The 288,358-nt window shown below is 39.5% G+C and overlaps 2 protein-coding genes across 5 annotated transcripts; one reads left to right on the top strand and one right to left on the bottom strand.

The window, feature by feature from the left end:
- The first annotated feature begins 1,443 nt into the window (after positions 1-1,443).
- LOC120543311 (tigger transposable element-derived protein 1-like) lies at positions 1,444-3,189 on the top strand. The gene has a single exon (XM_039776347.1). It carries the CDS (start codon positions 1,444-1,446, stop codon positions 3,187-3,189), a length of 1,746 nt encoding a protein of 581 aa, XP_039632281.1.
- A 13,437-nt stretch (positions 3,190-16,626) lies between these two features.
- l1cama (L1 cell adhesion molecule, paralog a) lies at positions 16,627-210,906 on the bottom strand. Of its 4 annotated transcripts, none has more exons than XM_039775647.1 (29): positions 210,841-210,906; positions 111,555-111,862; positions 86,774-86,788; positions 79,776-79,881; positions 76,225-76,427; positions 73,889-74,011; positions 73,267-73,437; positions 70,996-71,107; positions 70,739-70,923; positions 69,724-69,855; positions 66,828-66,971; positions 66,582-66,693; positions 65,964-66,136; positions 60,030-60,189; positions 59,535-59,659; positions 58,819-58,920; positions 53,056-53,250; positions 52,700-52,770; positions 52,318-52,543; positions 52,100-52,215; positions 51,528-51,726; positions 45,592-45,714; positions 44,056-44,232; positions 22,593-22,712; positions 22,282-22,443; positions 22,055-22,186; positions 19,973-20,045; positions 19,822-19,833; positions 16,627-19,502 (listed from the first exon to the last, which is right to left on the bottom strand). In XM_039775647.1, the coding sequence occupies exons 2-29, from the start codon at positions 111,670-111,672 to the stop codon at positions 19,247-19,249; spliced, it is 3,843 nt and encodes a 1,280-aa protein (XP_039631581.1). In that variant the 5' UTR covers positions 111,673-111,862; positions 210,841-210,906; the 3' UTR covers positions 16,627-19,246. The 4 variants fall into 4 exon arrangements, with proteins under 4 accessions (XP_039631581.1, XP_039631582.1, XP_039631585.1 ...); XM_039775648.1 differs by lacking the exon at positions 210,841-210,906 and adding an exon at positions 209,249-209,461; XM_039775651.1 differs by lacking the exon at positions 86,774-86,788.
- Positions 210,907-288,358: the final 77,452 nt, after the last annotated feature.

Here is a 288,358-nt window from a genome sequence, read left to right on the forward strand (position 1 = left end):
GTTGGCTGCCATCATGCGGAAGTCGATTTCTAGGTGCTCTGGCTTCGACAGGAGAAGGCCGTCGTTGTCGGGGCAGTCTCCTTTTCCCCTCGGAGCCTCCAGGTGGTCATCTCCAAGGTACATGCACGGGACAAGGTGAGAAACAATAAAAGGATTTTTAATGTCGTTCCCGGCACATATCTTAGAGGGATCGTTGCTTCCTGGAGGTTTCTCCAGACTTGTAAGGCCTCTCCTTAACTCCTCCCGAGCGTCGGCCATTGCACCTACGGCACTCCCGCTGGCGTTGTCGCTTTGCTTGCCCTTCTTTTTTCCCATTTTGGACTCGGTTTTTTCGGGTTTTGGCGATGCTGTGGTGATTCCTGACTCCGTAGTCTTCTCGGGGTTCGTTATCCACAGAAATATTTTATTCAGGTCCTCTGCAAACGACGCTAGAGTATCCTGCTGACTACGCCACTGTGAACGATAGGGGGTGCTCTCGCTCCCTTGAACCCCTGTCCACGACTCCAGACACCAGGTAAAAGTCCAAATGTTGACTTTACTTTCTTGCCACAGTGCACAAAGCACACTCTCCACCACAATTCTCATTAAACTCACAAATACTCAATACTAAACAATCCTCCAGCTCCCAGACGCGTTGCCACCCTTCCACCCAGCTCAGCTCGTTGTCTGGGAGTTCCCATAGTCCTTTTATAATTCCTGACCCAGAAGTGTTTCTGCCCAATAGTCCACAAGTCCTTTTCCCTTCCGGGTCAGGGTAAATAGTTCCTTTCTTCAACCCGAAGTCCGTCGCTCTTCCTGTGACGAACCTCCGGGTCACAGGGCACGAAGAAGCCCTCGGTCCTCCCTGCAGCTCCCTCCTGTGGCCCCCACGGCATCCAGCAGGGCTGGTCTTCTGGGGACCTCCACGCTGCAAGGAGGGCTCCACCTGGCGGCTTGGGGGTATTGGCTGGGATAAATGGCCGGCCATCCATTACTATATATATATATATATATATATATATATATATATATATATATATATATATATATATATATATATATATATACAGCAACACTCATATCAGTCACAAAACAATTACATTGCCAATCATGTTACGTTATTTTTAAAATGTTTACTTTTCTTTTTTGTAACTTCTTTAACACACTACTTCTCCGCTCTGAAGCATGGGTATTTTGCTAGTATATATATATATATATATATATATATAGTGGAACCTCGGTTTCTGAGTAACTTGGTTTCTGAGTGTTTTGCAAGACGAGCAAAAATTTTTAATAAATTTTGACTTGATAAACGAGCGTTGTCTTGCAGGACGAGTAGTCTCTGCCGAGCCTCACGTGATCACAACTTCTCTCTCTCCTCACTCACTACGGGATTGTGGCTCACTCGTATAAGTCAACATCTTTGCTAGTATATAGCATTATTGTGTGTGTGAAAATGCTCCCATGAAGAAAAAAGTTGAAAAGGAAGGTGGTAAGAAGGGGATGATTACGGTGGAAATTAAGAAGGAAATCATAGAGAAGCATGAACAAGGTGTGCGAGTGGCCGACATAGCAAGATTTTATAAAAAGCCTACTTCTACGATTTGCACGATATTAAAGAAGAGAGAAGAAATAAAGGGGCTAGATGCAGCAAAAGGAGTCACGAGAGTATCAAAGCAACGGCCACATGTTCTGGAAGATGTAGAAAAGCTGCTTCTCGTGTGGATAAATGAGAAGCAACTAGCAGGTGATACCGTGACCGAGAACTTGATCTGCGAGAAGGCAAAGGGCTTGTACGCCGACCTCGTAAGTAAACTGCCAGGTACGTCAACAGAAAATGAAGAAGGCTTTAAGGCCAGCAGGGGATGGTTTGATAACTTTAAAAGGAGAAGTGGCATCCATAGTATTGTGAGGCACGGAGAGGCTGCAAGTTCGGATGCTAAGGCAGCTGAGGCATTCGCTGCAGAGTTCCAGAGGCTCATGGTTTCTGAGTGTTACCTGCCACAGCAAGTTTTTACCTGCGATGAGACGGGGCTTTTTTGGAAAAAGATGCCAAAGAGGACTTACATTACAGCAGAGGAGAATGCAATGCCCGGTCATAAGCCTATGAAAGACCGTCTAACCCTCTTGTTGTGTGCTAATTCAAGCGGGGATTTCAAAGTCAAGCCCTTGCTCGTGTATCATTCTGAGAATCCACGAGCCTTCAAGAAATGCAAGGTGCAAAAGAGCCAGTTAAATGTTATGTGGAGGTCCAACAGCAAGGCTTGGGTCACTCGTATCTTATTCGTTGAGTGGATCAATGAGGTCTTCGGTCCTGCAGTGAAAAGATACCTTTTAGAAAATAATCTGCCACTCAAAGTCATGCTGCTTATGGATAATGCTCCAGCTCATCCTCCGGGTCTTGAAGACGACCTACTGGAGGAATTCGACTTCATTAAAGTCAAATTCCTTCCTCCCAACACCACTCCCCTACTCCAGCCCATGGATCAGCAGGTTATTTCGAACTTTAAAAAGCTTTACACCAAAGCACTATTTCAGCGATGCTTCGAGGTGACTGAAGGAACAAACCTTACACTCCGAGAGTTTTGGAAAAATCATTTCCACATCGTGAGCTGCCTCAAGATCATTGATAAAGCCTGGGAAGGAATCACCAAGAGAACACTCAATTCTGCTTGGAGAAAACTGTGGCCCGATTGCATTTTTGGACAGGACTCTGAGGGGTTTGCTCATGAACAGGAGCCGCCAGTTGTTAATGAAATCGTGTCCTTGGGCAAGACCATGGGACTGGAGGTAAATGAGGACGACATTCAAGAGCTGGTGGAGGAACATGACCAGGAGTTGACCACCGACGAACTGATGGATCTGCATCGCGAGCAACAGCAAGAGGTTATGGAGGATATCTCATCTGAGGAGGACGAGAAAAAGATGGAGGAATCCCTCACTTCAAAAGAGATCAGGGAGATATGTAAAATGTGGGAAAAAGTGCAAAACTTTGTAGAAAATCACCACCCAAATAAGGCGGCAGCAGCGCGAGCGATGAATCTGTTTAATGACAATGCAATGTCGCATTTCCGCGAAATCCTCCAAAGGAGGCAAAAGCAGCTATCATTGGATAGTTTCCTGGTTAAAGTTGCACGAAAAGAAAAAAATTCCAGCGAGCCAACAGAGTGCAGTGATTCTGTGAGTACTGAAAGTCATCCTACACAATAACCCGCCCCCTGCTCCTTTTTTTTTGAAATGTAAAGTGCATGTTATTTTGTTGTATGTATTTTTACTTTATACAAGTACTGTATTTTGTATTAATCGTTATTATATAAATATTTGTGGGTTGTGAAACGAATCATCTTTGTTTCCATTATTTGAAATGGGGAAATTTGCTTTGATATACGAGTGTTTTGGACTACGAGCACGTTTCTGGAACGCAATTATACTCGCAAAACCGAGGTTCCACTGTGTATATATATATATATATATATATATATAAAATCTATTATAAAAAAAAATCCTGGGAGAGAAAGACTAGGGAGACGAGACATGATCTTCACGTGAAGATCATTGAAGACACTTAAGACCTGCGAGACGAAAGAGATTGGCCACGGAGCATCTCGCGGGGACCTTAAACATTAGACTTTGTGCTAAGAGTTTGATCCAGGACTGTCTCGCAGGACATAGAACATGACATTCTTGCAAGAAATGCGCTACTTACAACCAATATCAAATAAGACCACAGGCAGCAAAACACTCAGTCGTGTAAAGGCTTTGAGCACACACAGATCCAGGGCTCTCAGCGCATATAAAGTGTATAAGGACAATACGTTATAAATGAAACGTAGACAACTAAGCAAAGAAGAAAGAGCAGTGCGGAGAAGAGAGACTCAAGCGCAGGAAAGAAAAAAATGCAAAAAAGAAAAAGAATAATCTAGGTACAAATTCAGAAAATAAGTTAATCAGCCCGGAACAAGTGGAATTAAAAAAAAAGCAGGTCCAATCGGGCTCAGAATTAAAAGACAAAGAGTAAAAAGACAAAGTAGAACTTCATAAAGACGTTCAAAAACGTTGGCGCTATACACATGCAGAGCAGGTAATGAAAGCAGTGGAATTCGAAAGGCTCAAAAAATACATTGGCGTGATACAAATGCAGAGAAAGTTAAAGAATATGAAAGCAGGAAAATCAGAAAGTATAAAAAAAAAAGAAAGTAAAGATTGCAGTAGTGCAAACAAATGGAAATTGTTACTCGAAAAAAGGGAAAATAATCACCACGGACCAGGTATCATTGAAAAAAAGCAGGACAAAGTGAGGTCAGAAATAAAAGACAGAGTAGAAAACAAAATAAAACGTCATAAAGAGGTTAAAAAACAAGGGGGCCAAACGCACGCAGAGCAGGTTAGAGATAATGAAAACAGTGGAATTCAGAAGACTCAGAAAAAGCGTAGGCACGAATCACATGCAGAGCAAGATACAGAATATGAAAGCAGAAAAAAACGAAAGTGTCGGAACAAAGAAAGTAAACATCGCATTAGCGCAAACAAAGAGAAATTATTACTTGGACAAAACGGTGAATAGAGATCGAATATATGGACATAGGTGATACGTCAGAAGTATGTAAATATTGTAAGGCTTTGTTTAAGTCAGAGAATTTCAAAAACGTGGTTTACCTCACAGCATTTATTGGTTACTTTGCAAAACAAATTATTGACTGCTGATGCCGTTGATCGTTTTGTCTGTGCTGAAATTCCAAACAGAGAAACCTATCCTGAATTATGATACAAAGTCATTAAACAAATGTCTGACTGACCTCATTTAAAAGATTCAGCATATTGGGACTCGAAGGATTCCAAATATTGTTTTTACAGAAGTTATGAAATTAAAGTGAAACTAACAAAACAGCAACAATTCAAAGAAAAAAAAAAATCTTAAAAGTGTGTATCCAGAAAACCAAACACAGGGGTTGGTAAGCGAAACGAGCAAGGGACAAAGCCCCCTAGTAAATATATATAAATATATATATATATGTATAATAATATAATCAAGACATGATTTTCTCAGAGACACTTTAATGTCCCTTGAGACAAGGCAGTGAGACAAAAGGACAGCTGCTGTACAGGCTTTTAAATGTTCGATTTGCTGTGCGACATGCAGATCACGCAGCACAACACAAGCAGCAGCAGCAGCAGCAAGCCAGCTGATCGAGCACAGAGGAGGTAAAAAAAGAAAAAAAGAATTTGTTTTCTATTATATCACCGTTTAAGAGGGGATTTTGGAGGAGTGACTGCATCTCATTAGCGTGCATTCAGCCCCTCTCTTCACAATGCGAGAGACAGAGATGTGAAGTGGCTGCCGCGTAGCGTGCCCCAGGGGAGGAGGGGGAATAACTCATTCACTACACCATTATTACTGGCAAATATCAAGAAATAATAAATGAATGAAATGAAAATAACAATTTCTTTAAATTGTATATCTGGTTAATCAAACCCAGGGGTGGGTGAGTGAAAGTTATAAACCTTTAGTAGCAGTTTATCACTATAATTATGATATGATAGCCACAATCACAGTCACTGGCAAACTAATAACCCATTAAATATTTTGAATAATTTTAAATTAACAGACGTCATTCCTTCCATTCTTATTTGCATATCTTAACTGTAGTAAACCTGTAAAAATTGATACACATGGTAAATTCACTTCTAGTAAAATAAAAATATTTTTACTCTTTTCAATTTAGTTTATTTGCATTTATCTACATTCTTTTAGATTTTTCCACTGAAACCATTTTTCTCAGTAAGTCTGGGTTCTTGGATAAATATGAATAGAAATCTTTACATAGCATGCTACTGAAACTGAATCTTGTGAGCATTAGCCCCTTAATTGAATCTGTTCTGCCCTTTCGAAAACAAGGAGCTTTGTTGTTCAAGTAGTCTGTGAACTTGCACTTCCTTTTTGGCATAATGGGTATTCCTGAATTTATGTAAATGAAAGAATTATAAAAATATTATTAAATTATTTGAAGAAGTGACTTATTACTTGATCAACTGATAATTAAAAAGACATTGCATTTATATGACAGAATAAATGTGATTGTTTTTTAATTAACTGATTAATAGTTGACTCATTCATTTACAATTATAAATCCATTTTGGAACAACGGGTGATAATAACAATATTTTCCATCAAAATATTACAAAGCAGTACTTTTACTGCACTTAAACACTTAAATATGATGGATTGTACCTGAATGTACAAAATCTCTTGTTTAACCAAGCTGCTGAAAGAAAAATTGAAAATAAGATCTCACGTTGTAAATGTGAAATTATAAATTAGATTTTGAATAAGTTCACTTAGTTACGGTAAATTAGGATTACACATAATTAAGGGAAGGAACAACATTTATAATGAACTGTCTACTCGGCAAAAAGATGAAGCTGAATTCAAAAGATGAAGTGAAAAAGTCAAGTTAGACAGATATTAATTATTCTCGTTAATATCTGCGTTGTTTACTATCGAGATGGAAATGAAGGTTCTGGGGAAAAAAGTGTGCCCACTCCTTCTGCAAATGATGAATGGTGTATGGCTTTCAATTTCCATTTTATGGTTTTACCAATGATAAGATTATGGAGATTTTCAAATTTTAGGAGCCAAAATTCCAGACATTTTCAAAATTTTATAAATTCCTCCTGGACATTCCATGGCATGTTAAAAATGAGGACATGTCCAGGAAAATGAGGACGGTTGGCAGCCCTATGCACACAACTAGTTGCACTCTATTTAGTACCCCCAGTACAATATGGACAATGAAACATATACCATATAGAACAATCACATTTTGGTGTAAGTTACATGAACAAATGGAAATAAATATTATTTTTAACAAATAAAATGTCCCAAAATAATTACAGAATTATTAAGGAGTTATTATTATTAGTTTTATTGATTTAATGATTTCTGTTTGCTATTGTTGAGTGATCCTATCTTTGATTGGAGGGGTCTCCATAGTTTGACACTGCTTGGGTAATGGATACCAACAGATTTTAGCTCAACATGAGATACATTTGATTGTCCAGTTTTAATGTGTTTGTACAATATTTTAGAGTTATGTGTTAATTAAAAACATATTTCTTTGGTGCTTGGGAAGGCAATAAGCTAAAGACATCACATTAGTGTTGTTTCATGAAAAGGCAGTAGAATTTCCAGCTATATGTTGCAGTTTTATAACCTGAAAACCTGAAAAATCCAACTCTTAATAACCCTGAAAACTTTGTTGAGCAGTATTTTGTGAGATGGCTCAGCACAGTAGTGTTCCCAAGTGTCCTTCTTTTCTTGTCAATCCCCCCTTTGTGGATATAACCTGCAGATGCCCTCCCTTTTGACACAAGCTCCTTAGGTCATACCCAGGCATACAAACGACAATGTGCCTGTTTATATAATTTATCCTTGAGATTTTTACTAGATTCTTATTTTTCCAATTCAATTTTTAAATCAATTATTGTATATCTTTTTCTTTAAAGGATGGATTTTTTTTTTGGTATTATGCTTGTACTGATTATGTTTTGTGCCTTTCCCAGGACAACAATCCACTTGTCTATAGGCTCTCACTAGCTTATGCCACTCTTCCATGCCATTGTAGTTAATAAAAAAATTTGCAACAAACCTACCCAGTTATTCCACAATTACAGTATGTACTGAGTTGCCAGCTAGTTAGTATTATACTTTCTGGACAGGATCTCTAACTCAAAGTTCAATTGCAACAAAACATTGTGTGGAACAAAGTTGGACTTCAGCTGAACTTTTTCTTAGTTCAGTTCTTAGGGTTTGCCATTGTTGTTGTACTAATTAGCACAAAGTGCAGGGGGACTACATCAGAAGTTTTTATATTTTTTTTAAATCTAATTAGTAAACTAAACATTATATACAGTAGCATGCAAACGTTTGGTTCCCCTTGCTTAAAATGTCTGATACTGTGAATAGTTATGTGAGCAGAAGAATATTAGAATATTAAATTAAAGATAACACATTTCTTTAATATTTTAAGTAAGATAAAATTTTTATTTCAATTTTTCACAGGTACAAAATGCCAAAAAAATGAAAAGGGCCTGAAGCTAAATTTTGGGCACACGAGATGGTCAGTACTTAGTAAGACTCCCACCCCCCTTTGGCAAGTATCACAGCTAGGAAACACTTTATGTAGCCAGCTAAGAGTCTTTCAGTTCTCACTTGTGGTATTTTCACTCATTTGTGCTTGCAAAAAGCTTCTAATTCTGCAAGATTCTTGGGCCATCTTGCATTCCCTTCTCTTTTAAAATCTAGCCACAGATTTTCAGTGCTGTTTAGGTCAAGGGACTGTAAGGGCCATGGCAAAACTGTCAGCTTTCTCCTCTCTAGGTATTCCATTGTAGATTAGGAGGTGCGTTTTGGATCATTATCTTGTTGTAGGACCCATCCTCTTTTTAACTTGAACTTTTTTACAGATGGTGTGATGTTTGCTTCCAGAATTTGCTGGTATTTATTTGAATCTATTCTTCCTTCTACCAATGACATGCTCCCTATGCCGTGGTCTTCAACATAATCAATCCACCCCCATGCTTAATAGTTGGAGATGTGTTCTTTTCCTGGAATCCTGAACCCTTTTTTCTCCAAACATACCCTTGAACATTGTGGCCAAAAAATTCAATTTTGTTTTCATCGGTCCAAAGGACTTGCTTCCAAAATGCATCAGGCTTATTTAGATGTTCACTTGGAGTTCACTTGGATACTTCAGATGCTGAATTTTGTGGCTAAGATGCAAGAAAGGTTTCCTTCAGCTGAATCTTATCACGAAAGTCATACTTGTTCAGGTGTCGCTGCACAGTAGAACAGTGCACCACCACTCCAGGGTCTGCTAAATCTTCCTGAAGGTCTTTTGCAGTCAAAAGGGGATTTTTATTTGCCTTTCTAGCAATCCAATAAGCAGTTATATCAGAAAGTTTTCATGGTTTTCCCAGACCTCGACTTGACCTTCACCATTCTTGTTACCTGCCATTTCTTAATAACATTATGAACTGATTAAACAACTACTTGAAAATGATTTGCTATCTTCTTTTAGCCTTCTCATACTTTGTGAGAATCAATTCTTTAATTTTTCAGAGTGCTAGGCAGCTGCTTAGAGGAGCCCATGGCCATTGATTGTTGCCATAAGGTTTGAGGAGTCAAGAGAATTTATGGTAGCTTTGCAATCTGCATCACTCAGGGTTTCCTAACGATGACCTTTCATCTTTAACTTTGTGCCTTTTGGTGATCAGTTAATCTTCTCCTCACTTAACTATTCACATTAACAGACATTTTAAGTAAGGGTGTCCAAAGTTTTACACACCACTTTAGGTCTTCTTGGGGTTTATATTTAACCCTATTTTTCTGATAGTGTTAATTTTTACCTTCCAAACTGTGTTTATGTTCAAGTACATGTGTAGTGGATGAAAGAAGGCAGTAATCAATGAGATACTCAATTGCAATTTGTCATGAAACAAATGAGGGCCACAGTCACAGGTTTACAGTTAAACACTACTATGTTAGTGCTTCTTTTATATCCTTTGTTCAGTGAGACTATATAGATGAACTAGTCAACCATCTTTATTACAAAACCATTACAAAAGACACCAACTAATAGCTAGTACAGTTCCAACAAAACTGAAAATAAATCCTCAGAAATAACTTAAGGAAAATATACTGTTATTATATTATAACACTTTTTAAGAGAATGCATTCTTTAGTATGATGTACTTTTCTATTATAAAAAAAAAAAAATGTAATCTTGGAAGGAAACAATACGTGATTTTCTCAGAGACACTTTAACGTCCCGCGAAACAAGGCAGTGAGACATAAGGACAGCTGCTGTACAGGCTTTTAAATGAATAGACGTGCATCGCGACAAGCAGAACACACAGCTCATCAGCAGCAGCAAGTCAGCAGCTGATCTGACCGCATCTCCTTAGCATGCATTCAGCCCCAATTAATTTTACCTTAATTTTGAGAATTTTCTTTTTTTTTGGAAGTAAAGTCTCCAAGGCACTTTTCACCCTCTGGCCACTTCAGCAGAGTTATTATTGGACCATAGCCACAGAACCGAGAAAGGACAGTGTTCTGAAGGACGACCATTCATAGTTACTGTGAAGTAGACACATTTTTCTTCTTGTTTCACATATGCTTGCATTGTTTGTCCTGCTGCTGCAGAGTGGTAGCATGTTGTATGTTGGCCAAAAATTTCACTGTACTCTTTACATGTGACAATATAAATACTACTACTACTGCATTCCTGTATACAGTATATTATCCTCCAAACTCCCATTTCCTCATTATCTCTGTTTACCTTTGATTGTCATAATTGCAGAGACCCACCCCAATAAAATATTATCAAGTGTATTCAGTTGATATCCAGATGTCACAAACATATTAAACGATACTACTATATTTTATATAATTGTTTCGGAAGGATTTTTTAATCACTCTCTAGGATATCTTAAACTTACAACAACCAATAAAAGATTTACATCGAACTCCATTATTAATAAATGATTCTGTTGTTATACCAGTAGGGAGCACCACTGAGCTCCAATTCCCAGACACAACCACACCCAACACAGTCACAGGTTCAAATATTGTCCCTTTTATTAATGGCATTACCTTAACAAAGCTGAACAGAAATCCTCTTCTCCCGTCAAGCCTCGACCTCCGCCTCTTGACGCTAACTGTCCAGTCAAGGAGAAATGGCTCCTTTTCTCTTTGACCAAGGAGTACTTCTGGGGCTAGGACATGGTCCGCTAGAAGCATGTGCAGGTCAGACAGGAGTCCCACAAGTAGAGATCACATCCCCTTGTAGTTTTCCCTGGTGGCACCCATGGAATCCAGTAGGACTGTACTCCGCAACTCCATTTCCCATGTGGCCTTGTGGGTATCCATTAGTACAGGTCAGGTTGGGGAGCATGCACTGATACAGCACATTGCAGCACCCACTCTGGATCCTGGTAGGAAACCCCCCAGGCAGTCCCACCCACCAGAAATGTCCCTCTATCTGACAAAGCCAGATGTTACATGGGCATCCCTGGGCCTGGTCCAGCCACTCGGGTCTTCAGCAATGATAATTCTGCAAACTGGATCACCCTCAGGGAATCGCGCCACATGGCCGTAGTGTCATAGCTGACACTCCCTCACAATGCAGGTAATGTGCCTCATTCGACACAAAGTCAAACCAGTGGTACCCAAGGATTCACCTAAGAGACACAGTACCAAAGGGGTCCAATCTTCATCTCAGGTCACTGGATAGCGTCCATGTCTCACAACCATATAGCGAGACAGGAAGCACCAGGACTTTAAAGACTTGGACATTCATAGTTTTGCATAGATATCGGGAGTGCCACACACCCCTTTCCAGCGACCTTATGACCACCCTGCTCTCCCAATCCTTCTACTGACTTCATAGGAAGAGTCACCAGAGACATGAATGTCACTGCCGAGGTAAGTAAACCTCTCAACGTGATTACAACACTCTTTCTGCAGATAGACACACTGCTGATGGCTGTGCCCAAGAGGTCACTAAAGGCCTGGATCTTGGTTTTTATCCAGGACGCTCACAAGCCAAGACACTCAGACTCCTCGCTCAGTTTTTCAAGAGCCCCTTTCAGAGCCCTCCATTGACTCTGCAAATATGGGTATCCATATCGTGATACAGTACCCACATGCTGTTGTCTTCCCCTGGTCCTTCTGACCAACCTCCCTTCCTGGGTAAGAATTATTGATTCTATCCAGTCAGAGAATGTTCTTACAGTTTCCTATATGGCGTTCCTTCGGGCAAGGAGTCAGCCCCTGGGACACCCGTCCATTTAGCTGCGGCACTCTCAACTTGTATTAATAAACATATTTATTATGAAATGTGTGACTGTTAAGCAAGTTTAAATAAATTTTGCTACAATTCTGCAAATGATAGATGGATGCATATATTTAATATGTAGTGACAATATAATTTCTACTATATATTCTGGAGTTTTCCAATGCAATCCAGAGATACTGCCAGTATGGCACTAAACTGCTTAAAATAAGGATATGGAGGAGGAGGTTTAAGTTAGTCTGTTGCTTCAGTTACCTCTAGAGGGCAGCAGCTGCTAAACTGGGTGGGTTGCAACTGAGAACAATAAGGTGCTGTAGATTAAGATCAGTGGCAAAGTCAAGGGGAACAACCAATAACTTCTTAAATTTCCATCTCTTTCCAATGTTATCATATGTTTACTGTGCTAATGCTTGAAACCGTGAGTTCATTAAATTTAAATATCTGGAGAATTAAAACCAAAACATTGCTCTGTAAAGTTGCAGTTGCTTCAGAGTTTTGCCTCCAAAACAAGATACTAGTTAGTGGGAGACTCTTGGATTATGGTTATGCAGTCTGATCTTGGATTATGGTTATGCAGTCTGATGTATTTCTTTTTAGGTAGTAGAATCCATTTAGTCTGTTCTTAATCTGCCCATGGTATTATATGCTGTGACTTCTTCTTGTAGCACCTGCGGTATGTCTGATTTTGCCACCAAAATAGGTATGATACTTAATGCATTTGCTATTTTCACTTTGGGTTACTGAAATGTTATACTAATACTGTCTGGTGTTTGAAAATACAGTATTTTACTTAATGTTTTCTGTTTTTTAGTTTTCTCATTCGGTGGCGATAGAGAGGACAATCAATGAAATAGATACTTGTTCAAACATGGTCAACCATCTGACAGAAGAGAACAGCAGGCTGAGACATCAGCTGCAGAAACAAGAGGCAAAGGTCATCAGATTTGAGGAGTCCCTCCGCAGCATGGACAATCGTATGTCTGTCCTTTCTACTGAAAACAAAGAACTGAAAAACCAGCTGGAAAAGAAAGAGAACACCATCATTGCATTGGAAGAGACCTGTGGGAATACATTTGATCTTCTCTTTAATCTCTCTGCGAAATACAAGCAACTGAAACATCAGATGACAGAGAAGGGGTTAAAGAAGTGAAGGAGGAAGAAGAAGAGGGACCTTGTGGTCCTCGCAATAGGCGAGAGACAGAGGAATGATTGCCAAGGGCTTGAGTTGAGCACACTGTGATCAGCTCAGTATTTCTGAGATGGGCGATCACAGATGAAATTCAAGTGAAGATGATGGTTTTTAGCTGTAGGTGGACTTTTCTACTACAATACATGAATGAAGCACATAAGTACAGAACTGAGCTTTATCAGATTGTTCTTGGCCTCGTAGTCCTGTATTTCATAATCAAAAGGTATATAATTGATGACATTGTAAGCTTTGGTAAGATTCAGGGAGGTTACCCTACTGCCTGCTTCATCAAAGCTTTAAAATTTGAAAAGCAAGCCTGAATTGAAGCTGCTGTGAAGCAAAGCCAGTAGTAAAAAATGCTATTATTTCCTTGTATATTTGTCACACTTAACTGTCCTTGTGCCACTGATTTGTCTTGTTAATTTGTAGGTGACCGTCTGATTCAGATCATCCATTTGGTCTCTGTAGCATCGCAAAAATATCAGAATTAGAAAAAAATATATGGGTTAAGTTAAGATGATTCAGTTAGACATCTGAAAGGAACCATTTTCACTTGGAGTGCTCAAATTTGGTTCTGGAAGTTGCAGATTTTTTGCAGCCTATTTTTTAATCCAAAGCCAATCATTGTTGCTGATGATGCCATTATTGCTCAAGCAACATCTTCTCTGCTTCATTTTGGTTTAGCTTGTTTAGATTCTCAACCCTAACCACTTCTTGTGTGAGTCGTCTTAAAAATTTGCTTGATTTCTTAACCACCTGCTAGTTCACAGTCTGGCACAAATGATGAAAGCCTTATTGTCTGTCTGACTTGGTACCATATACACCTAGGAATGTCAGTGATGGTTAGTTTTCAACAAAATATTTGGAAAGAAATGTAAGCAAGAAAAAAGTGGAGGACTAAGAAATACTACTCTGCTTTGGACTTTAGATCACTTGGAAGAAAGATCGTAGATTCATCCCTTTTGAGAATAAAAATGATCAGACATAGCAAATGAAGACACTAACAAGCCATCACATTAAAAGAAATGGCAATAATTAGCTTCCAATTAAGCAATTGTGTTGGAACAGAAACTTACAGCCATGGTGGAACTCCAGGACTAAAGATGAACACTCTTGGTTTAGAAGTGTTTCAGGTTTGCTTTCTTATTGTGGCTTTCGAAATTAAAAATAGTTTCATGTCAAAATACTAATTAGGATTAGTATCTGTTAAAGTTATTGCGGGCATATTGCTGTCATAATCCCCTGGTGCCAGTATATACACCACCTGAGTCTATTTATATCTTTATTTCTAATACTTTTTTTTTTCTCACTGTCAGTTAATTGTGCATCAGTTTTATTTCAAATACTTTTTTTTCTCACTGTTAGTTAATTGTGCATCAGTTTTATTTCAAAATGTATATTACACTTCTTGTGTTAGGCTTTAGCAATGACTGGAGGCCCTTTATAGTGCCTTACGACCTGCTATTTTATCACATTGTATTGACAATTCATATATATTGAATTTTCTTTTTAAATCAGTGAATACTTCAAATAAATTGTCAAGCCACATAGTGCCTTTTAAATGATTAGCTAAAAATGGTTGCACTCACTGCTCTGCCCTTTACCGTTTACCTACCATTGAGGACTGCCCAACTGCAAAATGACTCGCATCTCCACTCACCAATCAGAACCTAGTGTTTCATTAACTCTATTAGCACACATTGTATTCAAATTCCCTAAAACGATTGCAACCACAGCATACTGTAGATTCCAAAACATATTTGCTAAAGCCAAATTGCATAATGTAAGGTTTCGGCCGCTTTCGATGGAGTCCTGTTTCATCTCTGGGCAGACACCTAAGCAGAACCAGTCTATGGTCATTATTAATAAATCTGGCAAACATGTCTGGGAACACTCAGTGTAAGCTCTCATTATCACTGCTGGAGCATGCAAGCTATACAAGCAATGACTGAGCTTGGAGTCAAAGCAGTTAAGCAGTCAGGTGCCCTGCACCCTGATTGGAGTTTTTCAATCCCATTTCTGAACTCGTTTTAATTCCACTCACCATCTCAACAGCACAGGCTACCAGTATAGTTGCATAATGATGGAATGGTTACAGGTAAAATGCTTTGTGAAGAAAAAATCGACTTCTTTGAACCCAGTCTCTCCTCTGTTTGCATACTACAGTATACCTTTACCCCGGAGGGCAGAAACTCGTAACATTTAGCCATACAGAACTACTAGATAGTGCCTCTGAAAATTTGATTTGTATTGTATTTTGAAAAAACACCAGACTAATTTGCTGAGAACATGATGCCTTATGGAAACATCTTGCCGGTTCAATTCAAGGTCATTTGATGTGAGAGTCTATCCCAGGCTATAATTGACATAAACCAGCATTCCATTATGTGCTCGCCAATCTAGGGCAAATAACACAATAGAAATCGGCTTCCTTGTTGCACTGTAAAGCAATTTTGCCGAATAATGACCTTAATCAAGAAATGTGTTGACTGGCAGCACAACATCAATTCAGTTGTATATTGGCTTTGTTCTAAGACAGGATTTAACTGAATTAAGTGTTTTAATCACAAAAACCAGTCTGTAACAGTAGCTTTCTGACTGTGGTGTTATCTTGTAGGGGAAAATGTAATAACAGACACAAAATGATTTTGGTGAAAGAATAAAAGATGCTGTTCTTCACAAATGTTAGCTTTAAAAATGCACTCACCTCCTAGGCAATGGATTTGTGCCTTTGTAATATATTGTGGTACATCTGTAGACTGAGTAAAAATGGAACGATCAACGGCAATTCAGAAAGCTTGCAAAAACAAAGTGACAAATTAAAGAAACAAGATCACTGACTACTGTATATAGCTTTCCTACCTGCCTTCATGTCGCACAATTTAGTGCAGTTCTTGCTTCCAGTTAAATAAAGGAGAACTTATCTTTAGACTGGTATCAGAGAGAGATACACGGGATCTTGTCAAACAAGAAATGATTAATGTGCATGTACATACCAGGCATAAGGTAATGGGGTAACAGTTGTCTCTCTATGTAGATTCTTAAAGCGTTTTGAATAATTTTTCCTTTTTTTGTCATGTTAAAATGTTAAATGATTGCTTCTGTTTTCAGATATTAACTAAACTGCAGAGTGTCCTGTTTCATTGTATTGTTCGGTTATGTATGTAAAAGCTGTATCCCAGCAGCTAAGAGAAAAATGCTTGGCATTAATGTTTACCGCCTAACCATATGGAAGAATATTTCTGAATGTAAATGCCACGTCTTTTAATAAACCTTTAAAAATGATTTATCCCCTTCATGGCTTGACCCAATTGCAGTGCATGGTTTATAAAATATTGACATTTCTGCTTCCCGTCAGCCTCTTTACACACACACAAAAAGAATTCAGCCTGCTTCCTCTGCATTTCCAAAGTGCCTTTGCAAAGTAGGCACACAATGCCATCTCTTATCAGTATGAATTACTGTCAATGCTTTTTAACATTCTGGTAGCAACCAAAAAGCATCATATAGTGAAATCCGTATACAGTGCCACTGGCTTGCCTGATGGCCTCCTGCACTGCAGCAAGTGAGTAACAGCACACAATAAAAGTGATGGCGGCTATGATGCGAAATGTCAACAATTCCTTTAATGAAGCTGCAAATGCATAAGCAGGATCACACCGGAGCCCAGCCAGGACATTGGTTCAGAATATTAAGCAAGTAGGCTATTAATCTTACATAACTGGGCTAATTATTAATGCCCACAGTGTTCATAGTATTTGCATTTTGTTCATTTTTTGTATATAATTATATATATATATATATATATAAAAGAATATCAACTTACTAAACAGGAGAGTACACTGTTACTGCAATGCATTGTTTTATCATCTTCATCATCATCATTGTCGTCATCAGGCTATTTGATAATCTATCACGGTCTAACTAGGAGGTCTCTGTAGTAGACATTGTGACTACTATACAACTAACAGCCACATTACAATTAACAAGGAAACACAAACCAGAAGTTATTTACATTCAGTTTACACTCCTCCACCTCCTTGACAGTCTTTTTTGCTGGCGATTGTCACAAGCCATTGTAACATTCCATTCCTAAATCTTGGGGCCAAACACTGGCAGGGCAGGTCCCGTCTCTAGATCTTCTGTCCTGACCATTATGTCCCCATTGATTTTACATTCGAGAAGCTCTTCAGGCCACTGATAGAGAGAGAGAGAGATACTGGTGGGGGACAGGCTATGTAATGGTCAGGAGCAATGAACTGTGAGGGATCATTGAAAAAAAAAAAACTTGGGCCCAAACCAAAGCAAGCCTGATTAATCTCACAGCTAAGACGAACGGGAGGACTGCAGGTTATGCTTGACTAGAGCAAAACGGTTTCCATTTTCACTTCAGGCCCCCATCTCTGGGTTACAGTGACTTGTGACAAGGCCATCTGTACAAAATTCCCCTTCCTGTACCCACCCCATCACCCCAAACACAAGTTGTATACACCAATGGTAGATAAATATATATAAAAAGAGCCATTCCCCTTCTTTTACAGAGAAAAACCAAGAGACAAATAGAAAATCAGATAGGATCAATCAATCATTTACCCCAGATAAGACAGAAAGACGGATGGATGGGTCAGACGGACATACATTCAAGAACACTGACTTTTGAGGAGAAAACTTGACCCTCTTGTTTTTCAGGGCCAGCAGCTCTCATTACAGAACTCCACCAGTAAATTGGGTTGGCCTCGCCTATCCTCATTTGCACTGTGTGAGAGCCACACATGGCCTGAACCAGTGCCACAAGACGACACTCACTGTGACAGTTGGTACTGCAAGGCATCTGAAAAGCTGGATCTACAGTGGCACACTTACTCTCTGTGCCTGTGTAATGCAGTTGATCCTGGAGAGTGAAGCTGCCCGCTCTCATTTGTCTGTCTTTAAAATGCATATAAAAGTTTATACAACACCTAAAAAACTGGAAACACACTCTTCTGTCATATAAAAGAAACTGGGAAAATGGGTCTGGGTTGGTATGCCAGGTGGATAGGAACTGAATTGACATCCAAGTGTGCCCTCTTTGGCTGTTGGTGGTGTAAAGACTTCACTCACAAAGTAGACTTGCAGACTTCAGCTACGTACCCGGCAAGGTGTAAAGTGTGAGGGCAAGCTGGGAAAGAGTTCTGTTTCTTAACTGCTGTGACAAAAGAGGCTCACGTTTTATCTCTTGTATGTTAGATGAGAAATTTAAACCTGAAGTGTCTGTGCTTTGTACAGAGATGGGGAGAAGTGGCTGGAGACATGTCTGCCAGTGCCACATCTCTCATGAAAGGCAGCCATAGACACACACAGACACACAGACAGACGGGCAGTAGATATGTTTTATAGGCAGCGCATGGTTGTCATTTCTAGATCTGAGTAAAAGCAATGGAATTGGTCCGCAGAATTTCAGGAACAGGGTTAAGTACTGAACAGAGGCTGGGCAAATCAAAGCCAAATACTCAAGAGACAAGTCCAGGGTCATAAGCAATAAAAGATGACAGCATGCGCACCCTCACTGCCGCCCGTAAGTGACTTCTCTAGAGTGGTTTTATCACCAACATGCTGGTTTCCCTTTTCATTTATTTACCCATCCTCTGGTTTTCAAGGTCACAGAGACCCAGGATATGACACCAGTGACTGATTGGTGGATTCTGGTTGATTGGTCACTATAGCCATTCTGTCACATTTAAAGATCTGGTGACAAGCGTCTTTCCTATCTAACTCTAGGGCTTCTGAACACCTGAAACAGTAAACATTATTTATGTTGGCCAATAGAAAATTACAAGCAGATTATTACAATAACATGTCACTCACGATATTGGATGGGGTTTGTTACAATAATGTTGTAGGGCACGACTAGAATGAATTTGGGGCCCAAAGCAAGCTTTTTGAAGGTGTGTTTACATTTGATCACTGAATGGTAATGTGTTTTGGGCCATATCCCCCATACCAACAAGACACTGGGACTGGAGTCCTCAATAACGGTAATACTGGGAAATAGGGGTACTGCTCAGCATGCTGGGAAATGTTCCTTATGTGGTGCTTTTTTTTCTGCAAGAGTCTGTCACTTTGACACCAGATGGACACGCAATTGATTTCATGTGGAAGTAAAAGCAACACTTTAGAGACGCTTGGCTACAGATCCTTAATTCAAAGTCCAATCCCTGTACCCTGGTCCCCTTCAGATCCCTAGCATTCATTCCAGGGCCACCATCACAGGAGGCGGTATGATGCCATTGGGATTGACGGGAGAGGTTGCGCCAGAGCTGTCATGTCCTCCGATGATATTGGGCTCCTTCTTCCCGCTATACTGACCGATGAAGGAGCCGTCCTCATTAAACTGCACATCCACGCTACCCCCATAATCTGCCAGGCTGTCGTCTGAACCCAACGCCTTGATGTCTCCATTCAAGGATGGCTGACTGCCTGTATACTGCTTTTCTTCGTTATCGCTGTGCAGAGAGAAAAGATCAGAATCAGGAAATGGCATTCATTTAACTCTGGTACAGTCAAAGCCAGGAGGTGTTTCAGGCGGTCTGGGAATTGAAACACAACTGTCAGTCAGTGCTAAAAAACAATTATGTCTAGAAACAGGGATACTTCTGGATAAGTGGTCCCAAGGTAAAATCCAGAACAGAAAATCAGACCTGGCAATGAGTAGGAACCAATTATGCTTTGTACACAAATCATAAGATTCTAACTGTAGAAAGTGATTACTAAGTACTCCCCACTTTTTACTGCAATCTAATAATTCCTGCATGGCTGGCTTACCTCTCCAATGATCTGCATGCAAAGCGAAGCGTAAGCATTGAGAAAAAAGAACAACACATTAGCACATGTTACTTGCTGTAGCGCAGTCTTGTCCTACTGATAAACCCCCCCAAGAATACTCTCTCATAGTCTCAGGTACTCTATCTCTCACCTGTACTCTCCAAATGTCTCATCCTTCATAGGTCTTGCTTCTGAGTCCACATGGGCATCTTCTTTGTCCTTAACTGCAAAACAACAAAATTGAAGATGGTCCGAGATTATCACATTACAATTAACTCCTTCACCAAGGTTAAAAGATATCTAGAACAACAATGATGTTGGTGGACTAAAACGGGGTATGCCATAAAACTCCAAACCCAATTTCTTTAGAGAACTTGCCAATTTAATAGAGAAAACATTTCACATACAAGATCTCAAGTGCCTGATATCACTAATGTGCCCATATGTTTATTTCCAAGCACTACTGTAATACCTATACTGGCAACCAGCAGACCCCCGTGACCCTGTAGTTAGGATATAGCGGGTTGGATAATGGATGGATGGATGGATGGATAGATAGATAGATAGATAGATAGATAGATAGATAGATAGATAGATAGATAGATAGATAGATTGTGGCGGATGATCAGGGACACCCCTTCGTTATATATTCGGGGGAGCAGCCATGGACTGTGCAATTCCTCCCCCTGGACGCTAGATGGCTGCCCCACTGGGTTGGAGCGGTGCCTCTGTTTCCCACAGGGCTCCATGGGAATTGGGTGCAGCCCTATTGGATCCCGCAGGCACCACCAGGGGTTCACCGCACAACTGAACAAGCCCCTCTAGGCTATAAAAGGAGCCGACAGTCACCACTCCGGCCGCCAGAGTCGGGAGGAGGAGGACAAAGCTGCCTAGGAGGAGTGAAGGAAGAGGAGTGATTTTTGGTGTTTTCTTTGGTGGTGTTTTGGGACTGTGTTGGGCCTGTGGGACATGGGGAAGATGTGCCCCACGGCTGAAGAAAAGTTAAAAACCTTTTTGGATGCCCGCGAGACCGGTGCCGTCAGTCGGGGCAAAACTGTTTTGCAGCCAATATCTACCAATTGCCTCCCTGCACGCTCCTCAGCCATGATGACTGACAAACCCCCTGGGTTGCAAACAAGTGTTCCAGGAATGGCGTGTGCATCCCATGACTGCTCCACTGGATTCATTGTCAAAGGGGCGTCCCGGACATCTGCTACAATATATATAATGCAAAGTTGACTTGTGTAGTCACTTATCAACAAGAGTGTAAAAAAGCTGAACTTTGGTAAACTTTGGACAGTAGGTATTCACCAAAAAAGGACATTTCAATACATCACTATGTAGGGTTAAAAAACCCCTGCTAAATACCCCAAAATCTCAAAGGTGCCTTGATGAATTTGACTAATATTTGGTGACACTGTAGAAATAAGAAAATTAGCTTACGTGTTATTTTGTTCATATTTGTCATTAGTAATGCTCTAGTAAGTAAGACATTCTAACACATCACTCTCCTCTCCCATGACTGTGCTCTGCCCCTTTACAGTGTTCAGCTCTCAACATTCATGATTTGATACATTAGAAGTATCCTTCTGCATTGCCTCGCCCTGTTCATCGTTTGTCTACCCACTTTCTGCCTCTGAGTCTCTCTCTGCCTTGTCACATGTCTTCAACTACAAGACTCTTAAGGGATTGCTGTGCTGATAAGCATTGCAGTATTTCTTTATTCTTTCCCTTTCTTTTCTCTTACCTCTCTAAACTCAGCAACTACATAGAAACACTGCTGTAATAAACATATATAGATATAAAGAAATCCTGAAAAAAAGCATGCTTTGCTTGAGCTCTGTTTACAACACAGCATTTAAAAATACTGACACTGCATTACCCTATATGCTTTAAGCAAATAAAAGATCAAAATAAAATAACTAATCTAGAATTTTTTGGTAATAAATTGTTGTGCATAAATGAATGGGGCATACCTGGGGAACTGCAACCACACTGTTAGAGCTGTAAACATGATGCCATGGGTCGCTTATAACCCAAGGTATAAAAAGAAAGGTTAAAGAAGTTTCATCCATATAACATACAGTAAGTCCCAGGCTAAAAGGTTTTTGTAATTTAGTAAAAATCAACAAAGAACTTGTGCTGGAAATCAGTTTATTCTAGAAACTACTGGTTATTTTTTCATTAATCATTTTGAAAACTGGCAAATGTTTGGTAACTTTTGAATAAATACCTGAGTATTTTCCTCCTTTATTTCTCTTGATAAAGCATATCAGAAGAAGAATAAGCAATAGCAGGACAATTGCACTAATCAGGCCAATAAACCAGCCTTGTGTGGCAAAGCCTCCGTGGATCTCAGACAACGCTAAAAAGAGAATAAAGAACACATAAAAACATATATTAAACAGCATGTAAATAAGACAAAGACAACAAGACATCACATTGGGAAAATGTATTCACCAGGCCCATCAGTCTGAATTTCTGTCTCCCAGAATGGCACATCAATTGTCCTGTTCTTGACAACAAACAGGATGCGGTACATTGTCCCAGGCTCCAAGTCCTTAATCTGTAGGAAGCTTTGGGTTGAATTGACTTTTTCTAAAATCTTCATTGCCTCCTTTACTGTAAGGTAAGAAGAAGTAAAAATGTGAGCAAAACTAGAGGGTAAGCACTAGACATTTAGCCCGGAATAACTAGGATGGCTTTACTGACATTTCTCTATTTTCTATTGTCTTCTAGTCTTGTTATCCTCCCAACTCTAATATTCTTACCATTTTTGTTAAGATAATGAATCTGGAACTCCACATTTCTGTAGCCTTCTCGAGTCTCCCAGCTGACATTGGCATAAGTCTTACCAGCAAAAGTGCTGATGTTTTCCAGGGTAGGTAGAGCTAAAATAAAATGGAGGTAGACATAGCGTTAGTACATAGTGATCTTAACTGACATCAATCACTGATATTAAAGACATCATTGTCAAGTCAGTCACTTGAGAACATTTTTGACAAAACTGCAGCCCTAAGCATATAATAAACTCTACAGGAAATGAAGTTCAAGTTTCTGAAGTCTTTCCTATATTGCGATCAAAGTACAAACTTACTCTGCCTGGAGCGCCAGTGTACACAAACACTCATTCACTTAATGTCAACCGATTTAGAAGAGGTGAAGACTCCTCCTGTGAATAAAACTTTTTAACTTATAATGTGCAACTTTAGGTTTCTAATATTATTCATTGATTTAATCATTCTGTCACCAGTTTTATGAACCTTGTTAGTTCAAAAAAGAATTTGGAGTAAAGCTAAATACAACCCTGGACAGGACTGCAGTTCATCACAATACAGGTGCTGGTCATAAAATTAGAATATCGTGACAAAGTTGATTTATTTCAGTAATTCCATTCAAAAAGTGAAACTTGTATATTAGATTCATTCATTACACACAGACTGATGTATTTCAAATTTTTATTTCTTTTAAATTTTGATTATTATAACTGACAACTAATGAAAGACCTAAATTCAGTATCTCGGAAAATTAGAATATTGTGAAAAGGTTCAATATTGAAGACACCTGGTGCCACACTCTAATCAGCTAATTAACTCCAAAAGCCTTTAAATGGTCTCTCAGTCTAGTTCTGTAGGCTACACAATCATGGGGAAGACTGCTGACTTGACAGTTGTCCAAAAGATGACCATTGACACCTTGCAGAAGGAGGGCAAGACACAAAAGGTCATTGCTAAAGAGGCTGGCTGTTCACAGAGCTCTGTGTCCAAGCACATTAGATAGATAGATAGATAGATAGATAGATAGATAGATAGATAGATAGATAGATAGATAGATAGATAGATAGATAGATAGATAGATAGATAGATAGATAGATAGATAGATAGATAGATAGATAGATAGATAGATAGATAGATAGATAGATAGATAGATAGATAGATAGATAGATACTTTATTAATCCCAAGGGGAAATTCACAAAATTCCAGCGTTACATGGTTAAAGTCTCCAGCGATTAGCACAAAAGCCTTAGGGTGCTGCGTTTGTAACTTAGCAACTGCGGAATGGATGATGTCACTCGCCATCTCCGCGTTCGCTTGAGGGGGGATGTAAACAATAACAGCAATCACGTGTCCAAACTCTCTGGGCAAGTAATAGGGACGCAGACTTACGGCCAACAGTTCGATGTCCTTGCAGCAAGTGGAGATTTTAACGTTTACATGTCCTGAGTTGCACCACTTTGTATTGACATAGAGAGCGAGTCCTCCTCCTTTCATCTTTCCACAGGTACTTGCGTCTCTGTCCGCTAAACTGACTGTGCTAAACCCGGGTAACTCCACGTTAGCATCTGGGATGGTAGTCGTTAGCCACGTTTCACTAAAACACAGCAAGCTGCATTCTCTGTAGGTTCTGACATTTTTCACCAGCACTGCCAGTTCGTCGATCTTATTTGGTAGTGAGTTTACATTTCCCAGGATCACAGAAGGCACCGACGGTTTATAACGCCATTTTCTTTCAAGTTGTCTTGATTTAATCTTATTTTTTATCTTTGCGCTGGCTCGGCTGCCCCGATATCGTCTTCTTACCTCATCAGGTAAATAAGGAACCACACCGCCATAAGCATTTCTTCTCAGTGCTTTAAGCTGACTACTTGAATAGGCGATTCTCGGAATGTAAAAATCCATGTCAAATAGTAAAATAGTAAAAAGTGTCCAGGGAGCAATTCCACATAAAAGAAAGTGGTAGAAGTGATCAGTGAAATAGAGAAAAATAGAGATAAAAAGGTAAAAAGATAAAGTCATATACGGAGCTGCTGGAAAGGCTGCCACTCGGATGCGGCGCCGGAAGTAAACTTTAAAGTAAGTAAGTAAACACATTAATAGACAGGTGATGGGAAGGACAAGATGTGGTAGACAAAAGTTTACAAGCAATAGGGATAACCGCACCCTGGAGAGAATTGTGAAACAAAACCCATTCAAAACTGTGGGGGAGATTCACAAAGAGTGGACTGCAGCTGGTGTCAGTGCTTCAAGAACCACCACGCATAGACATATGCAAGACATGGGTTTCAGCTGTCGCAATTCTTGTGTCAAGCCACTCTTGAACAAGAGACAGCATCAGAAGCGTCTCGCCTGGGCTAAAGACAAAATTGCTGCTGAGTGGTCCAAAGTTATGTTCTCTGATGAAAGTAAATTTTGCATTTCCTTTGGAAATCAAGGTCCCAGAGTCTGGAGGAAGAGAGGAGAGGCACAGAATCCATGTTGCTTGAGGTCCAGTGTAAAGTTTCCACAGTCAGTGATGGTTTCTGCTGGTGTTAGTCCATTGTGTTTTCAGAGGTCCAAGGTCAACGCAGCCGTCTACCAGGAAGTTTTAGAGCACTTCATGCTTCCTGCTGCTGACGAACTTTATGGAGATGCAGATTTCATTTTCCAGCAGGACCTGGCACCTGCACACAGTGCCAAAGCTACCAGTACCTGGTTTAAGGATCATGGTATCCCTGTTCTTGATTGGCCAGCAAACTCGCCTGACCTTAACCCCATAGATAATCTATGGGGTATTGTGAAGAGGAAGATGCAATACGCCAGACCCAACAATTCAGAAGAGCTGAAGGCCACTATAGGAGCAACATGGGCTCTCATAACACCTGAGCAGTGCCACAGACTGATCAACTCCATGCCATGCCGCATTGCTGCAGTAATCCAGAGCAAAGGAGCCCCAACTAAATATTGAGTGCTGTACATGCTCATACCTTTCAGTTGGCCAACATTTCTAAAAATCCTTTTTTTGCATTGGTCTTAATTGATATTCTAATTTTCCGAGATACTGAATTTGGGACTTTCATTAGTTGTCAGTTATAATCATCAAAATTAAAAGAAATAAACATTTGAAATACATCAGTCTGTGTGTAATGAATGAATCTAATATACAAGTTTCACTAATTTGAATGGAATTAATGAAATAAATCAACTTTGTCATGATATTCTAATTTTATGACCAGCACCTGTAAACACTCCTTTCTTAGTCATGTCTGAGGCTATCAGAACCAACAGAATATGTATTGCCTGTAATGACATCAGTATTGGGCAACCAGAACTGCTGATAACACATTGTTAACCAACACATTTTGCATTTCCCAAACATGGGCCAAAATTAAACAACTACGCACCCTAAAACACATATGAGTATGAGCAAACAGTTCAGCAGCTTGGGCTGAGGAAGTAGATGTCAATAGGCAATTTCTGAGTGTTCTGCATATCTTGAGGGTAATAAGCCAACTAGAGCATTAAAAGAGGAACCATCTATGATTAAGATTAAATTAGCATTAAGGATGGGGGTGTTCTTTAGAAATGGATACATTAAGCATAACTCAGTTATAACCACCTCACAGTCATCGGTATCACCATCTACTAAAGTAGCTAACAGAATACCAGATTCAAGAGTGAGCAGTGCTATATTCTCAAATAGCTTTTGATAAGCAAAACCAGTTCACACTTGGCCAGACAAAAGCAGTGAAATGCTGCTAGGAGGTACATGTAAGCAAAGTTGAAACTCAGTGAAGCACAAATGTTATCATCAAGAACTATATAGATTGAGAGGCCTGAACAGTACATGGTGGCTACTCCCGGAAAGACAAAAAGAAGAACCATATGGTTGAGCTAATACCAAAATTATTCAGAGAAAAGATATGACAGATGAAAAGAGTTTAATATGGTCACGTAACCCAAGGGCTGGAGCTGCAGATAAACACTTACTTAGAAGAAAAAAACAATTCTAAGGCAGGTGATGTTTTCTCAGAATAACTGAAACAGGATGGTTTTGAAATGTCTAGCAATAGTTACACTTACCCAGAAATTAACACTTTTGCGAATGAGTATGCCAGAGATGGCTGGGGTGGCGACCCTGGCCGGGATGCCCAGGAGGACCGGCAGAGGGCTTGTGCCTTCCCTAGACCATGTGTGGTCTGGTACCTTTGGGGGCCATGGGTACAGAGCTTTGAAGCTCAACCCTGTAGGGACCCGTGGTCACCGTCAGGGGGCACCCCATGCCTTTCGAGCCCTGGAACTCGGAACTTCCACCACACCTGGAAGTGCTGGGGGGAAGAGGAGCAGGAGCAGGGACACACCTGGAGCACATCCGGGAGAGCATAAAAGGGGCCACCTACCTTCATACAATGGCTAGAGTCGGGTGGAAGACGGACGAGGTCTCTCGAGGAGGCAAGGAGGCAGCCTGAAGGAGTGACAGAGGCATAATGTTGGTTGGCCAGGACTTTGGGGTTTGTGGCACTTTTGTACATAATAGAATGAAGAATAAACGTGTTGGGTGATATTGACATGTCCGCCTGTCTGTGTCTGGGCTGGCTACCACAAGTAATAAGTTTTAGAATACAGACCAATGCAGGTAGACAATTCTTTGCAAGTACTTGTGATAGGTTGTCCAGAATATTCCCAAATATTTAACTGTCTGCTGGTAAATGTACCAATGTGATAAAAAAGTAAGTAAAATTCACAAAGCAGCATTCTTCATAAGGAGATGCTAAATGCAAATCATCAACATTCTGGGTTAAAATAGAAGCGGAAACCTTCTATATCTGGAAGATCTGGTTTAAAAAAATGAATTGTAGGACTTTTTCCAGTGACCTTGTAAAAGCAAAGTGGTAGTAACAGTCTGGATACAGAGGATTTGAAAAGGAAAAACTATAAATTTCATTACAGTATATTTGATATACACTTAAAAAAAATAGATGGATCTGACCCTACAGGAAAAACAGGAACTGCGCACTGCCTGTAAATCTTGCTCAAACCACCAGATGTTAGAATTTGGTTTCTCCACAAGCAAAATATGAAACAGGGGCTAACAAAATCAATATTCCTTAAGAAAGTACAGCAAACAGAACTGCATGGTTGCCTTCAATTATCTCCAGCATTAAAGGGTGTTGAGGCACTTTGGGGAGATGTTTGATGATACAATATTGATTTTACTAGATTGAACATGTGTCCAGCTTTATTTTTTTCATTAGGCCAAAACTTAGTTGGAACTTAGGTAAGGTCAAGGTGGGGCAAGGCTGTGAGAGAGGGTTACAGTCAAAGAACTCACGGTGAGACGGAAGAAGCCGCTGTCACACAAAATCCTGACTGCCTTTATGTATCTGTTAGTCAAGAAGACAGTGAGTAAGTGATGGTCTGGAAGTGCCAGAAATACTTAAGTCTTGGGTCCTAATAAGGTGCAAAGGCATTGTGTTTTTTTTTTGTTTTTTTTTTTTTTTAAAAAGATGAAGTTCTGATAAAGCAGTTATTGCAAAAGGGATTGAAAATGACTAAGGGCCTCAGTCGACTTCAGGGTTCCCCTTTGCCTCCGCAGAGAGCGGCCATCAACCGGACGTGAGCGTCCTGCCTCACGCCCTCCCTTATCAGAGGAACCGGCATTCTTCCTTCGATTCCTTTCTTTCCTCTGGGATTCCGTGAAGGTTTGTGTCTGCGCATGGGAAACGCACAGATCCTGTCCTGTCTGCATCCCTATAGAGCGATGCGAGGCCACCGCGGGCTCGGGGCGTAGGGCACTAGGACCCGGGCACTCATCAGCCCCCATCCTGCCAGCCCTCTCGATCTTTCTCCCCTCACCATGTGCGCAGCACCCGCCGCCGCGTCCATTGCCGCAGAACCCCCTACTTGGTTCTGATCATTTACATCACGGGCCTTTTTGGTGGGCTTATGCTTTGCGGGGTCAGTTCTACTCACCGTCCCCACTGTACCGCTCAAGCCAAAGGATCCAGCGTTGCGCTGTTCTGTAGAAGCACACAGCGTCCGTAGTGACGCAACTACCTTCCCCTCTAGCTTCTGCAACTCTGCACGGAGGGCACGCAGCACCTGTGAAAGAGACTCTGCAGGCTGAAGGCACACCTCCAGCTCACGCAGAGCTGCTGACAAGCACAGAAAGCCATTCAGCGATTGACTCACCTGACTGTCAGACACATCCGCTGACTGCTTCCTGTGGGACCTCTCCTCCGGCCCAATCGGGTCCTTCCCCGGCACGAGACGGACATTCCTTGGTCCCGCCTCTATCCAGTCATCGGCGAGCACACAAGACACACTGTCCAATCCCGTGCCTGTCTCGGGGAGGGACTTCTGGTCCACGGCCATTTTGTCTTCCTTCTTCATCATGCGCCGGTGAGCTTGGGTTGTTTTGAGCTGCAGCGTCTCCTGCTGCCGCCACACCATTGAGGCCCTGGTGATTGACAAGCACCTGCCACTGACGCGGAACTGGGCAGTCCCTGCCTGCGAAACACAAAACACACACGGCCCCCCAGGGCCGGTTGCCGGCCAGCAGGGAACTTACCTTCCAGGTCCTGGCTGTCCGAGAAGACATCCTCGGCATGGCCTCGCTAGGTGACATGCCGTCCCTGGGCGCCTCTTGTGATGCGCACTCGTAGAAGCCCGCTAAACTTTTGCACCGTCTGTTGTCCTTCTCCCACACCAGGGGAAAACAAGCCCCTGCAGACCGGTGGCGGTCCGTGGGGTAAGTCTCCCTCTCGGGGTTAAGTGCACGCCGCATCTGCGGCATGTGTGTGGGTGCACCTACTGCGCCGGACCGTCCACAAAATTATCTGTGAACATCTTGGAACAGTCCCATCTGGGATGCCATTGTGGAGACCGGCCCGGACACAGACAGGTTGACACGTCTGTGTCACCCAACATACGTTTATTGAACATAATTACAGTGCCACACAACCCCAAAGTCCAGGCCACCAAACTAATGCCTTCTTCCTTCAGGCAGCCTCCTTGCCTCCTCCCAGACAGCGTCCTCTTCCACCCAACTCAAGTCACTGAATGAAGGGCGGTGGCCCCTTTTATAATCACCCGGATATGCTCCAGGTGCTTCCCGGCAATCTTCCACCGGCACTCCCCTGTGTGGTGGAAGTGCCGGCTGCATCCCCAGAAGCACTCCGGGTGTCCCTGCTCCTCTTCCCCCCAGCACTTCTGGGTGTGGCGGAAGTGCTGAGGTCCAGGGCTCCACAGGCACCCGTGTACCCGTGGCCCCCAAAGGTACCAGGGCAGTCGCCCCCACATGGTCTGGGAAAGGCGTGAGCCCTCCTCTGGTCCTCCTGGGTCTCCCGGCCGAGCTGTCCCTCCAGCCATCTCTGACAGTATTTACAAAGAAGCTTAAACTTTGCTTAGTTTTTATGGACTGACCATAAACTTATGGACATCTGACAACCATGTGCCAAAATGACATGGATCACCTATAGCGCAGATATTAGCATTGCAGTAAGGGACAGTAAGTGGACTTTGATTTAAAGAATGCAGAGACAGATATTGGGCAACTGAACACCAAGAGAAGACTGGAGACATAATAATAGCCAGAACCAGTAGATAAATCAATTTCACATTATGTTTCTTGAGACAAGATTAATAAAAGCTATATCTCTGAAACAGACTCTTCTGGCATGTCAGGAAACAAACCACCCTATGAGCAACATACATGACATTACCATTTGCAGAGAAGATCACACCACAACAACAGTGGGGCTACTTCTAAAAATAAAGAAAGCAGAACAGCCAAAGACCCAAATAACCCTGGTGCCACTCAAATCTTCTAGATAATGGAAGGAGTTCCTTCCAGTCCCACAAGAACATGTTACACAAGAAAAGAAGGAAATGTGGGGAACCTGAAGAGCACAGGTAGTAGTTTGGTGTCTTGAAGTGAAAGGAATTGGTTTACCATTTACACGGAGTAGCATTGCAATATACATTCATCAGGTGCAAAAAACGCTAAAAACCACAATGCCTGAAATAAAACATCTAACCCTATGTGACCTACATTTTTCTGTGCTAAATTAAAAGCTTGAAATAAAGTCTATGAACTTTGTAGGATGAAGGTAACGGTACCCTAGAATGGCATCTTTCTGCAAGTGCCCCAGCACACATTGGATTTCTAAGAGACCTTGTCCTTGTCTTCATAAAGCCTTCCCACCTTTTACACTTCTGTTGATTGGCTGTCACCAAGTAGAATAAAATCTGCCCTCTCAGTAATTTATAAGAATGTTTGGCTTTCTTTCAGAACATTTTAATTCCTAGCAGTGATCAACTGTCGCCTTTACGACTTTCCAATGCAAACCCCTTTGAAAGCTGTTTTAGTTTTAGGCTCTAATGTCAGGTCAGGTTGGGGAGCATACACTGGTAACAACACACAATGAAACAGCTTGGGATCCTGGTTTGCAACCCCCGAGGCAGACACAAGGTCCAGTCCCACCCACCGGAAATGACCCTCTATCTGCTGCAGACAGGTGTTATGCGGGTGTCCCCTTGACCTGGGTCAGCCGTTTGGGTCCTCAGCAATGAGGATCCTGTGAGCTGGATCACCCTCGGGGAATTGCGCCACATGGCCGCAGTGCCGTAACTGATGCTTCCTCACAATACAGGTAATGTGCCTCAGGACTCCATGAGCAACCTCTTATTCGACACAATGTCAAACCAGCGTTACCTAAGGATTCTCTGATTCACAGTGCTGAAGGAGTCCAGTCTTTGTCTCAGGTCACTGGACAGCGTCCAAGTCTCACAACCATATAGAAAAACGGGGAGCACCAGGACTCTAAAGATTTGGACCTTCGTTCTTTTACAGAGATATTGGGAGTGCCTCACACACCCTTTACAGTGACCTCATGAACCCACCCCACACCCATCATGCTCTCCAAATCCATCTACTGACTTTATAGGAAGAGTCACCAGAGCCATGATGGCTGATGGCTGTGCCTAAGAGGTTGTTAAAGGCCTGGATCTTGTGTTTTATCCAGGAGACTCACAAGTCCAGACACTCAGACTCCTCACTCAGTCTCTTGAGAGCCCCAATCTGAGCCTCCATGGACTCTGCGAAGATTACAGTATAGTCAGCAAAGTCAAGATCCTCAGAGGATCTAAAACATTCACAAAATTGTGCAACTGGCATGCTTTTCCAGGATGTCTTATAAATATCAGTTTTAAACTGTCAAAATATTCATAAGCATGTTCACCCTTATTCTGAATATACTTACTAATCACTAATCTGTGCAGTTCATTTTAAAAGGGAATGTCTCTTCTTCTACTTTTGACATCTCACCATTCACTCATAGTCTGTACATTCAGGACCAGGCCAGGAGTTGACTAAGTTTTGTGAAGGACATTTAATGTGTTAACTAAGTACAGTATGTTCTCCCAGAGATGCTGCTATTAAAACCTCCATATCTATCACGTGCTCACTGGCAAAACACAAGCTTGAGAGCTGCAGTAAGTCAGCCTTTAATCGATGTGACTAAGTCCAGTTGTATGTGGGTCTTGGCCAGCAAGGTTAATCCCCTTTTACATAACGAACGTCTGATAGAGTCACTGTATCATTCTTTGGATGGGGAATGTCCTGAATTATATAGTATGCAGTCCTGAAGTGGTCGATGGTACATACAAATGTGTTGTCCATTATTTTCCTGCTGAAAGTTAGTGTTGGCTAAAGGCTACCATATTGTGTCCCAGACCTAAGGACTAAATCTTTTCCTTTTGGTATAGACCCTTCTTGTCTTCATTGCTCAGATATGCGGCCTGTCAAGATTTAGGACTCCACAGGAGCCTCAGTAATTCTTAATGGATTGTGCTTCAGGGCCAATTGGAGTATTATCCCTAATATATATTTGGGAATAATCATCTAATCATTCTCTTCTTCGGCTTTACTTTTTTCTCAACACCAACTCTTTTTATTTTTTTTATCCTCTCTTTTTCTCTCTTTCATATGCTTATTTAGATTACCTCAACAGGATTCCCATTCCTCTGCTGAAACACATCAGTAGCCTCTAATCCTTTTTCTCAGCACTTCTGCTCATTTTCTTTCTTATTTGCTTATTGTTTCTTAACATTTTCATTCACATTCACCTTCCAACTAAAATATGTACTATTCATTAGTAGTCCACTTTATAAAAAGATTTCAGGGTTGATTCTATATGCTCTTGTAAATATGAAAATTTACCCAACCCAAATTAACTAACGATGGCCACTGTAATCCCTTACCATTTCCAGGTTCTGCTAGTTTTCCCATGGCTTACTTATGATAGCTGTGTTCTCCTAAATAGTGTTTCTGTCAAATATGGCATGCTAGCATGCTTTTCTGATACGGTTTCACTTTACTGGCACAAAACCTCATTTTCCTATTGACACTCTGTTTCCTATTGTCTCTTTTCTTTTTATTATGTTTTTCTACCACCTGTGTAGCACCATTGGGCTATCTCAGTCTGCTCACTCTTATCTTCTACTGAGAGCTCCAACCTCTATAACCCTGCAGAAAACTTTAACTAGCATGCTATACAGTCCTTTCCAGAAAATAGCTTTTTTTTTATTCAGACCTGTATAAAACATCGAGGTTTACTCTGTGAAAGCAAATACAGCCTTTAAAATTGACAGAGCAAAAATCAAGTTAGAAGAAACAAACAGGGAACTTTGAGGCTCCCTACATTGATGGTGTGCCAGATTGATAATTCTTGCTGTTATATCTGACCAAATATGCCATTCTTGCATAACACCTCTGTTCCATTACTGACGTGAAATTGCTCAAGAAACAAGGTTCACTGTCAGGTTAACAGGTGGATCAGAAAGTACTTTGTTCACTACCTTTTTAACAAATAGAGCAGAGTAACAATATTATTGCCGCTCTGCAAGTGTAGCTCTAACATGGCAAAGAAGATGTAGAATACAGTATGTAAATTAAATATTCCTAACAAAGCCTAACCAATCATGCTAACTGCTAATAATCTAATCCTTAATAATCACATTTGCCAGCTTTAATTGACAGTTCTTATGTCATAACAGAAACTACAACAAATGACAAAAACTCTTACCCTCCAGTCCCTGTCATTTTCTAATAATTTGAGTGTAAAAGAACACAAATAGAATAGTCAATAAACACACTTACCCAACTAAATGGAGCAAATGTCCTATACTACAAAAAACGAAATTCTTGCATGTTTTGTGGTTTTATTTCACTGAAGTATTTCTTTTATTGTTATTGTGTGAAGTCAAGTCATTTTCAAGCCTTATGTCTTGGACATTTCACTCATAGAGTTCAAATGTTAATTATTCCTTTCATAAGTGAGAAGCGCACACTACACTATGTCTGCTTTACATACACACTTATATAACTAAAGCATACTGTATGTGACAAAAATAATCACAAGACCCGCTTCTGAAGATTACGACAAAAAGGACTTATTGAGACTTTCAAGGTAATAAAACATCTTCAAAGTGCTCATATTTTATAACTTGGCCTTCTGGACAGACACCATGTAACAAGTGTAAAAAATCTTCCTACAGTAAGCCACAATGAAGCATGGTTGCATTCTAAAGAACCATAAAAAGTAAGACTGAATGTGATATTTCCCATTCTACAACAAAGTATTGATGGACAATCAACATATGCATCAACAGGCTGCTCCATTGCCCCTGAGGAAGAACATAAAATATCTTGTGATAGCTGTATTCAGGTGTGTTTATGGTATATTCTCCTACTGTATATTGACTTTGAGTTATGGACACCTGGGACTAATCCTCTTTATAGATAAGTATAGCAGATGTTTCATTACCTCAATAGACTTTTGAGGGTTTAGGCTTAATATGACACATGGCCACACTGTATATTTAGATGCTAGAACTGTTACATTCTGAAATGTCAATCATAGATAACTCAGTAACAAAGGGACCATCTGGACTACAGGAGATGGAAATATCATTAGGTATAAAATAAGAGGGATTGAAAGGAATATAGATGAAGAATGACAAAGAAAACAATAAATGGGGAAGCTGTTGATCAGGCAGTTTGGGAAATCATAATATCAGTGGCTAGACAAGCAGAACAATAAGCATATAAAATAGCAAGGAGCAAAAGAAAAATAAATTAGATGATAGAGAATAAAAAAGTGTTGAGGGTCCCTACAGTAGAGAAGTCAGTCAACAAAAATCAGCTGAATTGTACTTATTGTGGGAAAAAATGTGGTTAATACATAGTGCATATAGTGAATGTACAATTATCAGTTAAAATTAAAAAAGAAAAAATATAAAATGTTTGCTTTCTTGATAAGAATGTACACATTTCTTAGCCCAGATGCAAATGAGATTAAAGGAATACACAATCTGAAAATGCTACATTTTATATTGTAAGCAGGTGGACTAGCATACTGGGTTTGAAGATAATTGCCTACTCAGTCAGGAGGCTGTAATGTAAGGACAACAAGAATGCAGGCTCAGCCTGGCTGGAAAGATTTCTATCCCAGTCAGGAGCAACTAATAATGGATGGACGATGGTCAAAGGGATTATATGGGCAGTTCATCCCTCTATGCAAGAGTGTGATGGTCCGGGTCGGTCCATACTCCCCTGTTACTTCCAGGAGACTCTTGAACCCAGAACTGTCGATACTCATAAACCGAGATGACCCGGGCAAATGAAGACACATGCAGCCAGCAAGGAACTGGTGCAAAGTGCTTCTAGTGCTTATAATTAAAACCAGACAAAAGAAACAGTGTTCAAAATGCAGTGCATAAAAATGATGTAATCACTAAGTAATCTGTGAGTTAAAAACCAAATAATCCAAAGATATAACCAGGGTAAAACAACAGTTATCAGGTCCATGAATCTTTCATGTGACACTGAAGTGTTTCTTTTAGGTAAAGTCATAGCATCGGAAGTACAGTACTCCCAGGTCCAGCATAAAAGAGGGTGCCTCAGCTACCTCAGAATCGGGTGGAGGTGGATGAGACTCACAGATGTTGCAATGGAAAAAGACAGCATTGCTTCTTCTTTCAATTACATTGTGTAGGACTGCCTTATACTGTGTTAGGGTACAATTATAAAATAAATGTTGTGTGTGGTGGTTGGGGCTCTCGGGTGCCCCTTATAGTCCACAGTATTTGTTGCTCACCTCACATTTTTTGAAGCAATGATTGAGAAACATTTATAAATTCATGTTTTCAGGTACGACAGAGATTACAAAATTTCACATACGATTGGCTTGAAATTGGACCCAAATTAAACAACAGCAAATAAAATCAAAATGTCCATGAACAAATCTCAAATTAGTCAGGTCATATAATTCAAATGTCAGATACCTGGTCAAATGCTCACAATATCTGAAACATGAATATTTGCTAAAATATTTTAAAATAAACTTTGTATGGAAATTCAATCATGCCCATTGTATCAGGAATTTTGTTATCTACCTTGTCCATGAAACATGAGATTACATTTTTTTTTATTGGTCATCACTTCATACCCTGTGGGGTAAGTAACAGACTCACAAATGATCATTTATGACAGGGGCATTCCTTTAATTTGAACCAGCTGGAAAATTAAAATAGTTATTTGAGTTTTTTTATGATCAAGACCAAACTAAGTGAATACTATGCATGCTTTGAAACTAACCACCAATTTGGCAGATGCATCATACAGAGCATCCCCCTTAGAGTCAGGATAAGAGAGATCCTCACATTTAACAAAGGCAAAAAAGGAGCAAAAAATAAAAGCAAATAAATTGTAAATTAGCATACAATGTCTAAGGAGGGCACCTGAAGATACATGGAGGCCTCATAATTTCCAAAAGGTACTAAAACCATAAACCACAGTAAAGACATAATGAGATTTCGTATTTCACTCAGTAGCTTGAACAGGTCATGTGGAAGGGAGATGAGGAGCATTCAATCATGTAAACTCTTTGCTGGTACCAGAGGAAGACAACATGGAGCAGACTAGGGAATTCATTTCCCGGACATTTTGCATTCCCGAAACTGTTGTAATTCCCGGGAAACCGGGAATGGCCAAGCTCGCATATATAGCGTGTAAAAGTGTAAAAATCGATCAAGAAATAACAGAGTTATAGTTGAAAATAATTAAGTGGCATGGTTTTTTGGCCCACAGTGTAGTGTTTTTCAGATTGATTCAGTCAACCAGCAGCAGTCGTCAGTCTCGCAGCTCTGACTAAGACTGAGTACAGTGGACTAGGAAGAGTCTGCACTCTGCCGCTCACGAATGCCGGGACAGGGCAGACTTCATTGACGTCTGTCCGACAACAGCTTTGAACAGCAACTTGAAATTGCAATGTGTCAGCCTGTTGCATCCGCATTATCTGTGCCAAGAAACTTGCTGTCACAGAATGATGACAAGAAACTGGATGCATCAGTAAAAGCTGAAATGGCGGTGTTTCAGAGCAACGCAAGTGCGGCGTTGTTTAGAACAAGTGTATCATTATCTGATCAGGAAGATCGCGTTGCATTCAAAAAAAATTTTTTTTAAACGTTAGTCTATCATATATGATCCCTATGGCATTTGACACTTGATTGACATACAGGGCGGCCAGTCTGAGATCTCTTTTCTTCTAACACACTGGTCATCCCGTGAGTGTCATCACTCACATGCACCCATACAATCAGATTGTGATTCAGACTATGAATGCCATTAATGTAATTACCCCGATCTACATGCGGTCAAATAAATGAACCACACATCGTGCCTTTGCCTCTGACGCTGACGTGCAGTGAGTGTGTACGCCTGAGGAGCCCAGAATTAGGGCGAAACACTTGTCGCATACTCTTTGCATTATTTGACAGTAAAACTTTTTTACTGGTGTCAACATATTGCAGTAGCTTTATTAAAAATAAGTGTCGGTCGTTCTAAAACTGTTCACATGTGAGATGCCCCTGCACTGTGTCATCCCCAGGCACCCGGGATTCCCAGGAATGAGATGAGGGATTCCCGAATTACTGGGAATGGATAAACCCATCCGGGAATGGATCCCCTAGAGCAGACAGAGGAACAGGTAAATGATCTATTAACTAACAAACTTGGCATTCAGGAAAAGAATAAATGGAAATGGAATTATGAAACAAGTCACTTGCTGTCATGTGGATTGCTCATATTTCAGGTTTGGTGTTAAATAGCTAAGCAAGCGAAGAGGGCAGAGACAGTATGTGGAACATAAAGGGTGGTAGGATGATCAAATTGTGTACTACTGAGTGTCCTGTAGAGCAGAGTGTACAACTGCTGCAATTTTAGAAAAGCCTGGCCACAGGATCAAATGTGGTATAACAGGTCCGCAGCTCAGGAAAAAAAAGTGGCAGTTTTTAATTAATAAATAATCAATTGGCTGGCTCATTCTCCAGTGGGTGCACTCATGCAGCTGCAGGGAGTTGGTGGCGTAATTGAGGGAAGACACACCTGCAATTGCTTCATCAGCTTCCTTCAGTGTGTGATTGAGACATTGTGCCCATGGAGAATGAGCAAGCATGATAGGAGGTGTGGGGGATGCAAACAGAGAATCAAAAACAAAACAAGGCCGATCAGAGGTGGAAAAATGGAGAAAGGGAAAGCAGAGGAAAGGAAAGGAAAAGGCCTATCGGAGAAGAAAGGAGGTTAAAAGAATGAGAGAGAAAAGGCAGGAGCGAGGGTGACATTTATTGCAAGTAAGAAGGGAGTGCACAGAAGGTGGAGAAGGCAGACAGCTTGGTGGAAGTCCCTCAGAGTGCAAGAATGGCATTCGGGGGCTGATGGCCAATCCTGCTGAGTGACCTGGATAGCTGGAGTTACCAAGACACTGCTCAGTTGTAGCGACACACCACAGAGAGGCAGCGTGGCTGCGGGGGAAGTAGAGGCTGAGCGAGAGATTCTGTGGGTGGTGACATGGACAATGGGGACACAAGCCTGGCAGCAGGAGTTGGTGGTTCGATGGGGTGCCAGAGAGGGCTAGAAGGGGGCCAGAGCCAAGGAGCAACATGGAAGGTGGGCTGAACTCCTTGGATAATTTATTATGGACTTTACACTGCACTCTTTGGGCACTTGTTTTTGTTGGCTACTTTAATAAAAGCACCGAACACATTTACACCATCCCCTTGCTAGTGTGTCTTTGTCATCATCTACTGGCTCATCCCTCGGAAACATTATCGGGTAGCTGGTTGAAGAGGTTCACGGTAGCACCCGGTAGCGTGGGGCTGGCCTACACTGTCACAATGAGTATTAAGCCAATGGGTGAAAAGATGAGCCAAGCTTCTCAGTAAGAAGAGTGTCCAAAATATCTAAAGGTCTCAGGCGAAGGAAAACAAAGGCTTTGAGTGCTCTGGGAGGCTTAGTGTGGACAGCAGATAACTGATGCTGGAAAAGGGTGAAGGGGTTTTCAGCCTTGTATGACCTCAGTAATCGGTCAGGAGACGATGGAAGAAGGGCATTTTTGCTATGAATGTAAAAAGAACAAAGAGAAAATATCACAAAAGAACCAAAGAATGGAACAACTACAGATATATGTGGGTGAGTTTCAGAATAAGTGTTAGCACTGCAGAGCCATGATTGGCCAGATGAAGGGGAATACTTCACTGGATGTCTTTATTTATATTTGCGTCCCAATATGAATACTTAAAAAGTTTTACATGATTAAAATTATACATAAGAAAAATGAACTGAATAAATTTTACTGTTTGGTGGAAGGCAAGATTAAAGCATGCTGAAAAATGCCCTCACATTCAGGGCATCACCTTGTTTACTAGAATGCAAATAAGACTATTTCCAGTAGCATAGTTAATAGTTTGCTTTCTCCATCTCTGAATGAAAGTCACTGTGGAGAAAAGTGAAGGAGATTCATTTAGTGGACATTTACAAAAATTAGAAAATGTTCCCTCTGCACCATAAAACGTTATCAACTTTATGTTTTGTGCCTACTGCTTTGAAAAGCCTGCAGATATGTCTCCACAAGAACTTGAGGCATCCAAATCAACATAAGTCTAACTTAATTGCTGCCTGTAAGAGTTAAATTCGAGATATGGACGGATGCTATTTTAAAATTTTTTAACTGCACGTAATTTGCACCTATAAACTTCATAGTACACTGATGACCTCTTTTTAAATTGGTTTGGTGTTTTCTCTCCATTTCTGTTTAGTGTTTCACTCACATTATATGTTTTGCAAGTTTCTTTTTTAATTTTCATAAAAAATAATCATATCAGTAAATAATTCAGTACAATAATAATTCACAACAGTTTTATATATCACAATTAAAATTATATTTATATGTCTACTTTTATTTGAATTAGGGACATTTTTACCAAAGGAGTTTATTTTATCCTAAATAACTAAACATTATTCAGTGCATTTGTCACCATATGTTATTTTGAACTCACATGACTTTTTGACTGACCTTAAATACTATTACTGATCTTTTTTGGCATCATTTAAATATTGAGATTAGTCCTTGTCTGTTACCACTACAACCTCTGCCCTTTTCCTGATTACACCTATTTTTGGCACCTTCTACAAAACTTTATCAACTTGAAGGCCTCAGTTTTTGTTGATATGCCAAGCACAATCACATTATTCAGGAAAGTTACTGGTGCAAAATTTATATTAATGTCCAGAGCATTAGAGAGTCCATTTGGGTGCCAGACCATTGCTTCTAATCAATTTTTCAAAAGAACCCCAGACTCCATAAGTGCTATAGACCCTAAGAACCCAAATAATGAACGTTGTTCCTCAGTCCAAGCTGGAGCTGCCAAGGCATGAACAGAGGACAAGGAACAATGGAAATTTAAGAGGTTCCCCACATTTTTTCGGACCAGCATCCCTTTGTCATCTTATGCATCCAAAGGGTTCAATCCAGTTTAGCCAAACTACCTCTGAAAACAAAATATCTGTGGAAGACATAGGATCCACTCTCTGGTAAGATAAAGTAGGGAACAGGCTTTATTTATTCAACATAGGGAGACAGGCACCCAATGCTTGGACACAGCTTTACACATGTGTGACAATAAGTAACAAATTACATACAGTAGATTTTCAGAATTCATAATCAAATGCAAGTATAGTGTTTATTGACTATCAAGCATCAAAGTTGATTTAACATTTATAAATTACATCAAAGTGACCTGCGATTGAGTGCTTACAGCAATGTGATCGAAAAGCCAAGTGATAACCACCATAATGGTAAAGAATGAAACAAAGAACCAGAAAGAATAAGAAAAAACATGCTGAAGTACACAGCCAAGCAAGAAGTAATCCTGGATATAGAAAAACTGAGCAGCAGGCAAATATGATAGCTCCCAGGCATGTAAGACAAAGATCAGGATATGCAACTTGCGACCATATGAAAGCACTGCTTTGGTATCCTTAGATCAGTGGTTCCCAACCTTTTTTTGGCCATGTTCCGCACTGTAACATATACCTTATTCTTCTCATTACCTATTCAAAAAGTGAACTCCTACTCACATAGAGGAATCCCATAATGTCATTAATTTGGTCTAAACAATCTTCAGAAGAACATGGAAAGAAAATAGGGAAAGGACAGATGCAGTACTGACAAAGAAATTACTAAGAAATTGTTAAAAAAAAAATAATAATATGAGGTAATATGAAAATACAGTGATCCCTCCTCGATCGCAGGGGTTGCGTTCTAGAAACCCCCACGAAAGGTGAAAATCCGCGAAGTAAAAACCATATGTTTATATGGTTATTTTTATATATTTTAAGCCCTAACAAACTCTTAAAAAAAAATAAAAAATATGAGGTAATATGAAAATACAGTGATCCCTCCTGGATCGCGAGGGTTGCGTTCCAGAAACCCCCACGAAAGGTGAAAATCCGCAAAGTAAAAACCATATCTTTATATGGTTATTTTTAAGCCCTTACAAACTCTCCCACACTCTTATAAACATTTCCCCCACAGTTATACTGCATAAACCCATTGTATTCTCTTAGATATTAGGTAAGATTCATTGAATATAAACACACTGTTTATATACAGTAAAACCTAAATATTATTTTAAAGATATCGAGCGTCTCCGATATCACATATGTTACAGCCATTACAATAGACAGGCCACCAGCAATAAATACGTACAATGCAAGAAAAATTGTATACAGTAAATGTGTGTACAGTGACACTAAATGTACGTACATGTACTAAGTACTGCACATAGAAAATTAATTATGGTTACTCACCAACAATGACATAACGATTTGTCCGATAACGAGTTTAATTTTACTGCACAACAAAGAAGACCATTACAGCTCTTCTAAAGGAGCCTCTTTAGGCGACTGTGTAGCACCACTGTTGTTCTTCTTCCGGCAGTCTTCAATCCAAATCCCTAAAGCAGATTCTATTCGGACTACCACCTTATTACGTCCACTTACAACTCGTTTTGCACCCTAGTTAAAGGACACTGAGGCCGTAGATCTTATTTTTTTTTTTTTCCTTTTTAAATAAAAAGAATAGTGAACTCATTGATGCCATAATGGCGTCCTACAGTGGTGTAGCTGTTCCCTTTCTTCAACATCTCCAAAACTTTTACCTTTTCTGCAATCGTTAGCATCTTCCATTGGCACTTGGGCACGGCCCCTGAAGTAGTAGCAGGAGCAGATCGTTTTGGAGTCATAACGAAGGGCTTGACTACGCACAAAGATAAACACAAAAGAGCACAAAAGTTTGCTCTTTACATAGCGAAACACGTTAATGGTAAATGAGCTAGATGAGACTTCCTGGTTAAGGCAGCGGAATCGAATTCGGCACTCCGCCACTGAGCCAATCAGCACACAGGAACTTAACTGCGTGCTCTGATTGAGTAGCTTCTCAGCCATCCGCCAATAGTGTCCCTTGTATGAAATCAACTGGGCAAACCAACTGAGGAAGCCTCATATTCATAAATATAAAATAACTTTAATGACTTGGCTTTTTCCGTAATATTTTGATCATTTTATATTTTTTTTATATTGCAACATTTTATAATCATTGTTACAATTCATATTATTTTAATGGTAAAAACAATCTCTAAGTAGAAAAACCCAAGCCGGTTCTAAAATCATAAATTAAAGGGTTCTTCGTCATCCCTTCTATGTTTATATAAATATATAAATGTTTCTGTAAAAAATAAAAATTTGTTTATTTTTTTCTATCAATTTTAACATTGAATTTCTGTTTTTTTCATTTTATAAATTGTTTAATGTACCTAAATTCTCGAATTGCCCCCCAGTGAGGCATGTGCCCCATGTTGGGAATCACCGCCTTAGATCGATGTTTCTTTTAAGGCCACCACATAGTGATGTTACATTAGTGATATATTTTAATGGAGAAAACAAGGACAGTGTTGCCAAAATATAAAAGTTCAACTTGCATTATATGAACCAACAGATGTAATAAAATACAATACATTATGATGTCTATAAGAACCGAAAGAAGTAACTATAGGAAACATAAGAAGTGTCCACAGCTCCTTATCCTTTGAATATTTTACTAGTTACTAAAATTATTCACACGTTTTGTCTTGTTGACACGTTTAGTAAACTTTATAATGAAATGACACTAACAGTGGATAACAGTGCACAGTAAATTCGAGGAAGTTAATCGTTTAGATTAGCTGTGCTTTATCGTTGTAATTGCTTGATTTTTCCAGCTCGAGGTATATTGCAGCTATTACACCTTGTCACCTTTCTGAGTGGTTTGATTCTACACGATACTGGGTTAATCTTGGAATTCACTGTTTATCATGTACAACAGAGATCTTATTGGGGAACATGGCACTTAACTAAATGAAACAATTATTTAAAGGCTAAAAGGTGTTGTACAAGAGATCTGTTTCTTTGGTGTGTATTCTGAAATTTTTAAAGTGCCACCAGCCAGTACCTATCAGCTGGAACTTTGATTGTGCACAGAAAGCATCACAATATAACGATCTATGGAGGGCACTGGCTCTTTGGCATTCTTTTAAAAAGACAAACATACACTTCTTCACAAACCTCTCATGGAACTCGAAGTAACTTCACAAATCAACATATGCATTCATGTTTTAAAAAAAAAGAGAAACAAAAGTGTTCTTCTAGTTTATTTTGTATGTAATATACATTTTTTAATTTATTTCTATTAGATTTTTTCAGTTTTCATTGAATCCAATAAAATACTTTTGCAACTTAGAAAATAGCGACACTAACGTGATTAGTAAATTTTTCTTAGTGCATAACACATCGCAGGAGTGTTAAATGCTGTCACTATAAATTCATGATTTTTCTAAACTCCACACTGACAAATTTTCTAATAGAGCTTCATAGGTCCCATATTTTCACAAGTACAGAACACAGTAAATGTCAAAGTACATGGTTTCCTGAGTTTCCCACCATTTCTATATTGTAAGGCTTCAACTCCTCAAACCTATTAATAGTTGCACTCTAGAACTGATAAAAGCAGTTACGTTATTGAGTAGTGAATTGAAAATCACCTCCTTCAATGACTGTGGCACCTTCTCTGACAATTGGTGGCCCCTCTCCAACACTTGTTAGTGCTCTCAGATAGAAACGATAAATACTCTTAGGATCCATTTCTGTAAGAGTATAGTTCATGAGATTGCCATCTTCAATCAAGTGGTCCTCCAAAAGTCCATTTGTAGAGTCATTAACTATAACAGAAAAAGTTAACAGAAAACAGGAAAAGGAAACAGTTTGAAGTGAGTAAATCTTTTTATAAAGCTTATGTTTGGAGTTCCTTATTTCAGCTCCCATAGAAGATTGTAAAATATGCCTAATCTAGATTACATTCTTTTAGTTTAAAATACAATAATAGAGATACACATATATTAAAAAAATGTAAATTAGTACAAACTTGTAAATCTACTGCATTCAGGTGAAATTTCAGAATGGCAAATGGTTTGTAAACAATGATCACCACCAGTGTTATTTAAGCTCTGTAAATAATCTTCCCAAACTAGCATGGCATTTGCAAGAAACAGCCATACTATAAATATGTACGGCCCTAACTAATTCAGTTGTCTATCGACACCTAATGTAATACATTACTGTTCTGTAAATTGTTTTGGAATTGGGTGTACGAATAACTTAAGATACACTGATATTTGTGATGGTATAAACATAACTAAAATGACTCTCTCCTTACTAATTCCTTTAACACCAGCTACTGATTGTATTGTCATTTTTTTCTTAACTAAGATGAATGACTAGAACAAACCATGAACTGGAGTTAGTCTTCTCTGAATTTACTCAAGATGTGGTTTCTAATGAATGAGTGCATCCAGACTAAATGCTAATAAGTAACCTGCTTTACCTATGAATGTAATCTATGCATTCATATACCATAAGGAGAGTTTATTAATTTATTTATATTAGCAGCAATGAATAAATCATTAAAAATAAACTTGACATAAATCAACAAGTATATGAAACAAATATAGCAACTCAATGTATCAAAATTCCACCCTCCATTTTTTGAACATGCACTTTTGATTACAAGGTAATGGAGAACACAATTCTATCCTAGGAGCATTGGAGGCCAAGCTGGAACCAAACTTTTATGGAAACCTTGATCCACCCTCAACAATCACACTGGACCAGTTCAGAATCACCAATTATCTGAACTGACACATTTTGGGGTGTGTTAGAACATCCAACAGATGGTGGGAGAACATGCATGCTCCACAGACTGTGAGTGAACAGGGTTGGAAACCTTGGTGCTGTAAGGAAGTAGTAATAACTCTTGTGCCATATATCAGAAAATATATTGAGAGATTTTTATCCCATGCCTCTGGATAGGATAATGCGGGTTTGAGAATGAATTAATTAAATAAGTAATATAATTTCTATGTTATTCACAATTGTTTTTTCACGGCATAAATGGCTTTGAAATATCAGTATGAAACATTATCTGTTTAACACTTTATAACTGTACGAATAGATTATTGTCACTTACAAATAAATTAAAATAAATTGCCACGAAATACGGTATTGGGGCTGCATGTACTCACACTGCTGGTATTGTAGACGATACCCCAACAAGATGCCATTGGGCTTGGCAGGCGGTTGCCAGTGCAAGTTGATCACACTCTCTGAAGGGCTTTCAATGTGCAGAGAAGCTGGAGGTCCGGGCACTGATGGGTCACAAAATGTACAATAGAGAAAATATTTCATGAAAAATGTGTAGGGATGTGAGTTTTTGTGTAGGGAACAGAGTTTGGCACAGAAGAAGAAAAAAAAACAGTAAAATTTTTGAATAGACATTTTTTTCAAACATACACTGACATGAATTTAAACTTTTCCACAATTTCATTAACCTTCCAATGACTTAAAAATTGTACTCCCATATGGAGGTGTGGGCAACTGAAGCTTATGCCAACACTATCAAGAGACACAAATCAGGAACCATTTTTCTAAATGTGGAGTACTCTGAGAGAATTCACTTGGACATGTAGAGACAGAATGAGCCTGAACTGGGATTTGAACTCAATATTCTGCATCTGCGAGGCAATAGCTCTAACTATCCTGCCACCATACTGTTCATTGCTTTTTAAACACATGTCATACAATGTTACTAAGAACTAAGAATATTCTTAAGAGATGTACCAACGTTATGCATAGAGAGCCTGCCTGAAGGATTAACTAAAAACAGACTGGATGGTGTCACGCACGAGCGATTAGGAGGCCGCGGACTGATTCGAGAACACTTGGGAAAACATTCGCCGCCAGGGAATGGCGGGGTACTAACTTTCTCCCTCTGCTTCCTTATAGAAAAAGAGACCTTCCAGCACCATAGGCCTGGTTTGACCGCAGTGCGTACTTCCGCCCTTCCTCCGCCATCTTGCCCTGGCGTCATTCTTCCCATCCTCCCTAGCGGTCCTTCCCAGCTGTCCTCCACTTCCGGCTCCACCCCTATAAAATGGCCGCGACGCCAGGAGACGGCGTCGCGTTATGAACTGTTTAGTTTATGCTTTGACCTGTTTTCTTTTCTGTGCAAAAGTTCTGTACAATATACGGGGCCGGAAACCCCAACCCTTATTGCTGTCTCCTCGGTCCTTTTACAAGTGGCGTAGCCGGCAGGATACAGAGATCCCGAGATGACGGAGGGACAGGACCTCAACACGGTGCTACAAGCCATGAATGACCAGCTCCAGGCGCTGCAGCTCGCGCAAGCCGCCACCACCCGGGAGCTGGAGGCCACGAAGGCCAGGTTAGTAGAAGCCCAGCGCGAGACCAGACTCGCCCAGGCAGCCGCCTCATCCTTTAGTCCCGATGGGCCCGGAGGGCGTCGGCGCTACCTGGGCATGTTTGAGAGGGCGGCCACCGGAGCGAGTGGCAGCGGTCAGTGGGCGTCCATCCTGGCGCCATATCTGAAGGACCAGCGCTGCGGCCTATTATGACCTCCCTGAGGAGGAGGCGCTAATTACGACCTCCTCAAGCCCGAAATACTGGCCCGCTACGGCATTAGCCGGGCCAGCAGGCGGCGAATGGCGGAACTGGGTCTTTGACCTGAAAAGCCTGCTTCGCGCCCAGGCGTTGAGTTCTGGGGCAAGATGGGCGCTGGCTACGGCCAGAGGGACCCGGCAGGCGGAAAGTGGTGAGCGGGTGGCCTGTGAAGGCCTGGTCAATGCCATGCCCAGTTCCCTCGCCCAGCAGGTCCGGGGACACGCCTACCAAAACATGTCGGGCCTCCTCGACGTCCTGGAGCGTCAGTTGGCGGTCCTCCGACTTGGGGGGTCAGAAAAGCCTGCTCGCGGGAACCGGCAGGGACGGGCGGCCACCCCCGAGCCCTCTCGACGCGCTGCAGAAGCCAGCCAGAGCCAGAGAGAAGCGGGACCGCGCTGTTTCAAGTGTGGCGAGACGGCCACCTACTACCAACCTGCCCCACAACATCGCCCGGAGCCTATGGACTGTACCTGGACATCGCCGGAGAGGTATTGTATCCCGCCGCATCCCTTGGCGAGTCCGAACACGGGAGTGGTGTTGCTAAATGGGCACGCCGTGGTAGCTTTGTTTGATTCCGGCAGCAACATTACCATTGTCGCTCGCCGCTTTGTCTTACCGCAACAGTGGTTAAACCAGCGTTTGTTGGTCACTTGTGTGCATGGGGGGACTAGGTCCTATCGTTCCGCTCACTGCTATGTCACCTGGAAGGGGGAACCAACCCAAATGACGGTCGCTGTGTTACCTGAACCCCCTTCCCAGTGATTTTGGGACAAGACTGGTCTAAAAGAATCAGCGGTAAGCCATTACGCGCCCGGGGCCTTGTTGGATCTAGTGATGAGGGAAAAGGCAACCCTCCAGCGGCCTCCACGCCGTGCACAAGGGCAGGCCCTAGCGGCGCTGGTGTTTCGGGGACTTTCCTGGCCACGGACCTTGACCCGGAAGACTCCGCCGGGGAAGGGACTAGCCAGGGAACTCTTCCCAGGCCCAGGCCACAAGACCCTCTCGGCGGCCTGGACCATCAATTTCGGTCCACGCCGGCCTCCTTTAAGAGGGAACAGTGGAATGATGATTCCCTGCGCTTTGCCCGGAATGCGGTTGTTCTGCCTAACAGCTCACCAGCGGGCGGTTCCACACCGCGAACCCTTCTTTGTCCTCGAAAATGATCTGTTGTACCGGTGGCTACCCATGAGGGCGAGGTGCGGAAGTTGTTGCTAATTCAGCGTACCTTCCGGCGGAGATATGCGAGTTGGCCCATGCTCACCTCCTAGGCCCACCTCGGGGCGAAAAACGCTGGAAGAGAATTAAACTCCGGTTTTACTGGCCTGGGATTAATGAGGAGGTCCGGCGTTCTGTCAATCCTGTCAGTGCCAGACCCGCCAGATTCCCAGGAGGGACCGTGCTCCTCTAGTCCCTATACCCCTAGTCGATGTACCCTTTGAAAGAATAGGGGTCGATCTGGTAGGACCCCTGGAGCCCTCAACCCGTGGCCACAAATATATTCTAGTCATGGTGGACTATGCCACCCGGTACCCAGAGGCGGTTCCCCTGCGCTCCGCTAATACTAAAAGCATCGCACGGGAACTGGTTAATTTGTTTTCACGCGTGGGCATACCCAAGGAGGTCCTCACGGACCAGAGTGCGCCCTTTACATCGGATCGTTCAGGAGGTAGCCAAATTACTGCAGATAAAGCACCTGAAAGCGTCTGTCTATCACCCGCAAACTGGCGGGCTGGTGGAGCGCTTTAACCAGGCGCTTAAGCAGATGCTTCGCAAGGTAGTCAGCAGCGGGCGGCAGGAACTGGGACCAGCTCCTCCCGCTGTGCTTTTGCTTACGGGAGGTACCCCAGGCCTCTACTGGCTTCTCCCCTTTGAATTGTTATATGGCGACAACCCGGGGAATCCTCGACATCCTAAAAGAAGGCTGGGAGGCGAGGCCCTTCCTTCCTCTAACATTTTGGAGTACATAGCGCAACTGCGCGACCGACTCACAAAGATCAGGCCCCTCCTAAAAGAGCACGTGACTCGTGCGCAGCAGCGCAGGCCGGTGTTACAACCGCAACTCCGTCCTCAGGGAGTTCCGCCCGGGGACGAGTTATGGTGCTCGTCCCGACCTCCCACTTTCGAAGCTGCTCGCTCACTGGCAAGGGCCTTACGAGGTTAAGGAGAGGAAGGGCTCGTCGACTATTTGGTGAAACAGCCCAATGCGTCGACCGGCGAGAGGATCTATCACGTCAACCTGCTAAAGCCCTGGAGAGATAGAGAGGAGCTTCCCAGCTCCCATAGGTCACTCTCCCTCTTCACGAGCACAACTGCCCTTAACCTCGAGAAGAGCTGACCCCAAGCAGCGGCAGGAGTTAGCCCAGACCCTCCGTGCCATCCCGAGGTGGTGGCGAGTCACCCGGCGGACCTCGCTGATTGCCCACGATATAGTCACGGACCCGGTGTAATCGTCCGGGAGAGGCCCTACAGACTCCGGAGGCAAAGCGCAGAGGTCGAACTGGAGGTGAAAGCGTATGTTGGACATGGACATAATTGAAGAGAGCCATAGTCCCTGGTCCAGCCCTATTGTCCTCGTCTCCAAGCCAGGCGGCTCCTGGAGGTTCTGTAACGACTTTAGGCGTCTGAATCAGATCTCCAAGTTCGATGCCTACCCCATGCCCGCATTGGCGACCTCCTTGGCGGCTGGAGTGCGGCTCGATATTTGACTACCCTTGACATGACAAAGGGTATTGGCAAATTCCTTTAGCGGCATCCGCAAAGGAAAAAGCGGCCTTTAGCACCCCTAGCGGGCACTGGCAGTACAAGGTCCTCCCATTTGGGCTGCACGGGCCCCGCGACCTTCCAGCGTCTGGTAGACAGAGTGCTGAAGCCCCATCAGTCCTATAGTGCGCCTACCTGGATGACGTAGTCATCTATTCCGGCACCTGGGAGGAGCATCTATTGCAGGTCGCCGCTGTCCTCCGAACACTGGCTAAAGCCGGCCTCCGCATAAACCCCGAAGTGTTTTTGGATTAAAGGAGGCCAAATATTTAGGCTACCTCGTGGGACAAGGACAGGTGCGGCCACAGAGCTCCAAAGTTAAAGACATCTTAGAATGGCCCGTCCGAATACCAAGAAACAGGTGCAGGCTTTCTTGGGGCTTGCGAGTTACTACCGCCGGTTTGTTCCCGCTTCTCGAAAGAGCAGCACCCTTGACTAACCTGACAAAAGGCTCCCTCGGCGTGGTGTGGACCGACAAAGCGAACAGCGTTCAGTGACCTAAAGAAGGCCCTAACGTCGGCACCTGTGTTACGGACGCCCGATTTTGGGCTCCCGTTTATACTCCAGACCGACGCTTCGGACACAGGCCTGGGCGCCGTGCTGAGCCAAAGCGTCGATGGTGTCGAGCACCCTGTGATGTACCTTAGCGGAAACTGATGGACGGAGACCGGTATGCGGCGGTGGAGAGGGAGGCCTTGGCCATTAAGTGGGCAGTGACCCACCTCCGTTACTACCTGCTGGGTCGCGAATTCGCTCTGGTGACTGACCACGCTGCACTTCAGTGGATGTCCCTGCACAAAGAGTGAATCCAGCGAGTCACTAGGTGGTTTCTGGACTTGCAGCCGTATAAGTTCACTGTCACTTATCGGGGGGCACCCTTCAAGCCAATGCCGATGCTCTCTCGTATTCACGACCTCTCGGTTAGGTCCGCCCGACCTGGCGGTCCTGGGCTAAGGGGGATCGTGTCACGCGGCGATTAGGAGGCAGCGGACTGATTCGAGAACACCTGGGAAAACATTCGCGCCAGGGAATGGCGGGGTACTAACTTTCTCCCTCTGCTTCCTTATAGAAAAAGAGACCTTCCAGCACCATAGGCCTGGTTTGACCGCAGTGCGGTACTTCCGCCCTTCCTCCGCCATCTTGCCCTGACGTCATTCTTCCCATCCTCCCTAGCGGTCCTTCCCAGCTGTCCTCCACTTCGGCTCCACCCTATAAAATGGCCGCGACGCCAGGAGACGGCGTCGCGTTATGAACTGTTTAGTTTATGCTTTGACCTGTTTTCTTTTCTGTGCAAAAGTTCTGTACAATATACGGGGCCGGAAACCCCAACCCTTATTGCTGTCTCCTCGGTCCTTTTACAATGGTTTTGTGCCAACGGGGATATCAGCACACAAATCTTATACTGCAGAACCTCCAATCGGCATTCAAGAAACACAACAGCTACTAAACTTCAGGGGGGTAATTGACTGGGGAACTTGTGACTTAACACATTTCAAAATTAGAAATTAGCAGTAAATAATGAAAATGACAGAGACAAAAATGACCTAAATTTTCAGGCCTATAGTCTTCTACGCTGAGGCTCTATGAGTCAAGAAGTCTTGGTTTTGATATTGATTTTCGTCACTATCCATTAAAAACAGATTTGCAAGTAATAGCATACTTAAAGCAATAAAGGAGACACAAAGGCTGACAACGTAACAAGTCCTTGTGGTGTCTGAGTGATGTGATAGCCCTTACTTACCTCCCTCTGCGGACTTGAATTCTTTTGCTTCACTAACTGGACCTCCTCCTTTATTATTGAACACACGCATATCCAACTCATAATCTGTGAATGGATCCAGTCCTGAGACTATGGCATGGTTTTTGTTTCCTTGCACATCCACCACTATTTGCTTTCGGTGAGGTTCTCCTGGCAAGTGATGTTTTCGTTGACAACGTATCTGCCGGGTGGAACATATACGAGATTAAAAAGTGGACTATAAGTCTTGATATAAGATGAGGAATGATCCACTCATACAATGAAACTGGAGTTTTTCCTTTGAAATGCATTTATTTCTGCTGTATTTTTTAGAGTTTTTTTTTTCTCTTTTACATAGGTCATGGTGGCCACACAACCTTTTCCTTTAAATCGATTCTAATTTTTTATTTCATAATATTAAAGAATCTCTCTATCAGTGTTTGAGAAATATGAAAAGAGGCTTTTAATCCATTACAGTCTTGCCCCAAAAGCTGATGTAGGGTTATATACGTTTTTATGAAGGAGTAGAAATTGTTGTGTCCCACAGTTTGAGAAGTAACAGACAGGAATTATACCTTGTAGCCCAGCAAGTGGCCTCTGATACTTTCAGGTGGGACAGGCATCCATGTGACCTTCACTTCAGAGCCATTTAATAAAATTATACCAATATTTTCTGGGGCCTTTTCAGGATCTGGAAGAAATGACAATCTTCCATTAATACCACTGCAACATTTAGCTAGAGGAAAAAAAAATACACAAGACAGCCAGAAAATGATCGTTAGATGTCACTCACCATCCTCGCCAGAATAGCCAATATACGTTCTGGGTTCTGGCCCTTCTCCCATCTCGTTCACAGATTGAACTCGTATTTCATAGGCTGTGAACACGCTTGTATTTGTGACTGTGTAGTGTGACTCTCCTGTGTAAATGTGGTGCCAGTCATGGTCCATATCTTTACGCTGACGCCAGCTGACCTTGTAGCGGAAATCAGGGGCGTTCCACTCAAGGTTTTTAATAGGCTAATGATAAGAAAACAGATGAATAAGGGAAAGAAACATGGAAACAAGTCATCCAGAAAACAGACATCAGCTTCTTCTGTTTAAGCTTTCAGTTGTCAATAGCCATAAATTCTTCCATCAGCCATTTGATCTTTGAAACGCTGTTTTGTAGCTCACCTTCCATTGAATGACCATGTTGTAAGGTTCTTTCCCTTCACCCTTAACTCCGTTAGGGTTCCTGTCTGGAGCTGTAATTATACATTAGAATCAGTATGGCAGTTTTAGCAAAATGGATGACTTGTGCTGCCACCTCCGTTTTAATAGAAAAGTCTACATAAGACTTTTTTATTACACAGCAGAGACATCTTCAGCTACACTGTAACTTCAGCTGACACAGATGAGATACACATCCGTTTATTCTTCCACTGATATCACAATCCTTATAAGAGTAGCAGATATTATCTTTTGATAAGCAGATATTTTCTATTAAGTGTCACTGTGCGTTTTTGTCAAAAAGGAAAATAAAAAGGTACCTGCTTTGTCAGTTTTGTAGGGATCTGTTAAAGAGCTGGGGATGCTGGAGCCTACTTCGTTCACAGCAATCACACGGAAATAGTACTCCACAAATCCTGCGAGGTCTAATTTGGCAACTGTCGTCTTACCATCTACCTTCTTCAACTCATGGTATACTGAAGGAGCAAATGGATCCTGAAATTCAATTAGGTATTCTGAAAGAGAATTTAAAAGCATTACAAGATATATAAGTAGAACCTAACGTGGCATGGCTTTATGCATTGACATTTTGACATTCACCATCCAGATTTGTTTATTTAATGAATGAATGCACTGCATTGGGATGATATAGGAAGACAATATAATTTAGAATACAAACTAATAAGAAAAGGAATCTGCTCAAAAGTACAGAATGCCTGTTAATGAATTTTAAGTTTACACATTATACTACAGGACAAACATCATCTCAAACATTTAACATGATCAGTGCAACACAACATAAGCATTCTCATAATCTAACCCTTGCCCTGGGTTACACAGGCTGAATCTGAAATAATTTTAGAATTTCCAACAGTTCTAATGTCAAACTCAGTTCTTCTACCATTTTACCACATTGTTGGCATCTAAATAACACTGTCTTAGTAATACAGTAAATAAAAAGTGAATGGATCACAAAGAATATACTGTAGACAAGAGATTATCAAATAGATTTGACACAAGCCCAAATTCACAAACAGGGAATCCTTTTTGAGCCAGGCTCTGCAGTAACTCATCCCTCAAACACAGTATAACAGACACACTCATTTACATAATGCACAGGTTAAGTTAGCACGAAGCTGTCGGATTTACAAGGAATCATCAAGCATACAGTGTGTTGCACTGAGCATGACCTGGTATTATTATCACTCACGATCACTTAGACTCATATTTATTTGTCGCAAAGATCTGCAGTGCTTTTACCCAGTCACATAATGCTTACTGACTAGCCAGTGTTGTGGATTTGCAAAAATTTCCAAGGATTATTTTGATTACTACAAAACCAGGAGATGTTTAACTCTTTCAGGGCGAATTTCGACTTTTGTCAAAAGGAGGGGTTGACGGAGGTAATCAACTGTAAACAGCGACAAAACCCTCTGTCATGGTTTAGCTGGACTCTCTTTGCTAGAAGGAAAGTTAGCTTCATTGGTTTGACCAAAATTCCCTGCACTCATGTGAGTAGCGAGAAGGAAACAAATGGCACTGACATCTGGCGAGAGATCAAGGTGAATGAGTAAAGCAAAATACTCTATTTTGCATGTTATTGCTGAATTGGACTCTAACTTGTTGGATTCCAATTTTGATACAAACGATTGAAAATGAATGTGAGGTACCAGCATCAGCTGATCAGTCCCTAGTTGATCGTAGAGCTGAACAGGTTCATGTAGGTCACGCGCCTACAATAAAGTTTTCCTGGGAGGACCCCCACTTATAATGACAAGAGGTACAAACCAGAATGTGATGCACTGCGACCCCAACCGCTTTGGCCATCCCCTCTGCATTTCTGGTGAACCGGCGGCCACAGCGTACAACAACACACATTTTATGTTGATTTCTGTGTGAAACCATTGCTTTGTGTGATTTTTAGAAAACTGTGTTTTTTGGAAAAAAATATTCAGCCCTCAAAGAGTTAAGAAGTAAAATGCTGTGGTCAGTGTTCTGCTTCAGCCAGGGTTTATTCCCTAGCTCAGGTGTATTTTGTGTTTTATTATTATTTTTGAATGATTGTTTTCCATGTCTTGATGTAATTTCTCAAAGATTTGCATTTCCTTTGTTATCTGTATACTATTTCTTTAAATGTTCCGCCATTCCTTGTGTTTTGTGATTAGAACCCCAGGATGTGGGGCCACTCTGCCATCACCGCGGCTGGGTCCTCCCTTTACTTTTATATTGAGGTCCCAGCAGTGGATAAATTAAGTGCTTTGTGGAAGTTTTTGTAAGCACTACTTTCTTTAAATATTTTTAGTTTTCTTGACATTTTTGCTTTTGTTTTTAGGATTATGGTTTTCGGATTACACACTAGGACTTGTTCACCTTGGATTGCCTTTTTAGACAAATTCCATTTGTTCTTATTTTGCCTTGGCTACTTTTTGCACTTTTTAATCTTTATTTAAATAGATTTTTGATTATTAAAATTATTTGTGGGACTTGTCTCATTGAGCCAGAGGTTTTATTGTTCCTTTTTCTCGTAAGGCATTTTTTTGCATTTTGAACTTTTAAAATCAGCTTCCCAATTTCAGGTCAATGCAGGCCAAAACTATCTGCCTTTGGTGAGGCTACTTCTGGGCATGTCAGTTAAGGTCCTGGCCTGCTCTGAGGGACTTCTGGAGGCCTCACACCACTTTCGCCATGTTTGTGACTCCATTACACAACAGTCAGGACAAGCAAAGGTCAGAATACTAAGAAAGTCAAACATATCCGAAAATGTAATCAGAAACCGAAAATGCAAAACAAAACTGAAAGTCAAATACAGAAATAGATCATAACCAGAACACAAATCCTACTGTAATGGTTCAAAAGTAACTACAGCTAAGAAGATCAAATATGCAAACCGTATCACACTTCCATATACTGTATTGCCAATAAGTTTGCTTTGTGGCATTGTGCTGAGATGATTGTGTATATATTTCAGACATTTATTCTACAATTGTGTATGTAACTTCAGGCTGAAAAAAACAAGTCAAGTTCTATTGAACAGCAAATCAATGATGATCGTGTTGTTACAAATTGAACAGTTAATCAACAACATTACAATGAACTGCTGATCTGTGATAAAGCATTGGGAAAAAAAGCCAATAGCATTTTGCACCATGGTAACACATACGTATACACTGCTGCATAATAACAGCTTGCCTGTGCACACCGTGTTGTCAGTCTAAGAGTTTTTGATCACAAACCAAAACTTGCCAGACTTCATTCTCCCTGTGACTTTTTTTGTTCCCAAAATTAAAATTGAGACTGAAGGAAAGATGATTTACTACCGTAGAAGAAATCAAAAAGAAAAAGAAGACTCTAGATATGGTAACAAAAGATGAATAAAGAAAACGTTTCCAGGAATGGAGGAAGGGCTAGGACAAGTGCATCTCAAGGTTGTTATTTTTGACATTGACTAATATGGAACTGGTGTAAGATGTATAAAAATGTTTATCTTTAACAATTCCGGAAATGTTTGGGTCCTCTGTCATATACTGCATCATCACCTCCTGTGGCATCATCAGCATGATGACCATGGTGAATGAACCAAATTTAAAGCAAATACATCAATCAAAGAAACAACTTTCTAATTTCACTTTAAAACATTAAAAAAAAATTAGGAATACAATCTTCACTTGTAAAAAACACTAAAAATGACTAAATATTAGAGCCAAGAAGTACCTTTCAAAATTCACATTAAAGTTAGCTATCAGCAAAAAATACGGTAGCTAGCAAAAATGTCTCATTTACTGAAGTGCTTCTTTATAAAACACTATTTCTGAAATGCCAACCTGCAATGAAACAGTCACTAACATAAAAGAGTGCAATGCAAGGTGCCACTATCTTCAGAAGCATGAAAAATTTATTATGAACTGAAGAGTCCCAATCTGTGGTGGGCTGGCGCCCTGCCTGGGTTTTTTTTTTACTGTCTTACGCCCTGTGTTGGCTGGGATTAGCTCCAGCAGACCCCCATGACCCTGTAGTTAGGATATAGCTGATTGGATGATGGATGGATCGATGGAAGAGTCCCAATAACTGCTCAAAATGCCCACTAGATCTGGAAACTCTGAACACCACCTAGTCACACAAAAGGGACAATGAAGAATCTTAATAAATTGAAGATTTATTTTAACAAAGGTCTGTTGAACAAAAATAAACTCAGAGGAGCGCAATGTCACCCAAGGTAATGCCTTCAAAATAGACAATCCCAATAGCAAACATACAAAGAATGGTCATAAAATGGAGCACACAGGGCAAAAATCCAGTAATCACAAAAAGCATGGAAATAACAAGAGAGTTCAAGAGAACTCACCACACTATGAGAGCAGGTGTGTCAGTTGACAAGTCTGTCCATGTCTTGGCAAAGAATATTCATAGTCAGGTGACAGATAAGCAACAAAGATGTGGTGCAACTGTGGTTTGTGCCTTATGATTAGATGGAATAGAATGCAAGGAAGAACAGCAGATGAACGCATGCAGGAGTTAGAGGATACTTTAACTCCTTGCTCTAAGTGCCACTTTTAAGTCATTTGTGCCCCTAGCTTTGGAAAAGGAGCTTCTAAGCTCTCACTTTATAGACAAACATACAGCATTTATTTATTTAATTATTTTGTTATAATCATAAGGGGCAAACACTGAAATCGAAGATTTAAATGAGCAATGACTTATTTAATGTTGTTATGAATTGTACCTGACGGCATACATATGTGTATTTATAATAATTCACTTAATTTTAATATGACTGAAAATAATGTTTTAGACAATGACTTGGCGCTTGAGAAACATTCACCAGTCCACAGGCCACTGATTATTTTGGGTGTAGAGAGACCTTAGGAAAACAGTGATTTAATACATCAGGACATTATTTATTTATTACTCAATATCACTGAGTTAGATTTGATAATTGCCCTTTCCCAAGTAATTATCAGAGGTCAAGTTCAAATTAATTTTCAAGAATACCTAGTACGTAGAAATTGTTACCTGCATATTGCTCACTGACTAATGACAGTTGTCCAATAATGACCAATAAATACAACTCCAATAAATTAAATGCAACATCAGATGACATATACAAAAAACATTCAGACAGTTGTCAGTTTTAGTGGAAGATGAGTAGCCTTATGACCTTTGGATAAAAACTATTGTACAGAAATAAAGTATCACAATATTATAAACCATTAATAAAAATTCCTCTATTCTGATTATCTTCTCGGTATCTGTGTTTGGCACTTGGTGCCACTGCTCTACTGCCAAGCAGTTCTCCTGGGTATGGAAAAGACATCTCAGATAAAGGAGTATTAGAATCATTGGATAGAAAAATTCTCTCGTCAAATTGAACAACCAGCACTGACTCCACTATAGGAAACTCAAGACTGGGGAGGCAGCCAGTTGTCCAAGATCTCCAGTACTATGACTTTGTTTTGAATTTCTCTTTTACAATTTTAATTTCCTCCACTGTCAACTGGCCATAGTTCATCAACTAATTAATGGACAGATATTGTTCATTTCCATTTATGTTTAATGAGCTTCTACCTTGTTCTTTGTGTATTTTAATAGATCTGCATTTATATGTGGACCAGTTCTGTATTTAGTAAATGGTATAATCTGTACTTGTATTTTAACAGAGAATTGTTCACAGCATTCTGCACTTGTACTCAGTGAAGAATGCTATACCAAAATAAGTGGTATTGTATTGTATTCCTGCAACTGGTGATTCAAGTGCTAATGCTACTGAATTGTTTGTTAAAATAAAGAGATGAAAAAAGTAACTGCACAGGATGACTGAGGTCTTTAATAAAGTTGTTTGCCTTTTGGATGCAGCTCGTGTCATACAGTATATGTGTGATATTTGTTCGTGTGTAATTGTTTATCTAAAACCATACAATACTGGAATTTCTTTAAATTACTCAGCATATCATGCCACCTAGTCTCAATGGTAATTCTTGATGGATAGTTTCTGTGTAATATGGTGTCCTGTAACAAATCCCACTGTCCACTGCAAGTGTTCAACACTCCCTGTCCACTTCCAGCTTTTGAAATGCCATGGATCTTACCTTTTATTGGACTATTGTTGTCTTTACTAGGGCTCCAACTAAGTGTTACACTCCGAGCTTGTTCATCTGACAACTCAAGCTTGGTAGGAGGTTCTGGGCGATCTACTCAAGTAAAATGAGAAAAAGAAAACATACATCATAACATATATCATATCAAATATCATTTATTCATTGTCCAATACAGGGTCACAGGAGCATGGAACCAATCTTAGCTGCCTAATATGAAGGGCAGGAAGTCATTCTGAACAGGGTGCCAGACGATCAAGAGGCCCACTCAGTCAGGCTCCATTTATTCAGAGATAATTTAGGGCTACCATTTAACTTAGCATCTTTGTTATGTGCAGAAAAAAAAAACGGAGACAAGAGGGGAAGGTGCACACTCCATAAAGCCAGGGACCAGTCCAAGATTTGAATCCAGGATTCTAGAGCAGTGTGGCAAAAATATTAACTGTGCCACCATGCTTCATTTGACTCAATTGATAAAACTTTACTTGATAATTTGTCATTTTGTGCATAAAACAAGACATTTTATAAAGTGTACAAATATATAGTAGAATTCAAAATATCAAGAAAATATTAAGTACAGTATAAGATGACTTATAAACCATATTCAATAATGAAAGACTACAAAGAGCCTACAGATGTCCAAACATAGAAATAATTATAGGCTTCTCATTGCAATCATCTGCACAAAATTATTAATCAGATGAACTAACCCATAACAACGAGACTGCCTTTTGCTTCATCATAATCCAGGCCTGTGACTGCCATGCAGGTGTATATCCCTTGATCTTTCGTTTCAACATTGTTCACTATAAGTAAATTATCATCAATTTCATACCTAGAAAAAAACAGTAAATTACAGGGTCAGAAAACAATTAGGCAGTGGAAGGTGGTCACCATCTTATCAACAAATACTTCATCATATGCTATTAAAGATTATGCAATAGATTGCACACTTCTGACATGCTAGTTAGACAAAATCTCTGGTTTGAAAGTTAAAAGTAAGTTTTGCAAAGAATTTTAAACAAACATATTTTTGCAGCTTGGGAACCATGTTCTGTGCCTACACTGTTCTTGATGAGTGAGCACTTTGGAAAATTATTCTTTCCAAACCTTCACAGAAGCCACATATGCACAGACACACAACCATTCTCTTATACAGTAAAATTATAACTTGACTAAACAATATGTGTTTAAGCCACACTCACTTGTCATCAAATGGTGACTCCATAATCTTCTGGCCATTCCATTTCCAGATGATCTGTTGTGAATCAAATTCTGGATCAAACTTTGCTATACAGTTGAACTGGACTGTTCCTCCTACCTTCACCTTCAGATCCTGCGGTCGCTCAATAATAATGGTTTTGCCTGATAAGAATAAAAAGAAGACTCTGGATAATCAGGTCATCTTTGCTAAATTCTGTACATAACACCAATTTCAATTGAAAGAGCTCCACATTTTTATATGCCTGCATTCCAATCTTTCCACACACTGCATTTCATTATTCAGTAAATGGAAGGTGACGTATTGGTATAAAAAATTATAAAAATAGTTGATGTGTATCTAAGATATTTCAGGGTGCTGGCTGAAGGTACTGCTAATATTTAGTAAAGTTCTGGCATAACTTTATTACCTAAGATGAGTGCATATACAGGTGCTGGTCATAAAATTAGAATATCATGATAAAGTTGATTTATTTCAGTAACTCCATTCAAAAAGTGAAACTTGTATATTAAATTAATTCATTACACACAGCCTGATGTTTTTCAAATGTTTATTTCTTTTAATTTTGATGATTATAACTGACAACTAATGAAAGTCTCAAATTCAGTATCTCGGAAAATTAGAATATTGTGAAAAGGTTCAATATTGAAGACACCTGGTGCCACACTCTAATCAGCTAATTAACTCCAAACACCTGCAAAAGCCTTTAAATGGTCTCTCAGTCTAGTTCTGTAGGCTACACAAGCATGGGGAAGACTGCTGACTTGACAGTTGTCCAAAAGACGACCATTGACACCTTGTACAAGGAGGGCAAGACACAAAAGACATGAGTTTCAGCTGTCGCATTCCTTGTGTCAAGCCACTCTTGAACAAGAGACAGCGTCAGAAGTGTCTCGCCTGGACTAAAGACAAAAAGGACTAGACTACTGCTGAGTGGTCCAAAGTTATGTTCTCTGATGAAAGTACATTTTGCATTTCCTTTGGAAATCAAGGTCCCAAAGTCTGGAGGAAGAGAGGATAGGCACAGAATCCACGTTGCTTGAGGTCCAGTGTAAAGTTTCCACAGTTAGTGATGGTTTCGGGTCATCTGCTGGTGTTGGTCCATTGTGTTTTCTGAGGTCCAAGGTCAACGCAACGCTTCCTGCTGCTGACAAACTTTATGGGGATGCAGATTTCATTTTCCAACAGGACCTGGCACCTGCACACAGTGCCAAAGCTACCAGTACCTGGTTTAAGGACCATGGTATCCCTGTTCTTGATTGGCCAGAAAACTTGCCTGACCTTAACCCCATAGAAAATCTATGGGGTATTGTGAAGAGGAAGATGCAATACGCCAGACCCAACAATTCATAAGAGCTGAAGGCCACTATCAGAGCAACATGGGCTCTCATAACACCTGAGCAGTGCCACAGACTGATCGACTCCATGCCACGCCACATTGCTGCAGTAATCCAGGGCAAAGGAGCCCCAACTAAATATTGAGTGCTGTACATGCTCATACTTTTCATGTTCATACCTTTCAGTTGGCCAACATTTCTAAAAATCCTTTTTTTGCATTGGTCTTAATTGATATTCTAATTTTCCGAGATACTGAATTTGGGACTTTCATTAGTTGTCAGTTATAATTATCAAAATTAAAAGAAATAAACATTTGAAATACATCAGTCTGTGTGTAATGAATGAATCTAATATACAAGCTTCACTTTTTGAATGGAATTACTGAAATAAATCAACTGTGTCATACTATTCTAATTTTATGACCAGCACCTGTATGTCAAGTCAAGTGAAGTTGGGGAGCATGCACTGGTACAGTGCGTTGCTGCACCCACTACATGACAAAACAACTTGGCATCCCGGGTGGCAACCCCCCAGGCAGACACATGGTCCAGTCTTAGCCTTCGGAAATGATCCTCTATTTGCGGCAGCCAGGTGTTACGTGGGCGACCCCTTGGCCTGGTCCAGCCACTCAGGGCCCCAACAGTGAGGATCTTATGAGGTGGATCACTCTCGGGGAAACGCGCCAATTGGCCATAGTGCCGTAACTGATGCTCCCTCAAAATACAGGTAATGTGCCTCATTCAGGACTACTTGAGCAACCTCTCATTCGACACAAAGTCAAACCAACAGTACCCAAGGATTTTCCTGAGAGACATAGTACCAAAGGAGTCCAGTCTTCACCTCAGGTCACTGGATAGCATCCATGTCTCGCATCCATATAGCAAGACAGGAAGCACCAGGACTCCAAAGACTTGGACCTTCATCCTTTTGCATAGATATCGGGAATGCCACACACCCCTTTTCAGTGACCTCATGCTCTCCCAATCCGTCTACTGACTTCATAGAAAGAGTCACCAGAGACATCAATGTCACTACCAAGGTAAGTAAACCTCTCGACAAGGTTGACATTCCCTCTGCAAACAGACATACTACTGATATCTGTGCCTAAGTGGTCATTAAAGCCCTTGATCTTGTTTTTTATCCAGGACACTCGCAAGCCCAGACACTCAGACTCCTTGCTCAGTCTCTCGAGCACCCCGACCAGAGCCTCCATTGACTCCGCAAAGATCACAGCATCGTCAGCAAAGACAAGATCTATGAATCTTTCTTCACCAACAGATGCCCCACAACCTTGCCCAACACCCAGACTATACAAGCATTGAACAGAGTAGAAGCAAGAACACACCCCTAACGAACCCCAGAATCAACTAGCAAAAACACAGAGGCAGGCATACATGGAATATACTGTATATACTGTATATATATAGCATATATGGAATGATTTAAAAATAACTAAACTAGGAACATAAAATTCTTAGAAAACTGCAACTCATGCCACCTACACACCATAACTAGCAGCACATTTGGTATGGAAAAGACCGTTCTCATGTATCAGATAGGAAATGTGGAACATGACCACACTTCCGGAGACTTTCATCATGTGGTGTATTTCCTACATCATAATTACACAGCTTTGCCTTGTTGTTTTGCCATGTAATTTGATTGTTTTAACCTAGCTTTTTCTCTTGGGTAGCACTTGAGTTTGCTTACCTCTATGTATTGGCACTGAGGCTGAAACCCACTTGCACGTCAAATGTGTGACTAATCAAAAATCAAAAACTGTGACTAGCACTGGCCAGTTTTTAAGAGCTACAAGCATATGTAGATATTGTGTCTGGGAGCCAGACCCATCGTACTGAACACAACAGCTCTGGATTTCTTCTTCAGCTTTCAGAGTGGATTAAGGTTGTTGCATTCAGCAAATGTATTCTCCATTCTGCTATTGCCTGTGGCATTTATTAAGTCACAAGGCACTGAAGCGGAATGAAGGTTTTCATTGATTAGACTTTCAAACTTTGATCCAGATAATCAATATGCATACTGAGTAGTAAGTAACACTCCACACACTATCCTTACATATGTCTTCTGCAACTGTAAAACATCAATAAATCTCGGATGTTTTTAAAGTATCAAATTATTTTGAATCACCTCCAGTTCGCCATCTGGTGGTCGTTCCGAGTGTCAACTGGATGATAAAATGCATAGAACACCACGAGAAGGGGGTGGATTAGGGTTGATTTCACCCTAAAGTAGTTTTACTCAACCAATGAGAAACAGGTTTAGCATGTTTCATGAAAATCCTTCCAGTCGTTCGGAAGTAATGCTGGAACATACATACATTGATTTATATATCCATCCATCCATTTTCTAACCCGCTGAATCCAAATACAGGGTCACGGGGGTCTGCCGGAGCCAATCCCAGCCAACACAGGGGACAGGGCAGGAACCAATCCTGGGCAGGGTGCCAACCCACCGCAGGACACACACAAACACACCCACACACCAAGCACACACTAGGGCCAATTTAGAATCGCCAATCCACCTAACCTGCATGTCTTTGGATTGTGGGAGGAAACCAGAGCGCCCGGAGGAAACCCAAGCAGACACGGGAGAACATGCAAACTCCACGCAGGGAGGACCCGGGAAGCGAACCCGGGTCTCCTAACTGCGAGGCAGCAGCGCTACCACTGCGCCACTGCGCCACCGTGCCGCCCCTGATTTTTATATATATAGTGAGATGGGGGGCTGATTGCACCCCTACAGATTAAAAAAAGACGTTGAAAGACTACTTTCACATTGCAGTACTTTGCAGACTTAAATGTCCAAAAAGCACCCGTCAGATTTTGATTTGATTGTTTGCTTTTCTCTCTCTCTCTCTCTCTGAGACCTTCCCTGCTCTTCTTTCAGATCTTACTAGAGGCAGGAAAAATCGCCCTGTTGTATGGACAGACATTTGTGAAAATGCCTTTTGTGATTTGAAAACTGCTTTATCTTCTTATCCAGTTCTGTGGAATCCCGACTTCTCCAAAGATTTTCTTCTACAGACAGATGCAAGTGCATTTGGAGTAAGCACCGTCCTGTCCTGGAATTTTTGATGGGGAAGAGCACCCTATCACATTTTTGAGTATGAAATTGCTTCCTAGGGAGCGTAATTATTCGACCATTGAAAAAGAATGCTTAGCAATAAAATGGGCTGTGGAAGCGCTTCGTTATTATTTATGGGGTCGAAACTTCACATTACAGATCACGCTCCACTTCAGTGGTTATACCGTCAGAAGGAAACAAACTCTCGTCTCATGAGATGATTTTTGGGTTTGCAACGTTACAGTTTTACAGTGAGGCATCGACCCGGCTATGAACAAATTAATGCTGATGTCCTGTCATGCTTGTTTGAGCCTGGTTTGGAATGTTGCTTGATTCACGAAAATGTGAATAAAGCTGAGGGAGGGGATGTGAGCTGGGGGGCTGATCGCACCCCTACAGGTTAAAAAAAAGATGCTGAAAAAAACTTCCTTCACATTGCTTCCTTGTATGCTGAGCTTACTTGCGGGTGATCTATCGCGCGGTCTGCGCAGTACTTTGCAGACTTAAAAGCCCAAACAACACCTGTCAGATTTTGATTTGATTGTTTGCTTTTCTCTCTCAGACCTTCCCTGCTCCTGACACACACTCCTTTGAGGAGGAAGATATGTTTGCATTCTTTTAAATTGTGAGACGGAACTGTCATCTCCATCTTGTCAAGGAGTCAGTTTAAATCTTTAAAAAAAAAAAAAGGCATATGTTTGTTTGCAGTGTTTGAATAAAGTTCCTGTCTCTACAACCCCCTGTGTTTCTGTGCAAATCTGTGACCCAAGCGTGACAATATATTTTATATATATATATATATATATATATATATATATATATATATATATATATATATATATATATATATACACTGTATATACATACACATACATACATATACACACACACACACACACTCACCCTGATGACACATAACACCCCAAAAACTGTCAATATACATACATACTGTATATACACACGCACTCACCCTGCTGACTTACTGTATAACACCCCAAAAACATTCAAATCCTTGTACCTCAGCAGTTCTTTTCATTTCAACATTTCAAACTTACAAAGCAGCTCCTTCACTTCGCAAGCTTGTCTGTCATTTTCTCGTCTCCCCTTTTCTTTTTTATGTCTTTGCTTATATTAAATATATTTATGTACTAGAGACGTGAAAGCTCTCTGTGATGCGTCAATGGTGTTACATAAAAGCTATTTCTCAGATTACACGCACACAATAAAATGTATACTAAATAGAGCAGGGAATATCACTTGCCACAGAATTTGTGCTTGGATGAACTTGGCTAATTTTATTACAAAGTCATGTGGTGACTCATTAAAAACTTGTCAGTGAGCAAATTCCGGTCATGACTATTAGTTTAAGAAGCACTGATGTATGCATGATGGTGGTTTCCACAAGGTGTAACATTCAAAGAATTGATGCATGCAAATAAGAGGTAACGAGTAAGGTTATACACATTATGAAAACAGCTCTTCCATTTGGTCTTACTTCGGACAATCACTGTTGCAGAGATGGAGGATTCATCTTCAGTGTTATTTGCTGAGCACTTGTAAAGGCCGCTGTCCTCTTTGGAGGCATTGGAAATTTGCAAGGTGCCATTTGGAAAAATTTTGTAGTGGGAGCTCGCCATAATATGGCCTTCACCATTTCCTTCCAGTCTCCTGCAAAATAAAACGACAAAGTGCATGTTTTAATTTGTAAAGCTGACTTGCTTATTTAATACTCAAAATGAATCTTAGACCATGGGTATTAGGGACAGATTTATTTTAGACAGATAGAAAGACAGAAACACAGGCAGACAGAACATTTTGTACTGCTTAAATTAAGAGCAGTCAAACATTCATAACAAAGACTATTCTAAGTATGTATTGAGTTAATTCAAGATAAGTCAAGATAAATAAATAGTCTCATACTCTATATAATATTTGGGGGGCTAGGAGTGGGCTCTGTGCATGTAATCTTCAATCATCTTGAATCCTATACAAAAAGCTCAAAATAGAAGAAACTGAAGATATAGGCCAAGCAGATAACTAGAAATAAAACTTGCCCCTTAAATTAGAGTTTTTGTCATATATTTATTTTTTAAGGGATTAGATCAACTCTTACCAACTGATAGTAGGCCTTGGTGATCCAAATGCTTCACAGTGTAGATCGACAGTCATCTCCTCAGCCACAACATATGTTTTCCCATCAGGAGTTAGAATCTGAGGAGGAAGCTCTGCAAAGACAGGGTCAAGATGAGAGCTTAGTTATGGCTAGCATTCGTAGATAAGTTCATATGCTCTCAATTTACTCATTAGGATTAGACTCATTCCTGAAACATTCACATAAACAGGTGGGTAAACTACTTACTGATCACGTAAACGTAAGCATTAGAGAGGATACTGCCATGCTTGTTTGTGGCTTCGCATTGGTACACAGCTGTGTCTCCTGGAGCAACACTGTAGAGAATCAGTGACTTTTCCTTCACGGTACGCTTCTTGTCAGGATCTATATCTAAAAGGAAAATGAACGTAATACATACACTATGTTAGTCCATACTGTAGAACATTATATCTTTACTTGCAATAGTAGACACTTAATCTGACTCTTCTGTCATGAGGTGGAAACCTCTAAGGAGTCAAAGATAGATAGACATACAGTACTATCATCTGAAAACACACCAGAATAACAAAAAAAGAAAGAAAACATCTGACTTCTGCTGAATAATTCGTTGGCTGAAACTCCTAAATGTTAGTTTTTCAGAGAGAGGATATGTAGCATTGTTCATAATGGCACTCAGTTTTGTTTTAATTCTCCCCTTCCACTACTACCTGAGGGGGTCCGGAGTGCATCCCATAACTGAGCCTGCCCTTTTAATTAGCCTGTTGATTCGGTGAAGTAATTTTACGAGCCTAGCACACCACAGTGTAAAAAAATCACACTAGCCATCACAGATTTGTAAAAGATTAACATAGGAAAAAGGGCCTGCTCAGCCCATTACCAGTCCAATCTCTCATCGATGTGGACCCCCAAATACAGGTAGGAGTGCATCAACTCTACATCCACTTCCTGAATAGCAACTAGACATAGTGGCTCTATATGCTGGTACTACTTACTACCAAAGTGCTTGTAAATAAATCTCAGTTCACATAAATTTAAAAGAATCTAAACAATACCTAATTTACTGGGGATTCTACAGTGGTGTTTAGAAGTCTTTTATCATGGTGGGGAGAATCTGAGTGATAGCTCAGTGATTTTTATCGTTTTTTAAAGGGTAAGTAGAGGTTTGTTGGTTCACTCCAGAGGCTTAACTTTACTGTGTAGGATTTTATAGTGCCATAATCTTTGAAATATTAATTAATAAGCAATCTGATAAACTCTTGACTAAACATATATAGGAAATCACTACTACTAAGCATTGATTTTTTGATCCTTATTAAAAAAGGTAAGATGGTTGGAACATAATTAATAAATATAATTAAAATTTAAAAAAATAACCTGTTGACTATCGAGTAACAAAAACAATAGTAGCATGCAAAGGAAGTACCACTACTAGATCCTGATGTCATGAAATTGAAAAATTGAAATAGATGGTACTAAATTACTAAATTACTGCTGAACACATGCAGTGTGTTGTTTAACAAAACCACACAGAAAGAAATCTCCTGTCAAGATTCACAGTACATACTAAACACTGTACCTAAGACTGAAATTCAACAGGGCAAAGAGTTTAAAGAATCTGTCAGCAAAGGTAACTCACATGAGTAGCACCGTCACATGGAGGATTCTGCAAGAACCTCTCCTGGGTGCAGGGGACGATCCCTAATGGCACAAGCAGGCTGCAAAGCCATCCCAAAGACAGCATTAAAGTCTGGGAGCTAATTTCCAACTTGCTGAAATTCATGACTCTAAAATCCATCCATCCATTTTCCAACCCGTTGAATCCGAACACAGGGTCACGGGGGTCTGCTGGAGCCAATCCCAGCCAACACAGGGCACAAGGCAGGAACCAATCCCGGGCAGGGTGCCAACCCACCGCAGGACACACACAAACACACGCACACACCAAGGCCAATTTAGAATCGTCAATCCACCTAACTTGCATGTCTTTGGACTGTGGGAGGAAACTGGAGCACCCGGAGGAAACCCACGCAGGCACGGGGAGAACATGCAAACTCCACGCAGGGAGGACCTGTGAAGCAAACCCAGGTCTCCTAACTGTAAGGCAGCAGCACTACTCACTGCGCCACCGTGCCGCCGACTCTAAAATTAAGTTACAAATTTAGTATCTACAGTATTGACTTCAGACATCAATCTAAGACACACAAATTATTAAAAAAGGCTAAAAGTAACAATTTGGAGTACCTCTCAAAAGAAATTAAACTCTCGCACAGCATGTCTTTACTCTCAGATGAGAAAAAAAGTAAGTGTGTAAGCAAACAGAGTCATACCGGCTTCAGAAAAAGAGTACCTAACAATTCAAACAGCACAGGAGCAACAGGGAGTGTGAAGTAAGTGAGGTGAGCAGAGAAATGCAGATTCAGCACGGGTCATGCAGTTCCCCTCATTTCATTGTATGGAAGACTTAAAGTTGCCCACCGTTTCAAAAACTGCTCAAAAAAATCAACCTACTTATGCATTTCTGTTAATTAATCAATCAATCGATTATATTAGCCTTTTCAACCTGGTAATTCATGTACAATTTCATGGGAGTCTTATCTTGGCAGCATTTGGTGGAAGGCAGGGACCAAACATTAACTGGGCTAAAATGCTGTTTTTAAATTATGCACATTTCTGTATTTTTCCCACTTATTTAATATTTACACTTCATTGTACTTCTGTTATTGAAACATTTAAACTGTGATTTGCATTAAACTTCCAAAGTATTTATCAGCATTTTCCTGACACATATTAGTTTTGTTGTTTTTCTGTGCTGACATGTGCATGCTTTTATGTGTGATTTGCAAACATGTTATGTCTAGTGAGTAACCTTTTCAGCATGAGGTGTCTGAGAGGGTTTATACTAGACTATTAATGTAATGTATGCAGTATACCATAGTATACAGTACTTACCTGTTTTATATATTAAAACTGAGTAGAGTCACATTATAGCATAATGATAATTAGTGATATTGTGCACACGAAGTCATTAAAGGCAGGTATAATGCAAGATAAGGTCTTTGAGTTCATTTTTGAAATGCATTATTATATCACGTCTCCCCCTAACCCCACCCAGTTCTTCAAGACAGTTTCACATTCACCTCACCTTTAATGGGGTAACCATTGATCTTCCACATTATTTGCGGTTTGGGTGTGCCCTCCGCCACACAATCAAGACCTACATTCTCGCCTGGTCCATATATTCCACTCAAAGGCTTCTTGATCCAGTATGGGGCAGCTGTGAATGTAAGATTATATATTAGTAAGTGTTTAGGCCAGAACTTAGGACATAACCATGTATTGTTTTATGCATTCATCCACCAATATTTAGTGTTTCTGTAAGACCAAAGGAAGCGATTGTAGCATGTATGAGTCATTTTGAAACACTGATTTATTATTGGCATCAACCATTTTATGTTAAACCATTTTGCTGCTGGGATGTAATTAATTTTCAGGTGTCTTTTATTCATCTAAAACCATGAAATTGTACATTACAAAAGATATCTGTGAATATCTTCATATACAAAATGGTTTGACAGCCTTTACTTATTAATCACTCCAAGACCTCTAGATTCTCTGTAATGTCTATCTGTTCAAGAAGCCCCATCTCCCCCATGTTCTCATATTATAAGCATCTGATAACTTTATTTCTGATTTTTTTTTTCCTAAACCTAACTTCTTCATTATGAAGTTGAGGTCCAAGATTCTTATCCACCCAGTCCAGGGTTATAACACTCAGTCCTATTGGTCCCATTTACAGAAGCAAATTTGCCTACACTAACATACTATACACGTCTTAGTCAAGGGACAAGAACAGATTGTACAAAATCCAGTGAATAAATCCACCTCAACCCTCTTGAACCATGGATTTTAACATTTCCCAATCTATATCGCTCTCTTTTTAATTTTTTGATTTCACATACATGTTAGTATTTGCTGTATTGTCTCTAGTATCAAAAATTCCTTTGGAAGTTTAATTATCTGTCATTGGTTATGAATGCTTTGTAACCCTTTTCCTATCCTAAATGTTAAGAAAGTAGTAAAAAAAATTATTTGGTTAGGGTTTAAACTAACTAAACTCCCATGACAGATAAAAAGAGTGAGAGAAAAGCATTAGCTACCTTCCACTGTGACGGTGTAGGTATGTTTAATGGTGCCTTCAATGTTCGTAGCAATGCACTGGTACTCTCCATCATCAGCTTCAGTGATGTTCTTGATGCTGAGCAGTTTGTTGTACTTCTCTTGAATCATTCGCTCTTTTGACATTTCACCATCTTTCCAAACCCACTGCATTGTGGGAGTTGGCCTAGTGGATACACACACAGTGAGATTAATGTTGCATGACCTATCATCCTTTTCCCATTGTCTCCATACTTACAGCCCTTCTACAATACATTCCAGCTCCAGAGTTTGCCCACGCAATGCCAAGTAAGAACTCTTCTCTCCCTTTGGCACCAGAAAGTGAGGCTTGCGATTCCTCACAGAGTTTGCTGCAAATTTAAAAGAAAAAGGAAGTTAGTGACTAATAACCAGGAAATGAAGGACGTCAGCTTTCGAAACATACAGGAGAAGGAAGGGAAGGTTGACTGGTCCAAAATAAAGAACAGGGAGATGGGCATGGCTAACAGATATTCAGAGTCTTCCTACAGCTTTCCTCTTGATAAATGACACTGCTGACAATGTCAGCCAGGCTTAGTTGAGCCTCATTTAATCCTATGTGCGAGTAGAAATTAAGATGCAACAAAATTCTTGAAGATAGGAAAGATATTTAAATGCAATATGTGAGTACATATGTTCCTGGGTTGTTTACTCTGCTCAACATTATATAAACTGTTAAACCTAACCAGCACATGATGAGAAATGACACTGTTTTCAGAATCAGGCCTTGTTGTAGATGAATTGGTGGAGGTGTTGGGTGCCAGTGACTACAATGACAACTTGGCAGTTCATTAAGGAAAGGCATGGATCAAGCAATGATTAAACAACAATCAACTGCAGGGAAGACTATGGGCCCATTTAGTCAGCTTGCAAATCATGAACAGGGGAGGAAGCTCCAGGCAAAAACTCACAAGCTTACAAGGCCAGCGTATAACCTCTGTACAGAATGTGGCTAGACTTGTAATTGAACTCAAGTTCCTGGAAATCTAAAGCAGCAGTGCCAAACACTGCACTACTTTACTACCCTACTGTAAGTATGTCCCCTAACAAGGGTTCAGAAGAGAAGCAAAATTTAGTTCTTGAGTTCTGACAGATAGCAGGAGCTACTGAGACCCAGATTCCAGGCACCATGCACGTACACAGCCAAGGGTTCAAAATAAAGTCAATTTTATTATACAAAAAATACCTTTTTCAGGTCCTTTCTTCAAAAAAGTATTCACAAGCACAGTTCCTACATTAAATCTCCTGTCCTCTCCTCTCCTCCAGGCAAGCCTTATCCTCCAACTTGTGACTCCAGCTCACCCGAATGAGGTTGAGCAGCCTATTTTATGCTAGGCCCGGGAGTATTTCCGGTGTTACATGATTATTGAACCTCCTTAAAATGTGCAAGTCCTTTTCCAACAGCTCCCTCTGATTGCACCCATGTATACCGACAGGGCTGCTCATCAGGACTACAATTCCCAGGGGGCCCTGTGGGTATACAAATGGTAATTCTACCCGAGTGATGCTGCCATCTGATGTAGTGGGGGACTTCATAGCCCCAAGAGACAGTCCTTCCCTGTCCTTCTGTTTTATGTTCCCAGCCAGGCAAGGTATCCGCAACTACCCCGGCTGGGACGACTGTCCACCTATATCCTTTCTTTATTGTGTCCCATCCAGATAAGGAATCAACCTCCCTCCTGGTTGGGATGCCTATCTGCCCACACTAGCACCTACAGAGTTTTTGAATTTGTCTGAGAGATACCAACAGACAGCTGTGGCAATGGCTGAAATGTAGGCCCATTTATGATGCAAGATGGGAGAGGACGTGAAGAATGTGTTATGAACAGACTCCACATATTCTGACAAACTATTCAAAAATGCTGGAAAATGAGGTGAAATGTCACCCAGACTATTCCCAGCAAGAGTACAGAAAAGGTAAATTCAATTTAATATACCATTAGAAGAATGAAGGACCATTTTGAAAAAGTCTTAAACTTTGTGGATATGCTTTATTCAGAGGAGGTGGTACCAGAAGCATCGTCCATGTGTGTCTTAGGTTGCTGCAGTAATTAAAAAGCCAAGTGGTGGCAAGGATGCAGAGATGAATGGAATTTGGTATGAAATGCTTACAGCGGTGGATATTGCCAAGTTTCCCCGGGAGATTAATAAAGTTCTATAATCATCATCTATTGTGGGGGTGTTTTGATTAATATACCTCTACAATGTCAAGGCAAAACCAGATCATGCTGAAGGGACTTTGGAGTATTTGTAAATTTCCTAGAGGAGATGGAAAATGTTGTAGAATATATGGTGGCCTGGTCTGTCCAGCATGGAATTTTTCCACCATGAGCCTCACCAGGAAAACTGATTGGAAATAAGGTGAAGTTGGTGAAGTATGCGCTTAGAGGTAGGTATCTTTACATTTTCAGAAAACTGCAAGTGTCTCTCACTCTCCTGCCCATCACAACTAGTAAGTTTTAGACATTTACACAAAAGATTACACACTCACTAGGATTAACTTTCAGCTGGATAGCTTCCTTTTGCACAATGGTCCGAGCACCAATAAACTGAGCGTGGCAGATGTAGTCATCACGGCTGTCTGATTCCACTACATTAGAAAAATACAGGTTTCCATCCCGGCTCTGTGTCACACGCTCATTTTCATTAATGTGGCGCAGATCTGAGGAGAGAATGTACAACAACACTTTCAAGAAGGAAGATAATAAACATATCATTAAGAAGTAAGGCCAAAATAAGACATGCTGTTGAATACTTCCAGAGAAAGGTAAATATGATAGGTTAAAAATTCATTTTGGAGTCCGTAAATAAATTAAAATGTTGAACACACCCAAGGAAGCTATTGAATACTCTGTGATGATACAAACTGCAATAATCTGTACTTTTCTTAATGACTAATAGATATTGATACAAAACTATAGTGATAGATAGACAGACAGATATGAAAATGCTATAACAGACAGACATTTATTTATATTGCACATTTTAAAACATGAAAGTTCAAAGTACTTCACAATAATGATAGATAGATAGATAGATAGATAAAGTTCAGATAGATACTTCAGATAATAGATAGATAGATAGATAGATAGATAGATAGATAGATAGCATACTTCTTCCCATCCAGTGAATTATGGGTGGTGCTGTGCTATTAGGTGGATTGCAGGGTAAGACAACACTCTCCCCCTCCTCTTCTTCTACTGGAACAATGACCTCCTTCTGCCACTTTGGAGGGCCTAGAGAAGTTAATATAGTACACAAATTTCATTTAATCGATCTTTGTTAGTTGGTTCAGTCTGTTGTATGATGAACACCAAAAGATTAAATATATTCAGCACAACTCTAGTAGGAAAGATTAATGCAGTTACAGCCTAGGCAACTTAATGACTTGCTCAGGATCGCTTGTACAGCATGTAGAACACTGTGGGCAGATTGATTCAGTGACACTTCACTATAGGAGACACTAGAGGGCAGTAAACATACATATAAGTAAAAACTGCACTGAACTGAGTCAAGTAAAAGCACCAGAACATTGGACTCAAACCAACTCCAGTGCAACGGTACTTATAGCTTTGAGGAATATGTTGTCAATGTTGGTTATTTCTATTGTTGCCTTTAACAAAACTCTCTAAAATAGAATGAATTTTGATTAAAAGAAGATAGAAGATAATCAAAAAGATTTTTTTTCCTTGTTCCTTAAAAATGTGTCTCAGAGTATAATGGAATACCTTGATCTTGATATTCACCATTTGCAACTCTGAAAATATGAAAACTGTACTCTTTTTTGTGCAGAATTAGTGAATCAATGCAGGTCCAGTTATTTTCTCTCACAGAGAGTGTACTCCTGAGTGTAATATCTGGGGGAAATCCCACACGTCGTTAAAGAACATTTTTGCTTATCACATTTTATTACACTGAATTTAAGACATAAAATGTCAATGATGATTCATAATGGAATCACTATTGCATTCAGTCTTTTAACAGTTTAAGCAAGAGCCCCCCAAATAAATGGCCATAAGAATGGACAATTATATAAAAAGAGAAATGGTCATTCTGATACAGGTCTGTAAAGTTGTAAGTCCTTGTCCATGACCATCAACAGAAAAAAAATAAAACAGTCTGAATTAGTTTAAGCCATCTTAATGGGATGTTCATAAGAAATGTAAAGATTTACTTCATCATGTAAAAGAACATAATAAACAAGAAATGTTGTGTCAGACATTTGAAATATTAAAATGTGTGCTTCAATTTAAATGTTTAAAGTCTAAACCTTAGAATTTTGTCATTTTTCACCCTCTGATAGAGAATTTTTACAAGTCCCTTGTAAAAAATCAAAAAATCTTTTATCAGTGACTCAGGAAGAGGTGGACAAAAAAAAAAAAAAGTCATTTCAGAGAGTTCATAAGAAATTGTTAAGAACAAAGTAAGTGGTGTTAGCCTACTAATTAATACCAAGGTAGAAATAAAATTTCAATTAACGATTATTCACTGGAATTGCTGTATTAGAATTTCTCTTACATAAGCTCAGAAATTGCATAGGGGCTTGGTAAAGCATACGATATGTCATCTACCTTGAAGATTATAAAGATCATGCCACTAGAGATTTTTGTCTTGTACTTTCAATATACTGTATTCCAAATTCATAGTACAAATTCAGCTTAGATTTCCCACTGTTCATCTACCTTAAATCACAGAATGCTTGTAGTGCCTACACCTTTACGGAAAGGCAGAAGGACCTCTGCTGAAAAAGTCCACCTACTGGGCAGAAGAAGTGCTGATCTTGATTTCTTTAAGTAATATTATCAAGGACAGCATTTTGTGGTGGGGGACTCAGTGTAGCTTAGAAGTGGTCTACTGACATCAGCAGCAGCTGTGTTTCCCTGGAAACTGTAACTAAGGTGACAGCAGGGCAGGGGTTGGGAAAGCAGGTAAAGAGGAGTTCTTGCTTTGTTCAGTTAGACTCTACTGAATAAACCGCATCCATCCGGCTTGAAATCGTGCTACTCCCTCTTTATCGTATATTGAAATATTTTGTAGTGCCTTCAGATACAAAAATTTCTACTAAAAAAACTCAAGTTGAAAGGAATGCAAATAATCTAATCTGACTGTGTGGCAGAAAGAATTTTTTATTTTTGTTGCATGAACGACCATAAGGGTACAAGCTCCAAATAAATTGCCCCTTACACAGTGTCAATGGCTTAATTCATTATATTCTCCCCTTGACTTTCAACAAAAAGTATTGTGCTATTGTTATTGGGTAGAATAATCCTCATTAAACAATAAAGATCTGGATGACCCTACATGTGGACCCTGCCTGCCACCTTAAAAAAATGATGTGGTTATTAAAATTTCATAGTGTATTATAATCTTGACATATCCAAAAGGGAGGTACAGATGGAAAGTTTACTGTTGAATAATTTTAATGAGAATGGATAGAAAATGTGCTTACTCTCCGCAATCAAGGTGATCTCGGTAGAGATGGCAGTGCCCAGGGTGTTGGCGGCATAACACCGGTATTTGCCTTGATAATGTTTGATGCCTCCGACACCATTGCCATTGCTTATCATGGAAAAGGTTCCTGAATCCTTGCTCATTCGTAGTCTGGATTCTGCACTGATGTCAAAAAAATGTCCATCTTTTGTCCACCGAAACCTGAGGCAGAAGAAAAAGATAAAAATAATAATTTAGTTATCAGAGAAAGGGAACTCTAAAGAAAGTAACACCACATGTGCAATTGTTTTTAATTGGTTTCTTTCTTTCAGTGGGGTTTAGATAAGCAGACCCTGGGGACTCAGAGGTGTGCTCTCCTATCTCTGGGACTGAGGTCACCGAGGTGGTCAAAAAACTCCTTGGTGGCAGGGCCCCGGGGGTTGATGAGATATGCCCGGAGTTCCTCAAGGCTTTGGATGTTGTAGGACTGTCTTGGTTGACACATCTCCATCCATCCGGAGTTTTTTTTTTTCTGTCCTCCCTGGCCATCGGACCTTACTCTTATTCTATGTTAATCAATGTTGACTTTTTTTATATTCTTACTGTGTCTTTTATTTTTCTATTCATCATTATGTAAAGCACTTTGAACTACATTTTTTTGTATGAAAATGTGCTATATAAATAAATGTTGTTGTTGTTGTTGTCTCTGCAACATCGCATGGACATCGGGGACAGTGCCTCTGGCCTTTGGCGGACCGTGGTGGTGATCCCCCTCTTTAAAAAGGGGGACCGGAGGGTGTGTTCCAACTATAGAGGGATAACACTCCTCAGCCGCCCTGGAAAAGTCTATTCGGGGGTTCTGGAGAGGAGGGTCTGTCGGATAGTCGAAACTCGGATTCAGGAGGAACAGTGTGGTTTTCGTCCTGGTTGCGGAACAGTGGACCAACTCTACACCCTTAGCAGAGTCCTGGAGGGTGCATGGGAGTTTGCCCAACCAGTCTACATGTGTTTTGTGGACTTGGAAAAGGTGTTCGACTGTGTCCCTCGGGGAATCCTGTGGGGGGTGCTCCGGGAGTATGGGGTACCAGACCCCCTGATAAGGGCTGTTCGGTCCCTGTACAACCAGTGTCAGAGCTTGGTCCGCATTGCCAGCAGTAAGTCAAACCCATTTTAGGCGCAGCCAGGGTGTTGAGGAGGTCTGGTTTGGTGGACTCAGGATTGGGTCACTGCTTTTTGCAGATGATGTTGTCCTGTTTGGTTCATCAGGCCGTGATCTTCAGCTCTCTCTGAATCGGTTCGCAGCTGAGTGTGAAGCGGCTGGGATGGGAATCGGCGCCTCCAAATCCGAGACCATGGTCCTCAGCCGGAAAAAGATGGAGTGCCCTCTCAGGGTTGGGAGCGAGATCCTGCCCCAAGAGAAGGAGTTCAAGTATCTCGGGGTCTTGTTCACGAATGAGGGAAGAATGGAGCGTGAGATTGACAGGTGGAGTGGTGCGGCGTCTGCAGTGATGCGGGCTCTGCATCGGTCTGTCGTGGTGAAAAAGGAGCTGAGTCGTAATGAAATGAGTTTCCTCCGCAGGGTGTCTGGGCTTTCCCTTAAAGATAGGGTGAAAAGCTCAGTCATCCGGGAGGGGCTCAGAGTAAAGCCGCTGCTCCTCCGCATCGAGAGGAGTCAGATGAGGTGGCTCGGCCATCTGATCAGGATGCCTCCTGGACGCCTCCCTGGTGAGGTGGTTCCGGGCACGTCCAACAGGGAGGAGATCCCGGGGAAGACCCAGGACTATGTCTCCCAGCTAGCCTGGGAACGCCTTGGGATTCTCCCGGAAGAGCTAGAAGAAGTGGCCAGGGAGAGGGAAGTCTGGGCCTCTCTGCTCAAGATGCTGCCCCCACGACCCGACCTCAGATAAGCGGAAGAAGATGGATGAATGGTTTAGATAAGACTGGGATAAGCTTCTGCTGTCTACAAGGACTCATAAGGACAACCTAAGCCATAAACCCTGATTTCAGATTACTAGGACAGATTTGCAAGGAAGTGCTTGTGTTTGTAATAAAATGACTGGAAAGGTCTTGTTGTTTGCAGTTACTGTGACATGCCAGTCATTTTATTAATACTCTAACAAGATTTTTTTGTCAAACTTATCCTGCACACAATGGGAGATGACACCAAGACAGCCTTGGTTTAGATGAATTGGTGAAGGTGTTGGGTAACAGTGACCTACTTGGCAGTGTATTGAGGCAGAAATCAACCAAAGATTAAATACCCATCAATTGCAGGGAACCCTATGGGTCCATATGGTCAACTTGCAAATCATGAACAGGGGAGGAAGTTCACAAAGACATTGTACAATCTCCACACACAGCATGTCTGGAGCAGAAAATTAAATTTGAGGCAGTAGTGCCAAACACTGAGCAACTTTGCTGCCTTTCCCAAGTTATAGTTGACCTAATTATGTTCCCAGTAGGAATGGTACAGAAGCAAATAACAAGAGAAGCAAAATTCTTAAATTTGGTTTCTCAAGGGTTTTTGAATTTGTCTGAGAGGTACCAGCATCCAGCTATGGCAATGGCTGAAGTGAAGGCCCATTTATGATGGAAGATGGGAGAGAAGATGAAGAATGTGTTATGAAGAAGCTCCAAGGTTTCTGGGAAATCTTTTGAAGATGCAGGAACAGGTGGGGATATGTCATCCAGGCTGTTCTTAGCTTGTGTGAGGAGGTACATTTAACTTGGGATACTTTTAAGAGAAGGAAGGACTGATTTGAAAATGATTAAACTTTGTGGATATATCCTATTTAGAGGAGGTGGTACCAGAAGTATGGTTGGTTCATGTCTGTCCTAGTTTGCTGCAGTGATTAAAAATCTATTATTGAGAGATGCTAGTCATTTTATTCTTACTCAAAGAGGACATGGCTTATTGGATGGTTTATCTACACTATGTATGGCCTTGGGGATCTTTTTGCAAACTGTAATCTTCTTGCACACCAAAAAACCCACAATCTGATGTCATCCCTGTTATTACTCGATTCATCTCTAGTATGATAAATTGACACATTGAACAGTTACCTAGGGAGCACTGGACTCCAAATCTTATGAGTGGACTCTGATGTGCAATGCTTCAAAGTAAGAGAGCCATAGGTTGCTGCTGCTGAAGAAGACCAGAATGGTTCAGAATTAAGATCTAGGCAACTATAACCAAGATTGTGGAAACAATGTAGCCCTAAAATTAAAAAAAAGTGATTTCTCCACAGGGGATCATCTATGTGGGTTGACTGTTTCTCATCATATAAACCTCAGTAATGACATAACAAGTTTTTTCTTTTGAGACAGGGACCAAGTGAAAATAAACAGGTTGACATGGTACAAGGGTTAAGAATATTAAATTCATACATTTGTAGAGTAATCGACTGAGAACTTAATAAATACAAATCATTGTTAGATTACAGCAGGACATCTTTCAAGATCATCCAAAGCAAATGGATCATGGTTAAGGCTTTGCCATCTGCTTTAGCTTAATATTTCACAAAATCTTTGAGATAAACAAACATGTAGTTGTGATAGATTGGCACTTACTCAGGTTTTGGGTTCCCCATGGCTTCGCATTTCACAATGACATCATCACTTGAGTAGACAATGAGTGTTTCTGGAGACTGCTCAGTGATAATGGGAGGTTTCTCCACTGCAAGGGAATCAAGAGCAGGAGGTAAATTATAGATACAGTCAATGTAAACTTGACATATTTCTGTATTACAAATCCAAAATCCTGCTGTTGTATCGATTATTTCCTGAAAGTGCAAGGTTAACATAAGTAGTAGTTTTCACTAGTAATTAGTGTATTTTCTTTTCTAAAATCAGAAAGCACTTACTGTGAAAATTCCTTTTCATTTTAAAATCTGCTTAAACCACTGTGTCAAGGGAGAGACCAACAACAGATGGGGTATTGGTGGGCAGACTCACGCATTCAGGGTCAATTTAGTGTCACCCATTGACCTGACATGCATGTCTTTGGGATCTGGGAGCAAAACTAAACAACCTGGAGAAAGAAACTCACATAAACATAGGGAGAATGTGAGAAGTTCACAAACACAGAGAGTGGGCCAGGATTTAGGCCCAGAATTCTAAACCTGTAAAGGAGCTACACTGACCACTGTGCCTCTCTGCTTTGAGAGAGACAAAGCGTCTAAACAGAGAGAATTTAACTATGTGTGGATCCAGTATGGCTACCTGCGAACAGCACTTAAGAGCACCCATTGCTCACAGGAATGTTTCTCTTAGGTTTCTTTATATAAAAATTGCTGAGGTTTGGCCATCTGTCATGTGATTAATTGAAAGCTATTGGGCTAAAACCTTGATATCAGTAAGCTTATGACCTTGATATATTCCGGTGAATCAACAAATTAGAGGTAGTGTCAACCCTGGCAAAGAGAGCCGGCTTCATTTGTTTCTTAAGGCAAACTGATCAAGAAAGTGACATGGCAGAAAGAAAAAGAACATCTCTGGCATCTGCTGAGCATTAAGCAAATATCAGATGTCAATTATGTGATAGGAAGAAGAAAAATGACAGCTGCGGCATTTGCTTACCATTAAGCACACACAACGCAGAAACCTGCAGGTACTTGTGAACTACTGACACTAGAACCTTGATCTTGGTCTTAATCAAAAGCTAATGACCTGATACAATCTTGAATGTCAAACATTTCGAGACATGACAAACTCTGAAAAGTTAAGTGATTGACACAGTGACCAGGCAGAAAAGAGGTGCCACTGCTGAGTATCTAACTGGTGAGCAGAAAAGTTTGATATAAAAGCTAGATTCTCGCAATCCCCCTGGAAATGCTACATACATCTTTAGAATTCACAATCAAGTGTAAGTACTGTGTTTTTTGATTATCAAACACGATGAACTCTGTAAAAGAAGAGCAACAACATCTGTGAAGCTGTATTTTTCCATTGTGAAGAAGAAGATAAAACACTGGAAAAGTTTGTCTTGCTTTCATGAACCACCTTTATTTGAGGACTGGAGATCCACATTTCCTAGACGTTTATAAAAAGTGGTTACATGTTCATTGTGGATTTGCACAAGGATGTAAAAAGCTGTATTGTATAAAATATTCAACAGCCATACTTGATTAAAAGTTGAAGTACCTTTCTAAACAGTTGCTCATTTAAAAGTAAAATGTATCCATCAACAAAACTACTCAAGAAAAAGTTTTAAAACAATAGATATTGATTGTAACTAAGTACAAGTAAATTTGGATCACCCCTTTTGATTTCTGTCTATCGATTTTTAAAACCTGAATATATGGAGTACAGCTGCGGGGAAGTTGAAGTCTATCTCAGAAAGCATCAGGCACAAGACAGGAAGAAGCCCTAGGTAAGGCACCAGCCCACTGCAGAGTGAACACATACAAACCCAGACACAAACACACATTGGGGGTCAATTTAACACAGCCAATTCACTAAACCTGTATATCTTTGAACTGTGGGTGGAAACCCGAGCACCAAGAGGAAATCCACGCAGACAGGGGGAGAACATGCAAACTCCACAGAGGAAGCACCTAAAAACAGCAGTACTACCACTGTGCAACCCCCCTCCACCCATTTTATATATAGTTAAAATACATTTTTACAAACTTAACATAAATTAAACCATAAATGTGTATTTCAATCACTAAAATATGAGCCAAATAAGTGGAACTTGACATCCTGATGATTGAATCCCAATTCAGTATAGTGGGTGCTAATAGGAGAAGCATACAGACTAATCCCTCTTTAAGAAGGAACTAATCCATTCCTGAAAACCCCTTCCTAAAATGAATTTTCTTAACAAGAACACCCAATTGCAATTCATTTAAAGGCAAAACATTTTTAAGCATTCTCTGGTCCCAAAAATGACCCCCATTTTTCTTGAAATAACATAAACCAAAGAAAATATAACATTTGTAATGAAAACAAACCCTAATAAGGTTTAATAAAAAGTGTACTATTGAGAATTTATTTATTCTAGTTTTACTTACAAAAGAACGATCTTTTGAGGCTTTTTTTTGGCTTTTACAATTAGATGAAAGTCTGTTTAGGAGCTGTGATGTCCAGGATAATGTGAGAAGACATGTAAGCAACACATGACATCTTAAAAGCACATATAGCTGAGTACAACAAAGTAGATCATGTTAAGAGGCAATTCTATTTTTCTTGAATTATAAATTACTAGCTGTGATACCCAGCTTCAACCAAGAAATTTCTTAAGGCAATGGGCTTCTCTTGTAGCACTGTTAGTTAATTGGGTGTATTAAAATTAGTTTGTAACTAACTAAATGCTTTTCCGTATACTTTTCTGCGTTCTATATATTATTTATTTTAAGAAGGGATAAAATTATTGACAGCCAGTGTAGTTTAGTGGTTAAGGGTTTGGCTCTAGGACAAATGCCGTTACTGACACTGTGTAACCATGAGCAAGTCACTTCATTTGCCTGTGCTCCATTTGGAAAAACAAAAGAAATGTAACCAATTGTATCTTAAATGCTGTAAGTCGCCTTGGACAAAAGCATCAGCCAAATAACATTCTCCAGTTAGTCCAAATTGTATCAAAACACACAAAGTTATACAAGTGACACACAGCTTTACTTATCTATAGCACCTGCTGATTCTAACTCTTTGGGCAGTTTGACGCAAAGTCTTTCTTGTGTTTCTGAATTGATGAGTAATAATTTCCTCAAGCTAAAAAAAACTGGTATTAAAATAAAGTAAAGATTTTAGATATAATCTTGGAGTCCAACCTTTAAATTGCACATTAACCAAAATCATAGGACTGCATTTTAAGGTTAGACTTCTTATAACATTGCAGGATTCTAAGAAATTAATTAAAGCATTTGTTTTGAGTTGACTAGATTACTGTAATGCACTCCAAATAGGAATATTCAAAAGAAGAAAATCAATCGGAATGATTTAAGAACATTTATGTTAAGCAGAATGCCCAGTGAGGACTGGGTGGTCTTCTGGCCTTGGAAACATCCAGGAAGATTTCATGTTTTTCACCAGATTATTTGAAGTTTTTTTTTTTTTGCTTTGAGTCCTCCCCCACCATAACCTGTCATCTATGATGGAAGGAGTGAAAGCTTCAGATTCATCAAAAACCTATTTGGTTTTTGATAGATCTCAACATTATAAAGTCCCCTGATACCGAAAACATTGATATCTCGATGATGGGTGTGTGTCTGTCCGTGTGTTTGTGTGTCTGTGTGTCACAGTTTCTTGAGGACTGTCTAGAGCTAAAAAGGCTCGATGGAAAAATACCAAACTTGATACTTAACCCTGTTATGAGATGATGATGTGCTGATTAGTTTTTGAGGCAAATCGTGCAAGAGGCACTCTAGAGCAACCCTCAAATACTGTATTTCTGCAATTAATATGAATTTTTCTCATTTTTTATATTTTCTGTTTTCTCCTGACCTTATCATTGGACTCATCTTTAGAGACTTAAAAGTCAATTCTATACCTAAGAACTCAAATTTTCTATTAATTATATATATATTTTAATGTAAGTGTTTACTGATTTAACTCATTATTGTTCTTATCTACTTTCATCTTTCTTTGCTTGTGACTTTTTATGTGACATCTTATAAATCAATTTGAGCTACATCATGTGCATGAAAATATGCTATAGAAATAAATGTTCTTGTAGTACACCTCAGTACAGGCTGCCATAAAGACAGTGACTGAATGAACATGGCAGGTATCAGTTGTGGAAATCACAGAGGCTAGAATTGCCCTGCACAGCCCCACCCTCAAACATCCATCTCTGCCCTGTTCGGCAGGATGTGGGGAGATGTACTTGGAATGGCTGTGTAGATGACTGGGTGTTACAGCCAGTTGCTTCTTCTTGTACATGAAGTTTCACAGAACAGTGGAAACCCCTATTTTAGATGACTGACTGCGTAAAACATTGTGCAGATTTGTGCAGGCCATTTTGTTTCTTGGTTTAGTATAGCAGTAATAATTATGTCCAGCAAAAAATATATCAGAGTAAAAGTAACCATTTGTGTTTAAAAAATATAGAAAAGTAAAAATACAAGTAGACAGGAAACTGAAGGATAAATATTCTCAAAACATACTAAAGTAAAGCAACAAATATTTCTACTTTCTTAATACAACACTGGCACAAAGTAAATAACTATGTAATTAAAAATACATTGAACAAGTGTGCTAGAACACTGACATGCGAGTATTAGTGGAACGTACACTTCAAGCATATGTACATATTAATTATTACAAGTGTGATTGTATGGAATTGATCAGGATAAAGCAGGAGCAATGTGACTTTTTATAGTAAAAGCAAAATTGGGGAATTCCCAAGTCGCTGTCCGGAGGAGCCGACCGGAGCCAAGGATCGGTGGGGCAATCTGAACAGTAGAAGTAGGCACTAAGAAGGTCAGCTGCATTGAGAGCAACGTCAATGCTAAACGCATTATAAAAGAAGCACTGGGCTTGTTGTTTTTATAGACTGTTTCCTGATGATCGCTTTAACCTCATTTTAAAGGATTGTTTTTCTTGTAGTGTTTTTACCTCCACGTTTTTTTTATTGGATTATTTATTTAAAGAAGATTATGAAATCACTGCACTCTTTGAACACTGTTTTTGTTTGACTGTTTTAATAAAAGCACTTTTTCACTTTTTACCATTCCCTTGCTCAATTGTTGCCTTCACTGACTAGCTCATCGGTGACATTACCGACGGTGTTGGGTTGAAGGGCTCCCGAATAGCGATGGGAGTGTGGAGCCAAACCCACATCGTCACATTCAGTGTGACTAAAGAGTCTCTTTCTTTTTAAACACTTTGCCATCATTGGTTTAAAACTTTGAGCATTGAAGTGGACAATTTGAAGGAGAATCTTTACCATGCAAGATGTCTTAATTGAACAAAAAGTGTTCTTGTGATCAAGTGAAATTTGTCATTTATTAATATATAATCAGCATCTAATAACTTTTGATGACATAGGCTAGTATGATTAATCACACATTTAGTTTGTAAATGGATTTTTCTTTCATTAATATTTCAGATTTCAGTAACCTATTGTATAGCTCTTAAGTGCTTTGTGGAAGTAACAACCTTTTAACATCAGTTAACAGCATTTTTATTTCTAATATATCTTATTCTATGCGTCTCCCATTGGCACTGCAGACATACGCATATTGCTCATGGTGACACTAGGAGATGCAGTTCATCCTGTTCATCAGCATTTACCGTCTCTTTCCTTCTTAAAATAATGCTCACTGATTTGAGTGAAAGCATCACTTTCCTTGGGAATTCAGATATTCCCCTATTTAAGGTTATGGACATGTGACTGCAGTAAGTATAATGACTTAAAAAAGGGCATATATTAAGGTGTCAGTAGTATACGTCCTAAATACACAACGGATGTCTTTTGAATACACAATGGGAGGTCAGAAAACATGAAAGCACACCTTATGAGAACAACCTTGGAGTCATCGTGGGCTCCACACTGTCTTCTGCAAGACAGTGTACTTTATGTATTATGTTGTTTGGAGTACAAGTCGAGGGAGGTTATGCTAAAGTTATATAACTCACTGGTGAAGCCTAACCTGGAGTACTGCATGTAGTTTTGATTTCCATATACCAAAAAAGACACAGAGGAGAGAAACTAAGCTGATTCCAGGACTAAGAGGTATGAGCTTTGACAAGAGATTGAAAGACCTGACTCTTTAAAGTTTACAAAGGAAGGAAATTAAGAGGTGACATGATCAAGGTGTTTAAAATTATGAAAGGAATTAGCACAGGGGATCCAAGCTACCACTTTAGAATAAATTCTTCAACCGGTATATGGGGATATGGTTAGAAATTGTTAACACACAAATGTTAGAAACTTTTTTCTTCTGATAAAGAGCCACAGACACATTGAATAAATTAACTAGTAGTCTTGACAAGAGTAGCTTTTTAGGGACCTTCAAAATTTGACATAATGTTATTTTGAATAATCTCAGTGAAAGGGATGGACAGGCTTGTTGAGGTAAATTGCCTGTTCTCATCACAGTTCTAATGTTTTAAAGCTAGACTCAGAGCTGTCTTTTTTAAAAAAAAAATGTTCACATTTAGAGATGTGTTTCTTTATACCAGCCATGCATGGAAATTTCTTTATTAATACAGTGAGTTTCAGAATCATTGAAATTACCTGAAAAATATCACAAATACAAATACTATGCAATATGATCAAAAATGAATTTACAAATTGTTAAAAACGTATTTCAGATTTCACACATAGGTATTAATTGATTTTAAGGTCATAGGTTTGAAAAATTATCAGAAATAACTGTTAAAAGCCAATTAAACATTAACTGTCGTTACAAAATAGTCTGGGAGTTTAAAAAAAACAAAACAAAACATAAACGTAGCTGCTGAACAAGCTCATTGTTCTTAAGTGTCTTGTGTAAACCAAGTTTCAATGGTGCCACATCAAGTGACTATGTTTGAATGTAGTTCTTGAATCATTTGGCTTGAGAATACTCCACACATTGACATGAACATTGTAATTGAACTACAGCAAAAGTTATACTTACAACCATCCATTTTATCTGCAGATCCAGAGAAGCATAGAGAGAAGAGAGAAAATTTGCATTATTAGGATTGTTAGTCATCTGTTTTTTTTTACCCGATTATTGCATTCATAGTCATGGGAACCCAAAACCCGTTGCTGCAGCAACAGGTATAAGGAAGGAATTGTAGCTAAATGACAGGCAGTTCTATTATAGAACACACACAATTACAGCATCAAACACACTAATTCCAGGGAAATATTGAAAAACAATCAACCTACCATATCAACATATCATCATACCTCTGGATTGAGAAACAAAACTTTTGTGAATGTGGGAAGCAAGCGAATATCACAAGTAAGGCCACCCAGACTGAAATCCAATAAAGGTAGAAGCACCGTGAGATGGTCCAGTATTTTATTATCATTAAGACATTATTATCCATTACTAGTTTAACTGACAGAAAGCACAGGTCTTGCAAACCAAAAGAAGAAAAAGATGAGTTAAAGACATCTGTATTGACTTAGAAAGAAACATGCTGGTGCTCAGAAAGATGCCGTCAGTTTTGTGATTTGTAGATGGGATATGTATAGGGATGTGGGGTCTAAGCTTAGCTCTGTGATGTTTATGTTGTGTAGATTCTTGTATTATTATTATAAACTTTGTGATGTTTCAATACCACCATTTTGCATGATAGTGGGTGCCATCGTTTTATGTGTTTTTGTATGGTTGAACCATATTTTTTATGGTTGCTGTTGTCCATTGCTGGCCACATGAAACGTCAGGGAGGGGTGAGTGTTACAAAGTAGATTATGTCATAACTGACTGAATTACTAGATAATCTATAAAACTTCTTGTGTCTTAGTTAATTTCAATATAAATCTTATTATCAGTTTAAGAATTCTTAACTTTTAGCATATTTATTTTTATCATTGGTTTCTCATTTCTGTATTAGGATTTGGTGATTAGTATAATTTATCTTTCTCATTTTTTTCACCACATTCTCTCTCTCATCTCTCAATCCTTGCTGAACCTTTTTCTTTACCGTCACCTTTCTTATGTTGTCGGAACAAGCCTCACTCATTCTCTCTTTCTTCAGGTTCCACAATTTTCAAGTCATTTCTTTTCCTCTTATTGCAAATTACCCTTTGAGGTGCTCTTTACCTTTGTCTCTCTCTCTCTCTCCGTTTGGTTTGTAACTGAAAGCTCATGCAGCAAGGCTGAGAAAGAGTGAGATGCTGCAGAGGTAAGTCACATCTGAAGCTAAACAACCAAATCCTTCTTTAGCTGAACTGGTGGCTCAAAATTGCAGCATCCTATGCTTGTGTCTCACCTCTGTCATGTCAAGGAGAACAACCAAAGACAGAGTGGGAACGTCACCCTGAGTGATTTTTTAACATGTCATAATTTTTATTGACTATTACTATGACAAGTTATATGGTGGAGATCAAGCCCTGAAGTTAAAAAGAGAAAAAGCATTCATGGTCTGAGAGGAATAAGCAAATTGTTCATTTTAACTGTGGCCAGAGGGAAAAATTAACATAAGTGTAGAATCCTAACAATAGCTAGGTTTACACGTTTAGGTGAATATCTGTGCCACATTTCATCTGAACTGGCTATGGGACAGTCAGTGCAAAGGAGACTAAGATTGTGGTATTAAAGACAGCTGACTGATCTCAATAAAGAACACCCAGGACACAGCAGTGCATGAAATGTATTTTCAAATATGCCATATGCACACTCACTTTCCTTTTTTCTCCCCATGGCCCTGAGCTAGACTTAACTGGTTGGATAATAGCTGGTTAGACTTTGGTCATTTCCAATACCAGGCCATGTTCAGACTATATTCATGAATGAGGAATTCCCTAGAAATGTGGAATATTTCCAAAGAAAACACAAGCTGAAGAGCTGTGTTAAATGGGATCAGTGCTAAGCCTTTCACAGTGCCACTGTTTTTTATGTCATTTTAAAGTCTTTAGTTGTCTGCAATTCTCCCAGCTCTACATGTCTAATAGAGATTTCAGTCAGACATCTTAACCTAGCACAGTGTGGTTCCCCCTCTTAAAAAGCCAGTCACAAAAAGAAGCCACCCTAATGTGACGCCATAGATGACTTGCTGGTGCCAGCCTCTCTGTCAAGGAGGGATCTGGTCTAGCTGCTCCATTGTGCCTCTCCTGTGTGTGTTTTGCTGCTTCTATCTCTTTGAAAATGGGACATGACAAGCTTCAAAAAATACAAAGCTAGAGATTCTTCCATTAAAATTAAATTGATCAAGCTTTCATCATGTCTCCAAGTATGTCTGCCTGACTGTCTGTGGCGAGCCTAGTGTCAGCTGTAGGCTCTGTCCACGTCATTGCACTCTATGCCCCATTAATTAGTCAGGCGCAGTGCTGAATGCAATTGTTGGAATTGGTCTGATGAATAGCAGAGGCACGTGGGATTCTGCAGTGTCAGGAATGAGATTGGAGTGTGATATATAGATAGGTCCACTCGTTAGAGATTACTGTAGCCCAAGGGCCTGGACAAGAGCTTGCATTGCTTTTGTTAAACCCCAGAATGGTTTTCAGATGAAACACCTCCTTTAATGTGTATGTGTGTTACAGAGAGTAAGTGTGGAGGTGTCCCCATGGGGCTATAAAGTAGCCAAACACAACACACTCCGCATGCATCCCCACTGTGATCCCTAGGGTCAGATTGCCTTGCACTTGACAGTAATAACCAAGTGACATAAATGAGAAAGGGGGTGAGTCATAGTATGAATGAGCAGGAGACAGACAGGGAGACCAAAAGCAATCGATTATTGACAAGAATGCTTACACAAATAAATTGTCTCATACTCTGCAAAGATTTGATGATTGTGTCCAAAGAAGAGTCATGGATTGTACATTTGCCACAGCAACCTCACACAAATTATGAATTAAATGTGGCCTTTAAAGCTATAGACATTCAAGCTTAAAAAATTGCGCAAAAATGAGTGACAGTGGGAAATGATAAACTGTGAAAGAAAGAGACTGAGTTAAAAATTAAAAGATAAGCTGGAAAGTATATGGATACAGAATACAGGAAAATATGACCATCTCCATACAAATCTATTCTTTACTTATTGTTAGCAGAATGAAAAAAAAAATACTTGAATAAGGATAGATAGAAAGACAGACAGACAGACATTGGAGCTACCCAAGCAGTTGACAAATTATCTCTGATTGCACAGAAAAGTGTTGCAGGAGTGAATCTGAAAATGAGGACAGCATTCTTAACTTGATACCTGAGAGAAGCCACAGGCGAGGGAGATGATGTGGACCTTAAGCCATTGCCTCCTTTTTCCCCCGTTCGTGAAGTCTTTTTAATATAAAACAAACCTGGCAACATTATCAAATCATCATTCCTTGACTTCATATCTTAGATTTTTGGGAACTTACCTGTGTCTAACATATGGTTTCCAGCATAAATGTCCAGTACTAAACTGAAAAATGTCTAAAAGCTTTACGGGGATCTGCTTCTGAATCTGACCACCCAATTCACTTCACACCCTCTCCAGTTTCACTTGCCTACCATATCTTCTGTTGTCTGCTGCTCTAGTGTTGAAGATGTGCATAATATTTACTTAAAAGAATGTTCTGCTGCGTGCTTGGGGCACATTTCTTTCCAAAATCCATGACGAACGACATTGACACTGAGCATTCTGAATCTCGCAATTAAACAGGTTTTGTCTGACAGTGTGAAAACATAATGAGACACATGCAAGGAAAAGCATGGCCACTAATTTCACACTTTTGAGGATTTCACAATAACAAATATACAGCTCAGCCCAATAGTGTGTTTAATGTTTGTGCACATCAGAGCCATAAGCTTGCTTCAACAGTTGCTGGCCTATACAAAATTGCACAATATAAAGACCCCAGGTGCTGCATAACCTACATTATGGCACAAATCAATTTTACATATGACAGCAACTCTAACCTTTAACCTGTACCATTCAACAGATGGGGCCTGGTTTAAACATTGTCCTTTAACCTGTGCCCCAATTTGTGCTTTTAAATGGAGAATCAGGTTCTTTCATCAGACAGCACACAACATAGAGGCTATTCCTGCTAATATACAGAACCTATAAAAATATGGAAAATTCAAACAGTTCCCATCTTAAGGAAGTAAATAATCAACATGCACCTTAGACTTTGTGCATTATAGTCCAAATACCAGGGATAACAAAGCCTAAATGCTCACGTCCAAGAAACATTCAATGCTATCATTTTTCAATAATTAAACAGTAACAGTAATTTATTTTTCAACATTCGATGTGTATTTTTCGGTATTTGTGACAAATGAAATGTTTAATTCTATTGCATTCAGAACCAATATTGACTAATTTTTTGGTACAGATAGAACAGCTATAATATATAAGGTTAATAATATTTACAGCACTATGGTCCCCCTGAGGCAATGGGCCCAGTTTCAAACTACCCTTCTCAACCACATCACCATAAGGATATCCTTCATTGCAGTGTTTCTCAATCTTTTTGTGTCACAAGTCACTTTTTCCCCATGAGGGGGTTGTTTCCCCCAAGGAGAATCAAGTATAATCATCAGGTTTTCTTCCTTGGTGCATTTGGCCTGATTGTCAGAGCCTGGGATTCCCCTTACAGAATGGAGCGGGATTGTCGGTGCATGGGAAGTAATGAGCACAGTCATTACAGCAGCAATCCACCATGTCCCGCTCGCAACCAACAAGGACCTACTAAGTGGCCCACTACAACCCACTACTATTATATACAATAGCAACTCACGACCCTTTGGTGGCAGTGGTTGAGAAAAACTACTTTATTGGACCCTCTTAATCCTGGTAGACTGTGCAAAAAAAACAAAAAACCCACAAAGGATTAATTCATTCACCCCAATAATTAACAGTCTAGAAAAAGAACTCACAGAAGCATATTTATAACACACTTATGAAACCATGATACATATGTACTCGCCAAATAAGAAAGACAAACACACCACCACACAGAAAATGACATAAAGATTACCAACTCGCTGCCCCAAACTGAACTGACACCGAGAGCTGAACATCGAGAGACAGCAGGTATTCAGAACAGCACATGAAATATAATAAACCCCATGCCACACTTGCTAAAACATACTGTGCACCGTGGAGAAATTATATAGCAGAAGCGATCACCACAGGGCAAGAGTGGGTCCAAAAATGCCTGTTTTTCTACTGTAGGCATAATATGCATTTCTCACTGTAGCTCATTAATGTGCAGTTTTGCACACTAACTATCTGGAACAATTAAGAACTAATCTCATCAGGATAATTAAATGTTCCAGTTATTAAGACACTCCTTCTGCTTTGCTCTCATTCAAAATCAGCTCAGGCTGCCTGCGTGCATATAATGACGACAGCAGCATATTTTGGCAAAAGTCAGTAGTCTGAAAATGAAGTAGGAATGCGGTGGGTCTACATCCCCGGCTGTTTTACAACAGTTCTGTTCCACTGATTTTTGCTTCAATTGTTTCTACATAAAACATGACAAGGTGCTCTGTGAAGGTTGGAAGCACTTATTTTTACAACCCAACTGTTAGTTATCAAAGTCTACTGAAAATGAGCATCGACAGTAAAGACCTATTAACATTCCGAGACATGCATTGCTCTTGAGATTCATTAGCATCACGAATGGAGAAATTCATATTATAAAAAAATGCATGATCGATTGTGTGAAAAAGGTGGAGATAATATAAACATAATTCAATATAAAATGTAAATGTTTGAACTGGCGGAAAAGATAAAGATTCACTCTTCCAGCTAAATATTATCTCTTACATTACGGAGACAGTAGTAAATTACAGACAGCATCTCTCTCTCCCTCTCTCCATTATTAAATCCACTTAATCCAACAGGAAGTCACGGCAACTGGAGCCTCTCCCAGCCACACTGCTATAAGACAGGCACTAGGCGCACTCACACATTGGGAGAAATTTAGTTTTGACAATTACCTTACCACACATGTCCTTGGGATGTTAGAGGAAAACACACAGAGATAAGGGAAACTGTGCAGACTGCATACAGACAGTGTCCGGACCACCATTTGAGCACAGAATAATGGAGCTGTGAGACAGCAAAGCACCATTGTGCTGACCTACACACAGATACTGCAATTATAACACCACAATATCCCATTTGCACATTAACACTTCATACCACATCTATTGCAAAAGCCAGAAATAAGGGATCTGATAACCTGATGTAACACAAGTACAAAGTAGAGTGATAATATTAGTCTTGGAGAGAGGACAATATCTTATGCATCTACTAATTATATTGACACCACTTATGAATTATCAAATAAAGTGCTTATACAAAGTAGAGTGATAATATTAGTCTTGGAAAGAGGACAATATCTTGTGCATCTACTAATTATGTTTACACCACTTATGAATTATCAAATAAAATTCTTAAATTATCATATATATTATTTAATTTTCATGAATTAACACATACAGCACTCATGATGTTAAAACAAATCCTAAAAATTAAAGATATTTTAAAGTTAAAATTTAGCTGTTGACACCATTCATGACAAAATTCTACTACAAACACAGTCGTAACAGTTTAGTAAGACTGTCAGGTAATGAATGTTCTTAGCTCATTTTTATATACAGTATTTGCGTCTGCTGTTGGTTTGGTGTGCTGTGCAAGAACAAAATGGCTTCTCCTGTTGTATTTCTGAAGTGGCAATGATAGTTTGGACATCTAGCTCTGTGAAGAAGATTATTTGTGTTCTGTTTTGTTTATTATATTTACCCCTCTTTTTTAACACCCATTGCACACGGATCCGGCCCAGAAGGGGGGTCTCGCTCTCTGAATTGCTTTTTGTCAAGATTTCTTCCATTTTTTTCGCACTACAATATATATATATATATTTTTAAAGTTTTTTTCTTGTCTTAAGCAGTCAAGGAGAGAGGGGCTGTCAAAAAACAGGGCCTGTTAAATCTCATGGCTGCATTCCTTTTGTGATTGTGGGCTACACAAGAAATAAATTGTTCTCAAATCATTTTCGATATAAGCAGCAACATGATGACAAAACCTGTCATTTCTATTTGCAACTAGACGTGATGTCCATCTTGGTATGGTGATGGTGCTGGGACCGTTTTTTTTTTTTTTTGGGTAGCCATTTAGATATATAAAATAATTCAGATAAATGATGCTCCTTCAACAGCGATGTTAATTAACTGTTTGGTGTTGTGAAGTGAGGTGAAGCAAAAGAACAAAAGATCTTTAGATAAGTGTGAAAAATAGTTCTGACAGCCATTAGTGTGAATGCCATGAACCTGAATTTGGATGAATGAATTTAGAATTTCGGTGTTGTCTTCAAAATGAATTTAAACCTTATCTATCACCTAATATCTGCAAATGAAAAATATTGCAAAACTAATGCAGTTGTTTAATATCAGGATCTTAAAAAACTAGTTAGTTCACTTGTATCAAGCAGAATTGACTATTGTAATGCTTTATTGTTGATCTTGAAATTGATTGATTACTACTTTACAGTTAATTCAAAACAGTGTCAGGAATGTAAGGTTGATTAATGTATTGTGTGTGCTTTTGCTTCAATGTGTTATTAATTTTTATTTCTTGTTGTTGATTTTTTTTCATTCAAAGAGTAATGGTTACCATGCATGTGGCACGCACCTGCACAGCTCATGGCACAATTGTAGCTTAAAAGAAGGCGAGGTGCTCTGTGAAGCATCTAAAGTTTGACTCAGACAAACTAAACACCTTAGACAGAGACTAAGTGCTCAAAATTAAGAAAATGATGCAAGGAAAAGATCTGCTGGCTTGACTTGGTTTACGGGTTTTAATTCTAGTTCAGCCATCATAATTTGGCAAATGACTATTACTATATGCCAGTTCTGATACGTGTTCTCAACTACACTCCCACTGAATCCTAAAAGAAAGGCCATATAAATCTTTGCCACTTGCTATGTTTGTTCATTTTCTGGAGCCTCCTGTTTTTTCTTCTGAACATGCTGAACAGCAGCAAGGGCCGTAACTTAAAGTAGGAAGAACTCCAGTTCTTAAATCACTGCACTGGTTTCCAGTGACATGTAAATCTAATTTAATAAAAACCATTGAGCACATAAAGTCATAAATTGCTTAATTCCTTTACTTTTCTAACAGAACTTTGTAATGCCTGTGATTTTTGTGATCCACAGGTCTGCACAGCATTTTCAAAGGAGAAATTAAACTGTGATAGGAAGCAGAGCCTGCAGCTAGCTGAGTTCCAAGCTATGAAATTACCTACCTCTTAATATTAGTATTCATATTAAATAATATTCATATTATTATTATTATTATTATTATTATTATTATTATTATTATTATTAATAAATAATAATCATATTATTCTCAATTAATATTAGTATAATATATAGAAAATATTATTAGAAAGGCTATCTAAGCATTTGTGATTACTTTTTAAATAATAGTAGCAATTACAGTTGCAATTACCTCGATTGGCTTTTGCCATGTACTGCATTTACATTCTCTTTTTTATCTCGCTTACAGTGACATTAGAGTCATTATCTTATTGTTATCCATTCTGATCTTGGAACACTGGCCATTACAACACCTTGATTTGTTTTTTTCCTTTTTTAGCTCTTCAGATATTTGATTTGCTGGTATGCTTGGGATCAATGTCCTATTGTATGATCCAATCTCATCCCATCTTAAGCATTAAGACAGAAGGCCTGACATTTGTCTCAAGAATATTTTAGTATTAGGTTGTCTTGATGACAGCAAGTTTCCAAGGTCCATTGGCTGTAAAACAAGTGCAAAGCATTACCCCTCCACCATATATCATTATATACTTGGGGTGTGAGGTGTTTGGTGAAAACAAAAAACTTGACACCATGAATGATGACCAAACATCTCCACCTTAGTGTCTTCTGTCTAAAGAATGATCATTTCACTGCATATTGTATTGTTTGTATTTCTTGTATGTGACAAATAAAATTTGATTTGTATATTGTTCCATATTTTTTTTATTTTGTTCAAATGTAAGTTGTCTAACCTAAGCTGTCCTACAATATTCTTCTTTGTAGAAAAAGGGCTTTCACCTTACTACCCTTCCATGAAAGCCATACATATTCAGTCTTTCTCTACTCATGTTGTCATGTACATCAACAATTAATATGGTCACCAAAGTCTCAAGGTGACTCGACATAGTTCTTTGGTTTTTCTTGCTTTTTCTAAGCATTAAATGGTCTGACCTTGGGGTGAATTTTCAGGGATGTCCACTCCTGGGTAGATTGACAACTGCAGTACCTGAAAAGCTATCTATTTTGAAACAATTCATCCCACTGCAGAATGGTAAATTTCATAATAGTTGGAGAATGGCCTTATAGCCCTTTCCAGTGTAATGAGCAGCAACATGTGTTTCTCTGAGCTCATGGAGAATGTCCTTTCTTCTTAACCTGATGAGAAGAGAACCTTGAATGCTCCAGAACACCAAGCTTATACAGAGGTAGCTGCTCTTCCTGATAATTAACTAGTCTTGTTCATTTGACTAATAACACAATATTCTGTTCATTACTGTGGAAGTTTGAAGGGTGTACTTATTTGTTCCAGATGGTTTCTGAAAGTTTGCTTACCTTTTAGAAACAAATTAAACAATATATTAAAATCTATGTTATTTTATTTGTATTGTGAGGTTAGATTTCTCGCTTACATGGCATAGACGTTAGCAATGACAGCACAACTGTGATTTGAATCCTGATTGAATAAAATCACAGATTTGAAGAAGGGTGTACTCTCTTTGCAATATATGTGTTTTTTAAAGATGAATATGATTTTTAAATTGCTGGTGTCTCTCAAGCTCCAGACTTTGAAAATGCGTCCAGGTGTCAAGCCTTGAGAGTCAGGGTACTGTGAGGCCTGAATCATTTGTTTTTTGGACAAAGTTTTTTGCCTTGCATCTCCAGCTGCTAGGTGGCAGTGGGTTGCTTACTACTAATCCTCTCTCGATTGAGTGGCTTAATATTTAGGCTACCCCTTCTGTTTGAATATCACCCAATCAGTGACTACTGTCTAGAGTAGTGGTCCCGGGGGACCTCCTGTGGTTACAGGTTTTTGCCCCAACAAGCTTCGCAATCAGTGAGTCATTTTATCTCTAAATGATCTCATGGCTGGTTTTGTTTTCTCATCCTATTCTGCATTTAGAAAGCAGCTGTTTGTGAGATTTGTGCCACACAGTACTTTGTCATTTTCCTGTTAACTCACCTTTTTCTGTCAAGCATGTTCATTTCAATGTATCTTAAACCTGATAATTTATGATAAGTGGAGTAGATACCTTAGAAAATAGTAATGAATGTTGAAAAGGTGCAAATCCTCCAGTGCCAGACCCTTTAGCATGCTCACTTGGAAATAATGGATTAAATAACCAGAACACATGGATAAGTGGAATAAACATCAAAATGAATACCAAATTATCCTCATGTAACACATGTAAATGCTTGTTACATTCCAATGAAATGTAGCATTTCTGGTCTCATGCCTTTCATAACTCTGTGTTACTTGCCCTGGTGTCTCCTTCATGCTGTCATTATTATGAAACACGTAAAAAAGGAAACTTTCCAGAAAAAGGAGAATTAATAGGATAATGGCAAGAGAGTTAGGAAATTAAAACTATGTTAAAAAAGGATTTTCCTGAATTTCCTATTAATGCAAATCTGAGACTACTGCACTATTATAAATGCACAAAGAAAAAAAATAATAAAGACAATATAATTAAACAATGAGATCAGTCAGAAGTCAGATGATTCACCGAATGTTGAACAGGTTGGAATAAAAACTTGTAGCCAAAGGGGTCCCCGAGGACTGGGATTAGAAACCCTTGCTGTAACATCTTTATTTTGTCACTCTTGACTTCACATTGGGGCGGCACGGTGGCGCAGTGGTAGCGCTGCTGCCTCGCAGTTAGGAGACCCGGGTTCGCTTCCCGGGTCCTCCCTGCGTGGAGTTTGCATGTTCTCCCGTGTCTGCGTGGGTTTCCTCCGGGCGCTCGGTTTCCTCCCACAATCCAAAGACATGCAGGTTAGGTGGATTGGCAATTCTAAATTGGCCCTAGTGTGTGCTTGGTGTGTGGGTGTGTTTGTGTGTGTCCTGCGGTGGGTTGGCACCCTGCTCAGGATTGGTTCCTGCCTTGTGCCCTGTGTTGGCTGGGATTGGCTCCAGCAGACCCCCGTGACCCTGTATTTGGATTCAGCGGGTTAGAAAATGGATGGATGGATGGATGACTTCACATTCTATTTTTCACACGTATCTTCCCATTCTGTCTTTACTATTGTTTGCCTTTGCTTATTTCATCTCCCTAGCAAGGCGATTCATTGTTTGCCAAGCATTTCATGTTTGTCCCAAAAGTTAAGTGTATTGGCAACACCTCATTTGTACCTAATATGTTCTTTCAGTCATTGCCCACAGTTTGTGACTATAGGTGTGGAGGAAGGTGTATATCAACTTACGGTGAAAGGCTTGTTTGAAAACTTAATTCCCAGGCTGCAGCTAATTGAATTCCCCTCACCTAGAAAGAATAGCTTGTCCTTTTTCAGGGAGCTACCACAAAAAGTTTTAAATTTGCTGACTGCCATACTGTTTATACTACACATAAATCTCCTCAACTGGAGACCACACTTAGAGAAGGTTTGAAGCAAAGTCTTCCTACCAGACCCAATATTATAGTTAATGCTTAGGTCATTTTGGGTCTTGATTTACAAAGCGGATTCCAAAAAAGTTGGGACACTAAACAAATTGTGAATAAAAACTGAATGCAATGATGTGGAGATGGCAAATGTCAATATTTTATTTGTAATAGAACGTAGATGATAGATCAAACGTTTAATCCGAGTAAATGTATCATTTTAAAGGAAAAATATGTTGATTCAAAATTTCACGGTGTCAACAAATCCCAAAAAAGTTGGGACAAGTAGCAATAAGAGGCTGGAAAAAGTAAATTTGAGCATAACGAAGAGCTGGAAGACCAATAAACACTAATTAGGTCAATTGGCAACATGATTGGGTATAAAAAGAGCTTCTCAGAGTGGCAGTGTCTCTCAGAAGCCAAGATGGGTAGAGGATCACCAATTCCCACAATGTTGCGCAGAAAGATAGTGGAGCAATATCAGAAAGGTGTTACCCAGCGAAAAATTGCAAAGACTTTGCATCTATCATCATCAACTGTGCATAACATCATCCGAAGATTCAGAGAATCTGGAACAATCTCTGTGCGTAAGGGTCAAGGCCGTAAAACCATACTGGATGCCCGTGATCTCCGGGCCCTTAAACGACACTGCACCACAAACAGGAATGCTACTGTAAAGGAAATCACAGAATGGGCTCAGGAATACTTCCAGAAACCATTGTCAGTGAACACAATCCACCGTGCCATCCGCCGTTGCCAGCTGAAACTCTACAGTGCAAAGAAGAAGCCATTTCTAAGCAAGATCCACAAGCTCAGGCGTTGTCACTGGGCCAGGGATCATTTAAAATGGAGTGTGGCAAAATGGAAGACTGTTCTGTGGTCAGGCGAGTCACGATTTGAAGTTCTTTTGGAAATCTGGGACGCCATGTCATCCGGACCAAAGAGGACAAGGACAACCCAAGTTGTTATCAACGCTCAGTTCAGAAGCCTGCATCTCTGATGGTATGGGGTTGCATGAGTGCGCGTGGCATGGGCAGCTTGCATGTCTGGAAAGGCACCATCAATGCAGAAAAATATATTCAGGTTCTAGAACAACATATGCTCCCATCCAGACGTCATCTCTTTCAGGGAAGACCCTGCATTTTTCAACAAGATAATGCCAGACCACATTCTGCATCAATCACAACATCATGGCTGCGTAGGAGAAGGATCCGGGTACTGAAATGGCCAGTCTGCAGTCCAGATCTTTCACCTATAGAGAACATTTGGCGCATCATAAAGAGGAAGGTGCGACAAAGAAGGCCCAAGATGATTGAACAGTTAGAGGCCTGTATTAGACAAGAATGGGAGAGCATTCCTATTTCTAAACTTGAGAAACTGGTCTCCTCGGTCCCCAGACGTCTGTTGAGTGTTGTAAGAAGAAGGGGAGATGCCACACAGTGGTAAAAATGGCCTTGTCCCAACTTTTTTGGGATTTGTTGACACCATGAAATTCTGAATCAACATATTTTTCCCTTAAAATGATACATTTTCTCAGTTTAAACTTTTGTTCCGTGATTTATGTTCTATTCTGAATTAAATATTAGAAGTTGGCACCTCCACATCATTGCATTCAGTTTTTATTCACGATTTGTATAGTGTCCCAACTTTTTTGGAATCCGGTTTGTAGTTAATTTGTGCATTCTTTATTGAAACAGGTTGGGCTTGTTTTATTAGGTGCTTTTTCAGGCAAAGAATGTGAAGTTTTATACAAGATAGAATTAATATGCATCCAGCAAGGTGGGGAGTAAATTCAATTTTATGTTTTGGGAATTTTTATTCAATAAACTACATGCCAGTGGCTGCCTGAGTATAAGAGGAAGAGCATTAATGCGTGCAAATGAACTCTAAGGTCAGCATGTTTATGTATATTATTCACTGGACTATATACAATGTACATTATAGGACACTGTGCATTCTGCTATGTTTCTATTAATTCTGTAGATAGATAGGACAGATGTGTGGGAATATTAAAAAAACACCAGTCAGTGTCTGAAGGAGTAAAATTGAAAACAGTGTATACCAGCTCCAACAATTACAAAAAATGGAACTTTGCTAGCAGTGAATACAGAATACAGAAGGCAGGATATATTCAGGATGAAAGTAAAAAAAAAAGAACTGCATGTTATTAATTAAACTACTATCCTCAGAATAGTTTTCCTCTAAACAAACTAAGACAACTGGAACTAAAAAGACTAACAGTATTGTTTCCCTTTAGACACACCTTGTATAGTCATTATTAAAAATATACTAAATGCAAGACCTTCATCTCCGTTACTTCCTGAACAGAAATCTCTCTATCTCATAAAAAAAAACTTTCAACGCAACAAGATTTTTAGTAGACGAGACAAGATGTTTTGGAAAAGAGGCTAGCATGTAGTGCTGGCCAGAGGGTTGGCGAGTGAAGCAAGCAGGGGGCAAAGCCCCCTAGTATTTTAAAAAAGGAAACAAACCAATAATTCTCCTAATAAGTTTTTGTACTTTGCATTTACTTTTCCACGTGTTCCCATACTCCACATACTGTATGTCTGCCAATAATGAACAAATTCACAAAGCTGACATGGACTACTTGTACAATTTGTTTCTGTTCACTGGTTTTGACAGATCAATTAAAGCCCATGATGCTCCTAACAAGGTCTTAAAAATGTGCATACATTACTAAATTTCAATTACAGAGATTCCTTAAGCTATCCAAAACTCAATTATAATACTACCTTTCATTCAGCTCTTTGGATTCTTTGATTTGTAACAAAGGACTTCAAATAACATGAAAACAAAAATCATACCTAGATAAGCTGGGTCAAAAAAACAAAAACTCTTGAGAAATGTTATTTTCCTTTATTTATTTACTTACTTCCTACAGCATAAAGTCACAAGTAGAGTGCAGAGCTTCCCATGTACATATACAAATTACAGTGATGGCAAAAGTGAAAAATGCATTCTTGCTCCAATGTAGAAGCATCGTTATGATCTGAGTTGACCTCTCTTATAGCGTGTCTATGTGAAAACAGCAGTGGGATGTTGGATGGGATCGTGAACACAGCTGAGAGAATAAAACTGAAAAAAAAAAAAACAAAGCTAACCTTTACAAGTATCATAAATTACACTGGCTGTTACAGACTGGAATCAAATGTATGTTTTTATTCTTAAATAGTGAGAATACGAGCAGCTTACTTCTCAAAACAAACTCATCCAGGATCGAACCCGTGAAGTTTTGATTACCAGTCAACAGCTGATACTGTTACGCCACCGAAGCAGTCGTAGCAAATGAGTGTCAATGTCACACCCTAATGCAGGTTTTTTTTCTGCAGTTATATTTTTGAATAAAACCACATTTGTTCTGTTATATTTGTACCTTTTGTGAAAGTGTTTCTTTGATATTTGGAATTCAGGCTTCGCACATTATACACTTCATGTCTACATTTTGTCAATTGTTACTAAAACATTAAAAACGTTTCTGTTTTAACCATGTGTTTACATAGATCTTTGTAGACGCGGAACACACATGAAATGCAAGTTTTCCAAATAACGATATAGTATTTATAAAAGGTGTCATTTTGCTTGACTTCTCACTCTATACAACTCAAAGAAACTGACATGCAGGTAAACAGACTTGAGCTGAGAAAACTGTGCAGGGTGGGGGATGTGATAGCAGGCTGCTTGCTGTTTGCTGCTTATCCACACATTTACAGGACAAAAGACGGTGACGGAGAAGTGTGAAGCGATTTAAGGTGGGACGGATCTACAAGTTTTTTTCGTAGGCTCTGGTAATTCTAGTGTTAAAGAATTAGCAGATTCAATCAGTGCATGAAGACGTGGGGAGGTACTCACTGGTAACGCAGTTAAAGCATTTCTTCCAACTGAGTAGCATTGTACTCTCAGGTACTCTGTGCTGGTACTCTGTGCACCTCTTGCTTAGAGTACCACCACTTTTTCCCAGTGTACTGCTTCTGCCCCCAATTTTTAATTGAATGTTGCCATAAACAGAGTACCTCCAGTAATTTGGCTCTTTAATGACTATATTCTACTGCAAACTAACAATGGAAAGTCTAGTTAAAATCATTTCATTATTAAAAACTATTCTGTATTACTCTGGCTGTGTGAGTTCTGTTTGGGTAGAGTTTGGAGGAATGATGCCCATATGTTCCTCTTTGCTCTCCTTAGCTACAACATCTCATTATTGCTTGCAGTGACATCATGGCTGTGAACTCACATGCACTTCAATAGTTGGGCTTTGGTGCTAGCAAACTTAATAAACAGTCTCTTAACACATTTTAAGAAATATAGGTAATTTGATCTTAAACGGTTTCAGTATACATCACAATTAATGTGTAATCAGACTGGATATCTCAGCTTATGAGACTTTATAAGGGTGTGTAAGTTTCTTATTGATATTTCAACATAGAATAACCTTTCACTTTCTTTTGCCTTTTAGTTTTAGTTATGCATTGTGAAGGACAGCTGGCTGTTTATATGTATTTAATAAATAAAGTCTGGTCCTTGATGCCACTTTTTTTGTAAATAAAAATGCAAAGCCCAATTTGCATGTGCACACAAGTCCAGTCTGACAGCTGAAAATGCTGTCAGCTATTGATTTTTCATATTTTCTTTGCCACTATGCATTTCAGTCACTTTGCCCTTTAAATGCAATGTAGTCTTGATTGTTTGTAGCATTTACAACAGCTTTCAAATAAATATTTGGTATGAAGCAGAAAAGAGTATGTAAGGGCAGGTCAACATCAGCATGCATTTGTAAAATGAAACTTAGCAGCATGCAGGGCTTTTAGCACAGAACAAAGCCATGTCTTGTTGCTACTATGAAAAAATGTGTTTTTGCTTAAAATAAAATTTCAATACATCAGGCAAGACCAAACTCTGGACAGGATGCTAGTCCATTACATGACACAGGTATGCACATACTGCAGCTACGCTCACAGCAGGCCCATTTAGAGCCACCAATTTAATTTGACATACACATTATTGGGATGTGCACCCAAAGCCAGGGTCTCTTCCAAAATAGCTGGGCACAAGGAGAACTTATAAGGTCAGTTCCGATAGAGACCAAGCTGGGGTTCAAACCTCAGTTTCCTCAGTGTCTGCTCTGCTGGGTTGTTCCCCCTGAAAACCGATTGATAAATAGATGATGGATGGATGGATGGATATTGCATAGAACTGGCCTAAATTGGGCCTTTTTGGAAACCAAATTATTGAAACAGCAGACTTTAATGATCCTTTCATTGGGCAAAGCTCACTGAGGGTTGCAGTAACTTTTTATGCTTCAATATTGTATGTTCGATAACCATATACAGTATGTCAAACAATTGTAAAAGGCATCAAATCTTCATTTTTTTCTCTCATACAGTCCTTTAGGGAGATGCAGTACTACTACAACTAATCAAGTGACCTGGCAAAATTCGGTGTGAAACATACACCATATGCAATAATAAATTAATTCATACAGGCAACAAAGATTTTATGAATAACAACAGCAACAACAACAACATGCCCTAGAATGTATTTGTGAGGCCATATCTTTATAGCGTGTACTACTTAGATTTCCATACCACAAGAGGACCTGGGGTTAAAGGTGCTGAACAAGTCAAGAGAAGTATTGCACAAGGCCTGTATGAATCATGAAGAAAAGACTGATAGGGTCAAATCTTTTCAACCTGAAATAAAGAAGAAATGGATGCAGTAGAACTACTATATTTAAAAATGTATGACTGGAATCAGTAACATTGGTGTGAACAGCTCTTTTAAAGCAATTTCTTCAATAAAAATGGGACTGTAGACCAAAAGGTTGACCAACGGGACATATTACACAAAACTGAGACTATAATGCTTCTCTATGGAAAAGTGCAAACGTATTGAACCACCTATTAAGCACCTTGTGGCCTTAAATCTCCAGTCAATATTCATCTTGGAACAGAAATCAATATGCTGTAATGGGTTGAATAGTCTGCACACATTGTCAGTGCTGGCCCTACTATGGATTCCTCTTCGCTGGAATTGCCATCAACAGGATCTCAATGTCTGCACAGGTTTCATGTAAGGTGACTTGCCCATCTTCTGTCATTTCTTCCTTATTGCTAGTAGATGTTTGTCCAACTCATCTTCTGGCCTTAGGCTTGTGTCATTAGGAATATGTTAGTTGTGCTCCCAGAGCACTCTCTGTTCTGACAGAGCTTTTCACCCTTAGATGTCTGTCTGCCTATATTTCTACGTTTAGATGCCTATTTACTACTTGTGATGTCATCTTCTGCCAGGCCCTAAACTTTTTAATACAACCCTCATTTTACTTATGCCCCTGGTAACTGCATCATGACAGGGAAAACCTCTATCAAATTACAAAGCAAAAGAAGGTTAAGAGGTGACATGAATGAAGCATTTAAAATTATGAAGGGAATTAATACAGTGGATTGAGACTGTTATTTTAAAATGAGTTCATCAAGAATATGGAGACACTGTTGGAAATCTGTTAAGGGTAAATTTTGCACAGGCATTAGGAAGTTTTCCTCACAAACGGAACCACAGATACTTGGACTAAGCTACCAAGTAGTGTGGCAGACAGTAGGACTTTAGGGAGTTTCAAAACTAGACTTAATGTTTTTTAGAAGAATTAAGTGAATGGCCTGTTCTCGTCTAGATTGTTATTTTTTTTTTATTTTATTGACTTCATTGTAATCATTCCATACAAATAGATCAACACCACCCCTGAGAAAGAGAGCATGGCCAACGGACTAAAACTTTAAAATAATAAAAATGAATAAATTGATGAGTTTATTAGGTGGATACAGATACATAGAGAAGAAAAAGAAATGGGGAGAAAATCTACTTCCTCAGTGCTTGAAGAGCTTATTCTAAAATGTTATTGATCAGATCCTGCCAGGTTTTGAAAAAGTTCTGCAAGATCCTCTAAGTGAGAATTTGATTTTTTCCAATTTCAATTAATATAAAACATCAGTTACTCACTGACTTAAAAGAGGAAAGCTGGGATTATTCCAGTTTAGCAAAATAAGTCACAGTTTGTTTGACCTTCTCCACTTTAAGCCCATCTGGAACAACACCAAACACAGCTGTTAGTGGATTAGGAGGGATTGTGACGCCAAGGCTGTCTGAAAAGCATTTAAATTTTTTGTCCAGAATGATGTTAATTTGGTGCAGGCCCAAAAATTGTGACCCAGTGAGGCTGGAGCTTGATTGCAGCGTTCTCAGGTAGGATCTTGCCCTGAAAACATTTTGGATAATTTTAAGCGAGACAGATGTGCTCGATATATAATTTTGAGTTGAATAATTGTATGTTTTGCATATATGGAGCTCGAATAAATTCTCTGCATTGGTACTATCCACTCCTTTTCTGATATGTTGAGTGAGAGATCCTTTTCCCATTGTCCTCTTGGATCTTTGAAAGGGAGGGACTGTAAAATATTTTTATATATTGCAGAAATTCTGTCTAGAGTCCTCTAAACTGAGCAATATTTTTTCCAGCATTGAGGAAGGTGGGAAATGAGGAAAATCGGGCAGGTTCTGTTTGACAAAGTTTCTGATTTGAAGATAGTGAAAGAAATGTGTTGCAGGAAAATAAAACTAGGAGTGTAATTGTTCAAAGGATGCAAAGATGCTGTCTATATAAAGATCTCTAAGCAATTTAATCCCAAATGTTTTCCAGAAATTAAAAACTACATATGTTTGCGAGGGTTGAAAAAGGTGGTTCTCATGTAGAGGTGCAACAGATAAAACATTCCAAATCTTAAAATGCTTTCTACATTTGTTCCACATTCTGAGTGAGTGAAGCACAATTGGATTATTAGTATATTGGCGATAACCTGCATTTATTGGGGCACAAAGTAGGGAAGAGAAGTACTACAGGATTTTATTTCTATTGCGGACCAAGCCTGTGTATGTTCATCTATTTGTGTCCAGGTTTTTATAGCTTGTATGTTTGCTGCCCAGTAAAAAAACGTAGAGCCATGCCACCTTCTGTCTTAGGTCTTTGTAGAGACACTCTTTGGATACGTGGATGTTTTAGGTTCCAAATAAATGAGGTTATGGTTGAATCTAATTGCTTAAAAAATTATTATGATGTATATTGGGATGTTTTGAAATAAAAAGAGAAGCTTAGGAAGGATATTCATCTTAACAACATTAATTCTTCCAGCTAGAGTGAGATGGAGGGTTGAACATTTATGCAAGTCTTGCTTAATTTTTTCCATATAGACGGTGAAATTTTGTTCATAAAAAGCTTTATGTTTACTTGTGATATTTACCCCTAGGTATTTAAACTGATCTGCAGTAATAAAAGGGAAGGTGTCCAATCTAATATTGTATGTTTTAGAATTCACTGGAAAGAGCACACTTTTATTGAAATTAATTCTGAGGCCAGAGATCTTTTGAAATTCTGTAAGTGCTGTTAAGACTGCAGGCGCAGTATTTTGTGTGTCTGATATAAACAAAGCCATATCATCTGCATATTGAGAAATTTTCTGTTCAAGTCCTTCTCTGATAATCTGGAAACTAAGTGTCGGCCTTTAATAAATCCAGTCTGATCTTGTGATATTACCGAAGGCAGCACTTTCTCCATCCTTGTAGCTACAACTTTGGTGAGTATCTTAACATCATTTATTCAGAAGTGAAATTGGTCTGTATTATGCACATTGTAATAAGTCCCTGTTTTGTTTAGGAAAGACAATGATTATGACAATGCTTGGCAAAGAGTTTGAGGTAGAATTTGATTGTCTCTAGCTTCTGTAAATATTGATAATACGAGGTGGAGCTATCCGAGTGGAGAATTTCTTATAAAATTCGACAGGGTAGCGATCAGGGCCTGCTGCTTTACCGCTCTGAAGTGACTTTATAGCATCTAGTAATTCTGATAGCACCAGAGGTTTATCCAATTCCTCTGCAATAAAAGTATCTATTTGTGGTATCTGTAATGTATCCAGAAATGCATTAATTTGTGTTTTGTCCTCTTTGAACTCAGCAGAATATAAGGATTTATAGTAGTCTCTAAATGTGCGCATTATATTTTTATGGTCAATGATTTTATCTCCGTTCGTGTTGGTGATTGCTGGGATTGTATTGCAAACTTCTTGCTTGTGGGTTTGTTCAGCTAAGAGCTTATTAGCTTTCTCTCCGTGTTCATAGTAATGATATCTTGATTTAAAAATAGTTGTCCAGTTTCTTTGGTTGTTAAGAGATTGAGCTCTGAATGCAGAGCCTGGCTTTCCTATAAAGAGCTTCACTTGGACACCTGGCATGTTCTTGATCTATTCTAGCAATTTCGCAGATTAGCTCTGATACCTTCTTGGTTTCTAATTTATTCTGTGGGAAAGATATGAAATAATCTGTCCTCTTAAGAAGGCTTCCCTTTACTCCCGACGCGACCGCCTTCTCCATCAGCTGCTCGCACTGAGCGACTAGAACACGCAGCAACTCCTCAAAAGCGGCTTGGCGGGCGAAGGACTCCTCCGACGCGCCGCCGAGCCGCTGGTGGAAAGAGAGACAGGCGTCGGTGGGCTTACCTGTCGATCGGCTCCCGCGCCGCCTGCCTCCTCTGGGCCACTCCCTCTGGCCCAATCGGGTCCTTCTCCGACCGAGACTGGCATTCCTTGGGCCCGCCTCTATCCAATCATCGGCGGGCACGCAAGACACACCGGCCAATCCCGTGCCTCAGCCAGCGGGCGGGACCTCCGCCCGCGGCCATCTTGCCTCCCCTGCTAGTGCGGAGGCGTGCCTCCTACGCCGCGTTGTGGCTGCGGCGATTGAAACGCAGCGGCTCCGACTCCGCAGCCTTCTCTGCTGCTGCCGTCGCCGCGCGCTGCCGTCAGGACGCGGATCCGGTTCGTCCCTGCCTGTAGAAAACAAAGTACAACCGACCCGAGGGCCGATTACTGCAGGGCAGGGCACTCACCTCCGGATCCCGTCATGCGAGGCCCCGCCTCGTGTGGCCTTGCGTAGCGACGCCCGGCCTGGCTGTCCGTCCCGACAGCAGTTTCCCCAGAGTATTCCTGTAGAGACCTCTGATGATGTATTTGTCTCTAGGAAGAAACTGATTTGTTTGGATATAAATTCTGTACAGTTCTCATCTGCTAAAAGAATTGGGTCATCTGCGAGATGAGTATGTGGGGCATAATGATTTCAGCTCCAGATCAGAGGGGCATGGTCAGAAATAACAATAGCGTTTTACTTGCAAGATTTAATCGCAGGCAAGAAATTATTATCTATAAAGAAATAATCAATTCTTGAGTAGCAATGATGCACCAGTGAGTAGGAGTATGTTCTTGAGTTTGGGTTTAGAAACCTCCAGTGGTCTGATAAGTTGTGGTCAGTTAAAAACTGTGTAATTGTCTTTGCAGTGTTAGATGTCATCCCCCCTGTGACAGGAGTCCTATCTAAGAGTGGATTTAAAACACAATTAAAGTCCTCAGCCATTATAATTTTATGAGTGTTCACATTGGGTGCATAAACATTTATCATAATCACTTTACAGTTAAATAAGTTGCCCATGACAATCACATATCTCCCTTCAGGATCAGATACTACATCTGATGCTATAAATGAGACTGTTCTATGAATAAGAATTTCCACACCTCTAGTTTTCTTTTTTAAAGCTGGAATGGAACATTTGGCCAGTCCAGTATTTTTGCAACTGGAACTGATCTTTGCTTAATAAGTGGGTCTCCTGCAAAAATACTATTTTAACGTTTAGACCTGTTAGGTGAGAGAATACTTTCTTTCTCTTTAATTCGTGATTCAGGCCTTTAACATTCCAGCTCACAAAGTTAACTGTCCCATCATGGACACATTGATTCTGAATTTTTGATGTCATTTTGTAGTCTTAACTGGAAGTGAGGCAGCTTTAACCTAAATCTCCAATTTTCCCACGGGTTATTGCCATGCAGCCTATTGTTACGTTGGAAGTTATAATTATAAGGACTAAAAGGATAGACTAGATATAGCTTCCTCTCTTTCTCTCCCCCCTTATCCCCCCACCCCCCAATTTTGCCTACCCACGTGAGGTTGGACCCCACTTTACAAAGTTCTGGTCATCTAACATACATAGAGACAGAGCACATCCAAAACAAAACAAGCCCCCCAGCAGCGGCATTTGAGGATTAAAAAGTAGAGATATCTATTGCCGATAAAATCTAAGTACTATAAGTATAAAATGTAATTATCAACAGTCTTGAAATATTAATACAGTAAACCCAGGGAATGGTGTTAAAAAGTGGCCCTGAATAATTATAGTAAACCCTAATGCAATAATAACAAAAACAATAAACCAAGGTTATGATGTTAAACAGTCTCCTTTAGAATAGTTAAAACCCAAAATAAAAAAAAATAACTACTTTAATTTCTTCCACACATATGCATGTAATTATAATTAAAACATAAACAAAAAGTGGCCAAGAAGAAAAAAGGATGTATAATTATGGTACCCGTTTCATTGCAAGCAGATCAGACAGCAAGTAATACCTTCTTGCCATACCATGACAGAATGCGACTCGCTTTCGTATTTTAAAAAAGCATCAGGATCAAATCTCTTGTTTGTGTCTGAGAAGTGCCATTAAATTAAGCTTAAATTGTAATCTCTCGAAGTGGACAATTAAAGACCTAGGTTTAGAGGTATTTGATCCATGTTTGCGATAAGCTGCCACTATCCCGGTATCTAATTTAAAGTCCTCTCCAATTATTTTTGAGCATAGTTTAGCTACGAATTTCATTGGGTTTGGACTTTCACGGTTCTCAGATAGACCTTCGATTATAACAAGTATGTTATTATACTAAAAATGTAAGACACATAATAAATACTAAAAGTAAGACCATTTGTCCATAAATCTGATTTAGACTGATCCAGCTTTTTTGAGACCTGTTTCTGAATTTTGCTCCATGTTTTTGTGACTCTTTTTACTTTTTGCTTTCTATTCCGAAAATCAGGAGGGAGCACCCTTAACCAACCATTACAAGCCTCCCATGTAATGGTGCATACTGTAGGCCTTCCTATTATCACAATTCACGTCACAATATGCACCCTGTTTTCTCCATAGCCTGCTGTCCTCATTGACTATATTCCATTTCAAATATACTTGCAAACCACATTTCTTAAGTACCAGTGTCTACCTGAACTCTTCATTTATTTTACCCATTCAGTTTCTAGACAAGTTTATAGTACATAATCAAACACGACATATGTCATGTTTAGGAAGGGACAATTCTAAAATGATGTCTTTGATGTTTATAAACCTTGCTGCATTTACACCATGAATTTTATTCACTCCAATTGCATGGTCAATACTGGTGGCTTACACTGTAGGTAGCGCTACAATGTTTTATGTTTGTCACCTTCTAAGCTTACATTTTATATCTCTTAATTAATAGCCAGTTACTTCTAAAAGAACATACTCAGGTTAAGGGGAGATACAGACAGTTGCAAGGAGTACATCAGATAAAACAATTTCTATTTTCTATTAACAAAAAACTAAAGTTATGTATTTTATTAAATTTGTGTGTACAATAGTGTAGGCTAGGACAGACTGTTTGTATGTTGTTTAGACATGTAAATAAGAATGTCACTGTGCTCTGTACATGTGACAATATGACCGTTACTACTACTGCTACTATTGGTACAGCATCTGTCCCTAAAAACTGACTCTGGCCATAGCTCTCTTGCTTGTGCCTTGCGTTGGCAGATTGGCTGTAACTCTCCCTATGGCAAAGTGACTTTAGAAAATCTGCCAGATGCAGAGGTTTAGAGTTGTATGTACATTATGATATGTACGCTGTGAGAAGGAAGGACAAATAAACACTAAGAAAGCCAAGATCCAAAGTGTGTCTACATTTCTAAATTTTATTTCATTTAACTGTCCTATTAAGTATCATATATCCTTAAATTAGAACAAACCATTGCAGATACAAATATAATAAATGTTTTGCATTTCTACAGACATCAAACCCTGACAGCATAGCATAGGACTTACGGGGTCTCAGAAATCCCTGTGAAAATCCACACACACTGCAAGTCAACAAACCAAAGGCACACAGAATCAAACAGTAATTCAGCAGTCACTACTTACAGTCAGTGGGGAACTGCAGGGTCCCATGTGCTCTTTGCAGATTCATAAAGAAATTCAGGATAAATGCACAGGCCACTCCACTTTGGGCCATCACTCCACCTTTTCTTGATTTCTTCATATTTCTTTGTAAAGTTTAACATACAATTTTATTTCCTTGCTGTTGCTCAGCCATCAATTACAGCCAAACATTAAAAAAAAAATCCAAATCAGAAGTTCTCCTGGAAAAGCTCTTGATTTTATTCCAGATCTGATTTAGTTATCCTGGTGGGATGTCTTCAGCATTGATCTTGCACAATCCTTTGTGGACCCTAAGAAGAAATTAAAAATAAGTTTAAAGCTGGGAAACATTTGGTACACTTTGACTTAATGGACAAAATATTCTTTTTTGCAGCAGGTAAAGGCACCCTTCTGACATGTGCCTCTCTAGACTTATAAACTCAAAATAGAATACTGAAGGCAACAAAAGCTTGGTCTCGCGGTTTGGTGTGCTTCTACGTTCTCAGATATAATAACGAGTATGTGACTGCATGCTGGAAAGTGACATGTTGAAAGATTTGGTAATGAACCATGGGAGGTGACATCTTTTGAAGTCTGGGAGGTGAAAGCTTGCATGTTTCAGGATGAAGGCTGTGGAAAGATGATGTTGATTGTTTTACACTGAAGACTGTAAGGTGAAGCTGAATCACACTGAAAATAAAAGACTGACAGATACAAGAGATGCACTGATCCAGGTTCAAAGAAAGGAGAGCAGAAGACCCTGGGATGATTTAGTGGCATATTAATCCACATCAGTTGAACGTAAAATTTTTTAAGTTAAAAAAGGAAGACTATTACAGCTATCAGGAAGAGAGTATGTGCTGAATAAAATAGCCTAAAACAAGATGGCCATTTGTGCATTGTGGGTTTAATTTGTTGGCTACGAAAGTGGACCAGGGCATAAAACACAGAAACCATGGTGTGAAATCACATAAACAGGCACCAGGAACAATATATGTTAATAAAAAGTACCCAATTACAATTATTACAAAAAAGTGATATCACTATAATAATATTTATCATTAGAAGCAGATTTGGCAATTATGCACACCAGTTACAATGCATATTTATAGACTTGTTTTGATAGAAGTCTAATTATTACTAAACTGAACACTAACACAACCCAACAGATCAATTGAAAAGGCAACTCCTATCTGCAGTGTAGCTCTGTAAGATCCCTGAGGAAGGATAACTCATTTCTCTAGCTGATGCTTATGTGCAATTTTTAACCCCTTCTTTAAGATAACTTCTGCAGTGTAGCCTAGTCATTAAAAATGTATACTGTATAATTAAAAAAATATATTTTATATACATATATATACACACACACACACACACACATACATACATAAATACATATACAGTCATATGAAAACATTTGGGAAACCCTCTCAGCCTGCATAATAATTTACTCTACTTTCAACAAAAAAGATAACAGTGGTATGTCTTTCATTTCCTATGAACATCTGAGTACTGGGGTGTTGTAATCTTTCTGATTTGAATGCATGTAACTGCTCAATACTGATTACTTGCAACACCAAATTGGTTGGAGTAACTCGTTAAGCCTTGAACTTCATAGACAGGCGTGTCCAATCATGAGAAAAGGTATTTAAGGTGGTCAATTGCAAGTTGTGCTTCCCTTTGACTTTCCTCTGAAGAGTGACAGCCTGGGATCCTCAAAGCAACTCTCAAAAGATATGAAAACAAAGATTGTTCAGTATCATGGTTTAGAAGAAGGCTACAAAAAGCTATCTCAGAAGTTTAAACTGTCAGTTTCAACTGGAGGGAATGTAATTTAGGAAATGGACGGCCACAGGCACAGTTGCTGTTAAACCCAGGTCTGGCAGGCCAAGAAAAATACAGGAGCGGCATATGCGCAGGATTGTGATAATGGTTACAGACAACCCACAGATCACCTCCAAAGACCTGCAAAAACATCTTGCTGCAGATGGTGCATCTGTACATCATTATACAATTCAGCGTAATTTGCACAAAGAACATCTGTATGGCAGGGTGTTGAGAAATAAGCCCTTTCCGCACTCACACCACAAACAGAGTCGCTTTTTGTATGCAAATGTTCATTTAGACAAGCCAGATTCATTTTGGACTGATGAGACAAAAATGTAGTTATTTGGTCATAACAAAAAGCGCTTTCTGTGGCGGAAGAAGAACACTGCATTCGAAAAAAAACACCTGCGACCTACTGTCAAATCTGGTGGAGGTTCCATCATGTTGTGGGGCTGTGTGGCTAGTTCAGGGACCGGGAGCCTAGTTAAAGTCAAGGGCCAGATGAATTCAACCCTATATCAACACATTCTTCAGGATAATGTTCAAGCATCAGTCACAAAGTTGAGGTTACGCAGGGGTTGGATATTCCAACAAGACAATGACCCAAAACACAGTTCGAAATCTACAAAGGCATTCATGCAGAGGGAGAAGTACAATGTTCTGGAATGGGCATCACATTCCCCAGACTTGAATAACATCGAAAATCTATGGGATGATTTGAAACAGACTGTCCATGCTTGGCAACCATCAAATGTAACTGAACTGGAGAGATTTTGTATGGAAGAATGGTCAAAAATACCTCCATCCAGAATCCAGACACTCATCAAAGGCTATAAGAGGCGTCTAGAGGCTGTTATATTTTCAAAAGGAGGCTCAACTAAGTATTGATGTAATATCTCTGTTGGGGTGCCCAAATTTATGCACCTGTCTAATTTTGTGATGATAAATATTTCATATTTTCTGTTAATCCAATAAACTTTATGTCACTGCTGAATTACAACTGTTTCCATAAGGCATGTCATCTATTAAAAGGAAGTTGCTACTTTGAAAGCTCAGCCAATGATAAACAAAAATCCAAAGAATTAAGAGGGGTTCCCAAACTTTTTCATATGACTGAATATATATCCATCCATCCATTATCCAACCAGGTATATCCTGATTACAGGGTCATGGGGGTCTGGTGGAGCCAATCCCAGCCAACACAGGGCGCAAGGTTGATTCTGGTTGATTTTGCGACTTCTCTTATCACACTATGTATCATAGTTTGCTTGTGGCAGTGATTTATAAGCGCGAAGCAAAGAAAGAATCTGTGGGCCGAGGGGAGGGTGAGGCATAAAATTATTCAATTGGTGCACAAATTATTTGACACGCTGTCTTGGACAAACTCTTCAATAAATACAATTTTAGAAGACAATGACTCAGTTCATTATCCTACAGAATTTTTAAATTCTATTAATCCTGCTGGCATGTCGCCCCACAACTTAGCATTGAAAGTAGGAGCACCATTATCCTTTTGAGAAACCTGAGCCCACCCAAACTTTGCAATGGTACCCGTCTCTAGGTCTGTCAGCTTCAGAACAACATCATAGAGGCAAAAACCATCACAGGATGTGTCATTGATGAGAATTTTAATCCTTCACATTCCTCTAATCGCGAGAGTGTTTTGTCAAGAGTATTTTGGAGGTGAAAAGAGTGTCAAGCTTGAAATTAGAGGAGTGATGATGAATGTTGTTAGTGCATATGCACCGCAAGCTGGGTGTGCAATGGGCAAGAAAGAAGATTTTTGAAGTGAGTTGGATGAAGTGATGAACAGTGTACCCAAGGGACAAAAAGTGGTGATTGTAGCGGATTTCAATGGGCATGTTGGTGAAGGGAACAGTGGAAACAAGGAGGTGATGGGTAGGTATGGTGTCAAGGTGAGGAATAAAGAAGGTCAGAGGATAGTGGATTTTGCCAAAAGGATGGACATGGCTGTGGTGAATACGTATTTTAAGAAGAGGGAGGAACATAGGGTTACGTACAAGAGTGGAGGAAGATGCACACAGGTAGATTACATCCTATGCAGAAGAGCTGATCTGAAGGTGATTGAACACTGCAAAGTGGTGGTAGGGGAAATTGTAGTTAAGCAGCATAGGATGGTGGTCTGTAGGATGACGCTGGAGATCAAGAAGAGGAACAGAATGAGGGTAGAGCCAAGGAGTAAATGGTGGAAGTTGAAAAAAGGAAGACTGCAAGGTTGAGTTTATGGAAGGTGGTGAGACAGGCACTGGGTGGCAGTGAAGAGTTACCAGACAGCTGGGAAACTACAGCAGATGTAGTAAGGGTGACAGCAAGAAGGGTGCTTGGCGTGACATCTGGAAAGAGTAAGGAGGAAAAGGAAACCTGGTGGTGGAATGAGGAACTATAGGAGAGTATACAGAGGAAGAGGATGGCAAAGAAGAAGTGGGATAGTCAGAGAGCTGCAGAAAGAGTACAAGGAGATAAGGTGCAAGGTGAAGTGAGAGGTGGCGAAGGTTAAACAAAAAGTGTATGATGAGTTGTATGAGAGGTTGGACAGAGGGACCAAGCTGGGAAAGATGTGCAGCAGGTTAGAGTGATAAAGGATAAAGATGGAAACGTATTCACAAGGGAGGAGAGTGCGTTGAGCAGATGAAAAGAGTACTTTGAGAGGCTGATGAATGCAGAGAATGAGAGAAAGAAGAGGTTGGATGATGTGGAGATAATGAATCAGGAAGTGCAATTAATTAGCAAGGAGGAAGTAAGGACAGCTATGAAGAGGATGAAAAATGGAAAGGCCATTGGTCCAGATGACATATGCGATGTTTGCTCTGAGGATGTTGACGGAGAAGTTTAGAGAAGGCCAGAAGGAGTTGCATTGCATCTTTGTAGACCTGGATAAAGCATATAACAGGGTGCCTCAAGAGGAGCTGTGGTATTGTATGAAGAAGTTGGGAGGGGCAGAGAAGTACGTAAGAGTTGTACAGGATATGTACGAGGGAAGTGTGACAGTGGTGAGGTCTGCGGTAGGAGTGACGGATGCATTCAAGGTGGAGGTGGGAATACATCAGGGATCGGCTCTGAACCCTATCTTATTTGCAATGGTGATGGACAGGTTGACAGACGAGATTAGACAGGAGTCCCCGTGGGCTATGATGTTTGCTGATGACATTGTGATCTGTAGCAATATAAGTTATTCCACAGTGCCAGAGTATTCAGCTAATGCAGGAACACTAATGACACACCCAATTACTATGGGGAATTTAGCACGTTAAAGTACATTAAAGAATTAAAGTACTATACTGTACATCTGTATGGCAAACTTTAGATTATTATTTGGAAATCTGACCTAAATGTAAGTCCTTAAGTTACAGTATAAAGTGAGGCATTCATTAAACTTGAATTAAGTTATTTAAATAAAAATTACTATGCTAAAGATGCAAATATGATAGCATTATAAGCAGGAAACCAATAGGTAAGCAGTCCTTCAATCATACATTACTTTTACTAGGTGCGATGAGTCTAATTCATTTTCTATATCTTACAATTTCTTTCTTCCATCCTGGTCCATTGCATCCATACTTCTGAATGCCTCCTTTGTTAAACCCCTACACTTCCCATGTGCGACGCCATATTATCAAATGAACCTTAAGTGGTAGAAAACCAGTTGTTTAAGTAGGGCAATGCTTTGGTTATTCATGTTTAAATATTTAAAGTAACCAGCTGTAGCAAGGGCCTGGCCCGAGGGAGAGCCAAAGATGTTTCTACTGGAGATGAGAGGTCACATTAATAATTCATTCAAATGTAAGGTCTGCTGTGATTAAAGTTTAATTGAAAAATTTACAACCAGCCTAACATTTGTCCCATTAAGCCATGGAACTGCTTCACATACTATAAGCCATTTTGGGTATATTTTGTGAGAGCAGGATGAAGCAAGATGCACTACATTCTGCAACAATGTCTGCCACTTCATTGTTGTATTCTGAAGTACTACATTATAGCTAGGAGCGCTAGCTTTAGCAATAAGTTGAAATGGGAATTGCAGATTCATGCAGCATTGATGAAAACTAGACACTGACCCAAGAGAGACTGGAAGATCACAATTTTTATCTAAAGAAACAAATAATAATTTGCGATAAAGAGTAGACAGGCACTGCGGACAGTCATTAGGGTGAAACAGCAAAGATTGCAAAGTCTGAAGGAAATAGATCATTTTAGCTCAATTGTTTCATAGCTCAACAGAATTTCATTTTCTTCTGCTCATAGTAATGTGTCAGTCTCTTGAGGTTCATACTTTCCATTTTATCAGATGAGCAATCCTGCTCCTTGTGTGACTGCTGGGATTATAAAAAGTTGCAGACTACTGCAAATATTGGACACAGCAACTCTAGTAAATCCCATAGGCTATGGAGGAGAAAATGACTTCTGTACTATTTTACATCTCTATATATTTTTCAAAAACTAAAAGATTGAATGTAGCAAATGTTGAGACAGCTCTATGTGTGTTACTGATTAACCACAAAAAAGATAATCTATAAGAGTAAGAGTTGAAAAGATCCTCACACAGTCCAGCATGGCTTTTTGGAAGAAAGATAACTAAACCTGCAAGCTTTGAGATAAGCACACATTGCCATCCTACTGACTAAAGTTTAACTCACAGACAAATGTAGGAGAACTTTTGAGATTCCTTAAATTGTTATTCCCGAGTTTAACCCTTGGTTCCCCGAAGTTAAGCATCAATTTAACCAGTGTGGCGGATGGTCGGGGGGACCTTACCCAGCTGGGATGCCTTCATAGTAGAAGGACTGGTGGAGAAGGTATACACAGGGCATTATCTCCCCTGGAGTGCTAGATGATAGCCCCCCTGGGTCTCCGCAGTGCCTTGGATTCCAACCAGGTTTCATGGGAGTTGGAGTTCAGCAGAGCCTTGTTGGGTTCTGTGGGAGCCCCCAGAGGGTACTGCAGGAATTGTGGAGCCCTACTTTGTTGGGCTTCTGCATTACCTGAATGTTCTTCCGGACCATTCTAATTGGCCATCGGAAGTACTCCCAGGTGTAGGATAAAAGAAGCCCACTGTTGCTGCTTCAGGAACCAGAGTCGGAAAGGAGAAGGGAAAAATTTTTGGAGGAGAAGTGAAGGCGAAAGGAGAGAAAGAAGACAGATAAGACAAAGTGCTGTTGCTGTGTACTGCTTTTATCTTGTGCCTGGCTATAATGTACAGGCGGGAAATGATTGAAAAGCATTTCCCACAGTTGAATAAAAGCCTGTGCTGTGCTTGTGAACTTGTGTTTGCGTCTGTCTGTGTCGTGTTTGGGAAGCTTGTGCGCCCCTTGCAGGCCACACCCTCTATTCCTCATTATTGGGCAGTGGGAGCCAGAGGTCATCCTTATATCACTGTATACAGTGCCTGTCCATTACTGACCATGCTCACACAAACAGAGCCAGTTGCTTAAATAATAAAGTTCTATAAACATGAAAGTACAAGCACAAGTGAAAAAAAGCAGATTTCTTATCAAAAATAGCATTGTGTTTATTAGCAAAATGGATCTGAATCAGTTAACATACAGTAAAGCAGTTAGTTATGATGACACCATATCATCTAAAGGTCAGATCACAAAGACCTGTTTAAGGTCATCAACTGAGTCATTACCTCAGATACAGCCAGACTAATGTCTCCTGTTTTATAGCAGACAATGACATCAGACCAAGTTAGTCAACTGGACCTAATGGGTAAGCAGCAATGAATCAGCCACCCTAACTCTGAATCTCCCGCAGATCCTTGACTTGGCTTTCTATTTCTTTATGCTCCTTATGCACCTTACCCCAAAAAACACAATGTCAACAGAAACCAATAAATGTCTCTCAGTTTTCTAAAAAACAGAATAAAGGAGGGTGAAAGGGAGTTAATCAGAGGAGTAGCAGCAAAGCTATCATCCGGTTTCTTTGTTCCTGTTCAACAACATCATCATTTTGCCATGTAATGCCATATTTCAGCAGGTCTTAAGTGCACCCAAAATTTCAAGCTTTCTGCTGTGAACTGTTCCTGGTATGTGTTTACTTCTTCTGAGCAAGAAAGAGATACAGCCAATGATATACTTTATTTTTGCTGTGAACACCCTCAAACGCAAAAATGGAAAATCTCTCTCCCAATCACTACTAATGCAAATACAGCTGAAAATATTGCACCCCACACTTACAATATCTTGAAAGGCATTTACCCTTAAGAGAGTAATGACAAAATTGCCCTGTATAATCACACAAATGGCAGTTGAATTTAAGAAGTGCAACAAAGTCCTGAAAGCAGGAACAAGTGATTAATTGCTGCTGAACAAAATCATTCAAAATAATCTCACAAACATATAGCATTCAAGCTTCATATTAAGGAAATGTTTCTAATAAAATCATTTGACATTGCAGAAAATTAAATCTTCAAGGTCAACAATGAAAAATGCTTTTGTTAAGAGTAGTTCCAGTGTCTGGAACAATAAGAATTATAAAATAAAGGACAATCTGATTAGATACAAGATGATGGATGTTACATGAAAATCAGAAAAGTGTAGTCTGAATACATTTAGGCTGAGTGGATTTAACAACAAAAAATGGAGATTGTTGTCATGAAGAATAGTTATGAATGAGGTAGATGAGATAAGAGGTTACTGAACATGTGTGGTGACAGGAAGCCGAAACTCAATTTTTGGCAAAGCAAAAGGTTACAAAAAAAAAAAAAACGATAGCTACTCGTTTAGGTAAAATAAACGGCAGAAGAGAATGACCGATTGAAGTTGCTGGTGACATCAAAGTCATACCATAACAAAATATTCTCAAAGGTGGCTAATCTGATTATGGGTCACTGAGGGCCTGAACCTATTGTGGCAGCATCCAGTGCAGGACAGGAATTGCTCCTGGATAGGGCACCACTTAATAACCGGCCTAATGCTTGCATACACCAACACAGGGGGCAGTTTAGAGTTGCCAGTTAACATAATGGGCCTGTGGTAGGAAAAAACAGGGCAGATAAAAAGAGGAAGGTACAGGTCCCACATGGACAGTGACCAGGCACTGAAGTTGAACCAAGGTACACTGAATCTGTGAGGCAGCTGCACTAACCTTTGTACCATTACATTGTCCCTAACATCTCAACAAAAAATACACATGGACGAGTTTAATTTGACAAAGGCAGAGAGTTTATATTATACCAGAATATAACGTAGTAATGATGAAAGCAATTCTGACGCTGATTGAAATCTTGAGAGGCGGCACAAACATAAATATAAAATTATAGATTGTGAGAAAGGGGAAACTCAAGATAACTTTTAGAGAGTATTAAAAATAAAGCAGAGATCCAAAGCAATGAGATATATAACCAAGATATACAATGCTGAAAAGCATGGTTGAGCTTTTACAGTCTAAAAAAGCACTCAGAACATCAAAAAAAATTGAAAGTAAAGAAATAAACTCAGCAGAAGAAAGGACAAAGTATTATTCACTGAAGAGAATACATAGAAAAGTAATGCAGCAAATAGCATTTTCAGAGTGTAGAATGCACTTATGTCAAGTGAAGAATGCCCGCTATCTCAGAAAAACAAGGCCAAATCGATACAAGATAAAATATAAATTAAATGAATTCAAATTATAGAATGGTGCAAGAAAATCATAAGTACGTTAAAAATACTGTAAAATCTAAGCATTGATCATTGACACAGAATGTATGATAGAGAGATAGAAAGAAAATACTGGGGATCCAACTAAATTCAAAGAATAAAGATTTTGACCAGAATCACAGTGGCCAAAGAAATGATATTAAAAAGAATGGAAATGGGGAAGAATAAGTAGACTATGAAGATAGTGTTGAGATGAGCAATAAATGGTACAGAAGCATTGAGGCTGAGAAAAGAAGAATGAATCAGATGAAAGACAGGAGAAATGGAAGAAAATGGACCAAATAATTTGTCAGGTCCTTAAGAGAAACAAATACTTTCTATCATTCGAATGGTAACAGAAGACGGAAAGTTTTTAGACACAAATCTACACCAAATGAATATTTTAAGCGGAGAAATTCACGTAATCAGAGTGCTCAGAAGGAAATCTGAATAAAAGGAGATGGAGAACAAGAACACAGCTGAAATGCAATGGATAGACTGAAACAAAAAATATGGAAACCCTGAACCTGCCGATGGGTAAAAGACAAATTGGCAAGGAGCAGCTTCAAAATGTACCGATTCGACCCTGGAAATCAAAGAGTAATTAGTCACATATGGACTGAGGGGTGCAGCAACAGCAGTTATCTCTACCTCAGGCTAGTCAATTAATATTTAATATGACGAATGAGCAGATTCATATTTAAGATGAAAAGATGACAGAGGGCCTTTTCATTGTAGAAACGAATGCTGTTCCTACATTACAAGTGTGTCATACAAATCTTTAAATGCTGCATTTGTTAATACTTTTTGTGTATACAGCAACTACTACAATAATAGTTTAACTAAAAAAAATATTTGGATATTATAAACTGTATGGACACTTTAGGAATAAAATTATTGTTAAAAAAAAAAATCACCAACTTACAAGTTCAGTTAGTCATTTCTGTAATTATTATTACTTACAATTTGACTGAAGCCTGTGGCTTGCAGGGTCACACCAGTTCCCCAAACCCGACACAGACAGACATGAGGCACAAGTCCAGCACAACACAGGCCTTCATTCAGCTCTGGGAAACGCTTCCCAAACTGTTTCCCACCTTCACAACACAGTACAAACACACAGCACTTTCTTTTCTTCTTCTCTCTGCATTAGTCTCTCTTTCTGCCTCTACTCCTCCTCCAGCAAGCTTTGTCCCTCTTCCTCCCAACTCTGGCTCCTGGAACAGTGGCAGCTGGCTCCTATTATATAATACCCAGGAGTACTTCTGGTGTCCTGTAGGCTTGGTCCGGAAGCACTTTTGGGTAAGGTAGGAGCCAAGTGAAGCAGGGCTCTGCAATCCTTGCAGCACCCCCTGAACCCAACACAGACGTGCCAAAATCCAACTCCCATGAAGCTCTGGGGGAATCCACAGTGTTGTGGCAACCTGGGGGACTACCATCTAGTGCTCCAGGGGAGATAATGCCCTGAGCATGTTTTCTCGTCTAGTTCTTCCATTAAACAGGCATCCCAGCCAGCTAAGGGAGCTGGCTGTCAGCCACATGCCTTTATACAAGGCAATTTACAACATCTAAAGGTATGGTTATATGTCTGTTGCTTTTCCATTTGGAACACACTCGTGTGAAGTGACTTCCTCTTGGCCACACAGTTTCAGCAGCTGGATTTGAACCCACAACCTTAGGGTTTAAAGTCCAAAGTTCAAATGCACCATTGCCTGTTAAAGCTGATTTTTGTAATACAGCCTTTCTTCTTCAGATACTATTCATAAAGTATTAGAAATAATAAACACCTAATTAGGATTTCTGACTGCTTTTGAAAAGAATAGTTTATTTTATTTTGACCCCTCTTTTTGAAAATCTAAATGGGTAAGTATCATTTATATCCATCCATTATCCAACCCGCTACATACTAACTACAGGGTCACAGGGGTCTGCTGGAGCCAATCCCAGCCAACACAGGGTGCAAGGCAAGAAACAAACCCTGGGCAGGGCGCCAGCCCACCGCAGAGTAGCATTTATAGTATACGACAAATTAAAAATGTTGATGGGTATTCTTCCTAATTGTTACCTGTGTTTTAATTAACTTACTGTTATTTTTGTATTCTATTATATTTAACAATATAATCTCAATTTCTTTACACAAAGAATGATAGACACTTGGAATAAGCTACCAAGTAGTATGGTAGAGTACAGTAAGACGTTAGGGACTTTCAAAACTCGACGATGTTTTCTTGAAGGAAACAAGTGGATAGGACTGGCAAGCTTTGTTGGGCTGAATGGCCTGTTCTCGTCTAGATTGTTCTAATGTTATAAATTTTTTAAAATATTGCCTCCTATTACTCTGCTATGGATTCAGTTTTGGTCCCTTGAACCTAATCTGGGGAGATAGTCTCCATTATCCTGTGTCCCTTAAATTGTACTGATGCTTTATATTACTGCTTGCTCTGTCACATTTACATAAAAGTCTTCTTTCTTAGCAAAATGAGAGTTACTACTGAGTGGCACTTTGTCACAGTCACTAGCAGGGCCGGTGGCACCATTCAGGCTAATTAGGCATTTGCCTAGGGCACAGATCACGGGGTGGGGATACCCAGCCACATGGCTTTAGCTACAAAACAGTCAGTTGGTGCACTAAGCAGCTTGGCCTAGGGCTTAAAATAAAGTAGTACTGGCATTGGTCACAGTTACAGTGTCACTGATTGGACCCTCACATCCTGTTGGTGACCACATGTAGTCTACATGTTTTTCTGTGTTTTTCTTCCAGGCCCTCTTGTTTTCTACCCATACATCCAAAACCTGCATGTTACAGTATACTAACTGACCATTTTAAATTGACTAAATTAATATAAATGTTAGTTGTAATTCAGTTGAACTTGCATTGGACCTCATCCAGCATAACTCATTTTAAATTGACTAAATTAATATAAATGTTAGTTGTAATTCAGTTGAACTTGCATTGGACCTCATCCAGCATAACTTCCCTACTTGATCCCAGGATAGACTCTGGCCCTCCTATGATGCAAATTTTGGATTAAGCAGGTTTGAGACTTCTGTATATGCTGTACTAAAGGCTACTACTTGTACTCTATTTTAAGAGACATAGTTAAAAAATGAGGGAAACAAGAGAATGAGCTAGCATTCAAAGGATGAGCCACAAGTAGCCTCAGGCAAGCATTTTTGACATGATTAGAGGATCGTCATGTGAGAGAAGGCAGAAAAAATAAGAGCTAATCGACAAGAAATGAACGGGAATAAAACTACAAAACAGGGCATCCCCTTGTTCACTAGAGATGGCTGATGTATTTTGAAGTCTTCATTCACCATACTCTTGCATCTCTGCATTACGTTTGCAAGTAGTGTGTCCCCAGTGACTCATACCCTGCCCTTTTCTTACTCTTTGTAGCTAGTCTTCCATTTGCTTAACAATGGAAGGAAAATGCCATTGCTTTAAAATAGAAAAAGATTAAGTGGAGGAAGATAAGATGCAAGATTCACCCTTGCACACACATTCTTCTGTTTTGTTCCATCTCAAATAAATATATTAGCATTAATGCACCATTGCAACCTAATGGTTTCCTCACTATGTTCGGCTACTGTCTGTATTCCCTTGTTTCAAACACTCCCAATGAGCCAGAAGCCACCCTGACAGCAAAGAAGAATTCGATCCAGGATGTGATCTCTAGTTCATTGCAAGGCACACTCTTCAAAGGCCAACTTAGAAATGAATATTAGCCCTGATACGAATATTGTTGGGATGCTAGAGGAAAAAACCCACATAGGCACGAAGAGTAGACACTCCACAATACGAACAAGCCTAAGGGGCAGGAACCATAAGATACATGATGAAAGGCTTATGCTTAACATTACTGCATATATAAAACCTGCTATCTAATAAAACGCTAAGGTCTGTGAGAGTGTGTGTGTGTGTGTGTGTGTGTGTGTGTGTGTGTGTGTCAAATGCAGAAGGTGTGTCCAGCAGCACGGAGAGTCACCTTCAAAGACGGGAAGTATAAAAAAGGGCAGGAGGTGAGAAAGGACCCCCAAAAACAATAACACAGTGTAAGAAGCAGGCTTTATAGGAAGGCGCTTGACAAAGGGAGTATCGTTCAAGAGAGGTTCAAACACATAAGGACACAAAGAGAAGATGCTGAAAGTACATGTAGGGCAAGAGATAAAATAAATTAAAAAGATATTTACTATTACTTGTCTTCAACAGGCATGGTGGCTAGTAAGAAATAAATATTTAAAAAATATATTCTCTCAAACACATTACAAAGTTTATAGTTTAGTAAACCTTAAGAGAGAGAGGTAGAGCGTAACTCCCAGGCTAAAAGTTTTGTCACATTATATGACTTTTCCAGTGATTTTCAGTCGTGACCTTCATTTACGCAATCCTATCGAATCAGAGTCAGTTGTCAGCACTCTGCTATGAAGCCGTTTGTGTAATGTGACATGCCCAATGACTCACTGTGGTAAAATCAAACAGGATTTATTTTGTCTTTAGTTGTAGGGGTGGTCTTTGTGTGCATGAGAGCTGATAACCAATGAACGTTCATCTGGAAGTACAAAGCATTTAATACAATGACAAGGAAAAAGGAATGTAGATTTTTTGGATCTCAAAAATAGAAGAGAAGCTCATCAGTCTGATGTCTCATGTTTTACATACCACAACAGAATAGAAAAAAGGGATAATAATTGATATGCTCCTGTGATGAGAGCAGTTCTGTTTTCAACCAATCTGGCATACCCCATGACTAGAACATGCATGATATGACGTGGGCTTGAGCAGTCGAACAATGCTGCAAGGTGGAAATTTGTTAATAATGAAGTGGCACAGAATATGACTTTAAAAACAGATACTGCATGCATTAAACTGAATTTCACACAGCTTCAATCATTTGATCGTCAGTCCTGTGGTGATATGTATTTAACAACAACAATTGTCACACCCTTTCCTTTAAAATCGCCGCTCAATTCAACTGTGCTTTAATAACATAAGATAAGAAGAACTGGATAAGCATTACATTATCCAGATACTGCACACAAAAGGATTTCACACAGTAATGGTTACAATATACTAAAATTATATACACATTTTCTATATGGAGAGAAAGATTGAGACACGCACAAGCCTTGAATTATCCCTTCCCACTCACTCTTGTAGAAGACATTTGTTTCAGGTCAGTGGCTCTGACGCCCACCTGCTGCCCTCTGCTGGCTCCACAAGCTGTTCCAGTGAGAAATTGGAGCTATCTGGAAAAACAGAGATGGACGTTCCTCTCCAAAGACCTGGAGCAGAGGGACAGCTAGTTAATCGGTCCACAGAGATGGTCCACATGTTTCCAGCTGTAAAATTAATATTTCTTAATACGCTAGAGATTGAGAGGCTAGAAGCATGCACTGATACAGTCCGTTGACCCACACTACAAACCACCTCAGGATTGCAAATTAGGACCTAAGTGCAGCCACATAATAGTTTGAATGGGACACTGTGAGGTGTTTTTCCTTCTTCTTATTCTTTTTTTTTTTTTCCAGTGGCTGGAGTGCCAATCCTGTCACTAACCTCCAAGTTTTCCCTGCAAATTGGAGGACCTGCTTGCAGGGCTTGATGCAGGTTAACGAAGCAATTGCAGGTTAAGGGCCTTCTCAAGGGCCCAATGTAGTGGAATCACTCATGGCTTTTATGGGATGCAAACCAGCAAACTTCCAATTGCTGGTGCAGATCCCTAGCCTTAGAGCCACCACTCTGCCCTGCTAAAGATTGAGAGTGGGTGAAACTGATAAACGAAGATAGGCAATGACAAAGTATCACAGGAAGAGCAGTGAGACAAAAATTCACAGAAAACATTTAATTGAGGAAATGTATGTGGATCTATAGAGAAGGAGAAATTGAGTAAAGAGAAAGAGGCAGCTTTGACAGTTTTTTCTTATTGAGTTATTCTATTTTCCCCATAAACAAGAAAGAGAGAAGACAAGAAATTGAGGTGTTGGGTGAAATTCAGGGTCTTTGACAGAAGGAAAAAAGAACTGAGGAGATGCCTCCATTAATGAAGAGCAGATAGAAAAAGTGGGTGAAAAACTGACACAAAATATGCAGGGTGGGTGACAGGTATACAGAATAAGGCAAAAAAAAGTGATTTGAAGAAAGGCTTTGAACATGTCTGGCTTATGTTGCTATTGAATAAGTGATTGCAGTAGGCCCCCTGTCCAGGGCTGGTTCTTCTCTGATCCTGAACTGGTCAAACAAGGTCCAAAATATGGATGGGAAGATGACAGTTACCTTACTTTTTTCAAGAACTTCACTATTCAGGCTATAATCTGTTTAACTGACCTTGCTTAACAGCCCACAAAGACGTAGAGGGCTCTAAAATGTGAGCACCACAAAAGAACACAAGAAATTTGGCAGACCATTTAATCCATTGAGCTTTTTTTAGCCATTAGCTAAATCAAATCAATAGCTAAACTGACCCAATATTTCATCCAGAGAATTCTTAAAGGTTGTCAAGGTTTCTGGTTCATCTACTTGGCTTGGTAGTTTATTCCAGATTCCCACAACTCTTTGAATAATAAGTGCTTTTTTGATTCCCTTTAATTTCCACTGGTGTCCTCAAGTAAATGATTCACCATTAAATTGAAAGAATTTTGCTGGAACTCCACAACTGCTTCAGGCACTGGAATTGAAGAAAGTCCAGTAATACTATACATTGTGGTCTGCCTATACCATCTATTTGGCTGCTATGGTAGAAAGAACTGAGATTATATATTCTGTGCTTGAACGGATGTATCTCAGTGTACTTTAGTTTACTCCCAAATCTCAAAGATGTGTGGGTTTGGTTAATTACCAGCTTTAAATGTCCTTGAATGCTTGCTGTGTTAGACTGGTACCTCATCCTGCCTTCTGCCCAGTGCTGCCGCCAAATAAAAAGCAGATGCAAATACAACATAGTTGCTATCTCCTGTTGTCAGTACCACCTTTGCTCCATAACCTTTAGCCAGTTTAGCTAATGGAATTCTTCCCATGTTTTATTGACCATACCAGCTTTGGACTGGGAGAGGTTATGTCATTGTCCATGACAGACTCATAAAAACTAGCCCTGCTATATCATCATAATGGAGCTAGTTTTAATATAGGAAATCAAGAAACCAGCTAACAAACTCAGTCTGAGGGTAATAAATTTGTCATTGATTATCAAGTTATCTGGAATTTAGATTTAAATTCAGACTGGCTTTCAGTTGTAATTAATATATAAGTATAATATCTGAGAAAAAGAAAATATGTCCTGTTTCCTTATAATTAAATAAACTCGGTGCGTTAAACAGGTAGATAGATGGATAATAAAAATTATGTGCTCAATCAGTCCACTACTATACTGTACTAGGAAGCAGGACATATTTTCTTTTTCTCAGATATTATACTTATATATTAATTACAACTGAAAGCCAGTCTAAATTTAAATCTAAATTCTCTGTATTCCAGATAACTTGATAATCGATGAAAAATGAATTCCCTCACATTGAGTTTGCTAGCTGGTTTCTTGATTTCCTATATTAAAATTAACTCCATTATGATGATGTAGCAGGGCTAGTTTTTATGAGCCTGTCATGGACAATGACATAACCTCTTCCAGTCCAAAGCTGGTATGGTCAATGAACATGGGAAGAATTACCTTAGCTCAACCGGCTAACGGTTATGGAGAAAAGGTGGTACTGACAAAAAAAAAAAGACAGTAGCTATGCTGAAAAAGTTGATGATTATTCTGTTTTCTGGCTCTCTTACAATGCATGGTGGAATTCCTAATTCCACACTCTGAATAATTGTTTGCTGGCAGCAGTAATATGGCAGGATTTATGCACACGTGTATGTTAGCAAGTCTGTGGGGGGTGAATGAGGCCCTGTAGGCAAGTGATTGCTGCTCCCTCAGATATATATCACACTTCATTCATTTAGAACTACCCAATTCTATCTGTAAACAAAGCAACTGTCTATAATAAATGTGGTGTATTGTGGCACAGACAGACAAAGGAAAATGAGGAGACAGGTACAAGAGTAAAATCAGGATACCGCAGGTGTGGCAAGAAGCACACTGCTCAGCATCTCTCACGCCAGCCAGCCAGGCGCAGTTGAAGATCCCACTCTGGCATCACGTCTTCCCCTCCCCCGCACTTTGGTAACCATGGAAACGTAGAATCAGCACAGCTATTAGGAAGTCTCTGGGGTTTTTTGTGTGTGCGTGTGTGTGCCTTTGCGTATATATGTGTGTATACCTCGCACTGTATGGGGGGAAGGGTGCAGAAGGGAATTTCTTTTAGTTAAATCTCATTGTGCTCCTCTGTGCTTCAGCGTGTGTGCATGTCGACGTGCAAGTGATGAAACAATCAGGGGAATACAGGTCTAACAGTTCCTGCCTTATATTAATGTTCACGCAGGGCTGGGCTGTTCATCATCGGCTTGTGGCAACCTCTGATCATAACTTTGATTACTCTTGCATCTATAATAGAGTTTAGTGCAGACACTGCACATTCTGCTTCTAATGTCCAGTGCATGGCTTAAAGTTATTTGTGTAACCTCAAAAAAATATGAGGTGTCCTAGGTAGTGTGCTAACCCATGCATTCTTCACATGGATCACACACTTCTATTTTCTAAATGTATGTCTACCGCTGCAGCATCTCGTACACCTGTGGGTGGGGCCCAATTTCATACTAAATTACAAAGCATGTAGGAGATACCATCTAATGCAGTATTTACAGCTCCAATGATAAGGGGGCTTAGCCTTATAGACTTTTAAGCCTACATATTATATGTTAACTCAATTTACATAATTGAATTGAAGAATTACACACAATCATCACTGTCTCTTCAACCACTTTTTTCTTAGCTCATATTTTTTTTTGTCTTTGTTTCTCTTTATCATTTCTCATTCTGTATTCACAGGTCCACCTTGTAGAACATTTCCCCTGCTTCACTCATTCATTGCAGCATCTACCGACCCTGGTCCTGTCTTTTTTTTTGGAAAGCTACACTGCTCCCTGTCACATGAACAGCAGGGTGTCCAAGGTAATGCCGGGGCCTAATTCGCGGGAGATTCTGAGTACACTGACGGCTCCCAGCTTCTCTTCCCTGCATGCCACATGCAAATCAATATTGTTTTAGTTTCTGCAGGCTGCCCTTAGGAGTAAGTGGAGGAGGGGAGCAGCAGACTGACAGATCAAGGTTATTAAAAACACCCCCTTCCCCCTTAGGTAGCCCAGATTCATTTATCACATTCACACATAGTGATAAAGGTCAAACTGAATTGAATCTGTGAACACAGACAGAAATAACTCTGCCTGGACTGACTTCAACTCACAGGATGCATCAACAACACAACTCTCAACTACCTCTATGCTACTTGTGTTAGCCAGAGTCCGACATAAAAACAGAGGCAAGTGTCAAATAATCTTGTATTCAACAGAGCTGCAGACAGCTATAAAGAGCTTGAGTGACATCCGTGATAATAAATGACAGCCATGTACCCGTCGACCAATTAAACCCACCCTAGCTGGTGTGACAAGGGCCCCCTGATGTGAAGGTTAAAAAGACCCTTCCATCCAAAGAAATTCAGTTAATTCACTGTGACTAGCATTCTGGGGTAATGAAGAAATTACCCTTAAATTAGAACCAATTTAACTGTCTTTTAGTGTATTTTATCCCCAAGTTGCCCTGTAGTTACAAAGCAAGGATTAAAAGGATGCATTCAATCAACACAGAAAACATGACTGAAGTTAGCCACTCTAGAATGATCCAACACTTACGGCTTCAAAAACTGCCCATGTAATGTAGATCTGTGACACATACAGTATATTAGAATGGTGTTCTGTGCCAGTCTAGTTGTGAAATTTGATATTTGTCGCAGTGCCATTTACACTTAAAACCATTGCATAACATTCTATAACCTGCATAATCCAATTTTGAGTTGTGTCTATTCCAGCAGCACCTAGGGCCCCAGGCATGAAACAACCCAAAATATTTGTTAGTGCATACTATTTATTGTATTAAAATCTGTCTTTTAGCCATTGTACCTTTGACTATGCCATTTAATTCCTGCATCAGCAGAGTCCGAAAAAACTTCAAAACACACCATAGAATGAGCGGAGCCCACCTGATGGGCTGTACGTCACATGCAATAAGCAGTTGGTTCAGATCAGCAGCGCGGTAAAAAGTCACTGCCTCTCTGAAAGCAACTGGACGCGTGTAATGTTATTCATAGACTGACTCCCTGCTGCGCCCTGTCTCATGCAGAAAGGTTAATAATTTAGGGGATTCTCAACCAGCGAGGTCAGAGGGATACTGTCCAGTGCCTTTCTGCAGTTACCATGACAACCTTTTTATCCTTGCAGTGCCCTGATTGAACACCAAGTGAGTATAACTGCTCTGCATGGGCAGGTGAAGCTTGTCTTCTGCTGACGTTAACATTAAGCAAGTGCACAGTGTACTGCATATACTCAACACCCATAAGGTAAACAAGCCAGTGAACACATCTGAAAAACGACCATATGATATACACGGGCATTGACTGGAGACAACCTGAAACAAAACAAATTAAATAAAACAGAGGGATTCCATTTGAAAAATAAAAGAAAGCAAAACATTGTGGACAATTGGTGCTCCATCCAGAGTAGGCATCTGTCTGCTGCTCAGGATCAGCTCAGGCTCACACAACCATTAATTAGAAAATCAGTTTAGGAAACTGATGTATAGATGGACATTATGAGCAATAGGAACTGACATCTAACAAGAAATTATCCAGCTACTATTAACACCTGACAGGCTAATCCTCCTCATGCTGATCAGCCTGCTGATGCTGCCTAAAAGAAGACTAATCAAGTGCCATGTCATGCGCTGACAACAAAGAGGGGACAGATGTGGTGCACGCTTGACAGCAGCAAGGTCTAATCCAGTATATATCATTGTGTCTCTAAACATACCTGGAGTACACTGGTCTAGCCTACTAAGTCTTTACATGGAATACCTGGTCCTGGAATACCTTTGATTGAGATGTGGTACACACTCATTTATTCTAAATGAGCATAATTTATTATTAATATTTATTTAATATTAATCTATTAATTTGTGATGAGTCATTTGGAGAAACATCAATTTATTTTTGAAACCACAAGTTTTTGAAGCCAAAACCTATCTAGCAGCATCAGATGTAAGGAGGGAACAAACAGTGGACATGACAGCAGTACATTGCAGGATGGAGTCTTAAGTTGCTGGTCAGCCTTCCATGTGCATCTTTAGGAGGTGAGAAGAAATCAGAGTGCATGGAGAAAACTCACATGTTGATAAATTGTGAATTCCACTCACTTAGTGACAACGCCATGGTGTGATTGAAATCTGACTGAAACTGGGGGAAAGCATCAATTGTTCTGTAAGAGAAGTGTTTAATAACAAGTACTTTCACATGTATCCTAAAAGCCACTCCTCCATTATTTAAACCTTTACAGAAAGATGGGAAACAGGAAAGGATGGGTGAAAAAAAAATCAGATTAAGAACAGGATGCTTATTCAAAACTAAAAATGCTTTAGTTGCAAATTCAATTCTGCCTGCTTCATAAAGCATTTTTATGGTTCATTAAAAGCCAAAGTTTTCATCTGTGTTACACAAGTAAATTCCACTCATCCATCTTCTGTGCCAACTCTGTTCAATCTAGGATCAGCATTAAGACAGGAACCATCCCGGGGTGGGACATAAGGTATCAAAAAGCATAAATACACACACTCACGCCTTTATAACAAGAAGATTAGCTGGGAGAAAAAGCCATGTGGATGTGGACAGAATGTGCAAACTCCATATAGACAGTTTGAACCCAGGACTCTAGAATTGTAGGTCATGATAAAATTATTTTTTTAAACCTTTGTTTTCAGGATTCTCTACTAGTTTATCTTACAAAACAGATTTGTATAATATTTCTGTGTTATATTGGTTAGCCAGTATATGGTTGCTACTGCTATTGCCATTATCACTCAGACATTCAGAACCAGAGTGACATCTGAACACCTCAGAGCAAAAGAGAATGTCCTTCAGGTCTCTGAGACACAAATTCTGTCTTCTTGTACAAATCAATAAGACTTGCCTTGTAAGCATCAGATGTTTTCTGGATAGACTGCAGGGTGGGGTGATGGCAGGACAGCACTAGGTCCTCTGGCCAGGCTGACGGGTATCACAGAGGATGACGTGATTGCTTTGGAAAGCAGGCATGTCTAGCAGGCAGTGTTCTGTCAGAAGACTGCAAGTCACACGCTACATGACAGGCGAGACTCACGGCGGGATTCTGCCACTCTACATGCTTTGTGCAGTTTGTGTTTCTTTTTTCTGTTTTTTTAATTGCCCCCAAACAAACTGAAACGGTTTAATAACAGTCAAAAAAGCATACTGCTCAACAAACACACAAAGTCAAGAGATACGCTTTTCTTTAATTAAAAAAGTAATTAGCATCTTCCGCAAGAAAGCAGAATTATGTTAACAAGGGAAAGCCTTTGCTGGAAGGCATTTCTGCAGCTCTGACTCCCAGTCTGGTTTGATTGAGCTCGCTGAGGCGGAAAATGGCTGCCATCAGTGAGCAGAAGTAACAAAAAAAAACAATTTTTCTGCTTGTTGATGATGACTCCGTGGGCTTGTTGAGGGAAAGGTAACAATAACGGCGGTGACACCAAACAAGAGCTGCCTCTGTGACCGGCAGCAGAAGCTTTCTAGGAACAAGTCACTGCTGTCATCTCCTTTAGTGGTACACTGCTGCAGACTGCTGTAGTTATTCTGAACTTTTACTCACCACCAACAACTGTGAGAAAGGCTTTTTTCCTTTCATAGACCAAACAGTCTGAATACTGTATGATGGCATCCAATCTTAGATGGCGTTGCAGTTCACAGAGATTATTATTCTTGGTTTTAGCTGATGGTATTCTTTATCTCACATTAAACAGGCCACATTAAGTCCATCTAATGTATGAACTCCATTTTTTATTGGCATTTCCTACTACCTGAGCGGCACTGTGATTAACACTGTGGCCTCTAGACTTCTGGCTTCCAGTGCAGCAAGTAAGCACCTCTTCCCTTTCTTTGTGAGAGTTTTCCATCCACCACCCAAAGCCATGGATATTACTTTCAGTGGAGACTCTAAATTGCCCTAGTGATAGTTTGCCATGTAAAGGATTTCTGCAAACGTTGGTATCTACTGTACCTTTCACCTAATACCATAACCGACTATAGTTCTATAACTGAATAAAGTGAGTTTAAAAATGGATTCATAAATGGATGGAGAGCTCTGATATATTTACAACCAGTTCTCTTATTTTCCATCCAATAATCCAATTTAATATACACTATAATGCCAGTTTAAGGGTTAGGGAGCTACAATTTAGCAACATTACCCATGGTACCACCATGCTTCCTCACTACATCAGAGTTATTTAATCAGATTAATGCAGACCACCCAAAACTCTATCACTGAGTGAATTTGAAAATGGGTCTACTTATTTGCAACAATTTACCTCATGTTTCACTCATCATCCATTTTCTCACTTAAATCAATTCTTATAGGTGGGGAGCTGTGAGGCAGCAGAACTAATCACCACTCTGTTGTTTCATAGAAATTTAGTAACATAAATACAAGCCACATGCATTCCATTTGTTTGATTAAACAGGTTCAGAGGATGCATGGTTTTTCTGCTGCCTTCTCCTGCAACCACTGCTTCTTGCTTCACCCGTTCCTTATTAGTTGCTCTATCAGGCTTCTATGGCCTTTTTAATACAATTATCATTGCTGCAGCTTTGTGTTTCCTAAGAGTAAATGTATTTTAGGCACTATATAATGCATTTATTCATATTATGTGTTATTAGTTGATTTACAGTAAAAATATAAAAAGAGCAAGTCTGACTACACATAGCTAGCTACAGGTACAGAGTGTGGACTGATGACTGCTATTGCCTTAATTTTGTGTAACACTTTGTACACACAGGGCCACCAACTGGTCCTGATGATTGGTCAGGGCAGCCCGCCAGACGAGAGGTCCTGCTTCTGTTGGACTCTCTTTTACCATCATGTTATTGTCACCCTACCCACAGGGCTGAAAAGCAGCAATGGGCTTTTAATGTCATTAAACCATGAAACACTATCAGGATATCACAAGGGATTACCTCACCATCTGGAAACATTACAGCATTAGTCTTGGAAAACTGTAAAGCTTTTTCATACAGTATCATCAAGGACAAATTCATGGAAGGAAGTTTTTTTCAAAATAAATTTTCTCTTATGAGGCTTGTAAATATAATTTCATGGTTGTATACACCATGTACTGAAATATGCATTAATTGAAGAAATTAACTTTAGTGTGGATTTAATTACAGGCAAACCAAATCATTCAAGCTTTTATAACTCAGATTCGCAATGCCGTGTTTGCCATCCACAATAGTTCAAAAAGCATTAAATTTAAAGAAGGGAGTTTTTACCCTCTAAAACTGTGGAAATGTTGAATCAATAAATATAATCCATCCATTTTATGAACCTCTTGATTCTATTTCAGAATAAAGCCTAAGTATTATTGGCACTTAGCTTTGGGCAAACAAACATTGATATTTGAAAATGAAACACACCTTTATTTTTATTAAATTCTATTTATTATTTATTAAAGCTGAAACATTTGAATGAATTCAGTTTGATCAAAAGTGGGGTCACTGCAATATTTATTTCATTGTTATAGCTGTTTTTGAATAATAAATACATTTCTCAACAGCACAATGGCAAAGCCACCAGCAAAGGAAACAAACCTGTGCCTTGGTGGTTACTGCTCCTTGAACATTTTACACCACCACCCGATATTTTATTATCTTCACTTAAATAACCAAACATAAAAAAGCAAAATGAAAGTGGTTAAAGTATATATGACTGAAAGGCAGTGTTTTTTTGCTTACTAAACTAAATTTGATTTGAGCTATTTTACATTTTTTGGCTGATTCTTACCTTGTGTGCAGTGTTGCCAGTATGGCTAAATTGGACTGATCAGATTCAGAAATGGATGGATGAATATTTTACTTTGGTCTAATAACAATGCAGATAGAAAAGCGATAAAATGCCACTAATATTAAAATATAATTTACTCCAGAAAGTAAGACTGAGACTAAATCAGAAAATGGTGGCAAAAACACCATGGTCACTAATTACTGTATGCGCTTGCAGTGCAAGTTGTAAACAAACAATGACATCTTGATGAAAAATGGGGCAGGAGTAACAATTAAAAATAAAAAGTGAACACCTCAGGACCTTTGATTTTTGGATAGATTTATTTTTATGATCATGCAATATGCCATAGTTTTATTTGAGGTAAGTGTTAATCTTAGTAGGAATGAGAGAACATTTGAAAAACGCTCCATCACTGTCACATTGTTTTAAGCTCTCGTAAGTTTGCTTGCTGTTATTTTAAGGGCTCATGCTTGGTTTTACCTACTAATGCATTACCAGCTTAAAATATTTTTTATACCACCACTAAGGGTGGCTCTGAGGCTAAGGATCTGTGCTGGTATCCAGAAGGTTGCTGGTTCGAATGCCCCTCACTGCCAAAAGAGATCCTACTCTGCTGGGCCCTTGAGCAAGACCCTTAACCTGTAATTACTCCAGGGGCACTGTACAATGGCTGACCCTGCACTCTGACCACAAGGGGTATGCAAAAACTAACAAATTCCTAATACAAGAAACTGTACAAGGCGAAATAAAGAACAAAAAATATATATGCTCATCCTGTAATGTTATTTTATTGGTGGCCTGCAACCTGCAATCATTTTGTATATTAGGATGAATGAATAGACAAACTGAGCAGATTAATGGGCGTCTCTTTCTTCCGTGTTTCTTTTCTGTTTCACTACAAAATACAAGTACATTTCAAGCTGTGCACAAACTGCTTAAAGTTAATAATGAATGTCTAATCTTGGAGTGGTGCTGCCTCACAGCTCCAGTGTCCTGGGGTAAAAACACAATCCAACCACTGCCTGGTGGGAGTCTGCATGTTCCCCCTGTGTCTCCCCAGATTTTATTTTAGGTATTTTGTATTCTCCCCAACATCTAAACTGGCCTACCTTTCACCCAATGTGCTTCAGCTTAACAGGTTAAATAATAGATGAGCTGTCTAGACTGTTTAAGTTACCATGATCTTTTTATTCATAATGAAAAAAAAAACAACAAAACAAGCAAATACTGTTATCAATGTTTTTTTACAGTGCTTTTGAAAAGTATTCACAGCGCATCACTTTTTCCACATTTTATTATGTTGCAGCCTTATTCCAAAATGGATTAAATTCATTTTTTCCTCCACCCCATAATGACAACATGAAAAAAGTTTACTTGAGGTTTTTGCAAATTTATTAAAAATACAAAAAATTGAGAAAGCACATGTACATAAGTATTCACAGCCCTTGCCATGAAGCTCAAAATTGAGCTCAGGTGCATCCTGTTTCCCCTGATCATCCTTGAGATGTTTCTGCAGCTTAATTGGAGTCCACCTGTGGTAAATTCAGTTGATTGGACATGATTTGGAAAGGCACACATCTGTCTATAGAAGGTCCCACAGTTGACAGTTCATGTGAGAGCACAAACCAAGCATGAAGTCAAAGGAATTGTCTGTAGACCTCCGAGACAGGACAATGACCCTAAGCACACAGCCAAGATATCAAAGGAGTGGCCCAGCCAGAGCCCAGACTTGAATCCGATTGAACATCTCTGGAGAGATCTTAAAATGGCTGTGCACCGACGCTTCCCATCCAACCTGATGGAGCTTGAGAGGTGCTGCAAAGAAGAATGGGTAAAACTGGCCAAGGATAGGTGTGCCAAGCTTGTGGCATCATATTTAAAAAGACCTGAGGCTGTAATCGCTGCCAAAGGTGCATCGACAAAGTATTGAGCAAAGGCTGTAAATACTTATGTACATGTGATTTCTCAGTTTTTGTATTTTTAATAAATTTGCATAAACCTCATGTAAACTTTTTTCACATTGTCATTATGGGGTGTTGTGTGTAGAATTCGGAGGAAAAAAATGAATTTAATCCATTTTGGAATAAGGCTGTAATATAACAAAATGTGGAAAAAGTGATGCGCTGTGAATACTTTCCGGATGCACTGTAATCCTTTACAAGTTAATTCACTTTGCTAAAAGTGTACAGTCTGAAACTATGATCAACTGTACTGTATATTGCATCAACAGTAAAATAAATATTCATTATAAAATGTATTTTCATTTCTAGGCGTGTGCATGTTTATATATTTGGTGAAAAATCAAAAAAAATTACTGTGTCTGCTTTAGGTATTCCCTCTGTGCAGGTACCTTTGTAGTACACTGCACTGCAAGTAATTTTGTACAATTCTGAAGCAAAGCTAAGGAGGACTAAATCCTTCTAATGGTCGCATATACCGTTTAAACAAGAACAGGCCATTCAGCTCAACCAAGCTTGCCAGTCCTATCCACTTAATTCTTCTAAAATAACATCAAATCAAGTTTTGAAAGTCCCTAAAGTCTTACTGTCTATCACACTACTTGGTAACTTATTCCAAATGTCTGTGGTTATTTGTGTGAAGAAAAACTTCCTAAGGTTTGTGCAAAATTTACCCCTAACACATTTCTAACTGTGTCCCCTTGTTCTTGATGAACTCATTTTAAAATAACAGTCTCCTTCCATAATTTTAAACACTTCAGTCATGTCTCCTCTTAATCTTCATTTGTTTAAACTGAAAAGGCTCAGCTCTTTTCATCTTTCTTCATAACTTATCCCCTGTAGCCCTAGAATGAGCCTAGTTACTCTTCTCTGGACCTTTTCTAGCACTGCTGTGTTTTTCGGTAGCATGAAGACCAAAACTGCACACTGTACTTCAGATGAGGCCTCATCAGTGCATTATAAATCTGGAGCATAACCTTCTTGGACGTGTACTCTACACATTGTGCTAAATAGCCTAACATTCTATTAGCCTTCTTAATGGCTTCTGAACACTGTCTGGAAGCTGATAGCGTAGAGTCCACTACGATTCCTAAATCCTTCTCATAAGATGTAATTTCAATTTCCAGATCTCCCAAACAATCTCAATTTCAGACACACAGGCCACTTTCAATATACAGATATGACACTAAGTCCCATCACACTAAAACAAATGAGTCAAGAATGATATGGTAAGAAATGTGACTGTTAGTTGCGGATAATTTATCTATCTGCAACTATTAATAAACAATCCATTTATATTCAAAGGTTGATGAATCAATATAAACTGTCTCTGTGCGCCAAAGTTACGCTATTTGGAAGTTAAAATATTCCCACATTTTAATGTCATGTTATTTCTCAGTAATAACACTCTCTCTTTAATATGCAAACAGCGCCAAATACAGACATACAAACACAGGAACACTCTCATGTGACGACACTCATACAAATTTGTGACATAACACAGCTTCTTACAAGCCCTAACAAATAACTGCCCACACATTCACAGCAACCACATCCAGGAAGCCATCAAAGAAAGCTCAAAATGATGATATGTAAGGCTGTGTTTCACCCAGTCTTGGAAAGGGGCACAATGATCATTTCAAATGGAACAAAGAACATTCTGTGCCCCATTGAAATGTGACATATTGGAAGAGGACAACACCCACGCATGATCTAGATTGTTAACAGCTTTATAAACTGCTGCCATACAGCTTGTTTGGAGCCACAAGTATACACTACACTAGTGTAGCAGTGGATGAGTTTATTTATCTCAGTTTAAATGCTTTATTTTTCCTTTTTTGAATTCCTTGTATTGTGCAGCATGTTTCAACATTCTGCAGTGGCATACTGTACTTGCTTAGACTAAAGTACTGTTCCCTTGAGCTTTACATTATACTCCCGAACAGTAGGAAACTTCTTTACAGTCCCTTATAATTCATTCAATTTAGTTTCAACTCAAACCTTCCGCTTCTCTGATGTGAACCTGACCCCTCATGCTATGTATAGCATTATTGTTAGCTATGCCTCACTCAGTGTGCAGTACAGTTTTCTCTGGGCTGAATATTTCCTTTGACAGCACAGATAGTGACCAGTACCCTCAATTTTGAATTTTATATGCTTGCTCACTCAAGTATGCCTATGTACACACACCATTATTTTGAAAAATGTTTCCTTTGTTCTTTTTTTAATAATTAAAATAAAAACTTGATTCCCTTTCATTCATTTTTTTTCCTTTTTTCTTACTAGAAAAACTTAAAAGAATTTTTCTTATAAGTTGTGATGGGTTGTCATGGCCGTTATCTGGCCAGGATGCCAACAGAATGGAAGGACCGGAGGAGAGGGCATCGGTGAGGTAATACCTCTCCTGGAACACTAGAGGGCAGTGATTCTGGGTGGCTGTGGCACCATGGATTCCTGCAGGGTTGGAGATAGGTTGTTCTTGAAGGACAGAGTGGGAGCTGCGAGTAAGTAACCATTTACTGCCAGTATGCAACCATTTGCGGTGATAAAAAATATAAAAGCAGGTACACCATACTGGTGCATTTTTTTTGCAATTTTTCTGGACAGAGTTTCTCTAGCCCACCAAGAAGGATGTTCAGCATGTTTTTTCTTTCTTTGTTCAGGAGCTCTTCTAATTCTTCACATTGGCTGTACCTCATGGTTATGCATGGTAATGCAGTTCGTTTTTGAGTTTTCACACACAGTGGTCTTTGTTTGCTAGAATAGAATGTATGCCTTCTGTATAGTATGTGATTAATCAACTATCTTTTTCAACAAGGCAAACACATCTTTTTATGTACAGTCTTTCTTGTGTGTGCACCTTGCTTTCATTTAGGAAAGCTTGGACTCGTGGCACTCTCATCCTACTCCATTACAGGCAATCTTCCACTTACATCACATTACTCTAAGTGGTAAAATGGTTTGTTCCAACCTTATGGCCAACATGGGTTCTGCGATATGAAGCATAGTTTTGGCCTGACCAAGAGCACTGATATCATCTAGAGAGAGAGAGCGCACAGATCTAGTTCTTATAGTGTTTTGACATTGGTTTCTTAGGTGCACGTAAGCCCAACCTTTCGGTTGACAAGTGGCGCAAAGCTTTGCCTGTCACTGAGTTATGGCTCTTTGTTCTGCTGACCAAGTGTTTAAATGGTACATCATGGAGACATCACTGGATGTCATGTTTTTCTATGATTGATTATAGTCTCATAAGATGAAGCCTAGAAACTGCATTCTAAAGAGACCTTATGAGGAGAACTGACACTTGAGCTGAAGTTAAGATGGCGTAGAACCTGCCTCTTAAGCAAAAGACTTGTGTGCCAAAGCAAAGCAAAATAAGTCATGCCAGTCCGTCCTCCACCAATAAGTTCATCAAAGAATCAATTTGAGAAATAAGAAGAGGATAATTATTTATTCATGGCAAAATTAGAGTTCTTCTATTTTTTTTATACCTTTACATAGGTTTTCATGACAAGAATGGAAATACAACTAAAATGAACATCCAACTATTTTTTCTTTGAGTGTGTTAGTGTATGTGAAAAAACTGTGCTTTTAACACTTTTGTAATTAAAACCTGCAATATTTAATTTGTGTGGCTATTAGGATAAGTTCAGGATTGCTTAGCTAAGATGCAGTGAGAAAGTAAAAAAAAATTGGTGAAACTAACATTATTTTTGATAGTGTATATTTAAACTAGACATTAAGCCCGTTACAATAACGGGCGCTAGAACAGTAGTGCATAAACATTAGTAGGAACAGTCTACAGTATCTTAAATGGCAAGGGACCTTGTATGTGGCTGTAATATGCGTCACTGTATTGTGTGCCTTTAATTTTCTCTCTCAGTAATACTGGTTTGTATTTCCGTGAAATGCCTGTAATTTTGTCGGACAGTAATAGAGTGGAACCTCGGTGGAACCGAAGTAATTTCCCCCATAGGATTGTATGTAAATACAATTAATCCGTTCCAGACCGTATGAACTGTATGTAAATATATATATTTTTTTAAGATTTTAAGCACAAATATAGTTAATTATAACATTGAATGCACAGCGTAATAGTAAACTAAATGTAAAAACATTGAATAACACTAAGAAAACCTTGAACAACAAAGAAAACTAACACTGCAAGAGTTTGTGCTATAGCCTTACGACCCGCTCGCTAAAAACACCTTTTTTAATGAGTTTTAAGCACAGGGAAAAAATGAACATTTGAAAAATCCGAAATTTAATAAACAACCAAGAAAAGTAACATTGCAACAATGCACGCGTGCGTGTGTGCGTGCGTGTCTGTCTCTGTTGCGGGCCTGCGTGCGTGCGTGTGTGCGTGTGTGTCTGTCCCCTATGCGGGCCTGCCTGTGTGTGTGTGTGTGTGAGTGTGAGTGTGAGTGTGAGTGTGAGTGTGCCTCTCGCGCGGGCGTGCGTGTCTGTCTGTCTGTCTCGTGCGTGCGTGACTGTCTATCGCGCGGGCCTGCCTGCCTGCGTGCGTGCGTGTGTGTGTGTGTGTGTGTGTGTGTGTGCGCGTGCGTGTCTGTCTCTCGCGTGGGCCTGCCTGCGTGTGTGTGCGTGTGTGCGTGTGTGTCTGTCTCTCGGGAAGGCCTGCGTGTCTGTCTGTCTGTCTCTCGCGCACATGCACCTGTGTATCTCTCTCTGCACACACAGGGAATGCACAGGAAGAGACTGAACACGTGCCGTGTGGCCCCGTACATGCGCACTTCACCAGAAGACACACACACACACTGACACCTGGACACACAAAGGGTTTTATTAAAGAGGATGAGTTTGACAGCATGGCAGTTACTTATAGGAATGACGATGCGTTTTTCAAAAGACAGAAAATTCTGGGAGGCATGCAAATAAATTGAAGTACACTGGGAGTTATGCAAATGTAAAAAATAAACACTAAAACTGTATTATTACTATTAGAGTAAATACATTTAAAATCAGATAAACTATCCAGTGTGTATATGCTTGTAGAAACATGTGAAATAGGTGCCTGGAACTTTGTAGTTAACATGTTTTCAGATTTAGTTAAAAGTAAACATAGCTTCATTGACAAGTAACAAGGCCATTGGAAATTATCACGTCTAATCTTAGCTGAGGTAACTCTTGCTACCAGCCAGTACAAGAGGAAAAGAGAGAACAAGCATCATGCCTGGCCTAAGAAGACAAAGACTGTAGCAATACAGTAGTATTTTATCTAACATTTGGGCATATACATCATGAACATAAGTTTAGATCAAAATAAAAATGCAATATTACACACTGCGGTGGGGTGGCACCCTGCCTGGGGTTTGTTGCATGCCTTGCACCCTGTGTTAGCTGGGATTGACTCCAGCAGACCCCTGTAACCCTGTAGTTAGGATATAGCGGATTGGTTAATGGATGGAGATATATATATATATATATATATATATATATATATATATATATATATATATATATATATATATATATATATATCTGAGAGAGAGAGAGAGAGATAACATATTCAAGCCTTCACATGCTCTGCATTCTGTTTGTATACATGCGTACTTGAGCTTCACCCTACTCTTTGTGCTGTAGAACATTTGTATGAAACATGTCTCTATTCTGTGCACTGAATCTCACCTTTCTGTTTTAAACCAAATCTAATCACTGTAGAGTGATGCCATATTTTGCTGAACTGTTCTGTATTACCAGTACCGCTTCAGGTGCCATAAAATGTGTCAGTTTCTTCAGGTGCTTGCTAGGGTATTCAATGGTTCAACCATTGTACTGGAGAAAGCAGAGAACAAGGTAGATCTTAGCCATTGTTAAGGTATATCAGAGGTTTATATTGAATCATTTACAAAGGTAGCCAGCCCTGATTAAGGATTCCAATTGTAAATATTGTGGAGTGTACATGTAAAACAAGGCTAATGAATTAGGCATTTTCAGGATTAAATTTGTCCACCAAACAAAAAGAATCTTTGGAAACTAAAATGCCTTTCATAGACACTGTCTTGACAAAACAATGTGTTAATGGATGGCATGGTAGTCCAACTATGCTGAAATGATTAGTGCTAGTTTGTGAAAATACTTTTATCCAGATTTACAGGAATGTATCAAACAGGCTCAAAGTCACACGCATAAAATGGCAAGGCAAAAAGAAACTTTTTGTATTTAGTATTCATGTTCCTGTCATGGATATTAAGAATGACTTAGTGTAAGTAAAAACAAATGTTATTCCTTTTTCTAGCTTTTAAAATAACTTGATTGAGCAAATGAAGAGCTTTGCTTTTAGCGTTACCATCTAACTTTGACCCTGGCTTGTCTCTGTTCATGCCATATGCTTCTTCCTCTTATAGAACCTTTGATTAGGAAAGTTTTGTCTGTGCAGACTTTGGTGTGCCACCAAATTAGAACTATGGTTGTTCCCCTCATTCACCGTCATTTAAATCAACATATATCAATTACAGAATGCATTTTAGAAATTCATAGTGACTTTGCATGGCGCATAGGTTGTTTAACCTCTGCCACTCAAAATAAAATCAGTGTTCTAGCAACTATAAAAGAACTATTTTCATTTTTTCTGGTCCACAAATTAGTATATAATACACTCTCAAGTTGTACATTGAAGGTATTTACAGAGTATTCACAGTTTGCCTTAATTTTTTAACAAACTGCTGCATCCTGACCTCCATGCAATAGCATCTTACATTTATACCATTGATCTATACAAGTATACCTGTCACTTGGTGAGATTTACATTTCTGCATGGGTCTACCTGGGTTTCCTCTCATAGTCTAATCAGCAAAAACAAAATGTATGGCAGTGTTGGTGTGTAGTCAGGATGCTATGTAATAGAATGACTGGTTTCTAAATTATGTTAGTTGCTGCACAAACAGGCTTTGAAATTTATACCATCCTGTACTACAAAATGCAAGTTGGGAAATAATATGGGTGAAAATGGTTATTTTAGAGAGTATAGTATAGATAAACAAAAATGTATTGAAATAAAGTAAAAGTCTTTGAATGTGAATTTTTAATAATATGTAATACTAGCAAAATACCCGCGCTTCGCAGCGGAGAAGTAGTGTGTTAAAGAAGCAATGAAAAAGAAAAGGAAACATTTTGAAAATAACGTAACATGATTGTCAATGTAATTGTTTTGTCACTGTTGTGAGTGATGAGTGTTGCTGTCATATATATATATATATATATATATATATATATATATATATATATATATATATATATATATATATATATATATATATATATATTATATACACATATATATATATTTATTTACACACACACACATACATATATATATACATATCTATACATATACACATATATATACACATATATACATACATATATATATCTACATATATATATACATACATATGCATACACAAATACATACAAACACACACATATATACACACAAATACATATATATATATACACATACACACACACATATATAAACATATATATACATATACATACATATCTACATATATACACACAAGCTATTTCGTATCAGTGCAATACGCTGCTTGTTAAAACGGATAACTCCCGCTCTTACGTGCAAGTCTGCGTGGATATTATGAACTATCGTATTTGTTCAAGTTCTATTTAAATTTTAAATAGAAGGAATTTTTATTTAGTCGACAGAAATATCTTTGGTAGGAATGGTAAAACAGACAGGAATATTATTCGTGAATAAATCAACTCAAACCTTAAACAACTTATAATATTTTGCTCTCCATAAAAATATATCCTGTCTATATTATACAAGTTAGAAATAAAGTAAACATTAAAAGAACAAACATTCAAATTTCTTTACTCTTATGTAATTTTATATAAAAAATAAACTTAAATTTTAAATATCCCAAAAGATTTTGCTCTCCATAAAAATATATCCTGTCAAAATTATACAAATTCAAATATGAACATGCTGCATAACAAAACCTGGAAATATAAATAAAATGTGTTCCTTTCAGCAATAACAAATCAAATCATTCAGTTGTCTTTGCTCATATGTCATTTTAGAGCTGGACACCTGGCATCTTTTTTTGGCAACAGGTTCGTTTATGTTTGGTGTGAGGTTCTGTGTTGTGGAGATTCTCAGGATGGACTGCAGGTGCTCATCAGTGAGGCGACTCCTGTGTGCTGTTTTGTTAGTCTTTATCACTGAGAAGAGCTTCTCACACAGATATGTGGTACCAAACATGCACAAGGTTCGAGCCGCATGTAGACGGACTTTTTTTGTTCTTCAAAGTCACCAAAGCGCCGTGCAAACTCAGTGCGCTCAGTTTATCAGCAAAGTGCATATTTGGGAACACCGTAGTGACGACTTGGTTTAACATTACTTGGCAACAGGGAAAGTGGGGCAAGGTGCACTGGTGCATTTGTGTCTCCCATAAAAGCAGCTTCACTTGAAATCACTTTGTAATTGTGCACGGGTAAAAACGTCCGCTGCAGTGTCAGATTCTTATTTAATTATTCTGCTTTCTGTATCTTCTGCATTGCATTCAGGTTACCCTGATGTTTTGTCTCATAGTGCCGTCTTAGATTAAATTCTGTAATTACAGCCACATTAGCTCCACAAATGAGACACACGGGTTCAGTAAACATATACTCAGCCTCCCATCGTTTTTTACTGGCTCTATTTTCAGAATCAACTTTTCTCTTCAGCATCGTGTGAGCTAGCTTCGCAATAACTTGCAGCATCATAAGCTAGACTTGATTAACACGGTAAGTGTTTGGCAAGGCAGCTGAAGCGTTGCATTTCATTATGGGATCTGTAGTTTATTGTGTTACCAGCGCTTCATATACCCGGGCCATTAATAACAATAATACAGTATATAAAATGATCTCGGGCGGATATAATTACACGGGTCAGATGTGGCCCATGCCCTTGAGTTTGACACATATGGACTAAATAGAACTTGAAAAGATATATTTTTCAAATGTGATCGCGCAATTCAGATAGAGTTGACGCGCACTACAGCCTGCATGCCTCAATAAGTCATCTTCCCCTCGCTCTTACTTTTTTACCGTTCATCTAATGAATGCACTGAGTATGGCTTTACCAAAACAATCATTGATGGCGAATAAAGTATCCATTATTCGAGTATGTAGATCGGGATATATATATACATTGTCAGGGATGCCAGGGGCCATGACCCGGCCGGGACGCCAGGAGGGACCGGAAGAGGGTCAGAGCCCTGCCTGGATCACGTGGAGTTTGCCTTCCAGGTTGCTTTGGGGGCCACGGGTCGAGGGCATGGAAGCCCTTCCCTGTAGGGGCCCGTGGTCACCGCCAGGAGCGCCCCAATGCCTTGGGACTTGTTTCCCCAGCACTCCCGCCACACCAGGAAGTGCTGGGGAAGACTTTGGAGGATACCGGAGAGCTGCGGGAGAACAGCCGGCACTTCCGCCACGCTGGGGCGTGGCTAGAGGAGGAATGCCGGGAACACCTGGGGCTCATCCGGGTCCTGTATAAAAGGGGCCGTCTCCCTTCATTCGAGGCTAGAGTCGGGTGGAAGAAGGACAGGCAGAGGAGAGTGGAGGCGGCCCGAGAAGAAGGCATTGTGGCCAGGACTTTGTGTTTGGATTTGGGGTTTGTGCGTGACTGGGTCTGTGTGACCAATGAACTGGGGTCTTTGTGACCATAATTATTCTTGTAAATATTGTAAATAAACGTGTGGTGGTTGAAAAACAACATGTCCGCCTGTCTGTGTCCGGGCAAAGTTCACATCTGGCGTAGTCGGCAGGATGCTCCGCCTGTTTCAAGGCGGGGACCTGTATATCACAAATTTGTTGTGGACAGCCCGCGCAGCAGGGGACCCCACCCACGTACCGCGGGGGCTGCGTGCACACAGCCCCGCGGGGTAAAGGAACCCCACGGACCGCCAGGAGTCCGCAGGAGGGCCGTTATTCCCTGATGCGGGAGGGCGGCGTGCCTACAACGAGTGCAGCGGTCTCCAACGAGCGCGCCGTTGCTGGAGGCGCCCGGGACGGCATGGCGTCAAGAAAGGCCACGCCGAGGAGGTGTCCTCGGTTTGACGAGTCCGGGGAGGTGAGTTCCCTGCCTAGCGGCAGCCGGCCCATGGGGCCAGGCATGTTTTCTTTATTGCAGACAGGGACTTCCGGATCCACGCCAGTGGCAGGCGCATGCTGGTCTGCGGGCTCCGGCAGCACAGCGGCAGCCGCGAGGACTGCGGAGGAGGAGACGCTGCAGCTCGAGAGGTGCTGGCAACAGCAAGGCTGCCGGCAGGCACGTCGACACCGCAGAAGGGGAGCCAAGATGGCCGCGGACCAGAAGTCCCTCCCCCTGACAGGCACGCGATTGGACGGTGTGTCTTGTGTGCCCGCCGATGACTGCAGAGAGGCGGGACCAAGGAATGTCCATCACGGGCAGGGGGGAGACCCGATTGGGCCGGAGGAGAAGGCCCACAGGAAGTGGCCGGCGTTGGAGGCTGACAGACAGGTAGGCTCCGTGTCGGTTAACTTCCTGTCTTTGCCGGCTGCTTTGGCGGAGCTAGAGGCGTCCCTTCATCCCGCAGAACAGCGTGTGTTACAGATGCTATGTGCCCTCCGGGCTGAGGTGCTGGAACTGGAGAGGAAGGCGCTCGCGGGCGCTGAGAACGTTTCGATCAACAACGGGACGGCGCAACGCTGGAATCTCCAGCCGGAGAGGTACAGCGGAGACGGTGAGTACAGCCGACTCCGTACAGCATACGGGAGGGTCTGTTGAAAAAGGCTGTGATGATAACGATCAGTTCCGAGTAAGCAGCCCTCCGACAGGAGGTGCGGCGCCGCGGGCTGTATGCGCGGCGAGGGGGGAGTCCGAGAGGACGCTGACTGGACACGGGCTGCTAAGTGCCCCGGGTCCTAGCGCCCGCCCTGAGTCGGCTGCGGTCTTGCGCCGCACTATAGGGACGCAGACGGGAAAGAGGCGCCTTCTTTTCCATAAGGAGTCTCAAACCGTCATGGCGTCCCAGAGTGAATGGAGGAATAAGAGGCTGGGTGCCGATTCCTCCGATATGTTGCGGACGCAGACGGGAAAGGGGCTCGTGTTGGTTAATACGGAGTCGCATATCGTCAAGGCGTCCGAAAGTGAAGGGAGGATTAAGCGGCTGGGTGCGCCTCCTCCAATACGGTGAGACAGCGTTGCTGGGTGCACGCCAGACGGCTGGCCGCCCTCTGAGGGAGCAGAGGGAATCCCTGAGGCGGCGGTGAGAGAGCAGGCGGTGCCGACGGTTCCACTATCGAGAGGGACACGGAAGCCGCGGAGAGGGTGCCGATCAGGCAAGTGCCGGGTGCGGTTGAGGGGAACGCTGCCCGTGCGTGGCACGAGCTGGGTGCTTTGGCAGCGGTTCTGCCCCTGTATTCTCTTTTGTAGGGACGGACCCCGGGCGAGCTGAAGGAGCCCCTTCATGGCAGAACAGCCCTCTGATGTCGGGCCGTCTGCGGAATGATCTCTCTGCCGGTGCGCAGGTGCGCTCACAGCTGGAGGAGCCTACGGGGGAACGAGTGGCTCGGAACAAAGGGGCGTGGAGGTCTCGGAGGGGGTGCCGATCGAGGAGGCCCCGGGGTGCCGGTAAAAGGGGGGAGCACAACCTGTGCGAGGCGCAGGGATGCACCATGGGTTGGTGCTCGGATTGTGTCTCCGCCCCTGTCCCTGCTAGGAGTGCGGGGCCGGACCCCGCTATCCTCGAGTGGGACCCGTTTGGGCTCTGCTGCCCTCGGGACGGGTCGCTCTTACCCACGAGTGGTCTTCGCTGGCTGTGGGGCACTGTCAGGGATGCCAGGGGCCATGACCCGGCCGGGACGCCAGGAGGGACCGGAAGAGGGGCAGAGCCCTGCCTGGATCACGTGGGGTTTGCCTTCCGGGTTGCTTTGGGGGCCACGGGTCGAGGGCATGGAAGCCCTTCCCTGTAGGGGCCCGTGGTCACCGCCAGGAGGCGCCCCAATGCCTTGGGGACTTGTTTCCCCAGCACTCCCGCCACACCAGGAAGTGCTGGGGAAGACTTGGAGGATACCGGAGAGCTGCCGGGAGAACAGCCGGCACTTCCGCCACGCTGGGCGTGGCTAGAGGAGGAATGCCGGGAACACCTGGGGCTCATCCGGGTCCTGTATAAAAGGGGCCGTCTCCCTTCATTCAAGGCTAGAGTCGGGTGGAAGAAGGACGGGCAGAGGAGAGTGGAGGCGGCCCGAGAAGAAGGCATTGTGGCCAGGACTTTGTGTTTGGATTTGGGGTTTGTGCACGTGACTGGGTCTGTGTGACCAATGAACTGGGGTCTTTGTGACCATAATTATTCTTGTAAATATTGTAAGTAAACGTGTGGTGGTTGAAAAACAACATGTCTGCCTGTCTGTGTCCGGGCAAAGTTCACAACATATATATATATATATATATATATATATATATATATATATATATATATACCCGCGTATGCGCGAAGTAGTGTGTTAAAAAAGCTAGAAAAGAAAAGGGAACATTTTAAAAATAACGTAACATGACTGTCAATATACAGTATTTGTTTTGTGAGTGTTACTGAGTGTTGCTGTCATCAAGGATTTGATTATCATTATTTCTTTCAATCAGGTTCGTATTTGTAGGATGTGTTGTGTTCAAGTTATATTCCGTGTTTGTCAATCGTTGTAAAGATGACAGGTTTCTTTCATCGATTCGTTTCTTACTGCATCAATAAACAGCTCGTCTTCTTCTTTATCTGAGACCTGACACACTGCATGCACAGGTTTTTTTTACACTGTCTTCCTTTAGCGGGACATTAACTTTTTCCACCGTGTGCTTTGTTTCCGCAGTAGATGGATTTATGAATATGCTTGTATGTATCAGACGCTTCATATTTTTTGCTGCCTTTTCAATTGTGTAATTGCGCTCCTTGGAACTGTTGCTTTTTATCTGTGCACTGCGTCAGTTCATGTGAGCCGCTCGGTGTACATGCATCGAAGGTTCCCAGCTGTGCTGGTGCCATCTCGTGCGATGTCCATGGCTGTATTTAATGTTACCTTAGTCCTTTCTCTCGCAGTTTCGCTGAGTTTGTGTCAAACACCACCCTGACCATCTCATCTTCCTCTCCATAAGCACAGTCCTTCACCCGTGAATATTTAGTGGGAGTTTGCTATTGGATTGCCGCTGACGGACGGCCTTATATGGGCAGGCACTAAATTACAAACGCCAGCGGAAGCCTGTCTATGAACTTAATTTAAAGTGTAGGTTTACATCGTGCTTTGTTTCCGAAGTAGCAGAACTCATAAATATGGTAGTATATGTCACTCGCTCGCTTCTTATTGTTTCGCTGCCTTCTCAATTATATAATGCATGTTTTCTTCAGCGCTTTTTGAGGTCTTCCTGGTTTTCTATGTACTGCGTGATTACGTGGGAGGCGTGATGATGTCACACGAAACTCCGCCCCACGGCATTCAAGATCATCTCCATTACAGTAAATGGAGAAAAACAGCTTCCAGTTATGACCATTACGCGTAGAATTTCGATATAAAACCTGCCCAACTTTTGTAAGGAAGCTGTAAGGAATGAACCTGCCAAATTTCAGCCTTCTACCTACACGGAAAGTTGGAGAATTAGTGATGAGTCAGTGAGTGAGTTGAGTGAGTGAGTGAGTGAGGGCTTTGCCTTTTATTAGTATAGATTACCATGTGTACCTAAGAAAATAATAGTAGGTAAGCACAAACTTCCCTTCCTTGTTTTTTTCCTACAGTTTGTTAAACAAGTAATCTCCTAGAAGATCTTGTGTCTTTTTGATGTCAAGCAATTCAATGCTTCCTCCTGATGTCCCATATTAAATACCTGTAATCTGTAATATATTGTTTCTGCACGATATTTATCTATCTAATGTGATGGATGGCACACATGGACATGTGTCTCGGCCGTGATACGGCAAGGAACAATATCTAGCCAGGGGACCAGTATGATGCAAGAACAGGGGGAGATAACCATTCAGGGATATGTGCTCCCCCCAATATGCTAGGTAGCAGCATCCCTGAGCGATGCTACTTGTTCAGACACCTGCAAGCATGCCGGGAACTGTAGTCCCAAGGGGCAGCCTTGTCAGGTTCCAAGAGTGCAGCCTTGGGGTTCTGAAAGAATCTCTGAACCCTACTTTGTGGGGATTCCATTTGACCCGGAAGCATTTTCATTGGGATGTGCACTGGAAAGTACTCCCAGGTACAAGATAAAAGGAGCCACTCAACCTCATCCAGGCGAGTTGGAGCCGGGTGGAAGAAGGAGAAAGCTTGCCTAGAGGAGTGGAAAGAGAGAGAAAGAGAAAGAAGGGGAAGAATTGTGTTGTATTTGTGAGTTTCAATGCCATTTTGTAAGGTATTTGTACAAACAGACCTTTCTATTATAACGGGACTTGTGTTGTGGTGGTTGTGTCTGAAGTTTGGGGTGCTGCTATGCCTCCTACTGGTCACAGTATTTATAAATTAATTGGCTGTTTTATTTGTCCTTTATGTTTCTATCTTTGTTTTTTATGGTTCTGCTGCTGTATGCACCTAAAATTCCCTTTAGGATTAATAAAGTTTATCTAATCTAATCTAATCTAGACTGTCTGTTATAGAACGGTCTTCTGACTGAGGGCAGCAGTTGTCCTTCATTCCCTCCCCAGTGTAGTCTGTCCAGGTTATGTTCCCAATGCAATTATTGTGTCAATGAGCACGGTTTGTCTTTGCATGAAGTCTAAATTGGATACTGGGTATTGATTTCAGTGTTCTTTCATCTTATACAAAATTCATATTTGCTGTATTACAAATGTGTATCAGCCAGCTGTTCATAAACAACTTACACATTTTATGGCACCTGAAGCGGTACTGGTAATACAGAACAGCTCAGCAAAATATGGCAGCACTCTACAATGATTAAATTTGGTTTAAAACAGAAAGGTGAGATTCAGCGCACAGAATAGAGACGTGTTTCATACAAATGTTCTACAGCACAAAGATTAGGGTAAAGCTCAAGTATGTATACAAACAGGAAATGCAGAGCATGTGAAGGCTTGAATATGTAATGCACAGTGAAAATAAAGCTTGGGGAAAGTCGAACGTGTAAAGAGCCGAGGCGAAAGGAAAGTTCTTGCATTTAGAATTCATTTTCTTGTCAAGGATATTAAGAATGACTTAGCATAAGGAAAAAAAATGCTATTCTTTTTTCTAGTCTGTAGGATAACTCGATTGAACAAATGAAGAGCTTTGCTTTTAGCTTTCAGATCTAACCTTGTCTCTTTTAATGGAATTTGCTTCTTCCTCTTATAGAAACTTTGATTGAGAAAGATTTACATGCACAGGCCTTACTGTGCCAACACATTAGATATTTAGCTACTCCTCTCATTCATTGGCATTTCAATCACACACGTAGCAATTACAGAATATGTTTCAGGATTTGGTAGTGACTTTGCCTCTAGCACCTATAGGTTATTTAACCTCTACTACTCAAAACAAAATTATCATGCTAGCAACCACAAAGAAGCTATTTTTATTTTTTGTGGTCCACGGATTTGTTTAAGTAATTAAATATACTCTACACACACCAATTTACATTAAAGGAACTTAACAGACTATTGACAGTTTCCCTTCATTTTCTTATAACAAATTGTTGTATCCTAAGCTCCATACAACATTTCTACTACTCTTCTTTATAAGTATACTGACCACTTGGAGAGGGTCATCATCACAACTGAAATACAAATCACCATAAATGATAAATGGCAGTGAAGGATCATCAGCTGGAGAATCACAAACTAAAAACACTACAAGAACTGGGACACCATCAGCTTGAGGAAGAATGAATAAATGCCATAACTTTTTACAGACACCCCTCATATGCACTGGGCAAAATCCCAGTGGCAAAAAATTGTCAAAAATGTACAGTACACTAAAAGTAACTGCAATGAGATTAAAATCAACTGACAGGAACACCTGAGACAATTGATAAAGCCGGGCCATCATCTCTTTTCTGATTGCCTAATTTCACATAATAACTGTCAAGCATGTTATGTGACATTTTGAAGTGATTTGTAAAAATCTCATTAGACATGGGAGGGCAAGTTTCCAGAGAATGCTAAAGTGATTAGACATGTTCTATTTCAGTTATTTTTATATTTGGCAATGTGCTTGGCTGAACAGCATTTTTCTACCAGTTTAATGTATCTGCTCTATGCTTTGTTGTTTTATTCATTCTTAGATGTAATACTACAAAATGTATAAATATTTTACCTTTATTCTTTTTTATTATATAGTACTCCTTTAACTTTTTTGATTGAAACTGTAATTGTGTTGAGCACTGGCAGAGAAGACCTTCACCTCACCGACACATTAACAGTGTCATCTGACAAATCTAGAGTGAGCCCCTTTGACTTACTCTTAAAATGTCACTTGTTACTGCCAGAAGGATCCTTGATTTCATCTAGCATTGAGCAGAAACAGGATCTCAGATGTTCATGTGCTCAGATTCATCATGTATCATTTAATAAGTGGTGTGGACTTTCAAATTGTTAAGCATCATTTTTGCCTCTTCTGTATCAGGTTAAGATTAAGGTTCTGTCAAGTGGAACATTACAGTGCGGTAGTTAGAGTATGTGAACTGCTGAAAAGTGATACCTTAATTTAAAGCAGGATTTTCTTTATTAATTGCTGCTGTTATGTTTCCTTTTTTTTTTTTAGTCTACGTTTGGCAAGCCCTAGAAAATCAATATTTATAAAATGGTTTGTCTGTATCCCTGCTGTAATTTTTCTTTTCTTCAAGCTATAGGTTTTTGTGTGCCTTACACATCATGGTAGAGTGCAGTCACACCCTTTTATCTTTTTACAATTAGGTAAGCTTAGCAATTTTAAAAAGTAACGTTACTTTAGAATAATCAGACTACTTGATGTTATTAAGAGTGACTTTGGTTAGCACATTTCAATGCATATGAATGCTTTATTGTTCTACTTAACATGTTTATTAAAATGGTGGAAATGTTGCATTAAAATAAAGAAACGTGTTTAACATTTCTCCTCCCTTGAAAAATTTAGAAATTGTCTCTTGGTATTATGAAAGGAATTGTTTTTTTTTTCATTTAGTAACATTTAATATTAAAATATGTTTCACATAGTTTGACTCATATACATTTGGGGTTAATATTAACCATGAACTGTATATATCTGTGCAGTCCAGCAGCATAAAAGTAATGAGGAATATATCGGACAAAATTAAATACTGTAAATATGCAAATAAAAGTACTGTGAAATGTGACAATGAATAATAAAAAATGGTATGAATTGTGTTTATTCAATTTGGCCAAAATATTCCTCCATTCTAAAGTGAGAAATGTTTCTTCATTTGAAAAAGCAGGAAGTATTAAAAAGTGGCAAAATAACAGTTTGGAAGACTTTTCAGCTATGAAAGCAGTCAAGCACTTTTTTTTTTTAATATTACTATTTTTAAAATTACTATTATTAATATTATTGCCCCCTCCTCGCTTCACTCGCCTACCCCCCTGGCCTGCGCTACATGCCAGCCACTTTACGTCTCTGCCGCTCGTGTGTGTGGATTTCACTTTCACCAAACAACAAATCTTTTTATTCTCGCGGATAGGCCTCTTCATTGGGAAGTAAGACTACTTTTCCCTGATGGCAACATGAATTAGACGATCTACAAGTGTCCGACTTAAAGTTTTAATCCGAACAAAATATTCAATCTCTTTTTGCTTTAATGGTATTTCACCGAGTAATATTTTGTTTGTTTGCGCTAATGCGATCTTTACAATCATTTTTTTGAAACTTTTGAATTTTAGTACTCTCATTATTTTTAACCTGCTCTGCATGTGTATCGCGCCAACATTTTTTAATTCTTTACGACATTCTACTTTCTCACCTACTCTTTGTCTTTTATTTCTGGCCCCGGGTGTGGTTAAATCTCTTGGCACAAAGCCTCGTCTCACGGGACATGAAAGTATCTCTCTGAAAAAGTCATGTCTCATTCCAGGATAAAAAGCCTCGTCTCGTCCCAGAATTTTTTTATTATAATAGAGAGAAATCTTTCTTTGGTAGCATTCCTAAAAATAGCTACAAAGTCACCCATTCATACTTCTTTGTTACATTACATGGAATTGCATATTCTAAATATATTACATATAGAAAATACAGTACATGTGAAATTCAAAAGGACAGATTTCTTTATGGATTGTATTCTTATTAGTCATGTCTGTACTAAGATCATCTATTCTGTGATTTACTGTGAAGAGTGTGCAGATTTACATAAACCTGTTTTAATTCTCAAAATATAGCATATACAGTAGCTTTACTGTGCAGACTCAGAGGTTATCCTGGATGATTCAGCTTAAGCTCTCTGTAATGCTTATAAATTCATTACTAGCTGATACAGTACAAAAGTGTTACCTGTCATGCATGTGTGTCAGAGGACCTCCTCACAGGCTCAGCAGAGGTATGTAATATCCCACCGAGATGACAGTGGACACTGCCGCTAATGTCGTTATCTTCCACCCAGTGAAGATGTTTAACCCCACCCCTTCCAGTCCATTCTCCATAAAACCCCGGGTGTCCCAGAAGGAGGTGACATTACTAGTCAGAGTAATCTGCCGGATGGAACTCCACTAGAGTGACTGTAACTCCAAATCTTTGAGTTGAATTCCAGCTTACAGGGCACACACTTATGAGCGTTATTTTTTTGTTTTTGATTTCATTTCATTATCCACAGACAATTAAAGAGAGAACCCGGGTTAGTACCCAAAAATTTCCTGAGAGTATCCACATGTCATTCCCACATATCGAAATTGAAAAAAGTTTCTTTTCAGATATTGTTTGTTTACACCCATTAAAGTTTGAAATGTATCCATCACAATGTAGGCATGAGTGTACATGGCAGTCATTGTCATTTGTTCAATCGATTGTGGAGAAGAGACATTGCCTCCACTACCCATTTCTCAGGCTGTAACATAATGACCTATTTCAAATAACCACCAATGTTGTACAGTTGTCTACAGGGACCTCAAATCTTGGTTTAGCACCAAGATTGTGGATAGCACCTTTCATGATGAAAACACCACCAAAGATATGTACATGATACTATGCACAATTATTGTATAGACATAAAATAAGGAAACAAGGAAGGTGTCACTGACAGTCACATAGTAAACTGATGTTAAATAAACACATGATTCTGGGTCCAGTTTCTTTTCTCAAGAGTACTCTTTTGAATATTTAGCTTCTTATATGTAGCATTCTTAATAAAAAATATAAAAATAACTACTATTATTGTTCAATTAAAGTGTCAATACATTTAAACTAAACAACACTTGAGATGATTTGCAAAGACAGAAAGAAAGTAAATTGAACCGAGGTTACAATTTATTCTTTTAATGCCCTGGTAATAAATCTATCTATGTATTTCTATATATCCATCCATTTTTCAACCCATTGAATCCGAACACAGGGTCACGGGGGTCTGCCGGAGCCAATCCCAGCCAACACAGGGCAGGAACCAATCCCAGGCAGGGTGCCAACCCACCGCAGGACACACGCAAACACACACCAAGCACACACTAGGGCCAATTTAGAATCGCCAATCCACCTAACCTGCATGTCTTTGGACTGTGGCAGGAAACCCATGCAGATACGGGGAGAACATGCAAACTCCACACATGGAAGACCCGGGAAGCGAACCCGGGTCTCCTAACTGCGAGGCAGCAGTGCTACCACTGTGCCACCCTATTTCTATATACTGTATATTCATATAAAATAGAATGTCTGTCAATATGTTTTCTACATAATCCTACACACTTTGACCAATATGGACTGAATTTTACATAGTTGTTTTCTAGGACCATTTGGATAAGATAAACTATTTTGGAACCAAAAATGTTGTTCTTGTATGGTAAAATTTTCACACCAGTGCCACCTCCTGGTTTAGAGCAAATGAATCACCCGAACAGACTGAAGCCAGACTAGCAGTCAAAATGACCAGAGCCTAACATTACTTATCCAGACACTACTGCATTCTGCTTCTATCTACTGTAATATAAAAATGAGTATCATGTGCTTTTGCAGAGGGCTATTAGGTATGGTCTGATTGAGAGTGAAAATACAGCACAACACAAAGGAGAATCAAAGGGTTGTTGTGGAATTCCTGCTTTGTTGTCTTTTCTTCATAATTTAAGCATTATGAATTGTCCACCTTGAACTAGGAGGAAGAGTCAGAAAGGACAGTGTTCAATGTTACAGCCCAGAAAGAAGTTACCACAATTCTGGAATTCAATCTGAACCAAAAGGAAAAAATAATGGATTCAGAAGAGCAGAGACAATACTAGAGAAGTAGTGAGGATGATGGATGAAACAGTTAGAAATAATAACAGGGTCATCATTTAAAAAACACATAAACCTTTGCGGTTTCCTCCGGGTACTCCAGTTTCCTCCCATTGTCCAAGGACATGCAGGTTAGGTGCATTGGCAATCCTAAATTGTGTGTGCTTGGTGGGTGGGTGTGTATGTGTGTGCCCTGCGGTGGGCTAGTGCCCCGCCCGGGGTTTGTTTCCTGCCTTGCGGCCTATGTTGGCTGGGACTGGCTCCAGCAGACCCCCATAACCCTGTAGTTAGGATATAGCAGGTTGGATAATGGATGGATAAATCTTTGCTTTCTTTCCTTAACCCATTCTACAAATATACCCCAAAAAAGCCAGGCACTTCGAATAGTTCATCACAAAGTTTGTTTAAGCTGGATTCCAGAGTAGTGATTTTAGCTCAGCAATGCACCAAGCAGGAAGACTTTAAAAGAAAATTGCCTGTCATGTAGTGAAGATGGATGGAAGTGATATGGTGTGTCATTAATAATTAATGTTAAGAAAATGAGCAAATTGAATTATCCACGTTCACAACATTTAACGATTTTAGATAATGCCTTTCAAGCACACTTTGTAACAACATTTAAGAAATAACATCTCTCCTTTTAAACAATGCCATAATTTTGATATTGTGACTGGGGAGCTATTCTCCAGATCTCACCCTGCTGCCTGCACTGTCATGTATGAGTCTATTTGTTACAACTTCTTAGGAACAAAATATCTAGTAGCAGAAGGTGCCCTTAAATGTTTTACAGAAATTAGCCAATAGGTATCTAATGATTAATAAGTATATAGTGATTATTTATTCTGTGGTGGGCTGGCACCCTGCCCGGGGTTTGTTTCCTGCCTTGCTCCCTATGCTGGCTGGGATTGGCTCCAGCACACCCCTGTGACCCTGTAGTTAGGATATAGTGGGTTGGATAATGGATGGATGGATGATTACTTATTTATTAATGACTGACTGAAAAACAATTATGGAAGTATAAAATGACAATGCTTGCAATTCTGATTATTACTTATTACAGTCTAATGGTTTTCCATTATGAAAATTATATTGTTGCAATAACATTAGCCAACTACACTTCAGCACAATCATAGACAGCATCAGAGAACTTCTTTGTTTCTGCTAAATTATTAACTGTGCAATGGCATGTGTTGCACAATATAGTATGAAACATTATGTACTGCTATTTACAAAATGATATTCATTCACATGTGTATTCAATGAGAAGAAATTCAATGCGAGTGCATCATGGCAGTGAAAGTTCTTGATATTAATGCAAATGGAGCATTGTGACCACTCATTAAATTCACTCATTATAGACCTACTAAAACTACGAGTAGTGTCAGTAGGTACCTTCTGCTTCATTTCGATGCGGCAAACAACCACTAATAATATCTATTAAATGGAGCAGAATGAACATTTAATAAGCTTTCAGTTTCAATTGAAATATAGCAAGACAATGAAATGCAGCAGGCTCAGCCTAGATATGAAAATGTCCTGTGGCCTAGGTGGCTAAAGTGTTGGACTATAAACACCACAAATGACAGCTTTGACTTGTTTTTTGATCCCAAGAAAAACAAACGTGGCACTGCTTCAATTATAGGAATATGAAAGTAATGTTGACTTCTAATTTGGTTTCAATATACAGATTGTACAGAGGATTGTCACTTTTACCGGCAGCTCTCCACACAGTATAGTGAACACCTTTAGCTTCAGATGATCTAACTAAATCCTTACTGTATTTGATATGGCAAAAGTTAAAATAAAGCAGTGACTGACCTTTTACTTCTGAAGGACTAATCATTTATCTTTGTTGCCTTGATGCTCATTAAAAAAAAGACCTCAGTATAAAAGTGCCCACTAAAGTACTAGCTTGACGCTAGTTAGCCATTACATAGCACCCTCTCAGAATATGTACATTTTACATTTAAGTCACATACTTTGTCCAAAGCAACCTTCCCAGCACATATGAATAATCAAATTATTGATTTCGTATTGCTTAAACTTGGCTGCTACTTTCAATTGATTCAGAGAGTTTGACTCCAAATCTTTCTTCCACTGGGTTACAATCTTAAAAGTAGCTTTTACCCTTCTCTATAGAACAAAAGCAGGCCTCTCACCCAAGTGAGACAAGAAGCAATTGGCTGTAAATGTTACTGTACACAGTACTCATGACCCAAGCTGCTACACTGAGATGATAACTTGATCTAAAGAATAGAATCCGATTGTTGATTCTGCTATATACATAAATACATGTACATTTCACCACCAGGGTGCAAAAGCAGGTTCTTGGAGTTACTTGATTATCCGTTTAAACTAAAGCAGCTCAGCGTTAACACCAGTGGCTATTCCCGCTATTGACTGCAAAGCTTCTCATTTCCCAAGAGGTTCATATACATTCTCTCCTTTAAACACGACAGAAAAAAGCTATTGTGTCCAGACTCGCTTTTAAAAGCATTAAGGTCAAATAGATCTGCTAGTTCTACTATATAAATATACTGTATTTGTCACCTACAAAAGCAGGAAAATTGAAGACAACCATTGATATTTTTCACAATATCAAGCTAAGCAGCAAACAAAAATGGGCCACAATTTGTTAACACAACCTAAAAAATATTTAACAGTTCTGTGATTCTGGCCATGTATCTTCTACCTCTCATAACCCTCAAGACAAAGGACAAGCAGAACAACCAGTCCTTGTAATAATAATAATAATAATAATAATAATTCAGGAAGACCTGCAGGTTGCTTTTAGGTAACACCAGGAACATGTGCAGGAACTGGAGTGTGCACTAGTCATCTGATGAAAAATGCATGCCACATTTCTGACCTTAGCAAAGCAACTGAATAGGAAGTGGGAAAACAGGCACTAATGAAGAAAATGAGCAAAAATCAGGAGGCAGCGTGGAGCATGCCAGCTTGAACTGAACCTAGTACTCTCTTGATGGACGACATGGACTGAGACCATTTCACTCGCAAATAAGTGTCAGACACAGCACTTCTATATATTTTAAAGTCCAGACAGGCAGAAGGAAGAAGGAACTGCCAGCATATACTTGAAGAGATAATGACAAATGAATTTGCACAATTTAACCAACATTGAATTAAATCCAAATGAGTAACCTAAATAAGAGCGAACTGCTCTACCCATAGAAATGATACTGCCTACATCAAAAAGAATCAACAGATTCGTCATCAGGTATCAAATATAAAATATGTTTATTAGCTTTTGAGCAAAAAGTATGAAAATTACAAGGGCTACCTTAGTGAAGATGATGTCCAGTTAAGTTTAAACAGTAAGAAATGGGCATTAAGGAAATGTCTTTTTATCTAAAATATGAACATAAAGTTTAGAAAATAAAAAAATTCGGAAGGATGTTTCCATATGTATCCTGTTTATCATGTTTGACAGATGAATTGGCTTTATAGATGATTACCCCTGTCAAATAACCTGAGCTAGGCGGTATTCAAGAATATGTTTGTCTGGATGCATTCGTGTAGCACTGCTGACCCTGGCATTTCATTCCAAAAGTTCAAAGCGTACCGCCTTTTACAGGCCAGTGGATTCCCTCCTTGTTTTCAATCTTTTCTGCTGGCTACAAATCTACTATTCTGACCGTCAACAAAACACAATGCCGTCCTTTTTCCAATAACTTTCATAACGCTTTCATTCACACTTTCTCATCAGTTTCTTCAAAAGGAAAGCCTTTTCTTTTTTTCTAAATGTACCGCCCCTCTCTAGTAATTGATCAGAACGAGTTTAATATTTGGGAATCTCAAACAAATGCAAATAAACCTTATAGAAATAAACTGAAACAGTAATAGAATAATTAAAGATCATTGGTGGTTGAGTAAGAAGATATAAAATTAATGAAGAAGAGAGGCAACTCTATAAAATGTACAAGAAAAAAACAGCAAAAACACAGACCAAAATGTTTGAAAAAGTTACTAGATACTCAGGAAATATCTATAGACTGAAAACTAACAGACATTGCCCAATTATATAAAGAAGTGAATTGATGATAAAAAAGGAGATTTCACTGGTAATTATAGGCCACTTAGCTTAATGTGTTTCATGCACAAATTAAAGACACAGCATACTAACAGCGATCCAATGCAGTGTTAGTGGGCAATGAACAATAGTTTAAACACAAAAGACTTCATCACTAACATAAGAAATGCTAGCAAACAGAACAAAGATGACAAATTTATATTTTTAATTGTAAGCAAAACAGTAAAGCACAAATCAAACACAAATAAATGGATGTTTTTATACCTACCGCAGTGGAAGCTAAAATATAAATTGTTTAAGCACTTTTTGTCGTTTATACTGCTTTTTATTCTCATTTTAGCATTTACTTCTCACTTGCTAAATATAGTGTCTATTTGTTTCATTCTTTATTAATATTCACCTATACATTAAACCACTTTACGATTTAAAGTTTCTAAGTCAAGCTGAACACTGCGTTAAAGTCAGTAGTAAGCATTACTGATAATTGCTTGTACTTCGTCTGCATTTCAGTGTACTTGTGACTCCATTATTCAAAATAAAAGCACACCAAACTACTAAATTGAGTATTATTGTTTAAAAGTGCCAAGCAGAGCAACAAGGCTGTGAGCATAGTTTTGTCATCTCTTTAATGTCAAAGGCTTACCCAGAGCACCAATTAGGCCTTATTAAATTCTTACTCCTATTCACACAGGTTCCACACAATTTGCAGAAGAGTTGTGGAATTTCATGGGTGATTCAAAGAATATTTGGAAAACACTGAGGAAATAGAACAGGAATAAAGCTTAGCCTGGCTTTGCCTCATTCCTGTGATTAGTGGGCAATGTCCATAATAGGACAGTATTTATAAAGGAAGCAGCAAAAAATGTAATACCTGTATCACATATATTATTGACGTTGACTTTCAAAAAGCTCTTCATAAGATCCCACAAGAGATTAGTCTTCATATTGCGGGTTACAGAGTGAGGAACTGATGCCAAAAAAAAATCAAAATCTATGGTGTTAGCATCAGTTGCAATACCCACGTGGCATGCACTCTGTTGTCCAGCACTAGTTTCATTATGACACATCAACATATAAAGACCCACAAGGCATGCATATACGGAATCTGAGCATATGTCAGCAAAGTTTTAGAACATATACAGAATATACCCATGAGAGCATCCACTTTATTTAGATCTTTTAGTTCTGAGTCACCATGTTACAACTGGAACTAAAAAAAGGAAACAATAAAGTTATTTATCGGCATAAAATGACTCAGGATTTCCACAAGGGTTTGGGCAGCAATGAGGAGACATAAGGTGGAACAAGCAGTACTTAAAACCTAAAACCCTAAATTTAAAATAATAAAAAAGATAAAACAAAAGCCTAGAATAAGTAATCCATGCAATGTAAAAAAAAAAAAAATCAGTAACCAAAAACTAACAAAAATAGCTGAATTGAAGACAAAACAAAACCAAACATAGAAGTTAACATAGAAAAAGACATGAAAAATACCAGGTGTTAAGATTTCTGTTACGTTCCATTCCTCTGTTCATTTTTGCGTTTTTCACTTTTCTTGCTAATTTATTGCTGTTCTATTTCCATTGATCATGTTAGTAACTTTTTGCCTGTTCCTTACCTTCAGTTATATCTGTTGTCTGAAGTAAAGATGACTGATTTGCAATTACGGCTCTCAGATGCTGCATTTAATTTGAACGCACTTAACACGAGATTCCAATATAAGACACTTGCTGCCTCAGTCTCAGCTCTGTGGCATTAGTACCTTTCTATTGTGTTCTTCGGCTCCCTTTTGTGCTCTTCTTTCTATTTTGTCTTTTGGATTTTCTGTTCTTTATTTTTCGTATTTTGAACTTAGTGGGCTTTGAGGTTTTGGTTTGTTGTTTATTTCATTATTTACTGCTCCTTGTTCTTTTATCCCGTTTATTTTAATTCTGATGTTCAAAATTTACAATTTTGTGTTTATGTTTTTGAAATTAGTATTTCATATTTCTCAATTTTATTTTAATTCTTTGCATAACACAAGAAGATTAAAGAATTTAGAGTTTTGCTTGGGCAAGTTATTTTTACAGTTTTAGTCATTCCCTTTTGGGGATTAAACATAACAAAAGAATGTCTTGGAGGGAAAAAAAAAGTAAAATCTGGTTTCCTGATAAGATCAAAAGAGCCAGCAAGCTCATTGCTTCTAAGCCTCCATTATATAAATGTTCACCAAGTTCACTTTTACCACACACTATGACATTGCATATCAATCATGTAGCTACATATAGCATGTCATGAGGTCAAATCCCAGTTTTGATGCCAAGAATACAAGAGCTTCAGCCAAAAACAATGCTAAATGAATATGAATCAACACACAGAAAGCAGTACAAAATGCAATTGGACAGCTGTATAGCTTGACACACCACCTCTAGGACTTTCAGATCAATGAGTTTGGTTCCAGGGTTTTGTAATGTGCCCTGTCACTCCAATTAGGGGGGAACATGGTGGTGCAGCCAATAGCTTGGCTGCCAGACAGCACCCTGAACTTTACATGACTTCTTGTTGGGTTGGTCACAGTATAGTTCACATACTATCTCAATGCTACAGTAGTATGAACATTTTACAGAAACTTTGGCTTCCCCCTGAAGTCCTTAAACAAGCAGTCAGATTGAATCACATTGTATCTTCTTAAAATATTATTAATTAAATGCTTAAAGTGTCTGATACTGACATTTTGAGGAATAAAGCAATATCTTGCTGCTCTGTTTGAAAGCACCCAACTATTCTTCTAATACTAAGGCACTGACCTAATAAGTAAAGAATTAAGCTGTTTAAAATAAAGAGGAGAGACAGCATAATCATTTTACTTCTGATGTTCTCAAAACAGTACCTTGTTTGAATATTTTTCTGTCAGAAATCTAAATTTTTTCTTACAAGGAATATGCCTTCAAATATACTATAACTTTTGTTTTTTTACATTATTTTCCACTTTTAACATTATGTTGGTGATACCAGCACACCTTATTTTATGGGGAGCTTCCCGCTTGGGCACCACCATTTTGGAGTACACATACAAAAGTGCCACCAATTTCTAGTTACGTGACTTGTGATTTGTAAAGTCTTGTTCTTGCCCCCTATAAAAGACTTTGGCATTCATTACTGCATGCTCTAGTTTTCAGATATCTAAAGTGAAGAAACACTTACAAATATATAAAACTAGCTGTCCCCCGTGGCTCCACCCGTATAGTAGTGAAACAGGACAAACTTTAAAAATCAATAAAAACAATAAAAAAATGTAATTTGTATTGAGAACAATTTATATTGATAGGTTTTCTATCCGAGGGCCTCTTGATATACAATAATATTGGTTTTGTTATCAGGGGCGATGACATATAGGTTTCTTGGGGAACTAACCCAGGAGAAAGCAACGTAAAGCAGACCAGGTGAGAAGCATCGTGAGCTAAGACCAATCCATGCAACTTGAGTGTCTGTCCCTGGGTTTTGTTAATTGACATTGCAAAGCAAAGCTTCACCGGTAACTGTAATCTCTTGAATTGAAAGGGCATGTCCGTCATGATTAGATGAATGTGAGGGATTAAAACCCTCTCGCCAATGTCACATCCCGTGATGATTATTGCCTCTATGATGTTGTTCTGAAACTGACATCTTGCATAACGCCGTGCGTAGAATTCACTCTATAACATGGTGTAAGCACAAAAGCGGAAATTCTTGTAAGCACAAAAAAATCCAGATGCATAAATCTGTGCGAACGCCAATTTCCACGTTCTTCCGCTACATAAATCCCGGTCAGTGTGAAAAGTAATGCATGTGCACGCGTCTGATGTCCCGCCCCAACTCCTCCCAGAATTACGCCTCTTTGAATATGCAAATCAATATAAATAGCCCTTAAGTTCAGCCTTCTGTGAAAAGACAATGACAAAAGCACGGGGGAAAATAGAAGAATTTCAGCGAATACAAAGTGGAGACAAGGAAAGACGTACTATTTGCTGGTTTAAAAAGTGGTATAAACAACAAAAGGAAGTTGATCGAGTGACATAGAGTGTCAGAGAAACTCGAAAGCTCAAGTTCACAAAGTTGCACAGTGCCCGAAATAAAAAAGAAGTTGTCAGATATTAAAGTCGCTGTGAAAAGGCGAGTCGTAGCCCACTGTCTGAGTGTCATATGAAAGCTTAATAGGGTATAGAGAAAAAAAAAACAGGCACACAGTGGGGGGAAAAAAGCACGAAATGTCAACTTTAATCTCGAAATTTCCACTTTAATCACGTAGTTTATTTTGTCATTAAATTAGAACATCATAAACTTCATCTTAAAATCATTTACTAGTTTCTCAAATCACATCGTAAATAAAGTAGCACGTTAAGTGCTTTGTTTTGTATTTGATCATCTATGTGCTCTGTGTGTGTGAATCACTACATGCTTCCGGGCTTTCTCTTCCTCCAACAGGACACATAATCCATTACATTAGTAATATTACAGCTCTCTGAATAATTAAAATACTGAGATGTATACATTTTCATGATAATAGCAGTTAAAGCATGTTATTAAACATGGTAACACGATGACACAGCGATTGTTCCTGCCTCACATAAGATGCTTGCTTTGCCGTGCACGACCTTCGATGAAATAATTTATGGCAACAGTACTGTCTCTTTCAAACATACTAACCTAACCTCCAATTCCTGTCCTTCCCTTTCTTTCTCCAAATACCCAATCGCCACACAATCAGCTCTGTAATAGACGTTAAGCCATCTGTAAACTTAGAACGCCGATTCTTCAAAACTTTTAAGGAACATTAAAGTATCTTCATAGTACATGTTTAGAAGAATACAGCGTGAGGCAGGAACAATCCGTGAATGGAGCGCCTGCTCCTCGCTAGTGCTGCAGCACCATATCCTCACGTTTAATTATTAACAATATAGATTATTTAAATGAAGTGAAAGTTTTATCTGTATAATATAATAAACATATTTTGCTGCATTTCATCTTAAAAATGATATTGTCATCATATGTACATATGTGCTTTATAAAGGGGCTCAGGTTGCACAATATTATAACTGTATCACAAGTTTACAGTGAGGTGATTGTACTAATAAGTACAAACAGTTCTACAAGGAGCACTTGATGGATTGATTGAGTGCTTTATAGTTCTTGGGATGAAACTGTTTCTGAACCGCAAGGAAAGGCTCTGAAGTGTTTGCCGTATAAGAGCAGTTCAATAGACAGCATGGCTTAGGCAGCATGTGCTTGGTGCTGTATACCGATAGTTCTCTTTCCAATCAGTTGCTGAGCTGTGTTTCCCCACTCAGATACAGTGATATAAATATTCCAAGTGGTTCAGTGAGAGTAATATGGAAAAAGATGATCCGCTGTGGCATCCCCTAACGGGAGCAGCTGAAAGAAGAATAAGAAGGTGCAGTGAGAGTAACAACGCTAAAGCAGCTATGGCATTTAGAATACTTTGGCTATTCCCTGGACCATTATATTGTTACAGGTTAATTACAATCAGATGCCTTAAACTAATAAACAATATGCAGTTAGTTTCAGTGTATATGATAAAGCTGCGTTAGGGACGTGGATCTAAAAAAGAAAGGATAACCACACAGGAACAGAAGCACTGCTTTGACGCTGGGTGCTGCCAGTTTGCACAAACCAAGCGGAGAACTTGTGTACGCCAGGGTTGGAGCTACCATGAAAATGTGTGTGGCTTTACGGCAAGTTTAGGTTTTATACATCCCGATTTGAGCATGGAAATGTTCGTACACAACATTTTTGTGCGTACTCACCATTTATACATGAGGCCCCTGGAGATGGGTACCATTGCAAAGCTTGGGTGGGCTCAGGTTTCTCAAAAGGATAATCGGTGCTCCTACTTTCAATGCTAAGTTGTGGGGCAACATGCCACGAGGATTAATGGAATTTAAAAATTCTGTAGGATAATGAATTGAATCACTGCGTTCTAAAACGGTATTTATTGAAGTGTTTGTCTGAGACAGCGTATCAAATAATTTGAGCATTAATGGAATAATCAGCCCACAGCCTCATTCTTCACTTCGTGCTTATAAATCACTGGCGTAAGCGAACTATGATATGTAGTGTGATGAGAGAAGACGAAAAATCAACCAGAACGTTCAAGCAAATTATAGAAAAAAATCCAATCTAAATCAATTAACTACTTCTCTTGTGAAAAGCGGACAGACATACAGACGTTGGATATATATATATATATATATATATATATATATATATACATATTATGGAGTGCCAAACAGACAAATACATTGATTTTCTGAATATATAAAGTCGGCGTCAGAATATATAAAGTCAAAACTTGAATATATAAAGTCAGCGTCGGTATATATAAAGTCAAAACTTTTTTCTGAATATATAAAGTCAAAACTTGAATATATAAAGTCAGCGTCGGAATATATAAAGTCAGCGTCGGAGTATATAAACTCATTCCTCAATATATAAAGTCAAAGTCAAAATATATTGATTGAAACGACTCAGGCACATTTTTAGTAAACTAAAAAAACTGAAATAAGTTAACAAAAACGTATTCAGTAAAATAAATTTAAAAAACACTGTTCGGTTAATGTTTTGAAAATGATGCATGTGCCCTGCCCAGAATTGGTTCCTGCCTTGCGCCCAGTGTTGGCTGGGATTGGCTCCAGCTGACCCCCGTGACCCTATTTGGATTCAGCGGGTTAGAAAATGGATGGATGGATGGATGTTCGGTTAATGTTTTGAAAATGATGCATGTGCCGTGCCCAGAATTGGTTCCTGCCTTGCGCCCAGTGTTGGCTGGGATTGGCTCCAGCTGACCCCCGTGACCCTGTGGTCGGATTCAACGGGTTGGGAAATGGATGGATATTCCAGCGCAGACTTTGTATATTCAAGTTTTGACTTTAAATATTCCAACGCTGACTTTATATATTCAAGTTTTGACTTTATATATTCCGACAGTGACTTTATATAATCAAGTTTTGACTTTATATATTCAGAAAATATATATAATATATAAATATATATATATATATATATATATATATATATATATATACACAGAGAGAGAGAGAGAGAGAGAATAGGAAGGGCTAAAAACATGAATTTATTACTAAGATGTTTTTTTTTTTTTTTTTTTTTGCTTTTTTGAAATTTTCATACTTTTGCATTTTGGGGTTTGACAATGGAATTAAAAGTGTCCTCATGTTTTTCTTAACCCCTTTTTTGGGTCACTCTCCTGTTCATTTTCTTTTTATGTGACATGTAATGGCAAATAACTCTTTCATTACAATCAGGTATAAAAGACAGAAGTTTCAGGTTATACATATTCAGTTATGCTTATTAATCTTAGCGCTGGATAGTGATGACATGTTGCCTGCTGATCAGTGCATGCAAAAAAAATGTCTCTGTACTCTGTGTGCATAACAAGGGCCCTATAAACCTAAAAACCTATGAGATATCTACTGAGGAAATAAAGATGAGTCAAGTATTCTATGTTCCTAATGTAGTTGATATTTTTACTATTAATTTTATGATGTGTTTCCATAAGTTTAGGGCAAAGATCCATACCAGATGAAATATTTTTGTCTACTGTCTTATTTCCTACACCTCATAAAATATACTGATTCAATCAAGCAAATAAGCATTATACTATATTGCACCTTTACAGAGTGATTACTGTCCAATAGTGTTTAAACTGTAGGTACAGTGTGACTGTTTTCAAGCATTCATAACTGGAGATATGACTATTTAAGTGACTCTTTGAAAATGCATGGCGACACTGATAGGGAATGAATTGCAAGATTTTCTTTTGTAATCTTTACTCCTATGGTAGACTTCCACCCTAGAGAAGGAGGTTTGTTCATTTTTAGCTTTAATAAAATGCTAATCTCTGCACATGGAGAGTGTCAGGTATTTTCTGCATGCTAACTGCAGATGATGTTCTTCTATAGAGGAGGTCAATATTCTCTGGAATAAACAAAAGTAATTGTTATATTCACATGTCACAGGGGTCACCTAATGCAAAGAGCCTGGACCAGAAATGAGTCAATAGTACTCTTCTAAATGTAAAGTTCCTACTTTTTATCATTGTGTTCATTATCAAAGGGTACAAGAAAGGGCCAGTGGGCAGTGTAGCTACGGTACCAACACTCTAACTGCAGTACTGAAATACAGAACAACATTCCTGTCGAGAACAAATTGCAAGAGATATAGGGAAGGTTCAAGAGGTGACCCATGACATACTTGACAAGTAAGGTTGGCAAGAACAATGGAAGTATTTCATATCTAGGTCCATGCAGCTGTCACACTGAGCTCTTACCATGTATCAAAGGAAGGGCAAAAATGCATGGCATTTGAGATTATGATTTCCATCTTTATGCATGTGCCAGTGGAAGCGAGACTGGCATTTTTAGCTGCAGGAAATCAGTTATCTGTTGAACCTTATATTATTGGTTCTATTACACACTTGAGTTCCCTTGCTACCACATGCTCTCACACTGGCTTTTAAGGCCAAGAGATAATAGTTATTGATCCAAATACAATGATTTTGAAAACCCAATTTAAAGAGCTTATCAGCTGTAGCCATACTGACTAACCTTGCCATCACTGGCAATTAGGCAGTAATTTGCCACTACTACTTTGCCCCTCTCCATATAAGCCACACATATCATGGTACAGACATGGATCCTCACCTCCCTTCCTCTAGTTTCTGTTAGCCTTAATTAATCTTACATCTAGGAAATCCCCAAATTAAAGGTCACATTTACAAGAACAGATCAGCTTTTCATAGTGCGGATAAAGTACAAAGTTAGACTTTGCAAGATATTTCTATAGAAAACACAAATAGCGAACAGAAGTTGAAAACAAGAATGATGGTAGACATCTCGTGTTTTCAGGCACACTGACACATGTCACAAGCTTCTTAGTAATAATCTTTAATATTACCACATTCACTTATGAGAATAAAGACCCACTTTGTATTCTAGCCTCTAACAATCTTAGCGAACAGTAGTGTCCAGTGGCATCTGCACTTATAATCTGTGAATTCAAACATTCAGTACAAGCTGCTGTATTCATTGTTAATTGTGACTAGTGCTGGATTCTGCAATGTGATTGCTAATGAAACTCACTGAAGTGAGTTTTATCCTTTAATGTAATTGGTGTCAGATTTTTTCTTTACTTCAAAAAAAAATCTTACTTGCACTATAATTCCTGTTACTGGTTAAATTAAGCTCTATTAGAACAACCTAGACAAGAACAGGCCATTCGGCCCAAACAAGCTTGCCCGTCCTATTCACTTAATTCTTCCATAATTATATCAAGTCTATTTTGAAGATCCCTAAAGTCCCACTGTCTACCACACTTCTTGGTAACTTATTCCATGTGTCTATGGCTCTCTTTGTAAAGAAAATATTCGTAATGTTTGTGTAAAATTTACCCTTAGCAAAGTTCCAGCTGTGCCCCTCTCTTCTTGATGAACTCATTTTAAAGTAGCAGTCCACTACAGTAAATGCATTACACTAATTTCCTTCATAATTTTAAATACTTCAATTAGGTATTTTATGCTTTCCCTATAATTCTTCCCCTATAGCTATGGAATCAGTCTTGTCACTCTTCTGAGAAATTTTTCCAGCAATTCAACGTCCTTTTCATAACCTGGAGACCAAAACTGCACGCAGTACTCCAGATGAGGCCTCACCACTGCATTATAAAGCTTGAGCATAATCTCATTGGACTCATACTTGGATTAACCCTAGCCGTAACATTCTGTCTATACACTCTACCTATTACAGTGTACTGTATATACTGCATAGAACCTGGTATCCAAAAGTATCCAGAAAAACATCAGGAGTGGTCTTCCTTAGACTTTCTCATATACTCAGATATGGGGATGAATATTTGAGGAGTAAACTGCAAAACAATGATTATATTTTTATACTATGTACATTAAAGAACCATAAACAACAAATCAAATCAAGTTAATATTGAACAATTATTATAAAAGTTGAATAAATCAACTCTGCAGCTGCATAAATAAAGTACCACTTCTGTTTAATGGACATAGCCCAAAAGTTGATAGAAATCTATGATTTGTACCTAATAATTGTATGCAAAATTTGGTTGACCTAAGTGAAAGCATACTCAAGTTATCATGTTTACATACACACACGCACACACACAGACATAATTCCAAAAATGGTATTTTCGGATTCGGGGAGTTTAAAACGTCAAGATTCATTAAAATCTCCAAATGAGGTTTTGGAGGAAAGTCAGGGAGGTTTAAAATGTTGAGATTCATCAAAATCCTGACATTGAATCTTTGGACGATTACAATACTTTCTCTATACTTTGTATACAAGAAAGTAAAAAGGACCAGGAAAAGAAAAAGTGAAATGCAATACATATGTTTTTCTTTTAGTTATGACATTCTATCTATGAACATGAATTAAAATACAAGTGCTTTTGTATTGCATTTTAAACGGACAGGAAAACTGCGTGTTGTAGTGAAAACAATCGATCATTTGGTTGAAATGAGTTAATAATGCACAACAAAGCTGTGCCAAAATTATATAGCCAGCTTGCATATGTGTTGTATTACAACATAATTAACATCTTGGATTGCATTTCATTTTGGCACGAATAATCTTTCATACAGGAAATCACTCAACAGAAAATTTACAATAAAAGATAACCGATTGTACTGTACAATAATATACAAGTAAATGCAGAGCAAAATAAACAGGAAACTGAATGCAGTGAACAATATAAATTAAATATTCAATATTTACTGTAACTAAACACATTGGGTCAAATAAAGTAAACAAGCTGAACAGATAGACAGTTTGGTACAGATGTGGCTTAATGGCTCTGTCCACATCAACCTTTGCAGATTTATGTAGGCGTGTATTGTGTCTGTGTGTGTTCATTTCCTTCTCTTCTTCATCCAAAATATGCTATGGTAGAGCAAATAAGCAATCATCTATCTTCAATTCTACATTTCTTCGAGTGTCTGAGTGTGTGTGATGTGACTCTATTTGTGTTTACATGTATATTTAAATTAATTCTAATTTGAGTAAAAATTTTGCAAATCAGTGGGCCTGATCCAGCAACTAAACAGAGCAGACTGCAAAGATCCAAGTTAAATTAAATAATCTCTAAGGCAGTTATCTTTAAGTGACACTTACAATACACTCCCTATATTGTGGTATAGTTTTCTAGAACCAGTTTGTAATTGTAATATGTAAGGATTTCAATTTACTCTGTACACATAACAATACTACTCCTACTATGACCACACACTACTGTGTCATTACACACTACCTTCCCTATTGTGTCATAATACAGCCCCTATGTATACTATGGTGTACAGCACCAGCTACAGTTCACACCTTGTATACTGAATTCTTTAACACTTTACACATGTGCTGCTGTCACACAGGCCAGTGGGTTTTTGGATTATATTCAGAACACCATGGCTATAACCTACAGTGTGCAACACTCACAACTGTCAACTGTGTGTGACGCATGATATGCTAAAAAGGACGCTATGCCTTGTGATCTATGGTTGTAGCCTACAGCTTAATAGACTGATTTGTGATTCGTGACAACAGTCCCCCTTGTTCGTTGCTTTACAGATTCATTTATTTCACCTTATTCCAGCACAAACACTGAATTGCTGTGAGTAGTATTCTAAAGACATAATGATTAACTGCAATATAAAGTGTTAGTTGAATAAAAAAAATGTGCAGCAGAGTAAAAAGTGATAGCAAGTGATCTGGGTAAAGAAAGAAGCATTTTTTTCATGCTGATGATTTTAAAGCCCCTCTCTCCTTTGTTCCTGTTTCATTCAGTCCTCTGGTTTGTTCTTCAGCCCTGACCTGTGCTTTTAGGGTTAATGTATTTAACGAAACATCAGATTTGCCTCTGTGCACAAAACACTCAATGTTAATTTGCACCCCCCTTTAGTAATCCTTCCATGTTGCTCACTGGCATATCCTTCTAACCTCCTCCTCTTCCTTTCTTTCTTTGCCTCCCTCCACTGGGTGGGACCAGTTTCAATTTCACTCACCATTTCAATGTTAGGTGTCACTCATGATGTAAACCTGATGATTTGCGGCTTCAGGGATGCACAAAGAGGCAGATGGTCGAGTCACTTATGATCCCTAAGCTTTCCTGTCCAAACTTTGCTTTAGTGGAGCCTCCGGCCCAGTTGTCAGCCAAGTGGAGAGAAGGGGGTCATTATATTTCTGATTTAAGGATTCGGCTTGTCGAGCTGCTGTCAGCTGACCTTGAGAGAAGCACCAATTTACATGCATTAGCTCAACTACTTCGTATTACCGAAGAGATCTATCTCTCTTCACAAACAGACAAATTTCTCGCATAATTTACTTTCATTCTCAATTGCTTTCTAGCTTTTAAAAGGAACGAAAAGGGGGCATTCCTGCTGGGAATCAGTCTGCACATTTCACACCAAATGCTATGATGGAAAAGGCAGCTCCCTTCATTAACATCTGCACTGTGTGGACCTGTCTATTTTTACCTGAAATGCTACTTCTCATCTGAGGTAGAGGTGACAGGATGGGATAAATAAAGGAGATGTAGATGCAGATTTCTGAAATGCGGTATGAAAGGAACAGACATGTAATCAGGACAGAATGATCAATTACCAACCTGGATATAACACTTGTCCTAGCAAGCACCAATGAAAAGCTATATTATAGAATTACATAATAATAATAATAAATTCTACCAGAAAACAGTTAACAGAGGAGGCAACATGCTGACAGTGGTCGGTGCTACTGCCTAATAGGTCCTGGTTTAGAATCTCAGTATGTGAGGAGTCTGCACATCCACCCATTGTCTGTGCCTGGGATTCTCTGGGTATTCTGGATTTCTGTCTAAAATCTAAAGATTATGTAACCATTAGGGGTGTCCTAGAGTGGTCCCCGAGTCCAGGAGAAATAAAGAGGAGACAAAAGACATATGTAAAGGTGTTTAATTCAAAATGTTTGAACTCAGTGAAGGGAGGTATAAAAGTAACAAACAAACAGAAATAAAGAATAAGCTGTCTCACTGAGCCTGAGTAATAGAGACTTTGCACTTTCTCTCTCCTCTGAGGTACTTTGAGCACTTGCCTACCAAATTGTACCTTTCATAACTTTTCTCTGGCCCCTATCTCACTTGCCCATTAAACATTTGTCCTTTCTATCATCCAACTCTAATTTGAAAGAACCACTAGCCAGAAGGAGCTTTTAAGCCCCAGAAGGGAAGTACTTTTGAGTTTGCTCTAGAAATTAATTCTGGAGTCACAGCTAACATGGTAAACCACTGTAGTTATCCTCCTAGGACTCCCTCTATGGGCCTGAGGTACTCCTGCAGTCCTGCACCCTCTCCCTCCATCAAAGGGACAAGTAATTCCTAGTCTACGCTTTCATCATAATGGCTTGCAGGGGCCTTGCTCCTTGCTGACCTACTGGTGGTCTCCTGCAAAAGTATGAGGCACAATGTCTCCTGATATTGGCAGCCCAATTCCATTGGTATGATCGCATGTATTGCCAATGCCAGGGGGCATCTCTTAACCATGGCACTTTAAATTTCAAGCTTCTGTTCTGTATTACATTGAATTTGCATCCCCAGCGTCCTACAAAATGTGCACATTAGGTTAACTGGTAATCCTCAATTGGCATCATATGAATGAGACTGGGCATGTGCCCGCCAGTGAATTGTTGCTTTGTCATGTATAGGTTCCTGAATTAACTTTAGCCCCCTCAACTCTGAAATGAATTAAGTGGGCTTTAACAAGGTCTAGATGGCTGGATTAATGTAACATCATTAGAGTGTAAACTTACTGTGGCAAATGTAATTAATCTTATTAGAGGATACTAGGGAAACTTTTATTTATTTTTTTTTAATATAGTGGAAATCAAATAGTAGAAGAGACAGTCAATGAGGCGGCATAAAAAATTCACTATGTACTTTGAAAAATAATTTGTAGCGACATAAGGAAAGTTACAAACTCTACCCATTGTCAACAGTCCTGGGCATGTTTAATGTATTTACTCAATTAAGGTGATATTTTTCTGAACCAGCTTCTTCTAATATTGTGTTATGTTTGTTTATCTTAAAGATTATCCTTGTTGTAAAAGGCAGAAGACAGCAGCCCACCTTGGATGGAGCACAATGGCAGGTAACGTACACAAACTAAAACAAAAATGCTTATTTAAAAATATCTGCAGGTTTTTGGGAAGCAAGGAGGAACAAAAAGCATCCTTAAGATATCTGACAAAAACAAAATGAGAGTAAATGTGCAAACTGAGCCCAGACAGTGACGGGCCTGGAGACCTAACTGCTGTCAGTGGAACTGTAAGGCAGCAGTGTTCAAGAGGCACCAGGCATCAAAATGCTTTTCTAGTAGCTGCACATTTTAAGTTTGCTATCCCTGCATTTCTTTTTATATACAGGCAGTGTAGAGTAGTTTCTAAACTGTTAAACCCGAATTTGGTCAATTCAAACACATTGTGGCCCTGTGTTACTCTGAGCCATTGTCCACAGCTCTGTCCACTGAGCTTGCAGGTCTCCAATTATGTTACATCTCTATGCCTGAATAGGTCTTTGGATAAATGTTCACTATAGAAAGGTGTGAAATACTGTAAAATAAAGGTTGCTTATGCAGTACCTGACACAGTTTTATCAAAGATACTGCTATTGACTCTGATTTCTATTAATTATTTTAAACTCTTTCAATGTTTGATTTACCATACATTTGAATTATTGCCACTATTTGTGTTGCTTTTAGTTTTATTGTTATGTGATTTGTGATGTGCCTTCTGACAATGCTCTCTGTGAAAAGAACAACGACTGATAGACAAATAAAAAAACACATTTCACATCAGAGGCAAAGATTACAATGAAAAAGGCAATGAAGATTTTTACAAAAAGCCAGCTGTGAATTTCATCTCGCAAAAACCCTGAGCAAAAGATTTCCCCTGAATGTTCAAAGTAAAACTTAAAACCTTGAAGTTAGTAAAGGCAAGTGTTTATACAGTCATCACAAGTAAGAGTGATGAAGCAGAAAGCAACTGGAGCCACACTTGCTTTAGGCATTTGGTCCTGTCACCACACATAGACTCTCTCCTCTCACAAGTGGCACCATAGACAGCTTGTCTAACTCCCTAGACTCACTTGCCACTCCTTTATAGCACACGCCTAGGAAATGGATGACTTTTTGAGCATTACAGTCCAAATGTGATTAAGCATTTAGTCTGCCTGTGTAAGCTTTAATGCTTTAAGACCCTGACAATCTGCTTACTGACAGCGAGAGGTATAAACTGCTGCATTCATCCTGATAATCCAACTAACTAGGCTCCAGCACATTCCTTCCAGTTCTGTTTTGTAATACGTGGCTTGTAGCTCACAGCCCATATTACATTTTGGAATGTGCCAACTCTGGTCTCATAGGGTGGCACTTCACACCTTTCTAACTTCCGAGACTCTTCAAGTTGTGGCACTTTTGGTGTGAAAAATCTGATGGGGCCATACCAACATTTTCTGTTATGCGTGCACATTTCTTTAATGTTAACACTAATTCACTTCACTAATGATATCTGCTGCTCTTTGCTAACGGCTAGCAAGATGTGGAAGTGCATCATTTACATCACAAGAAAATCAGACTAGTGCATGATCAGTCTCCAATGGCATGGGGTAATCGTGATACCCTTTGTCATGATTTGACAAAATACAGCAGTATAGATTTAAATGTTAAGGAAACTGAGAACCCTGTAACTGCCTGCTGCCAAGGAAAATACATTTGCTACAAACTGTCTAAATTAAAAAAAGCAAGACCTCGAGTTTAGAATTGAAAAGCATTGATGTAAAAAAGGCCAAGTCACAATAATATGGAAAGAAGAAACAGACTACGCACACTCGGACATAAGACTTTGAGGCAGTCAAGACACAACTGAAAAACTAAATTTCTACATTCATCTCTGTTTTTTCTGCACCAGGACCCTGCACTTCTTTGAATCATATAAGCATCATGCTACTTGTTTATTTTCTACTAAATTGAAGAAGCACACTTAGGCTTCCTAAGTCAATTTTTAAAACTTAGAACCATCAAGCAGTCCACCTTAGTGTGGAGTGTGAAGATCAAAGTGCTGCTCAGCGTGATATCTTGTGCTCGTTGCATTCCTGATATTGATCTGTTTTCTAATTATTTTTTTTTTAATTACTACACCTACTTTTAAGAGAACAAATCATATACAGTGCTCAGCATAGTTAATTTCACATAAACAAAAAGCAATGCTTTTCTAGATAATAAAATACGTTGAGCATACAATGGGAAATTTGGAAAAAAATTGCTTAAGGTGACAATGATAAAGTGTGTTGTTAATATCTCAATAACAAGTTAATATGCTGGGTGAAGTGTATTACTACTTTTGCACATTTGGTGGGGTTATGTCCCACCGGCACATTAGGTTAACTGGCATCATGTAAATGAGACTGGGTGTGTGCCCAGAGATGAACTGTTGCACTGTCAAGCAAAGGCTCCCGAATTAACTTCAGCCCCCACAACTCTGAATTGAATTAAGTGGGTTTTAATAATGGATAGATGGCTGGATTAACATCATTAGAGTGTAAGCTTAATATGCCAAAATTAATTAATCTAATTAGAGGATACTGTATAAGGGAAACTTTTTTTTTTTTTTAATATGGTGGAAATGGAATAGCAGAGACAGTCAATGAAGTCATTAAGAAAACTGCATGATAAAAAAATTCACTATCTAATTCGTAAAACAATCTGTGGAGACATGAGGGAAGCTTCGAACTCTCCCCACTGTCAGCAGCCTTGGTTATGTTTAACGTATTTACTCATTAAAGATAACATCCATTTTCTAAATCAACTTTTTCTCATATCATGTTATGAGAAGTTGAAGATTATCCCTGTCGTAAAAGGCAGAAAACTGGAGCCTGCCTTGGATAGGGCATGAGGGCAGGGAATGTACACAAACCAAAACAGAATAGCCGATTGACAAAACCTGCAGGTCTTTGGGATGCGAGAAGGAACAAAAAAGTACCCAGAAAATATCTGACAAAAACAAAATGAGAGTGAATGTGCAAACTGGGCCCAGACAGTGCCTGGCCTGGAGGGCTTTATGCAGAAATTGTTATGAAGTAAACCATTTACAATCAACAACACTAGATAGCCAGAATCTCAACATGTAAGGAGACTTTACATTTAGGCACCAATTCAAACCAACACTTCATACCCTACAGGTCCATCAACACAGAGGGCTACAAATAAAACCCTGCAGCTCATATATACTGTAGAGTGACATATCGCACCCTGCAGCTTAGCAAACACAGCGTTGACGGTTTACACTCTGCACTTTAGCATTTACACGGAGTGGCACTTGATACCCTGTATCTCAGTAAATACAAAGAGTGACACATCATACCCTTTGGCTCAGAATGTGTAAGAGGTAACATATTACACTATGCAGCACAGCATTTAGAGAGAGTGGCTCTTCACACTTTGCTGCTCAAAGACAATAGAAGTAATGGTTTACACTCTATACTCAATAGCTCAGCATTTACAGAGTGTCACCTGCAGCTTAGTGTGAAAAGAAATGGCAGTTTATAGTTGACAGATCAGCATTTACAGAAACACGCACTTTACACTCTGAAACTCATGTGCTGAAGTGTAGAACTACATAACACCCAGTATATTCCACTGGTTTCCCTCAGGGCCAGAAAAGATATCTACAAGTCCATTTTTTGAGCATTCCATAGGTCAAGGTAACTAGCATGCTGTCTGGATAACAATGTGGCAAACACATCCTGCATTGACTGTGAAGTCCAGCACCAGCTACACTGTGTATCTGGGGAACATTCAGTTGCCCACACACTGCTTTTCACTGCTTGAAATTTAAGGCCATATCAGTCATTTAAAATAGTTGGCTGCCTCCTACGAACAACACTATGGACAGTTAAACAACATTCCGTCACAATTTTAAAGTTTTAAGACTTGAGAAGAAATATTTAGGTGTTTGTTCTTGTTAGAACATCATTTGGGCTTTACAAAAATAATGTTTTTGTTTGTTTGTGTGCTGCAAATCTGTGCATCATTTGGGATCAACCTAGCTACCATTTTGTTGCAGCCATGGCCGATTTTGTTATAGTAGCACAGCATCATTGTCACCAAGCGTTTGCTGAATCACCAACCAGCAACTACTTAACAGTGGTAACAAGCATCAGTCTTCATCCAAGTTGTTGGACATTCAGTAATTTATTCAATCATAGTGCTTCGCTAAACAGGACGCATATTAGACAGTCAACATTTTTCATTTGCATTTTCAGCCCTCAATTTTCGTCTTTCATATTGTGCCTTGCCCATTTTTCAGACAATTCTTTTGTTTTGTCCCTTGAAAATTCTGCTTCCTGGTCCTTGACTTATTACTGTCCTTCATGATTTGCAAAAAAAAAAAAAACTTGCACCCTGTATAATGTTCTGAATTACAGACTCTAGCAAAAGGAACAGAATTTTTCATTGTGCTCCAAGTGACACACGAGGAATGAGAGTAGAAGGCCTTAAATGTGACTTGGGTGACGATCAACCTCCAAATTTATCTGACATAGTTAACTTACCCACCCCCACCCCTATTTGCATGCCAATACCTAAAATGTCTTCTACAGTCCAGATGAATTGGGCACTGTGTAGGTTTACAGCAGAAACACAATTATTAAGTAAGGTGAAATCTTTCTAGATCGTACAATTCAAGATGAAGTGGTAAATGTAGGAGTGGTTCCTGACTCATGAACGCCTCCATCTGCCACAAAGAATCTCTCAGTCATCCTGATCTATACAATCAAATCCAAACAGCTCTCATCTTCATGGTTGCAGCTTGATGCCTCCTTCACTGTTCTGCATCCCTCCTTCCACTACTGCTGCCATCTGCTAACCTGAATGGAGCCCATGGGAAGAGAGGGATAGCTGCCAAGGAGTACCTGCAGTACTTCACTCAACCTTTGTCACTGTACAGGTCAATGGAATGACATCTAACAAAATGCATTCGTGAAACACAAACAAGTATAGATAATAGTACCCCAGCGAATGATATGCAATGCAAACCTGTCATTTTGCTTGATTTATTATTAAATACAGAAATCAATTACCTAAATTAAATACATAATGAAAACTACATTTATAGCCTGTTAAGTTGGTGTAGTCTGTAGTCAGACATGACCTTTGATTGGCAGGGGTGAGGGATCGGCAATCACTTGGTGATGAAGCTTAGGTGGTTTATCCAATATAATGGCTGAAAAAAGTTTATTGAACTAGGAATGCCATCATAATCGACTAAGAAAAGGTCAAAGCCACATTGTGCTCTCTTTGGCAAAAGGAAGATGAGAAGAGGGACAAAATAAATGTATGCCATGTCATATCATCATCATAAACATTATTACTGTACGTTAAATTTGTAATGCTAAATAAGAACCAAGTATAGAGTTAGATATTGCACTTCATATTTTTTTTAAACAGTAACATAACACACCTAAACATTCTTGTAAAATTTAGATAGCTGGCTCCATCAAAAAGTTAAGCTATAAAGATAGTGGATTTGTTTTTTTTTATCTTGACTACATTGATTCATAGAAGAAATCTACAGCATTCACTTCAATGTCTACTGTGTTTCCGAATGGATGAGTAGTAATTTTCTCAAACAAAATAAAGATAAAACAGAAATTTTTGTGATTGGCAATAATGGATTTCATGAGATTATTAGAAATTACCTTGATGCATTAGGGTTAGGCGGCACGGTGGCGCAGTGGTAGCACTGCTGCCTCGCAGTTAGGAGACCCGGGTTCGCTTCCCGGGTCCTCCCTGCGTGGAGTTTGCATGTTCTCCCGTGTCTGCGTGGGTTTCCTCCGGTGCTCGGTTTCCTCCCACAATCCAAAGACATGCAGGTTAGGTGGATTGGCGGTTCTAAATTGGCCCTAGTGTGTGCTTGGTGTGTTTGTGTGTGTCCTGCGGTGGGTTGGCACCCTGCCCAGGATTGGTTCCTGCCTTGTGCCCTGTGTTGGCTGGGATTGGCTCCAGCAGACCCCCGTGACCCTGTATTCGGATTCAGCGGGTTAGAAAATGGATGGATGGATGGATGGATGGATGGATGGCATTAGGGTTAAAAGTTGAGATGGAGGTAAAGAATTTAGGGGTAACTATTGACTCTGACCTGAATTTTAAATCACATATTAATCAGATTACTAGGACAGCATTTTTTCACTTAAGAAACATAGCAAAAGTTAGACCTCTTATAACATTGCAAGATGCTGAAAAATTAGTTCACGCTTTTGTTTTCAGTCGGCTAGATTACTGTAACGCACTTCTCTCAGGACTACCCAAAAAAGACATCAATCGATTGCAACTAGTGCAGAATGCAGCTGCTAGAATCTGAACTCGGAAAACAAAATCCAAGCACATCACTCCAGTTTTGATGTCACTACACTGGTTACCTGTGTCATTCAGAATTGACTTTAAAATACTGGTTTACAAAGCCTTAAATAATCTCGCTCCATCTTATATTTGAGAATGTCTTACACCTTACACTCCAAATCATAACCTTAGATCTTCAAATGAGTGTCTACTTAGAATTCCAAGAGCTTAACTTAAAAGAATTGGTGAGGTGACCTTCTACTGTTATGCACCTAAAATCTGGAATAACTTTCCAATAGAAATTCACCAGGCTAATACAGTGGGGCATTTTCAAACACTGCTGAAAACACATTACTTTAACATGGCTTTCTCATAGCTTCATTTTAGTTAAATCCTGATGTTCTGTATATTCAATTAATTATCATTATTATTCATGGTGGCTCCAAAATCCATACTAACCCCTACTTTCTGTGCCACCACCACCTAATCAAAGCACCACGATGTCCTTACATTGATGGATTAACGGCCAGAAGTCCACATGACCACCATCATCAAATTCTTCCATGCGAACCCTGAATACAATGAGGACTGATTGAGGTCATTTATGTTAGGTAGAATGCCTAGAAGGGGTTGGGCGGTCTCATGGCCTGGAACCCCTGCAGATTTTATTTTTTTCTCCAGCCGTATGGAATTTTTGTTTGTTTTTTCTGTCCTCCCTGGCCATCAGACCTTACTTTTATTCTATGTTAACTAGTGTTCCCTAATTTTAATTATTTTGTCTTTTTCTCTTTCTTCATCATGTAAAGCACTTTGAGCTACATTGTTTGTTTGAAAATGTGCTATATAAATTAATGTTGTTCTTGTTATACTAGTATATAACAAATACACTATTTTTATTTATTTGTTGTTTTTGTACTTTACAGTTTAAAATCTTGTGGAATATTTTCCTATATTAGTGTCATATTGTTGTTTATGACTGAATACAGAGGATGCTGTTGAAAGAGTGAACCATATTTCAACACCTTGGAAGTATTTTTGTTCTGAAAGAATTTGTTGCAATAAAGTGAGTGCTAATAGCACACATTTGCAAGTACAGTTTGTGTCCATGAAAGGCAGAGCGTGCCTTGTGTGATCTTCCCTAGGGCACCAAATGACCTAGCACCACTGGGTACAGGCCACACAGATCTCACAGTATAGTGAAAATGTATTTCTATCGTTGGTCAAAGGAAACAACCTGCATTTGCATTTAACATGTTTAAACTACATCTGTAAGTGTTCATATAACTTCACTGTCTGATAAACTGCCTTATCATTCCAGAGTACCTTGTGTCCAAGTACTGCCGGGATAAGTTATGATGCTAAGAATCCAAAAGGGACAGAGTAGGTTTTGGAAGATGGATAAATGAATGAAGCTGAATGACAAGCAGACAGCAGGAAATAGTACGGCTTCTTGGACAGCAGAGATGAGACCTGTAAGCCATAATCATAATGCACGCTTTATTTCTAACTTGTTAATTGATCCTATTTTATGGTTATCTTTCATTCCAGCTTTTCAAGCAGCATCATTTTCAGAATATGTATAAACGCATGCCGTCTATTTGGAACCCTCTTTAATTATACTAAATATTTGGTCATTTTACTTATAAAGCCTTACCAATTACCAACCTAAACCATAAACATTAAAGTATCTTTCATCATTAGCTAATGAACTTCAAACTAGCTGCACTGTCATCATCATCTATAACCTAAAAACTTCTAAACCCAGTGATGGTTCAGAAAAGAAAAAAAAAAAAGATTGAAAAGCTAAGCAGTGTGATGCTGTGGATGCTGACCAGCATGTACCCAGAATATATAGCCTATAGTTCAGTGTTGCAAATGCACTAACAAACTGCAAAAATGAAGGCTCAAGATTGACAGTGGGCAGAAGTTAAGGAAAGTGCATTTTAAAATGAAAAGACAGAGCTCACTGACACTTGGTCAGTAGGCTAGGGGTTAATGGCTTGAGGTTTTAAAGTGAAACATGCCTCTGACCTCTTGTGAACAGACATCCATATACTATAGGACGAAAAGTAATGTGATGAAGGTCAGCTTACTAGGAAACTTGTTGGTTATGGCTTAAATTCTGGGAGAATTGTAAGATTTTTTCTTAAGATTTCTCCACTTGAGCCTTAATGCAGTGACTGATTTGCAGTTCACATTTTGGGTATTTTACTATTAGCTTGGCCAAGGCTACAAACATTTTATTCGTACTAAGGAGGCAGTCAAGTCTAACGGAATAACCTGCTGTGTCTTTAGAGTGGCCATCTGGAGCAGCTCTAAGATATAACTGTTCAACGCACAGCTACTCTGAACGGGTACATTTTCACTACAATAACAGTACAGTTGCAGTTTTTTTTTTTTTTACTCTGTATGTAAAGGGACCTTGGGTTTGTGAAAGGCATTCAATAAATGTAACTTATTATTATTATTATTATTATTATAATAAGTATTTTACTGATACTACTTCATATAAAGTTACCAATAAAAATCAGACAAAAAGAATACTTTTAAGGAACATCCAGAAAAACCAATAGTAACATTTGTATTTTCATTTGATGAAATAAATGTAAAAGCCTCTATAATTGTTTTCATATGAAATATTATATACATATACACACACATTATATTATACTGTACTGTATATATACACACAAACACATTATATATATATATGCATAACATATACACACACAAACCTATATAGACTTTCTCCAGGTGATATTAATGATCCTTCCAACATGAATGTGGCCATTTAATTCAGAATTAAAGTAAATGTACACAGGAGGGGGTTGCAAAGGAGGCCAGGAAATTCATGTTTGTCTGTTTTGTTCACAGTCAAGAAACCACTGACCTAGAAGAAGAATGCTGACCCCAACCTGATGTGTCCATCAAAGCTCCACCTTCAGTAACACCCAACAACCCAGAATACAAAAAGCTCCCTGTTCCTTTTAATCTTTTTCTTGCTAATGGACGGGTGCAGGACTGGACCACAAAGCATTTTGTGCAACAGAAATCATTGTTAATGATCTCACAAACCCTCTGCCACATATCAGCAATAAACACAGCTTTCTTTTCTCCATCTTAAGACCCAAATCTTTTCTGTCCATCTGGCTTTTCTTTTCCACTCTGAGATATAAATTTAGTCAATTCGCAGGTTTATAAAGTGTGTTCATGGATAAAATTACAACTGAAACAACTCATCATATATGAAGATTAAATTCACATTAGTTCAGTGTAAGGTTTAATGTTTGGCCTCATTCCAGAGAAATGCTGGATGAGTACAAGGGGGATATGCTTAGATATTATTTAACAGCACCTTCTTCACTGTCAGCCATGTGTTGTCATTAGTTTTAGAGAATGAATGAGTGAACTTTTTATTTCAGTGAGGCAGTGATTTCACCATCTGGCACTAAAGAAGACAGATAGTAAGCTTCTAAGGCTAAAGGTATGTTACTTTAACTTGGCTAATTTTTCCAGTCTGATACAGGGCTGGACTAAATACTAAATGTATACTAAATGTAAATCTACTTTGGAGATTTACAACTACTGATGTAAATTTAAGAATTTAAAGCCTGGATAATTCAGTTCTAGTGTTCATACATTTTACAATTAAATTTAGAATTTCTATACATATATAATTTTTATGAACATGAAGACTTGCTTGTTCAGCTTTATTCTATTTTACCATACTTTCCCGATTCTGTTTTTTTTATGTTTAGGAGCTAGTAAGTCTTCTTTGTCTGCTTTTTTTCATCTGAAGCTGTACATACAATTATACAACACAAGACCATAGAAAATGAGCACACAATATCTGGGTCTTATAATGATTTGGTTCTTGTGACTTCTGTGTTCCTCTGCCTCACTGTCTTTTTTTTAGCATCTCTTTATAAATTTTTTGGCAAGCATAACAGACAATAACACACTGTATCGCTGATACAATATGTAATATTCTGGGTCGTCTTCTACTTTTTTTGACATTCCTAATTCACTTCTCTCAACTCTTTACCCACTGGAGACAAAGACAAAGCTCTAAGATAAGATCCAGTATTGTGTAGGGGATTGAAAAAGAGCTACTGTATATCCAAGTAAGACTGTCATATTATATAGAATAGTTAGTTTGCTCCCCATTCAACAAACCTTATTTTTAAATTTTTTTCAAAAGGAATAGCACATTCCTAAGTCATTCTGAAAAGCAATGGTAGGGGATTCTTCCAAATGAGCAAAATTTCACAGCAGTTGCCAAAGAAGCAAAAGCAAGTATAAACTGTATTGGAATGACTGTTGAGAATGGGTATACCATCTAAGATAACTTTGTAAAGAACATCAAATACGAACATAGGTCTATTGATATTTCAAAATCCCCATAGTAAAATTTGATGTTCAATAGAGTCCAAGCCAAAGACAAAGTTAAAGCATGCTAAGGGCAGTGGTTGGTGGCTTGTGGTATGTCAAACAAGTGAGATCTTATGTACATTGTATACAGTCCTGTGTAACAGAGTACAAATGGTACAGCTTTCAATTGTTTAAATCCTTCTTTAGTGCAAATTATAGATGAACGAATTTAGTGAAAGGAAATTTCCACCAGTTTTCCATGACTGTGAATATAAGGTCTTGTAGAACAGAGGTCTGTAAAGTCATGACTTGATAATGTTTTCATTCTGCAATGTCAGGTCATTCTTACATCAGAGATGGGATGTGATTTGTAGCCGGACACAGAAGTGTAATTCTCAGTTCTTCCCTTTTAATTTTCAGTTTCCTTCCAAATATTTTATTAAATGAAACAGGTTATGATGAATATATCCAGGTGTAAATGGGTTAGATGGAGAGTTGCTGGTTCTTTGGTCAATTGCTGTTTAATTTCCTTGGTGTTAACTCTAAGCATGACTAGGGCTTTGAATTCTACGCAATTACAGTTAAACCCAAGTCAGGCTCGGGATGACATGCATCGATTCACTTCATAGTGTTAAGCCTAAAAAACTCTCGGAACAGTATTCTGGTGCTATCTAGCGGATGAAGTCACATCATTTTTGCTTCTGCAAAAACAAATATTTGATTCTTTGACACTTTACGGTATCTTCAAAGTAACTCATCAATATTCATGAGGGGGGCTTAGCCACCAATGAAAAACACAACGGCAAACGAAAAGTTACAAAGGCAGTTTTAGAACGAATGGAATCATTGCTTGAATCAAGCAATAGTGATGACGATGTGAATTGATTATCAGATATTGACACAAAAAATGAAACAAATGTAGAATACGTCATTATATGATTGAACTGCTGTGATATACCAAGTGAATTCAGTAGCCTGAAGCTTTACTGTAATGCAACAGTAGCTTCATGACAAAAAGGCAAAACAACTGTGATCAACTGCAAGAAGCACTGTCCACAATGTGGCAGCTGTCGATGTTTGTATCAGGGGAAATGTGGAAGTCACTAAGACTTATGCTGTGGTAGACTGCAATAACACAATGGGCATGTCAATCATACCGACACTGACACTCTACCTTCTGTGCAACGAACAGAACAAAATAGAAGAAAAGTGCACAAATAAACAAGCTTCTACTGTCCCGAATGCAACATCGGACTGTGCATGGTGACCGTCTCAAAACATCTCACACAAAGTTAATGCACTAAGTCTGCATCAGTACAGCAGTGGACACTAGACATACACTTCCTAATGTAATTATGCTAACGCTTGGGTGTTAACACATTTCTGTTACATGTAATAGCATTTTTTTCTTGTTGAAAAAAATTTAATGTTTTTGACTGATTTTCCTGGGGTAAACACTGTAACTCTAAGGAGGCTACAACTAAAATGAACAATTAAGGGCAGAGAACCTTAACAAGCAACACGACGAATATGAAGAAAATGCAGTAAGTGCTTTGACAACAATAAATGGTTTCTCATTAAAAAAATGAATAGGAAAGCAACAAAAACCTGTAGCCACTATGGCCCTCCAGAATATACATACAAAAATAAATACAATTTTAATGAAATTAGCACATTCAATTCAACATAGCTAGTCAATCAGTATTTACCTAACGTTCATCAAATATTATCCAGTCAAGTAAGCTGTTTTACAGGTAATATCATTTTGAAACTACTTCTTTATCCATGGGGATGTTTAAAGCAATTATTTTTTCAGTAGATATCGAAAGATAAGAATGAGGAGGCTGAGTTATCATCAATAAAATCTCATTTTAAAAAATGTTTGTGCTGCAGGTTGTCTTTCTCATTAAGCTGATCAAAGATTGCAAAAGTAACTTGATCTCACATGTATGCCAGAAGTTGAATGTTAAAAGTTTCGAAGAAAAGGGAAATTAGTCATTTGTTTTAAATCTGTACTTGACAACTGTGACACTAAATCAAAAATTGCACCTATATTAGTATCAGATTTTTAATGAGGTTTTGCATAAACTAGGACAGCTTCTAGAATGGTGCACACAGTATATCATGCAAAGGATAAGTGATACTGTGTTCCCAATCCACACTGTAAGACAAATAGCTCACACCCAGATTCCACAGTCCATGCATGTGCTACCCTTTAAGACACCTAGAAGTACAGCTCAACTAAATTTCCCTTTGTCTTAAATCTCAAAAGTAATGACTTACTTATTCTTTTTACAAATAAATGAGGATAGAACTATTTACAGGACCTAAGTTTACGAAACACGAATATACTGATGAAAGTAAAAGATGTATGGCAACACAATCACTTTAACTGATTAATTCATATCACAATGGGGAAAGCTAAATACATATCTGTCTCACGTTCTCAATCCTGAGGACCAATCATATTGATAATCATTTTCCAAAAAAATGAAAATGCCTAAATACTCAAGACATCCATGACTACATGCAATGCTTCTGTTGGTGGACAGCAGACCTCCACGCAACACACCAAGAGAATGCTATCTGTCAGAACATCCTGAGTGTCTACATCTGGGAAAAATAAATAAAAACTTCCAGCTTGCTTCAAAATAAACCCAAAAGTTGAAAGAGGCTTTGACCAGAAGCCTATAACTTCATTAATCTAAACAAGTTACAAATAAAAAATAAATGTGAAATGTTATCATAGTTCATTTTAAATAAATAAATAGTACAGTATAAAGGAAAGCTTTAAATTACATTTATCAGATTTATCTAAATAGGAAAGCTAATACTTGGAAAATGCGAATTTGTAATTAAAACACACAGTTCTTATAATACCATTATAATCTCAAAGAATTCCACTTTTGTGTTTTCTTCAGTATTCTTTCCTGTCTGCATAAAGCTTTCATAAAACATTACAACATAAAAACTTCACTACAAATTTATTGGAATGTGTGTTGCCGCAAATGATTTATAAAATATTTTGTTTTACAAATTCTTTTTGCTTAAATTTCTTTTTCTTTTTTTTTACAAAGTATAATTCATTGCTTTCTAGCAATATATTTTGTAATTTCAATTTGCAATGGTAACACTCTAACCATTTAGAGTCACTAAATAAGGGAACACAAAAGTATTTATGATGAAAATTGGTACTCTGCAAGAAAACTGACATGTGAGAAACTGCAAAATACATACACATAAGACCATTTTTTAAACTAGAAGCTGTAGGGCAGCTGCACTAACCAGCTTGCAATATTATGTTTATTTTTGATTATTCAACAAAGATTCCACCATACCATTCTATCATGTTCAGAAAAATTTCTGACTTTTGTGGTACTTAAAAGACTTTAGACAAGAGTCCATTTTTGCTTAAAGTATCACAACTTGTTTTAAACTTAAAACAGGGAAGTGGAAAACCGGAAAAAAATAAATAAATTCTTGGAGTTATAGCATAGCAGTCTTATAAAGCTTGGCAGTGTTGCTTCAGGGCAGAGAGTGCTCTATTGCAGTAAGCAGCCAAGCTCAAAGGATTTAGTACCACCATCCGTAAAATCACCTGCAGCTGGTTTCCAGCACAACCTGCTGCATTCTGAACAGAACATTCTGGTAGGATGACTCCTCGTAATTGGTACAACAAGAGAAGAAAAAACAAATTAAGAAGGAGCGTCTCTTAAAGGTTTTATGTGTCATTAGGGTTGGTGTGACAGATGATTGCATCTGCCAAATCCCTCTTGAACCTCGGGCCGTTGATAGTCATAACAAGCTGGGAAATGAGGACACAGAACAAGCAAGATATATATTATAACCAGTCAAAGGTTCAAAAACCAAATTACAAATAGTGCTGTGCCTTTCAGCACCATTATTGAATTCATCAATCAATAATTGATTTCATAAAAACAGGTGTTCTTCTGTGCACAATTGAAAAGTCCAATAAATAAAAATCCACTAGGGAAGGTAAAATCACTACATTCTTCCTGCCTTTCTTCTCTTTGCTGGTCCTTGTTAGAACCCACAGATGTCCCACAGACATGACCCACCATATTCCTTTGATCTGCCACCACATCTAGCACATTTAGTCTGCACAGCCGCTACTTTCATTAGTACCCTCAGCTCCCCAGGCCAGCGCAGCATGCTCTCCTCTGGATGCCGCCATGTTGTGACCCCAACCATCTACTGTATCTGTTCCCTTGGCCTCTTTCACCCATTCCATCTTTCAGCTTTGCAGCTGCTGTGAGCGCAGTCACCATCTGGAGCTCCTCCAGACCTCTCTTCTGCTTCCAGTAACTAATTAGCAGACCACTGCCGAGCAACTCATCTTACGACATCTACCTTCCCTGGCCCAGTGAATGCCTAGACAACTTTATACTCATTTTGGGCATGGATGCCTTGATTCCGGACACCTCAGAGCGCTAATGAAGAGACTGACAGGACTATGCATGCCTGCATGTGAATATAGGCATGCCAATTCCCTCATCAGATGCCCCAGGGCTGTCCCTAACACACCTACTAACTACCCAGAGCTCGAGTGCAGTGTTTTTATTTAAAACCCTTGCTCTACCACTGACCTATTTCATTACAGTTTGTAGGTCTACATATTCCTAGCACTCTATCCCAGTGATTTCTATAATAACATTTAACAGAGTTAAGTTTCCTAGAGGCATCAGGTCTACATAAGGCTGTGAACTGTGGGACCAACTTAGCAGAAACTGCTGCTTCTATTGCAGACATTGCATTATCGCAAGCTGTGTGGCGAGGGCCATATGTTGCATTTTGGAAAATCAGCCAAAGTACTCCCCTTTATGGTCCCAAAGGGATGATCAAAATGTTGTAAGCTCGATCATCCAAGGGGAACACCAGTAAACCGAGCAAGTTTCTTTTTTCAATATACAGTAATTCTAACAAACAGTAATACTCTAGTTATAATGTTCACATAACTTTTATATGCCACTCAAATAAAATGGTTGTCTTGTACATGCAACCACTCCTGTAGCAGACTTGATGTTTTGATCATTTGCATAATGCTCCCCATGGAGGTAGCCCATCAATTGAGGAACAGGTGGTAATCACATGGGGCTAGGCCTAGAGGTTAGGGTGGGAGTGGCAACTCGTTGAATCCACAATTTCACATGGTAGTGAAGGAGAAAGGGACATGTGAAGCAAAAGGGAGGTGGTCAACAGCTTTCCTCCTTGCTTTCCCCAATTAATATTGATCAATCTAACTGGTCTTTTCAGTTATGTACCCAATAGCAACTACACCCTCAACACCAAGCACAGGTTTAGCTCCTGAATTTCTATGGTGTTGGAGAATCGGCATGCTTCCATTGTTTTTATTTTTCTTCAGACTTTCTTTGTATTATAGTGATTCACCTTGGAACATTAATATCAGGAGTTAACTTCTGGTCACCCAACATGCACACACATTGCCCATACTTAATTGTTTGTAAAGAAAACATTTAATTGATCAATAACTTGATTCCTAAAGTTTCTATCTCAAGTATCATCATTCTTTGTTTCTTAATTATGATTTACTCAACAGTGGCAATATTTCTTTCTGTTTTTGAAATTTAAGCCCAGCCAGACCTTGGATGTTCTTCAAGAGACATCTTGCTAAGAATTTTATAGCCCATCTCTCCTGATATACTGAATATTGAGCATGCAATGATGAATTCTCTGAAGGTGTATTGTTCTCTAGCCCTAAAAATTCAATGATAGCACAACACCCAATTTCTTTGGTTTGCAACATCCATGTTGAATTTCTTCTGAAAACATGAAATATACACTATAAACCACAAAAGACAGAAACTTGGTTTTTACATACTTTTTTTATAACACAGATGCTAATCTTTGATCACTTACAAAATGCACTTTGAGTTGTGTCATTTATATGAAGATATGCTATAGAAATAAATGGTGTTGTTATCAATACCTTAGAATAACCGTTTAAGGTTCAGGCCAAAAAAAAAAATGTGTGCATCCTGAACTAGATTTAGTGATTTTGAGAATGCTACCTTATAACATACAGTATACGTATACATATAAATTTGGACAATACAGTATATTGCAAAACTTTTCTCTATTTTTTTTCTTAATGACGTTTCGTCTAAATGTTAGATTTTTGTTCATATATGTATACTTACTGTATAATACACAATCTTTAAAGTGGAAGAGGGCTTTATAAAAATAAACAATTACATTTATCATGCTAAAATACTATCTCTCGCCACTATCTGCTTCCATTTGCAGATGAAATGTGACAAATTTTTGCTTAGGCGTTCTAAAATGTGAATACAAAACCAGAAATAAGCGACTCATAGCCAGCTTGATAACAACAACAGACATAACGTAGTATTTGAAAATTATATCAAAGCCTCAACAAAAAAAACAATAAATGCTGTTATTTATTTAATTGGTTCACTGTTTTAACTAAAATTCTAGTACTTGCTTTTAGTCGTTAAAAACATTACAAGGCTCCATGGGTGTTAGTTTTATTTCAGAGCACTTTAACGTGTGCTATAAATGATAATATTTTTAGAAAGTGCATATCCCAAATCATGGGTGTTACACCGGAAGGTTCTCCCTGTATTTAAAAAAAAGAGTATGCTCTTGTATCTGTAAAGTAACTTTAGTATTTTGCCCGAATTCTGATTTTTACATCAAATTACTATTTTCAACTGTTTCAGTGTAAATGATGACAGTTAACTGGATGAAAGACCTCACACAGAGTCAGAACACTGCTGTCCACTCCTTAAAAAACAAAGACGTACAAAAGCACTGCAGTTTCAGTCATACTGGGTCACTATGTGCACACACCCTATAGATTCAAAGCTTCCTTCCCAGCCCTGCCATTCCATTTGTTTTTAAATGGCCAATTGACCTCAAAGTAGCATCTGGCTGAAGAAGAATTTCAGATGGCTGAATAAAGGCAACTGTTTGACTCATCCTAGCAGTAGACTGCAGTCTTTGACACAACCACTAAACTCCAACAGTGTATTTATAGACAAAACTTGCTCGACTTCTGCTTGATCAGATATGTTGGGCAATAAATGTGTTCCAAAAATAAAATACTGACCTGTCAGTAACTTAAGTTAAATAAGAAGTGCACTCAATTTTAACAGATTCAAATGGGCAGTGAACTCTTTTACTGGGTGTAGTGGTTTTTATAGATTATCCCCACTAACTGCACCATAAGCGATCACTTACAGATCTGTCCTGTGGTTTGATCCTTCCTGAAGATTTCTCTGAAAAAACTAGACCGCAATACAAAACTTGTTTTTGGATAGCACTCTTCATTGAGTGCAGGTGTAGAGCGCTGTGAACAATTCTCGTTACAATGCAAGTACAGATTATATTAATTACTAAAAACAGAACTGGTATACATACAAATGCAGATTTGTTTAAACACACAAAGAACAAGGTATATCTAATTAAACATAAATGGTAACAACAATATCTATCTATTAATTAAATGAGCGGCTTATTGCATCACCTATCCGATGCATTGCTGCTGTGTCCATGTTCTCCCACCAAAGAGATATGCCCCAGGCAATCAGATATGGACCAGTCCTGAATTCTTCATTATATTGAGAAGAATTTTATCCCCTTCTTCTTTTTGTTATTTAATTATGACTGCTCTCAAAAATATTGATTTGCCCACTGTGAATGCAGATGCATGCAGGAGACTGCATGGAGAACCCACTCACCACATTCCTGCCTGGGTAAACTCCTAATCCTCATAACCCTATACTTGAAAAGGAGTACATTAAATACAGTCATGTAAAAAGTAACTACACACCATATGTTTTTTTTTAACAAATGTGGACATATCAAGATTTGATCTTTGTTTAAACAGTATGTATAGATACAGAGGACATACAGGTGGAGCATCTCAAAATCCAAAATGACTGGCATGACTTCAAATATTTTTGGATTTTGAAATATTTGCATAATTTGCACATTTGTATCTTCCTAAAACACCAACCCTCAATTCCTTCAGTCCATGCTCATTAAACCACCAAGGTTTTTGGAAGATAGACAGCAAAAGAAGCTGAGAAAAAGACTTGACTCCGTGAGAAAATCAAAAGCTGAAACAGCTTTATCCATTTATGATCTTGGTAGCACAAGGTAACTGAAGTATAATGATTAATTCGTACAACAGATGAGACAGACAGACTCACACATAGACCACTGCAAGTACTTGGTCCATCGTGCCTGAGAAGGGCTACTGTCTGCTACAGTACCTTCTGTTGCATCGCTATAGCAAATAGAGTTTAGATAAGCATTGCGGTCTTTGTATATACTGCATCTTAAAACACTGCATCTATATTCTGGCATGGTATGTTTGTATTAGACAGTAATGTCAAATTTCTTTAGTTATTTATTTAGACATTGTGAGTATTTTGAGTACTAAAATCCAAAAATCCTATGACTCCTTTTTACCTCCTTATTGATGCGGTGTAACACATTGCCTACTTTAAATGCATATTTTAACATTCATATTTTTGTAAACATATCTGCAAATTCTTCAACCTTGTATTGACTCCTACATTATTGTCATAACTGAACAACAGCAGTTTCAGTTTCCGATTTTGAAATTTTAGATTAGCGATGCTCAACTTGTAATATAACACCATGGTGCATTTACATTTTGTATTCCATTGTACAATTCAAACAAACATTAGAACAAGTTTTGCATGCAGGAAAAGTAAGTAAGAGTCTACATTTATGACTACCTCAAATACCTAAAATTAGAATCAGGTGTACCAGATCAGGAATGGCTGAAAAATGGCTTCTAGAATAGCCAAATCCAATGTTGGGGGAATCTGAAACATGCGTTGTACAGAAGACACCCCTTGAACATCACACAGCTGAAGTAAATCTGCAGAGAAGTGTGGGGAAAGCTTTCTCCCAGTCGTTGTCACACACTGATGGACAGTTATGGGAAACATCTGCAAGGGGCCAATATTAAATATTAGATCCAAGTGTGGATTTACTGTTTCCACAGATGGAAATGGTATATCTGTTTATTTTTCATCAAATGGATTGTTTCAAGTCAAATTTTCATTGCTTTTGTCAATTACATTACCATTACCTAAAGATACTGTTTAAATTAATATCAAATCTTGATATGTCTACATAAGTTAAAAAAATAATAATTATATTTGTATTTATTTCATTTAGTGAACTTACTTTTTCTCATGAATGTAAATTTACCTTATGTTAAATCAACAGATTCTTGGAAAGCTACATGGTTAATATTTCCTCAGACATTTGTGTATTTTAGCTTCGACAGTCATACTGCATGAGTAGGTACTGGTATGATTTTAATGTATTCCCCTATTGTCCACTGCCAAAGGACAATTAAATGACTATCGTAACATAAGGACCTCAGTTCAGAACTAAGCAAAAGTTCAACTGAAGTAAAGCACTTCTCCTACAAAGACATATTTTTGGAAAACCCTTGAACTAACCCCTTACCCAGTAAAACACTATGATATGTCAGGAGAAATTTGTCCTGAAAAAATTAAAAACTGGTAGACATACTTTACACCGAACCAACTAATTGATGTAATTATTAGCCCAAAAGTCAAACTTTGATGATTCCCATACAGCAGTGTTTTTTCAACAGTGCTTCTTACAGTATACAGTATGTCCATATTTAGTAAATACCCATTACAATTCTTAGCTCCAGGAAAACCAACATTTCTCGAGGCAGCAAATATCGCTAAGTGCTTATTGAAGGGGATGCTAAAACATTTCAGTTAAATATATACTTTATATTTTAATCATTATGTCTTAAAAGTTAATTACTGTTTAGTGCATGAGAAAAAAAAATGCATTTTGATTTTATCTTCCACCAGAAAATGTACTATATTGTTATCTGGGTTTCCTGAATACAAATTAGTTAATTTCATATTTTCTTTGTGAGTAAGTATGCAGTTTCTTACAGTCTTTGTTCTCAAACCAGATACAGAGGTCAGAGTTTAGCCTTTTTTTGGCGGATATGAAGACCAGCCTACAGAAGTCAAAAGTTGAATATAAAAGCCAGTTGTTATAAAGACACTTAATGTGATTGACAGATTTAAGATGTTTTTGCCAGATTTTAACACATGCATGGAGTTTTGCAAGGCTGGCTTGCTCTTTTGGCAGGTCACATTTATGGGGTAGGACTGGAGAACAAATGCTAAATTGCATCTGAAACTGTTTGACAAGATTCAGAAGAATACCAGATTCATGTTTAGACAGCAGTAAACTTGAGGGTACTATATGCTCATGGCAAGCTAATATGTCTGAATGTCCTTTCTAAATTACACAAATTTTACTGACTGCTTGTTGATAGATGAGATCAGATTTTCCAAGACGGAAGAGCTGTGCCTTCAGCTTAAGGAAGATGTTAAGACTTTAAAAAAAAAGGAGATAATCTATTGGGGATGCTGTTAAGGTGACTACACATCTAGAGTGGGTATAAAGACTTAGTGAGCAGTCCCTCCGTCATAGAATTGTTGCTATAGCAACATCTACCATTTCTCAACTGGTGTAACCTAATAGAGTAGCACAAGAATTGATCAAGTGAACCTCCAGTCAGATCACAGTGACTCATATGCAACTTCTCTTACATAGTGTCTGCTAACCCCTGTCAATCTAATTATGCAGCTGCCTTTTATTTACTTTTCACAGGTTTAATGTCTTAAAAGCAGATAAGTCTTTCTAATGGGTTAAATTCTGATAAAAAGATACTAACTAGATTGTCAAGACATTTTTGTAATTTTGCAACATATTCCCAAGAGACTATAGCAACATGCTCCAACATTTCAAATAGGTCTTTTGAAAAATGCCCTTCACTTTCTAAGCAGACAAGAATATGAAATGAACCTTATATAATCCTGTGAGCTAACTGAAACATTTCAGACACCAAAGCTCTACGGCACTGTATTTGCTAAATTCTCCTGTTTTGAGGTGTCTAGTCTGTGTCTATCTATAACACTTAATCAATCTCAGAATTCCTTAACCAGGACAGTTTGTAATGCACTTGTGTCTTACCCTACCATACCATGTATGTACATTTTGACTGCATTTAAATGTTGTGATCTACTATGCTATTATGTAAATTTTAGGCACAATTTATTTAGTTAAGTATGAAGAATGTATTAAGAGTTACCGCAGAATACTGTATATACATTGTTAAAGTGGATCTAAAATTTGACTTAATGGTTTGTGAGGTGCTACTGTAAAATTCCATCACTCCCACTATCTTTAAACAGATAATATACTACCAAAAATTAAAGTGTTCAGCAGTCTAACCTGCTTAATTTCAGAAGATTTTTTTTAAAATGATCATATGCTCATGGAGTCAATAAACCATCCAGTAAGCGATCAACTCATTTGCATTGGGACAATCCAATATACAGTGGGTACGGAAAGTATTCAGACCCCTTTCAATTTTTCACTCTGTTATATTGCAGCCATTTGCTAAAATCATTTAAATTAATTTTTTTCCTCATTAATGTACACACAGCACCCCATATTGACAGACAAAAAAAAAGAATTTTTGAAATTGTTGCAGATTTATTAAATAAGAAAAACTGAAATATTGCATGGCCCTAAGTATTCAGACCCTTTGCTCAGTATTTAGTAGAAGCACCCTTTTGAGCTAATACAGCCATGAGTCTTCTTGGGAAAGATGCAACAAGTTTTTCACACCTGGATTTGGGGATCATCTGCCATTCCTCCTTGCAGATCCTCTCTAGTTCTGTCAGGTTGGATGGTAAACGCTGGTGGACAGCCATTTTAGGTCTCCAGAGATGCAATTGGGTTTAAGTCAGGGCTCTGGCTGGGCCATTCAAGAACAGTCACAGAGTTGTTGTGAAGCCCCTCCTTCATTATTTTAGCTGTGTGTTTAGGGTCATTGTCTTGTTGGAAGGTAAACCTTCGGCCTAGTCTGAGGTCCTTAGCACTCTGGAGAAGGTTTTTGTCCAGGATATCCCTGTATTTGGCCGCATTCATCATTCCCTCGATTGCAACCAGTCGTCCTGTCCTGTCCCTGCAGCTGAAAAACACCCCCAGAGCATGATGCTGCCACCGCCGTGCTTCACTGTGGGGACTGTATTGGACAAGTGAAGAGCAGTGCCTGGTTGTCTCCACACATACCGCTTAGAATTAAGGCCAAAAAGTTCTATCTTGGTCTCATCAGACCAGAGAATCTTATTTCTCACCATCTCAGAGTCCTTCAGGTGTCTTTTAGCAAACTCCATGCGGGCTGTCATGTGTCTTGCCTCTCCTCAGTGTGTGGAGACAACCAGGCACTGCTCATCACTTGTCCAATACAGTCCCCACAGTGAAGCATGGCGGTGGCAGCTTCATGCTGTGGGGTGTTTTCAGCAGCAGGGACAGGACAGCATGACTGGTTGCAATCGAGGGAAAGATGAATGCGGCCAAGTATAGGGATATTCTGGACAAAAACCTTCTCCAGAGTGCTAAGGACCTTAGACTGGGCCGAAGGTTTACCTTCCAACAAGACAATAACCCTAAGCACACAGCTAAAATAACGAAGGAGTGGCTTCACAACAACTCTGTGACTGTTCTTGAATGGCCCAGCCAGAGCCCTGACTTAAACCCAATTGCGCATCTCTGGAGAGACCTAAAAATGGCTGTCCACCAACGTTTACCATCCAACCTGACAGAATTGGAGAGGATCTGCAAGGATGAATGGCAGAGGATCCCTAAATCCAGGTGTGAAAAACTTGTTACATCTTTCCTAAGAAGACTCATGGCTGTATTAGCTCAAAAGGGTGCTTCTACTAAATACTGAGCAAAGGGTCTGAATACTTAGGACCATGTGATATTTTAGTTTTTCTTTTTTTAAAAATCTGCAACAATTTAAAAAATTCTTTTTTTTGTCTGTCAATATGGGGTGCTGTGTGTACATTAATGAGGAAAAAAATTAATTTAAATGATTTTAGCAAATGGCTGCAATATAACAAAGAGTGAAAAATTGAAGGGAGTCTGAATACTTTCCGTACCCACTATATGCCACATGTGATATTAGCCTTTCCTCTGCAGTGCTCTTCAGACATTTTTTTTTTTTATTTCTCTTTCCTGTATAAGGCTTTTCTGCATTTCTTACTCCTCTCTCTCTCCCTTTCTATCTCTCTATAGCACAACTAATTAAATCTCACAAGCTGAAGTGTTTTAAATGTTACAGTTTGGTTTATCTCTTAATTAGTCCCACTTTCCTAACTTATAAATTTTGGTTAGAAAGGGGGTTAAAATGACACAAAGGCGAACACAGGAAAGAGGGGTGCAGGGAGGAAAACCCTCATGACCAATTTAACTGTACCGCTACATACCATGTTAGTGTGAAGGCGTTTAATTGTAGAATGTGGAATGCTCTGTCACATATAAGCAGGTCCTGTAAGATTACTGATAAGCTACATGTGGCAGTAGAGGTTAAGCCATGTGCAATAGGTGTGGAGAACAAGTGTTGTTTACCAACAGTGACGGCAGATGTCAAGAGGTTTACTAAAGGGGACACTGGTCAGGGCTTAGGAGTGCTGTGAATGAACACTGTAGCTTGGTGGTCATGAGACAGTTTGCATACTCTTAGCCCACCTTTTTTCAACTTTTCAGCTCTAATTGCCAGTTATTACAGATGGGAAAAAGCATATTTTTCACATTCCTTTTATGCAATTACTTTCAGGTCTGTTTGATGGCAAACAGCATTTATATAATATTTTATTACAAAATAGAGAATCTCCTATACTTTCAAGTAGATTTGTCTAAAAAGTCACAAACAAATACAGTACATGCCAATGATTCAGTAGCTTACCATGAACTCTAAATGTGCGGTTTCTTAGTAGTTTTATATTACTTTTTTGTAATGCACTTCCTGAATAAATGTAATCAATTGAATGCAGACAAACATTTCATCATCCAGTGCTGTTATTCTTGTAGTTGACAGTTATCTGAATTTTGAGGGATGCCGCTTAGCTGCAGTCAAGGTTTCATTCTACCACTTGTAAAAAAAAATACATTACTACCTCTCAGAAGCATGAAGTCTTTTGTCAAGGCACCATCATCTGTCATCTGGATTATGTTTTATCTGTAGGTTTTCCTTTTTAAAACATCAAGACTATAAAATGTTCATAATGCAGCATCAAGAGTCCTGGCTTGAACACATTACACCTTAACTGGATCAGCTACATCATGTCAGATATAGATTCAGCTGTACAATACTACATACAGTAACTTACAGAGCTGTTAACACCTACCCCCAAAAATGCCCTCCTATGCTGCTGACCATGGATAAACCTTGAGATATCTAAGAGCTTCTAACACCAACCTTTTTGTTTTATCAGTAACTTGCAACATGTGTCATGACAAACGTACATTTAGTTTTGTGGCATCCATGCAGTGGATCCCTGCATTTATTTCTGCTTGTGAAGCTTTATCAATTCCCACATTTAAACCAAGACTACAGGCTCACTTCTTCAGTCCTGCTTTATAAAATGAATCTTACAGTAAATAGTCTCTGAAGGCAGCTATGCCATGCCATGCTTTATTGTGTGCCAGGATTTTCATTTGTAACCACTGCTTTCACAGCACAGCTTTCTCCATTTGTGTCCTTTACAAGTTTCATCTGAATGCACCAATAATGCAAGTTTGTTTTTAATTCTATGACAAAGAAGAACACAGTCGTCCTGTTTGACAATATGGTAATACATGCCACTAATGTTCATTGAAACATATAAAATATGGTAATACATGCCACTAATGTCCATTGAAACATATAAAATAAAGACTGACATATAGATTCAACCTTTGTGCAGAATTCACAATGTATGGTAGAAACACAAATAACAAAAATATTCCAATCGAAATCTGGTCAATAAGTCAACACCAAGGGTTCAAATCTGTGAATTTCTTCCCTACAAGCCAAACTTAATAATTACAAATACCTCCAGTACCTGCAATCAGAAATCAAAAAGATCACATTTCCAAGAAGGGCAGTTAATATTGACAGTGCCATATAATGCAAAATGTATTTTTTATTAACTGTATTATTTTGAGATAACACCTAATTGAACAAATTTCACCAGGTGAAAAATGACTGGCAACGTACAAATGGTTAATACTACTGTATATAATGCATCATTATGTATGCTAATGTAACTTACCTATACTTTAAGTACTGCAATATTGCAAAAACACATTTATGACTCATGACTCTATACACAATACAACATCAGCTGCTTGACATGAATCATAAATCATGACTGATTACCACCATTCTTATCTGTACACCTACATTTGCCTATGTCTTATGTTTCACTCACCACCTACACCTACTACAAACAAGGATTACACTATAGGCTCACAATCACAATAACCACACTCTAGTTTCCATCCATTTACTAACTCAATTGCACTATTAACATTCCCTGGGAGCTGATTATCCAAACTCACTTGGTGTAAAGCAGAACAAACAATAAATGGAGCACCCAAACCCATACTCACTCATTCTGAGCCAATTTAGAGTCTGTAATTTACCTAACATGAATATCTTGGATAAATCAATGATGGGTGTAAGTTTGGCATATATATCAGAAACAAAGGATGATGGTGTGAAGGAATTTTTTTGAATTAAGTAAAGTTTCAAATGAAAGTCCCACAGAGTTCAGTGACTGGCCCACTGCTCTTTTTAATACACGTAAGAAACAATATAAATAACAAGCTGGTTACATTTTCAGATAATACCAAACTCTGTAATGATCTAGATTATCTGCCATCCTTCAAAGTATCCTGGACAGGCTTGAGCAGATTTGTGCCAGATGAAATTTACATACACACACAAGAAGTAACTTACAAAGGAGTAATGTGGACAGCAGTAATTTGGGGACCTTCAAAACTTGACATGATATAATACTGGAGAAATTAGGTGAATAGGATCGACGGGCTGTGTTTGGACTACAAGTTTACTCTTAAAAACTCTCTTGTTGTCGTAAATAAATAGATGAAGAAAAACCATAAACACATGGGAAGAACATGTAGTCTACATAGTGGTAGTATCTGGGCTGAATTCAAACTGAAGACTTCTGGATTTTACAGATTTCTTTCATGGAAAAACATTATTTTCGTATCTGGTTTCCTTATGTTCCTTATGTAACATTTAGTCCCATGCATCCATTTTTCTCAAACTATTCTTTTCAGTAAAGCCTGCCTTACAAGGCCAATGCAAACCATTAAAAAGACAGGAAACCAGTGTTTCACAGGGCAGGTGGACTTATACCAGACCAGCCTAGAGTTCTTAATCAAAATCAGCAAGAGCTTTGGCTGGACATGTACAGTATGTAAACCCAACACACAAGTCACCATCGTCAGGAATCAGGTCATGGTCCAAGTGGTGTAAGGTAGCAATGAAGCATTCTGTAACATAGAACCATCCCCATTATTTCTAAACTTGGAGTGTTGGCATATTATGTAACTTGATAGAGTCATTTGTGGAAATGTAACTGGAAGCCTTTTAGCTTACATTCCAAAACATAACCACTAAACAAGATTGTCTACCTCCATGTCCCCAAAGGGAAAAAAAAATATCTACAAAGTAATTATAAAAAATACAATAGAAGTATCATATTGCTAAATGGTAAAATGCTAATTTTACTGGCAATATTGCGGTAAAGTTAATTCTATTAGTTCTTAACCTGTGTATAGTATGTAATACAACCCCATCACCTCCTCTGCCTTTTCTGAGAGGTAGTAATTTTAACTTCTGAAAGCAACATTGTTTGATGCTCTAGTCTGTATGTTTCAAGGGGAATATGAAACGTATAAGCATTTATAACATTCCTGGAGAACGCAACCTTTTCTTACTTTAAAACTCCAGCAATTCACTTAAGCTACGGGAAACACTGAAATAAGAAACTGATTTTCAGGTATTCCAATCTGAAAATATTGTATTTAGCAGTGTGTGGCTAAGGTAAGCAGTAGCCCTAGACTGGGCACCAGTCCATGCCATTGTAAATTCAAACACATAAACACAATGCCACTTTATTCCATATGTATGCCATATGTTTGTTCAATGAAATCAGCACATCATGTGGCTCAAACCCTGGAAAGCACTTCCTAGTGTGCCAGCATCAATGTTCCTTTCTAAACAGAAACCTAAAAAAATACAATGTTCAAAATAAAGCCCTTAACCTGAAAATTGCAACCAATGGCACAGTACAATGGCTGACCCTATGCTATGACCCCCAAAGGCAAAGCACAAAGACAAGTTTCCCTTTGGGGATTAATAAAGTATATTAAAAATCAAATTTGGACAATTCACATCTTTTAATTTTAAAAGTTACTATGGAACATAGAAGTGCATGATATGAGCTGTTGTCTCAATAGTGGTTTGGAGCATACATTACACTTGAAGCTACTGTATATTATGGTATACAGTTATACCATAAGTGGGACTATCATCAGGCTCTCAGCTAATAGTTTTAATGAAGTAATGTACAATTAGCTCACAAAAAAGAAAACTTTAAAGAAAAATGTACAGACTTTTTCTTACTATTTTATCACAGTTTTGCTAGGTTGTTTTCTTTTAAAATTTGTAAAGCTAAAAATGTATGTCAATTATAAATTTGCTTTCATGTACAGTATATGCATGAATTCTGAACAGCTGGCTAGTATTTCTCCTTAATGTGAAGGCTAGCTTTATATATATGCTTACAAAATTACCTTATAGATGTATTTTGCATTTGGAATGTCATTACAGGAGCAAGCGAAAAAAGGTGATTCAAGTATTACCCATCTGGACTTAGAAAAAAAAAATTGCATTGCTTTAACTACGCATGGACCATATAGATACCCATAAGGAGAAGTAGCCTTAATTAACATAATGGCAAATGCTCCAGAAAAGCAGAAAGCTTACTCTGCATAGTGTAATAAAACAGAAGTAGTCACACAGGCAGTCAGAGATTATTAAATATAACATACAAAATAACAAAAGGGGATTACTTTGTTTCATCATGGTGCTTTCATTATATTTGTTTTTTAGCTGCACCTCACAACAACAATTCTGTAGCTCAAACAAAATGATCTTTACTAATGAATTATCTGGAACATAAAAGTTTCAAATAAATCAGAAAGTTAACAAGAAAAGTTTTAAATAGCATTTGGAAAATGCAGCAATGCTATTTCCCCAAAATTTAAACTCCACTTGACAACATTACTATGCTGATGAGCACTTAAAGAGATGACCAACTGAATTATTATTATCCAAGATTCTCTTTTGCCATCCATTATTGTAATTGGTTACACAAATGTACTCAAAAGATGGGCTGAAGAAGTGCCATCATTCTACCTGGTGTATTTGAACCTTTTTCATATGAATTAATTTGAAAAGTTCAAGCACTTGTCACCTACAATCAACTAAATAGTATCACACTTTTGGTTCAATGGTAGATGGTCATTTCATATAACCCATCTATTGTCTTTCATTTTGGTGGACACTTGGATTAATGCTCATGCAGAGGATATGTTCGCTTTCACAAATGATCCCCATAAATACTTTATTGAATGGAAATTATCTCAGAAGCACCCTATGATTATTTTAATAAGACAAGTTAAGATGTCTTACACTGCCATTGCTGTGGATTAGTGAGGATTATTTTAAGTACACACCTAGCTGTGCACTTAATGATTTTATCATTAATGAAGAAGCAGAATACTATAGCTATAAACCACACTACAAGATTAATTTTTCAGCAAAAGAATCAACATTCTTAAATAAGATATAAAACTTTCTTTATGGTATATAGTCATTTAACGTAGTGCTTAATAAAGAACCTGGTTCATAATTTTAAAAATGTATTAAGTTGAAAAAAATGTTCTCTGCAGTTGATACTTATACAGACAGAATGGTGGTCTACAGCTTTTTCTGCTCTTTGTTTTATTAAATTTGTATCTGACTTATGATTCATTTAATTTAAAGCTATTATCAGAATTGCTTTTTGGAAAAAAAAATCCTTTAGAATGTTACTTGTAAGAATTACTTCATTTAATCTGCACTTACATGGGCTCCTTCATCAGAATTATGTGTGTGCTTATTTCAATTTTTCTTTCAATGCTTCAAACAAAAATAGTGTATTGTGGCAGAAAATTAAAAAAATATTCAATCAAGTGACAAAAGATTGCATGCTATACAAAATAATGCTGTCTTCTTGTTTATTTTTAGCCGAAGTGTTAATGAATGGCTCAAGTTCCTCACTCTTATCAAATGATGACAGAAGTACTCTGCTACAATTACCCTGCTCCATATTTAACACTTTCATTAACTCTGCAGTCTTAGCAAACATAAAAAATAATCATAAATAAGAATCCACTTAGAAAATAAAGTAATGCATTTAGGAAATTAATTTTGATGGTACAAAAAAGGATGGCATGGCAATGAGGTATTTAGTGCTGCTGCCTTGCATCAACAGGAGACAGGGTTTGATTCCTGGCCTCCACCACTATCTGCACAGAATAGCACATTCACAAGCTCCTGCCTGGGTACCACCCTAAAGATGTTAATCAGACACTTTAACTTTGACCATGGCTGGCTCCTGGCTTACACTAAGTGCTGCTGGAACATTCTCCAGACTCTTGCAATCTTATTATTGGATTATGCATGTCCGACAATGGATTAAGTAATGGATGCTGCATCATACTGTGTTTTCTGGAATGTATGATTTTACAGTCTCAAAGTTTTGAGTGTTCACATTTAGAGAAATACAAAAGAAAATTCAGTACATAAACCATTAAATTACAAAGTTTGTATTTTGAACCAGGAAACCAACAAATGTTAAAAATCCATTTCTAAGCCACACATCTAGCTCAGGGTTGCTGTAAGCCAGCAGAATGGAGCATAAAGCATCAGTCTTAATGGGCTGCCAGTCTATTAAAGAGCACCTCACACCCACATGCTCACTCACACACACTGAAATAGTTTGGAATCACAAATTAAACTTACAACATTTCAAAAACTTTTGTTACATTTCTTTTATGTTTACGATTGGAGCACAGGCCATTAAAATGATATGTGGATTGACACAAAGTATCAGTAGCTGGATTTGAACCCACGGTTTCAACCACTACATCACACTTAAACTAAAACTTACTAAAATAAAATCAAGGCATTTTTACATTTAACTTGTCAGATGCAAAATTTAATTTAAAATGCACCTAATTGTGCACCAAAAAGGTCACGAGTTAAATTATATTTCCTGTAAATTCAAGAGGATTTGTAACTTTGAGTGCTCCGTTTTTTGGTATAATATTTGCTGCAATTTAAAAAACATTTCAAGTTTGACAAAACGTAAATGTAAGAAAATGCTTTGATGTTCTTTTAAATCTTGGTTTAAGGCTGGGGGTGTGGTGTAGTGGCTAAGGCTTTGGTTTGAAGTTGACACGATGTGGCCATCAACATGTCACTTCACTTGGAAAATCTGTATTTAAACATTGTAAGTTTACTTGAATAGAGGTGTCAGCCATATATTGAAATGTAAGTTAATCTTTCCTTATTTTAAATGGCTGCTTCAAGCTTTGGTGTATGTTATCTAAAGCAAGGCTTCCCAACCCTGTCCGTATTTCACATGTTGTAGGTTCACTTGGATAAAGGTGCCAGCCAAAAAAGTAAATGTAAGTTAATAAATCTTTCATTATTTTAAAAGATTGCTTCAAGTGTAGGTGCATGTCACCTAGTCCAGGGGTTTCTAACCCTGTCCTCACAGTCCCCAAACATTCCAGGTTTTTTTTACGCTCCCAGCATCCCTGGACTAGACAATCAGTAACAATGTACTAAAACACATGGGCCCCATTTGATTCTTGGGTGCACAACTGGATGGTCCTCAATAAAACACATTTTGGGAAGTATATGGACTTGCTACCTGGGATGTCACGAATTAAAAGTACATGTAGTGTACAGTTTCATACACGTTATTTTAATCTCAGTTCAATGCCTATTTTTAAATACTGATCTCGGTGACTTGGTAATGCTAAGAGCTTCAGTGTACCGAAGCCATTAAAGCTTTCACGATTGATTAGTAATGGACGCGCATCTACAAAAAAAAAAAAAAATACCAGTGTAAAAATGATTACTGTCTCAGGTGAATTAAAGTTATTCAACTGGTAGACGTTATATAAAGATTTCTAATCAAGATATGAAAAACAAAGAAAAAAAACGCGATTGAAAACATAAGCAAACTGAAGCAATCCATAAGAATCTGAAATCACGACTAACCATTAACAGCAATTCACTGCATCACCCACTGCGGTGAGCACGGAGTCTGGGCGGATGCGCGGAAACGTGCGTTTAGCTTTCGCTATGACCGGAATGGGGACTTCTCCTAAACGGGACAACAAAAACATTCCGATCAATCAACCACTGAATGAAATATATAGCCGTAAGTAAATCAATAAATACCACCGACGACCAGGGGTATCCCTTGACAACTGCAGCCTAGGGAAATTCTTTCATTACCCTTCCACTCCAACCCCCACCCGCTCGGGTTCGCAGCTCCTTTTCAGTTATGGGTGCTCACTACGAGCTGCGCTGTTTCATTTACTATTTTCCATATTTTATTTTTTCATTGGAGGCAATAATGTCGTTCTCTATACACGTGTGCCGCCGCATAAGCGCTCAGCCTTTTCTTCCACCTGTCGTGCGCCAGCACAATCCTTTGCATCCCTCCGTACCCGCGCCACACCTTTCCAAGCCCAATGACCTGGCCTCTCTCCGCCCACTTCTCACATTTTAACATTGCCAGGACCCTCATTAGAATCCCTTCGTGCATGCGACACGAGGTTTGGACATCACTTTGCCTTCCGCTACCCACTCAGGGGTCCCGTTTCAGCCACCCCACCTTTCCATGCATATCCGACTTCCGGTTTGTCCTGGCAGACGCCACACCCTCACCTCACGTGCCCCTCCGGCTTGTGGATGTCACCTCTGTGTCTGTATTACATTCGGTGCCCCAAACATCCTTACCGTTCTCTGCTTGTTTCGCGGCAGGTGCACCTGACTTCTCGCCGCTCGTCGGACACACACCTGATCGACCTGGCTCGAGGATGCACGCTTCTAATTAGGTGATGCGGTCGTTCGGCAACGAGAGTGGGTAGCTCATCAGCTTCATTGTCGAACAGAGCCCACTCGCCACTGGGTTTACGTAGCGCACGTTTCAATGAAATACAGACGTGATTTAAACGGAGCACAGCACAGAAATCAATTCAGCAAAATGCAATTACATCCGCGAAGCAATAAGAAAGGCGCGATTTTTTCATTAACGCACTACAGCCTTAGGCGTAACACGATTTCCGTGCGGCTCAAATATTACCAAGACTGAACGCCGTCTATCACTGCAGTCCTCATCAGAGACCATAATGGCAGCTGCCAGTAACTTATTGTGCTGCGCTGGAAGATGCGATTCCAGCCCCGCGCCTCACCCATGCGGGAGATGCCGCAAAACGTGGTTTAAGGTGCCCCGTTTGTCATTCTTAGGGTTTGCCGTTTAACCAGATAAAAAATAAAATACTGTGTTACATTAATATATAAATAATACATCACCAAGCTGTAAGCTGCATTACAATTGACCACAAGTGTATATAATAGAGAAAGCAGCTTCCTTTTGTCAGAAACATCAATATTCTTGCTTCGTGCAAACGGATCATGCGATCACATTAGAGCATTTGAAATTATATTTTACAATCCTTAAGAGAATATCCTCCTGACAAATTAATATTTTACAGTTAATCTTCACAAGTACACTAGTTCCACCCATTGTAGCACGTACATTTAAGAGACTTGATAGCAGTTAGAGGAGAATTTAACATACTGTATTACAATGTTAATTATTTGAAGAGTATGGCTTGCCTATTCATGGAATATGCCAACTTGTGGCTGCTGCCAGAGCACTAATGGCAAAAACCATTTCAACATCTGTAATCAGCTCTGTATTTACAACTAACCCACAACAGGTTTTTCAGTTAATAGTGCTTGCTATTAAGCAAAGCTCACTGGAGACTTTTTTTTGTTAGTTTCTTTATGATAACAACAATAAATAGAACACACCGGTTTTATTTAAGGCTTTTAAATTGCTTCATAAATTAATTTGCTTATTTTTGCATTCACCAACAGCTTTCAGGTTTTTTTACATATCTGCACATATACAGCTTAAACCAATTGGTATGGCTGTTCAATAGCATACTTGAGCACAATCTGCTGGAAATTAAAATTAAATTATCCCAAATCAGTTTCCAGCCCTGCCTTGTTCATATAAAGAGCATAATTCATTAAAGATCCCCACTGTAGATAATTCATGCAGTTAAGAAAAGAAAAAAAAACACACACACACACACACAACAAAGTAATGCCTTTTTAAGCCAGCAACTTTTGGTTCAAATAATAATAAACACATGTTCCCCAGAGGTACAGCACACTAAAGTCTGTTCTGGCTTAGACCAGAAAGGCATTTTTACTTTAGAAAATAAAGATGTCACTATCAGAGATTCTACATACTAGTCACTCCTGTGTTAAAAGGTGTGTGGGTGCCACTTAACTGATCTAATTATTGATAAGCCTACCTTTGCAGATGAGGCTTCCCGTCTTTCCTGTCTCTTCCTCAGAGTAAATTCTCCTCCAATGCTCCGGTGATGTTATGAGCTGCAGCAGTGATACACCCCTCCCTTGCTTTCCATGTTCCTTCTGATTCGCAGATGGCTAAAGATGACATCATCTCTTCCTCTCCCCTCCCTCCATATCTCTCTCTCTCTCTCTCTCTTCGTCTTCAGTCCTTATACTGAATATAACTCTCTGGTTTTCAGTCACTCTTTCATTTGCATTTTTATCTCTGCCTTTGGTTCCATCTTCATTCGTTCTCTTTGATATGATGCTCCTTCTGTCTCTCATTTCCTGCTCTTTTCTACTTTACATTTTCCTTATTGAATTTTCTTCTCCAGCATTTTGGGCTGTGTAGTGTAGGGTTTTCCTGAATTTATTTTTTAATTGATCTTTATGACATATCCACTATTTGCAAAATGATTAATCCATGAATTAGGGATTACATTGAACATTAAAATAAATATTTACAACACTATATCATTTAAGGTACTCTGGGGTTGGCTGTGCCTGGGGTTTGTTTCCTGCCTTGTGCCCTGTGTTGGCTGGGATTGCCTCCTGCAGACCCCCGTGACCCTACAATTAGGATATTTACGGGTTGGATAATGGATGGATATAATTTAACTGAACTTATTAAATTCTTCCATTCCCATTTGCTACCTCTAGCCCCATGTAAATTTTCTTGAGGCCACATGAAGTGGGGTACAACTAGCTTCAGCCTCATTATATGGCAGGAAGGGATTAAGAAACCAGCCAGAGATTTAAGACTTAGCACATACAGTACATTGTGTCACATCAGCACACTGGAGAGTTGGGGCTTTAAAATAGAACTTTACAGTATATGTCTAGACCAGTGTTTCACAACCTTTTTACATCCAAGGACCACTTTTCCAACCACATATAACCCGTGGACCACCAACATATATGTAATTTCACAATGCCATAAACCCAGAGTTGTTTTTATTCAATAGGTCAGGGGTTCTTAAATTTTTTATGCGAGGACCCAAATAAGAAAACCTGTACCACACTAGGACCCATTATTACCATGATGACAGCGGAGCCACACACAAACAAAATAACAATGGCAATATAATAATAAAAAAGTTAGTTTTTTTCCATTCAAGCATATTTCTTACATGTATTTTAATAAAAGAGAAAGGAGGAGGGCAAATATTAATAAAATGTTAATTATCATTCAGAACAGAGAAGAGTGTCCTGAGGTACAGCACTGCCAGTGTAAGTGCTTAGTGTTAAGGTTTAGTAAAATTGACAAAATTAAATTCTTTAGTAAGGTGGTCAGGATTTGCATACTGGGTTCTCTCTGCTGAAGTTTGTATGTTCTCCCCATATTTGCATGGGTTTCCCATTGCCCAAAGATATGCAGGTTAGGTGGATTGGTGATGCTAAATTTGGTCTAGTGTGTGTATGTGAGTTTGCCTTGTGGTGGACTGGCACCCTGGCCCACCCACCAAAATACGACCCCAGTCTGGATTATGCTGGTAAGACAATGACACAAAATAACGGTTGTGGCTCGAGGATGTGTTAATATTTTTAACGGACAGTATGAATAACCACTTATGTTCTTGACTAAAAAATAAAGTGTTAAAAAGAAATTAATCAATGCTATTTATTTACTTTGTCTTAAGCTTTTTTTTTTTGCTTCTAAATATGATTGCAAGTAGTACAACATCCCGGTTTAAATTTAACATTTCAATAAACTCGGTAAAAAGTAGAGTCACACGCCTAAATTATCATTAACAAATTTGTGTTTATTATTTGTATTTTCTACAGGTGACAGGATAAATGTTGATAAACAATTTGTCAAATGGTCAGGTTTTAAATATTTATTTCTACCAATTAACATCATCTTGAACAGTTGAGGGCTCCGCTCTATAGCATGTCTCCCCTTTGTGATATTTTCTGGTGTTCTTACAGTTCTTGGGCCTTGTCCTGGGTATGACACTAACCTCAAAGTCTAAGGTCTAGGACACTATGGCACAGGTTTTTTTAAGGATATTTATACACTTCACTCTGTTCACCTTTCCTTCAGCCTCACAGCATGAAGCTACATCCACCATAATTCATTGTTGGAATGATATTGCACAGTTGATGTGAGGTGACACCTAGAATTAAGGCCAAATAGTTCAGCCTTGCTTTTATCACACCAGAGAATCTTATTTCTCATAGTCTGAGACTCCTATGTGCAACCTCCAACTGGGCTTTCATCTGTCATCTATCCACTTTGCCATAAATCCCTGATTAGTGCAGTGTAACAGTGGTGGTTGTCCTTCTCAAAGTTTTTCTGATCACTGCAAAGGTTCTCTAGAGCTCAGCCAGAGTAACCATCATGGTTACCTCTCTTATCAAGGCCTTTCTCCCCCGATTGCTCAGCTGGACTACACAGTCAACTCTAGGAAGAATCATGGTTGTTCCAAACTTATTGCATTTAAGAATTATGGAGGCTGATGTGCTCTTGGAAACCTTCCATGCTGCAGGATTTGTTGTAGCTTTTCTCAAAATTACCATACTCCAAGGTGTAGAAACATCTCAATGATGATCAATAAAATGGGATGAAGCAGAAGAAGATTTCAAGAGTTAAAACAAAGGGTCTGAATACTTGTGTCATTGTGATATTAAAGATTTTGGTTTCAAAAAAGAATGACAAAACTTGATAAAATCCTGGGGTCATTTTGTCATATCACAGTACAGAGTATTGCTTGATAGGTGGCGATTTTGGCATAAGGCTGTAACAATTCAAAATGTAAAAACGTGAAGGGTCTGATTGCTTTTGGATTGGACTGTAGGTAGGAGGAATAAATTGATGAAACAGGAACCAAAGCAGTATTAAGTCAGGGTGGTTTTGGCAAAATCTCAATCAAAAATGATTGATGAAATGATGGACCCATCCCCTTTCCTGTGATTGGTGGATTTCAATGTGCCCCATCCCCTGTCCAGTGATTGGTGAATTACAACCTGTCCCCTCCTAATCCTGTCCAAACCCCACCTTAATCCCACCCCTCAACCTGATTGGTCAAGGTTTGTCTCAAAAGCAGTTTGATGGGTGTTGGTCCCGCCTTAATCCCACAATCCTGATTGGTCAGGGTTTGTGTCAAGAGCATTTTGATGGGTGTTGATCCCACCTTAATCCAACGCACCCACCTGATTGGTTCAGGGTTTGTGTCAAGAGCACTTTGATGGATGCTGCCTCTGCATTGCCCCCTGCTCTGTCCACACCTGCTTGTTGGCTGGCACCACTCCCCCTCTCTGCCCCTTCTCCCAAGGCCCTTTATATCAAAAGAACAACTTTGCCATGAACCTAAGGCCTGATTGACATGTCCAGATATGAATTGTTTGCCTCTGACAAGTGAAAAGAGCGCATTCAAATAAGCCCCTCCCTTCTGAAAGTTGGGTATACAAAGCGGGTTCATCTTCTTCGGCTCTTAAGACTCTGTGATGAAATGGAATCTATTACCATTGCCCCAGTAAAGCGTCAGATCCGCAGGGTCTATTTGAATGACCGGCTGAAAGGTGTTAAAAGACATTTGTTGCCCAAGTTGCTTCAAGTTGAAACAGCAGACAAGGGTTAGACTAAGTCGTCCGAAACATTGGCAGAATCAGAAGATGTTGAAAAGGAAAACTGCCTGCCGTCTTTAGTATTCAATGTAGGAATTTCTGAAAGCTGAAGTGGCGATCGAGTACCAGACTAAGTTGTCTGAAAGATCGACAGAATCAAGCAATGACGAAATGGAAACCCCGCCTTTATTCTAAGCCATGTCCCTCCCATTTTACAATAAATACTCAGCCTGTTATCAACCAGAGCCAGATGGAAGACCCTGCAATTTCAGCACTCGTTGAAGCTTTTAAAGCTCTCCACATATCAGCTGCTACAGACTCTGAAATCACTGCTGTCGGTGTAACAACTTCTGGGGACCCGCCTGAGGCTACAAAGCCTGAATCTTACCAACTCTATAACCACACAACAACTGGCTGTGAAAGTTCTGAGGTATTTATAAATATATACCTTTTCACAAAACACATGTGGTGATTGAAAAGTCTGTTGGCGAATTTGAAAAGACCTACTTTATTCATGATGCTATAATGCAGTCATTTTATGAAATGGATGAACACTCCTATTCTGTAACCCGCCATATTGCAAATGAGTTTTGTAAGCGTAACCTTAATCCTGAGGTGTGTAAGAACCCCTTGGGTGAATATGACCTTGAATATGCTGATGTGTCAGAACTTGTTGCTAAATCTGAATCTGATGCTGTACCAGTCTGAACAACTCAGACTGCTGAATAAATGTTTTCTAAGTTGATAAGTTGTGTCAGTGTTTGTTTTCTCACCGGCGATGGAGCAGGTCTTGGAAAAAACATATTATAACTCTGAGAGAGCGGGGTCCTTGGGGGGGGTAAAGAATCCTTGAAAAGAGCTCTCTTGCAACCGGTTCATAATATTAGGGATCAAGAGGTGTCCGAGTGGTTATCTGAGCAATACACCAACACGATACATAAACCAGCCAGAATCCATTTTAAAAGGAATAAGGTGCATGTTTCCAATATAGATGGACAATGGCAGATCAATCTTGCGGATATGACATACCTGGCAGACTATAACCAACGTTGCAAGTATTTATTGACTTGTGTAGATATTCTTTCTAAATATTCCTGGGTCAGGGTTCTGAAAAACAAAAACAGGCAAAGAAGTGACAAGGGGTTTTTGAGAAATTTTGGAGGAAGGTAGAGTGCCTGTCAAACTTCAGACCGATAGCAGTAAAGAGTTTCTCAATAGGGAATTTCAAAGCTTGCTAAATAAACACGGGATAAAACATTTTATCACCACTAGTGAATTAAATGCTTCGGAGGTTGAGAGATTCAACTGAACTCTGAACACCAAAATGTGGCGTTATTTCAGCTCCCACAATACCCGTTCCTATCTGCAACTGCTAAAGGAATTGGTGAAATCTTATAATCTGACCTATCACTGCAGCATAAAAATGGCCCCTGCCGAGGTCAATAGTTCTAATTCCTGGAAAGTCTTTAAAACATTATATGACCTAACTAAACCCAACAGACCCCTAAAATATAAATTCAAAGTCGGAGATACGATGAGAGTGTCGAAATCCCAGAATCCTTTTACAAAGGGATATGAACAAACATATTCAGACGGACGAGGTATTTACAGTTTCTGAACTAGTCCAGAGGGATCCGCCTGTCTACAAGCTCAAAGATTATGACAGCGAAGATATTATAGGGTCCTTTTATGATGCTGAGTTACAAAAGATTCGAGGTACAGATGTCTTCAGGATTGAAAAAATTTTGGCGAAAAAAATATCAATAGAAAAAAAGCATATTTTGGTGAAATGGCTCGGATGGCCTGAAAAGTTCAACAGTTGGATCCCTGAAAGCTACACGCAAGACGTTAAATACTGAGAATTAAAAATAGTATTTCATTAACTGTGTGTTTACAATTGAGAGAAAAAGCTTTTACATTGTTCTTCCCAGCAATTCTTCCAGGGATGTTTTCCCTAATAATACCATTGCTAATATTACAATCAAATTAGCGGCCCCAATTGAACTACAGGGCAACTGGGAAGTTGGACTGGCTAAAATTCAGTATCCGCACACCTGGAATACCCTAGACAAATATAATAAATTTATCGTTGCGTCCCCACGAATAACCAGGTTTTACATTATTCCTGCAAGCTATTACTCTAGCATCGAGAAAGATTCATCCAAGATGAATGACGTTGCCACGAAAGAACCAAAAATCCATCGAGGCCGGTTCAGCAGTCACTAGGATACCGGAAAATACAATGAGATTCCGCCACAGCACTCTGCAGCAAAGATTCTACGTCGTAAACTCTGCGAAAGATGAAACTCTTCATGTCAGGGGGCAGTTGGGAATGATTATAGGAGCTCATTCAGAAAAACCCATAGGCATTGTGAATGCGGCTCCTTTCCCTCGCGGATATCAGAGCGGGGTTTTACACCTTGTACGTCTACAGTGACATTGTGTCTCACCAAAGAGTCAGAGGCAGCTATGTACCTCTCGTGATGCATACATATTAAGAATAAGATCACCACTATCACCTATGACAAGCCACACTACATTCCGGTCAGCAAGACTCAGTTTGATACTTTGACCATTGAAATAAAGATAGATCGAACAAATCGGTTCCATTTCAGTTTGGCAAGATCACAGTCAAGTTACATTTGACCCGCTAAGCGGTGTATGCATGACTAATAGAGAGATGACAACTTACCAGGACCCTAGCCCTTACACATACTGTATTATTATGAATTCTGCTGGCAACAGATTTCCCGAGTTCTCTGGGGCTCCTGTGATGTACGGTTCTGGGATCGGAGGGATATTTCGTGGTCTGTTTAGAAGAGCTTTGCCTTTGCCTCTCTTGAAAAGGAGGATTCGAAATTGTCAAACCACACATTAAATCAGCTGCTAAAAATATTGTCAAAGACGTGGTGGCTGGGGCCGTGTCTGGAGCTATGACTCGAGGAAGCAAAGAAAAACAAGAGTGCTCGGGGCTGATGGTAATGGGTAAATGAAGCATAAGAGACCTCCCGGGTCACATGCCGGACCGATCATCAAAAAGATGTGCCGTTCAGCTGTTACATCAATTTCTTCTCTTCGCCACAAGGATAAGTCCGGTGCCCGCAGACAAAGCAAATCGAAGAACATTTTAACTCAAGATGTCTTTCGTTCATCGATTGTCTCAAGAGTGTGTGAAATCTGAACTAGACTTGTTTACCGTGCCCTATACTGAGACTAGTGTAGAAAAAAGCATCTACTCTGTATTTTAAGGTACCTACCCTCTCAGCTCTATCTGAAGTCTCGCCGCTAGAGTTTCTGATTACTGGGAACAGTGAAGACTACTTGGACCTGAATAACATGCTTCAACACGTCAGATGCAAAATCATCAAGGCCGATGGAACGAATCCTGCACCCCTTGCAAAGGTAGCCTTTGTTAATTATCTGATAGCCGGTTTATTTTCACAAGTGGATGTGACCTTGGGAGATCACTTAATATCACAGAGTTTCAGCCTTTACCCGTACAGGGCCATTTTGGAGGGACTGCTTAATTACAGCAATAAAGCTCTCAATTCTGAATTTGAGGCAGGTTTTTTATACAAAGACACAGCCAACGAATATGAAAACACGGCCTAGGACGGTCCAAATGAGGGATTCAAAAAAAGAAATGGTTATACATCCCAGGGTGAAACAGTAGAACACCTCAGACATATTCATTCGGACCTATTTTATGAAGAAAAATTAATTCTAAACGGTGTGGACATCAGAATTAAAATGGTGCGAAGCAAAAATTAATTCTGTCTGATGTCCAAAGATGTCGACCGTTACAAAGTAAACACTTTGTCTGCTCTTTTTGTCAAGAAAGTTAAAGTTTCAGCGGCGGTGAAATTAGGGCACGCCCACGTTCTCACATCCGCCAATGCCAAGTACCCCATGGAAAGAGTGAATGTGAAAGTTCTCAGTTTGCCGGCCAGGACACAAGTGTGCAATCAGGAGAACCTGTTCTTGGGTCAGCTGCCCAAGTACATGGTCATAGGCATGGTGGATAATGATGCCTTTTCAGGGGATTATGCAAGAAACCCCTTCAATTTCAAGCATAACAATGTGGAGTTCCTGGCCTTTTATTTAGATGAAGAGAAGATTCCCGCCAAGCCATTTCAGCCCAATTTTGCTAATAACAACACAACTCGAGAAAATTACAACCTTGTGTTTTCCCCAGGAAGCATTTGAAAGACCTGCCTCTAGCCATCAGCCGTGCTGACTTCTCCTGGGGCTACACCCTGTTCGCCTTTGATTTGACGCCTGATTAAGAATGCGGAGACCATTTCTCATTGGTGAAAACCTGATATGAACATGAACATGATATTTGAAGTCCGCTTTCAGCTACCCCTACCCCATACTGTGAATCTAATAGTCTATGCCATCTTTGACAACATTATTGAAATAAAACGGAGAAGAAACATACTTTATGATTACTAAAAAGCATGAACACCTTGCAGATCAACAAACTCATGTCCTGTAACCCATACACAGAAAATCTGTTTTACAGAGTGTTGACATGCGACAAACTGCCTGAAAAAATACTTACAGATCTCCCGGCCATGATCATCATCGTCAATACTCACCTTCCAAATCCACCCGGAGAACATTTGTTGGCAATACATTTTAGAGAAGACAGAACTGGAGAATGTTTTGATTCCTACGGCGGCCCACCAGACTTTTTTCCTGAGGAAATATATGACATTTTAAACAGAAACTGTAAAGAAATTATTCACCATTCCTGACAGCTTCAAAGCTGGTTTTCCACCGTTTGCAGGCAACACTGTATTTTTTTTCCTGCATCACAGAGGGAAAGAACGCTCTTATAAATATGTCATGAACCTGTATTTTAATGAAGTTACCAAGAACAATTATATGGTTCAAAAATTTGTCAGCACCTTGTCTAGGAACACTTCTAGAGGTTTTCAGGATCACCCCTGTATAAAAAGTTCTATGACCTGTAATTATCTTAATAAAGAATAGGCTGACTCTGTAATCAAATTTAATATTTTATTAAACAAAAATATATTTACATTTCAATAAGGAGTCAATTTATTCTTTTTGCGAGATCTGGTTTTCTTGCCAACAGGTATATTGGAAGCAGCGGCAGTGACAGAAGGTTTGAAGCTCTCCAGAAGTTCTCTCGTGTAGGGGTTTGGCACGGAAGATGCCAGAATGTTCAAATTGGCCATGGCCTTGCTTCTTCCTTCCTTCCACCCCCTTGGTCTCCGATAGGATGGTATATTGTGACGGGCGGTCAAGCTCCGCATTAGATCGACCATATTCGTACTGGCTAAAGGCTCTCCATGAAACACTAAGTTTCGCGAGCCATTATAGTAGGCTGTATTAGTGCTATGCGACATTTTCTGTAAAATAAGTTTGGCATATTTCTTTGATTTAACTGGTGCACTTTTCAAAATCTCATCGTACACCTGATCTTCTTGGGTACTTGGGTATTGCATTCAAGTATGAATTTCATTTGTTTATCCAGTTCACTTTCCGTAGCGCTTAAAAGGTCGCTGGAAGTTGGGGCTTTCTGTTGCAATTGAGCCATTTGTTATTGAGGTACCAGGTACATCTTGTGCGTGTATTCCATATTTAAACTCTCAAACCTATTACACTAGTAATGAAAGGAATGGCTGTGCTTAATAGGGCTCAGAGAAACCCCCATTTCTAATTTAAAAGGGTTTTTTTCTTTATAACGGTAAGTTTTTTATCGCTGAGTAATTTTAACAGTGCAACAATGCTAATTCAAGCAGCTTGAACTGTTTGAAAGTTCAGTGGTACATTGCCTTTTAAAGTATTGAGAATTATTTCGGCCAGAGCGTAAATTAAATCGTCCGGAGCCTCGCTCACCACCGCTTTTCTTTTGGCAACAGGAAAACCAATGCAGAGGGAGATTTCTTTTTATTCTGCACGACATGCTGACTCTTTCTCAAATACTTGGAAAATCCATCCATCCATTCATTTTCCATCCTGCTGAATCCGAACACAGGGTCACGGGGGCCTGCTGGAGCCAATCCCAGCCAACACAGGGCACAAGGCAGGAACCAATCCTGGGCAGGGTGCCAACCCACCGCAGGACACACACAAACACACTCACACACCAAGCACACACTAGGGCCAATTTAAAATCGACTTGGAAAATCATACGGCTTTATCTTTTCACGACGTACACCGCAGGAGGAAACAATCCGGTACATAAACAAAACGAATGTCAGGTGTATGGGCTTTCAGATCCACCAACAGATAACCGTAAGGGGCCCTCATAGAGTCCTCAAAGGCCTCCAAGAAAAATGCAACCCTCCCAGGGTACATTTGGCTTGCTAAATTGGTGATTTGCATCATATCTTGAGGGTTTTTAAAGAGGGTGATGTAATTGGCATTCAGATTTATCGTTCTACTTTTCTTGCCTTCAAAAAAATACATTTTGGACCAAGTATATGATGGACAAATTCCAGTAATGAGTATATTTTGTGAAGGCCCGCTCTATCTCTTCGCTATGGCTCGCTTGTTCCATCAAATCGTCGACGATCACCAAGTTAACTCTGTCAGGCGGCAATACTTCATCGTCGCTTAAGGAAGAACGTAACCCCTCCAAAAATTTTGTTTTTGGAAATCATGTCAGGGCGGTGAGAAGGCACATGGTCCATGTGTTCCAAAAGCTTTTTCACATAATACGATTTGCCTGAACAGGAGGGCCCAAAGGCAGTTTTTGAGAACAGGTGCTGAAGTGTAATATCAAAACCCTCTTTAGTATCCATAGGGGAGAGCTGTGAAATCAGACAATTGAGCCCTTTTGTTGTACACCACTCTGAATCTTTTTCTGAGTGGGTGGTTTTGCAACGTCAGATTTTTTTTGTTCCTATGAATCTGAGTGCCATGAACCATTATTTCTTTTGCGATATTGCGGTTTACAAAACTATGCACTTGATCCATTAACGAGTATAGGTTTAATGATCGAAGTGTTTCGTGATTGAGAGCAATGCCCTTAACCTTCATACAAACATTGCCTTTGATCGTTTTGCACACATACATTTTTGGCCCCACAGAAACAAATTCTTCTATGAAGTCTTCAGGATCTAGTTCGCTGGTGAACTCACCTAGTCACGGCGGCGAGTGCTGCCCAAGCAAAGCTGTGAAGTTCATACAATTCCAAGCGGGCATAGGCCGTTGTGAAAGCAGCTATCACCATATTGACGAGACCAGGTATAACGTATTTGTCATCTGCATACCTCCACTGCACTTGAGCGATTTTGTTGCTGACAAAGCCAAAATAGGAGACCCGATACTCCTCTCAGAACAGGTAATCGAAGAATTCTTGGGTGTGTTTAACAAACATAGTGGTAAGTTGATTAGGCTTCTGAACGAATTTTCCCCAAAGAGAATTTAGAAATAACTTGGAAATTTGGGGTTTGTGGCTCTGTTTTCATGCTCCAATAATACGCCTTCTTTTTCGAAATAGCCTTTAACATAGTGCTTGTGGGACACCTCATCCTGTGCCCATGATGGCCAACCAGAGGTCTCCTGTTTGCCTTTCAGATGAATTTTGATGTAATCAGAAAATAAATCTGCGGTGCTCTGGTCATAGTGCCATATGTCATGAATTTTTAAAACTCTGTACCCTTTATCTAATGCCTTTAGATTTTCAACACTGCACCAGGTTGCCGTTAAAGACCTTTCCCGACCATTGTGACAGCAAAGGCTGGTTAATGCCTGGATTTCTGCACACGTATGGCACAGAGTGAACATCAATTTACCGCAAATTCTTAAAGGGAGGACCGGAAAATACAATTTGTGAGGGGTTAACATGGTGATTTTAATGAGACCGAACTAATGCTCAAGATCTACAAACTCATCAAAAACAAAGTTCGGATATCCGATCAGGTAGGTCTTTGTTTTGTTGACGTAAGGGTACAGACTTGTAAAATCACATTAATGAATTTGCTCATCACCTTATGATATAATTTAATAGCCTTGGTGAGCCCTCCAAACAGGGCATCACGTGGGTTGATAGGATCTGGAAACTCAAATCGCTTTAAGAAATCCTGAAACTCCAAGTCCTCTTTTTCATGCATTCCCACTCATGCTCCCAAATCACTCTAACCGCCAGATTAAATTTTTCTTGCAATTTCTTCAGTTTGTCATCAAATGTTTTAAACGAATCAGCATAAGACGTACCTGTGAGAGAATGTTTGGCTTGTGCATTGTAGCACTCTGGACAACCATGATAAAAGCAACCAGCAAACTCAAAGGCCGTCGGCACACCCTGAATTTCGGCATAATCATCTGGGTAAAATGATCCTATCTTTACTTCACCGTGATTCAGGGCATGCCGAATGTTTATTTTTTCCTTCTCGGAAATAAACATCAGCCACCGAATAGAAGCATTAGAATAAGCTTTGTGGGTGCTTTTGTAATTATCACTCGGAATTATTCCAATTGATTTATTAGACATGCAATTTTGTCTGTACATGGATAGACAGAAATAAGCTAGGGTCATACACCTAAAAGGATCAATAATACCGATCCTGAGCACTTCGTCTCTAAATTCCATGCAAGCTATTCTCAAAATAACAATGTAGTTTCTGCAATAGTAAGCCATTTCTTGTCTAAAGTTGAAGGTTTTGCGTTTAATCAATTTGTACTAAGACAAAAATTCCTCTCTTTCCTTGCTCCTCATGTGTTGAATGCCGTAATATTTAGGATCTGGGTACGGACCAATATAATTTGATTTTCAGCGTTGTTAAAGAAATGGGGAAAGTACTGTTTTTGAGCCTGGAACCCCATGGCTATGGGCATACTGCTCAATTTCATAGGTAAGAAGTTCAACGAGTCGATGAATCTCAAGTCATAATCTACGTCTATAAAACACATTAGTTTACATCCCCGAGTTGCAACAAATGGAGTTTGACCACTCTCAACAAGATATTTCATTAAGAAATAGTTGTCATACCCCTTAGAATTGTGAGCTATGAACGTGTAATCTTGGTATTTCGGGCGCCGATATCTGTCGAAGACCTTTGCTACACAGTCCTCACTGGCCCGAGTCCATGATTTACCGTTCCAGTGCATGCAGTGGATATAATTTGGGATGTGGGTCTGACATCTTGACGGCACTCAAAATCGTAGAACACATACTTTTCGTGGACCGGTCTTTGCGGTAAGCTTTGAATAAAACACTGATGATTTTCATCTGACTCTTTCATTTCAACTCTACAAATGCGACAGTGTCTGGGGTGACACTTGTCAGGTTTTGACTCGTCTTTCACGCTGTAGCTCTGGTAACAGAGAGCACAGACATTAAGGATGTCGCAGATGCTTTCAAATTGACGCGTCTTTTCATTAAATTTACGCATTTTGTGGAGTTCAAAGCACAACCTTGATCGGCAAAAACGATTGCAATCAGGGAATCAAAAAGCCCCACCGTCAACCCCTCGGCAGTCTGTAGATAAATAGACGTCACAGTGATGTTCGCAGTGGTGTTGTGACGGGGTAGAATATCCCGAGTAGTAGAAATCGCAGATATAGTCAAGTCCTAAAAATCCTTTCAGATTCAAAATACCGTAATAATGCTCATTTTGCAAAAACAGGAACACCTTCTTTGGTTTTCTGGCACGAGACGCTTCAAATTTAAATAAAGCGCTAGTGTTCGGTGCCCGGTACCAGACAATAATTTAATACCCATTAGCTGCTGAAATTTTTCAATTTGAAAATGCTACTTTCTAATCCAGTGATAATCCAGCCCTGATGTGCAATTGACGGGCCTCTTGTTCACACAATTTCTTATTGTTTCTGTACCTATCGATTAATACAGCTAGCAAGCTCTTGGCAAAACAGCACTGATCATCCGGGTTGATGGAGATCTATAGGTGCTTCTATTTCTTTTGCACGATTATATCACTGAATATGGTACAAGCTTTATGCCTAGGAACCCCACCATGTGATGGGGCCCTCACAACCTGAACGATTAGCATCAGACTGGAATCAGCTAAAATAGTAGTGTGACTCTGGAGAAGTAATTCAATTTGGTTAAAAAAGTCCTCAACAGAAAGTGTACACTCAGTTATAGACAAATTATTTAATCTAGAGGTAGAGAGCCGAGGGGAGTTTACTGACAGCTCTGGGGCCTCATGCATAACGCCGTGCGTAGAATTCGCACTATAACATGACATAAGCACAAAAGCCGAAATGTGCTTACACACAGAAAAATCTAGACGCAGGAATCTGTGCATACTTCAACTTCCACATTCTTCCGCTCCATAAATCCCAGTCAGCATGAAAAGTAACGCTCGTGCACGCGCCTTCTGTCCTGCCCCCAACTCCTCCCAGAATTACGTCTCTATGAATATGCAAATCAATATAAATTGCCCTTAAGCTCAGCCTTCTGTGAAAAGACAATGGAAAAAGCAAGAGGGAAAATGGAAGAATTTCAGCGAATACCAAGTGGAGGCAAGGAAAAACGTACTTTTTGTTGGTTTAAACAGTGGTATAAACAACAAAAGGAAGCTAATCGACTGACATAGTCGCGCAGTGCCCAAAATAAAAAAGAAGTTGTCACATATCAAAGTCACCGTGAAAAGGCGAGTTGCAGCCCACCGTCTGAGTGTCATATGAAAGCTGATTAGGGTACAGAGAAAAATAAAGGCACACAGTAGGAAAAAAGCACGAAATGTCAACTTCAATCTCGAAATTTCCACTTTAATTACTTAGTTTATTTTGTCATTAAAGTAGAACATCATAAACTTCATCTTAAAATCGTTTAATTAACCAATTTCTCAAATCACATCGTAATTAAAGTAGCACATTAAATGCTTTGTCTTGTATTTGATCTTTTGCTCTATGTGTGTGAATCACTACGTGTTTCTGCTTTCTCTTTCTCCGACAGGACACAGAATCCATTACATTCGTGATATTACAGCTCTCTGAATAATTAAAATACTGAGATGTATACGTGATATCTTTTTCATGATGATAGGAGTTAAAGCATGTTATTAAACAGGGGAATACGGTGCGTGATTGTGCGTGACCGATGAAATTACTGTAGCAGTACTGTCTCTTTCAAATGTACTAACCTCCAATTCCTGTGCATGCTTTTCTTTCTCCACATATCCAATCGCCACACAATCAGCTCTGTAATAGACGGTAAGCCATCTGTAAGCTTACAACGATGATTTTTGAAAACTTTTAAGGAACATTAAAATATCTTTGTAGTACAAGTTTAATTATTCTATCCATCTATCTTTCCAGTGTCGCGTGAGCCCCAGAAAGAATACAGCACAAGGTAGGATCAATCCGTGAACTAGCTAGCGCTGTAGAACTGTGTCCTCACATGTTTAAGTATTAACAATACAGATTATTTAAATGAAGTTAAAGTTTTATGTATATAAGATAATCAACATATTTTCCTGCATTTCATCTTAAAAATGATATCGTCATCATATGTAAATACGCGCTTTATAAAGTGGCGCAGGTTGTGAAATATTATAACTGTAGTGCAAGTTTACAGTGAGGTAATTGTGCTTATAAGTACAAACAGTTCTACAAGGAGCACTTGATGGACTGATTAACTGTTTAAAGTTCTTGGGATGAAACTGTTTCTGAACCGTGAGGTCCGTACAGGAAAGGCTTTGAAACATTTTGCCGTGACTGAGGCAGGGTGTGCTTGATGCTGTATACCGATAATTCACTTTCTGATCAGATGCTGCTGTGATTCCCCACTCAGATATAGTGATATAAATACTCCGAGTGGTGCAGTGAGAGTAATATGGAAAAAGAGAGTAATATGATCCGCTGTGGCAACCCTTAATGGGAGCAGCAGAAAGAAGAAAAAAAGGTGCAGTTAGAGTAACAATGCTAAAGTTATAGTATCTGGAATGCTATGGCTATTCCCTGGACCATTATATTGTTACAAGTTAATTACAATCAGATGCATTACACTAATAAACAATATGCGGTTCGTTTCAGTGTATTTATAAAGCCGCGTCAGGGATGTGAATCTGAAAAAGAAAGGGTAACCACACAGGAACAGTAGCACTCCTTTGACGCTGGGTGCTGCCAGTCTGCAAAACTGAGTGGAGAACATGCGTACGACAAGGTATGAGGTACCGTGGAAAAGTGTGTGGCTTTACGCCAAGTGTAGGTTTTATACATCGTGATTTGAATGTGGAAACGTTCTTATGCAACATTTCTGTGAGTACGCACCGTTTATGCATGAGGTCCCTGGAGACGGAGGACTTTGCCATATGTGAAGTAGATGACTGTGGAGAGCTAGCTTTGACACTCAAGTTTGTTCTAGGTGGATTAGTCGCTCCAGTCTGCGGATATAAAGCTGAATTATCCAATGCTGTTAAGTCGTCAACAGGCAAGTGTTGAAGTCGAATCTTACTTGTACCTGAGGTAAAAGGTTGTATTACTGGACTGTTTAACGTAGTCAAGTTGTCGACAGGTAGGTGTTGAAGTGGGGATCTACTTGTATCTGAGATAGAAGGTTGTGGGGATTTTACAATCTTGTCTAGGGTGCTAGGCTGTTGCGATGGGCCTGGATCTGAAGACATTCTGGCTTTAGAATATGTATTCTTCAATAGCTCCAGCAGAGCGTTAAAGACAGCTATTTCATCAGAATTTAGAAGTCAAAGGAATTGTCTGTAGACCTCCGAGACAGGATTGTCTTGAGACACAAACCTAGGGAAGGTTACAGAAAATTTTTTGCTGATTTGAAGGTCCCGAATCACCAGGACTCTTCCTAGAGCTGGCCGGCCATCAAAACTGAACGATCGGGGGAGAAGGGCCTTAGTCAGGGAGGTGACCAAGAACCTGGGCCGGTTCTAGACAGGCATATATGAGGGGGCAGACAGAAATGTGAAGGGGGCACATGGTGGAGGCGGGAAAGGGGTGGGGTGGTGGTGGGGGTGCTCTGGATAACTGTAATAGGATTGCACTTTGTCAGGCCTCTACCCTAAGGCTGAAGGCTAAGCTTCTGCTGGTGTAGCTCTTAGGGTCACTGAGGCACGCAAACCACCTGACCACGATAAGGTGGCAATCCCTCAGGAGGAAAACTGAAAAATAAAACAACAAAAAATAAAATAAAATATTCCTCATCAGATTATAACAACTAAAAACATGACATTTACCTTAATTGGATGGCCTATATCAAATATATTCAAACCCAACAATAACACTTCTCACTATTGCCAATATTAACAAAACTAAAAAGGGTAGGCCAAATTATAAAAAAAAAAATCAATTCACCAAGTCTTAAAAAAATAAAACTGAAAAATAGAATAAATAAATAAAATAAATAATAAAATAAAATATCCATCTTTACAACGAACAACATTAAATTTATCTTAATTAGATGGCCTAATTCTCAAATAAAATTGCAAAATAAAGTAAGAATAAAATAAGACCTCTCAATATAGCCAATATTTACAAAATTAAAAAGGGTTGGCAAAGTAATAAAAAAAAAATTCACCATGTCTTTTCCTACAATTCTCAAACTAATTTGTAGAACACAACAGATTTAGAACAGAACATTTGAACTTCTTTTTTTGTCTTGTTTTCAGCTTGTTTGTTTTTCAAGCAACTGAACTCTCTGTTTGCAACTGAACAGCTCCACTCTCCTTTGTCCTCAATCCACTCTACAACTACAGTTTCCTTTTGCAGAAACTCCTACAAATTCATCCGTATCCATGTTATTTGTTATGGACTTCTCATGGGCCAAGATCACCAAATTCCTCTTTCTTTTATGTAACATGGTGTGATGATAGGGGGTTGGGACCCGTGACAAAGTGGAGAAGGAACTCTCACACGATGCTGAAGACACACACCAATTACCAGGGCTGTTACATACAATTTACTCCTTGTACTTCCGCAGGAGTTTACACACAGTGGACAGGTCTGTTTCCTTTGAACATCTTTTGAGCAGCATCTGTTTTGCCAAAGAACTTCATTTTCAGACTTACAACATCTGCTACAGTGCCAGCCATCACAGCCAGAGGGTGCAACAGGGTGGGATCTAGAAATGCGCTAGATTTGGGTGCAAGACTAGATATGGCTCTCATCAGGTCAATATTCTTGTGTGAAAATCTAGTTTCCATGTCTGAAATGGCCCTGTTGAGCAGGGATCTTTTCAGAGACTGATGGGGGGAAATGGTAGGGTCACCAGAGTCTGTATGGCCCAAAGTTGAGAGCACAACACTTTGAGGTTAGGTGTTTGCTCATGGTTCTCCTTCTCTTTGTTGGATGTGACTCATCCTCAGCAGGAGATGACACTCTCCATCAGTCCTCCTCAAGGATGTTTTTAAGGAGTCCCGTGCTGCTCAGATCATCTGACTGAGACTGTAGGATAGCATTTGCTGGTTTGAAGGTACCAAGCACCCGCACTGGGAACTTTCCAATCACAAAGAAGTGATGCCTCTTAATTTGACATAGCAGGCCTGATGCCTCGGTGCACAGGTCAACTGCAGCATCATCATCCTCTGTCATCTCAGATAGGATACTAAGGATTTGTTCTTGATTGTCCACAGTGCACCTTGTCACCTCATAGTCGCTTGTCCATCTGGTCTCAGCCTTTTTAGACAAGGTGCATCATGTTTATTGAGCACATAGTGGTGGTGAAAAAAGTTGTAGAGTGAACTAGATAGGCTAAAAAATCTTTTTGCACACGGCTCACTCTGCATGGCATGCACAGTCACTAAGTGCAGTTGGTGGTTGTAGCAGTGGATGTATGGGACATATCTGTCAAGCCTCTTTTGGAGCAGAGCTTGTACCCCACCTCTACCTCATCATAACACTGGTTAAGTATACTGTCAGCACTGTAGCCAGCATCAGAAAGGTGGAACAACATCTCAGAGGTGATGTACTCTGCATCAAGTTGTTGCAAGTCAAGCAACCCAATAAGATGCTCCTCTATCATGGAATTTCTGACAAACCGTATTATCACAGACAAATTTTCCACATTGCACCTATCCCTAGTCCCATCATGTTTGAGGCAAAACCCTGCAGAATCAGCACTTTCATATTTTTTCCTGACCTCTACGCACCATGTCAGCCAGTGTTTGGATAATTTCATTTTGGATGTCCTTAGATGTGTATTCTGCATTTTTTGGGATACCCATAGCAATGCTTGCTAGCTTCTCATCCTTCTCAAGGTATATTCCATCAGTTTTAGAAAAATACCTGAAGCAATGTCATCATCATTACCCGCTGCATCATGTCTCAAGGTTTCTGCAGTCCCATGGGGCCCCAAGTCATTTACACAGAGAAACCTTATAGCACTATCAATACTCTTGACATATTAATGGCTTTTTTCAAGTTGTGTTTTACCAACCAACATTGAATTCACAGTCCACTACCCCTGTGCCCTCTCTACTTTTATGCTCAGTCCAGATGGTTGAAGCATGCACATGGTTGTGGCTGGACACATGCCTTTGTAGCCCCTTGTCTCGATCAAGTGCTGCCTTCCAGTTGTTAAAACCAGTTAAGGTAAAAACTACATCCCTATCATTAACTGTGCTGCCATATTCCCGACAGGGGAAACAGAAGCATGCGTCCCGCACAACAGAGTACTCCAGCCATGGTCATGTGCGGTACCAGGCAGGATTGAATGATCTTCATGTTGTACCACCAAATACACATTTGGGGTAACTACCCAGTATTGGCTGGGATGGTGTATTACTATTTAAGTCACTGGGTAGCTGAGCGGGTTGCTTTGGGGCAGCAATTGTTGGCAGAGGTACAGGAGAAGCAGAGCCTGTTGATGCCACAGGAGTAGACATGCCAGCTGATGTCTCTGATGTACCAGCAGCAGCATCATTGCTACTGCTATTGGTACAGCCAGGAGCAGCGCCACACTTTTTTAAAAGCTTGGAAAAAAGGATGCACCTCACAGCATTAACTTTCCCTTTGTGAGCTGCTGGAAGCTGGAGAGGAAAGTGAATAAGCTTTACTAAAATCGTTGGGATTACATCAGTATATGAAACGAGAAAACTGTTGAGTGCAGAGTTGAAAGCTGGGGCGGGGCTTTGTGTCGGGGTCTGACAGACAGACAGACAGACAGACAGACACAGGTCCTCCAGTCGGCACTATGCGGCAGACAGGCTCTTCTCTACCAGACTGAAACTGTGAGAAGAACAATGGACTAGTCCCTCGTTGACTGTACAAATAGAGATGTATTTTTTAGTTGTTGTTAATTATCTCACGAGTCGCTATGATTTTGACGACAGAGATTTGCTGCCACTGTTGCACAGCTCATTTTGCGCAGCCCTGCCTACTGAGAAACCTGACACTGGGTCATTTGCATACTAACAGTGATTGGATGTTTAGCTGGGGGGCGGGGGAATGGGGGATCTCTACGGAGTACTGTGTGAACTGCACACAAACAGAGCACGGAGGGAAAGAGCGAACAAGAGGTGAAACCAATCATCTCATTTGTGCCTTTTCCAGTGGATTTTTCAGCTACTGTAGTAAATCTTGTCCATATTCAGTTTGTGGGTAATCTATTATTTTCTTTCTCAACTTCTAAAAATTTGATTTTAGGGGGCAGGATGTTTGTTTAAGGGGGCATTGCCCCCTCTTGCCCCAGCGTAGAGCCGGCCCTGCCAAGAACCCGATGGTCACTCTGTCAGAGCTCCAGAGGTCCTCTGTGGAGAGAGGAGAACCTTCCAGAAGGACAGCCATCTCTGCAGCAATCCATCAATTAGGCCTGTATGGTAGAGTGGCCAGACGGAAGCCACTCCTTAGTAAAAGGCACATGGTAGCCCGCCTGAAGGACTCTCAGACCATGAGAAACAAAATTCTCTGGTCTGATGAGACAAAGATTGAACTCTTTGGTGTGAATGCCAGGTATCACGTTTGGAGGAAACCAGGCACCACTCATCACCAGGCCAATACCATCCCTACAGTGAAGCATGGTGGTGGCAGCATCATGCTGTGGGGATGTTTTTCAGTGGCAGGAACTGGGTGACTAGTCAGGATAAAGGGAAAGATGACTGCAGCAATGTACAGAGACATCCTGGATGAAAACCTGCTCCAGAGCGCTCTTGACCTCAGACTGGGGTGACAGTTCATCTTTCAGCAGGACAACGACCCTAAGCACAGAGCCAAGATATCAAAGGAGTGGCTTCAGGACAACTCTGTGAATGTCCTTGAGTGGCCCAGCCAGAGCCCAGACTTGAATCCGATTGAACATCTCTGGAGAGATCTTAAAATGGCTGTGCACCGACGCTTCCCATCCAAACTGATGAAGCTTGAGAGGTGCTGCAAAGACGAATGGGCGAAACTGGCCAAGGATAGGTGTGCCAAGCTTGTGGCATCATATTCAAAAAGACTTGAGGCTGTAATTGCTGCCAACGGTGCATCGACAAAGTATTGAGCAAAGGCTGTGAATACTTATGTACATGTGATATTTTAGTTTTTTTATTTTTAATAAATTTGCAAAAACCTCAAGTAAACTTTTTTCACATTGCCATTATGGGGTGTTGTGTGTAGAATTCCGAGGAAAAAAAATAATTTAATCCATTTTGGAATATGGCTGTAACACGGAAACGTGCTCGCAATCCAAAGCACTCGTATATCAAAGCGATTTTTTCCCATAAGAAATAATGGAAACTCAGATGATTCGTTCAACAACCCAAAACTATTCATATAAAAATGATTAATCTATACTAATAAAAGGCAAAGCCCTCACTCACTCACTCACTCACTCACTCACTGACTCATCACTAATTCTCCAACTTTCCGTGTAGGTAGAAGGCTGAAATTTGGCAGGCTCATTCCTTACAGCTTACTTACAAAAGTTGGGCAGGTTTCATTTCGAAATTCTACGCCTAATGGTCATAACTGGAAGGTATTTTTCTCCATTAACTGTAATGGAGTTGAGCTGCAATGACGTGGGGGACGGAGTTTCGTGTGACATCCCACGTAATCACGTGAACTGACTGTCAACGCAGTGCGTAGAAAACCAGGAAGACCTCCAAAAAGCGCTTAAGAAAACATGCATTATATAATTGAGAAGGCAGCGAAACAATAAGAAGCGAGCGAGTGACATATACTACCATATTCATGAGTGTTGCTACCTCGGAAAGAAAGCAAGGTGTAAACCTAAACTTTAAATTAAGTTCATAGACAGGTTACCGCTGGCGTTTCACATGCCACAGGGAATGCGGGATACAAGTTTAATGAGAGGACGAGGATATAAGCGAGAGCTTTGATCACTTTGTAACTAAGTTAAAATTGCAGGTGAAGGGGTGTGCTTATGCAAATTCGAGACTGTGTTTGTGGGGGATTGACAGTTAAGGCGGGTGGGGGAGTCACGTCATCATCACCCCTCCCATTTACCTCATTTTGCTCTGAGCTGAGCTTCGCGGCTAACGCCGTCTTCCGAAGCAACTTCGTCACACTGCCACCAAATACTCACTGAAAAATCCACAAGTTAATACACACTCTGTCTCTAGAGTTTCTTCACACTGAATCCTCCAGGCACTACTTAAAAAAGGTTACATTGACAATCGTGTTACGTTATTTTAAAATCTTTCCTTTTCTTAGCACAAGCACAGCTGAGAAGCTTCGATGCATGTGCTCCATAGCGTTAAAAATAATGCATTTAATCACACTTTGCATTACAAGCAAAGGGAGCTTTTGTCAATGCATGATTTCCTGGTACACGATTACATTGATCAGCACATCCCGATTCATTTTACCCTCGCACCACCTTAGTTTGAGAAGAAGTATGAAAAATATGAGGTTAACACAGAAAAACAGATCACCAATTCAAGCTTTATGAATAATCGATTCGCCATCAATAATTGTTTTGGTAAAGCCATCCTCCTTCCATTTTATAATTTTTCCGCCACTAGCCATGATTAAATGAACGGTAACAAAGTAAGAGCAAAGCGAGGGTGACTTATTTAGGCAGGAATATATATGACAGCAACACTCATGACAATGTCAATCATGTTACGTTATTATTAAAAGGTTTTCTTTTTCATTACTTCTTTAACACACTACTTCTCGCTAGGTAGGTATTTTGCTATATATATAATATATGAATTACCTCCAAAGAGTGCTGAGACTTTTGATATCATGAACGTGTGTACAAAAACTGGGGTCTCCTGCCCAGGAAAAGTCGAGCAGCCAGCGTGCGTGCATAGCTGTGCCGGCCTTTGAGACGCTGACTGCGCTTCTGCCTTAAGTCAAAGTGAGCACTTTTAATTTTTTTCATCCTCCCCCTGCGCTATAGCCCAGACAAGTGCAAACACGGGACCCCTTTTCTACACCACGGCAAAATAATATTAAGGCGATTCACACTTTCTTTTGCACGTATACGATTATGAGGTCCTCAGCTCGGATTATGAAGATACGCACAGGAGTGGAGGACTGACAGTGCCATCACAGCCGATTAATGGCGGGGACGTCTCACCAGTCTACACAAGACCCACCGCGACTGTCCCCAAAAGGCGATCATAACGTCAGCGAACACATCTCTCTATACTATATAAAAGAAAAAGGCAACTTTCCTTTCTTTACACCTTTTTTCCTTTTATCCCAAACCAAAGCCTTTCTCTCTTAACACTGCAGAGGACACAAAACTAATTTTCTTTAATTGCCGGTAAGGCACATTACCAGAGGCACAAATTTGAGCGTTCACATAGAAAATGTAATTTCTATACCACAGCCGTCGTGTAGCGCCTTTCAAAAGGGATCTACTACCGAGAGATGATCCATATACATTTTAGCTGCTGTTAGTTACTTACCTGTTGTGTTACACAGTCTTTAAAATGTAGTTTACCCGCAACCACTCCAGTAGTGCTCAATGTACCTCCATCCATCCATTTTCTAACCCGCTGAATCCGAATACAGGGTCACGGGGGTCTGCTGGAGCCAATCCCAGCCAACACAGGGCACAAGGCAGGAACCAATCCTGGGCAGGGTGCCAACCCACCGCAGCTCAATGTACCTGTACTTCTTAAAACGTTAATGTTTTACTGTTTAATAACTTATAGACTATATTTTATTATTTTTCCCTTGCACTCAGTGACCAAAGCTATACACACACATATAGACACATACAAACATACACACAAGTATATGTATGTGTATATATATGTATGTATGTATGTATATATATATATACACACACACACACACATACATACATACACACATATATATAATTTGTGTGTGTGTATGTATGTATGTGTGTGTATATATGATGTAGATAGGTATGTATATATATATATGTGTGTGTATGTATGTATGTATGTATGTATGTGTGTGTGTGTGTGTGTGTGTGTATATGACAGCAGCAATCCAAGCTGTGAGAAAACAGTAAAAAGGAGGCGTGTCAGACGTCATGGTACATTTTCTGATGCAGCTAGACGAAAAAAGCTTTGTGACGCTGCCGCCAAATACACAAAACAATTACTTTGACAATCATGTTACATTATTTTTAAAATGTTTCCTTTTCTTTTTCATAACTTCTTTAACACATGACATCGCTGCGAAGCGCGGCTATTTTGCTATATATATATATCACAGCGACACTCATAACAGTGACAAAACAATTACATTGACAATCATGTTACGTTATTTTCAAAATGTTTCCTTTTCTTTCTCTTTCCTTCTTTAACACACTACTTCTCCGCTGCCAAGCACGGGTATTTTGCTATATATATATATATATATATATATATAGATAGATAGATATGAGAACAACACTCATATCAATGACAAAACAATTACATTAACAATCATGTTACGTTATTTTTAAAATTTTTCCTTTTCTTTTAGTACCTTCTTTAACACACTACTTCTCCGCTGCGAAGCGCGGGTATTCTACTAGTACAAAATATAAAGTAAAATACATAATACAAATTAACATGCACTTTACCTTTAAAAAGAATCATGGCTGGTGTGAGTTTCTAAATTCCTGTGGGATTCCACCCAATGGGACGACACACGGAAGAGCGTCCCAAAGCAATTGCAGTCTCCCAGCGCTGTAGCAGTTCGCCATATAAGCGCATCCAAAAAGATCGCAGACATGCTATAAGTGCATGTCATCAATGGGTCATACAAGGAACATTATAAAGATACTGCTACAATAAATAACTGCGCTGTTGCTGTTTCAAGCTGAATAAAGCTGGTGTTAAAGTACTGAGACTCAGCTTCGTGTTTTGGGGAGCAAGATGGGGACTCGCACTTCACAGCGCACACACACACAGTCACAATGCTGTAGTAAACAGTTATACGCTCGTGAGGCACACAGACTCAGACGAAGAATAGCAGACGATTGCCAGAGAGAGAGAGAGAGACGAGCGAGCGAGCGAGCTAAGGAGAGAGAGAGAGAGACGTGCTGGGCGAGCGAGCGAGATATGGAGAGAGAGAGAGAGAGAGAGCGCTGGGCGAGCAAGCGAGCGAGATAAGGAGAGAGAGAGAAGAACCATCAGCTCAGTTGTGATCACATGACGCTCAGCAGACAAAGTGTATCCATACAACTCGTATTGCAAGAAATCGCTCATTTATCAAGTCAAAATTTATTAAAAATTCTTGCTCGTCTTGCAAAACACTCGTAAACCAAGTTACTTGTAAACCGAGGTTCCACTGTATATATATATATATATATATATATATATATATATATATAACCAAACTTAGTTTTATAATTTCTATATTGTTCCCAAAACACAGAACTTGGGAAATAACAGTTCACTTAATTAGCCCAGGAGTCCAATTAAAAACAGAAGCTGATTGGAACAAAAACCTGCAGCCACAGTGTGCCCCCAGGACCAAGGTTGGGAAACACTGGGTTAGGGTATTAGTGTAAAATGTCCTCAAGGGCACTGCTGTGTTTTTTTGTTTTTTTTATTTTTTCTTTGCTTTACTCACATTATTGTTGGAATAGGCTTCAGTTCCCTCATATACAATTAGATTAACAGGGTTTAAAAATTAAACAGATATGAAAAAAACTGAACTTTGAGTGTTAAGATTATCATCAATATAAAATATAAAGCTGATACATCTCAGTTTGGTATTGCTCAAAGAATGATATTTCATTACTACGGATTGGAAACATTGATGTGGCTGGTACTTATATTCATAACTGCATACACAAATTTTACAAATAAAATACTGCAACCCAGAATGTACAAAAACACTTCCATAGCGTAAAATATGTCAGAGACATTTGACTTAAAATCATGAGGTATGTGGAATTTTACAGTGCTAACAACTGTGCCGAATTTCATTCTGATTGGGAGATTTGTTTCTTTCTTTATCATATTCACAGACTTACAGCACCTCGTAACACACAAACATCACAGTGAAAATGGTCAAACTATATTTAATGATAACTAAAACATTTAAATCTATTGAAATATTGCAGACAAATTTTAACTACATCATAATAGAATCTCGTATAGTAAAAGTATTTATATCTGAAGAACAAAATCTGCTAGTGTTTTTTTCCTCAAAATCATCAGTGCTAATAAATTTCATTCAAACTGGTCTTTCATTTTTTTCCACTAATTCATCACTTGACATTCAGACTCACATTACTGTAGTCAGAGTGATCAACTCATGATCAGGGATGCCAAAAGCATGCAATTAATTCTATTGAAACAATTCGGATTTTGGCCGTGTCATCGCTTTTTCCCCTGTGATATATACACAGAAAGTAAAAAATAAAAACTACAACCAACAAAATCTATAAAAGCAATCATGAGGAGTCGAGCTAAACTCTCACACACATCAGAAACAATCTCTATGCCAGTGAAGACATTCCTACTTAGTGCAATGTAGGAAAGGAAAGTGAATTTTAACTTGCCCACCCAGGGACACTTATAACGTAGGAAATGTGGTGGGATTTGACTCAGCTAATTATCAGTTTTGCCTTCAGCAATGCCAGTAATTAATCAAATAATTTGGCAAGGGTCCTACTTTATTTACCTTACCTTTCTGTGTTGTAGGAAGGAGTTTTTAAATGTACAGTATATCAAGGTAACTCACACTCAATTTTAACAAATAGAATAATACAATTTATTGTGATAACTGCATATTTATTTTAAGACAGGAGATACTGTAGGCAGACAAACATATAACAGAGAGGCTGGCCGTTTACTTACTATTTAGAGTGGTAACTTATCTTGGCACAGACAAACAGATTTACTGTACAGAGTTTTTAAAGGTTGTCGCACAATGTTGTGTGCAGATGTTGCCATTGTTGCTGCTCCGGGTTCAAGTGGAGGATTCTTCTTGCTTTGGAATGCAACCTTTCTCTTTGCTGCATAATCCTTTGTCTGTGGTGGGCAGTGCTTTCCTCAGTTCAACCCTTCGCTGTGTCATCTGCAACTTCATTGGGAAAAGCATTACTCTTTCTAGCACAAGAGCTTAAATGCTCAAATTCTCTTCTTGAAGTAATAGCAATTTCTCATCTTTTTCAGCTTTAGCGTGGCAGACTGGATTTCAGCTTTCTAATCCACAAAGACAAATACATTGTTGGCTTCAGCCCCCTAAAGATAAAGAGCAGCTCATCATCTTTAAGTTTCAGAAGGAAAGGCTGTTTCAGAGATTTTCAGTCATTTATGGAGAGTGTACTCAGGAGTGACCATAAAGAGAGTGCCCTGGGCAATCCCCTGTGACCTTCCTCAAAGTTTCCTTGAGAGCACCATCAGCGAAAGCCAGACAGCTCAGTCAGCAATTTTCCCAGATGGGATGAGTATAAGTAGTTTATGAAGAAACATAAAACCGCTCATGATTAGATGAAAGTCATTTCTAGTTACAAAATGAGTGTCCTATCGTATTCAAATTCTTATTCCCATCACAGCTGTCATTCTTTGAATTATGGGTCTTTGTTTTTGCTCAAGAAGTCTGCAGAGGGACCTCTGCAGAGATGTCAACTCAGATTTACACCTTTGTCATCAGATGAAGTACAGGCAGGCCCTGGCATGAAGAGTTCAGTGACTTACTTTGGAATGCAAGCTAGGGGATGGTGCAGCTGGATGTTTGTTAAATCTGTTGCATTAACAAGCATGGTGTGCCACTGAAGCCTAGCAGAATGGGTAATATCCACTTTCTAATACATAAAACTAAGAAAGATTGGTACTATAAGCTACGATCTTATGGACTAACAGCTTTATGATCCCATCAAGTGCTCATTCATAATATGCTAAGATGTATCTAACAGACATGATGCCACAGTTGGTAGAAGTGCCAACTCACAGCTCCAAGAATGTGCATCTGAATCTTGACCTTATTATGGCCTTTGTGGAGATCATAAAGTTTCCTTGTGTCCATGTGGGATATTCTTCTAGCATTCTGGGTGCAGGTTAATTGCTAAGTTTGAACTGCACCCCTTGTGCCAAATGTTTCCTGCCGTGCACCTCATGCTGTTGAGTATAGTACATTAGATGAATGACAAAATGCAGCAGAAATTTAAATCATGTTTTAGAGGGAATAAAACTCTTCATAGAGCCCTGATGTTTTTCTGTTTTCATTAAATTGCTTAATTGCATATTTAAAACATTGATTTAAAGGAGAAAAAGGTAAGACAGTAGTTAGTACTGCCTCTCAAAATAAAAAAAAAGTCAGAGAACGTTAGAATGATAGATAGATAGATAGATAGATAGATAGATAGATAGATAGATAGATAGATAGATAGATAGATAGATAGATAGATAGATAGATAGACACTTTATTAATCTCAAGGGGAAATTCACAAATTCTGATAATTTTGGAATATATATATATATATATATATATATATATATATATATATATATATATATATATATATATATATATATATTGTGGAAATGGCCTGGACACAGACAGGCAGACATGTTGCAAAGTCACCACCACACGTGTCAGGTGCACACAAACCACCAAAGTCCAGGCCTCTCTCACACTCTGCCTTTCCACTTCTTCAGACCGCTTCCACTCTCGTCTCCTGCTTAGTCCTCTCCTCACCTGACTCCAGCCTCAAATGAAGGGAGGCGGCCCCTTTTATATTTTATTATCACCCGGATGTGCTCCAGGTGGGTTCCGGCAATCACCAGCCGACACGCCCCTGTGTGGCGGAAGTGCCGGCTGCATCCCCAGAAGCACTCCGGGTGTCCCTGCTCTTCTTCCCCAGCACTTCCTGATGTGGCGGAAGTGCTGAGGTCCAGAGTTCCCAAGGCATTGGGGCGCCCCCTGGCGGTGACCACGGGCCCCTACAGGGTTGGGCTTCCAAACCCTCTACCCGTGGCCCCCAAAGCAACCAGGGTGGCGGCCCCCACGTGGTCCAAGGCGGGCATAGACTCTCTTCCAGTCCTTCAGGGCGTCCCGGCTGGGTTGTCGCCTCTGGCATCCCTGACAATATATATATACACAGAGAGAGAGAGAGAGTATATATTTTAAATATATATAATACAATTTTACACTGTTAGTTTCCAGGTCAGAGACACAGTTTAAACGTGTCAGCATTGTTATAAAAATACATTCTATCTGCTTCATTAGCTCCTAGTTCGGCAGCAAGTTTTTTTTTTTTTCTTTCAGGAATTATTACAAAGTTGGTACTTGTTGGAAAGATAAAAGAACGTTAAAAGCATTTGCACTTCATTTCTGAACTTTCTCACTTAACCTCTCTTCACAGTAATTCATTGTTTCTGCAGTACTTGCATGGTCTTCAGCATGGCAAAAATATATTGGAGGAAAGAGGAAAGAAAAAAAAAACCTTTACCTCATGTGTAGCAGGTTACCTCTCACCTTTAACTTCTCAGTTCATCCACAAGTGAAACTTAAAATATATAAAGCCAGGATCTTAATGCTCTAGTTCAACGATTCTCAAACCTTTTTCTTGGCGTATCACCCCCAGCAATTGAAACATTCACTATTTTTTTTCACTTATCCACCCCATCCAAAAGGTATTACAGATAGCTTTTGTGTGTCTACTTCTTTACATCTAATGTTTTTTCCCCATGAATAATTTTTTGAACAAAAAAATGAATATGAAAGGGAATAAAAATTAGAAAGCTTAAGTTCCATATGTTTAACTGTGTGTAGCAGAAAAGGATAACTCAACAAATTGAGGGATTTTATTGGCTTTGGTGGATTTCATCAAATCTCATCTTCCCATTCACTTTGAGTAGTGAGGGTCACAGTAGCGGCAGGCAAGCAGTTCAGTCTAGATCTCCATGTCCTCAGCTGTTGATTCCAGTTCTTCTCAGGGAATTCCCAGGCATTCCCAAGCCAACCAAGAGATAATCTCTCCAGTGTGTCCTGGGTCACTTGCAGGGTGCATCTCTAGTGTTTATAGGCAATCAAATGATCATCATGGACTATCTGATTTAACATTTAATTTCCATGTACTAAATTTATTCACTTACAGTTTCTCTATGTACTTCAAAATTTAAACCAAGATTACGTAATTCAAGCACCACTGTCATGTGAAACAGAAAATACCAAAAATGTATCTCAATATTTTCAATTAGGCAAACTCTAAAGCTACTTTTATAACAGCGCACTTTCAAATCATATTGCCAGGAAACCATTTTGTCAGGTTTGTGACATTTGCTGTTACGAGAGTGCACCAGTGTATGGAAATGACATTAGCAGGTTAGTAACACTTACATAAGAATATTTAATACATGAATCAAATTAACTCACATTTCCAATGTCTCAAACCCCTGATGCTTCCCATCCATCCATTCATCCATCCTCTTCCGCTTATCCGAGGTCGGGTCGCGGGGGAGCAACAAGCAGAGAAGCCCAGACTTCCCTCTCCCCGCCACTTCTTCCAGCTCTTCGGGAGAATCCCAAGGCGTTCCCAGGCCAGCCGGGAGACATAGTCCCTCCAGCGTGTCCTGGGTCTTCCCCGGGGCCTCCTCCCGGTTAATTTTTCCAAATCATTCCTTTTGCAGGTTGTTTGCAACTTTAGGGCTACCTTTGCAAATAAAATGTATTATTGTTATTTAAAAGAACTAGCCAATTTCCTGCAAAACTGTACTTAGTTCTGTGGTTTTCAAACTGCTTCACTTAACTGTTTGGACTTTGGTATTACTTGTGCCTGTGTAATAATCCAGAATTGAACAGGAATAATGAACTCATAACTGGGGGCTGTAACTGTCCCATTCATTCCTCTGCCATCAAAATGTATAGTTTATGCTTTCACCCCATTTGGCAGAGCTGTTATATATGAAAATTAATTTGATTTCAAAAACCCAATGAATGACATCAATGTAGTGTTTGCCAATTCGATTTCATTTAAGTATTCGGTTTTAGCAGATCTATAAATTGTGCTTCTCAGAGATTTTGTACTTTTGCCAACGCATTACTGCTCTTACAAAACAAGCACAGTAGGTTAATACAGCAGATGACTCTAAATGGATCCATTCTGGGTGACTGTACCGTTAGATGGATTGGTACTTGCCTTGCATTTGATGCTCCTGGAGGTGACTCTTGCTTCCAAGGACTTGCACTAGAATAATAGAATGGACAATCTCACCTTTTTATTTTTGGGCTTCTGCGAGTGGGAAACATTTGACTATATGCCTAGAACGAACCATGTCAGCCATTGCAGTACACACTTATACTCCCCCTACTGGGTCAGGACAGAGATACCACTTAACATTCCGTATTTACACCTGGGATATTGAAATAAACGAGTACTGTACACCCAAATACTCACATAGAGTAGAAAATGAATCGACACTTACAAGGACTTGTCCTGAAATCTAACCCATTTCCGTGTAATAAAACACTGCCCCTCTTTCAAAATGTCTGTTAAGAGTGAAAACTTTAGGATAGAAATTGAGAACAATCTTCTAGCCTAAATGTGCTGTTATACCCACAAAGCTGCACACTTCTGTCTTAAAAAAAACCACACACCATGCATATAACCTATTCCTCACGGTTAATATGCTACCCCTAATTTTAGGCTACCAGTGAAGATGAATTCATGGAGTACGTGAAAGAATGAATGAACCTAAATCAGGGTTGTAGTGGTTTGAAATTTATTTCGGCAGCACTAAAGGTGTAAGCAAGATAGGGCCCTGGATGTAATGCCAGTCCATCACAGGCCCCACAAACACACACTCTACTTGTTCCAAATTGGAGTCACCAATGGACCGAACTAACAAGTCTTTCAGGACAGGGGAGGAAAACCAAGAGAGACAGTGAATCAGAAACTAACAGGTAACACACTAGAAAAGTGACCCCTTTTTTGTGGAACTAAAATATTTATGAAGATAAAATGTGTTGCCATAGTGGTAGTTGATTTCTGCCTAAAGCTATCAGCTCAATATCATAAAGGCACAGGGCTCTGTGTTCCCAGAGTTGTGTCTCAGAAATGCTTTTTACTATAAACTATGAAATCCTCCACTATGTGATTCAGCGACAGCAAACCCAAGTGAGAGAAAGCCCGCTTTGTGTCGATAAATAATTCACATCCTTAAAGCTGCAGACAGCGTGGCCATCATCGCTTTTATTCCGGGAATCTTAAAATTTTTCCTGCAAGTCTTGGCGAAGGATGCAATCCTGATAAAGCTGGCTTCTGTCTTATATATTGCTCATAACATCTTCAGTTTTACTGGGCTGTCTGTGTTAATTATGTGCAAGTGCAGTCCAAAACTTGTTAAAAATAAGCCAAGGTCAAATGCAGCTGGATTGAAAACAGCTTTCCCTGATGCTTGGAGTCTGCCAGTTTATGCTTTTTAGAATAGCGCAGTAGCTGATCAGCAAATAGAGGTCAAAGCTCACAAACCACATAGTGAATGTGCCAATGTACTCAGACGTTGAAGTCGAACATGCTGTAGGTATGGGTTCGAACAAAAATATATTCTTTTAAAAGTTCAAGGCTTTACGATACAAAGAAAAAAATAAATAAGTAAACTTTTCCAAACTCACATTCTGACACGCTAGACTTCATGCAGAAAATGATTGCGGGACGGTGCGGGCGGCACATTTTTGGGGGCGGCATTATTGGCCACAAGGCTTAGTACAATTTGTGTGTAAGCAGCAGGGTTCGGAAAAATATCACTCATGTTTGAAAAAAGTCAAATTCCCTGATTTTTTAACTACAAATGCTTGAAAAATAATGTTCAGACTGTCCTGCATCAGACACAGCAGTTGAAATGTATGAGGCAATGACAAAAATAAACATAAACATTACACCGATAATAACTTCTAGGAAGATAAACAACTAATTTACAATTTATAATTTCGTTATTAATCCGAATGCGTTCTTGCTCTGCACAGAAAACATCCCCACCTATCACTTGTACCCTACTTTGGTTGTGGTTTTCGTACCGTAATTATATTAAACTAATAATTAGAACAGCTTATCAGTGCGTCTATACTATATTCCTGTCTAGTTGATGCATATAAATGTATATAAAAATATTGCTGTTTCTTTATATATGAATAAATCTATGCAAAATGTATCTTAATTTTTCTCTATACGTCATTTTAGTTTTCTATTTAAATAGTTTAACATATTCAGATATGTTGGAGGGCGGCAAATTGAAGCAAATCCCCGCCCCGCCCCGACCTGAGCAGCACGAACTCGAGCTACGCCACTTAGTGTTGGGAAGTTCAGATCATTTTACCGACTCGGACCTTTTGAGTCTCGTTCAGCAAAATGAACGAATCTTTTTTCGAGTCATTTCGTTCAATTCTCTTTCCGACTCAGACTGCATAGGTTAAGCTTATGGGGCTGTCACGTGATGAACGAACGACTCGAACCCGAAGACTCAAGAGATGAACTAATCAATTCTGTTTGCGGCTCAGACTGAGTTAGTTAAGCTTTATGGGGCTGTCACGTGACGAACGAACGAACGACTCGAAAAACCCGAAGACTCGAAACAGGTGAATCAATAATTCTAATACAGAAACTATAGGAAGTTGTGCAAATGCACATGCGCGACTGAACGAATCACTCCCACGAGACGACTCGTTCTTCCCGAGTAACATTAAAGATTCGTTCAAAATGAATCTTTCAAGAACGACCCATCACTAACGTCGCCACTGCGCCAATCCTATGCTCCTTCGTCAGGCCCACAACTGGGCTGCATCCTTAGCTGGCCAGCCCATCCTGCCTCACAGGTCTTCACTTTTTTTGCTGTCAGTTCTTTCTCCCGTTAACCTTCGATGCCGCTTTTCTTCTGCCTTGTTCCTTCCTCTATTATCTCACCCTCTCCTAGGCCATGCAGGATTTTAAAAATTCTACTTTGCAAGTGCGAGGTGCCTCTACCTCCGCGGCATCATTCAGGCACCTGACTGGCCCACCTGCCCGCCCCTCTGAACATGTAGGCGGCACGGCCATCCAGTGCCTCCACTAAACGCTGAGCGAAACGAACTTACGCACCCTCGCACATGCTTGGAGCCTGCACCTACAGGGTATGCGATTATTTATTTAAAATCGGCGCATCACCACCGACCGCACGAAACAGACACGGAAAAGGTCTGGCTCTAAATCTGGTGAACTTTGTAGCTGTGAAGTGCCTACATTATATATTAGGGCTACCAATACATGTCAGGGCCTGATACATATACTGTATAGGCCCATTACACTTGCCAGTCCATTGCAGAGCACACTCATTCATTCACTGACTTACTCACATTGGGGAAATTTATAGCCGCTTATGTGAACATCACTGGGACTTGGGGACAACTGTGGAGAATCCAAGGAAAAGTCCCAACCGACAAAAAGAGAATGTGCAAATTCAACATATGGAGCTGTAGGTCAAAAGAGCTAAACACTGTAGAGTGTGGCTCTGAAGTGTATTAAAAGAAGATTCTTCTTACTGACCCTATACATTGTAATCCTGTCATATAAAGACCTTCAAAAGAAACTATATTGAATTATAAACTTAATGGATTAGTTTTTTTTTTTTTCATTGATTTCAGAAGCTATAATTTTATTGTTTCCTGTATATTAATAAATTGCAACCTACATGTAGCTAGCATGACAGAAATTGACCACGAATCAGCCTCAGGTCATTATGAATTAGTATGTTTACTTGATGTAATAGCATAATATCACTTGATAAATTCTAAAAGGCAAAAAACACATTAATATTCACTTTAAGTATCAATATAAATGTGACATGTTTTATAATTATTATCCAAAGCAATATAAAGGAGGAGAAACAAAGACAGAGGATGCTCTGTTGGCACACAGCTCCAGGAATTTAGTAATCATCTGTGATGATGTGCATGTTCTCCTGTTTTCATCACTTTTACCAGGTGTTCTGGTGTACTCTCTCATCCCCATGAAATGTCTATTAGGTTAATGGGTAATACTAATGGTGTGAGAGTGCTCTGTGATGGACTGACATTCCATACACAGATGGTTTCTACATGGACACCATGTTTTTTGTGGTGGGCTCTCTACAACCCCATAATTAAAATTTGATTTTTTTCAGAAAATATAAAGAAAAATGACAGTAAAGATTAAATTGCTAGCCAAATGCATTCTATAATGATTAGCTTAAATACCGCAGATTTTGAACATATGAAAAATAATGCTGAGGGTTTCTTTTTTTGCTTTTTAATAATTTCCTGTCCCTTCTATCTTTTGCTGGAGGCCGTCACTGAGATTAATTACTATACTGTTTATTTTTCCAGGAACCACAAGGCTCTATGCTGGCTGAATTTAATTTGTAATTTTGATAAATTTTCCATCGCTTTGACCTGCTGGACATAGACACTGACTCAGATGCTTGTGGTGTCTTTCAGTGAACTGATTAAATGTAAGATATTAAATGCTGGTTTTGATGTTTGAAAATAGGTCATTTTCATGGGTTCCCGAGAAGACACTCCACACATAACATCTTGTACAAGGTCAGGCAAGAGCACATACAATATTAATGTAATATAGCTCCTTTACTTAGTGAAAATATCCTTGAACACTTTCCAAGTGCAGAACTAGGGCACAGTTTTTATGTATTATGTGAGAAAGTGAACCCAAGCTGGGTCTGAAATGGCAAGTTGGTAGTTTAAAATCTACTAATTTTAACAGTGTGAAAGTAAACTGATTTGAAGCTTAGAAATACTCCACATTTTTCAGGGACAGTGGTGGACTATCTTCAGTTTTGGACTGCTGAACTTTCCGGTGATGAGTGTTTGTCCCATGCAATGAAGGTCACTTTTGTTAGTTGAAAAAAAGAAAATTGCACTCAGATGAAGGTGTCTACTCCAGCGTAAGCAAGCTGGTTTTGAGCAATTGAAAATTCCAAGCTTTTGCTTGTGCAAACCTACAAATTTCCAAAATTGAGCAATGTTCAACTTTAGAGGGATTGTACCTCTTGTTTAGGCAGGTAGGTGTAAAAAGATGTATTTTTAATAAAAAAAAGGTTAGGGCTAGGGTTATGATTTCTCATTGTGAAATTCAGGTATATTTAGTCTGATTAATGGAAGAATAAAGTTAATACCTGATACACACTGTGGTATTGCAGTAGGATGTCAACTCCACTTCTTCCAGTCTGTTCTTTATTGCAACAGATACTAGAGATGGCCCAGCAAACTGCCACTCAGAAGACAAAATCAATTTTCTCCAGTTTGAATTAATGCAAAGATGGAATTTCTGTTGCCATCTTCCCATATGAAGTATTTGTAACATTGAGTGACCTATTAAAGATTAAATCTAATTAGAGGACCATCAGTCAAGACAAGGAAACAAGGTGCAAGGTCACCTAGGGTCAAAAAGAGAACACAAAAAAACAAACAGAATTAGCTATATGAATAAAAGTGACAGTTTTTACCAATTTAGCACCTGATAGACTCTCTTGCCAAATACATTCTAGGGTGTTGAACATCCTGCATGGAAACTGAATTTGGTCTCATTCAATGATTAAAAGATAACCAAAAGATAAAATGCCATATTACTCTAAAGAATACTGTGTCCATTAATAAGTAGATGTATTGACTGGCATAAGTCAGAAAACACAACTGGAGCTCTGGAGCCTCATGCATAACGCAGTGCATAGAATTCACACTAAAACATGGCATATGGACAAAAGTGGAAATGTGTGTACTCACTAAAAAATTCAGATACACAAAACCGTGCATAAGCCAACTTCCATATGCACTTCTGCTACATAAATCCCGGCCTGCGACAAAAACCGAATTTTGCATATTTTAATACATCTGGCAGCCCCGTTTCTAGCTTTGTGCTATAGAAAATATTACTAAATGCTTAAATATACTCTAAGAAAAAATGATTTCTTTATGATTTGATTATGCCTTACTAAACTATAGCATACTATATACCTCTTATGGCAAACCCTACCAGCCAGAATGATCAAAATGTCACTAAAAGGTCTTTCGGTAAACAGTTGTTGATATGATTTTTATGGTAATGAATATAAGAATGTTTACATATACAACAAGATTTTTCTACCCATCAAGTTAGGTAATGATTAAGTTGTCTCAATATCACACCCAGATACTAATTCATCTGCACAGCTTGATATAGTTCATTCCAGATTTCTGTAACGTTTCAATCCTGAATACACGTCCCTTTTATATCCATTGGTGTCTTTGAGAATGCAATTCACAACTTAAAGGAGTAGGGATGTTGAGCACTGCTCTGTCATGTGTTGCACCAGAAGTGTTGAACATTGCACTTATGTATGGTGATCTGTAGATTATAATTGAGCAAGTGAACCTCCTTGTCTGGAGATGCAGACGTATCGGTGTCTTGGGTGTTTCCCTTCACTGAACTGACACGTGCAAACATCATTCCATTTCCAGATCTCAGTTTTGAGACACCATTAGTGCTCTGTAATGCCTTTGCAATCTGCCTCCTCCTTTGAATGCACAATTTTACCACCAACCCTGCTTATCACAGCTCACCTGGGGTCAGTGACAACTCTATCTGTTACACTTTTTCCTAGTTCCCTGACGCTCCACCAGCATCTGTGCACCTAGGCCAATGGACCTTAGCAGATGGTGAAGCTGCAGAATCAGCTGCTCTCTCAGCTGTGTTCCCCATTATACTGATGCTGTAAAGGGCACTTCATATCTTGGAACTAACCCTCAGGACTCTATTGCAACTTCTCAGAGGAGTCTCTGTGCCATTAGGCACTTGCTAAAATTGGACACTACAGTTGGTCTTCTTTATGTCCTGCTTCTAACACTAATGCAGTGCCAGAGTCGAGTGCCAGAATGGATTCTTGGCTCTTTAGATGACTCTTTGAGCTGGCTCGCCAACCTTAAAAGAATCGCTTGACTTTGCCACACAAGATAGAATTTTATTTGCAACATTGCAGGTTTCCCATCCTTATAAGAACACCTGCCACTGCCTCTGAAGATAGTCATTGGCATGAAGGAATGCCAGCTCATTCTATGGGTAATTTATCCCCGGCTGATGCAACTTATCAGTGCTGTTACAATATTTTAGTCAATAACATCAAGACATATTTACATTATACATTTTAAAGCTAATTTTGACATAATTTAGACTCAAACACAGATCTTTTCACTGCTGAGAGTGAGTACCATCATATGCTAGGTGCAGTTGGTGATGTGATCATTAGGTGACAGTAGCACAATATAGTTTATTGGAAGAAGCAGCTGTAATATATTTCAGATTAACTGGAATAATCTAGATGGAAGAATTGCATAAACATAAGATTTGAAGATGTCTAGGTAGTAGCTTTCATCTTTGTAATTTAGAAATATTTTGTTCCATTTATGATGTACTAGCAAAATACCCGCACTTCACAGCGGAGAAGTAGTGTGTTAAAGAAGTTATGAAAAAGAAAAGGAAACATTTTAAAAATAACATAACATGATTGTCAATGTAATTTTTTTGTGACTGTTATTAGTGTTGCTGTCATCAAGGATTTGATTATCATTATTTCTTTCAATCAGGTTCGTATTTGGAGGATGTGTTGTGTTCAAGTTACATTCCGTGTTTGTCAACCGTTGTAAAGATAACAGGTTTCATTTATCGAAATGTTCACTACCCAAATTGATACTCGTGAATCTAAGATGTTTAACAGGCATTCCCGGTATTAAGTTGTGGATTTGCCTGAGAATATTTAGCGGCAGTGTGTCTATGAACTTGTGGATTTTTCTGTGAATATTTGGCGGAAGCGTCACAAAGTTGTTTTTGTCTAGCTGCATCAGAAAATGTAGCACGACGTCTGACACACCTCCTTATTACTGTTTTCTCACAGCTTGGATTGCTGTTGACATAATGGGTTTGAGTTTCATGATTTGTTTCAATTACATTAGTATTTGCAGGACATGTGTTGAAGTGACATTCGGCATCTATCAAGCGTTGTAAGCATACAACCGGCTTCATCGATAACTTCGCATCCAGCTTTTGAGAGTTGAAACATTCATAAACATCAATGTGTCCACTACTCAAATCGTCACGTGTGAATCTAAGATGTTTAAGAGGCATTGGCGATTCTCCAAAGGTGTAAAATATTTGGCCATTTCGGTAGACTTGAAAGCGACAACCGAACAATTCAGCGGCAGCCATCAACTCACATGCAGAACCATAGGTGAAGGGCTTAAACATTTCACTCTTATAGTGCTCCTGTGTAGAATAATTATCTCCTGTACCGTCATCAGTCCACACCTTGAACCTGTCCCAGTCATTCAATATATAAGACACAATGTTCCTCTGGATATCAAGATTGAGCCTGATATGTCAGTGCAATAAGTAACACAGAGAATGGAAAAGGCAGGCGGCAACTCCGGGCATGGAAACCACTCGGTAGGTGACAGTTCTTTGATCGATGGTGATCACCTCGATAGACATCTCACCACCCAAATCGCTACTCGTGAATCTAAGATGTTTAACAGGCATTCCTGGTATTAACTTGTGGATTAGCCCGCGAGTATTTAGCAGTAGCATCTCTATGAAGTTGTGGATTTGCCTGCGAGTATTTAGTGACAGCGTGTCTATTAACTTGTGGATTTTTCTACGAGTATTTAGCGACAGCGTCACGAAGTTGTTTCTGTCTAGCTGCATCAGAAAATGTAGCACGACGTCTGACACGCCACCTTTTTACTGTTTTCTCACAGCTTGGATTGCTGCTGACGGACGGCCTTATATGGGCAGGCAGTCAATTACGTGGGAGGCGTGGGGAAGGGGGATGCAATATAGGCAGGCAGCCAACTACGTGGAAGGTGTGGTGATGGGGGACGCAACTCCGCCTCACACGGCGACCGAGCTGCAGGCTATGGATGTATATATGTACATAAGTAGGATTCAGTTATGACCGTTATGTGTAGAATTTCTAAATGAAACCTGCTTAACTTTTGTAAGTAAGCTGTAAGGAATGAGCCTGCCAAATTTCAGCCTTCTACCAATACGGGAAGTTGGAGAATTAGTGATGAGTGAGTCAGTGAGTGAGTGAGTCAGTGAGGGCTTTGCCTTTTATTAGTATAGATTCTAAATTTCTAATGCATCAATCAGTGCTTGAAGTTGGATGGCATGTCCCTCTCTGGTGCACCACCAACTCAATTGCAAAACTGTGTAAAATTTAGACAATTTTAAATGAGACAGTTGTATTCGATAAAAGATTTCCATCCATCCAGCTATATCCTAACTACAGGGTCACAGGGGTATGCTGGAGCCAATCCCAGGAAACAAACCCCGGGCAGGGTGCCAGCCTACCGCAGGGCGCGTGCGCACATATATACACACACACATCAAGCACAATTTAGAATTGCCAATCCACCTAACCTGCATGTTTTTAAACTGTGGGAGGAAACTGAAGTACCTCAGAGGAATCACACGCAGACATGGGGAGAACATGCAAACTCCATGCAGGGAGGACGCGGGAAGCGAACTCCGGTCACCCAACTGTGTGACAGCAGCACTACCCACTGTGCCACCATACCGTCCGGATAAAAGATTTTAAGTTGAATAATTGAGACCTTTGCGCATAAGGAGCTGGAGTGAATTTTGTGCATGAATACCTTCCACTCCTTTTCTGAGATGTTGAGTGAGAGATCCTTTTCCCACTGTACTCTGGGATCTTTAAAAGGAAGGGACTTTAAAATGGTTTTATATATTATAGAAATGCTGTCTGAATCTTCAGGATCTCATCAATTTTTCTTCTGGAATAGGTGGGAGTTGAAGAAAATTGGGCAGATTTTGTTTAACAAAGTTTCTAATTTGGAGATAATGGAAAAATTGTGTTGATGGGAAGCTAAATTTGGAATGTAATTGTTCGTAGAATGCAAAGACATTATTTAAATTTAAATCTCTAAATAATTTAATCCCATATGTTTTCCAAACATTAAAAACTGTGTATGTTTGACAGGGTGGAAAAAGGTCGTCATCATGTAGAGGTGCCACAGATACAACATTCTCTAACTTGAAGTGCTTCCTACATTGGCTCCATATTTTGAGTGAATTTGTAAGCATACAACCGGCTTCATCGATAACTTCGCATCCAGCTTTTGAGAGTTGAAACATTCATAAACATCAATGTGTCCACTACTCAAATCGTCACGTGTGAATCTAAGATGTTTAAGAGGCATTGGCGATTCTCCAAAGGTGTAAAATATTTGGCCATTTCGGTAGACTTGAAAGCGACAACCGAACAATTCAGCGGCAGCCATCAACTCACATGCAGAACCATAGGTGAAGGGCTTAAACATTTCACTCTTATAGTGCTCCTGTGTAGAATAATTATCTCCTGTACCGTCATCAGTCCACACCTTGAACCTGTCCCAGTCATTCAATATATAAGACACAATGTTCCTCTGGATATCAAGATTGAGCCTGATATGTCAGTGCAATAAGTAACACAGAGAATGGAAAAGGCAGGCGGCAACTCCGGGCATGGAAACCACTCGGTAGGTGACAGTTCTTTGATCGATGGTGATCACCTCGATAGACATCTCACCACCCAAATCGCTACTCGTGAATCTAAGATGTTTAACAGGCATTCCTGGTATTAACTTGTGGATTAGCCCGCGAGTATTTAGCAGTAGCATCTCTATGAAGTTGTGGATTTGCCTGCGAGTATTTAGTGACAGCGTGTCTATTAACTTGTGGATTTTTCTACGAGTATTTAGCGACAGCGTCTCTATGAACCTGTGGATTTGCCTGCGAGTATTTAGCAACAGCGTGTCTATTAACTTGTGGATTTTTCTGCGAGTATTTGGTGGCAGCGTCACGAAGTTGTTTCTGTCTAGCTGCATCAGAAAATGTAGCAGCGCGTCTGACACGCCACCTTTTTACTGTTTTCTCACAGCTTGGATTGCTGCTGACGGACGGCCTTATATGGGCAGGCAGTCAATTACGTGGGAGGCGTGGGAAGGGGATGCAATATAGGCAGGCAGCCAACTACGTGGAAGGTGTGGTGATGGGGGCTTAACTCCGCCTCACCACGGACCGAGCTGCAGGCTATGGATGTATATATGTACATAAGTAGGATTCAGTTATGACCGTTATGTGTAGAATTTCTAAATGAAACCTGCTTAACTTTTGTAAGTAAGCTGTAAGGAATGAGCCTGCCAAATTTCAGCCTTCTACCAATACGGGAAGTTGGAGAATTAGTGATGAGTGAGTCAGTGAGTGAGTGAGTCAGTGAGGGCTTTGCCTTTTATTAGTATAGATTCTAAATTTCTAATGCATCAATCAGTGCTTGAAGTTGGATGGCATGTCCCTCTCTGGTGCACCACCAACTCAATTGCAAAACTGTGTAAAATTTAGACAATTTTAAATGAGACAGTTGTATTCGATAAAAGATTTCCATCCATCCAGCTATATCCTAACTACAGGGTCACAGGGGTATGCTGGAGCCAATCAGGAAACAAACCCGGGCAGGGTGCCAGCCTACGCAGAGGGCGCACATATATACACACACACATCAAGCACAATTTAGAATTGCCAATCCACCTAACCTGCATGTTTTTAAACTGTGGGAGGAAACTGAAGTACCTCAGAGGAATCACTACGCAGACATGGGGAGAACATGCAAACTCCATGCAGGGAGGACGCGGGAAGCGAACTCCGGTCACCCAACTGTGTGACAGCAGCACTACCCACTGTGCCACCATACCGTCCGGATAAAAGATTTTAAGTTGAATAATTGAGACCTTTGCGCATAAGGAGCTGGAGTGAATTTTGTGCATGAATACCTTCCACTCCTTTTCTGAGATGTTGAGTGAGAGATCCTTTTCCCACTGTACTCTGGGATCTTTAAAAGGAAGGGACTTTAAAATGGTTTTATATATTATAGAAATGCTGTCTGAATCTTCAGGATCTCATCAATTTTTCTTCTGGAATAGGTGGGAGTTGAAGAAAATTGGGCAGATTTTGTTTAACAAAGTTTCTAATTTGGAGATAATGGAAAAATTGTGTTGATGGGAAGCTAAATTTGGAATGTAATTGTTCGTAGAATGCAAAGACATTATTTAAATTTAAATCTCTAAATAATTTAATCCCATATGTTTTCCAAACATTAAAAACTGTGTATGTTTGACAGGGTGGAAAAAGGTCGTCATCATGTAGAGGTGCCACAGATACAACATTCTCTAACTTGAAGTGCTTCCTACATTGGCTCCATATTTTGAGTGAATGAAGAACAATTTGGTTGTTAGTATATTAACGATACCTTGTATTTACTGGTGTACAAAACAGGGAATATAAAGAAGTACTACAGAATTTTATTTCTATTGCATACCAAGCCTGTGTGTGTTCATCTATTTTTGTCCTGTTTTTATAGCTTGCATATTTGCTGCCCAGTACTAAAACTGAAAATTAGGTAGAGCCATGCCATTTTCTGATTTAGGTATATTTTGGTCTGTTTAAAATAGTTTTGCCACTTTTTTCACCCATAGCAGAGTGGAAGTAAAGCTTTCAAATATTTTTGTACAGAAAACAGGAAGTGTAAGTTATGTGCTTGCAGCAGTTGATGGATGCTGGATCACATTAAGTTCAGTGGAATTTTACTGGAATATATGTAGACCACAAGGTCAATCACCCAAGTGGGCCTACATTTCCGCAATAAGCAATGGAAGTATGTTCCAGCTTTAAATAACTAGCCAAGAAGGTTTTCCTTAATCAAATGGGACAAGATTCCTGGAAAACCAATGCATTATCTGAAAAGCTGAAAGGCCATTGCAACAGCAGTGGAATAAATCAGTTGTGAAGTAAAGCAACTGTAAATAGAACTTTATGCCAAATGGGAACAGGCATGGGTCGTCACCTGTGGACTTAGTCATCTAATGGCCCTAACATTATTGGAAATTCAGCTCGGTTTATCTTATCCAGTAACATCTCTGGATCATTTTTATTCGCTCCTTACTACATTGCTTACCAGGACACTGCTATTCAATATTAACTGTAGACAGTGAGAAGTTTGGACGCCCCAGACCACTAACCGCTGTCGTGGCGAAAATTTCATCACCAGAAGGCTTTTTACCTGAAAATGAAGGCTATTAGGACTCGAGATATACAGACAGAGTTTTAAAGCTTTATTACAATAAAACAACACAAATAACAACACAGACTCAACCCAACACGGCCAAATTGAGCTGAGCCTTGAACGGTTCAAAACTCAAAACTTATATATCATTTCTTATCACTTTGACCTCGTTCAATTAGCTCATTCTGCACCTGTTCTTACTGTCCATTGTTCATCTCTAGTTTCTGTTTTGCTTATTTCTGATTGGTCTTTGGCTGGGCAGATGTTTTCCTTTTTCCATCTTTGGGCTTTCATGGTGTCACTTCCTTCTCTAAGCCTTTCAAGCTATGTTATAATGGTGGCCTGAAGCTAAGCTTTAATTAAAAAGAAATATGGTATGTGCTTTTATTTAATCATTGTGTGGCAGTCCTGACTTGCATTTCTATCTACACTAAGGCAAATGCTTATATATTTGTCTATATTTATTTAAGCTAATACATGAATACACTAATTTTACTTTCATGCATTACATCATTGTGACCTTGTTTATAGCAAAAGCCTTTTGTTGCCTTTTTTGCTGAATCACTAATCCAGCTGGTTTCTTATATGCCTACAAGAGCCATTTTTGTCCTCCGTGGTATCGTTCCTTAGCTTCCCAGCTTTGAACACAGGTGTTCTCCTTCTCCTTATCCTATCCTAAGTTAGTTTCTGCACGTCATTTTTGTTCTTGTTCTGTTCTTTTCTCACACTAGCAATTCTGCTTCAAGCTTAAAAAATAATGCAATATAACTGATTTTTTAGTTAACTATTTGCTTGACCTATCTTATTTGCTTAACATTCTAATTTATGTTTAATCTAATGTTTTAGAAGCTTTTAATTACTTTTTATGGCTCTTTATGTTAATATGCTATTTATGCTAATATAGAAATTTTTCTCTTCTACATTCCCCCCTTTGAGACTTATTCAAGCCTCACCAACTAATCTAATTCCAAAAGAAAGGTAGAGGATGTCAGTTCAATTTTTCTTTGGAGCCCAACAGGTCTTCAACACCCATACCCCTTTTCTGGTGGCACAGGAGCCAAACATATCCCCCATCAATCAACATAGAGGAGTAAAAGACTTCCTGGCCCTATCCTTAAAGTCAGTATGTGTCTAATCAATCATAAGTGCAGATAAAATTGAATAACAAGGGAATATAACATAATCCATGATGGTTAGAAGAAAAATAATACAGAAGGCTGAAAATAATAAAACAATTGTCTATAATAGGGGCTTTTCCATCGCTTGGAGAGATATATTTCCAGTGGAATGACATTTTTTCTTTAACCCAGGTACTTTGCCCACCGTAGAGGGTCACCTCCCTGGGGAGCAGTTACTAGCACTTCACCCATGGAGTTTCTTCTGGTTTAGTATTTCATTATCCACATTGTCATCAAGAAGAGAATGAAAATCTGTAGCTGAAGATGTCCATGGTTTAAAAACTTGTATGTACACTTGTTTGACAGCAACTCTAGTAATAATTAGAAAACTGTTAATAAGCAGCACAATACCATTCAAGGACATAACAATACCATTAAGAGAGCAATTCCTGCTTCACAAACATGACCCCCCATGTTTCCCAGGTTCAAATAAAGCTAATACTAAGTATACTGGTTTTACCTTCTCTTTCTAAGATGGATTTACAGATAATGTCATAACTTTCCTAATTCCTAAATATGGTGAATAAACTATTTAATATATATCTAGCTCTCTGTGTTCATCTACAATCAGACCTGTTAATATTGTTGGTGGCGATACAGATGACATAAATGTTTATCTTAAATAACTCAAAAGTTCACAGTTGTATGTTGCCACTGGTGTGCACAATAATAATCAGAGATAAAGTCCTTATACACCTCACCATGCTCACATCCTAACACACTCATTCATAAAGTTGCCCAAATATGCACCCAGCTGTGGTCTCAATCTTGCACCACCTTTACCATATTAATGCATCAATTTTGTGGACAGTAGGTGTCAATCCTCCCTTCGGAAGATATCATCACTACCTTCCAAAGTGCAAGTCACTGGGTTATATCCAAAGTCACATTCAAATTTCAAGGGTTATACCCAAGCTTCTTATTAAGGGTTCATATCTTCAGAGATCTTCAGACTTCATCTGGGCTTTTTAATTCACAGACTGCACATTCACCACTGTATGTATAAGACACTCCATCTCCTTTTGGCCAAATTAATACTTCATTTCACTAATTTTTATAACACATATACTCGACAAGCCATAATTTTAATCATTTGACCTGTATCGCCATCAACATGCTAGCCTGAACTGTATCATCCTGTTCTAAAGGTTATGGATGTTCTGACCTATAGTAAGTGTCCCTTATTCCCAAAATATTAGTTATGTGTGCCATCACATGAGCTTACTATTATTCTTTTCAATTAATAAACCTACCTAAATGTTAAGCTCTACATTATTTGTTATAATATTACAATCAATAACCTAGATTATCTAAACTGGACTGACCCTAACTAGCAATGGTGGAATGCCCCTGCAATGACAGTCACTGAACAATCTCTAATAGATCTCTTATGCTATATTAGATTAGATTCTGATTAACTCCAGATTACATAAATCATTGGTCCTTAGAGGTAACTTATTATCTCATACTAAATATCAGAAGGCATATAAAAACAGTTATCTAAAAATATCTTATTCTTAACCACTTTGAATTCATAAAAATCATGCAGTATTTCTATTAATGCAAACATTCATTTAATACATATTATTTAGGAGTCCCTATATTCTGCTTTACTTGCAGATAATTAGCTTTTCCTTCTCCACCCTTCATAACTTTATGGTTCAAATACTTTTTGAAAGATGTTGCTAGTTGTCAAATAAGTGGACAGTCAAAGTTGGCTTTGGCAATGAACATCAAGCTCTGCAGAGTAAAAGGTGACAATTTTTTCTTCTGTGGCAAGGATTAGAGCAGATGTTGGGGTCCAATATCTCAAGGTAAAGAGGATCTCGTCTGAAAGTCTTAGACCAAAGCAGGCAGATGTCATCTATGATTGGGAATCCATGATGATTTTTTGGGTCAAACATCACCAGCACAGTTGAGCTCTTGGCAGCAGGGATCCATGATGCCTGTACTGGAATTGAAGTTTGTTGTCCAGTAGTCAGCTGATCCGATGGTCTGATCCATGAGTTGATTCCATCTCTGGTATGTCTGGGTTCTCCTTGGAATCGGATGATTAGCTTATCTGCAGACCTTTTCCAACTTCAGGTGCTGTCATCTACGATTTACCAGGAAAAAACAGCTTTCACCTGTAGATGTTAAGTCTTAAAAAACGCTCATTTAAATAGTCAGCATGTTAATTCTTCATTGGTAGCTACTTAGGGATCAAAAAAATAATATGTCATAAAATGACTGATCTGTTTCGTTGGGGGTACCCGTATTAAAAATATTGCCACCAGTAAAACAAACGGTCATTTCAATCCAGTCTGTGCTTGTCTAAGCCAATTTGCCTTTAAACAGTCAAAGTAAAATTTAAAATTGATAAGCACAAAGTTCAAGCCTTCCTTTATAGCTGTTTCCACTTTGGCTGCAGTTGCAATTTCCACTCAATTGAAAACATGTACCAAGTTATTATAAAAATTAAGTCAATCTTAATATATCAGGGAAAATTGTACTCAATAATAAATCATTGCAAAAAATTGGTCTCAATAATATTGGCATGATATTCAAATTATCTGCATTTGTTCCATAATAATTGAAAAATAGCTTCAGAAATAAAAAATTGAACAAAATTAAACATTTACTTATATACCAACCCTTCCCACCTTATTGACACTTGTATCAATATTGCTGTTATTATCTTACAATTAGAGGAGATGTGGAGCAAGAGGGTATGTTAAACTGATCTCATTAATATAATAATTTAATAAAAGCCAAAATTTATAGCTCTTACAGGGAAGACAAATACGTCCAAGGATACAGAACAAACAAGAGCAAAGAGAAGGTTGAGTATTTATTAGTTAAAGAGCCATGCTCTGTGGAGGTTGGTGTAAAAAGCAAGGCCAATTATTATAAAAATTTGTCTCGGTGTTTACTGTACCCTTCCCCTAAATGAACGTCGATGTATACCAGCAACCCCCAGAGAACACCTCATAGTTAGCATAGCAAGCAGAGGCAAGAAAGAAATCCACAGTCTGGACGGGTAAATTCTTAATTGTCTTTGACATTAAATATAACAAAAACAGTTAGGCTCCACATTTCCTTTCCCATGTATCTAATTAAAAAGCATTGTTCAAATATTCAAAGTCCTAAGAACATTTTTCTTTTTACACAAGATTTTCATATTTGAGTATATTTGTACCATATCTAAGATTATCAAGGTCATTGAAGTAAAATGTTTTATCCCTTCCTACTCAAAGTCCCTAAATTATTTCAAAGGTTATTTAGCAGCAAAAATAATCTTGGACTCCATCTCTAGCCCCTTATAATCTGCCATCCAAAAGCGTAAAGTTTCTTTACATTTATCCCAAGTATTATTCCTTTCTTTCTTTACTAATTATTACTAATTATTTTATTAATTAAAGTACCTCATAATTTAAATCTTAGGTTTTGGAATCTTAATAAAAAATGTCTCATCCAATGTTTTATCATCAAAGTATAAAAAGTGAACCTTTCAATAGCTTTGTTGTGATACCAGTATTCCAGTCTATTTTATATTTATAATTTGCAAGTTACTTATTACCCAAAAAGGGGACGAAGAAAGAAATCAATACATCAAAATACCCTATAATGCAAAATGTGCCTTTATGTATTTATTAAGATGCCCTCTAGGAAATTAGCACATTCCCACCCATATTTAGAATGAAGAATCCACTTCTTTGTTAGTTCATTTTTCCAGAATTCTAGATTAAGAAAATACTGTAAAGCTATTACAGTTACATGCACTGATTTCTTTTCCCCAAAACCTTCTGCCAAGGCCAGTTAATCTTGCACATTCTTTCGTTGATATCTTTTAGATGTTTATTACATGTTTTTCAGAATGTTGACTCCAGAGAGCACAGTCTGTTTTTCTCTTAGTTAACCCCCCTTCTTCCCTCTTTTTTGTAGGATATCTTAGTATGGAGCACTACCTGGACTGCAAGCCATTGTTTTTCTTCATCTTCATTACTATTTTAAAGAATTTCTCCTTCAATTAAAATTGACTCTTTAAAATCCTCCTTGCATCAGAGTCTGGCCAGTACTCAAATGAAAGGGGTGCTCGTACAATGTCATGCCTAAACTGGAAACTTTTTTACACCACCTGTTCATATCTTTTTTAATTTGAATTAAGAGCTCTTTTAATTTTTAGCAAACATTTATATTCTCATACACATTAATATCAGTCATTTCATTCTTTCAAACAACACCACGTTTCACACAACCACTCTCAAACATACTTGAACTTGTTTATCATGCACTCACAGGGATCCCCTTTAATACACTATATAACATACATAAAATCACCCAAAGCATTGTAACACACTCGACCTTACCCCAGTATTTATTACTTATTATTTATTTGTACACACTATATTTGAAAACAATGCAGCAAAGAAATCAGAAAGAAGAACGAGCTCTGAAGAAGAGCACTCACTTAACATTACCAATCAGGACAAACTAACATAAAACAGCCTCTCATGATGTTAGCCAGTGTTAACCCTAGGAAACATAACAATATCCTGCTCAGCTCTAAACGGCGCTGGTTTCTAGATCAAGGAGAATCCATTGGCGAAATGACTCAGCGACAACAAGGAATTACTTCCGTGCCGATCCATTCCTGCGACAATAAGGGCAAATCCAACTATCGAGAAATCATGTGGCTCGATATCACAGCAAGACGGCATTCCCAGAAAAAAGGCTAAACTGTCACTGAGAATATTAACTCAAAACAAATAACACGTAAGCTTCAAAACGAATCACATATAAGCTTGAATCTTAGCATAAGAGGAAAAATGTTTAATTCTATTCTGTCTTTTTTACCCCACAACTTATATCTTCCGTAAAAATGTTTTCTCTATAGGCGTCTCTGAACAGTGTATAAAGTCACAATTATGGGTCTAAATAATAACCCTTTTTTCTTGCTCTACTGTTCCTCCCACCAAGTAAAATTTATTTTCAGCTATTTTATATGCATGTTTTCTATGTTCTCTAAATCTATATAGTCTTTATTTTTGCACACAAAAAAAATTATACATCCTAAAATCCATACTCGTACTCAAACACACTTTGTAGCACCTAGTGTGCTAATCCCTAGTGCCCTATTTTTGCCCTATACTAGTTTTGCACCTTTGTACCATACATTCTCTTCAGTCTGCACCTGTGTGCTTCATTTACCGTGTCGCTTTTTAATGCGCTCCAAACATTCTGTGCACCTGTGTGTGCTTCTAAAATTGCCGCAACGCTTTTAAAAGCGCTCCATACACACAGCACTTGCGTGCCTCCCTAACCTATCAAAAGAAAAATCATAAAATAAAATAAAGTTCTAATTCCCTTATGTGTCCCTTAATGCTAGCACATTCAAACCACCTGTTACCACACAGATCCCTTCCACCAGCTCTCTATACGAACTTGAAAGCATTTATCCAAACAGGAATTTCTGCTTACACGTTAGCCAAACCCCGTCTCTAATCTGGGGCGGTAACTATAGGTCTCCAATCACACCCGAATCAGCTCTTTTACTGGGGCACAATCTGAAGGAACTGTCGGCACTGGTATGCCGTCAGCTTTTCCCAAAAATTGGCTCCCTCTCGAAACAGCTTGCAGATAGATGGTCACGCCTTCCCGCTCACGTTCTACTGGCACTCAAAATGGCTTGCAGATGAATGGTCACGCCTTCCCACTCACGTTCTAGTGGCACTCAAAATGGCTTGCAGACGGATGGCTACGCCTTCTCGCTCACATTCCACTGAAGAGCATATACAGCCACGGCAAGGGGTGCTAATTCAGGAATTCCACACCGATCTATACACGGTTCACTGTCGTCACGGTAACCTTAGTATTTGACAGGATTTCAACACTACCCGTTACAATGCAGTCCTCCGTTCCCTCGGATCGGAGCATCTTATATACTGCACCGTGCAGTCCCCCGTCCCCCGGATCGGAGCGTCTTATTTACTACACTGTCATTCATACACACATTCATATTAGCTGTACAGTCTTCATTCATTCCATTTAAGTCCCTCTGCCCATCCCTTATTCCTACTTGTTCGTTTTTAGAGATGCCAAATGTTGCTCATCTCCGTTGGAGGGGTGGACGCTCTTTGAAACTTTATACAAATTAGTTTAACGAAAATATCGCTTACCTTTCAGGTGGCCACCATCTGTGTTCGGTTCATAGAGCCTCGTCCCTGCCGCTGGATTCGCACAGTTGATCTGTTATTCTATCACGTCTTGGGGTCACCAATATGTCGTGGTGAAAAATTCATCACCAGAAGGCTTTTTACCTGAGAATGAAGGCTAGTTTTAAAGCTTTATTGCAATAAAACAACACAAATAACAACACAGACTCAACACAATATGGTCACATTGAGCTGAGCCCTGAACGGTTCAAAACTTATATATCATTTCTTATCACTTTGACCTCGTTCAATTAGCTCATTCTGCACCAGTTCCTACTGTCCATTGTTCATCTCTAGTTTCTGTTTTACTTATTTCTGATTGGTCTTTGGCTGGGCAGATGTTTTCCTTTTTCCATTTTTGGACTTTCATGGTTTGACTTCCTTCTCTAAGCCTTTCAAGTTATGTTATAATGCTTATATATTTGTCTATATTTATTTATGCTAATACATGAATACACTAATTTTACTTTCATGCATTACATCATTGTGACCTTGTTTATAGCAAAAGCCTTTTGTTGCCTTTTTGTTGAGTCACCAATCCAGCTGGTTTCTTATGTGCCTACCAGAGCCATTTTTGTTCTCCGTGGTATCGTTCCTTAGCTTACCAGCCTTGAACACAGGTGTTCTCCTTCTCCTTATCCTATCCTAAGTTAGTTTCTGCACGTCATTTTTGTTCTTGTTCTGTTCTTTTCTCACACTAGCAATTCTGCTTCAAGCTTAAAAAATAATGCAATATAACTGATTTTTTAGTTAACTATTTGCTTGACATATCTTATTTGCTTAACATTCTAATTTATGCTTAATCTAATGTTTTAGGAGCTTTTAATTACTTTTTATGGCTCTTTATGTTAATATGCTATTTATGTTAATATAGAAATTTTTCGATTGTACACCGCCAGAAACAACTAAACAGAATCCTATTTCAAGGGTAAAATATAATAACTCTTATTTTATAATTGTACTTTAACACAGTTACTGAGAGTACAGGCAACCATTTGTTTCCACTTCACACACTGGTAATAATTATTTAAATGTATTATTTGAAAACCTCAAAAGGCCATTGTCACAGACTCACTTTTAAAGAAAGCAACTGTAAATATAACTTTATGCTAAACAGGAGCAGGCATGATGGGCCTTCACCTGGGGAACTTCAACCCAGTTATTGTTCATACAGGATGGTCCCAGTAACATTTTCTTCACTACACTGGTTACCAGAACACTGCTGTTTAATATATACTGTGGACTAAATGGGGCGACCCCAGAGCAATAACCACCAGACACAACTCAGCCAAACACAATTTCAAGGGTTATTTTATTACCTTAACACAGTAAAAGACAGTCCCACACAATATAATTGAAAGAACAAGCACCTCTGTCTCCTTGAACTACAACCTCTGCAAACCTCAGCCACCTCCTCCAGATTCTGACCCTGAGGTAGCTGAGGTGTCCACTTTGATGCTGGACCAGGGAGTACTTCCGGTGCTTTGACATTTCCTAAAGAAGGGACTTCCAGGTTGTACATAAATTCCCCATAATAGGGACATCCAGTCTTCACAAAGTACCCCTACAGCACCCAGAGGCCCCAATAGGGATGTCCTTCCACACTAAGAGTCCCAGACAACAATGGCCATGTCTAAACTAGGCCCCTACCAGAGGAGCACTGATGCCTCTCACATTAGAAGATGAACTCCTCATAAAATTCCTTTGTCCTTTGTTCATCAGTTATTATTTCCTCCCAAATAGGATAGAAACTGTTGATCCTCTTAACCGGGATGAGCCTCCCTTCTTTTTGTCCTTCAATTATAGTCTGCCAGCCAGGTAACATATTGTCCTTAATCCCAGTTGGGATGCCAGTCCATCCCAACCCCCACTTACAAGATATACAATTTACATTCTCAGTGAATATATGTACCACTTTTCATGCTTTTCACTCACTGCCATTTGTAAAGTAACTTGATTTATGTTTTTTTTATTGGAAGGTACAATATAAATACATGTGGTTGTTGTTACTGCTCCTAATACATACTCAAACTTTATTTTATATGTTGCACAACCACAAGATATTTTATTGAACACATAAGGTTATAATATTGTGTGAAAATGTGTAATACTTGGGTACAATTAAAAAAAAAACAAATCAAAAGCAAAGCAAAGATAGAATAGTGACAGATGTGAGGAAGACATGCCATCTTGACCAGAGAACAGTGCGATGTGAAAAGAGAGGAATCAACAGAAATATAGAAAACTGTGCAGCAGTGGAAAATGGGTAAAGTCAGAAAAACAGTTCTAGTAGGAGCGAAGAGGTCAAAAGATTTTTTAAAAGAAAATTTACCAAGATTTTGTTTGTTAGACTTCATGAAAAAGAAAGCAAATGTCAGGGGCTCTTCATTGTCTTAAAAGCTTTAGACAGGCTAGACAGTAGGAGTAGTAGTTGCTATAGACATCTAATACAATACTGTGACAATATTTGTTTCATAACATGGTAATATCTTTGGCTCTTCATGTTTTGCAATATGCAGTAGTAAAAATATCAAATGGATTCTGCAATACAGTGCATCCGGAAAGTATTCACAGCGCATCACTTTTTCCACATTTTGTTATGTTACAGCCTTATTCCAAAATGAATTAAATTCATTTTTTCCCTCAGAATTCTACACACAACACCCCATAATGACAACATGAAAAATGTTTACTTGAGGTTTTTGCAAATGTATTAAAAATAAAAAAATTATGAACGCTCATGTACATAAATATTCAAAGTCTTTGCCATGAAGCTCAAAATTGAGCTCAGGTGCATCCTGTTTCCCCTGATCATCCTTGAGATGTTTCTGCAGCTTAATTGGAGTCCACCTGTGGTAAATTCAGTTGATTGGACATGATTTGGAAAGGCACACACCTGTCTATATAAGGTCCCACAGTTGACAGTTCATGTCAGAGCACAAACCAAGCATGAAGTCAAAGGAATTGTCTGTAGACCTCCGAGACAGGATTGTCTCGAGGCACAAATCTGGGGAAGGTTACAGAAAAATTTCTGCTACTTTGAAGGTCCCAATGAGCACAGTGGGCTCCATTATCTGTAAGTGGAAGAAGTTCGAAACCACCAGGACTCTTCCTAGAGCTGGCCAGCCATCTAAACTGAGCGATCGGATGAGAAGGGCCTTAGTCAGGGAGGTGACCAAGAACCCGATGTTCACTCTGTCAGAGCTCCAGAGGTCCTCTGTGGAGAGAGGAGAACCTTCCAGAAGGACAATCATCTCTGCAGCAATCCACCAATCAGGCCTGTATGATAGAGTGGCCAGGCGGAAGCCACTCCTTAGTAAAAGGCACATGGCAGCCCTCCTGGAGTTTGCCAAAAGGCACCTGAAGGACTCAGACCATGAGAAACAAAATTCTCTGGTCTGATGAGACAAAGATTGAAGTCTTTGGTGTGAATGCCAGGCATCACGTTTGGAGGAAACCAGGCACTGCTCATCACCAGGCCAATAACCTGAACCAGAGCGCCCTTGACCTCAGACTGGGGCGACGGTTCATCTTCCAGCAGGACAACGACCCTAAGCACACAGCTAAGATATCAAAGAAATGGCTTCAGGACAACTCTGTGAATGTCCTTGAGTGGCCCAGCCAGAGCCCAGACTTGAATCCGATTGAACATCTCTGGAGTGATCTTAAAATGGCTGTGCACCGACACTTCCCATCCAACCAATGAGGCGCTGCAAAGAGGAATGGGCAAAACTGGCCAAGGATTGGTGTGCCAAGCTTGTGGCTTTATATTCAAAAAGACTTGAGGCTGTAATTGCTGCCAAAGGTGCATCGACAAAGTATTGAGCAAAGGCTGTAAATACTTATGTACATGTGATTTCTCAGTTTTTTTATTTTTAATACAGTTGCAAAAATCTCAAGTAAACTTTTTTCACATTGTCATTATGGGGTGTTGTGTGTAGAATTCTGAGGAAAAAAATTAACTTAATTCATTTTGGAACAAGGCTGTAACATAACAAAATGTAGAAAAAGTGATGCGCTGTGAATACTTTCCGGATGCATTGTATTTTAAATCTATTTATCTCAAAACTGAAATCATTTTCTTGCTTGCAGGGACAAATATGTCATTCTACTGTATTACACACGTGGACAAAATTGTCGGTACCCTTCAGTCAATGAAAGAAAAACTCACAATGGTCACAGAAATAACTTTAATCTGACAAAAGTAATAATAAATAAAAATCCTATGAAATTTAACTAATAAAAGTAAGACATTGATTTTCAACCATGCTTCAACAGAATTATTTAAAAAAATAAACTCATGAAACAGGCCTGGACAAAAATTATGGTACCCCTAACTTAATATTTTGTTGCACAACCTTTTGAGGCAATCACTGCAATCAAACGATTCCTGTAACTGTCAATGAGACTTCTGAACTTCTCAGCAGGTATTTTGGCCCACTCCTCATGAGCAGACTGCTTCAGTTGTCTCAGGTTTGAAGGGTGCCTTTTCCAGGCGGCATGTTTCAGCTCTTTCCAAAGATGCTCAATAGGATTGAGGTCAGGGCTCATAGAAGGCCACTTTAGAATAGTCCAATGTTTTCCTCTTAGCCATTCTTGGGTGTTTTTAGCTGTGTGTTTTGGGTCATTGTCCTGTTGCAAGACCCATGACCTGCGACTGAGACCAAGCTTTCTGACACTGGCCAGCACATTTCTCTCTAGAATCCCTTGATAATCTTGAGATTTCATTGTACCCTGCACAGATTCAAGACACCCTGTGCCAGATGCAGCAAAGCAGCCCCAGAACATAACAGAGTCTCCTCCATGTTTCACAGAAGGGACAGTGTTCTTTTCTTGATATGCTTCATTTTCCGTCTGTGAACATAGAGCTGATGTGCCTTGGCAAAAAGTTCAATTTTTGTCTCATCTGTCCATAGGACATTCTCCCAGAATCTTTGTGGCTTGTCCACATGTAGTTTGGCAAATTCCAGTCTGGCTTATGATTTGTTTTCAACAATGGTGTCCTCCTTGGTCGTCTCCCATGAAGTCCACTTTGGCTCAAACAACGACGGATGGTGCGATCTGACACTGATGTTCCTTGAGCTTGAAGTTCACCTTGGATCTCTTTAGAAGTTTTTCTGGGCTCTTTTGTTACCATTCGTATTATCCGTCTCTTTGATTTGTCATCAATTTTCCTCCTGCGACGTCCAGGAGGTTGGCTACAGTCCCATGGATCTTAAATTTCTGAATAATATGTGCAACTGTAGTCACAGGAACATCAAGCTGCTTCGAGATGGTCTTATAGCCTTTACCATTGACATGCTTGTCTATAATTTTCTTTCTAATCTCCTGAGACAACTCTTTCCTTCGCTTCCTCTGGTCCATGTTGAGTGTGGTACACACCATGTCACCAAACAACACAGTGACTACCTGGAGCCCTATATATAGGTCCACTGACTGATTACAAGATTGTAGACACCTGTGATGCTAATTAGTGGACACAACTTGGATTAACATGTCCCTTTGGTCACATTATTTTCAGTCTTTTCTAGGGTACCATCATTTTTGTCCAGGCCTGTTTCATGAGTTTATTTTTTTAAATAATTCTGTTGAAGCATGGTTGAAAATCAATGTCTGACTTTTATTTGTTAAATTTCATAGAATTTTTATTTATTATTACTTTTGTCAGATTAAAGTTATTTCTGTGACCATTGTGAGTTTTTCTTTCATTGACTGAAGGGTACCAACAATTTTGTCCACGTGTGTATATGTCAGAGGGAGACATTTTTTTATACACTGAGTCATTCCATTTCTCTCTTAGGAAAAGAAACATGTCAATATTACATTTAAAACCCAGCAGATGAACAGGTAATAGGCACCCATTGTTGGCACTGGGGGTGAGAAGTTAAAAGGCTGTCTGCACATTGTAGGTATTTGCTGAATTGCAAAGGAGTCACCACTTTGAAGTTTTTGGCTGGTTTAGATTACAAACAATACCAAGCTGTGATAACAGAACTGCTCCTTCCTTGGTGAATGTCTGTATTTACCTGACTTGGAAATTAACATGTTTGACATTATATTGGCTTCTAATCAGCAGATCTGTACTCATTACTTGTTGGTAACAATGAATTTTGTTATTTTGTGTTTTCATTAATTGTTAAACCCAGGAAATTTAGATGTGTCATTGTTTAATCCGTTTGTCCAAAACTGATAATGGCAGAGACTGAACGAGATTTAAGCTTCTGGGCAGGAGAAGGCAAGAGAGGGACAGTCCACTGAGAATGCTGCCAAGACTTGCTGAGAGCACAGTGGCTCACTGACAGACTGGGGTACATGGCTGGTGCGACATGAGGGACACGGACGGCAACACTTACCCGAGGGAGGAAGAGACAGCTCCACGAGAAGACAGTTGTGGGTCCAGTGAGTGATGGAAGCTGCATGAAAGGACTGAGCAAAGCAGGCAGATGAGAAGTGAGGCGTGCCTAGGTCACAGTAACACAAGGAGCCCAGAGTGGAGAAAAAGAACGACGAGGAGACGCTGACAGGGATTCCACAATTGGACAAAACTTCTGTTGTGAAACGAGGGTCCGGTGAACAGAGTGAATCAGTGGACAGTTGAATGATTAAGTGTTGGGGTAACACAGTGCACAAACTGGACTCTGTACCACTAAAGGTTGTATCCTCCAAATCTGTTTTTGATGGACTTTTAGAGTGTGGACTGTGTGTTTTCCATTTTAAAAAAAGGAAATTCGTTCTTGATATTGTTAGATTTTGTTTATGTTCATTTACAGTATCTTTTTAATGTACTTATTATTGTCTGGTGTAATAGACGTTACTGTTGCTTTTCCTGAAATTACTGCCCAATTTAAAGAAACCTGTGTGCTATTATTGGTAAATTTCAGGAGTTCCCAGTTTCTTAATAAAACTAGTCGGATATTTAAATGGTGTCTAAGTTAGATTACTTGTAAATGTGACCAGACGCCTGTCACATAATTTTTTTTAACAAGAAGAGTCAAAAGCTCAGCTAATTAAGCTATGGAGGTGTTGCACCATTCAGTTTAACTTTATTTAATCTGCTTCATTCAGTTTAACTTTATTTCTAAATTCGGATTTACAAAAAACATATAACAAGTCTGGTAAGGGATATAGCTGTTACAGTCTATGTGCATCTCCCTGTGTAGTCTCCTTTTTTTGTTTCCTCTTCTGTTCTGCTCTGCCATTCTAGTGCCTCTTTCCCTTTGTCTCTCTCTCTCCTGTGCTCTCTCACACACATACATAAGCACCAAGCATGCATACACATGCCATACTTTAAAAAATAGATCACACAAAACATTACCCAAGCTGCAATATACCACTGATTGCATGGATTTATTCATTGTTTGTTCCCAGGAACTGCAGTACAAAATCTACAGACCTTTAATTTAAAAAACAGGTTTTATTTGAAGCATATAATGACACTAAAATACACAGCAAACAGCTTACCTCCTGAAAAATGTGTGCAGGACTATTTTCTCAGGTAACATCACTCTCACTTTGTCAACTCTTGATACCCATACTGTATCTCAGTTTAAGAGCTGCCTGCTGTAGCCCCAAGATCCTTCATTTAAAGGGGCTTACCTGTACCCATAACAGGATAAGAGATAAGAAGTGGGGTTGGCTTAATTGTCGGTGATAGGATCTTTCAGGATGCCTATACATTCAAGTAATACCCTACTATGGATGCCCTTTCCCTACAGGCAATCACAAGGGTCTTCTACTCCTCTAAATATCAAGCTGGAGAACTATGTGCTCCTTTGCTTTATGGGGTCACTTATCTCTTTTGAACATATCTAGCTCTTCTGCACCTTGGACAACTTCATTAGTGGGGTCCTCAGCATGTTACTTTAATTAAATAGCAGGACCGTACCTCACTAAAATGCTGTGCATGTTTTTTTGAAGATGCCAAGCATTTTCAATTCAGGGTGTTTTTACGACCATTTCTTTGACTTTAGGCCAAATTCATGGGAATGGAACATAAATGGAGCATATCCACTGGGCCACATATTCTGTCAGCATATCATCAGCACAGCTAGCATTATTTATCTGCAACCGGAGACAGGCTTTTTGCCAGGGCTATTAGCACTGCAGATCTCTGTAACTGATCAGCTCCTTCAATAAGACCATTAAGGAAATTAAACTAATGAATTTGCCCACGTGATTTATAGTGCCAAGTAAATGTTACCGCTTGCCAGGCTAATGCAGTCCAGGGCAGATTGTCACCAAAATCTTTACTGGTTTCATGCACATTGTTGCAATGCTAAAATGTAGGCTGCTTTTATAGAATTTTAATCAAATATTTTTAATTAATACATGATCATTTTTTACAATTTATTACAAGTATATACTTAAATGAAGTTGGAACAATAGATTATTAAAAGCATAAGGAAAACTTCTGAAGGTAACTAAAGGGTTTACTAAGTGTGACTTAAAGCTTGAGCTTGTGAGGGTCGACTCGTCTTAGAGGAACCACTAAAGTAATTACTAAGATTTAAAAGATGTAAATGTGTAACGAACACATAGTCCATGCAGACTGCAATGATAATTGTAATTGGACAGGAAGGTCAAATAAAATGACACCAATAAACCATTTTAATGAAATAATGTTTTCTGGTTCAGAGGTTACCAAATCAGGTTTGAACATTTTGGAAAACTAGGGGGCTTTGCCCTCTGCTCGCTTCACTTTCCAAACCCCCCGGCCAGAGTTACGCGCCAGCCACTTTGCGTCTCTGCCACTAGCATTGTGAAGAGGGGGGCTGAACGCATCCCAAGGAGACACAGTCGTTCCTCTGAAACCCCTTCTTAAACGGTGATACAATGGGAAACAAATACAGTATTTTTTTTACTTCCTCTTAGCTGCTGGCTTGATGCTGCTGCCATGCCGCGTGATCTGCATCTCTCACGGTGCTTCGGACATTTAAAAGCCTTTACAGCAGCTGTACTTTTGTCTCACTGCCTTGTCTCTCTTCTCCCGCAGACATCCTCTGCTCCTGTTGGGTGTCCCGCTCCCAAGGCGTGCCCCTATGAAGAGAAAGATTTTCTATTTTTTTCATTGAGAAATGGAACTGTCACCTCTAACTACACATGGAGTTCGATTCACTCCTGAAAGAGACTTATGTTTGTTTGAAGTGTCTGAATAACGTTTCTTTCTCTAAAATATCCTGTGTATCTGTGCAACTCTATGACCCAAGCGTGACAGCATATGTGGATTTCACTTTAACCACACAACACATTTTTTAATTGTCACGGATACACCTCTTCAATCGGAAGAAACACTACTTTCCCTGATGGCAACATGAATTAAACCAGGGGTACCCACACTTTTTCGGCTTGAGAGCTACTTTTAAAATGACCAGGTCAAAATGATCGACCTACATTAAAAATGCTATATAGATATATATATATATATATATATATATATATATATATATATATATATATATATATATATATATATATATATATATATATATATATATATATATTGTGAGACTTGCCCGGACACCACCAGTCAGAAACACACAGTGCACACAGCAATCAATCACCTCAATATCCTTCTTTTCTTACTCTGTCCTTGGCCGCCAATCTCCTCCTGGGAGCTTCGTCCTGCTCCCTCTCCCAACTCTAGCTCCCAGATTGCTGGGAGGCGGCGCCTTTTATTCCCGCCCCGATGTGCTCCAGGTGGCTGATGACAAACTTCCGGCAGCACTTCCTGGTGTGGCGGAAGTGCTGCCCTTTGCACCGGAAGCACTCTGGGCGTCCCTGGCAGATTCCTCCGCCATCTTGCAGAGTGTGGCGGAAGTAACTGTCTCCAGGTTCCTCCAGGCTTAAGTCGCCCCCTGGCGGTGGCCACGGGTCCAAACAGTCCAGAACCCTTTTTCTCCTTTCCTGTGGTCCTGCTCCAGGGCGGTTGCCACCTTGTGGCCAGGAAGATATTCTTATGACATTCCGGTCCATTCAGGCGTCCCTGCCAGGTCAGAACCCCAGTCGTCTATGACTATATATATATATATCTATACTAATAAACTGCAAAGCCCTCACTGACTCACTCACTGACTGACTGACTGACTCATCATTAATTCTCCAACTTCCCGTGTAGGTAGAAGGCTGAAATTTGGTAGGGTTATTCCTTACAGCTTCCTTACAAAAGTTGGGCAGGTTTAATATCGAAATTCTACACGTAATGGTCATAACTGGAAGCTGTTTTTCTCCATTTACTGTAATGGAGATGAGCTTGAAACCCGTGGGGGCGGAGTTTCGTGTGACATCATCACGCCTTCCTCGTAATCACGCAGTACGTAGAAAACCAGGAAGACCTCCAAAAAGCGCTGAAGAAAACATGCATTATATAATTGAGAAGGCAGCGAAACAATAAGAAGCGAGCGAGTGACATATACTACCATATTCATGAGTTCTTCTACTTCGGAAACAAAGCACGATGTAAACCTAAACTTTAAATTAAGTTCATAGACAGGCTGCGGCTGGCGTTTGTAATTTAGTGCCTACCCATATAAGGCCATCCGTCAGCGGCAATCCAATAGCAAACTTCCACGGGTAAATATTCACGGGTGAAGGACTGTCCTTATGCAGAGAAAAATGAGATGGTCAGGGTGGTGTTTGGCACAAACTCAGCGAAACTGCGAGAGAAAGTTTTAAGTGCCGGGACTTCGGTAACATTAGATAAAGCCATGGACATAGCATGACATGGCACCAGCACAGCTGGGAAACTTCGATGCATGTACACCGCGGCTCACGTGAACTGACGAGTGCACAGATAAAAGCAACAGTTCCAAAAGCGCTGAACAAAAAACGAATTACACAATTGAAAAGGCAGTAAAAAAATATGAAGCGTCTGATACATACAAGCATATTCATAAATGCAACTACTGTGGAAACAAAGCACACGTTGGAAAAAGTCAATGTCCCGCTAAAGGAAAACCCGTGCATGCAGTGTGTTGGGTCTCAGATAAAGAAGAAGACGAGCTGTTTATTGATGCAGTAAGAAACGAATCGATGAATGAAACCTGTCATCTTTACAACGATTGACAAACACGGAATGTAACTTGAACACAACACATCCTACAAATACGAACCTGATTGAAAGAAATAATGATAATCAAATCCTTGATGACAGCAACACTCAGTAAAACTCACAAAAAAAATACTGTATATTGACAGTCATGTTACGTTATTTTTAAAATGTTCCCTTTTCTTTTTCATAGCTTCTTTAACACACTACGTCTCCGCTGCGATACGTGGGTATATATATATATATATTTATATATTCCCCGATCTACATACTCGAATAATGGATACTTTATTCGCCATCAATGATTGTTTTGGTAAAGCCATACTCAGTGTATTCATTAGATGAACGGTAAAAAGTAAGAGCGAGGGAAGATGACTTATTGAGGCATGCAGGCTGTAGTGCGTCAACTCTATCTGAATGCGCGATCACATTTGAAAAATATATCTTTTCAAGTTCTATTTAGTCCATATGTGTCAAACTCAAGGGCGCGGGCCACATCCGCCCGGCGTAATTATATCCGCCCCTGAGATCATTTTATATACTGTATTATTGTTATTAATGGCCCGGGTATATGAAGCGCTGGTAACACAATAAACTACAGATCCTATAATGCAGCGCTTCAGCTGCCTTGCCGAACACTTACAGCGTTAATCAAGTCTAGCTTATGATGCTGCAAGTTATTGCGAAGCTACCTCACACGATGCTGAAGAGAAAAGTTGATTCTGAAAATAGAGCCTTTAAAAACCGATGGGAGGCTGAGTATATGTTTACTGAACCCGTGTGTCTCATTTGTGGAGCTAATGTGGCTGTAATTACAGAATTTAATCTAAGACGGCACTATGAGACAAAACATCAGGGTAACCTGAAAGACCTGAATGCAATGCAGAAGATACACAAAGCAGAAGAATTAAATAAGAATCTGACACTTCAGCGGACGTTTTACCCGTGCACAATCACAAAGTGATTTCAAGTGAAGCTGCTTTTATGGGAGACACAAATGCACCAGTGCAACTTGCCCCACTTTCCCTGTTGCCAAGTAATGTTGAACCAAGTCGTCACTACGGTGTTCCCAAAATCGCACTTTGCTGATAAACTGGCGCACTGAGTTTGCTCGGCGCTTTGGTGACTTTGAAGAACAAAAAAAGTCCGTCTACATGCGGCTCGAACCTTGTGCATGTTTGGTAGCACATATCTGTGTGAGAAGCTCTTCTCAGTGATAAAGACTAACAAAACAGCACACAGGAGTCGCCTCACTGATGAGCACCTGCAATCCATCCTGAGAATCCACAACACAGAACCTCACACCAAACAGAAACGAACTTGTTGCCAAAAAAAGATGCCAGGCGTCCAGCTCTAAAATGACATATGAGCAAAGACAACTGAATGATTTGATTTGTTATTGCTGAAAGGAACACATTTTATTTATATTTCCAGGTTTTGTTATGCAGCATGTTCATATTTGAATTTGTATAATTTTGACAGGATATATTTTTATGGAGAGCAAAATCTTTTGGGATATTTAAAATCTAAGTTTATTTTTTATATAAAATACATAAGAGTAAAGAAATTTGAATGTTTGTTCTTTTAACGTTTACTTTATTTCTAACTTGTATATATTAGACAGGATATATTTTTATGGAGAGCAAAATATTATAAGTTGTTTAAGGTTTGAGTTAATTTATTCAGGAATAATATTCCTGTCTGTTTTACCATTCCTACCAAAGATATTTCTGTCGACTAAATAAAAATTCCTTCTATTTAAAATTTAAATAGAACTTGAACAAATCGATAGTTCATAATATCCACGCAGACTTGCACGTAAGCGGGAGTTATCCGTTTTAACAAGCAGCGTATTGCACTGATACAAAATAGCTGTGTGTGTATATATGTAGATATGTATGTATATGTATATATATGTTTAAATATGTGTGTGTGTATGTGTATATATATATATATATATATATATATGTATTTGTGTGTATATATGTGTGTATGTATATGTTTGTGTTGTCACACACGTGCGCATGGGAGGCAGCTAAAGGGCTTGAGTGAAGGCAGTTCGGAGGCATGCCGGGGTGTGGCAGAGTGCACTGACTCTTTTTCTTCCTTGCCTGTAGACCATCCCCGGGGGATTTCACCTGGATCTCCTGACATCACTTCCGGGACTGAGCCAATGGAAGTCGGCCACACCAGCTCCAGTCCCTCTGATGTCACCTCCGGCTACGAACCAATGGCAATGAATGCACTTCAGTGCTGATTATTTTGAGAAAACGACCTTTTGCAGCCAGGATACTATATTATACGGGTGGCTGCCCCAACTCTTTATCTGTCCATGTCTCGTTCTTGTGACAGTGGCGTAGTCGGCAGGATGGAGAAGTCCCAGAAGAGAAGGGGACAGGACCTGCAATATACCCAGGTGGGAGCGTGCGGGGCGAGTCTTCAGGCGGGAGGGTGCCCGTGGTTGGCGTGACCGGTCGGGCTCCGCTCCCAGCACTCATAACTAGGCCATCTGAGAGGCCAGGAGTGTGCGGGTGGGGCTCACAGAATTGGGCTGCCCTGGAGGGAGGCAAAAGGGACTCAGTATGCTCTCTTGGGGAGAGTGCCTGCCTCCCCTGAAACCAAAGCCCCATTTACCACCTAGGGGTGCCCCAGACTGGCAGGTGAATAAAATAAAAAAATGGAGGTTGGACCCTGAGCGGCCGACCAACAAACAAGCCTGGTCCTTATGGGCAATGGTAGGGCATTGGCTACGGCCATTTGAAAACACGCCCTACCAAATAATAGAGCAGGGAGCTTGCTATCTGCTCCTGGAAGCGCTTCCCGTGGCTTCACCCAGCGGTTTGGGGCAGCAGTTTAAGAACATGTCTGAGCTCATAGAGCTTATGGACGCAGAGGCGGCCTCACACTCTGGGGAGCAGAACCGTCCTCATGTCAAACTCAGCCGGCGTTCCAAGACCTAGCCCCTCCCTGTACAATCCGAGCTCATATGGCGTCCGCGGTGCCGGGCGCGCAAACCGCTTGGGGCAAGGAGGAATGCAGGTGGAGGCGAGGAGGGTTGGTGTGCTCTGGCTAATCCGTTGGCGGTCCCACATACTGGCGTGGTGATCGTCAACGGACACAAGACCACAGGTTTGTTCGACTCCGGCAGCAACATTTCCATTGTTGCCCGCCGCTTTGTGCAACCGCAACAGTGGCTAAAATTTAAGACCGGTATAACCTGTGTCCACGGAGACATCCGCTGGTACAGGTCCGCCGCTTGTCATCAGTTACGGAGGGTCAGTTAAGTAAACTCACCGTAGCGTCCTACCTGATCCTCCACACCCGGTGATACTAGGGCGGGACTGGTCTAAAATCAAAGCGGTGAGACACATACCACTCCGGGGTTAATTTGGGCCTCGTTATGGGCGGAGATAACCCGTCTCAAGCTGCCTCCACGCCGTGTAATCAGCCCAGCAGAGAGCAAGCGTCGCCCTGACTGGCGTGGCAACTCCGGGCGTCGCGGGCTAACACGTCATCCACCAGCGGCGGCGGAGCGGAGGAAACCACGCCCATTGAGGTCGGCGCTGACCCTCTCTCCGTGTTGCGGTTCCAATTTAAAAGCGCCGGCTTCTTTTAGAAGGGAGCAATGGAATGATGACTCCCTGAAGTTTGTAAAAAATGCAGTGGTCCTTGTCAATGGCCAGCGCACTAATCAGTCGATGCCACCAGGGCCCCTACCTTGTGCTAGATAATGACCTCCTTTACCGTGTAGCAATGCATGGCGGGCAGGAGGCGAGGCTGCTGCTAGTGCAGCGTACCTTCCGCGGCAGGTCTGCGAGCTAGCACACGCCCACCTCCTAGGTGGCCACCTGGGCACCGAAAAAACTCTGGAGCGGATCAAGCTCCGTTTCTACTGGCCAGGAATTAATGAGGAGGTTCGTCGCTTTTGCGCTTCCTGCCGGAGTGTCAACTGCGACAAATTCCTAGGAGGGACCGTGCTCCTCTTGTTCCTATTCCACTGATTGGCGTTCCCTTCCACAGAATCGGGTCGACCTGGTGGGACCCTGGAGCCCTCAGCCGAGGACACAAGTACATTTTAGTCCTCGTGGATTACGCTACGATACCCGAAGCTGTTCCGTTGCGCTCAGCTACCTCTAAAGCCATCGCACGGGAATTACTAGGGGTATTGGCGTGGGGATCCCCAAAGAAGTCTTGACAGACCAGGGGACCCCCTTCACCTCGGAAACGTTCAAGGAGACTGCCAGATTACTGAAAATAAAGCATTTAAAGACCTCGGTGTATCATCCTCAAACCGACGGATTAGTAGAGAGGTTTAATCAAACTCTCAAGCAAATGCTGCGTAAGGTGGTCAGCGAGGATGGAAGGAACTGGGATCAGCTCCTCCCCCTCGTCCTTTTGCCTATCGGAAGTCCCACAAGCCTCCACGGGGTTCTCCCCTTTGAACTACTGTACAGGCGACAACCTCGGGGCATATTAGATATTTTGAAAGAAGGCTGGGAAGAAGAGGCTCTTCCCTCCACAAACATACTGGAGTATATCGCGCAGTTCGCGATAGATTTGGAAAGATTCGCCTGTCCTTAAAAGTCACATGGAGGAGGCTCAAGCAGCACAGGCCGGTACTACAACCGCGCACGTCTCTTGGGAGTTCCGCCCGGAGATCGGGTCATGGTCCTAGTGCCTACCTCCCACTCTAAATTGCTTGCCCACTGGCAGGGCCCCTGAAGTTAAGGAGAGGAAGGGACTGGTCGACTATTTGGTGAGTCAACCCAATCGTCGGCCAAAGGAGCGGTTTATCATGTGAACCTGCTGAAACCGTGGAAGGACAGGGACCCCGATCCCTCCTCCGGCCAGCCCGCTCACTCTTCGCTCACACACACGACCTTAACTTCGCACGGACTTAAGTCCCAGACAGCGGCAGGAGCTGGAAACAGTTATCCGGACCGTCGGGAGGTAGTCAGTGAGAACCCGGAAGGACCTCTCTGATTGAGCACAACATCGTGACAGAGCCCGGGGTTGTTGTCCGAGAACGCCCGTATCGTCTTCCCGAGGCAAAAAAGGCTGAAGTGGAGCTTGAGATCAAGCGCATGCTGGAGCTAGGTGTGATTGAGGAAAGTTATAGTCCCTGGTCCAGCCCCATTGTGCTCGTCGGTAAGCCTGGCGGAAGTTGGAGGTTCTGCAATGACTTCCGTCGGCAATCAAGTCTCCCAATTTGATGCTTATCCAATGCCGCGTGGGCGACCTCCTCGAGAGGCTTGGACAGGCTCAATACCTGACCACACTTGACATGACGAAAGGGTACTGGCAGGTTCCTTTAACGGACTCCGAAGGTAAAAACGCGTTTAGTACCCCTAGCGGACACTGGCAGTATCGTGTCCTTCCATTTGGGTTACGGGGCTCCAGCAACCTTTCAGCGTCTGGTGGACAAAGTGCTTCGCCTCATAACTCATACAGTGCTGCCTACCTGGATGGCGTGGTCATCTATTCCAGCACATGGAAGGAACACCTACAGCATGTCCAAGCGGTATTACGGACACTTGGTGAGGCGGGCTCGGATTAATCCCAAGAAATGCTTCTTGGATTAAGCGAGGCCAAATATTTAGGCTACCTGGTGGGTCGGGTACCGTAAGGCCACAGTGCTCCAAAATTGATGCCATTCTGAAATGGCCCGTCCATGAACCAAGCGGCAGGTCCAAGCCTTTCGGGTTAGCGGGTACTACCGCCGGTTTGTACCCGGTTTTGGAGAGCGGCGCCTTGACTGATTTAACAAAGAAGAGGGCCCGAACATTGTGGCATGGACTGAAAAACAGCGCTGCATTTGGTGACTTAAAGCAGGCCCTTACGTCCACACCTGTTTTGATGGCACCTAACTTTTCTTTGCCTTTCATCCTCCAGGCGGACGCGGACACAGGCCTGGGCGCCGTGCTGAGCCAAAGCGTCGATGGTGTGGAGCACCCCATCATGTTCCTGAGCGGAAACTGTTGGACCGGGAGACCAGGTATGCTGCGGTGGAGAGGGAGGCTCTGGCGATTAAATGGGCGATTACTCAGCTGAGGTACTACCTGTTGGGCCGGGAATTCACCCTTGTCACGGACCATGCACCTCTACAGTGGATGGCCCTCCACAAGGAGTCGAATCCGCGGGTCACCCGGTGGTTTCTTGACCTGCAGCCGTACAAGTTTTCGCTCGTTCATCGTCGGGCGCTCTCCCGCCAACGCTGATGCTCTTTCTCGGGTTCACGACCTCTCGGTTAGGTCGCCCGACCCGGGTCTGGGCTAAGGGGGCCTTGTCACACACGTGAGCATGGGAGGCAGCTAAAGGGCTTGAGTGAAGGCAGTTCAGAGGCATGCCGGGGTGTGGCAGAGTGCACTGACTCTTTTCTCCTTGCCTGTAGACCATCCCCGGGGATTTCACCTGGATCTCCTGACATCACTTCCGGGACTGAGCCAATGGAAGTCGGCCACACCAGCTCCAGTCCCTCTGATGTCACCTCCGGCTCTGAGCCAATGGTGGAAGACCACGTGCCAGATCCATATGACCTCACTTCCTGTCTCCCCTTTAAAACCTGCCCCTTTTCCTTTGTTTCCTCAGTCTTGTTTTGGACTCGTTGAATGCACTTCAGTGCTCTGATTATTTTGAGAAAACGACTTTTGCAGCCAGGATACTATATTATACGGGTGGCTGCCCCAACTCTTTATCTGTCCATGTCTCGTTCTTGTGACAGTGTATATATGTAGATATATATATGTATGTATGTATATATGTGTGTGTGTATATATATCTGTATATGTATAGATATGAATATATATATGTTTATGTGTGTGTGTGTAAATATATATATATATATTGTCACAAAGCTGAGACATACTCAAAGAAGTTTTGGGGCAGCCACCCGTATATTTTGGTATCCTGGCTGCAAAGTCGTTTTTTATCATCACAACAGCACTGATGTGCATACAATCGAGTCCAAAACAAGACTGAGGGTAAGGGGAAAAGGGCAGGCTTTAAAGGGAAGACAGGAAGTGAGGTCATGGGAATCGAACGCGTGTTCGCCACTCATTGGATCAGGCCCGGACGTGACATCAGTGGGGCCGGCGCCGGGTAGTTCTGTCTCCATTGGTTCGGTCCCGGAAGTGATGTCACGAGAGCCATGTGGAGTCACCCAGGGATGGTCTACAGGGAAGTGAGAAAAGAGTCAGTGCACTCTGCCACCCGCCTGTCTCAGAACTGCTGTCACTCAAGCCCTTTAGCTGCCTCCCATGCGCGTGTGTGATATATATATATATATATATATATATATATATATATATATATATATATGACAGAAACACTCATCACTCATAACAGTGACAAAACAATTACATTGACAATCATGTTACGTTATTTTCAAAATGTTTCCTTTTCTTTTTCATTGCTTCTTTAACACACTACTTCTCCGCTGCGAAGCACGGGTATTTTGCTAGTATATATATATATATATATATATATATATATATATATATATATATACAGTATATATATATATATACAGTATATATATATATATATATATATATATATATATATATACTGAGTATCAGAGGTGGGTAGTAACAAATTACATTTACTTCGTTACATTTACTTCAGTAACTTTATAAAAAAATTTTAAAAAAAAATTAAGAGTAGTTTTTTTGCACCATACTTTTTACTTTTACATGAGTACATTTGTGAAGAAGAAATGCTAGTCTTACCCCACTACATTGGGCAACACTCGAATTGTTACTTTTTTTCCATTAGATAAAGTCTGACGGATAATTTTCAATCTGCTCTGTAGCGTATTTTGTCAAGTTGCACACATGCCTTCCATTGCGTCTCAACTGCGATTTTAGTTCCCTCTCTTTTCTCTTTCTCAGATCGCTTTTCAGAAGGAAGTCAGTTTTGTAGTTTTTATCAACAGTTCCAAAATACCTTTCCACATTTTCCTTCTTTGGAATAGCAATGATAGATTGACAGATCCGACAAACACACTTCAATTGTGACATTGTGAGAGAAAAAAATCCTCTTCCAGTTCCACATCCAGCCCATAAACAACATTTTTTTTAAAAATTCCTTTAGTCGATATAAATTGAAAGGCTAACTAGATCACTTAGATAGCCTGAGTTTTGCAGTAGTGTGTTAAAAGAAAAGAGATCTCAGACTGGCCGCCCTGTATGTCAATCAAGTGGCAAATGCCATAGGGAGGATATATGACAGACTAACATTTAAAAAAAATGTTTTTGAATGCAATGTGATCTACCTGCACTACCTTTCCGATCTACCGGTCGATCGTGATCGACGCATTGGGCACCCAAAATTAGACGATCAACAAGTCTCCTACTTAAAGTTTTAATCCGAACAATATATTCAATCTCTTTTTGCTGTTCCATTATTTCACCAAGTAATAATTTCCATTTCTTTGCGCTAATGCAATCTTTACTATCATTTTTTTGGAGACTTTTGAATTTTCGTACTTCCATTATATCTAACCTGCTCTGCATGTGTATTGTGCCAATGTTTTTGAATTCTTTACGACGTTCTACTTTGTCATCTACTCTTTGTCTTGTGGGATGTGAAAGTGTTTCTCTGAGAAAGTCAGGTCTTGTCTCTTTGAAAAAGTCTTGTCTCCTTTCAAGATTTTTTCATATAATAGAGAGATGTATCTGCTTTAATGTTACATTCCCCCGGGGAGCAAATAATAGAAAATTTAAATCTATTAAGACACTTCCCTCCTAGTCTAACAACCATTCAACCATTTTTGCTGATTTTAAATAAATGAGATTTTTATAGGACAGTTAAAATCATGAAAGGATGAACTGTTTGTTCCACCAATGATACTGTTCCTATAATGCCAATTTAATGGCTAGCATTTCTTTGTGATCCAGATCATAATTTTGTTCAGGGGCTGAAAAATTCTGGGAAAAATAATCACATGACTCTTACTTACTAACCTGTTTTGGCAGGAAAACAGATAACTAGTTTCTTGAATTAAAACAGGACATGTGTGTAAAAGGCAAAACAAATCAAATCAAACGAAGGAACCAAAACCCAGACAAAGGCAAAAATCATAGTCAATAATCAGACATGAAGTCATAAACCAGGCAAGACATGAAAAGGATTAGAAATGTATTCAAAAAGGTTTAGAAGGTTTTATCCACAGATCAGTGCAAAGGCTGACCTTTTATCCCATCTGCTGATTAATTCGAGGTCACAACCCCAGAGAGCACAACCTTGGACACATGGGACACGACACTGATAATGGTACACCAAATGGATTCCATAATATGAAAAAGCTATAAGACCCCTGTTCATGACAATTATTAGTGTCTGGAAAATTTAGTGACAAAACCACACCCATCCCTATGCTGGACACATGAACTTCCACCTGAAATGGTAAATATATTGTCGCGGATGCCAGGGGCGACGACCCGGCCAGGACGCCTTGGAGGACCGGAAGTGGGCGTGTGCCCATCTGGGATCACGTGGGGGCCGCCTTCCTGGTTGCTTTGGGGGCCACGGGTTCAGGGCATTGAAGCTCCACCCTGTAGGGGCCCGTGGTCACCGCCAGGAGGCGCTACAATGCCTGAGGGACTTGTGACCTCAGCACTTCCGCCACACCAGGAAGTGCTGGGGGGTAGATTTAGAAGGGCACCCGGAGAGCTGCCGGGAGAACAGCTGGCACTTCCGCCACGCTGGGGCGTGGCCAACGAGGAACTGCCGGGAACCACCTGGGGCTCATCCGGGAGCGTATAAAAGGGGCCGTCTCACTTCATTCAGGGCTATAGTCGGGTAGGAGGAGGACAAGGCAAGAGAGGAGAGTGGAGGCGGCCCGAAGAAGAGGCATTTGTGGCCAGGATTGTGTTGGGGTTTGTGCACTATTGGACTGGGTCTGAGTGACCATATTTGTAAATAGTATTGTAAATAAAACGTGTGGTGGTTTGATGAACAACATGTCCGCCTGTCTGTGTCCGGGTCGGCTTCACAATATATATTATGATGCCTAAGAATTAGAGCTGAAGTAAACTTTTCCTTTAACATATCAAAAGCTCCTTGAGACTTTTCAACACAAACAAACCTTCTTAGTTATTCCACTATTTGGGACAATCAGAGGGCAAAAAGATCTAGTCTAAATCTCTATTTTTCTTATCACAGTCTGGAGATCTCAATTTATGAATGGAGCTAGTCTTCTTGGGATCCATCTCCAGAACTACCCTACTATTGTGATAACCCAAGAAAAGAACAGATGACCAGTGAAATTCAAACTTTTCTAACTTAGAAAACAATTTGTTTTTCTGATGTCAAGACAGAGCATCACGTGTATGAACAGTGTTTAAGTGAAAGCATTAAAGTATTATCAGTGTACACCAAGGCCCCTTTTCCCAAAAAATCATGGAAAATATAATTTACAAATGACTGAATGACTACTGGTGCATTAACCAAACCATAATGTATTGTTAAAAATGTGTAAAAATGTGTAAAAATGTGTAATGTCCAGATGTAGTATTAAAGTATATTAAACACTGTGCCTCATTTTGCTCCAGCTATCTATGTAAAATTTTATCTTCAGAACCTTTTATAAACTGTGTTATTCATGTTGTATCAATGGCAATCTGTAGCTGTCTGGTGCCGCAAAGATTCTTACCGTCGATAATATGGTGATTTATTTATTTTTTGGTGGAGATTCCAGGGACTCACCCAGCCTTGGCCCGAACCACACATTCTCACAAGCAGAGACACAAAACCAATGAATGAATAAATGGTTAAATGAAAATCCAATACACAACAACAACAATTAGACAATCTTCCCCTTTCCCCTATGGCAATACAGTTGCATTATAACAATGCACCACAACAATTAACACTCACAACAATGTCCTAATACAGTCCAATACAGCAAAAGCATGTGAAATGATATGGTGTGAACATGAAAATCCCAAGAACAGCTTCCGTAGAAAATGAGTGAAACAGTCCTACAGGTATTCCTGAGTGGCAAGGGGTGTGATTTGCAGGATCGCTTCTTTTGCAGATGTATGATGATTAATCCACCACTATGCAAGTGACAGGCAGGCACGAAACAGTCCATTCATCTTAAAGGGAAACAATCCAAGGCACAATTGACTTTTCAGATGACACGTTAGACAAGATACACAAAAACACTGATCTCTTGTTGCTCCGTCAGGCCCCCCTTTTCAGCTTTTCTGCTGGCCTCTTTCATCCCCAGCAGCCCCTACTTCCATTTTAGTCATCATGGAATCAATCTAAATCAGAAACGTTCAACCAGACAAACGTCAGGTGTAAAGCAGAAGTTAAACCCAAATGTCAAAAATAATACACGCAATTGAGAGAAAAGACAAAACAATGCTCCACCAATAAAAAACAACTTCAAAAAAAGCTAACAACATAGAACAAGGATAAGAAAATTATTAGGTTTACCATAAAAGATAAAGACTGGACTTTTTCGGTACTGTGTCTCATTGAAGAATCTTGGAGAATCTTTGGGTACTGCTGGTTTGACTTTGTGTTGAATGAGTGGTTGAATGAGGCACAGTGCCTGCATTTTGTGGGAGCATCAGTTATGGCATTGCGGCAATGTGGTGCAATTCCTTGAGTGTGATCTGACTCACAGGATCCTAATTGTTGGGGATCTGAACGGCTAGACCAAGCCAAGGGGACACCCAAGTAACACCTGGCTGCAGCAGATAGATGGTCATTTCCGGAGGGTGGGACTGGACAGGATGTCTGCCTGGGGGATTACCAACTGGGATCCTGAGCTGTTTCATCGTGTGGTGGTTGCAGCAACACGCTGTACCAGTGCATGCTACCCAACCTGACCTGACTTGGTGAAGAACCTTATTCATCCAAAACTGTAAGCTCTGGCGCACTTCTATGATTCAATAGTTCTAATGTGAACTAGGAATCCCAAGCACCAAAGAGTTCCAAAGCATGTAGTCCCAAACACTTCCAGTAATGCCACCTAAAGGGGGATATCACCATAAAATCCTGGCTAGTAATAAGGGCAACACTGAATGTTTATGAAATAAAAGATTTATTCTTCACAAAAAAGTATTCTAATCACAATGAAGCTCTGTGGAACACAAAGGCAAAATGTAATTGACTGAAACAAGAAGGTAATCCAAATTAAACAAGTCCCGCTATGGATTCCAATAGAAAGTTCAAAACACAGAGCAGAAGGTCGAAAACATTCAGAAAAATCACAGAGCACATAGAATTTACAAAAAGCACTAGTAGTACTAAGGTGATGTACTACGTTAGCCATTATGAATGTAGCTAGCTCCTTTCAAGATCGTGCCTGAAGAAGGGTCCTGAATTGCCTTGAAAGCTTGCATATTGTAATATTTTTAGTTATCCAATAAAAGGTGTCATTTTGCTTGACTTCTCACTGCAAAAAGCACAAGGAATCACCACTCCTAAGTGCATTCAAAATGAACCTACAGGAAAAGTGCGAGATGCTCCAGATATACAGTATAGGGCAGAGGCAAGGGTAATACAGCAAAATCAAAAACCAAAAATGAACGTAAAGGACATGAAATAAAGAAATGTAGTGAAATATAACAGGTTTGAACTCGGATGAGATGTTAATGCCTTCTTCTTATTGAAACATTTCCTGATCAACATGCTTCACAAAGCAAAGTTATTTCAAAGGGAAATACCACTAAACTATGTGCAAATAAATTTTGCAGTGTGTGGGCATGAGATAAATTAATTGGGTTACTTAAATTTGCCAATAGGCTTTCCATGCCAAGTTTTAAAAATGGATTACTGTGCCTCCACACCTTAACACATTGTCCACAGGAGACATTCCTGGCCTGCTTCTTTGTGCGAGATGCATGCCCCCACATGCACTCCCAACAGAGAGAACATTGGTCAGCAGGGGTTAACACCAATTACCTTATTTAAATATAGAAACCATAGATTTTTATTTCCATCCATTTTCATTTTAGTTATGAGTTTCTGATTATGTGGTTTTAATTTGTTTATTTTTTGATTTTCTCTTAGTTTTTACTTATTGTTTTTATCATGTTTAATAAAATGGTTTTTAGTCATTTTAATTACAGTTTTTGTTAACAATAACAACTTTGGCAGAGTATCAAATACTGAAGACTGAAACACAGTGGTCACCACCTCATCAGCATCAATGGTGAGAGGGCAGAGGCAGTTCAGACCTTTACATTCCTAGGAGTCCATATCAGCCAAACTCTGTCATGGTCTATGAACACAACAGCGATGGCCAAAAAAGGTCTTCAGAAGCCTCACTTTCTAAGGAGTTTGAAGAAAGCACAACTCCCACTAAAATGCCGGTCAGCTTCTACAGGTACACTACAGAGTCCATCTTCACCTGTTGCATTACAGCATGATTGTAACTCTGGGAACAGGAAGGTCCTTCACCACATCATCAAAATGGCCCAGAAGTTCATTGGTTCACAGCTTCCATCACTGGAAAAAATTTACAAAACCCACTGTTACCGTAAAGCCTTGAACATATGCAGAGACCTGACCCATCCTGGCCATAGCATTTTCACTCCTAGCAAGTGCTAAAAACCCATTTATGCTCACATGACCAGGTTGAAGAGCAGATTCTATCCCAGGGCAGTGACGTATTTGAAGACACACACAAATATGGCTTAATATAACAGAACCATTACTGTAATTGAACTGAAGCTCAATTACATCACACATATTCATATTTTCTTCTTATTCTTCTTTTGGATGCTCCCGTTAGGTGTTGTCACAGCAGATCATCTTTTTCCATATCTTCATGTTCTCTGCATTTTGCTCTGGTACACTAATTACCTGAATGTCCTTTCTCACCACACACATATTCATATATAGTACTTAAACATGCCTGACTGTGTGCAATCAATCACTGTGACAGTTGTATTATTTTTTCAACCACACTTTAAAGCGCATCTCAACCACTGCGACTGTTCCTTTATTACCCACCCCTTCAGTGAAATAAGTTATCATTTTTACACCCCGCCCCTTAGAAGTATTCTGTTTTGCAATATCTCTCTAACAAAATGATGTACTACTGTCTTATTATGCTTCCTGTACCAGGATTTTATTCTTTATTTTGAGGGTATGTATTTTATACTTTAGTTATTATTCATTTTACTGTATTTATAGTTTATAAATGTTAGTTTTTTTGTTTTGCCTCCTACAGATTTCCTCCAAATGACATTTCATTGTATTTGTATAGTGACAATGAAGGTATCATATCTTATCTCTAGGAAATTCTCTTAAGAAAGTATCTATGTTAGGATGACCAAACAAGCAAGCAGCTATCTAATGTTAGGGCCTTTATGAGGTATTCTTGACAAGATGATGCTACAGTTGGTTGTGTAAGTGTTGCCATGCAGTGTCATCCAATAAATAAATAATAAATACACCAAACTTTTAACATGTGAATAAATATGTCTGTAGCTGCTTGCTTGCCTTTGTCTTGCATGTACACTTTTAAAGAATTTGAGTTTGCTCATGGCTGATTTCATCAGCAATTGATTTGGTTGGTAGCAGATCCCCTGATGATGGAACTGTGAATCTGGGTCTGTACATAAATCAGTGTAAAGAGTGCTGTTTACAAATGTGAAATAAGACCATTAGAAGGAGAACAGCTAATGCAGATTGACCAAAACAGATTATTCCAATGAATTATTTCTGTCTTTCAGCTTGTGTTTTTGGTGAGACCAGAAGTAAAGTATATTTGATGGTAGAATCATTCTGAATATGCCTTTGGGAAAAAATTGTGTTCTTTATCACAGAGTCAGAGAAAGGAGGATAGGTGTGTTTTTCCAGGTAAGCTCATTCCAATTGGTACAGCACTGTTAATTTATTTAAAATTTTCATTCTTTGATCGTAGCCACAAGCAAAGCCTGTTCATTTTCCAAATTGTAAAGATCAGTATTCATACAGGAGTGAGGACTTCGCCACCTACTACATGCAGGTCAGGTTCCCATCTTTTGTATTTGAATCTTTCAGAAGATAGTTTTTCTGGGTTTTTTTCAGTTAATGTGGACAATGTTCCAGAGGTCTTGCCAGCTGAACATAACTGAATTCCAGTGCAATCG

The sequence above is a fragment of the Polypterus senegalus genome, chromosome 13 (genome assembly GCF_016835505.1).
Source record: "Polypterus senegalus isolate Bchr_013 chromosome 13, ASM1683550v1, whole genome shotgun sequence".
NCBI lineage: Eukaryota > Metazoa > Chordata > Cladistia > Polypteriformes > Polypteridae > Polypterus > Polypterus senegalus.

Coding starts and splice junctions, on each gene's coding strand:
- l1cama (XM_039775647.1), bottom strand. CDS start 111,672: ATGAAGAAATCAAGAAAAGGTGGAGTGATGGCCCAAAGTGGAGTGGCC. Junction 71,108..73,266: donor CCAGCTGAAAGTTAATCCTA/GTGAGTGTGTAA, acceptor TTAAATTTGCAG/CAAACTCTGTGAGGAATCGC. Junction 59,660..60,029: donor GAGTCACCATTTGATGACAA/GTGAGTGTGGCT, acceptor GTTTTTTTCTAG/GTATGAAATTGATGATAATT.
- LOC120543311 (XM_039776347.1), top strand. CDS start 1,444: ATGAAGAAAAAAGTTGAAAAGGAAGGTGGTAAGAAGGGGATGATTACG.